At 46.1% G+C, this 252,872-nt stretch overlaps 1 long non-coding RNA gene across 1 annotated transcript; it reads right to left on the bottom strand.

Moving 5' to 3' along the window:
* Positions 1–46,327: 46,327 nt before the first annotated feature.
* Positions 46,328–189,590, bottom strand: LOC141270918 (uncharacterized). The gene is made up of 3 exons (XR_012321767.1): positions 189,274–189,590; positions 48,787–48,897; positions 46,328–46,816 (listed from the first exon to the last, which is right to left on the bottom strand). It is a non-coding gene; the product is annotated as an uncharacterized lncRNA (long non-coding RNA).
* Between the last annotated feature and the right edge of the window lie 63,282 nt (positions 189,591–252,872).

Raw genomic sequence — 252,872 nt, 5'->3', positions numbered from 1 at the left:
ATATCACAGGGTGAACGGCAGCACATTGGCTCAGTACTTAGCACTGAAGCCTCGCAGCACTGGGATCCTGGGTTCAAATTCCAGCAAGGACAACATCTGCAAGGATTTTATATGTTCTCCTCGTGTTTGTGTGGGTTTCCACCTCAGTAAAAAAAGAGCCATAGATTGTCCGGGAACCTTCCCACATACTTTTCTTAGCCAGGACTGCTTCTAGGCAGGGTTGGACAGTCCCACCAGAGAATACTCTAGTGTGCCCTGGCTTCTCCATCAGGAGAGTTCATGATAGCGATAACTTTGCAGCAGCTATGGGGCTCTTGAGCGGGGGAGAAAGGTGAGCCCTCAGAATCAAATTCTCTGGTGGGCACAAAGTGTTTTCAGTTTGAAACTGCTTCTCAGTGGGAGTTGTATTTCACCACAGCCATATTCTTTAGCTCGGTGATAGGGCTGGCATAGAGGGAAACCGTATCTACTCCGGCTGTCATTTCTCTGTCACCAGGTTCCGCCCATTGTCACACACGACCATGCCTGGCTATATGTTCAGCGGTGAGAGCTATAGATCAAGCTGCTGTGTTGTGCTTTCAACAACTCTGCAGCGCTGGGCGGTTTGTCACCTAAGCATTAAGCATCTTCAGCACAGCCTGTTGCCGCTTGGCCAAGGCAGTGCTGCAGTGCTTTCAGCTTGTGACTGATGTGGTCATTTCGGAGATGGAGGAGGAGGTGCAGGAGCTGAACAATGTGATTACATTGAGGTTACATTGGCGACTCTGTTTTTTATACTAAATAAAGACCCTACTGTTTTTTTTTACGTTATTTTTTAAGACAAATGCATTCACCGGGAAATGTCATTTTAACATTTTACAACCTTAACTGGCCATGTGGTGTGTGACACATCATCAGACACATCCTGTTTCATTTATTATGGAGAGACTCTGAAAGTCATAAAGCCTATTTTTATAGTGTCATCAGGCGGCCCATTAGTATTCTTAAAGAGCCAGCAGTCGGCCCTCGTTATTGTTAGAGAGCCATCAACTGGCTATGCTTTGTTGTTACCATTATTAACGAGTGAGTCTCCTATACTGTTATTGAGTATGCAGTCACTGCAAGGGCTGCCAAAATTTGGACGCAACCCAATGAAGAGACATAGAGGAGGGTCTCATTAATAAAAAGTTCCCATTATAAAGGAGCGACTCTCCTATAGTGGTAATACCCATGCTGTGACTGCAAGGGCTGCCAAAATTTGGGAAAAACCCCACTAACAATTTAAAGATACATAGAGCAAGGCCACAGTAATGACGTTTCCATTACAAAGGAGCAGGTGTGCTATACAGTTATAGGGTATGCAGTGAGTCCAACGGCTGACAAAATTTAGGAAAAACCCCACTAACAATTTAAAGACATATAGAGCAGGGCTACAGTAACGACAGACTCCCATTAGAAAGGAGAGAGTCTCCCATAATGTTTGCCTATGCAGTGAAGCAACGGCTGCCAAAAATTTGGAGGAACTCCAATGCTCCTTGCAAGAGATGTAAAGGTTGGAGAGCCTCATAAAAACAATGTTCCCATTATTAGGAAGTGGGTCTCCCATAGTGTTTGCCTATGCAGTGGATTCATAAGCTGCCAAAAATTTGGAGCCACTCCAATTCCCCTTGGATGAGACGAAGAGGTCGGAGAGCCTCCTAAAAACAGTGTTCCCATTATTAGTAAGTGGATCTCCCATAGTGTTTGCCTATGCAGTGAATGCAAGGGCTGCCAAAAATTGTGAGACACTCCAATGCCCCTTGGAAGAGACGTGGAGGAGGGCCTCATAAAAAATGTTCCCATTAGAAAGTAGCGGGTCTCCTATACTTGCAATGCCCATGCACTAAGTGTATGGGCTGACAAAAATTTACCTCTGGGGGGTATACATGAACATACTGTATAAAAAAATTTTTTAAGGGCATCATAAACACCCTTTAAAAAAATTATGTATTGCATCATGGACCACAGTCACCCTGGTAATATGGTGGTGGAAGATGAGGAGAAGGAGGAGGACAAGTGCAAATAGCCAAAAGCAGGAAGCGTAAACCCATGTCTGGGTGTGAAAAGGTGCATGGGAATACACCTCCCAAAAAAAGACACTGGATTTGAGTTTATGTTACGCTGCTATCATTCGGTGGTGTTGAGAAGTCTGGCCCAATCCAGCCCTTGTTCATTTTTATAAATGTCAGCCTGTCAGCATTTTCAGTTGACAGGCGGCACTGAAAACCCGCTCTGATAAAACACTGGCGGCAGGGCAGGCCAGGACCTCCAAGGCATAGAGAGCCAGTTCATTCCGCTTATTCAGCTTGGATACCCAATAATTATAAGGCACAGAGGAACCACGGAGGACGTTGGTATGGTTGGCAAGGTACTCCCTCAGCATCTTCCCAAACTTTGCACTCCTTGTGAGAGTACCCGCACCTCAGGGGATGTGCGATGGGAAGAGCTGAGAAAATTCTCCCAGAACTTTGACAGTGTTCCCCTGCCTCTGCTGGATTGGAGTTGTGTCTCTCTCGCCTGTAGTCCTTGGTTGTCCTCTGCCGCCAACGTTTTCAGATGGGAATTTTTTTAATAGAAGGCCCTTGTTAAGGAACTGGTACTGCCCCATTTTTGTAGACCTGTCCGCCTCAGGAATAAGAGATATAAAGTTCTCCTTGTAGCGTCGGTCTAGAATTGTCACCAACCAGTAATGACTGTCACCCAAAATTTTGAGAACGCGAGGGTCATGGGAAAGGCAGTGTAACATAAACTCAGCCATGCGTGCCAGACTTCTAACAGGCAAGACTTCCGTGTCCTCTCCAAGAGGATGACTGACCATGCTCTCCTCCTCCTCCTATCTGTCCTCAGGCCATTCACGCTGAACATACGGTATGACAGTTGTGCAGTTAGTACCGTCTATAGCGCATGAAACTAGCTCCTATTCTTCCTCCTCCTCTTCATCATTGTCACTTAATCCACGTTGGGATGAGATGAAGCTGGGCTGTGTGTAATCACCCTGTATGGTTCCTTGCTCCATCTCATCGTGCTCCGCCTGCAATGCATACTCTTTGATTGTAAGCAGAGAGCGTTTCAGAAGACAGAGAAGCGGGATGGTGATGCTAATTATGGCGTCATCGTCGCTCACCATCTTTGTGGAGTCCTCAAAGTTTTAGAGGATGGTACATATATCTTACACCCATGTCCACTCCTGAGGTCTTATGTGTGAAGTCTGAACTGAATACCGACGGCCTTGTTGATGCTGGTACTCAACAACTGCCCTCTTCTGCTCACAAATCCTTCCCAACATCTGCAGTTTAGAGTTCCAACACGTGGGGACATCACACACCAGTCTGTGAGCCGGAAGCTGCAAACGCTGCTGAAACACAACAAGAGCAGCGGAAGCTGTAGGTGACTTTCTAAAATGGGCACACAGGCAGCGTACTTTAACAAGCAGATCTGGCAGCTCTGGGTAGGATTTGAGAAACCGCTGAACCACAAGGTTAAGCACATGGGCCAGGCATGGTACGTGTGTGAGCTTGCCTCGCCTCAGAGCCGCCACCAGGTTCCCGCCATTGTCACACATGACCACGCCTGGCTGTAGGTTCAGTGGTGTCAGCCAGAGATATGCCTGCTCTTTCAGAGCTGTCTACAGCTCTTCAGCGTTGTGTGGCTTGTCACCTAAGCATATTAGCTTCAGCACAGCCTGTTGCTGCTTGGTCGAGGCAGTGCTGCAGTGCTTCCACAAGCACTTGTCCACGTGTCCGTGGTTAGGTGGACTTTCCCAGTAACTGCGTTGTTGAGGGCATGGCTAATGTTTTGGGACATGTGATTGTGTAATGCGGAGACGACACACCGGGAGAATTAGTGGCGGCTGGGGACCGAGTACCGAGGGACGACTGCCGCCATCAGGTTGCGGAATGCTTCCGTCTCCACGAGCCTAAAAGGCAACATTTCGAGCGCAAGCAGTTGCGGAATGTGGGAATTTAGTAGTGTGGCCTGTGGGGGTTTGCCTGAGTATTTGCGCTTGCGTTCCAAGGACTGGGGTATGGACAACTGAACGCTACGCTGGGACAAAGACGTGGACGTGCTTCCTGATGCTGCTACTTGAGAGTGTGCAACGAGAGGTGCAGGGCAGGAGGAATCTTCGCATGCAGTATGGACAGGGGATTGGCTTGCATGCACAACAGCGGAAGAAGCAATGGTGCCACCCGCAGACACTGTTCCTGGACCCTGGGGTTCGGCCCACAAAGTCGGGTGCTTTGCTGCCATGTGTCTGATCAAGCTGGTGGTGGTCAGGCTGGTAGTTTTGCCACCCCTGCTGATGCTGGCCTGGCAGGTGGTGCAAATGGCCTTTTTGGGGTTATGGGCAGAGTCTTTAAAAAACAACCAGACTCGGGAAGACCTAACAGTTGTACTGGCAACTTCCGTCGTGTTGGTGTTACGGGGAGCGGTTGCCCACCTTCTGTCTGCGGTCACCACACTGCTTCTTCCTGCCTGTTGGGGTGCTCTGCCTCCCTCCCCCTGTGTGCTGCTCTCCTCACTCTGCATGTCCTCTTGCCAGGTTAGGTCAGTCACCACCTCTTCTTCCACTTTCGCACCCTGGTCCTCCTCCTGACTTTCTGGCAATTGTGTCTCATCATCGTCCATCTCTTGTGACACTTTCCCACCGTTGCCTTCGTGTGACCGTGGCTGCTCAAATATTTGGGCATCGCTACATGCGATCTCCTCTTGACCCGCTTCATGTGGGCCGGGCGAGAGGCCCGAATCTATAATTGGAAAAGTGAGCAGCTCTTCGGAGTGTCAAAGTGTGGGATCAGTTGTCTCTGGGCACTCAGCATGGTGGGAGGAAGGAGGATCAGGGTGAGGAATATGCGGTCGAGACTCACGGCTACTGACACTGTGTGGAAGACAGGGTGGGGGTGGTGGTGGCTAAGTGACTGGAAGCATTATCTGCTATCCAACCAATTACCTTTTCACACTGCTCTGTGTTCAATAGTGGTGTTCTGCGGTCCCCTATTAATTGGGACAGGAAGATCGAGCGATAAGATGTGGGTGTTTGTTGTGGCACAATTTCAGCTTCCCCATGGCCTCGGCCCCTGCATGCACCATCACCATCACGTCCAGTTCCCCGTCCCTTGCCACGTGCCTTGCCCATTTTAAATGGAGGACAATATCTTCCACGCTCACTACAAATGGCTGAATTTGGAGCGAACTTATATGTGATCCATGTGACAGACAAACCACAGTTTTAAATAGCTGGCCTGTAGGTTACTATTTTGAACAGCAAACCGGTGTCAAAAACTTCGCTGACACACTGAAACAAATTTTTAATGGAGGCCAGAAATGGCAGTATTTTCAGCGCAATTATATGTGATCCATAACCACAGTTTTAAATAGCTGGATTTTTAGCACTGTAATATGGAAAGGACCTGGCTGTATTCTGCAGTGCCCACAAGCAAATGGCGCAGAAAAACGGTGTTATCTGGATAGCTTTTTAAGCAAATAATGAGGATTAAGATCCCCAAAAAAATTATTGCTGGCCCCTGAGACCTGGGCCTTTGTATAGAAATGGGCCTATTTTAGAAATATCTAAGAGCAGCAGAAGGCAGAACTGGAATGGAGCCTCTTGTGCTATGTGCACTGCAGTCTGCTATATACCCTGCCTGCCTGCCTATATACACTGCCTGCCTGATATCTCTGCAGATGGATTAGTCCTCAGAAGGACTGTTTGTTGACATGGATATGTGTCTCTAATATAGTTTGGTATACCTACAGTAACTAGAAAACAAGCAAATCTCTCCCTAGCTCAACAGCACCTCTCCCTACACTGTTTGATTCTGGAGTGACTGTGACGAGCATGGCGGCGCCAGGTCTGATATAGACCTGATGGCGCTGTGCAGCCAGCCAATCATTGTAATGCCACAACCAACATGGCTGCGGCATTACAGTGAGTGGCAGGCAATCCCTGCATGTTCATTGGCTCTCTAAAGAGCACCAAACATGCAGGGAGGGGATCCGAGCACCCGCCGAGCAACCACGGAAATACTCGGCACGCGCCGAGCATCTCAAGCAGTGAGATGCTCGGGCGAGCACCGAGCAGTAGCGAGCATACTCGCTCATCACTAATGGTCATAAGTATTTAGACCCAAAGCTCAGGCACTCATATTTAAGTCAAATGCTGTCCATTTCCTTGTAATTCTCCTTGAGATGGCTCTAATCCTTCATTGGAGTCCAGCTGTGTTTAATTAAACTGATAGGACTTGATTTGGAAAGGCACACACCTGTCTATTTAAGACCTCACAGCTCACAGTGTATGTCAGACCAAATGAGAATCATGAGCTGAAAGGAACTGCCCAAGCAGCTCAGAGACAGAAATTGTGGCAAGGCACAGATCTGGCCAAGGTTACAAAAGAATTTATGCATTACTCAAGGTTCGTAAGAGCACAGTGGCCTCCATAATCCTTAAATGGAAGAAGCTTGGGACCACCAGAAGTATTCCTAGACCTGGCCATCAAGCCAAACTGAGCCATCGTGGGAGAAGAGCCTTGGTGAGAGAGGTAAAGAAGAACCCCATGATCATTGTGGCTGAGCTGGAGAGATGCAGTAGGGAGATGGGAGAAAGTTCCACAAAGGGCCTTTATGGAAAAGTGGCCTGACGGAAGCCTCTCCTCAGTGCAAGACATATGAAAGCCGGCGTAGAGTTTGCTCAAAAACACATGAATGACTCCCAGGCTATGGGAAATAAGATTCCCTGGACTGATGAGATGAAGATAGAATTTTTTGGTGAGAATTCTAAGTGGTATGTGTGGAGAAAACCAGGCACTGCTCATCACCTGTCCAATACAATGCCAACAGTGAAACATGGTGGTGGCAGCATCATGTTATGGGGGTGTTTTTCAGCTGCAGGGACAGGACGACTGGTTGCAATTGAAGGAAATATGAATGCGGCCAAGTACAGAGATATCCTGGATGAAAACCTCTTCAAGAGTGCTCTGGACCTTAGAATTGGCCGAAGATTCACCTTCCAACAAGACAATGAGCCTAAGAACACAGCTAAAATAACAAAGTAGTGGCTTCAGGATAACTATGTGACCATTTTTGACTGGCCCAGCCAAAGCCCTCACCTAAACCCAATTGAGCATCTCTGGAGAGACCTGAAAATGGCTGTTCACCAACGTTCACCATCCAACCTGACGGAACTGGAGAGGGTCTGCAAGGAAGAATGGCATCCCCAAATCTAGAGACCCGTGGATGTTCAGGTCCATCACGTTCGGCTAAACTTTAAAAAAAGTTTGGTTCAGGTACCAGAACTCAAGCCCGAACCCGGACCCCATTAAATGGGGTGCCCAAACATACAACGGTTCCCACGCTGTCATCTGTGTGAGAGCACGGGAAACCCCGGCTCTGATCAGCGGTAAGTTCATTACCGCCGGTCAGGGAAACACCGGCTCTGATCAGCGGTAAGTTCGTTACCACCGGTCAAAGTGCTACGGTTCCCATGCTGTCACACGGATGACAGCATGTGAGCCAGCAGCTGTGACCAGCAGTAAAAAGGTTACCACCGGTCACAGGCGTCGGCTGATGAGAGTACTACTCTCATCATCATACGTCTGGTCTCCCTGATAGCAGCAAGAGCAGGCGCCTCTGATGAGAGTATTCACCAGCCAGCGCCTGTGCATTGTAATAAAGATGTCAGTAAGATAACTAGTGCAGTGCATTTATATTTTACTGTACATATATTTACTGTACATATATTTAGCTAATAAATAAAAGAAAAAAAAATGGTGTGGGGTCTCTTCTATTCTTGATAACCATCAGCACTGCCCCATTGAATAACAATGATAAAAAATTGGATAGCACTTATCCGAGTTATATGGTGGTGTGAGCGAGCCCTTAAGATCATACCCCAGCCAAGTGAATATTGTATAATTCCTTAGACCCCAAAACTCAGTTTACCCCAAAACTAATTCCAATAGTGGCAGCATGCCAATGCACAACATTGCTGTTTGGTGGCCTGAACATTACAAATCAATTTATATATCTGTTCTCTATCACAAACAAACGCCAAAAAAAAAGTAAATTAAAGTTATGATAGAACTATTCATGATTTCTGGTTAAAAGTTAGATTCTAATAATTTATTGTTTCCCACAAATTCAATAAAAATGTTACTATGGGCCTCAGAGTATTGTAAAATGGAGCGGTCTGCTGTAGATGTATGATTACGGCAGCGCTGTCCTCAGTGAATCACATAATAGTTTGTACACTTGTAGAATCAATTGTGGTAGATAATCCTCTAATTCCAAGTTAAATTGTGGTGATAACACATCCCCATTGTGGCTCTTATTTAATTAGGCATTTTTGTGTTAGGGAACCCTTTGGGATCCATTGGGATGCCTGCAGAGCTCTCTCGAGTCCCACCACTCCTTAAACCAGCTCTTAACTACATCAGCAGCTGTTAATACAGTGATGTAAATCCCCCAGTGGAAATGAGATTAACATAAGAGGTGAAGTCAAAATCACAAAGGGTGTCAAGAGCAAAAACATCATGTCCAGTCCTGTAGTTTCCTCTCTTCAGTGGCTGCTGAACAGAAAGTTAATCCTAATTAATTTTGATTTAGACAAACTTTCAAAACTTGGAATTCTGTACATTATATTTCAAAAATTTTACATAATAAATCCCTGAAACAAATGGAAAAACTAATTTATATCTGCAAATCTCTCAATTTAAATTATGATGTCTTAGCATTGAAATCGAATCAAAGTGGAATCTATTAGATGCCTTACTTTTCTCTAACTTGCTGTCCATTGCCTATTATCTCTAGCTTGCAGCTTAAAAGTCTTCTAACCTTGACATGCTTAACATGTCACTCTCCACAAGGAGAAATGTTACCCCTTAGATACCAGTCAGACACCTCTCACCCAGCCAAACCAAATCTCACACTTTGCACTGACGAGGGGCAGTACCCGGAAACGCAATGCCTGCAAATTGAGATTCCGGTTCTGGCTTTTATCCCAAGTCATGTGACAAGGCTCGTTAAAGAGTCGATATTGACTTTTAGGATTGCTACTTCCTATAGGTGGCACTAAAGCTCTAGTCCTCATCCTCTCTGAAGAGACAATTTGCATATTTCCCAGAGGAGAATTGCGACTTATAAGTCTCCCCACCCTGACATGCTGAACATGTCACTCTCCACAAGGAAAAACATTACACTTTGGAACTCTAGCTGTCAAAACACAGAGACAGATGGCTGGAAGTGGGGATGGGTCTATGTTTTTCTACTCTTTATGTTTGCCAAACTGCATACTAGCAAAACAGATAGGCAGGTTTACAGTTTAGAGTGGGCATACACTTCAAATGCATAATGGGAAGTGAGGAAAATAAAATTCCTGCTCTGATAGTTCTGGCAGAATGCTGACAAAAAGTACTGAGTTACACTAAAATAATTACCATCTGTTGTTAAGAAAATAATTATTATAATAGTGCCTTCTATGAGCAAAAATACTGTAATATTCTTCGCATACATTGTATGTACAATAATGTAACTACTATAATACTGCCCCCTATGTGAAAGAATATAACTACTATGATACTGCCCCTATGTACAAGAATATAACTACTATAATATTGCTCCCTATGTACAAGAATATAACTAGTTGTGAAGACACGGGGTCTTCCGTGGGCATAATACTACTCAGACAACACAGGGTGAGGGTAAAACAGCGTGGCAATACTTTATTGTAACCACAAAGCGGACAATAAACACATAGAACAGTCCCAGCAAATACCCAAGATGGTACAACATTACACTGTCTCACCCTTCCTTCTCCACCTGCCTGGGATAGAACAGCTGTGACTTTGGGAATTCCAGGGCCAACTATCTCAACCAGTGCCCCCCCCGCTTCTGGTGGGCCCCCACAGAGAAAAGGTAGCAGCAAGCTTAGGAAGCTAGGAGTCCATCGAAGTACATGGCCAGGAGACCCGAGGATCCCACCTGGCCTCTCTGAGAGTTTCCATGGGGCAAGATGACCAGCGGGTCCCAATCAGGCTTTTCCTAATGTCTCCATGAGTTCCAGGATACCGGTGGGTCCCTCCTGGCAACCTCAAACAACATATCCATGGGGCCAGGTGACTTCATTGTCCCAACCTGGTTTCCCCAAACGTATCCATGGTTTCTCTCATAGTCAATGGAGCAGATCCATATTTTTCCAGTCAGGGCTGATACTCTAAGGCCGGAATCATGTAGAATCCAAATCTGTGTCTCTTTAGGTAAAATCCATGCTTCCAAGCTGATGTTCTCAGAGAGTCTAATCCTTGACTCTCCCTGTAAAGTCTCTTTCCAATTTCTGTTCCATGTCTGACTCCGACAGAAGCATATCTCCTTTTTAAGTACACATCCACAGTTCAAGGGGTTAGGGAGGGCAGCCTCATGTCTCATTGTTTGAGATAATCAATTTACATAGTTGGTATACAGTGGGCTCTTCAAATCAACATTCATGTGGCTTTTAGTACAATATGTAATTGGCATATTAGCAAACAATATTGTTTCCAAACCCAAGAGGAGATGACAATGATGGTTATACAACTACTGGTCTGTTCTTATTGACCAGATACAAATACACAAAGATAACAGTGTATTTCTCTTGGATCAACAAATCTAAATGTCTGGCTTATTAAGATTTTAGGCTGTATCGTCACATTGCTCCCCCAATCTTAATTAGCCAGACATGATAGGATCCCAATCATTCATCTCCACTTATTGGAGACAGTCCATCAGCATGTCTTTAAGCACAGATACGAATGTAAGAGGTCCCACCTTCATGAGAACAAAACTTTGCATCATCCAGTTTTCTCAGAGCATATTCCATGTCTTCCTTGCGAATAAACTCCACTCGTAATTGAAGAAAACAGACAGGTATCCATTACTTCCACACATGCCATCCTCTGCATCCTGTAGTTCCTGAATTAAATCCGATGAGTGTCGGTGGCCTAGTATTCAATCCGTTGAAGCTGACACAGCTCCTGTAGTTGCTGTTTCTTGTTGCTGCTGTATATCCTCTCTGGTCCTCCTCCCAAGGCCGGGCTGGTGGGGTTGAATATGGTAGCATCCGAAACCCACTGTGTATGCCTCAGCTATGGTCTGCTGGGTTTGTCTACATGCCTTCCTGGTTGTGGAGCCCTTTGGACGGTGTGTGCTAACACCAGTACACTACAGCTCCCCCAGCACTGCTGGGCTGAGTAGTATCCCACCACTGCCACCAAAATGTGAAGAAACAGGGTCTTCCATTGGTGTAATACTACTCAGACAACACAGGGTGAGGGTAAAATAGCGTGGCAATACTTTATTGAACCACAAAGAGGACAATAAACACATAGAACAGTCCCAGCAAATACCCAAGATGGTACAACATTACACTGTCTCACCCTTCCTTCTCCGGCCACCTGGGATAGAACAGCTGTGACTTTGGGACTTCTGGGGCCAACTACCTCAACCAGTTGCCCCCCGCTTCTGGTGGGCCCCCACAGAGAAAAGGTAGCGGCAAGCTTAGGAAGCTAGCAGTCCATTGAGGTACAAGGCCAGGAGACCCGAGGGTCCCACCCTGGCCTCTCCGAGAGTCTCCATTGGGCCAAATGACCGGCAGGTCCCAATCTGGCTTCTCCAAATGTCTCCATGAGTTCGGGGCAACTGGTGGGATCCTCCTGGCAACCACAAACAACATATCCATGGGGCCAGGTGACTTCATTGTCCCCACCTGGTTTCCCCAAACGTATCCATGGTCTCTCTGATGGTCAATGGAGCAGATCCGTATCTTTCCAGTCATGGCCGAAACCCTTAGGCCAGAATCATGTAGAATCCAAATCTGTGTCTCTTTAGGTAAAATCCATGCTTCCAATGTGATGTTCTCACAGAGTCTAATCCTTAACTCTCCCTGTAAAGTCTCTTTCCAATTTCTGTTCCAAGTCTGACTCCGACAGAAGCATATCTCCTTTTTAAGTACACATCCACAGGTCAAGGGGTTAGGGAGGGTAACTTCATGTCTCATTCTTTGACATAATCAATGTACATAGTTGGTATACAGCAGGCTCTTCACATCAACATTCATCTGGATTTTAGTACAATATGTAATTAGCATATTAGCAAACAACATTGTTTCCAAACCCAAGAGGAGATAACAATTAGGGTTATACAAATACTGGTCTGTTCTTATTGACCAGACACAAATACACAAAGATAATATACTGCGTGCAGAATTATTAGGCAAGTTGTATTTTAGAGGATTATTTTTATTATTGATCAACAACTATGTTCTCAATCAACCCAAAAGACTCATAAATATCCAAGCTTAATATTTTTGGAAGTTGGAGTGTTTTTTTTTTTTAGATTTGGCTATCCTAGGAGGATATCTGTTGGTGCAGGTAACTATTACTGTGCAGAATTATTAGGCAACTTAATAAAAACCAAAACCAAACTTGTTCATCTCACTTGTTTATTTTCACCAGGTAAACCAATATCAGTGCACAAAATTTAGAAATAAACATTTCTGACATGCAAAAACAAAAACCCCAAAAATTAGTGATCAATATAGCCACCTTTCTTTATGATGACACTCAACAGCCTTCCATCCATAGATTCTGTCAGTTGCTTGATCTGTTTTCGATCAACATTGCGTGCAGCAGCCTCCACAACCTCCCAGACACTGTTCCGAGAGGTGTACTGTTTTCCCTCCCTGTAGATCTCACATTTTATGATGGACCACAGTTTCTCTCTGGGGTTCAGAGCAGGTGAACAAGGGGACCATGTCATTATTTTTTCTTCTTTCAGACCTTTACTGGCCAGCCACGCTGTGGAGTAGTTGGATGCATGTAATGGAACATTGTCCTGCATGAAAATCATGTTTTTCTTGAACGATACCGACTTCTTCCTGTACCACTGCTTGAAGAAGTTGTCTTCCAGAAACTGGCAGTAGGTCTGGGAGTTGAGCTTCACTCCATCCTCAACCCGAAAAGGTCCCACAAGTTCATCTTTGATTATACCAGCCGATACCAGTACCCCAACTTGCTGGAGTCTGAGTCGGAGAGGAGCTCTCTGCCCTTTACTGATCCAGCCTCTGGCCCATCCATCTGACCCATCAAGAGTCACTCTCATTTCATCAGTCCATAAAACCTTTGAAAAATCAGTCTTAAGATATTTCTTGGCCCATTCTTGACGTTTTATCTTATGCTTCTTGTTCCAAGGTGGTCGTTTTTCATCCTTCCTTAAATTGGCCATGTCCCTGAGTACTGCACACCTTGTGCTCTTTGATACTCCAGTAACATCGCAGCTCCGAAATATGGCAAAACTGGTGGCGAATGGCATCTTGGCAGCTGCACGCTTGATTTTCTTCAATTCATGGGCAGTTATTTTGCGCCTTTTTTGGCCAACACGTTTCTTGCGACCCTGTTGGCTATTTGCCATGAAACGCTTGATTGTTCGGTGATCACGCTTCAAAAGTTTGGAAATTTCAAGACTGCTGCATCCCTCTGCAAGACATCTCACAATTTTGGACTTTTCAGAGCCCGTCAAATCTCTCTTCTGACCCATTTTGCCAAAGGAAAGGAAGTTGCCTAATAATTAAGCACACCGTATATAGGGTGTTGATGTCATTAGTCAACACCCCTCCTCATTGCAGAGATGCACATCACCAGATTTACTCAATTGGTAGTTGGCTGTCAAGCCTATGCAGCTTGGAAGGACAACATGTATAAAAAGTATCATGTGATCAAAATACTCATTTGCCTAATAATTCTGCACACAGTGTAGTGTATTTTCCTTGGATTAACAAATCTAACCGTCTGGCTTAATAAGATATTAGGCTGTATCATCACACTAGTATAACAATGCATATATGTACAAGAATAAAACTACTATAATACTACCCCTATGTACAAGAATATAACTTCTATAATACTGCTCCCTATGTACAAAAATATAACTACTATAATTCTGCCACATATGTACAAGAATATAACTACTATAATACTACATCTATGTTCAAGAATACAGTGCTACATCTATGTTCAAGAATACTGCTCCCTATGTACAAGAATATAACTACTATAATACTGCATATTTGTACAAGAATAACACTACTATAATACTGCCCCCTATGTACAAGAATATGACTAATATAATACTGTCCCCTGGGTACAATAATATAACTACTATAATTCTGCCCCTACCATCAAGAATATAACTACTATAATACTGCCCACTGTGTGCAATAATTTAACTACTATAATACTGCATCTATGTACAAGAACAAACTACTATAATACTGCCCCTATGTACAAGAATATAGCTATTATACTACTGCCTACTGTCCCTATTACAGTAATAGAACTACTATAAAACTGCCCCTATAGACATGAATATAACTACTATAACATTCCCCCTATATAAAAAAATATAACTACTATAATACTGTCCCCTATGTTCAAGAATACATCTATAATAATACTGACCCCTATGTTCAAGATTATAACTATAATAATACTGACCCCTATGCACAAGATTATAACTACTATAATACTGAACCCTATGTACAAGAATATAACTACTATAATACTATTCCCCTTATACAAGAACAAATATAATACTGTACCCCTATTTACAAGAATATAACTACTATTATACTGCACCCTATCTATAAGAATATAACTGCTGTACTGCTTTCTATGGACTAAAATATAACTACTATAATACTGCCCCTATGTACAATCATACAACTACTATAATAATGCTCCTATGTACAGGAATATAACTACTATAATACTGCCCCTACGTTCAAGAATATAACTACTATAATACTGCTTCTATGTACAAGAATATAACTACTATAATACTGACCCTATGTACAATCATACAACTACTATAATAATGCTTCTATGTACAGGAACATAACTACTATAATACTGCCCCTATGTACAAGAATACAACTACTATAATACTACACCTATGTACAGGAATATAACTACTATAATACCGCCCCCTATGTTCAAGAATATAACTACTATAATACTGCCTCTATGTACAAGAATATAACTACTATAATACTGCCCCTCTGTATGAATATAACTACTATAATATTGCCTCTATGTGCAAGAATATAACTACTAAAATACTGCTCCCTATGTACAAGAATACTACTATAATACTACCCCTAAGTACAAGAATATAACTACTATAATACAGCTCTCTATGTACAAGAATGTAACTACTATAACACTGCTCCCTATGTACAAGAATACAACTACTATAATACTGCCTCCTATGTACATTAATACAACCACTATAATACTACTTTCTATGTACAAGAATATAACTACTATAATTTTGCGCCCCCATGTACAAGAATATAACTACTATAATACTGCCCCTATGTACAAGAATATAACTACTATAATACTGACCATATGTAAAGGAATATAACTACTATAATATTGCGCCTCCATGTACAAGAATATAACTACTATAAAACTGCTTTCTATATACAAGGATATAACTACTATAATATTGCCCCCTATGTACAAGAATATAACTACTATAATACTGCCAACTAGCTGAAAGGTTGTGTGTTTGTTGCTCTCCTGATGTCTGGAGAAAGCCCAGGGAGGGGCCACCATGGGCAAGGGGAAGCTCCCCAAGCAAGGCCCGGCTTTCCGGGCTGATACTGGGAACTAACTCGCAGGCTCAGTTTGTGCAAGAAAATCCTAAGTTATTTTGGAAGGACAGAGGGAACGTTATGGTAGCAGTTCCTGTGTGAGGTAAAGCAATGATGAAAAGAAAACGATTTCAGCAAAGAATGAAAAAACTGTTGCAGCAAATATAAGAGTTTGGTGAAAGCACTTGCCGGTGATCAGTGCAACCCTCCCCCGTGCAGGCAGTGGAGAAGTCTCTGGAGAAGCAGACCATACAGGAGAATCTGCATTAGACTGTGGTGATACTGGCCGACTGCATGCAATCTGGGAGCAACCAGAAAGCTGTAATGACCTTGAAGGAGACCAAGGGAGAGCCATCAGAGAGGAATCATAGCGCCGCTAGTGCAGTCACTAGAAAACACTGGGACCTGGACTTCAATCTGGAGATTCTGACCCACCGTCAGCTGCAGCAAGTCAGGACCAGCAGAGACTTGTGCCAGCAAAAGAGGAGAGAAAACTGTCACATAAACAGAAAAAAATCCAGCTCAACGGACATGTGAACAAACTTCTTTCTTTATTCACCAAAAGTGCTCAGTAGAGGATAAAACAGAATCAGCGATGAAAGTAACTTGATTCACTTTTGGTGAATAAAGAAAGTTTGTTCACATGTCCGTTGAGATGGATTTTATCCTGTTTATATGATTGCCCTACGCTCTGACCCAGCGTTTTCTGTGCTCCGAACATTAAAGGATGTCTACTATGGAGAGCTGAACTTATATTTCTTTAGAGAGAAGACTGTACTTGTGAGAGACCGTATTGTAAACAGTGCACAGCAGTCCCATGCAGACTTGGTGTTTAGGGGTGTTGCCCCTCATCAGTGGAAAGTCTTAGATCTGATTTGGCTAGGTGAGAGGCTCTAGGCTGGTGTCTAAGGGGTACAGTTTTTCCTTGTAGAGAGTGACAAACCAAGCCTGGGATGTTAGAGTGAGGAGACTTACAGTTTCAAGCAAAAGGGCAGCAATGTTTTTAACTTTTGAATTTCAGGCTCCATATCTCACCATCTCGGCTATCTCAACTCTCGGCCAAGAAAATTGCCAAACTGCATCATGTGAATGCCATGACAGTAGGAAGAATACAAAATCAAGTCTGTTCATCCATTCTAAAGCCACGAGGTGGACGTCCAGGAAAAATATCGGAGTCAATTTAATTGGCTCATCACAAGGTCTTTCAGTTCTGGGGTGAAAACACGGCAGTGGAGGTGGCTCATGTGCTTCGTAATAGTGAGATCATAGACATTCATGCAAGCACCATACAATGCACGTTACCCAAATCTGTACTAGTGGCCCAAAAATGGGTCTGGAAGAAACAAGGGAAAAAGGGGCTAGCGAATCGAGAAATTGAAGGAACTATCAAGTTCTGTGGAGGAAGCCTGATGATATGGGGTTGTTTCACAGCCAAAGGCGTTGAAAACTTGACCAGGATCGATGGTGGTCTCAATGCTGAGCTATATGAGAGTATCCTACCAGACGAGTCACTTTGTACACTCGAGTACTCTGGGTATGAAAAGGACGACCTAGTGTTCCAGCAGGACAACAACCCAAAGCATATGTCGTGATTGGCGAAGAAATTGTTCAATGACAATGAAGTAGAGGTGATGAATTGGCCACTACAGTCCCCAGACCTCAACCCAATCAAACACTTGTGGGTAGAGTTGAAGAAAATTTTTTATACATACGCAAGTGAGTCGACCAGTATGCACCAACTTTGGGAGCATGTAAAAGAGACTTGGGATCAGATTTTGGTCGAGACATGCTTGAATATGATCGAGAGCATGCCAGAAGGATTCAGACAGTATCGAAAGCCAAAGGTGGATTTACAAAATACTAACAAAATAATAAAAATTTTAATTTAGATTTTTTTAGGAGCAGAACAGTAACAACGCAGTGACATGACAAGAATCTGCATAACTAATCATATGCTAAATAGTTGCAAGTCAAATTTGTGTATGAGATAGCCAAGATAATTGTCTATAAAATGATGATAGTGTCACATTCAAAGCAAAAGTGGATTGTGAGATATGGAGCCTAAAAGTCTAAAGTTCAAAATATTGTTACCCTTTTGCTCCTCATTCTATAAGTCATGCATTCAAGGCTTGTTAAAGAGTCGATATTGACTTTTAGGATTGCTGCTTCCAATAGGTGACGCTACAGTTCTAGTCCTCTTCTTCTCTAAAGAGACAATTTGCATATTTCATTTTCCAGAGGAGCAGGCATGGCTTATAAGTCACCTCACTCTGACATGCCAGGCTTGGCTTGTCACTCTCCGCAAGGAGAAACGTTACCCCTTAGATTCCTTTTGAGCAAGGGAATTTGTACATAAAAGATGCATCAAGTGTGCAGCAGCAAAGACCTGCTATGGCTTTCAAGTATTGGAACACAAGTTCCAGCAGTAAGTACTCCTAACCAAAATTGGTGACTTTTATCTAAGAGTAATAGTGCAGCTGTACCTGTTATAATTGTGCAGGATAATGTGGGCATTGCTTTGTGGGACAATGCTGACATTACTGTGTAGGATAATGTGGGCATTGCTATGCAGCGCAGTGTGGACTTTGCTGTGCTCGACAATATGGGTACTGCTGTGCAGGATAATGTGGGTTCTGCTGTGCTGGACAATATGAGCGCTGATGTGCAAGATCGTGTGGAATCTGCTGTGCCAGATAACCTGGCTGATGACTGCATTGACATTACCATAGAGATTGATGGTGAGGAGGGGGCAGTACAATGCAAGGTACCGGACTTCCCCCTGTTCGGTACTGGAGGAATAGTGGCCCCTTGTAGTGGCAGCGGTCAGTGGCAGGAGAGTGGCACTGGTGGTGGTCCTTCTGGTAATGCATAGAGCCGTGGGTCACCTTTTACGTCAAGACAGCAGTTATGCTGGCCAGGCCTTTAAGAGGAAGAATCTCGTCTGGTTCATATAACGAGGTGCCAAGAATGAGCTGCCCAATTAGAGGTTTGTCATCAGAGAGCTCCTGTGTAGCCAGGTGGGCTTCCTGCCCGCTAACATCCTGTTGGTGAAAAACCTTCCGGACCGGCAGGGCTACAATGTTAGCTTCAAGCTTTTGTCTGATCTGGACCGGTTCTGGGTGAACCAAGTTTCGGGATGTGGACGGTTGGAACAAGTTCCACTTTGTCCCTATTTCTAAGTCCGATACAGAGAACGTGACTGTCATCTTCTGGAATGATGTGCCCCCCCCTCAGGACCCTGACAACTGGCTGCGGAGACATTGTGACCTGGTGTCAGACCTCACTAAGGACAGGGATGTGGATGGGGTCTGGACTGGGTGATGGAGGGTACTGGTGAAGCTGCCTCAGAAGCAAAATGTCATCCATCATCTGGCCAATTCTCTTTTCAGTGCTAGAGAGAAAGGCGTCAGCTTCTATGAGGGTCTCTGAGGAAATGCTATAAGTTTAGTTGGGTCGGGCACCTGGTGAGTTCCTGTTCCGTGGTGAACCGTGGTCAACTGTGTGGTGAGGTCGAGCATGCGAGTACCACGTGTCAAAATATCAGGTGTAATTTGATTGGCCACTCCCACAGGGATTTAGAGAAAAGCATGGCACTTCTGGGTATAGGGTGCACAAGTAGGATCCCAATCCATTAGTAATATGCAAAAGATACTTGGCAGTCGTTAGTTGTGTTTAAAATAGGAGAATTTTATTACATGTGGAAAATCCAGAATGAAATAAGACGTTTCGGTCAATACAAGACCTTCATCACTCTATCCAAAAAAAACACATAAATGTACAACAAATTGAAAACATAATACAAGCATAATACAAAAAAAACATAACATGAAATTTACATAAGAGGATGATTATGTAATCATACAAAATGAACCTGGAGGAAAACCTCATCCTAGCAACAATTCTAGATAAGCTCAACCTCTCAGGTGAAAGCTAATGAAAGAAAAGGGAAAAAGAGAAGGAGAGGAAAAAACAATGGAAGAAAAAAAGGGAAGAGGGAACAAGAAAGGAAGAATGTTGTATGATGGGGAGACCACTCAGCATATAAGAGACCGCATATCCAAGCACAAATCAACAATCTGTTTCAAGAACCTGATGCTGCCTGTTCCACAACACTTTCACAGTGCAGGGCACACAGTAGCCCAATTGAGTTATCAGGTTATTGAGCAGGTTAATCAGTCTATATGTAGAGGGGACCTTCACTCTGTGTTAAAAAAGTGTGAGGCATATTGGATACACGAGCTTCAGACACTAGCATCAAGGGGTCTGAACAGGGATTATGACTTGCAGGCATTTTTGTAATGGAGACATAGTCATTTTGTTGCTTCCACCTGGCATATCTGATACCTTGTGACACTTCCTAGACATAATACATTTGATTTATATAATTTCTTTCATTATTATCTGACTGTGATTGAATGTGCTCCTATCTCCAAGAACTTTCCACTGTAACTACTATAATACTGCCCCTATGTACAAGAATATAACTACTATAATACTGCCCCTATGTACAAGAATATAACTACTATAATACTGCCACCATGTACAAGAATATAACTACTATAATACTATCCCCTATGTACAAGAATATAACTACTATAATACTGCCCCCTATGTAAAAGAATATAACTACTATAATACTGCCACCATGTACAAGAATATAACTACTATAATACTGCCTCCTATGTACAAGAATATAACTACTATAATACTGCCCCTATGTACAAGAATATAACTACTATAATACTGCCACCATGTACAAGAATATAACTACTATAATACTATTCCCTATGTACAAGAATATAACTACTATAATACTGCCCCCTATGTACAAGAATATAACTACTATAATACTGCTCTTATGTACAAGAATATAACTACTATAATACTGCTCTTATGTACAAGAATATAACTCCTATAATACTGCTCTTATGTACAAGAATATAACTACTATAATACTGCTCTTATGTAAAAGAATATAACTACTATAATACTGCCACCATGTACAAGAATATAACTACTATAATACTGTCCCCTATGTACAAGAATATAACTACTATAATACTGCCCCTATGTACAAGAATATAACTACTATAGTACTGCCCCTATGTACAAGAATATAACTACTATAGTACTGCCCCTATGTACAAGAATATAACTACTATAATACTGTCCCTATGTACAAGAATATAACTACTATAATACTGCCCCCTATGTACAAGAATATTACTACTATAATACTGCCCGCTATGTACAAGGTCTTCTCATTTTTGTTCTTCCATTCTTCTCGTCTCTGGTTTCCTGTTCGACATCTTCAGACGACTCACACTATGGTCATGGGGGCAATTATTCTTGATGTGTGTTATGATGTATGTTGTGCCACAGATGTCCATGTCAGGAGGCCTTGTAAATGCCATAGTATCCCGAACAGATAACTGAAGGCAAGAAGACTGACGACTACTATTACAATACTGCCCCCTATGTACAAGAATATAACTACTATAATACTGCCCCCTATGTACAAGAATATAACTACTATAATACTGCCCCCTATGTACAAGAATATAACTACTATAATACTGCCCCCTATGTACAAGAATATAACTACTATAATGATTTTTATTTAAAAACTGTCAACCAAATATTACAGAATATTTACATTAAGATCACCAAATAATAAATCAAAGTAATAAATATTAAAGCAAATAAATATTGTGTTGTTACATCACTTATACAATATCATTAGAAAACATTGATAAATGCCGCTACATGGATATTCCTCCAGTTCTTATTACCTGAGTTAATCTTCATATCCTTCTTATATACAGCTTTAAGGCTTTCTAGGATCTTATACTCTTATACCTGACAGTATCACAGGACAGGACCTCCTTATTGATGAGCATGCAGCACCGTGCACACCACAGATGATAGATGGTCACCACATTTATTACATACAGAGAACTTCTGTTATACGCCCTGAGTTCAGGTTGGAAGTCTCCGTACAGTTGACCATACGACTGTCCCACCAGGTGCGGTAACTTTAAGGACAAGGACACGGAATCCCATACCTGCATACTAAAAGGACACTCTAGCTGCAGATGTTCCATGGTCTCCTGTATATGGGGACACTCTTCTCTAGGACATGATCTGTCTGATACATTTCTGCACTTTAGGTTATCTCTGACATACATCTTACAATGGAGCCCCAGCCACGCCACATCTCTCATATGAGGGGGAACTCTGGGATCTAGCACATTTTTTGCAGACTGTTTTACATTTATACTTGGGGCGCCCCTCAGTTGTACATGGACACTAAAGTGAGATGACAAAACGTTCTTATACAGCTCCTTCCTACTGAGCTGCTTGACATCCTCATACAGGATCCTCCATCTAACAACTTTACTTATAATATGGACACCATACCAAGAAACATTATTCTTTAGTCGTCCTGAGATTCTCTTGATGGGATCCCCTACTGACCACACAGACACAAACTGCTGGACCTGGCTCCTAAACAAACAAGACCATGGCGTCTTCTCTGAATTCTTACAAAACAAAAAATTCTTCATAAGAAACATGAGATTAAAGAAGAGCTCTGGACAAGGCATGGAGAGACCACCCTCCTTATGGGGAGATAGACAATGTTTCTCCTGACCACATTCACTCTGTTACCCCACAAGAAGTGAAAGAAGACATTGGTAAGTCTGGAGAGTAACACATCGGGCACCGGGAACACCACACTGATATAGAGGAAGAGAGGGAGCAGGAAGGTCTTCAACAGGCAGACCGTCTCCAGATACGTCAGATTCCAGTGTTTCCAGCTCTGCACCTTCTGCTCACATACCACCAGCTTGTCCTCCCAATTCACCTTCCCACCATCTACGGCACCAAACACTACTCGCAATATCTTTATCTGATCCTGAACTGTTCTGAAGGGCACAGAGAAGACATCACTGTCAACCCCCAACCACAACACCTGGCTCTTCTCCATGTTCACAGAGGAATTAGACACATTGGAGAAGGATGCGATCTCCTGCTGTAGAGCCGCACAGTCATTTCTAGAAGAACCCATCACCAACACGTCATCCGCATAGGCAGACAACTTTACATCCTCCACTATACCCTGCAGGTGACGCCTCAGCGCTGTAAAATCTATATGATCCTGCACTTTTCTGAGGAAAGGATCCAGACTAAAGACATACAACAACGGGCTGAGAGGACATCCCTGCCTCACCCCTGACATTATCCTGAAGGGCTCGGCCAAGTGACCATTAATCAGCGGCAGGCTTATAGCCTCCTTATACAGAAACTGCAGCCACTGCACAAACCGCACCGGGAGGCCATAGTGTAATAACACCTGGTGCAGGTAGTCATGATGGACTCTATCAAAAGCTTTACACTGGTCTAAGCCCACAATATACGCCCCTAAATTGTGCCGCTTAATGTACGTCACAGCTTCTCTCACCAGTAGCGATGAGACCTCTATCGTCCGACCCTTCACACCACACGTCTGGTTGGGGATGATCAGCTCACCCGCCACCTCACTCAGCCGATAATACAAGATCTTGGCCAGGATTTAATAATTAGTGTTTAGCAAAGACAATGGACGCCAGTTCTTTATATCTTTTAGATTTCACTTCTTTGCCAGGAGAACCAAAACAGAGCTATACTGGGAATGTAGGAGCTTTCCTGCCAGAGAGGCAATCATTATAGACCTGCACAAGGTCCAGAGCCAATAAGTCCCTGAACTCTCTATAAAACTCGCTGGTCAGGCCGTCCAGCCCTGGGCTCTTGTTGGTCTTTAAGGAGTCAATGCTCCTCTTCACCTCATCCTCAGTTATGGGATCGGACATACTATCTGCCTGCACTGGGTCTAACGTTGGTATGGACACCCCCTTCATATAGGCTTTAATATCATCTTTATCGCTTTAATGTCATTTTTATCGATATGAGTCCCTTTATACAGATCTCTATAATAATCACCAATGATCTTGTGGACTTTCTCCTGCTCTGACGGCTCCACCCCATTCTCATCTAACAAGCCAGTGATCAGCTTCTTTCTGACCCTGTTCTTACAGGCAATAAAGGGATCTGGATTATGGGCGCCCGAACTATCAAACTGTTCCTCCTCCTTGACAGACTTGAGGCGATCGTAATGCAGCTCCCTCATTCACTGCTTTATATAGCTCACATTCCGTCCGTCCACCTCCTCACCACCATTCACCCTGCTGTATAGCCGGCTCAGGAGCAATCTCAGGGCTGTGTATCTCATATACTCCATATTACAACGCCTCCTGGCTTCTCGTATAATAATAAACTGCTTAATGTCACTTTTCACGATCTCCCACCTCTCAGCTGTGTCATCACACATACATTGGGTGGTCCTACACTCATTATAGAATGTGGTGAAGGCCTCTCTGAACAGTGGATCTTGGACTACAGAGCTGTTCACCTTCCAGTAACCCTTTCCACAGACCACAGCTTGGGCCAGATCCAGCGTCACACTCACCATACAATGGTCCAAATACTCCAGGTGGCTAACCCTGTACTGAGAGCATCTCACCTCTCTCTTTATATACATCCAGTCTATCCTGCTGGCATTATCTCCCTTATGATAAGTATACATCTTACTGGTATGATGAGACCTATAGGGGTCTACTAGGTGGGCCTGCTGGACTATATTATTAAGAAACGTCTCATCATATCTTAGTTTCTTATGACTGCTGGATCTGTCCACATTACAGAACACATTATTAAAGTCCCCTCAAAATAAATACTTTAGATGTGAAGCAATATGGCTTCATGTAATCAAACAGCTCCCTCCACTCTTTCCTTGTCTGTGGAGCATAAATATTTATTGCTCTATAAAGGATGGAGTCCAATGTAAAGTCCAGTATCAGACAGCGGCCCGGACAGATCTCCAGGACTCTGTCCAGTTGGACATTCATGGTATTAAAGAGGATCCCCACACCGTCATTTCTCTCCAGACCGAAGGACCAGTATGATGGCCCAAGTCTCCAGTCTCTCTTGGCTGCATACACATGAGCATTACACTTCAGATACAGCTCCTGTAAGAATCATAGAATGGTAGAGTTGGAGGGGACCTCCTGGGTCATCTGGTCCAACCCCCTGCTCAAAGCAGGATTCACTAAATCATCTCAGACAGATGTCTGTCCAGCCTCTGTTTGAAGATGTCCACTGAAGGGGAACTCACCACCTCTCGTGGCAGCCTGTTCCACTCATTGATCACCCTAACTGTCAAAATTTTTTTCTAATATCTAATCTGTGTCTCCTCCCATTCAGTTTCATCCCATTGCTTCTAGTCTTTCCTTGTGCAAATGAGAATAAAGATGATCCTTCTACAATGTGACAGCCCTTGAGATATTTGTAGACAGCTATTAAGTCTCCTCTCAGTCTTCTTTTTTGCAAGCTAAACATTCCCAAATCCTGTAACCGTTCCTCATAGGACATGGTTTGCAGACCGGTCACCATTCTGGTCGCTCTTCTCTGAACTTGCTCCAGTTTGTCGATTTCTTTTTTAAAATGTGGTGCCCAAAACTGGACGCAGTATTCCAGATGAGGTCTGACCAAAGAGGAGTAAAGTGCGATAATGACTACACGTGATCTAGACTGTATGCTTCTGTTAATACATCCCAGAATTGTATTTGCCTTTTTTGCTGCTGCATAACACTGTTGACTCATGTTCAGTCTATGATCTATTAGTATACCTAAGTCTTTTTCACATGTACTGTTGCTTAGCTCTATTCCTCCCATTTTGTATATGCTTTTTTCATTTTTATTGCCCAGATGTAGTAATTTGCATTTTTCCCTGTTAAAAACCATTCTGTTAGTTACTGCCCACTGCTCCAGTTTATTTAGGTCTTTTTGAATCCTCTCTCTCTCTTCTCTAGTATTAGCTATCCCTCCTAGCTTTGTGTCATCAGCAAATTTAATCAGTTTATCCTCAATTCCTTCATTTAAATCATTGATAAAGATGTTGAACAATACAGATCCCAGGACAGAGCCCTGTGGTACCCCACTTGAGACATTCATCCAACTGGATGTGAAGCCATTTACGACCACTCTTTGAGTCCGATCACTAAGCCAGTTATGAATCCACCTAGCAGTTGCCTTGTCCATTCCATACTTGGTCATTTTTTCAATAAGAAGACATCAGATCTCTCGTCAGACGCTGGTAAATCGCCTACCGCCGGCTCTCAGTCCTCACACTGTTCACATTAATGGAGCTTATTCTCAGCCGCATTCTGATCACTTAGACTTTCTGGTCTTTTTCCTCCTTCCACTGCTGTCACCGGTAGTGCCCCATCTCTTCGAGGACACAGGAGGGTCAGGATCTCCCTCATCAGAGACATTTTTAGGGATGTATTAAGGACTTTTCTCCATTTGTGCCTCTTCTTCTTGGTCTTCTTCTCCCAGTACACCATAACGTCCAGGACTTATCGCCAGCATTGGAGTCTCAGAGGTTTTCTGTACTGTTGTGACTTTTCTGGAAGGATCCACTGATGCATGTTTTCTTTTTACGGTCACAAAGCCTTCCTCATCCACTCTGGACAGTGCAGGCAGACTAACTGCTTCCACAGATGTACTGTGCTGATGCTTGGATGGTTTGGTGACAGGTTCTCTGGACACCTTAGGCCTCTGTTTAGTGACTGCCATTTTAGGCCCTACTTTAGTGGCTGACCGAAGCTTAGATCTTTCTTTAGTAGCTGATGGTAGTTTAGGTCTTTCTTTAGTGGCTGGTGGTAGTAGCGGTGCAGCATCTGTTAGTACATCAGACTCTGGAGCGGGGTCACTGCTACTGTGACTTCTTTCCTCATTAGTGTCGGCTTATGGAACAACATCAGTACCTCTGGTGACATCTTCCTTCATAACTTCTAAGGAGGTCTGGGCATTATATTTATTATGTTCTGCATGCCGGCAATCCCGGAACGTATGCCCAGGTTCTGAGCACAGATTACAGATGACAGGTCCTGTGCATTTGTCCTTTGTATGACTGAGCCGTCCACATGATGAGAACTTGATATGAGAGCAGTTTATGGCGAGGTGCCGACCCCCACATCTATGGCACAGACATGGCTGACCAGGGTAGTAGCATATCCCCCTCTCTGAGCCCAGGTAGAAGGAGTGCGGCAGGTGTCTGGTCACACCGCTCTCTTGTATAAGCTGAATTTTCACTGTATATCCTCCATTCTATATCTACTCCTCATCATAGATCTTGTCGGGATGACTTCTCACTATGCACTGCCAGTTCAGCCAGTGCTGCAGATCCTCCAGTGCCACCACCTCAGATTGGAACAGGACAGTGGCCGTTATCTCCTGCGGCTTAGACAGCTGAATACAATGATATACATGACATAGATCCTGATGGATGGGATATGGATCAGAGCGTAGACCTCAGATGCATTGAACTTCATGAAGTCTTTCAGGATGACTTTCCCAATGTAAATTCTGGATGGGATGTTTTCCTCTGGTCCTGTGTATTTTATCCTGACTGCGTTCCTCCTCTGGGGCGGGGGGTTTACTGGTCTGGTGACATTAGAGAACAGTTTCCTGAACTGGTGGTCAGCAGATGGGTCAGTGCTGGAGATTTCCCCAGCCACAGGTGGATTAATGCTGGAGCTGTCCCCTGCTGCAGGAGGGTTAGTGCTGGAAATCTCAACTGTTGCAGGAATATCAGTGCTGGAGCTTCCCCCAGCCTCATGATTACTGACACCTGACTGTGCTGCAACAACACCCAGATCTACTACTGATTGTTGCACAGTGTTGTCTCCATTCACTGACATGGTTGGTTCAGAGTCCATTACCACTGCAGTGTGGTCTCCATCCGCTGACATACATGACATAGAGTCCATTACCACTGATTGCTGCACAATATTGTCTCCATTCACAGACATGGATGGTTCAGAGTACAAATGTTATAATGGACTATCTGTTGCAGACAGACATTCACTAGCACCAGTGATCGGGGTCTCGCTCACAGTATCAGTACAGGGGGCACTTTCTTTATCACTCTCAGGAGCTGTGCTCACTTAGTTGCTGCATTTAGAGGTCACTGCAGTTAACCCCTCGTTTGCTGACACTTTCCTCTGCAGCATTCCGAGCATTTTCTGATGTCTCATACCCCTCACATTGTGCCCCGGATATCAGTGCTGCACTTCTCACTGGGCTTCCTTGCTCCACAATACTGTACACAGTTTTATACATAGGCTGTGTGCCCACGATGCGTTTTTTAAGCGTTTCCGCTGCGGCAAAAACGCTGCAGAAACGCTTAAAAAACGCATGGTAGAAGGTCTGCCATGTCCCCCAATGATAATGCGCATGTGCTGTGCACATGCTGCGGAAATTTCCGCTGCGGATTATCATTGTAAAAAAAAGCGCAGCACTACCAATTATTTTGCGCAAGTGCTGCGTTTTCGCCGCCATTGACTTGCATTAGAATGCGCCAATTCCGCATCACTGTATATGTATTTGCGTAATTGGCGCGTTCTAATGTGCGGATGGTACCCGGGTGTGGAGGACAGGAGACTCTCCTCCACACCCAGGTACCATTAAAAAAGCAGTAAAAAAGAATAAAATAAAAAATAAAGGTATACTTACCTTCTGGCGGCCCCCGATGAGCTCCTCCTTGCTTCCCGGCACTTCGCGATGGAATGAAGGACCTGCGCTGACGTCAGAGTCATGTGACTGATCACGCGACGCTGACGTCGGCAGGTCCTTCAGTCTACCGCTGCCGGCAGCCGGGACCGAGCGAAGCAAGACAGCGCGGGCCATCGGAGGGTAAGTATATATTTATTTTTGACATTCTCTCGGGTCACACTATATAAATCCATGCTGTTTGCATGGATTTATATAGTGTGACCAAGTTGACAAGCACTTTCCAAGTGATGCTAAAATCGCTTGGAAAGCGCTTGACAACACGCATGCGGAAATGCATGTGAAGAACGCTTCACTTCCGCATGTCCCTGGCAGGAAAAACGCATGTACAATCCGCATGTACAATCTGCATGTACAATCCACATGTACAATCCGCATGTACAATCCGCATGTACAATCCGCATGCGTTTTTTTCTGCCAGGGAGATGCAGAAACGCTCAGGAAAAAATCCGGAGCATTTCTGCATCGTGGGCACATAGCCTTACTGTCTTTATTCCCTATGAAGCGTTTTATGCTCACAGTTTGCGCTCTGGATTCCTTCTTTTTCTCTTTAGCCCAAGTCTCCTTTCTGGGCTGCAATCATCCAGACACTCACACTTCATCAGTTTTACCTTAGGATCAGTCTCTTTCTTAATTTCTTCTTTTAGTTTGCTGATATGCAATTCCAGCTTAAATAAACTTTGTCTTGTAACTTTAGCATTTATTCCTCCAACATAACAAGCAGGTTTAGAAGACTCACCAGCCACCATCTCCAGCTTTCCATTACCATCAGGTGCAGGGTGCAGGCCAGACTCCAAACCAGGGGCTTTCCCTGGATCATCAGCTCCCCTCCCCTCCCCTCCACCTGGGTCAGAAGCCATGCCTCCGCCCTGCTGAGAGCTCACAAGCACACGTCTATCCTCTCCTATGGACAAGAATATAACTACTATAATACCGCTCCTATGTACAAGAATATAACTACTTTAATACTGCCCTCTATGTACAAAAATATAACTACTATAATACTGTCCCATGTACAAGAATATAACTACTCTAATACTGCCCCCTATGTACAAGAATATAACTTCTATAATACTGCCTCAATGTACAAGAATATAACTTCTATAATACTGTCCCCATGTACAAGAATATAACTACTATAATACTGTCTCCATGTACAAGAATATAACTACTATAATACTGCCCCTATGTACAAGAATATAACTAATATAATCCTGCCTCCTATGTACAAGAATATAACTAGTATAATACTGCCCCTTATATACAAGAATATAACTACTATAATACTACCCCTATGTACAAGAATATAACTACTTTCATACTGCCCCCTATGTACAAGAATATTACTACTATAATACTGCCCCCTATGTACAAGAATATAACTACTATGATACTGCCCCTTATGTACAAGAATATTACTACTATTATACTGCTCCTATGGACTAGAATATAACTACTATAATACTGCCCCAATGTCCAAGAATATAACTACTATAATACTGCCCCCTATGTACAAGAATATAACTACTATAATACTGCCCCAATGTCCAAGAGTGTCTGCACCCTTTGCTAGCTCTTGTCTACATTGTACAGAAATCTTCGGAATGATATTAATAAATGTGTTGTTTGTATAAAATGCAGGAAATGTCATGTTTAGTTTTCATATTCCGACTCTCCATTGCTGGCAGCCGCTGTTCCACAAGTGAATGCTGCTTGTCTGCGGCTGGATGCGGCTTAGAGCAAGGATGTGCCCGGAATGTGATCTCCATTAATGTGCTGTCTGGGTGAGGCAGGTTAATCTCCGCTGAGCCGGTTACGAGTGGTATCAATTAGCGCCAGTTATGAGTGTAATGAGTCGACTTTTGATAATTACTTGCAAGCATAAAGCTCGCTTTAAATGAACCGATATCGCCCTCCCTGCTTCACTATCATTAATTGCTGGAAGGATTAGATCATTCAGAGATTGTATCATGGGAAAGAAGGAAGAAGAGATGGCCTGAAGGCATGGCGGATCCTCCACATAAACACATCTCAAAAGTCATGTGATCTCACTTTGTCTTAATTGTAGAAGGTAGGAAAAATACTGAGATTTACAGTATAGAAAACTACACTCAGTCATTATGTAAGAAGTGCTTATTAGAAAGCTCTTTCACTTTACGGAGATGTATAATAACTCTCTATAAAGTGGTACAGTCATTTCACTGTACTATATCTTCATTATTAGAGATGAGCAGATCTTGTAAAATTCAAATTCGCCAATTCGCCAAATTTTCCCCAAGAATTTTATTAGTGGTGAATAAATTTGTGTGGATTTCAATACTGGAAAGCTTGTAATTGCTCGGAAAATACATGTGGAAGAGAGGAGAGAGAGGACATGCTGATCATAAGAGCTTACACTTTACACAAGAGAGAGAGGACCTGCTGACCATAAGAGCTTACCCTGTACAGAATAGTGAGAGGAACTGCTGACCATAAGAGCTTACACTCTACAGGAAAAAGAGAGAGGACCCTGCTGACCATAAGAGCTTACACTCTACACAAGAGAGAGAGGACCTGCTGACCATATGAGCTCACACTCTACACAAGAGAGAGAGGACCTGCTGACCATATGAGCTTACACTCTACACAAGAGAGAGAGTACCTACTAACCATATGAGCTCACACTCTACACAAGAGAGAGAGAGGACCTGCTGACCATATGAGCTTACACTCTACACAAGAGAGAGAGGACCTGAAGACCATAAGAGCTTACACTCTACAGGAGACAGACTTACCCAGTGACTCTGGAGATGGAAAATGACTGTGCTGTACAAACTGTGAGCCACTGGTAACTACTGATTGGTGATGACCCAGGTACCGACCTCCACTGTACAAGGTATGATAATCCGCTAAATGTCATAGCTGCAGGGCATTATGGTGAAGCCCGTGTAGCTACCCAAAATGATTTTCAGCAGTAAGGGAAATGGTGCAGGGCAAGTTTTTTTCTTTTGCGAACCATGAATTAAATCTCAAAATGTTCGAATTTGCATGAACCACGACTATAAGAAAATTTGACTCGAACTTACTCTTTTGCGAATTGATCTGCTCACCTCTATTCATCTATTCTATCTTTTTTGCCTGTTTACTTTTTTGTTCATCGAAGTGTAGCTGCCTCCTGGAAAACATCAACAATCTGTTATTGACTGATCCTATATGTGTTTCTAGTGCCTCCGCATGTATTAATGTCTAAGGCCTCATTCAGACGTCTATTTTTCTCACGTACAATTAAAACAAACCGATTTTGATCAAACTCTGATCAGAGTTTAATCAGAGTGTGGTCCGAGCGTCATCCGTTGTTTTTGTACGTGGAGAAAAGAAAAGTATCATCCGAGTGCGGTCACATTTTTCACGGACCCATAGACTGGCATTGTCATTTTGATCCGACCCTCAGACCAAAATCGGACATGTCTCTGCGATTCAGATATGTGAATGGCCCCATAGACTATCACAAGAAAGAGTTCTATCCTAGAAAACCAAAGATAGCAATCGTAATAGAAAATCGGACTTTTGAATGAGCCCTCAAGATAAGCAAATGGATTGGTAACTCTTCAAATTCATTATGAAGTATTCCGTATTCATTCCGGTTGGACACCATTTTGCTGAATTCTTTAAAAGATGAGTGTGGCGCCCTGCTGCGCATTGGTGCCACAGAACCCAGAAGGGTGCATGGATGGACTTCTCCACAAGAGGTCCTCACACATTCACACACCTCCACCCTACCACCTCAGACCAGCAGAGGGAGCCCTGATAGGGATATATATAGGGAGGGTGGAGCCAGGCAGTTCAGTTTAGTGTTCAGTTCCTGCTCAGACACAGAGAGGGACAGAGCTCAGTCAGAGTTCAGTCTGTGAGCAGAGAGCGTGCTGACGCTCAGAGAGCAGCGAAGAGCAGCACGCTGCTGCGGTGCTTAGGTGAGCCAAGGCCTACAGCACGTGTGAAGGCCTAGTGAGGGCCTTGAGTGGGCCGAAGGCGAGAGGAGAAGGAAGAAGTAGCAAGGGGGGCAGAGGAGCATACCAGGCTCACCCCGAGATATATACCGGACACCGGGTCCCCGCCTACAGGGACTCTTTACACTCAGTAGAGACCACCGGAACCCCTGGAGGACTACAGGTCCCAGGTTTGCCAAACGCTGACTACAGTACCAGGGATAGGAGTCACGGAGGCCCCAGCATCCAGGGAGAGTGATCTCCAAAGAGAAGGCCGTACCACCAGGTCAGCAGGTGCAAGGGGGAGAGAGACAGTAACCAAGCTAGGCCTAGTTCCAGGCAGGCCAGAAGCTTAGTGAGAAAAGCCACAGATCAGGAGGCCCTATACCCGCTCACTGGGGAGAGTCCAAAAGTGCACCCTTCGCCCGGAGTACCCTGGACCGTGCCTGCACCATCACCAGTAAAGGTACTGAAGCTTACCCCCGTGTGAGTGTCCGTCTTTCCTCCGGGACCGTCCTGCTGTCTCTCCCCAGCATCCTCCATTACACCCCACGCTGCCCTGGAGCTAGCTCTACCTGTGGAGAGCCACATCATCCCTGCTGCCGTAACACCCGCTCCAGAGGACTGCTCCGCAGCGGCGGCACCCCTTTTGCCGCATTCCACAGGTGGCATCACAAACTTTCCAAATCCCCTATAAATTCCCCTTTTTACTGACCGCCCTGGGTCACGGACTGGGCCAGCCACCGTGATATCCCCCATCGGCATACGCAGAGGCCCGGCTGCCGAGTACTCCCACGCCCCAGGGGGCGCGTCATGAGGAATGTGTTATAAAGTAATAAATGATTACACTACCTATCCTAGGCTCATACCTCACCTGTACTGTTTCCGCAGGTCCCTGCCCGGTCCTCCACTTCCTTATGGTCTTTGGTTTTCTCATCTTTGTTCTTCCATTCTTCTTCTCTTCGGTTCCTGTTCGAAGTTTGAAATCTTCCAATGACTCACAATAAGATGATGGGGCACAACACGGACAATTATGCTTGATGTGTGTCATGATGTATGTTGTGCCTCACATGTTCACGTCATGAGGCCTAGTAAATACCATAGGAACCTGGACAGATAACTGAAGGCAAGAAGACTGAAGACGATAAGACTAAAGACCCGAAGAGGAAGAAGGAATGGATGGGGAGCTGCAGCCGTAGGGCAAGGGAAAAGTAGGCTTATGACATGTGCGTGTAATCATTAAATGGGTGGTCCACTAGCTGGACAACCCCTTCTCAATCCCTGTGTTTCTCCCCAGTAAAATAACAACACCTATACTCACCTCCGGTGCCAGCACTTTTCCAGCGGTGTTGGCTCTTACTCTCCCAGGGATCGCGTGACATTGTAATGTAATGCAATCCCTATGGCCATTCAATACTGGCTTCACTTTCTTCTCCTAAAGATGAAATTGACATCCGAAGGAAGAGAGAGCTGTGGCTGCTCTCTCAGTTCCTTTGGGTGTCTTGATTTTTCTGAAGGAGAGGAGAGTGAAGTCAGCGAGCTCCGGGACAGCCAGTGCCATCATGGCTGGAACTGCACCAGCTCCAGAGATGAGTATACGGTAAGTGTTATTATTTTTACAGGGGGAAATACAGAGATTCAGAAGGAGTTGTCCAACTAGTCCAACCCCATTTAAAAAAAAGTAAATTAATAGGTATTCAAGGCAAATTCGATTCAGACTGAATTTCAGGAGATTTGCTCCACTCTATACATGACGTGTTAATAAATCTGCATAATCTGAGAATATCAGAATAATTGATAAGGATAAGATCTATCAACAGCAATCTACTTACTTGCTAGATGTTTCTAGATAGATCTCTGTGCTATGTTGTTACCTTGCTGTGTTATATATTAGATGTATTATTGAACATTGCTGTGTGAAGTGTAATAATACATAAAACCTTAATAAAGTCTACCAGAAGACTTCAACCTACTTGCTGGTTGTTTCGAGCCACAGCATTTGATAAATGATATAATTAACCTGTTATGTAGTATTTTAGTAACCAACGCTGTGTACTGTGTTTAGTTAATAAATCTCCAAAAATTTCTGCAAACGGAAAGTAACTTATCAGCTACTTATTTACCAACAACTCTTGTGGGGTAATTTATTATTCCCTCTTTGCTTGTTTTTGGCATCAAGAAGCCACAAAATTTAGTGCAAGGGATACTTGTGCAAAAATGAAATCACACTTTGTGGTTTTGTCCTAATTAGTGATGAGCGAACGTGCTCGCAACTGTGCGGTATTCGCCCGAGCATCACTGTGCTCGACAAGCTCGGCGCTCGATGAGTATTTCCGGGTTGCTCGGACGGGAACTCAGGTCCCTTCCTTGCATGTTTGGGGCTCTTTAGGATTGAGATTGCCTGCCACGCACTGTAATACCGTAGCCATGTTGGTTGTGGGCATTACAGTGATTGGCTGGACATACAGCAGCATCAGGGGTATATAAGACCGGGAGCCGCCATGCTCGTCACAGTCTACCCCGGAATCAGGCAGAGTAGGGAGAGGTGCTGCTGAGCTAAAGAGAGATTTTCTTGTTTACAGTTAGTATACGGTAGGTATTCCACAACATATATACAGTGGGTACGGAAAGTATTCAGACCCCTTTAAAATTTTCACTCTTTGTTTCATTGCAGCCATTTGGTAAATTCTAAAAAATTCATTTTTTTCTCATTAAAGTATACTCTGCACCCCATCTTGACTGAAAAAAACAGAAATGTAGAAATTTTTGCAAATTTATTAAAAAAGAAAAACTGAACTATCACATGGTCATAAGTATTCAGACCCTTTGCTCAGACACTAATATTTAAGTCACATGCTGTCCATTTCCTTGTGATCCTCCTTGAGATTGTTCTACTCCTTCATTGGAGTCCAGCTGTGTTTAATTAAACGGATAGGACTCGATTTGGAAAGGCATACACCTGTCTATATAAGACCACACAGCTCACAGTGCATGCCAGACCAAATGAGAATCATGAGCTCAAAGGAACTGCCCAAGGAGCTCAGAGACAGAATTGTGGCAAGGCACAGATCTGGCCAAGGTTACAAAAAGAATTTCTGCATTACTCAAGGTTCCTAAGTACACAGTGGGCTCCATCTTGTCGCTCGACCTTCCTGTCCCAATTACTAGGGGACAGCAGAGCACCACTATTGAACACAGGGCAGTGTGAAAAGGTTATTGGTTGGATAGCAGATAATGCTTACAGTCATTGGCCACCACCACCTCCACCCTGTCTTACAATCAGTCAAATCTCAGTAGCCTTGAGTCTGGACTGCATATTCCTCACCCTGATCGTCTTTCCTCCCACCATGCTGAGTACCCGGAGACAACTGATCCCGCACTTGGACACGCAGAAGAGCTGTGCACTTTTCCATTTGTAGATTCAGGCCTCTCGCCCGGCCAGCTTCAAGCGAGTCAAGAGAACGCGTGTAGCCAAGCCCAAATATTGGAGCAGCCATGGAGATACGTGGATGATGATGATGAGACACAATTGCCAGAAAGTCAGAAGGAGGACCAGGGAGCGGAAGTGGAAGACGAGGTGGTGGATGATATAGTAACTGATCCAACCTGGCAGTGGGACACACAGAGCGAGGATAGCAGAACACAGGGGGAGGGTGGCGTAGCACCACAACAGGCAGGAAGAAGCAGTGTAGTGGTCGCAGACACAAGGCGGGAAAGCGTTCCTCATAACGCCAACACGACGGAAGTTACCAGTACAACTGTTAGGTCTTCCCGAGTCTGGTTATTTTTTAAAGACTCTGGCGATAACCTCAAAAAGGCCATTTGCACCACCTGCCAGGCCAGCATCAGCAGCGGTAGCAAAACTACCAGCCTGACCACCACCAGCATGATCAGGCACATGGCAGCAAAGCACCCGACTAAGTGGGCCAAACCCCAGGGTCCAGCAACAGTGTCTGCGGGTGACACCACTGCTTGGTGCCTCCCGCCCTGCACCTGTCATTGAACACTCTCAACTAACACCATCTGCAAGCACGTCCATGTCCTTGTCCCAGCGCAGCCCAGTCCTTGGAACGCAAGCGCAAATGCGCAGCCAATGCCCCACAGGCTACACTACTAAATTCACACATTTCGTGAATGCTTGCGCTCGAATTGTTGCCTTTTAGGCTCGTGGAGACAGAAAGCTTTTCGCAACCTGATGGCGGCGGCTGTCCCGCGGTACTCGGTCCCCAGCCACCACTATTTCTCCCGGTGTGCCGACCCCGCATTACATGAGCACGTGTCCCACAATATTAGACGTTCCCTCAACAACGCAGTTACTGGGAAAGTCCACCTAACCACAGATATGTGGACAAGTGCTTGTGGGCAGGGACGGTACATTTTGCTGACAGCACACTGGGTTAATATAGTGGAAGCAGGGGCCCAGTCGGACCTTGGGACGAAACATGTCCTCTCGATGCCGAGAATTGCGGGCCCTGAGTCAATCAGGGTTGCCTCCACATTCTACAACTCCTGCACCTCCTCCTCCTCCTCTTCAGCATCCATCTCCAAAATGACCACACCATTCACAAGCTGGAAGCACTGCAGTACTGCCTCAGCCAAGCACCAACAGGCTGTACTGAAGCTAACATGCTTAGGTGACAAACCACACAACGCTGAAGCGTTGTAGACAGCTCTGAAAGAGCAGGCAGATCTGTGGCTGACAACGCTGACCCTACAGCCAGACATGGTCGTGTGTGACAATGGCTGGAACCTGGTGGCGGCTCTGAGGCGAGGCGAGCTCACACACGTACCATGCCTGGCCCATGTTCTTATCCTCGTGGTTCAGCGATTTCTCAAAACCTAGCCAGATCTGTCGGATCTGCTTGTCAAAGTACGCCGCCTGTGTGCCCATTTTAGAAAGTCAGCTACAGCTTCCACCTCCCTTGCCATGCTTCAGTAGCGTTTGCAGCTACCACCTCCCCGACTGATGTGCAATGTCTCCACACGTTTGAACTCTACATTGCAGATGTTGGGAAGGATTTGTGAGCAGAAGAGGGCAGTTGTTGACTACCAGCATCAACAAGGCCGTCGGTATTTAGGTCAGACTCCACACATAAAACCTCAGGAGTGAACATGAATGTCAGACATCTGTACCATCCTCCAAAACTTTGAGGACTCCGCCAAGATGGTGAGCGGCGATGACGCCATAATTAGCATCACCATCCCGCTTCTCTGTCTTTTGAAACGCTCTCTGCTCGCAATTAAACAGGATGCATTGCAGGCGGAGCATGATGAGATGGAGCAAGGAACCATACAGGATGATTAAACACAGCCTAGCCTCATATCATCCCAACATGGATTGGGTGACAATGAGGAAGAGGAGGAGGAGAAAGAACAGGAGCTTGTTTCCTGCACCATAGATGGTACTACCTGCACAACTGTCATTCCGTCTGTTCAGTGTGGATGGCCTGAGGACAGGGAAGAGGAGGAAAATGAGGAGGATGAGGAGAAGAGCATGGTCAGTCATTTTCTTGGTGAGGAAACAGAAGTTTTGCCTCTTTGTAGTCTGGCACACATGGCTGAATTTATGTTACGCTGCCTTTCCCATGATCCTCGCGTTGTCCAAATTTTTGTGACAGTCAATACTGGTTGGTGACACTTCTAGACCCACGCTACAGGTAGAACTTTCTGTTTCTTTTTCTCTTGCAGGACAGGCCTAATAAAATGGTGCAGTACGAGAAGGCCCTTGTTGCGTAATTTTTAAAAAAATTTCCATCTGAAAACGCTGGCGGCAGAGGTCACAGTTCATTGGACAACCAAGGAATACAGGCGGGAGAGCCACAAATGCCATCCAGCAGAGGCAGGGGAACACCGTTAACGTTCTGGGACAGTTTTCTCAGACCCTCCCATCGCACAGGCCCTGAAGCGCGGGGTACTCTCCCAAGGAGTGCAAAGTTTCGGAAGATAGTGAGGGAGTACCTTTCCGACCGTACCAACATCCTCCGTGATTCCTCTGCGCATCCGCCTGTCAACTTAAAATGCTGACAGGCTGACTCTTATAAAAATGAACAAAGGCTGGATTGGGCCAGACTTCTCAACACCACCGAATGATAGCAGCGTAACATAAACTCAAATACAGTGTTTTTTTTTGGGAGGTCTAACTCTATTCCCATGCACCTCTGTCTTCACACCCAGACATGGGTATACGCTTCCTGATTTTGTCTATTTGCTCTTTTCCTCCTCCTTCTCCGCATCCTCATCCTCCACCACCATATCACTACCATATGTACCATATCAAAATATCTACGTCTCTTGCAAGGGGCATTGGAGTTCCTCCAAATTTTTGGCAGTTGTTGCATCACTGCATAGGCAAACAGTATGGGGGGAGACCCACTTCCCAATAATGGGAACATTGTTTTCAGGAGGCCCTCCAACCTCTACGTCTCTTGCAAGGGGCATTGGAGCTCCTCCAAATTTTTGGCAGCTGTGGCTTCACTGCATAGGCAAACAGTATGGGAGACACACTTCTTAATAATGGGAGCATTTTTTGCAGGAGGCCCTCCGATCTCTACGTCTCTTGCAAGGGGCATTGGAGTTCCTCCAAATTTTTGGCAGCTGTTGCTTCAATATGACGCGCCCCCTGGGCCGTGGGGTACCCGGTGCCGGGCCAGTAAATGCTGGGGGATGTCATAGTGGCGGTGACCCGGTCCGTGACCTAGGGCGGTCAATAAAAAGGGGTTATGATAGGGGATAGGGGAAAGAAGGTCCAAGACAAGATACTTGGAAGGGAGGTAAGAAAATTTCTAATACAATCCACAGGGAGAAGATTGGAGCAAAACAAAATCGTGTAAACTGCATGCTAGCAAATGCCAGGAGCCTGACAAACAAGATGGATGAACTGGAAGCAGAAATATCTACAGGTAACTATGACATAGTGGGAATAACCGAGACATGGTTAGATGAAAGCTATGACTGGGCAGTTAACTTACAGGGTTACAGTCTGTTTAGAAGGGATCGAAGAAGTCGGAAAGGGGGTGGAGTCTGTCTATATGTAAAGACGTGTCTAAAGCCTACAATACGGGAGGATGTATGGGAGGGAAATGAGGAGGTCGAGTCCTTATGGGTGGAAATACATGGGGCAAAAAACAATAATAAAATTATCATAGGAGTCTGTTATAAACCACCAAATATAGCAGAAGCCACAGAAAGTCTATTAATGAGACAAATAGCAAAAAATAACGAGGTGATTATTATGGGGGACTTCAACTACCCCGATATAGACTGGGAAACCGAAAGCTGTAGATCTCAGAAAGGAAACAGGTTTCTGTCAATTATCAAAGACAATTATTTGTCACAACTTGTGCAGGAACCAACTAGAGGGACGGCCCTTTTAGACTTAATATTAACTAACAGGCCAGACAGAATAACTGAGGTGCAGGTCGGGGGGCACCTGGGAAATAGTGACCACAACATTATACAATTCCACATGTGCTTCAGTAGGGTGCCCAGCAAGGGAGTCACAAAAACACTGAACTTCAGGAGGGCAAAGTTTGATCAGCTAAGAGATGCCCTTCACCTTATAGACTGGGATAGTATCTTTAGTAATAGGAGCACGGATAGAAAATGGGAAATTTTCAAAAGAGTCCTACATAGTCACTGTAGAAGGTACATACCTTATGGGAATAAAAGGGCTAGGAATAGGAGGAAGCCAATGTGGCTAAATAAGGAAGTCAAGAGGGCAATGAAAAACAAAAAAAGGGCTTTCGGTAAACTTAAAGAAGAAGGCAGCGAGGAAGCGCTAATATCTTATAGGGAAAAAAACAAAATCTGTAAGAAACAAATAAGAATAGCAAAAGAGGAGACAGAGAGACTAATTGCCAAGGAAAGTAAAACGATTCCCAAACTGTTCTTTAACTATATAAACAGTAAAAGGATTAAAACTGATGGAGTTGGCCCATTGAAAAATAACCTGGGTAAAATCATAGAGGGCGAAGAGTGTAAAGCAAACCTACTCAATAGCTTCTTCTCCACTGTTTTCACAAAAGAAAACAATTTATCGGAGGAAATGCAGAGTGATAAAGTAAACCCTCCGCTAAATATCACCCACCTAACCCAGGAGGAAGTTCAGAAACGCCTAAATAATATCAAAATAGACAAGTCACCAGGCCCAGATGACATACACCCCCGGGTACTAAAAGAATTAAGTAATGTGATAGACAGACCGCTGTATCTTATATTCAAGCACTCTTTAGGGACAGGGACTGTCCCACTAGACTGGCGCCAAGCAAATGTGGTACCAATATTCAAAAAGGGGTCTAAAAGTGACCCTGGGAACTATAGACCAGTCAGCTTAACGTCTGTTGTGGGTAAATTGTTTGAAGGATTTCTTAGAGATGCTATTGTAGAATATCTTAATGATAATAACTGTCTAACTCCATATCAACATGGATTCATGAGGGATCGCTCCTGCCAAACAAACCTGATGGCCTTCTACGAGGAGGTGAGCTCACAGCTGGACCGGGGAGAGTCAGTGGATGTTGTATACCTTGACTTCTCCAAAGCGTTTGATACCGTGCCACACAAAAGGTTGGTATATAAAATGAGAATGCTTGGTCTGGGGGATAATGTGTGCAAGTGGGTAAATAGCTGGCTGAGTGATAGAAAGCAGAGGGTGGTTATCAATGGAGTAAGCTCAGTGTGTGTCAGGGTTACTAGCGGGGTGCCTCAAGGGTCTGTCTTGGGCCCTATATTATTTAATATATTTATTAATGATCTAGTGGAAGGGTTGCATAGTAAAATAGCAATATTTGCAGATGATACTAAACTTTGTAAAGTAGTTAATACAGATGAGGATAGGGCACAGCTACAGGAGGATTTAGATAAATTGGGGAGTTGGGCCAAAAAATGGCAAATGGGGTTCAATGCCGATAAATGTAAGGTCATGCACATGGGAAAGAAAAACAGCAGTCACCCATACATATTAAATGGGAAACCGTTGGGGAAATCTGACATGAAGAAGGACCTGGGCGTCTTGGTTAATAGCAAATTAAATTGGAGTGCCCAGTGTCAGGCAGCAGCTGCGAAGGCAAATAGAGTCATGGCATGCATCAGAAGAGGAATAGGGGCATATGATGAGAACATTGTTCTTCCTCTGTATAAAGCGCTGGTAAGGCCGCACTTAGAATATTGTGCACAGTTCTGGGCTCCGGTGCTCAGGAAAGACATATTGGAGCTAGAGAAGGTACAAAGGAGGGCGACTAAGGTAATAAAGGGAATGGAGGGACTAGAATATCCAGAGAGGTTGTCAAAATTAGGCCTATTTGCGTTGGAAAAGAGAAGGCTTAGGGGAGACCTCATAAACATGTATAAATACATCAGGGGGCAGTACAGAGATCTCTCCCATGACCTGTTTATACCAAGGATGGTGACAAAGACGAGGGGGCACACTATGCGTCTGGAGGAAAGGAGGTTCCTGCACCAGCATAGAAGGGGATTCTTTACGGTCAGAGCCGTGAGACTCTGGAACTCTCTGGGAGAGGAAGTGGTGATGTCCAACTCACTTAATGAGTTCAAGAGAGGCCTGGACGCCTTTCTTGAGAACAATAAAATTACATCTTATGCTTAGTTAATTAATCCAGGGATTTAATCTGACTGCCAGATTGGTGTCGGGAAGTGAATTTTTCCTCAATGATGTAAATTGGCCTATACCGCATGGGTTTTTTTTTGCCTTCCCCTGGATCAACGCTGCGGAATGGCTGCAGTGCACAAGAAATAGGCTGAACTGGATGGACGCTTGTCTTTTATCGGCCTTATAAACTATGTAACTATGTAACTATGATTTATAGTGATTGTATAAAGTTTGTGATGCCACCTGTGGTATGCTCCTAGGGGAGCCGCCGCTGCGGAGCAGGTCCTCTGGAGCTGATGTTACTGCAGCAGGGATGGTGTGGCTCTCCACAGGTAGAGCGTAGCTCTAGGGCAGTGTAGATGTTATGGGTTATGCTGGGCGTTGTAGTGCAGGGTCTGATGGCACAGCAATAATCAGTCCACAACTTAATGGCGGTTTCCTCTTATCTTTACTGGTCATGATTAGGCAAACCGGGACTAGGGTACTGGCTAGAAGTTGAAGTCCGGGCAGCCTGGAAGCAAGTAAAGAATCCTCCTTGCCAGGTGAAGTTGGAGGCCTTCCCTTTCCACTAAACTCTTTGGCCCTGCTGCTTGTAGCTGTGCGGTGGCCCTCGTCCCTGAATGAAACGTTTCTGTGCTCACCCGTATGGCAGGCAGCTCGGGCCTTGCTGGTGCGTCGCTCCCACATGGCGGTGCTGGGCCCTCTGTGCTGCTGAGCCTCCGGGCGTCTGATGGGGCCAGGAGACCTGCAGTCTCCTGCCCTCCGGTTTCTGCTGCTGGGCCTTCAGTGCCCCCACAGCCTCGGACTCCGGTGTCCGGTTCTTCTGTGTTGGCTCCTTCTGGGGTGAGCTGCCGCGCAGCTCCAGTCCCCAGCTCCTCTCTCTTCGACGTCCTGACTTCAACTCCTCACACTAAGTTTAACTAACCCTGCCCCCAGATCCCAGTTGCCAAGGGGAGGAACTCCCCTTACTGGTCTGGAGCCAGGACAGTGTTGCATGCTTAGTAAAACCTGATTAGGGGACCCCTGCTTGCTTCCAGGCATAGCATCACCTCTTGTGAAGGAGGCAATGCCACTGTGGCAACCGGACCCCTGGGGTGCCACAAATACTAGGCAAACAGTATGAGAGACACACTTCCTAATAATGGGAGTATTTTTTGCAAGAGGTACTCCGACCTTTACGTCTCTTGCAAGGAGCATTGGAGTTCCTCCAAATTTTTGGCAGCCGTTGCTTTACTGCATAGGCAAACAGTATGGGAGACACACTTCCTAATAATGGGAACATTGTTTTTAAGAGGCTCTCTGACCTCTACGTCTCTTGCAAGGGGCATTGGAGTTCCTCCAAATTTTTGGCAGTCGTTGCTTCACTGCGTAGGCAAAGAGTATGGGAGACACACTTCCTAATAATGGGAACATTGTTTTCAGGAGGCCCTCCGACCTCCACGTCTCTTGCAAGGGGCATTGGAGTTCCTCCAATTTTTTGGCAGCCGTTGCTTCACTGCATAGGCAAACAGTATGGGAGACACACTTCCTAATAATGGGAACATTGTTTTCAGGAGGCTCTCTGACCTCTATGACTCTTGCAAGGGGCATTGGAGTTCCTCCAATTTTTTTGCAGCCGTTGCTTCACTGCATAGGCAAACAGTATGGGAGACACACTTCCTAATAATGGGAACATTGTTTTCAGGAGGCCCTCCGACCTCTACGTCTCTTGCAAGGGGCATCTTCCAAATTTTTGGCAGCCGTTGCATTCACTGCATACCCTTTAACTGTTTAGAAGACCCTCTCCTTTCTTATGGGAACATGTCGTTACTGTGACCCAGCTCTATGTGTCTTTAACCCCTTAAGGGTTAAAGCCACTTTGTACGTTAATGACCGGGCCAATATTTTCAATTCTGACCACTGTCACTTTATGCGGTAATACGTCTGGAACGCTTCAACGGATTCCCCTGATTCTGAGATTGTTTTTTCGTGACATATTGTACTTCATGATAGTGGTAAAATTTATTCGATATCACTTGCGTTTATTTGTAAAATAAACAGAAATTTGGCAAAAATGTTTTAAATTTTGCAATTTTCAAGCTTTGAATTGTTATGCCTTGAAATCAGAGAGATATGTCACACAAAATAGTTAATAAATAACATTTCCCACATGTCTACTTTACATCAGCACAATTTTGGAACCAAAATTTTTTTTGTTAGGAAGCTATAAGGGTTAAAATTTGACCAGCAATTTCTCATTTTTCCAACAAAATTTACAAAACCATTTTTTAGGGACCACGTCACATTTGAAATCACTTTGAGGTGTCTATATGACAGAAAATACCAAAAAGTGACACCATTCTAAAAACTGCACCCCTCAAGGAACTCAAAACCACATTCAAGAAGTTTATTAACCTTTCAGGTGCTTCACAAGAACTGAAGCAATGAGGAAGAAAAAAATTAACATTTAACTTTTTTTCACAAAATATTAAATTTAGACCAATTTTTTTTTTATTTTCACAAGGGTAACAGGAGAAAATGGACCCCAAAAGTTGTTGTGCAATTTCTCCTGAGTACGTCAATACCCCATATGTGGCAGAAAACTAGTGTTTTGCGCAGGGCAGGGCTCAGAAGGGAAGGAGCGCCATTTGACTTTTTGAATTCAAAATTTGCTGGAATAATTAGCGGACGCCATGTTGCGTTTGGAGAGCCCCTGATGTCCCTAAACAGCAGAAACTGCCCACAAGTGACCCCATTTTGGAAATTAGACCCCACAATGAACTTATCTAGATGTGTGATGAGCACTTTGAACTCCCAGGTGCTTCACAGAAGTTTATAACATAAAGACGTGAAAAAAAAAATCACAAAAATTTTATTTTAGCCCCAAATTTTTTATTTCACAAGGGTAAAAGGAGAAAATTGACCTCTCATTTTGTTGTGCAATTTTTCCTGAGCATGCCAATACCCTACATGTTATTGGCAACTACTTTAGAGGCCCAGTGCAAAGGTCAGAAAGGAAGGAGCACCATATTATAGTACAGATTTTACTGTTATGGTTTGAGGGTGCCATGACCCACTGGGAGATCCCATGAGGTGCCGTAACAGCAGATTCCCCCATAAATGACCCCATTTTTCAAACTGCACCTCTCAATGAATTCATCTAGGGGTGCAGTGATCATACTGACACCAAGGGTGTGTCACAGAATTTTATTCCATTGGGCAGTGAGGAAAAAATAATTATATTTTTACCGCAAAAAAATAGTTTTAGCCCCAGATTTGACATTTTCACACTGGATAATGGATAAAAATGGCACCAAAATTTGGCCCATAATTTCTGCTGAATGTGGCAATACCTCATATGTGGCTATACAGTACTGCTTGGCCACACGGCGACACTCTTGAGGGACGTTGCGCTATCTGCCTCCTGGAGCGCAGAATCCCCCCTCAAGTGACCCCATTTTGGAAATAATACCCCTGCCAAACATGTGAACACTAAATGTGGTTTAGACACACTGCGGTGCTCAGAAGGGAGGGGGGATTTGGATTTGGGAGCGCAGAATTTGCTGAATTTCTTTTGGGGGGCGAGGAGCCATTTAGCTTTTCCAGAGCCTTTGTACTACCAGTAATGTGGAAGCCCCCTATATGGAGACAACACCGGGAGAAATCGTGGCAGCTGGGGACCGAGTATGGACTCCATGAGCCTAAAAGGCCACATTTCAAGTGCAAGCAGTTACCCAGAAATCTTGTTACAATTGCGGCCTGTGGGTGGGTGGATGACTGGCTGCATACTTGTGCTTGCATTCCAAGGAATGGAGTAGGGACAACTGAACGCTGCACTTGGACAAGGACGTGGACGGTGATTGTTGCAAGTCTGCAATGACAGGTGCATGGCGGGAGGCATCTTTGCATGCGCCAAGGATCATATATGCCATGTCATGTTGGCTCAAGAGCAGAAGACACCATCCAGCTTATTATCAGCGCACAGTTGCTGCATCTCTGATGGTATGGGGTTCCATTAGTGCCCATGGCATGGGTAGGTTACACATCTTAGGAGGCACTATCAATGCTGAGCATTATATAAAGGTTTAAGGACAACATATTCTCCATCCAGACGTCTATTTTAGAGGAGGCCTTGTATATTTCAGCAAGACAATGTTAAAGCACATCCATTACAACAGCACAACTTTACAGAAGAGGGGTTCGGGTGATGAACCTGCAGTCTAGACCTTTTCCCAAAAGAAAACATTTGACGCATTCTGAAATTAAAAATCTGTCAAAGACCCCGGACTGTTGAGCAGCGAGATTCCTACATCAGACAAGAATGGGACAACATTCCTCTCCCAAAACTCCAGCAATTGTTCTCCTCACTTCCCAGAGGTTTACAGACTGTTGTGTAAAGAGGAAGTCAAACTACACAATGGTAAATGTGGTCCTGTCCCATTTTTTTTTAGATTTGATGCTGTCATCAATTTCTAGATGAGTTATTTTTTTCAAATAAAATGGAAAAATTAATCTTAAAAAAATGTCTAACGTTCAATTTGTGATTTGTATTCTATGTTTTGTTGTGAATAAAATATGGCTGTAGAGATTTCCAAATTATTGCATTCTTGTCACTAAATATGGGCTACTAATAATTTATGAACTTTTCTTTGATGATTTTATTCTCCACAAGTTGCAACATTTAATTACAAAGATAAATGTTGAACTTTGTGCAGAACTTTTGGAAACATTGTGTCTACTTAGCAGCCGTCTCTTGCACTGTTATCTTTTGCACATTTTACGTCTTAATTGCTCCTCACACGATTTGGATGGAGCGTGATTGATTTTATTCAGACAGTTCTGATGACTTTCCGGAGCTACTTTAGCTTTCACCTCATTTGTGGCCTAGGAAGTAACCTGAGAAAAAAACAGATCCACAAATAATAATCATCATCTCCTCCCTCAGACCTGCTTTATTTTTTCTTTACTGCCAGAACATGGATAATTACAGAGTTACCCGCACTTTAAGGTCAATTCAAGAAAGCATGGTAAAACTTATAACAAAAATTGTTTGAACCTAACAGATAAACTAGACTAGATAGATGATAGATGATAGATAGATAGATAGATAGATAGATAGATGGATAGATAGATATGTGATAGATAGATAGATAGATGATAGATGATAGATAGATAGATAGACAGATAGATAGATAGATAGATAGATAGATGATAGATGATAGATAGATAGATAGATAGATAGATAGATAGATAGATAGATAGATAGATAGATGATAAATAGTAGAGATGAGCAAATCTGCTGAAACTCAAATTTATCCGATTTGCTTTAATTCAGCTGGGAAATTGGATTTGCATTGAACTTATTTGATATGAATCAAATGTGCCTCCAAAAAAGTCATTTATTGTGCTCTGCAGTCTTTTGACCCCAAAGCATAATACGTGGGGCAGAATGGGTAAAAAACAGCTCATCTGTCCAGTGTCCGGTCAAAAAGCTCAGCAACAAATGGAAGTCCAAAGGAGACCAGCACTCGCTTCATCCATAAAAAAGGCTTTAATCCAGAATGAAAAACAAGGTTGGTTAGCACAGAGGCAGATGGCAATGCATGGAGGGAAACCACATGAATTTCAGGCAACGTGTTTCTCACCTGCACGGTCCTTAGTCTCAGCCTGGGTTATATTATTATACTCAACTTGACCCCACCTGTCCCTGTTGCCTCAGTACCCCACTAGGCCTCCACTCGATCTCTAAGCCACCCGCTCCAGCTCCAGTCTTCCTGTCAGTTTTTGATGGCACTTCGGGCACTGGCTAGGCCTCCACACACATTATGTCATCTTTACCACATGGTATGACACATGTCATGATGTTAAACTGTGCATCAAGGCCTAGCCAGCAAGCAGTGAAGAGAAAACTGGAGCCAGAGTAGGGCACCAGTGGAGAAGAGGTGGGGAACTAGGCAGGGACAGGCGAAGGGTGAAGTGAGTATAATATACCTAAATATATATTTTTTGAATTATTTCTAGCCCATATTAATCTAGCAAAGGGGAGGATATCTGGATGCCATATTGCTAGGTTTGTTTAAATCAAAGCCAAAAATTTCAGATTTACTAGAATCCACAAATTTTTGGAAATTATAAACAAATTTGATTTGTTTAAAATCGATACACTCATCCTTAATATTTCGTTAGAAGATAAATATGCGATAAATAGATTTGAGAAAGATAAATAGATATGAGATAGATTGATAGATAATGCAGTAACCTTGTGCAGGACACTAGGATTCATGGATCAGACGAGCAGAGAGGAATCATCAAGTCACGTTTTGTGTTAACGACAAGATCAATTCATCTGCATAATGTATTTTGTGCTTCCAAACTGATCTGTTGTAATCAGCAACATCCCGTCGCTGCTCTCTGACCTGCATTAACTTTTATGAAGCACCCCATAGCTCCTTCCAAAATATATGTGAAATTATTGATGAAACTTTCAAGGAAGAAAGTTTAAACCTGATTCTACAGCACAAAGTTGTAATTACGTTAATCATTGAGGGTTTAAAATGAATTTCAGTTCCTCCTATGCAGCTAGGAGTGGTGTGTGTGACTTGCAGATTTTTGGTATTTCTCTTCGATGTTTTGCTTTCCTCTTCCTATTCTTACTGAGTGCACAAACTTCTCCTGGTTTGATGGTCCTGTGTTTTCCTACCGTCTCCCCCTGTGTTTTACTGTGATAGAAATGCTGCAGTTGCATCCCCCTCCTCCCTTTCTCCATGTCATCTATGAACTGTTTTACATCAGATGGATTTTTTAGTGACTAAGGAAGTTTGATAACATTTACAGAAAGTCTTGAGACAGCGGAAGGGGAACTATACCTGGAGTATTGAAAGATGCCAGTTTTTAGACCATAGTTCTTGGGATTAAAGGAAATTTTCAGATTTGAAGATTGTAGAGCCCTCATCCAACAAAGTGTTTTCACCAGATTTCTGAAAAAAAGTTGAAAAAAAAAGCATTTTCACAACAGTCTCTGCCAGATTTGTCAAAGTGGGTGAAGCATGAGAGGGACAGGGCACTGTGAAGCACTCTCAACAAATTCTCAGAAACTTACGTTAGGCGTATCTTACTCTAGAAATGTACTCCAGTTCCTGACTGAAGTAACATTTCTGACAAGGTGCATGTCAGTGATAGGATGCACCTGCACTCCACTGCCACAAAAGGGGAAAAAGTCTCAAGACTTTTACACTAGTGTAGTTTTTCACAAAACTAAATCATGTTTTTAACGCAAAACTGGTGTAAATTTTTTGATCAACTTCCCCTATAGTGTCTTGATGGTGCCACCACTGGTTCCAGCACCAAGGGCACTTGTCTTACCAGTGTTCCCTAGCTATACTCATTCAATCCCTTAATGTAAAGAATGAATGTTTCCTTCACTGATAACAAGCAGAAATGTTGAAAATAAGTAATGAAACACAAAAGGCTCGATTAAGAATGGACATGCAGGAGTAAGATGCGCTTAATTCATTTAAAGGCACGCGTCACTAAATGATTTAGGCACATCTTATCACTGCCATGTTCCTCAATGCGCCAAAGACTGGAGTACATTTCTGGTGTAAGTTATGCCACTTAAGTGAGGAATTTGTTGCTTGGACTTCACCACTGCCTGTCCTGCCCATGCTAAACCCACTTTGTCAGGGATTGGCATTAGACCTCCAAAAGTTGCAACATTTTGGCACAACTTGCAAAGTTTCAAATTCATTAATGACAGAAATTTGGCGACAATACTTTTTTTGAACCAGGCCAAAGTATATTACAAAAATACTAGATACTTTGTATTGCAATTATTAAATCATCACTGTCATTTCAACAAACTTTGCATAAACCAATAGTTCAAGTGAATATAAGAAACTTTGGGATATATCTTATCAGAGAATTCTTCTTCTTTGTCCAGTTATGAACAACTTCTTCCCTTCCTGTCTACTAAAATCACCTCCATTCTGAAAAAAAAATACCCAGCTCAAATCCATCCTGGTTAAAAAAACACAATCTGCGAGTTTACTGAGGGAACAGATTGCAGCAGCCCAGCAGCCTATTGAGGTCTAGTGAGGAAGTGTCACGGGTGTGTCGCCACGAAGATCGTCACGAGTACACAGCCTGACTTCTCGCAGCTGACTTGTTGGTGCTTTGTGTTTTTCGGCAGTGAGGGAGTTAATTCTCTCTCTCTCTGTGCTAGACGAGGTCCAGCCTCGCCCAGCTGCAATCAATACTGCTGTAGTGAGACTCCTTCAAATGCCTGCTGGTCTGTTTGGGAAGTGTCGGTGAAAGCATTTCATTCAGACTAACAGAGCGGATCGTGGTGTTTGGAGTTTCTGAGATAAGTGCATTTGGAGTGTTTTTTCCCTTCCTCGCTTTATCATTTATCTCCTTTCCCGTTGGTGTTCCCTCTGTTGTAGTTGTGTAGTTGTTGTATGCAAGGTGGTTTTGGTTTTTCCCTTGTACTGTCTCGTTCGTCTAAGTACTGTGTGTGGGCATATTATTACTTGTCCCCTTTTGTTGTGATCGGGGTCCTTCTCAGGACTAGATTACTTAGGTGCAGGGATCCTCAGGAGGTAGGGGTTACGCTGGCGGCCTGGACCTCTGTACCTTTAACAGTACCTCCAGGTTGAGGGACTAGTCAGGGCCCCAGCTTAGGGTCAGCTTAGGCCCCCTACCTCCAGTATACAGAGACAGCGTGACATTTTCACCGACCCACTTAGTTTTTCTCCAGCTACCATGGATCCAGTAGCCGGTCTAGCTCGGCAGTTGCAGAGTTTGTCCATGGAGCTGGCGGACGTTAGGTCCAAGGTTTTGCATCCTCAGGAGCAAGCCGGACCAGAACCTAAAGTAGCTCTCCCTGACAGGTTCACTGGGGGGCGGGACAAGTTTTTTGTTTTCCGGGAGGCATGCAAGTTGTACTTTCGGCTGCGGCCTCGGTCATCGGGGAGTGAAGAACAAAGGGTGGGAATTGTCATCTCGCTCCTACAAGGGGACCCACAATCTTGGGCGTTCTCTCTTCCCCCGGGCTCCCCGGCTCTCCAGTCAGTGGATAGGTTTTTCGCTGCTCTGGGACTCGTATATGATGACCCAGATCGGATCTCCCTTGCTGAGTCTAAGTTACGTAGGATCCAGCAGGGAGATCGTCCGGCGGAGGAATTCTGTTCGGAGTTCCGTAGGTGGGCCACGGACACCCAGTGGAATGACCCGGCTCTTAGGAGCCAGTTTTGTCAAGGTTTATCCGACAAATTACAGGATGTGTTGGCACAGTATGACTCTCCCGCGTCACTGGAAGCCGCTATGGCCCTTGCTATTCGCGTTGACAGACGGCTTCGGGAGAGGTGCGGGATAACTCTACCCCCTGTGATGACTCCACCTCCTACAAGGTCCCCTCATATGGTGGTTCCCCTGGTCAGTCCAGAGGAGCCTATGCAATTAGGAGGGACATCATTTCGGGGGAGGGGACCGGTGGTGCGCCATAAGACAGGAAGGTGTTTCTTCTGCGGGAGAAAGGGACATTTTATTGGGGGGTGTCCATCCCGTCCCTTGCAGAGTGTAGAGTCGTCGGAAAACTGTTGATCCCAGGTTGTGTGGTGGACGGCAATCTGGGAGTAGGTATTTCGTCCCTAGGTTCGTCTCAGTTTCTCGTACCGGCGGAGGTGGTGGTGGGTACGAGAACTGAGAGGATATCTGTTCTTCTGGATAGTGGGGCCGGGGCTAATCTGGTTGATGCTCGGTTTGCCCGGGTTCAAGGTATGCGATTGAGTGAGTTGGCTAAACCCATCCCCATATTCTCGATCGATGCCAGGCCTCTCGGTCAGGGAAGTTTTTTGCAAGCTGTGCATGACGTAAAACTTCAAGTGGGGGCGATACATAAAGAACTGTTGTCTTGCTACGTGTTGGAGGGTCTTCCCACTCCTATAGTGTTGGGCCTTCCTTGGTTAACTAAGCATAACCCGGTTATTAATTGGCAAACCAGAGAGATAAGCCAATGGAGTAAATTCTGTAATAAAAACTGCATGAACACGGTCATCGGTGCGGTTACTCCTTGGGTCTTACCTCCATTTCTGGCGGACTTTGAGGATGTATTCTCGGAGAAAGGGTGTCAGGAACTACCTCCTCATCGCGAGTATGACTGTTCTGTAAAACTGCTCCCTGAGGCCAAGTTACCTAAAGCTAGGTTGTATAACCTTTCTGGTCCTGAGAGGCAGGCCATGAAGGATTATATTTCAGAAAGTCTGGCTAAGGGGCATATTAGACCTTCATCTTCACCGGTGGCTGCGGGGTTCTTCTTTGTTAAGAAGAAAGATGGAGGCCTACGCCCTTGCCTGGATTTCCGTGAACTTAATCGGATTACGGTCCGAGATCCGTATCCGCTCCCACTTATTCCCGATCTCTTTAATCAGATCGTGGGCGCCAAATGGTTCTCTAAGTTGGATCTCAGGGGGGCGTACAATCTGATTAGGATGAAGGAGGGGGATGAGTGGAAGACGGCGTTTAACACTCCGGAGGGGCATTATGAGAACCTTGTCATGCCATTCGGTCTGACTAATGCCCCGCGGTGTTCCAACACTTTGTTAATGACATTTTTCGCCGCCTGGTGGGACAGTTTGTTGTCATATATCTGGATGATATCTTAATTTACTCGCCGGATCTGGTGTCTCATCAGGAGCACGTTAGGCAGGTGTTACAGATCTTGCGGGATAATAAACTGTATGCCAAATGGGAAAAGTGTGTGTTCGCCGTACAGGAACTCCAGTTTTTAGGCTTCCTGGTTTCAGCGTCCGGTTTTCGTATGGACCCTGGGAAAGTGCGGGCAGTTCTTGAGTGGGATCGGCCAGAGAATCTTAAGGCACTACAACGTTTCCTGGGGTTTGCTAATTATTACCGGAAGTTCATTCGTAATTTCTCGTCCATGGTTAAGCCTCTCACAGACATGACTAAAAAGGGGACGGATTTTTCTAGGTGGTCTGACAAGGCTTATCAAGCATTCTCCTCCTTGAAAAAATGTTTTGCCTCGGCACCCATACTCATTCAACCTGATGCGTCACAGCCATTCATTGTAGAGGTAGACGCTTCCGAGGTAGGGGTGGGAGCAGTATTGTCACAGGGTTCGTCCCCTGGTAAGTGGCATCCGTGCGCCTTTTTCTCTAAAAAATTGTCGTCCGCTGAGAGGAATTACGATGTCGGCAATAGGGAACTCTTGGCCATTAAGTTAGCTTTTGAGGAGTGGCGCCATTTTTTGGAGGGGGCAGTCCATCCGGTCACCGTCATCACCGATCACAAGAACCTGCTATATCTGGAGTCCGCGAAACGTCTGAATCCCAGACAAGCTAGGTGGTCATTGTTTTTTACCAGGTTTAATTTTGTCGTTACATATCGTCCTGGGTCAAAAAATGTAAAGGCGGATGCTTTATCTCGTAGTTTCCCTGGGGCCGGGAATACGGACGACCCGATTCCTATCCTTCAGGAGGGGGTGGTGGTTTCGGCAGTATGCTCAGAGCTGGAGGAGGAGGTATTGGAGGCTCAGGGGGACGCCCCTGTTGGACCTCCGGGGAGACTGTTTGTTCCAGATCAGTTGCGACAAAAGGTGATCGAGGCACACCATAACTCAGTTTTTGCAGGACACCCGGGGAGTAAAGCAACTGTGGATCTCCTCTCGCGTCGGTTTTGGTGGCCTAACTTACATAAGGAGGTGGTAACTTTTGTCGCGTCCTGTGGGGTTTGTGCGCGCTCTAAGACCTCACATACCCGTCCGTCTGGGGCCCTCTTACCTTTGAAGATCCCGGAGCGTCCTTGGACTCATCTGTCTATGGACTTTATTACGGACCTCCCTCCGTCTTCGGGTAAAACGGTCATACTCGTTGTAGTGGACAGGTTCAGCAAGATGGCACATTTTATCGCTCTTCCGGCTCTCCCTAATGCTAAAACTCTTGCGCAGGTGTTCATTGGGGAGATTGTGAGGCTTCACGGGGTACCCTCCGAGGTGGTGTCTGATCGGGGGTCTCAGTTTGTGTCCAAGTTCTGGAAGGCGTTTTGTGCACGGCGGGGGATGCATTTGTCATTCTCATCGGCTTTTCATCCTCAGACCAATGGTCAGACGGAACGTATGAACCAGAGCTTGGAGACATATCTCCGGTGTTTTGTGTCCGAGAACCAGGAGGACTGGGCTTCTTTCTTACCTCTGGCAGAGTTTGCTCTTAATAATAGGCGGAGCGAGTCCACTGGTAAGTCCCCGTTTTTTGGGGCATATGGTTTTCACCCCCAGTTTTGTACTTTCAGTAGGGGGGGCTCTTCGGGGGTTCCTGAGGAGGAACGATTTTCCTCATCACTCGCTTCAGTATGGAGAGGGGTGCTGAAGAATCTGAATACTATGGGGAACCGATACAAACGTATGGCTGATAGGAGGAGAGTGTCTGGTCCGGACCTAAGTGTGAACGATCGGGTACGGTTGTCTACCAGGAATATAAAACTTAAGGTTCCCTCCTGGAAACTGGGTCCCAGGTTCATCGGGCCGTACAGAATCAGTTCTATTATTAATCCGGTGGCATTCCGTCTTGACCTCCCCCCTACGTTTAAAATTCACAACGTGTTCCACAGATCGTTGCTTAAGAGGTATGTGGCGCCGGTGGTACCGTCACCTTTACCTCCCCCTCCTGTGGTGGTCAATGGTAACTTGGAGTTCCAGGTATCGAGGGTCATCGATTCACGCTTTAATCGCCGGTCCCTTCAGTACCTGGTTCATTGGAAAGGGTATGGTCCTGAGGAGAGGATGTGGGTTCCTGCGTCGGATATTAACGCAGACCGATTAGTTCGGGCCTTCCACACGACTCACCCGGATAAACCTGGCCCTGAGGGTCCGGAGGCCCCTCGTAGAAGGGGGGGTACTGTCACGGGTGTGTCGCCACGAAGATCGTCACGAGTACACAGCCTGACTTCTCGCAGCTGACTTGTTGGTGCTTTGTGTTTTTCGGCAGTGAGGGAGTTAATTCTCTCTCTCTCTGTGCTAGACGAGGTCCAGCCTCGCCCAGCTGCAATCAATACTGCTGTAGTGAGACTCCTTCAAATGCCTGCTGGTCTGTTTGGGAAGTGTCGGTGAAAGCATTTCATTCAGACTAACAGAGCGGATCGTGGTGTTTGGAGTTTCTGAGATAAGTGCATTTGGAGTGTTTTTTCCCTTCCTCGCTTTATCATTTATCTCCTTTCCCGTTGGTGTTCCCTCTGTTGTAGTTGTGTAGTTGTTGTATGCAAGGTGGTTTTGGTTTTTCCCTTGTACTGTCTCGTTCGTCTAAGTACTGTGTGTGGGCATATTATTACTTGTCCCCTTTTGTTGTGATCGGGGTCCTTCTCAGGACTAGATTACTTAGGTGCAGGGATCCTCAGGAGGTAGGGGTTACGCTGGCGGCCTGGACCTCTGTACCTTTAACAGTACCTCCAGGTTGAGGGACTAGTCAGGGCCCCAGCTTAGGGTCAGCTTAGGCCCCCTACCTCCAGTATACAGAGACAGCGTGACAGGAAGTGGTCGGGAAACAAAATGACATAGAGGCAGAGAATCATATACACAGAGTGCTGCTTTCTAGTCTTTTTATGGTTTTCTCACCCAGCGCTGGATTGACATTTGTACTGCTCAGTACTGCTGTATAATGAATGACCTGCTGCTTCTGAACATGTGCTATATGGAGACAGGAGAGCAGAAATCCCTCATGTCTGTTTGGATTGTGTATGGGAGACATTATAGCAGCTAGTCTCCTCCCAATAACTCAGAGAAAACTAAAAATAACAGATAAAGACAGAGATAAAAATGGTTTAAAATACAGAATACAAGTCATATAATGGCCATAAGTAGTGTTATTCCTCATGTGCATATGTAAGAGGGTGAACGGGACGATCATGTGCTACTCCCTTGATTAGAAAAATGGTTATAACATATGTATATGGAAAAGTGTTTTATATTGCATAGAACTTTATAGGCACCAAGGTGCAAGGTTAATGTATTGCTATAATATGTGGATGACTCAATGTGTTCAGATAAATGTATTAGATATAGGGAAAGGATAAGACTAGTACATAGGACATAGGTTAAGATTTAGCTATAAGATAGGATTGGGTACAGTGCAGTGGTGGGCACAATAAGTTCAGGAAGTAGACAGGTTTAGGATAGAAACAGTTAATGTGTTCAGAAACAGCTCCAGTGTGGGAGGAGCAGGGCCCTTTAACAAGAGGAACACTTCCTGGTTAGTGCAGTGAGAGATTAGATGGAGAGATAGCAGTAGTTGGAGGTCTGAGGGCATGAGAAAAAGGGCTGTTCACCAGCAAAAGAACGTCAGCCATAAAATTGGAGCGGACATTCCTGGAACGTCCAGGGCCTACGTTCCAACTGAGGCACTGAGAAGCGTGCCTCAATAACTTCCTAGAAAAGGAAGTCAGACGGGGCATCACATAAGGGAGTTGGAATGGGACTCTTGGAAGCTGCAGAGCCAGATGGAGTATCCCAGGGGTCAGAGATGCCAGAGAGGAAAGGAATAGCTCAGGATGAACGAACAGCGGACATCAGTACGTGCTGTGCTATGGACAGAAAATTTTGTGCCCAATATTTCGTGTTTCAACGCGATGAAAATATATAGTTAGGTAACCTTATTTCTTATAAAACAAATTTGATGTCCCCTAATGTGTGTGCGGCAGTTCCTGAAGTTGAAGAACCGGAGACGGCAGAGGTCTGCAACCAAAGCGTTAGTGTCACGCACCACACGCATTGCACAGGAGAATTGGCACACTGTTTGTTCGTGGGGTGCCAGGGTGTGGGAACACAGCAGCTCCTCGTCCATGACTACCGCCCTGTACACTTTATACACACATAGCTTATTCTGAAAAGTCAGGCTGGACATAGACACTGTCCTTATAATAAAAGTTCTGAAACTGAAAAATATCCCAAAGACTTGTACAAGAGTTTTGTAGTCTCTGCCCACAAAATATAGTGAAGTGAATGATTCATGAAAGATATTTTCTTAACAATCACACTCATCGTGATAAATATTCCCAGGCAGAGATTATTACTGACAGTTGCCGCTGACCTGGTCAGGAGATAAAATCACAATGAGCGACCTCTGACTGACTTAACATCTCGGTTTGCCCGCACACTTCCCGGATTCTTAAACTGATTTATGCCGATAAATCTTGTAAAATAACTTGTAATAAATATTTAAATGAATATTAAGCAGAGCTGAGATTTGTAGCAGCATAAATCTGGGGGTTTGAAGGAATCGGAGCGTCTTTGAGATTTTCTTCGCTGCTTTTGACTTTTGTGGTAAAATATGAATTTTGTAATCCCCGAGGTTTCACCTTTTCTAATATTAATGGGAATATTTTTTATATTAAATTGATCATGTTCTCGTTGAGAATCATGATATACATAATTATGTAGCACCCCGAGGACTCGGCTGCTACAGGGGTATTGCGCCTCGAACCAGAGGTGTGATATTCCACTCCCGGGTAAGGATGGAGTGTGGACCGGGACTCAGTAGGCTGCATGCACCACACACACCCCATTTCCGAGGAACAGACCAACGGTGCTCCCACTAGACAGAGTGCAGGCACGACAGCTTCTGTTCCTGGCTGGAGTGGGGAAGGGGAGGAAAACCCAGTGGTGTAGGAGCAGATAGGGGTGGGTCTCTGGGCATAGGTAGGAGCCTATTGGTTGCTAGTCACCTGGGCTCGGGTGTCAGAAGGAGGTATATAAGGTGGGCACCATCTTAGATCAGTGTTCAGTTCAGCCAGTGCAGTGAGAGGAGAAGACAGGAAGCAGAGCCCCTGCATGGGCTCTGCTCTGCAGGCAGGCCTTGTCAGGAGGCTGGAGCCTGAGAGAGAGAGAGAAGAAGGAACAGAAAGGAAAGTAAGAAAGGAACTGGAACAGAGGAGAAAGGAAGCAAGGAACAGGAACACAGAGAAAGGCCCAGAGACACGAAGGCAGAAGGAACCCCATATGCCCAGGAGATACAGGGTGAAGGGTTGGCAGAGCAGGGTACCGGAACCCGAATTGGTGGAGGCGACTAATCCTCAGCCAAAACCGGAGGTTGTGACCACATCTTGGTGCGACCCCTCACTACATCCACCAGAAAGGCATACCGTATAGGGTCAGGGAAACCGGGAGAGGTTTCGCCAACAGAAGGCCCGAGGAAGCTGGACAAAGGTGGGTCACTGGTGGGGACGGCCAGTAGAAAGGAAGAGAGGGGAGCTCTGAACCACACTCTGGAATTGCCTGGGAGTTGGCCGAGTCCCTCACCTGGTGGACGCAGCACGGCTTGGGCAGTCATCGCCTGCAGCATTGACCTGAATAACAACCGTGAGTAAAGCTTTGGAAACTGCAATTACAAGTCTCTGTGTTTCATCGCCGCACCAGCACCATCAGTACTGGGACACTCACACCATCACTCCCATCATTATCCACACTAGCTGCCCTGAGGCAATACTCCTCCCGTGGGGAGTCATCCCATACTCAGCTGCACAAACAACATCAGCCTCAGCGGTCTGCAGCGCAGCGGCGGTCCCCACTGACCGCAATCCACGGGTGGCGTAGTCGGACAATTATAATACCAATAGACTGCCACTGGTTTGACCGCCCTGGGCATGGACCGGGTCACCGCCACGGAGAAATACAACCCCCAGCGATCCGGCTCCGGGTATTCCCCCTGCACAGCAGCAGTAGCACAGGCCCAGGGGGCGCGTCAACTTTGGCGTAGTCGGCAGGATCTTTACCAACCCGCCACAAGCGGGTATTGCGTGCCTGAAGAAAGCTGCACATGTACCTTAAAAAGAAGTCTCCCGCCATTTCCAGAAGTTTCCCGCCATCCGGAGCCGATTCCCGCCATCAGACGCCATCTTGGACCGTTTCCCGCCATCGGACTCCATCTTGGGTCATTTCCCGCCGTCTTCCCGCCATCTGCAGTCGTTTTCCCACAATCGGACGCCATCTTTGGGACGCCGCACGGGAAGAAGAGGGGCGTGGACGCCGAAAGCGCGCGAGATCTGAAGCACCGCCCCACGCACTGACGCTGCGTAAGGTCCTGGAAGGGAGAGGGAGCGACGCTGACGTCACAGGAGCGCGACGCAAGGTCCTCAACCCCGACGATCGACTGCGGAGCCGCGGCCTACAGAAGAGGATCGCCGAAAGGTAGGCCACGGTCCACCAGGGGGGAGGAGGACACCAGGAACGGAGAGCGAGATGGCGGACCGTCAGCAGACCAAGCTGCCCAGCATCGGCAGTGCCCCAGCCGTCGCGGGCCCCAACCAGCGCCAGGAGAAGACGCGTGATGCGGGAGCGGTCGCGGGAGCAGGTAAGAGGAGTCTCCCTGTCCCGGACGCTGCCAGCGTCAGCCTGCTCCCGGGCCCCCTGGTGGAGCCGCCACTCCCGAGCGCTGCAGACACCGACCTGCTCCAGACCCCGCAACAAGCCCTGCAGCCGAGCCCTCCAGCCCTGGGCACCGCCACCACCAGCCCGCGCCCAGGCCCAAAGTCACACCCTCTGATCCCGGGCGTCATCAACGGCGGCCCTCTCCAGGCCCGGTCGCAAGGCCTGAACACCCCAGGCGCAAAAGGACTGTACACCCTCCACGTTCACCGGCTCACGGAAGAGGAACTACAGTACCGCCCAGAAACTGAATACACCGAGGATCCGGACGGATCTGAAGACTACCCGGAAGAGCAAGGAGGACACCATTATTAGAGGATGGTAAAGTGGAACTGTATATAGTTACCCGTCGGGTACAAGAACTGTTGTGAAATTGTTGACTGTGTGAACTGTTACCTGTGTGCCCCTAATCCCTAACCAGGCTGAGGACTGTGAGCAGCCATTCCCCTATTCCCACTGGCCGAGGACTGAGAGCGGCCATACCCTTGTACATAGTTGCGCTTCTTAAAGCGCCCCCTACTGGTTTTATACAAAAACCGCAACGTCTACCTCAGGATTAAATGGACTGTTGCACTTTTACCTGGTCGCAAGTTGCACAGCGGCCAGAGCTCAAGAATATGTTTTGAAAATGTTTTATTTGAAAATGTCTTATAATGGAAAGTTTAATATGCTGCTAAAATAGTAATGCCAAAAGTTTTATATAGTGTTTTACAAAAGAGTTCCGGTGGCATTAGTAGAATGTTTTATAAAAATGTTTTATACCAGTAACGTTAAGAAGAAAAGAGTACCTCCCATAAAGGGAAGAGTGAAAAGTTAATGTCTTATATATGAGTGCACTTTAAAAGTTTGTATGTTTTAAATTGCCTTTGCTCTTTTCCAGCCCGAGGACGTGCTGTGATTTACCAGGGGGGAATGTAGCACCCCGAGGACTCGGCTGCTACAGGGGTATTGCACCTCGAACCAGAGGTGTGATATTCCACTCCCGGGTAAGGATGGAGTGTGGACCGGGACTCAGTAGGCTGCATGCACCACACACACCCCATTTCCGAGGAACAGACCAACAGTGCTCCCACTAGACAGAGTGCAGGCACGACAGCTTCTGTTCCTGGCTGGAGTGGGGAGGGGGAGGAAAACCCAGTGGTGTAGGAGCAGATAGGGGTGGGTCTCTGGGCATAGGTAGGAGCCCATTGGTTGCTAGTCACCTGGGCTCGGGTGTCAGAAGGAGGTATATAAGGTGGGCACCATCTTAGATCAGTGTTCAGTTCAGCCAGTGCAGTGAGAGGAGAAGACAGGAAGCAGAGCCCCTGCATGGGCTCTGCTCTGCAGGCAGGCCTTGTCAGGAGGCTGGAGCCTGAGAGAGAGAGAGAAGAAGGAACAGAAAGGAAAGTAAGAAAGGAACTGGAACAGAGGAGAAAGGAAGCAAGGAACAGGAACACAGAGAAAGGCCCAGAGACACGAAGGCAGAAGGAACCCCATATGCCCAGGAGATACAGGGTGAAGGGTTGGCAGAGCAGGGTACCGGGACCCGAATTGGTGGAGGCGACTAATCCTCAGCCAAAACCGGAGGTTGTGACCACATCTTGGTGCGACCCCTCACTACATCCACCAGAAAGGCATACCGTATAGGGTCAGGGAAACCGGGAGAGGTTTCGCCAACAGAAGGCCCGAGGAAGCTGGACAAAGGTGGGTCACTGGTGGGGACGGCCAGTAGAAAGGAAGAGAGGGGAGCTCTGAACCACACTCTGGAATTGCCTGGGAGTTGGCCGAGTCCCTCACCTGGTGGACGCAGCACGGCTTGGGCAGTCATCGCCTGCAGCATTGACCTGAATAACAACCGTGAGTAAAGCTTTGGAAACTGCAATTACAAGTCTCTGTGTTTCATCGCCGCACCAGCACCATCAGTACTGGGACACTCACACCATCACTCCCATCATTATCCACACTAGCTGCCCTGAGGCAATACTCCTCCCGTGGGGAGTCATCCCATACTCAGCTGCACAAACAACATCAGCCTCAGCGGTCTGCAGCACAGCGGCGGTCCCCACTGACCGCAATCCACGGGTGGCGTATTCGGACAATTATAACACCAATAGACTGCCACTGGTTTGACCGCCCTGGGCACGGACTGGGTCACCGCCACGGAGAACTACAACCCCCAGCGATCCGGCTCCGGGTATTCCCCCTGCACAGCAGCAGTAGCACAGGCCCAGGGGGCGCGTCAATTATACCAGCCGCATCCTAATTTTCGTTGATAAGGATGTATGCCTAAATGCAGGACTTATGTAGCACCCCGAGGGCTCGGCTGCTACAGGGGTATTGCACCTCAAACCAGAGGTGTGGTATTCCACTCCCGGGTAAGGATGGAGTGTGGGACTGAGCTCAGCTAGCTGCATGCACTACACTCACCCCATTTCCGGGGGACAGAACAACGGTACTCCCACCAAATAGATGTGCAGGTACGATAGCGTCTGTCCCTGGCTGGAGTGGGGGGGGGGAACATCCCAGTAGTGTAGGGGCAGATAGGGGAGGGACTCTGGGCATAGAAGTAGGAGCCCATTGGGTGCTAGTCACCTGGGCTCACACATAGAGGGAGTATATAAGGTGGGCACCATCTTAGGACAAGGTCGAGTCCAGGTCTGTTCAGAGAGGAGCTCAGCCAGAGAGGGCTGACAGGGAGCTGTGGCTCCGGCTGGGCCCAGGTCCAGGGCCAGGCCTGTAGTGGAGAGGAGGAGGAAGAAAGGCCCAGAGACGCAGGACAAGAGGGAACCCTGAGATCCCACAAGTTGACGGGTGAAGGGTTGGCAGAAAAGGGTACCGGATCCCAAACTGGTGGAGGCAAGATATCCTTAACCAGGAACCGGAGGTCGTGGTCAAGCTTTGGCACGACCCTCACCACACCCACCAGGAAGGCACACCACGAATAGGGTCAGGAAAGCCAGAGAAGGTTTTACCACCAAGAGGCCCGAGGGAGCCGGACAAAGGTGGGTCCCTGGTGGGAACGGCCAGTAGGAAGGAAGAGAGGGGAGCTCAGGACCACGCTCTGGAGCTGCCTGGGAGTTGGCCGAGTCCCACACCTGGTGGACGCAGCACGACTCGGGTGGTCACTCAAGGCCGGAGTGACCGGGGCAACACCTGTGAGTAAAAACCCTGAATCTGCATCACATGTCTCTGAACTTTCTTGCTGCACCATCGCTACCACCATCTTCTACACTTGCTGCCCTGAGGCCGTACCCCTCCCGTTGGGGGTTATACCATCTACGCTGCACAACCATATCACCGGCCTCAGCGGACTGTCCTGCAGCAGCAGCCCTAAAGCTGCATTCAACGGGTGGCGTAGTCGTACAACACCCTACTATTCAAGACACTGCCACTCAGCTTGACTCCCTGGGCACGGACCGGGTCACCGCCACGAGACTACTACCCCCATCTGATCCGGATCTGGGTAAGCTCCCCCGTGCGCGCAATTCCGCGCGACGCAGCAGGCCCAGGGGCGCGTCAGCTTTGGCGTAGTCGGCAGGATAACGTGCCCGCAACCACCGGGTACTGCGTGCCTGAAGAAAAGTTCACATTTACCGTAAAAAGGAGTCTCCCGCCAATTCCAGAGGGTCCCCGCCATCGGACGCCATCTCGGATCGTTTCCCGCCGTTTGCCCGCCATCTGCAGCCTTTTCCCGCCATCCACGGAGTTTCCCGCCATAAGGAGACGATTCCCGCCATCTGAGACGATTTCCCGCCCTGGCAGAGCAGACGCCATTGTGGGCGTGCCAGAGGGTGGCAAGAGACCACCTCCCATCGTGGGCCAGGTCCAGGAATGGCGCCAAAAGCGGAAACCGCCCCCACCAGCAGAGACTGCAATGGTAGAAATGTCCATCAGCGTGAGGGGGCTGCCCCTGAAACTGACGATCACCAAGTTGCCCCGAGACCACCCTCAGTGTGGGCGGATCAAGAACAAAAGGGAGAGGATGGGTGCAGCCTGGAGGAGTCTGGAGAGATCGCACCCGGAGATGGAGGGAGAGTCAGGCAGCACCGACCCTGTGGTCAGGAGCCTGCTGCAGGCCGCCACCCCAGAAGGCCTGGTGGAGATCCTGGCACAGCTCCCCAGAGATCGGGAGCATGCACAGACCGCGCTGGAGGGCCTGGCTCGGAAGATGGCCCGAGTGCAACAGGAAGTACTGACCGAGTGGAGCAGAGAAATGGCCCTGCAGGCTGGAACCCGCCAGCAAAGGACGCCACCCGCAACGAGGAGCACGCCTGCCCCTGAAGATGGTGCAGAAGGGACGACGGCCGGAGACGACGCCGTGGAAGGAGCTGAAGAGATGGAAGCAGGTAAAGGGGACGTCACCACCCCAAGCCTAGTAGCCGTAAGCCTGCCCCAGCTCCCCGTCGCAGAGCCCGAAATCCCACCGACCGTGCCCGTTGCTGCACCGCCACCGCTCCGAACTAGGCCTCAAGCGGCAGGAGCCGCGGCCACACCCCCTGTGACGTCACATGTCTCAACTCTGAGCGCGGCCAAGCAGGAAACGCCACCGGCCTGGTCGCAAGGCCGGGTACCCCCGGGCGCCGCCGTCTCCACAGTGCCCTTCACCTTTAGAGAGCCACCGGCCTGGTCGCAAGGCCTGGTGAATCCGGGCGCCGTTGCCCCCATCGCGCCCTCAACCTCCACAGTGCTGCCCCTAGGCGAAGACCTATTTGCGCAACATACTTGCCCGGATGGGCAGCCCTTTGAGTGGCCACCGGAATACATCAATCTCCGATTCCGGAAGGAATGGCCCCTGTGTGAGCCCCTGATTCCGGCTCCGGCGCCCGCCAAGATCACCCCACTCCCGTTGGAGGAGACTCAGTTCGCATGGGACCCCACCGGTGAAAACCTCATGGGGTTCACCCAAGAGACCCGGGTGGCCGCAGCCCAGCGTGCGGAGTGCTGCCGACAACAACTAGAGGTCTTCAACAAAGAACGGCGAGAGAGGCGGATCCGCGAGGAGCGGCTGCAGGTCCAGAGCGCGGAGCAGAAAAGCCGGACCCGACGGAACCCCCGCGCGGCCCACGGTCCCCGCGCCGCCGGGACCGTAATAAAGTTTCAACTGGAACACGGTTGGGGCTTTATCAGGGATCACAAAACCCCCGGCGACGTCTTTGTTACCCGCAGGGATATGGAGAGCCATCTGCCGGAGGGACACCGTGGACGTGACCTTTACCTGGGTGATGAGGTCACCTTCACCCGGCATCAGTGTGCCAAAGGACCGTACGCCCTTCACATGCACCGATTGACGGAAGAAGAGCTGCGGTATGAGGGAGATCAAGAGGACCCGGACGGGTTTGAAGATTACCTTCAGGAAGGAGCAGGAGGACATCGTTATCACTGAACGGTAAAGAGAACTGTATAAAGTTACCCGTCGGGGTACAAGAACTGTTGCCAATTTAAGAGTGGTCCCCGTTGGGACTAGTGTGAACTGTTTCCCATGTGCCCTATCCCTAACCAGGCTGAGGATTGTGAACAGCCATTCCCTTATCCCCACTGGCCGAGGACTGAGAGCGGCCATATCCTGTAAATAGTTGCGCTTCCTAAAGCGCCCCCTACCGGTTTTATAGGAGAACTGTTTTTTTTTTTTTTTTTTTAACAGTGACTGTGGCACTTTACCTGGTCACAAGTTGCACCGTGGCCAGAAGATTAAGAACGTTTTATATGGAAAAGTTTTATATCAAAAGTTTATGCTGCTAGAGTAATATATAAGAAGTTACCTGTCATGTTATATTTTCTGATAATGTTTTATAATGTTTTATATGTTAGTGTATGTTTTAAAAAAAGTTGTATGTTTTAGTATGTTTTACTCTTTTACAGCCCGAGGACGTGCTGTGATTTACCAGGGGGGAATGTAGCACCCCGAGGGCTCGGCTGCTACAGGGGTATTGCACCTCAAACCAGAGGTGTGGTATTCCACTCCCGGGTAAGGATGGAGTGTGGGACTGAGCTCAGCTAGCTGCATGCACTACACTCACCCCATTTCCGGGGGACAGAACAACGGTACTCCCACCAAATAGATGTGCAGGTACGATAGCGTCTGTCCCTGGCTGGAGTGGGGGGGGGGAGGAACATCCCAGTAGTGTAGGGGCAGATAGGGGAGGGACTCTGGGCATAGAAGTAGGAGCCCATTGGGTGCTAGTCACCTGGGCTCACACATAGAGGGAGTATATAAGGTGGGCACCATCTTAGGACAAGGTCGAGTCCAGGTCTGTTCAGAGAGGAGCTCAGCCAGAGAGGGCTGACAGGTAGCTGTGGCTCCGGCTGGGCCCAGCTCCAGGGCCAGGCCTGTAGTGGAGAGGAGGAGGAAGAAAGGCCCAGAGACGCAGGACAAGAGGGAACCCTGAGATCCCACAAGTTGACGGGTGAAGGGTTGGCAGAAAAGGGTACCGGATCCCAAACTGGCGGAGGCAAGATATCCTTAACCAGGAACCGGAGGTCGTGGTCAAGCTTTGGCACGACCCTCACCACACCCACCAGGAAGGCACACCACGAATAGGGTCAGGAAAGCCAGAGAAGGTTTTACCACCAAGAGGCCCGAGGGAGCCGGACAAAGGTGGGTCCCTGGTGGGAACGGCCAGTAGGAAGGAAGAGAGGGGAGCTCAGGACCACGCTCTGGAGCTGCCTGGGAGTTGGCCGAGTCCCACACCTGGTGGACGCAGCACGACTCGGGTGGTCACTCAAGGCCGGAGTGACCGGGGCAACACCTGTGAGTAAAAACCCTGAATCTGCATCACATGTCTCTGAACTTTCTTGCTGCACCATCGCTACCACCATCTTCTACACTTGCTTCCCTGAGGCCGTACCCCTCCCGTTGGGGGTTATACCATCTACGCTGCACAACCATATCACCGGCCTCAGCGGACTGTCCTGCAGCAGCAGCCCTAAAGCTGCATTCAACGGGTGGCGTAGTCGTACAACACCCTACTATTCAAGACACTGCCGCTCAGCTTGACTCCCTGGGCACGGACCGGGTCACCGCCACGAGACTACTACCCCCATCTGATCCGGATCCGGGTAAGCTCCCCCGTGCGCGCAATGCCGCGCGACGCAGCAGGCCCAGGGGCGCGTCACTTACAATATTATACAGGAGGATAATGGAGGACCGGTCTGTTGAGATGAGGTCTATGATAATTGTAAGCCTGTCTCATCTTGCATAAGTGAGATGAAAGAAATGTTCTACTATCTATAGACATTCTAATGGTTATGAAATAATGCAGATCACCTTGTAATTTCTACCATAGATGTTTTAGTTATATGTGGTGGATTTCCATTTCCTTATCACCCGACGGAGAGTGGAGATTTTGTAACGACTACCACAGGCTGAATGAGGTATCCAAGTGTGACACATGCCCAATGCCCCGCGTCGATGAACTCATCGAGAGGCTTGGACTTGCGAGATATATTACCACCCTCGACTTGACAAAGGGCTACTAGCAGATCCCCATGTCCCAGAGGGCCAAGGAGAAAACAGCTTTCTCAACTCCTGATGGGTGCTTCCAATACACCCAAATGTCTTTAGGACTGCAGGGGGCACCAGCCACCTTCGAGAGGGCCATGGACTGTATCCTCAGCCTGCAAAAGAAGTATGCCACAGCTTACCTTGAAGACATTGTCGTCTTTAGCCCAGACTAGGCTAGTCATCTGCCAAAGGTACAGGCGATTCTGGATGCTCTAAGGAAGGCAGGATTTACGATAAATCCGAGAAAATGTGCCATTGGGAAGGAGGAGGCCAAGTACTTAGGCTACGTCATCGGGAGAGGCGAAATTAAGCCACAGGTCAATAATATCGAGGCAATTCAGAACTGGCCGCAACCGCTCTCCAAGAAGCAGGTGAGAGTGTTTCTTGGAATCGTGGGATATTACACGTGGCTTATCCCAAATTTTGCCATGATTGCCACATCACTCACAGACCTTCTGAAAGGCACAAAATCAATGATGGCAAAAAGGACGGTTGAAACTGAAATGGCGTTCCAACAGCTGAAGCTGGCACTGTGTAAGCAGCCAGTCCTGGTCGCATCAGACTTTACTAAAGAGTTTGTGCCCCAGACAGATGCCTCAGAAGTTGGCCTAGGAGCTGTGCTGTCGCAGGAGATAAATGGGGAAGAGAATCCCATCCTGTATATGAGCCAGAAGTTCTCATGCTGCGAGAAAAATTATGCCATTGTGGAGAAAGAATGCTTAACCATAAAATGGGCCATAGACATGCTAAGATATTACCTACTTGGTCGAAAGTGTCAGACCATGCCCCTTTGAGATGGTTGAGGGAAAAGAAGGGTAAGAATGCCTGAGTAACTAGGTGGTTCTTACGTCTCCAAGACTTTAATTTTCATGTGGAGCATAGACTGTCACGCTGTCTCAGTATACTGGAGGTAGGGGGCCTAAGCTGACCCTAAGCTGGGGCCCTGACTAATCCCTCAACCTGGAGGTACTGTTAAAGGTACAGAGGTCCAGGCCGCCAGCGTAACCCCTACCTCCTGAGGATCCCTGCACCAAAGTAATCTAGTCCTGAGAAGGACCCGATCACTACAAAAGGGGACAAGAAATAATATGCCCACACACAGTACTTAGACGAACGAGACAGTACAAGGGAAAAACCAAAACCACCTTGCATACAACGACTACACAACTACAACAGAGGGAACACCAACGGGAAAGGAGATAAATGATAAAGCGAGGAAGGGAAGAAACACTCCAAAAACACTTATCTCAGAAACTCCAAACACCACGATCCGCTCTGTAAGTCTGAATGAAATGCTTTCACCGACACTTCCCAAACAGACCAGCAGGCATTTGAAGGAGTCTCACTACAGAAGTATTGATTGCAGCTGGGCGAGGCTGGACCTCGTCTAGCACAGAGAGAGAAAGAATTAACTCCCTCACTGCCGAAAAACACAAAGCACCAACAAGTCAGCTGCGAGAAGTCAGGCTGTGTACTCGTGACGATCTTCGTGGCGACACACCCGTGACAGTACCCCCCCTTCTACGAGGGGCCTCCGGACCCTCAGGGCCAGGTTTATCCGGGTGAGTCGTGTGGAAGGCCCGAACTAATCGGTCTGCGTTAATATCCGACGCAGGAACCCACATCCTCTCCTCAGGACCATACCCTTTCCAATGAACCAGGTACTGAAGGGACCGGCGATTAAAGCGTGAATCGATGACCCTCGATACCTGGAACTCCAAGTTACCATTGACCACCACTGGAGGGGGAGGTAAAGGTGACGGTACCACCGGCGCCACATACCTCTTAAGCAATGATCTGTGGAACACGTTGTGAATTTTAAATGTAGGGGGGAGGTCAAGACGGAATGCCACCGGATTAATATTAGAACTGATTCTGTACGGCCCGATGAACCTGGGACCCAGTTTCCAGGAGGGAACCTTAAGTTTAATATTCCTGGTAGACAACCATACCCGATCGTTCACACTTAGGTCCGGACCAGACACTCTCCTCCTATCAGCCATACGTTTGTATCGGTTCCCCATAGTATTCAGATTCTTCAGCACCCCTCTCCATACTGAAGCGAGTGATGAGGAAAATCGTTCCTCCTCAGGAACCCCCGAAGAGCCCCCCCCACTGAAAGTACAAAACTGGGGGTGAAAACCATATGCCCCAAAAAACGGGGACTTACCAGTGGACTCGCTCCGCCTATTATTAAGAGCAAACTCTGCCAGAGGTAAGAAAGAAGCCCAGTCCTCCTGGTTCTCTGACACAAAACACCGGAGATATGTCTCCAAGCTCTGGTTCATACGTTCCGTCTGACCATTGGTCTGAGGATGAAAAGCCGATGAGAATGACAAATGCATCCCCCGCCGTGCACAAAACGCCTTCCAGAACTTGGACACAAACTGAGACCCCCGATCAGACACCACCTCGGAGGGTACCCCGTGAAGCCTCACAATCTCCCCAATGAACACCTGCGCAAGAGTTTTAGCATTAGGGAGAGCCGGAAGAGCGATAAAATGTGCCATCTTGCTGAACCTGTCCACTACAACGAGTATGACCGTTTTACCCGAAGACGGAGGGAGGTCCGTAATAAAGTCCATAGACAGATGAGTCCAAGGACGCTCCGGGATCTTCAAAGGTAAGAGGGCCCCAGACGGACGGGTATGTGAGGTCTTAGAGCGCGCACAAACTCCACAAGACGCGACAAAAGTTACCACCTCCTTATGTAAGTTAGGCCACCAAAACCGACGCGAGAGGAGATCCACAGTTGCTTTACTCCCCGGGTGTCCTGCAAAAACTGAGTTATGGTGTGCCTCGATCACCTTTTGTCGCAACTGATCTGGAACAAACAGTCTCCCCGGAGGTCCAACAGGGGCGTCCCCCTGAGCCTCCAATACCTCCTCCTCCAGCTCAAAGCATACTGCCGAAACCACCACCCCCTCCTGAAGGATAGGAATCGGGTCGTCCGTATTCCCGGCCCCAGGGAAACTACGAGATAAGGCATCCGCCTTTACATTTTTTGACCCAGGACGATATGTAACGACAAAATTAAACCTGGTAAAAAACAATGACCACCTAGCTTGTCTGGGATTCAGACGTTTCGCGGACTCCAGATATAGCAGGTTCTTGTGATCGGTGATGACGGTGACCGGATGGACTGCCCCCTCCAAAAAATGGCGCCACTCCTCAAAAGCTAACTTAATGGCCAAGAGTTCCCTATTGCCGACATCGTAATTCCTCTCAGCGGACGATAATTTTTTAGAGAAAAAGGCGCACGGATGCCACTTACCAGGGGACGAACCCTGTGACAATACTGCTCCCACACCTACCTCGGAAGCGTCTACCTCTACAATGAATGGCTGTGACGCATCAGGTTGAATGAGTATGGGTGCCGAGGCAAAACATTTTTTCAAGGAGGAGAATGCTTGACAAGCCTTGTCAGACCACCTAGAAAAATCCGTCCCCTTTTTAGTCATGTCTGTGAGAGGCTTAACCATGGACGAGAAATTACGAATGAACTTCCGGTAATAATTAGCAAACCCCAGGAAACGTTGTAGTGCCTTAAGATTCTCTGGCCGATCCCACTCAAGAACTGCCCGCACTTTCCCAGGGTCCATACGAAAACCGGATGCTGAAACCAGGAAGCCTAAAAACTGGAGTTCCTGTACGGCGAACACACACTTTTCCCATTTGGCATACAGTTTATTATCCCGCAAGATCTGTAACACCTGCCTAACGTGCTCCTGATGAGACACCAGATCCGGCGAGTAAATTAAGATATCATCCAGATATATGACAACAAACTGTCCCACCAGGCGGCGAAAAATGTCATTAACAAAGTGTTGGAACACCGCCGGGGCATTAGTCAGACCGAATGGCATGACAAGGTTCTCATAATGCCCCTCCGGAGTGTTAAACGCCGTCTTCCACTCATCCCCCTCCTTCATCCTAATCAGATTGTACGCCCCCCTGAGATCCAACTTAGAGAACCATTTGGCGCCCACGATCTGATTAAAGAGATCGGGAATAAGTGGGAGCGGATACGGATCTCGGACCGTAATCCGATTAAGTTCACGGAAATCCAGGCAAGGGCGTAGGCCTCCATCTTTCTTTTTAACAAAGAAGAACCCCGCAGCCACCGGTGAAGATGAAGGTCTAATATGCCCCTTAGCCAGACTTTCTGAAATATAATCCTTCATGGCCTGCCTCTCAGGACCAGAAAGGTTATACAACCTAGCTTTAGGTAACTTGGCCTCAGGGAGCAGTTTTACAGAACAGTCATACTCGCGATGAGGAGGTAGTTCCTGACACCCTTTCTCCGAGAATACATCCTCAAAGTCCGCCAGAAATGGAGGTAAGACCCAAGGAGTAACCGCACCGATGACCGTGTTCATGCAGTTTTTATTACAGAATTTACTCCATTGGCTTATCTCTCTGGTTTGCCAATTAATAACCGGGTTATGCTTAGCTAACCAAGGAAGGCCCAACACTATAGGAGTGGGAAGACCCTCCAACACGTAGCAAGACAACAGTTCTTTATGTATCGCCCCCACTTGAAGTTTTACGTCATGCACAGCTTGCAAAAAACTTCCCTGACCGAGAGGCCTGGCATCGATCGAGAATATGGGGATGGGTTTAGCCAACTCACTCAATCGCATACCTTGAACCCGGGCAAACCGAGCATCAACCAGATTAGCCCCGGCCCCACTATCCAGAAGAACAGATATCCTCTCAGTTCTCGTACCCACCACCACCTCCGCCGGTACGAGAAACTGAGACGAACCTAGGGACGAAATACCTTCTCCCAGATTGCCGTCCACCACACAACCTGGGATCAACAGTTTTCCGACGACTCTTCACTCTGCAAGGGACGGAATGGACACCCCCCAATAAAATGTCCCTTTCTCCCGCAGAAGAAACACCTTCCTGTCTTATGGCGCACCACCGGTCCCCTCCCCCGAAATGATGTCCCTCCTAATTGCATAGGCTCCTCTGGACTGACCAGGGGAACCACCATATGAGGGGACCTTGTAGGAGGTGGAGTCATCACAGGGGGTAGAGTTATCCCGCACCTCTCCCGAAGCCGTCTGTCAACGCGAATAGCAAGGGCCATAGCGGCCTCCAGTGACGCGGGAGAGTCATACTGTGCCAACACATCCTGTAATTTGTCGGATAAACCATGACAAAACTGGCTCCTAAGAGCCGGGTCATTCCATTGGGTGTCCGTGGCCCACCTACGGAACTCCGAACAGAATTCCTCCGCCGGACGATCTCCCTGCTGGATCCTACGTAACTTAGACTCAGCAAGGGAGATCCGATCTGGGTCATCATATACGAGTCCCAGAGCAGCGAAAAACCTATCCACTGACTGGAGAGCCGGGGAGCCCGGGGGAAGAGAGAACGCCCAAGATTGTGGGTCCCCTTGTAGGAGCGAGATGACAATTCCCACCCTTTGTTCTTCACTCCCCGATGACCGAGGCCGCAGCCGAAAGTACAACTTGCATGCCTCCCGGAAAACAAAAAACTTGTCCCGCCCCCCAGTGAACCTGTCAGGGAGAGCTACTTTAGGTTCTGGTCCGGCTTGCTCCTGAGGATGCAAAACCTTGGACCTAACGTCCGCCAGCTCCATGGACAAACTCTGCAACTGCCGAGCTAGACCGGCTACTGGATCCATGGAAGCTGGAGAAAAACTAAGCGGGTCGGTGAAAATGTCACGCTGTCTCAGTATACTGGAGGTAGGGGGCCTAAGCTGACCCTAAGCTGGGGCCCTGACTAATCCCTCAACCTGGAGGTACTGTTAAAGGTACAGAGGTCCAGGCCGCCAGCGTAACCCCTACCTCCTGAGGATCCCTGCACCAAAGTAATCTAGTCCTGAGAAGGACCCCGATCACTACAAAAGGGGACAAGAAATAATATGCCCACACACAGTACTTAGACGAACGAGACAGTACAAGGGAAAAACCAAAACCACCTTGCATACAACAACTACACAACTACAACAGAGGGAACACCAACGGGAAAGGAGATAAATGATAAAGCGAGGAAGGGAAGAAACACTCCAAAAACACTTATCTCAGAAACTCCAAACACCACGATCCGCTCTGTAAGTCTGAATGAAATGCTTTCACCGACACTTCCCAAACAGACCAGCAGGCATTTGAAGGAGTCTCACTACAGAAGTATTGATTGCAGCTGGGCGAGGCTGGACCTCGTCTAGCACAGAGAGAGAAAGAATTAACTCCCTCACTGCCGAAAAACACAAAGCACCAACAAGTCAGCTGCGAGAAGTCAGGCTGTGTACTCGTGACGATCTTCGTGGCGACACACCCGTGACATAGACCCGGGAAGTTACATGCTAATGCTGATGCCCTCTCCAGAATTCCCTGCTTGGTGTCTGAAGGCGCCCAAACCCCCGGCTTTGGGCAAAGGGGGGGAATATGTGACACAGTCACTGGTATGATATATGAGGGGAGGAATGTGTCACGCAGATTGCTAGCCTGTGTGAACTGAAACCAATAAACTTTCTGCCAGCATGTGATATGCTGGGGGTTAACTCTTTTAAAGGGTGTGGTTTTATGGGAATGACATAGAGATGGGAGGGAAGTCATTATCCATACCTCCACCTCTGGGTGTGACTGAGCAAGATTTAAATGTCAGTCCTGTTTTTTTTCCTGTGTTATGGTTTGGAGAGGCAAGGTCTACAGATTGGGAGAGTTTCAGCTCAGGACAGAGCTGAAGGCTGGGACTACATCCTGTGTGGCCAAATCCCATACTAATATGGACTCTGCTATAGTTTATTCTTTTGTTTTGTTGTTTTGCTAGTAAGGCCGTGTATATTTTGCTGGAGTGTAGAGCTTTATGTCGTTTAATAAAGCCTGCAGAGAAAACCTGGGTTCCTGAGTCTACTTCCGGAAGCAGCCAAGCGAGTCGTCTTGCCACAACTAGTAACAATCCTTACAACTTGGAGAAACATAAAAGATATTGCTATGTGTGCTACTAAACAGTGTAGGCCAAGGAGCAAATTAAGTCTATGTGAAAATAAAAGTGATCATTCACCTCATTGATATTCATGTGTAATATTTTTAAGTCCAGGTATAGTGGATGAAAAGAAAACCTATTCACCGACCATATGATGTATGGTCCGCAATCCCTATAAAGATATCAAAACCGACAAAAGACCCATTTTGAAAAAGAGAGGTTACAAAAATAGAGGTAAAGAAAACCCCTTATTAGAAATAATTACCTCGATCTACCTGTTGATAGTCCCAAAATGACACAAGAGGGATTTATATCATAAAATGTAAACTTTATTGAGACATATGCATTTATATATTATTACACAAATTCAATAAATATAGATAAAGAAAAATGAGAGAATAAAAGGAGGAGGGGGAAGGGGGGAGGACAGCTAAAGAAAGCAGGATGGGATGGTGAAGTTCCTGCAAAGGGACTAACATCCCTAAATCAGCATACTATTTGTAACAGATGTAAGTCTGTGCTGCCAGCTAGGTAATACAAGATTATAATCAAATGAAAGTCCTAGTCCAGATCCGGCCAAGTGGTTTAAAGTAAAAAAATCCCCGCTAGTGGGACCCTATGGCACAGGGGGATATGGCATATAACAATTCCCCCTGTGTATAGGATGTCAAGTGTTGAAGGGGTTAAGTACAAAATACTGAGCAATGCTCTCAATTGTTATGCCATAGCAATACCCACATCAGCAGAACAAAGAAGGTGACACCATGCGATTGACTTTACCTTGGGTCATGTTGGCAGAGTCTGCGGCAGCTTGGAGCGTAATGCTGGGGATGTGTAATAGCCTCGACTCGCGTTTCGCCCGGAAATGGCTTAGTCAGGAAGACCCAAGCAGCAGACCCAAGAGGTTGTCATGAGCTGATCGCTATGAGCGCCACCTAGTGGTCGGCGCTCATAGCACAGGAGCATTTCTGCTACATAGAGGTGATCTGCTCATCACTTCTATGTAACAGAGGCGATCAGACAAGTGCTGCTTCTAGTCTCCTATGGAGACTATAGAAGCAAGCAAAAAGTGAAAAAAAAAATGTTTCTAAAAAGATTAAAAAAATGTAAAAAATCTAAAAGTTTAAATCACATCCTTTCGCCCCATTGAAAATAAAATAATTAAAAAAAATACATACACATATTTGGTATCGCCGCATTCATAATCGCCCGATCTATCAATATAAAAAAATAATTAATCCGATCAGTAAACGAGAAAAAATTTCTAAACGCCAGAATTACGTTTTTTGGTCGCCGTAACATTGCAATTAAATGCAATAAGGGGCGATCAAAACATCGGATCTACCCCAAAATGGTATCAATAAAAACGTCCGCTCGGGGCGCAAAAAATAAGCACTCACCCGGCCCCAGATCCCGAAAAATGGATACACTACGGGTCTTGGAAAATGGCGCCATTTTTTTTTTTAACCAAACTTTGGAATTTTTTTTTCACCACTTATATAAAAAAGAACCTATACATGTTTGGGGTCTACAAACTCGTAATGACCTGGAGAATAATAATGGCAGGTCAGTTTTAGCATTCAGTGAACGTGGTAAAAAAAATAACAAAAAAAATCTGTGATATTGCACTTTTTTTGCAATTTCACCTCACTTGGAATTTTATTACCATTTTCCCGTACACTATATGGTAAAATCAGTAATGTCGTTCAAAAGTACAACTCATCCCACAAAAAATAAGCCCTCACACGGCCATATTGACCAAAAAATAAAAACGCTATGGCTCTGGAAACAAGGGGAGCAAAAAACAAAAATGGAAAATCCCAGGATTGCGAAGGGGTTAACTCAATTTTTGACTTTTTCTCCTTGACTACTGATGTCCATATTGTTCTTTCTTACCATTAGGCTGTTCAGGTTTAGCTGCAGATGCTTTGATTGTCCATGAGTGTTCAGCAATAATCTCCCACAATGGGTATTATCTGCATTCTTACTAAAGAGAGCACAAAAGAGAAGCTGATCTGCTCTGTTATGTACAAAGATCTCATTGTAAAAAGGCGTAAACGTCGCCTTAGTCCATTCACACAGATAATTCTTTCCCTTCATTTCCAACTGCTTAATATTAAGTCTCTCATGTTCCTTTTTAATATTTGCACATTTTGAAAGCAGAAAACACTGATTTTCTCAGTTGGCCCCGAGGGTCCCCTCCACAATGCAATCAGTCAGTAGAGTTTCCAATTCGTGCCAGCTGCTGCAGTCATTGCTAATTCTTTCATCATTTCTGCAAGGGCTTGGAGGTGTGCAACCTACGGAGATCCCCCAGGAACTTTTCTTCTTGTGATTGCTGTGCTAATTCAATTGCAGTGTGCAGTTGTAGCAGAAAAAAAAAGAAGTCTACAGTTGACTGTAATCTGTCTTGAGAAAAGTAAAAATGCTTACTGGCAAAAGGGCGGTAAATCCAAGCAGCTTTATTTAATAATCGCCATATTTCATTGACCTGAAAGCGAGTAAAGCTGTCGAATAGAAGAATCGTCAAGTCATTTACCGCAAAATAAACATTGATTAATGTGAGAGCTGCATACAGAGGACGAGGAGGGTCATTGATCCATGGAATTGATGCCCATCTATGCCGGTTAGGAGCCATTTAGATTAATTTCTTTTCAACTTGTGGCACATGTGTAAATGCTTGCTTCACATACTACAAGATGTCGGTTATTCCATATCACTATATACAAAATGGTGTATAACTTATGCAATATGTACATATGTAATATACAAGAGATACCAAGGTTATACCAGCATGCTCCATATCACTATGTACAAGAAGATGTATAACTCATACCAGCTGTACATATATAATTATATACAGAAGATGCCCAGGTTATACCAGCATGCTTCATATTACTATGTAAAAGAAGATGTATAACTTATACCAGCTGCACATATATAATTATATACAGAATATACCCAGGTTATACCAGCATGCTCCATATCACTATATACAGAAGATGTATGACTTATAGCAGCTGTACATATATAATTATACACAGAAGATGCCCAGGTTATACCAGCATGCTCCATATCACTATATACAGAAGATATATAACTTATACCAGCTGTACATGTACCGCCCCGAGGGTTCGGCCGCTACAGGGGTATTGCACCTCTGCCAGAGGTGTGATATTCCACTCCCGGGTAAGGATGGAGTATGGACCAGGGCTCAGTTAGCTGCATGCAACACACACACCCCATTTCCGGGGGACAGCTCAACGGTGCTCCCATTTATACAGTAATGCAGGTGTTAGAATCTTGCTGTTAGGTTTTTTTTCCTTTGCTGGTCACATGACCTTGTTGGCCTATTTAATCCTGCTCCGCCCTTCTGGCTTTGCTGGACTTCATTGTATATCTACTTTCTAGCTAGCCTGTGCTCTGTGTCTTGCTCTGTTAGTTTGCTTGGTCTACTGACCTCTATGTTCTATATATTTTGTTTGTTCGTCTGTCTGCTACTATTTCTGTTAGGAGGTGTCCCATATTCCTCCCAGTCCTTAGTACTTGTAGGGATTCCTCCCCCACATCTATAGGTCTTCGTACAGACTAGCTTAGGACTTTAGCAGGTCTGATCGCAGGATCAGGTTCCCTGTTACATCGTAGGGATTCAGCTGAGTTCTATCGTAGGGACAGATCTCCTCTCTTTCCTTAGCTCTGGTAGCAGAACATAACAGTAAGTCCAGCCAGCAAATTCTCTAAGGAAAGATTTTTTTTGTTCCATCATGGTGTCGGTTCAGGATTTGGCTAAACACCTGCAGGGACTCTCTCTGGAAGTGGCCGAGCTCCGTCAGCACGTGAGTAACTGTCCTGGAGCATATTTCTTGGAGCCTAAGGTATGTTTGCCGGATATATTTTTTGGTGAACATCGAGAATTTTTTTCATTTAAAAATGCTTGCTTATTGTATTTTCGTTTGAGACCCAAGTCCTCTGGGGATGAATCCCAGCGCGTAGGGTTCATAATGTCACTTTTGCGCAAAGAGCCTCAGGAGTGGGCCTTTTCTTTGCAACCTAGTGATACATGCTTCAGATCAGTGGATAGTTTTTTTTCTGCTTTAGGACTATTATATGATGATCCTGACCGTGTCGCATCAGCTGAGACTGAGTTGAGACGTTTAAAACAAGGATCAGGTAATGTCAAAAAATATTGTACTCATTTTCGTCGTTGGTCCACTCAAACAGGGTGGAACGATTCTGCTCTGAAAAGTCTATTTCTTGCTGGGCTCAGTGAAAGGGTTAAAGACCTGCTAATTGCTTATCCTACACCTGAGGATTTGCAACAGGCTATGCAATTAGCTATACGGGTGGATAGAAGACTGCGTGCTAGGGTTAATGAGAGCAAATCCTCTGCTATGTCAGTTTCTGGTTATGATAATGTGTGTACTAACAGTGGTGAACCGATGGAGATTGGATCGGTGGCACCTCGCTCTCAAGAAAAAGACCGTCGTTTTTCGGAAGGCTTGTGTTTCTATTGCGGAAAATCTGGTCATTTGATTAAAGGCTGTGAGCTTCGTATGAAGAAAGAAAAAAAAATGGTCAGTCATGCCCGTATTGCCTGTTTAAATTCCAAGGGTATATTTTTAGCTGCTTCCACGATTGCTCAGGAAAAATTAATGGAATTTCGGGTGTTTGTTGATTGCGGGTCTACACTGAATGTAATTGATGGGGGATTTGTGGAAAAACTCAATTTAAAACCTGAACCTTTATCATCCCCCATTGCTGTGGTTTCTGTGGATGGTTCCCCTTTGAAGAATATTACTCTCAAGGTCTGTGAATTTCCTCTCACTATTAATGGTGTTCACCATGAGAAATTGGATTTGGTAGTGTTGAATAACTTGCCTTCTCCAGTAATATTGGGATTGCCCTGGTTAAAATTTCACAATCCTGTACTGGATTGGTCTACCAGTGAAATTAAATCCTGGAGCCATAAATGTTATGACAAGTGTTGTAACGGGCGTATTGCAGCTTTGGATAGGGGAGAATTGCCTGTTCCTATTCAGGATTTTTGGAGAGTTTTTTCTGAGAAAGAATCGCAGGTTTTGCCTCCCCATAGAGACTATGATTGTTCTATTGAATTTGTCCCTGGAGCGACTCTTCCTAAAAGTCGTTTATTTAACCTTACTATTCCTGAGAGGAAGGCTTTGGAGGAATACATACAGACAAGTTTGGCCGCCGGTCACATTAGGCCCTCTAAGTCTCCTGTGGCGGTTGGATTTTTTTTTGTAAAAAAAAAGGACGGCGGTTTACGTCCTTGTCTGGATTTTCGTGAGATTAACAAAATTACGGTACGCAATCCTTACCCACTGCCATTGATTCCTGATCTGTTTAACCAGTTATTGGGGGCCAAGTGGTTCTCTAAAATTGACCTTAAGGGGGCATACAATCTGTTGCGCATGAAGGAGGGTGATGAATGGAAGACTGCTTTTAACACTCCTGTGGGTCATTTTGAGAATCTGGTTATGCCTTTTGGTCTTACTAATGCTCCTGCATTTTTTCAGAATCTGATTAATGACATCCTTAGACCTTTGATCGGTAAAAATGTGGTTGTGTATTTGGATGACATTTTGATTTATTCGCCAGATCTGGAGTCTCATTGGCGGAGCGTGCGTGAGGTATTACAGTTATTAATGGACAATTCGCTTTTTGCTAAGCTGGAGAAATGTGAGTTCGCTGTACAGAGAATTAGTTTTTTGGGCTACATTATCTCCAGCAAAGGTTTTGAGATGGATCCGGTTAAGGTTCAGGCTGTGCAGGAATGGCCTAGGCCTATTGGTTTGAAATCGATACAGAGGTTTTTGGGTTTCGCCAATTACTATAGAAAATTCATAAAAAATTTTTCTAGTATTGTCAAACCTCTGACTGATCTCACCAGGAAAGGTGCTGATGCGGTTCAGTGGTCTTCTGAGGCCATTGAAGCTTTTGTGTATCTCAAGGAGAGGTTCACCTCTGCTCCCATCCTTATGCAGCCTGATGTTACTAGGCCGTTTTTGGTTGAGGTTGATGCTTCCTCTGTGGGGGTTGGCGCAGTATTGTCTCAGGATAACGGGGATGGATTACATCCCTGTGCCTTTTTTTCAAAAAAATTTTCGGAGACTGAATTGAATTACGATATTGGTAATCGGGAATTATTGGCTATTAAACTCGCATTTGAACACTGGCGCCACTTCTTGGAAGGTGCGGAATTTCCCGTTCAGGTTCTTACGGATCATAAAAATCTGATATATCTTGACGCTGCCAAGCGCCTGAATGCCCGTCAGGCTAGGTGGGCACTGTTTTTCTCGCGGTTTAATTTCTCCGTTACTTACATCCCTGGTACTAAGAATGTTAAGGCGGATGCCTTGTCTCGCAGTTTTTCTCCCATAGTCGGTGCTGAGAAAGAGGAAAACATTTTACAAGAAGGTGTTGTGATAGCTGCTTTAGACTCCGTTTTGGAAGATGAGATTCTTAAAGCTCAGGAGAATGCCCCATCTAACACTCCTCATGGGAGGTTGTTTGTGCCTGGGACCTTTAGGAGAGATTTGTTTGTTGAGTGTCACGAATCTCGGTTGGCAGGTCATCCCGGAATCTCTGAGACCAAGAGACTGGTGGGTCGCAGTTTTTGGTGGCCTGGATGGCAGAAGGAAGTCATTAAGTGGGTGCGCCAATGTACTGTATGTGCTAGATCTAAGTCCTCACATACTCCTGCTGCGGGGTTGCTTTGTCCTTTGGAGGTCCCCAGTGCTCCTTGGACACATTTGGCTATGGACTTTATAACTGACCTTCCCCCCTCTGAGGGTTTTACTGTCATCTGGGTGGTCGTGGACCGTTTTAGCAAGATGTGTCACTTGGTTCCCTTCGTCAAACTGCCCTGCGCTAAAACTCTCGCTAAGGCCTTTGTCAAGGAAATTGTCAGACTTCATGGCGTTCCTACTGACATTGTTTCTGATAGGGGTCCTCAGTTCGTGGCTCGTTTTTGGCGTGCCTTTTGTGACAGGTTGGGAATTCATTTGTCGTTTTCGTCCGGATATCATCCTGAATCTAATGGCCAGACAGAAAGGAAAAACCAGGATGTTGAGCAGTTCTTGCGTTGTTTTGTGGCAGACAATCAAGAGGGGTGGTCTGAGTTTCTGCCACTTGCTGAATTTGCTCTGAACAATCATACATCTTCTTCTGCTGGTTGTTCGCCTTTTTTTTGTTGTTCTGGGAGACATCCGTCGTTTGGGTCGTTCTTCAAGTTGGGATCTGCCGTGCCTGAGGAGGAGAATTTTTCCGGTGATTTGGAAAGAGTTTGGACGGATGTGCGTGGTAATCTTCAGGAGGCCAACAGAAAATCTAAAGACTACTTTGATAGGAAACGACAGGAGGTTTTGTTCGCTGTTGGTGACATGGTTTGGTTGTCCTCTAGGAATCTGCGGTTGAGGATTCCTTCTAAGAAATTGGGTCCCAAGTTTGTAGGGCCCTTTAAGGTGCTTCAGGTTGTCAACCAATCTGCTGTTAGGTTGGAGGTTCCTACCTCCTGGAGAATTAATCCGGTCTTTCATGTCTCTGTGTTAAAAAAAGCTGTTGTGTCGGATGGTGACGCCTCTGCCTCTGTTCCTCCGGTGGTGGAGGACGGGGAATATGAAATTTCTCGCATCCTTGACTCTAGACGGTATAGAGGTAGTTTGCAGTATCTTGTGGCCTGGAAAGGTTTCGGACCCGAGGATAACTCTTGGGTGAGGTCAGATGATGTTTCCGCGTCCAGACTTATCAGAGCGTTTCACAGGAGATTTCCTGATAAGCCTGGTCCTAGGGGATCCGGAGGATCCTCTTAGAAGGGGGGGTACTGTTAGAATCTTGCTGTTAGTTTTTTTTTCCTTTGCTGGTCACATGACCTTGTTGGCCTATTTAATCCTGCTCCGCCCTTCTGGCTTTGCTGGACTTCATTGTATATCTACTTTCTAGCTAGCCTGTGCTCTGTGTCTTGCTCTGTTAGTTTGCTTGGTCTACTGACCTCTATGTTCTATATATTTTGTTTGTTCGTCTGTCTGCTACTATTTCTGTTAGGAGGTGTCCCATATTCCTCCCAGTCCTTAGTACTTGTAGGGATTCCTCCCCCACATCTATAGGTCTTCGTACAGACTAGCTTAGGACTTTAGCAGGTCTGATCGCAGGATCAGGTTCCCTGTTACATCGTAGGGATTCAGCTGAGTTCTATCGTAGGGACAGATCTCCTCTCTTTCCTTAGCTCTGGTAGCAGAACATAACAGCAGGCACGACAGACCATGTCCCTGGCTGGAGTGGGGAGGGGGGAGGAAAACCCAGTGATGTAGGAGCAGAAGGGGACTGTTTCTGTAGCATAGGAAGGAGCTCATTGGGTGCTGGTCACCTGAGCTCACACTCAGAGGGGAGGTATAAAAGGTGGGCACCATCTTAGGACAGGGGTCAGTTCAGACAGTTAGTGAGAGGAGAAGACAGGGAGCGGAGGCTCTGTAGGAGCTCTGCTCAAAGGCAGGCCTAGGGTGAAGGCCGGAGCCTGGCAGGAGAAGTAGGCCTGGAGAAGGGGCCGAGGGAAGGAGGAGAAGAAGGAACAGGAAAGGAGGAGAAGTGACAGAGAAACAGAAGGGCTCAGAAACAAGGAGGCAGAAGGGACCCTAAGGACCAACGTGAAATCGGGTGACGGGTCAGGTAAGAAAAGGGTACCGGATCCCAAATTGGTGGAGATAAATTATCCCTCAGCCAAGAACCAGAGGTCGTGATCATCACTTGGTGCGACCCCCTGCTAAACCTTGCTAGGAAGGCACCATATAGGATAGCGGGAAACGGGGCCCACGTTTACCCGCATAGATCCGCGGCAGCTGGACAAAAGCTTGGTCACTGGTGGGGCACGAACCAGAGGAAGGATAGAAGGGAGTCCTGTGCCATACTCCTGAATTGCCTGGGGGTTGACCGAGCCCCTCACCTGGTGGACGCAGCACGGCTCGGGCAGTCATTACCGGCAGAAGTGACTTGGAGTATACGAACTGTTGTAAAAGACCCTGGACTGCAACACGTTGTCTTTGCATTTCTTGCCGCGCCAGCACTACCGGTGCTGGGACGCCCTGCACCTCAATCTCCACCATCTGCGCTCACTGCCCTGAGGCTACACTCTTCCCGTGGGGAGTTATACTACCTCAGCTGCACACACCATCAGCCTCAGTGGACTGCTTTGCAGCGGCGGTTCATAATAGCCGCAATCCACGGGTGGCGTAGTCGGACATTACCTAAAACTTATAAAAGACTGCCACTGGTCTGACCACCCTGAGCCATGGGACCGGGTTGCCGCTACTACTCCCAGCATTGCCCTGAAGCCCGGTTCCGAGTGCCCCACGGCCCAGGGGGCGAGTCATACATATATAATTATATACAGAATATATCCAGATTATACAAGCATGCTCCATATCACTATATACAGAAGATGTATAACTTATACCAGCTGTACTTATATAATTATATACAGAATATACCCAGGTTATACCAGCATGCTCCATATCACTATATACAGAAGATGTATAACTTATACCAGCTGTACATATATAATTATATACAGAAGATACCCAGCTTATACCAGCATGCTCCATATCACTATATACAAGAAGATGTATAACTTATACCAGCTGTACATATATAATTATATTAATGAGAGAATATCCCAAGAACACATGATCATACAGTAATTAGGTAAGGGACTAGAGTCTAGTGTCCCCCCATGAAACAGTAATACTGCAACATCACACGGTGGAGTACTCAGAAGACAAGTATTGGAGTAACCATATACCACCAATAAAATGAAAATAAATATTTATTTGAAAAAGTTAATTAAAAGCAGTTAGGAAACAATATACCAGTATGTCATGGATAAGGAGAAATAACAGACAGAGAGCCACCAAATGAATCCAAAATATCAAGCAGTATATGGTAAATACTTAGCCTATCTAACCAATTACCATGTATAGTAAAAGGCCCAATGGTCATAGACATAGAGATAGGCAAAGGATTAGTGTACAGATTTGCAATGCTTACCTATAATAGGGGTATGAGAGACTTGATGGGGCTCTGTCAGCACAGCCCCGATGCGCGTTTCGCATAGAGCTTTCTCAAGGAAAGGTCTCAGCTGGTTGTTTCCTGTCTGATATATATAAGATGTCCACAGGTGCCAAATCAAAAGCGGCGCATGCGCGCTGCTGCTTCTGTAAGTGAAATGCTGCCGCCCACAGTCATCACAGCAGCGCACGCGTGCTGGGCCAACAGGCCCAGTGACATCATACTCGCGCGCGCATCGTCTATTAGATGACTGGACGGAGCCATGTGACGATAAAGCGAAATAAGCATTTGAATATTGGCAGCCATTTTCAAGGAGTCCAGAGGAAGCAGCCATGTATACGGCCCTAAACGGACCAATGGGAGGGAGTTTTTAATAGTGGGGAGGGGCGGAAGGCACAAGAGAACCCGATGATTGAGATCAGTGATGAATAGCATGATAAAGTGCCACGTGCATGTGAAGCGGGAGAGAGTGACTGGATGTGATAAGCATCTGTCATATGAAATGGCAATAAAAAGAGTAGAAATGCTGACAGATGTGGTGACATAGTGAATATAAAGTAAGGGCATATTATAACATTTAACATATAATAAAACAAACAACACAGTATACAAGTAATGAAGGAATGTTGGGAGTTGAGAGAACCCCCATATTCATAACACAATGTGATGCACCGAACCCACATACACCCCCAACTTGATCCCCCCGCCCCCACCACCACAACAAACATCCAATCCCCCATATCTTGTAAAATTAATAATAAGCTGTAAAAGAATACATTTTCTCTCTCACTCGACATCATTGTGAAATTTTGAAGAGATCATCGGATGGAAATCAAAGTTGAAGAGGGAGGGTCTCGATTCTATAGATCATCAGGTAAGGAAAATACAAGAAATTCATCCCAAACCCTCTGGTGAATCATCATAGAAAGAGTGGCAGATGTGGAACATCAAGCAATATGATGAAAAGACTGGTAAAAATAAGACCCACAGACAAATCACAAATTAGAAACACCATTAATTAAATTCCCTTCTCTATTTGCTGAAATGTAGCCCCAAATTTGCAAGGACTCTCCACTTTGCTTCACTGTTCCTGCACTCAATATTGTCGCTCTCCAGATCTTTAGCAAACAAACTGCCTTCTGTTCCAAGTAAATGACTCGCCCCCTGGGCCGTGGGGCACTCGGATCCGGGCAATAGTGGGAACGATGGGAGTAGTAGTGGCAACCCGGTTCCGTGGCTCAGGGTGGTCAGGCCAGTGGTAGTCCGTTACGTGTTGTTGATTATGTCCGACTACGCCACCCGTGGATTTGCGGTCATTAGTAACCGCCGCTGCAAGGCAACCGCTGGGGCTGATGATATGTGCAGCTGGGATGGTGTGACTCCCCACGGGAAGAGTGCGGCCCCAGGGCAGTGTAGTGGATGGTGGGAGTGATGGTGGTGAGAGTCCCAGTACCGGTAGTGCTGGAGGCGCGAAGGAGCACACAGACAATAGGTTGCAGTCCAGGGTCTTTACTGAAACAGGTAAACTGACCCATAAACAGTCCCAGCTAGGAGGGGACCTGGATGTCTGAGAGCAACGGGGAAATTGGCCCTGGTCAGGGTGAGGGTGTAGGCCTACCGTGCTTTCTGCGCTCCTTCTGGCTATCTCCTCGTTATAGGGTAACAGCCCACGTTTCCGAGCTTTCCGTGTATTCTCGCCTGTATGGCCTGCGACGTGGGTTCCTTTCTGCTCCCAGCCTGGTACGGCTTTACTGGTCCCTTCGGTTGTGGCAGGGCCTCCAGGCTTCTTAGGCCAAGGAATATACAGTCCCTTCCGAACTGGTTATCTGCTGGAGGATGTAGAATCCTCTCAGCCTCAGACACCAAAGTCTGGTAAAGTCAGTCTCTTATCTGCCAAGACAGGCTCTCTTCGCCTCTTGTCTCTGGCTTGTGGCTCTCCTCCTGCCACACTTCCTCTTAGGTGCAGTGCAACTGTCTGTCCCTGCTCTGCTCTGGGACAAGTCTCAGTGCTGAGACAGGCCATCAAGTTTTCTCTAACCCTGCCCCCAGCACCAGCTTTTATAGGGGCAGCCTGCTCCCCCTACTGGCCTGAGACAGGAGGCATTGCATGCTAATGTTCCCCTGACTAGAGAACCTCCCCCTTGCTCTCAGACACAGCTTTAATTACACTTGTGGCATCCAGGCCAGGGTGACACATAAATATTTCAATTTTTGTCTCATCAGTCCAAAGCACCTGCTGACATTTTTCTGCAACCTATGTTTTAGAGCAAAGTTTAGTTGCTTTACCTTTTCATGTTGAATGTATAGTTTTTAGCCTAAATTTTTCCATGAAAACCACTTCTAGCCAGACATCTCCAAACAGTAGATGGGTGTAGCTGGTCCCACTGGTTGCTGCCAGTTCTGAGTTGATGACACTGCTGGACATCTTCTGATTTTGAAGGAAAGTACACATGATGTGTCCATCTGCTGAACGAAGTTTCCTTGGCCAACCACTGTCTACAATTTTCAACATTGCTCATTTCTCGTTGTCCTCAATGCTGAGAAATACAGTTAATGCTTATCCATCATACAATACAATCAGGGAGGCGTTTGATTGGCTCCAAATTTATTCTGCAGCAGAACAAGACCCCAAACATACAGCCAATGTCAATAAAAACTATCTTGATATCTATCTTAATGATAAGGCCCCACAAAGCCCTGATCTCATCATCGTCCAGTCTGTCTGGGATTACATGAGGAGACAGAAGGATTTGCACAAGTGACATCCACAGAAGATCAGTGGGTAGCTCTCCAAGATGTTTGGAACAACCCCCCTGCTGAGTTCTTCAAAAATTGTATGCAAATGTACTTGATATTGATGTTTTGAAGTCAAAGGATTGACACACCACATATTGATTTGATTTAGATTTCTTGTTTGTTCATTCACTTTGCATTTTGCTAATTGAAAAAAAAACTATTAACACTTCTATTTTTGAAAGCATTCTTTGATTTTTTTCACGCATACCTAAAACTTTTGCACAGTACTGTGTACAATTATATACAAAAGATACCCCTGTTTTCTGGTTACACTAGCATGCTCAGGTTATGACAGCTTGCCTTATATCACTTTATACAATGGCTTGTAGAATCTATGTGTATCCATTTGCACCAAATGTTTTGTAAAGTATGTGAACATTAACAGCGAGATTTGAACGTTGGAGTGGATGAGTTTTGTACAGAACATTATATTGTTAGGGAAAGTTTCAAGCTGTAAGTGAAAATTCATATAACTCATAGGATAAAGCTAAATATGTGGTGACATCATGAGCAGATGAGTGTCTGTATAGAGAAGTTTCATACATTACTAAAGTCATGGCAGGTCACACTATAGATGCCGCTGTTCAGAAGCTCTGAACATAATAATGCTGCTTCCCGGTAATAGAAAAGAGCCAGAACATTAGGAAAATAAAAGAATTCTAAAGAAAAAGCAGAATATTTTGGAGTAAATGTAATAATATAACAGGTCATGGAGGGTTGTAAGGTTTTATTCCAAGTGATAAAGGCCAGAAGTGAATAAAAAATAGGCACAACCTCCCCCTCCCTGCTCAGTCTGTACCAGACAGGCATTCAAAAACCTGACTTTTAGCTTTAGTGCCTCTCTAGGTGTTCCATAGTTGTTGTACAAAGCAGTACCAACCACCTCGTCTCAAAGGTTGCTGCCTTGAAAAAGCAGTACAAGCGGTACCTATGTAGTTTGGATCTATACTCTACTACCCAAATTAGTCCGGTTGGAGTGTTAAGGGGCTGATCTGGTAATGTGGATTCTCTAAGGTGTAAGTTAGGGTGAGCAGAAGTGATGGAGCAGAGGAGTGGGTCTTGCCAGATGTCTCATGGAACATCAAGGACCAGAACACTGGGGTACACAGGACAACAGACAGACAAGCGATGCATGAAGTGCTAGGTTTAGCAATATGTGAGGATACACACTGGAACATTAGCTGTATAGACAATCCTGAACAAGCAGCAGGTAAATGGTTAATAGCAGTATAGCAGTGGCAAATGATTAATAGCAGGATAGCAATCATGTAATGACAACTGACTTGTGCTTGCATAGGTGTGGTTACATACTGGAATAATAGATGAATAGACTATTTGGTAACCAGGTTGCAGTGTTATAGTTTATAGCACAGATGTACGCAAACAGAAACTTGTAGCAAATAAATGGTTAACCGCAGAATAACATTGAAGTAATGGCAACTGGTTCTTACTGATTCACACATAAATAGCAAAAATATAGTACATAAGCAAACTGGAAAGTAGCTTGTTGTGATGCATTACCTTGATTATAGTGACTTGGTGATCTGGTAACCTAATTTGATGAGGTAGGTGTGGACAGCAACCATATAAACTGGACTGAGTTTGGAAATAAAGGCTGGTTGTTGAATAGAAGTCAGAAGCATAAGGAGTTAATTAGGCACCTGGTTAAGAGTTATTTATACTGCATGATTATCGTGAATGAATGCTTCTAGGAATACTTGCACAGGATCATGTGCTGCCGAGAAAAATGGCAGCCTATTTGCAGTGAACAATCTATTCCTGATCATTCAGTGCACTTCTGAAGCAGAATCAGCCTGTGCAAACAGGCTATTAATCGAACGCCGACCTGCAAACATGATGCTATCCTGCTGTCATTTAACACAGCGCATCGCGCAATGTAAATGGACCATTATTGAAAGATGATGTAATTCCTGACAACCACAAAGAGAGCAAAGTTATCTCAATATTTGGATAGCATATGGCGATAATTTCAGAAGAGTTTACCAAATTACTACAGTAATTTGGCATAGACTAGCACAAAGGGATTTGGCCACAGGGGAAGGACAAAGACCGGGTGCCTGAGCTGGAACAGGTGAGTAACGTGGAGTATGGAACACAGAGGCATATATAGAAACCATGGGGCCCCAAAGCAGAAGTCCTAATTGGGCTTTCCACAAAAATAATATTTGGGGTCACAACAGAGCATAGGTATCTCACAACTTTGCAGCCCTTACAAAGTAATTTTCCTCCTATTGAAGCCCTTAGATTCTACTTTCCACAAAGTATGATGCCAACAAAAATGTCCCCCAAACACAATACAATACCCCAACAGGGAATTCCTCCATAGTGCCTTCCATGCGCAAAGTATGATGACCATAATGTACCCCCCCCCTCGCAAAGTATGGTGACCCCTACACAGTATGATGCCCCAACTGTGATCATAACACAACCATCCACAAAATATGATGGCCCACACACAGCATAATGACCCTTTACACAGTATAAAGGCCCCAACGCAGCCCTTCACATAGTATCATGGCCCTAACACAACCCTCCACACAGTATGATGTCCTCAACACAACCCTCCACACTGTATAATTGCTAGAATACAGTATAACGGCCCCCACTATCTCTCAAAACAGCATATTGGCCCCCCACATAGCCCTCCAATCAGTATAATGGCACACTACTTAACCCTCCAAACAGTATAATGACCCACCACATAGCCCCACAAACAGTATACAATCCCCCACATAGTCCTGCAAACAGTATAATGGCCCTCACATAGCCCTACAAACAATATAATGACCCTCACATGGCCCTGAAAACAGGATAATGGACACCCTTAGCCATGCAAACAGTATATTGGCCCCCCACATAGCTTTCCACACAATATAATGGCTCCCACATAACCCTCCAAACAGTATAATTGCCCCCCACATAGCCTTGCAAAAAGTATAATGGCCCCCACATAGCCATCCAAACAGTATAATGGCCCACCACATAGCCCTCCATATAGTATAATGTGCCCACATACCCCTCCAAATAGTATAATGGCCCCAACAATGCCTTCCATATAGTATAAAGGTCCCAACATAGCCCTCCAAATAGTATAATAGCCCTCCATATAGAATGATGTACCCCCCTCCAAATAGTATAATGGGCCCTGTAGGGATGCACATTCTCAGGTAGGCAGTAGGTAGCCTTCACACAAGCACTGGATTCTTGTATCAAAACAATGTGACATTTGTTTTCCACTGGTTGCACAGTACCAAACAAAACCATAAATCCCTAGCCTTGTCCAGGTGCTAACTAAAGAACACAGACCCTGGCTACTTATACACGGCTGAGCTAGTCCCAATCTGGTAAAAAAAAACAGCTATTGTCCATAGTAACCAATAATACTTGCAGTTTAGTTCACATGGCCTGTGCTGACTCTTCTCAGAGAGAGATTCTGGCTTGTCTCTCACATCAACACAAATCCATTCTGGTCAGCTTCTCCCCTAGCTGACTGACTAAGGTGAACACCTAGCCTAGTTATACACAGAGCCAGCCAGAGCCAACTAATCAGAGTCTGTAGAGCTAGGATTTAACCCAGGGCCGGCTCCAGGTTTTTCTGGGCCCCGGGCGAAAGAGTCTCAGTGGGCCCCTTTAACACATACCACGATTCATGATGCAGAGATACGGCGGAGAAATAAATATATAAATATATATATATATATATATATATATATATATATAGTACAATGCAAAGATTTCACTTCTTACATTACATGAGTGATATCTATTGTAAATTCCACAATAGCCCAGAAACCGGTGAATCGCTCCACACAGAATACTGGCCCCCATATAAGGCTCCATACGGAATACTGGCCCCTATATAACGCTTCATACGGAATACTGGCCCCCATATAAGGCCCCATACGGAATACTGGCCCCCATATAAGGCCCCATAAGCAATACTGGCCTCCATATAAGGCCCCATACAGAATACTGGCCCCCATATAAGGCTCCATGCGGAATACTGACCCCCATATAAGGCTCCATACGGAATACTGGCCCCCATATAGGGCTCCATACAGAATACTGGCCCCCATATAAGGCTCCATACGGAATACTGGCCCCCATATATGGCTCCATACGGAATACTGGCCCCCATATAAGGCTCCATACGGAATACTGGCCCCCATATAAGGCTCCATACGGAATACTGGCCCCCATATAAGGCTCCATACGGAATACTGGCCCCCATATAAGGCTCCATACGGAATACTGGCCCCCATATAAGGCTCCATACGGAATACTGGCCCCCATATAAGGCTCCATACGTAATACTGGCCCCCATATAAGGCCCCATACGGAATACTGGCCCCCATATAAGGCTCCATACGGAATACTGGCCTCCATATAAGGCTCCATACGGAATACTGGCCCCCATATAAGGCTCCATACAGAATACTGGCCCCCATATAACGCTCCATACAGGATACTAGTCCCCTTATAAAGCTCCATACAGGATACTGGCCCCCATATAACGCTCCATACAGGATACTGGTCCCCTTATAAAACTCCATACAGGATACTGGCCCCCATATAACGCTCCATACAGGATACCGGTCCCCTTATAACGCTCCATACAGGATGCTGGCCCCCCATATAATGCTGCATGCAGGCTGTTACCCCCCACATAATGCCCCATACAGGCTGTTCCCCCCTTATAATGCTCCATGCAGGCTGTTACCCCCCACATAATGCCCCATACAGGCCCCCCCTTTTAATGCTCCATGCAGGCTGTTACCCCCCACATAATGCCCCATACAGGCTGCCCCCCCCCTTATAAAGCTCCATGCAGGCTGCCCCCCCTTTATAATGCCCCATGCAGGCTGTTCCCCACCTTATAATGCCCCATGCAGGATGTCACCCCCCCCTCTTTATAATGCTCCATGCAGGATGTCCCCCCCTCTCTTTATAATGCCCCATGCAGGATGCCCCCCCCTCTTTATAATGCTCCATGGAGGATGCCACCCCCCCCTTCTCTTTATACTGCCCCATGCAGGATGTCACCCCCCCTCTTTATAATGCCCCATGCAGGATGTCCCCCCCTCACTTTATAATGCCCCATGCAGGATGCCCCCCCCCCTCTTTATAATGCTCCATGGAGGATGCCACCTCCCCCTTCTCTTTATACTGCCCCATGCCTCCATACATTAAAAAAAAAAATCAAATACTCACCTCCCTTCTCCTCACCTGCTACCTGCTGCCCGCTGATCGGGTCCGAACTCCAGCGTTGTCAGCGTCTTCCCGCTCAGCGCTCCCTCTGACAGCTCAGGGGAGGGCGCGGTGTAAAGACGTCACCGCGCCCTCTGACCTGAGACGTCACAGGGAGCGCAGAGCAGGAAGACAGCTGATCTGCGGAGGCACGGGGAGAGGTAAGTATCCAGCTGCCGGGGCCCTGAGCAAGCGGCGGAGAAGGGCGGGCGCTGACACCGCTCTCCTCCGCCCATAGTCCAGCGGGGTGGCCGACCGCCAGTGGGCCCCTCTGCCTGCTCAGGGCCCCGGCATTTGCCCGGGTGCGCCGGGTGCTGACGCCGGCCCTGATTTAACCCTAGCCTACCTGGCTTTGCTATAATCCTCACATAGCCCTCCAAACAGCATCATAGCCCCCAAAATGTACATATTGATTAAAAATAAAACCTAATCTCTTCTCGTTCCCCCTATTCTTTGGTCTCTTCAGCATCTGTTCTGAAGCTCTGCACTGCTCGGTACAGCGAGTGCTATGTAGTGACGTCAAAGGGACATCAAAGCTCAGACACACAGTGAGAATGATGGAGAAGGGAGCTGATGCTCCCTATTCCATCATTGCTTTAACTGTATAGGCATCCAGGATGCCGATTCAGCTGTACATCCACATCCACATGCTCTTTCTGGCCTTCATCTACAAGGCATACAGCTGTGCGACTGCTAAAAGGAAGGGAGTGGAGTAGCCTGTCCAGTAACATAAGTTGTCAATTGTCTTTGGATAGGACGAGCCAATGTTTGTTCAGTAGAGCTTTCAGTAACATTACCACCTACCCCATGTATACCTCGAACACCAAGCCTATTCCGCCTTTCTTCACAACCTCGATTTTTCCCACTCATGTTGGATGCACCCTTCCTCTATTTTAACCAGCTGTTTCACAATCCTAAGCCCAGACCTGTCAGTCACCTGTCACTAAATTAACAATCGGTATTTATTCATTGAGATAGTGTGGCTAGAAGACAGAATTAGATTTATATGCTGAAATGTGGACTTGTGTCTGGACCACACAATTAGCACAAAGGATTTAGATGCTGAAATGTGGACTGCTGACTGGACCACACAATTAGCACAAATGATTTAGATGCTGAAATGTGGACTGGTGTCTGGCCCACAATTAGCAAAAAAAAATTAGATGTGAAAATGTGGACTGCTGGCTGGACCACACAATTAGCACAAAGGATTTAGATGCTGAAATATGCACTGGTGTCTAGACCACACAATTGGCACAAATGATTTAGATGCTGAAATGTAGACTGGTGGTGGGACCACACAATTAGCACAAAGGATTCCTATGCTGAAAGGTCAATTTCACACAGGATCCTATCTATCTGAACTAGCTGACAATAAACCACCTAGCTAACTATCTAGACTGTAGAAATGTAGACTGGTGGTGGAGCCACACAATTAGCACAAAGGATTCATATGCTGGAAGATCAATTTGACACAGGATCCTATCTATCTGAACTAGCTGACAATAAACCGCCTAGCTAATTATCCAACTACTTGCAGCAGTGGTCAGTGTGCACTCGCGGGATTTGATATGTGGTTGCCGTGACTTCGGGCCCGTCAATGAAATGCAATGCTGTGGCCGTGCCTAATTTCAAAAGTCCGTGAGTGAAAATATAAAGTCGCCACCCTCAGGACTAAAAGAAAAGGTATGTGAGGGGATTCCCTAATGATATAAAGTATTTTTTTTTAAACCTAATACTGGGAGCTTTTCTTTGGAAAAAAATTGTTATTAGTGCACATTGCACCACTAACAGCACACTGTGGCCGGTTTAATAGCTAAAAACGAGGTGACAGGTTCCCTTTAAGTTAATAAAAAAAAAGAATAACAGCCGGCCACTCCTCTGACCTCTCCCCAACCTCTCCCCTCATCAAACATGTCCCCTCTGCTTATCATACAACACCAATATCCTAGCCAAAGTCCTAACAAAAGCATCAGTGGAAACTCGATCATTTACCGAACTTTGACCGAATTTTGCCGCTTTTGAGGAAAATACTCGGGAATCCGAACACGAATCCGAATGTGCAATGTTCGTGCCGACTTTGAGATTGATCACCGTTTTCTGAACAAGCTCGCTCATTTCTACTGGTCACTACTGTTTCTGACACTATGTGATTTAAGCATCACTTTATAAATGATGTTACCAACGATAAAGACAAGATAAAGTCACTAGCCCAGGAAACTCTCATCCCACCTCACAGCATCGAGACGCATTTCTATGGACCACAATGCTGCTTGATTTTGCTTTTTCTGCAAGCCTGACCGGTAATGATAAACATATCACGTCTAACATCCTCCATGGGTTTCCAAACCAGCTTAATTGCCTAACATCAACTTTCCTCAGACTAAAATTGTAATTCACCGCTGTGCTCGAATGCTCTTACTAAAAGTGAAATATAGACCCCGGCTTCTGTCAGCATTACAACCTCCACTCCGTAGTAAAGGCGTTAACGTTGAAGTATTGCCGGCTCTTACCATCTAAAAGCCTTCACAAATCTACAAGTGAAGGTCAAACACTGGCCCAGGGTCATGGCCTTCTTTCTATCAGATTTAACTTTTCCAAAAAAACATAAAATAAAAAGTTGAATATTTTTGGATCACATGACCCTTTGTTATGCCAGCAGTGCCAGATGCGTGCCAGGTAAATGCTTGTGTCATTGATTTGTTCTCGGCATCTCTGGAAACCTCGCAGCCTACTAGAGCCGAGGGCAGGAGCTTTTCTTTTTATTTGCTTTCATCAATTACATTGATTCTGCTCCACTTGTGCGCTCAGTGTAATTGGCTATCTGGTTTCGACGACAGACAAGAGCCGTGTCAGGTTCATTAGGTCCACGTTTTAATAAATCAAGTTTGCTTTAACTATACCCTAGGGGTGGCCGCGTCCTGAGTTAACCCTGGATTAGAGGGTTTCTTACCTTTCACCAATTTGGTAAAGTGATATAAAGAAAGAGGAAAGTAATTATAGTAACTGACGACGCTCAGGATCGGCCCCGGGGATCCAACCTGAGCTCGTTGTAAATGCAGAACATTACTATTGTTAATGCTATGTAATATTATGCTGCCGATGTGGAAAGCTGGAGTCTGGTACAACCTGATTACACACAAGCAATTCACCACAAAGATGTCCGTAAAGTAGAAAAATATAGAAAGGACTGAAAGTAATCGGCTGCTTGTTTTACTGACCTAGATCAATTATAGCTGTAATGTTATTGCTGACTCTGCCATTACCTGGGTATTACAAGTAAAAAGCTGGTAAAGGATAAGTATCTCATTATATAATGTGATCTAGATCATGATGGTATAACTTGGGCATCTTCTGGTCTCTAACTATATTTATACAACTGATATAAAATATGGTTAAACCTGGGCATCATTTTCTGATCATAGTGATATGGAGCATGCTGGTATAACCTGGGCATCATCCTGTTATAATTATATATGTACAGCTAGTATAAGTTATACATCTTCTGTGTATAGTGATATGGAGCATGCTGGTATAACCTGGGTATCTTCTGTATATAATTATATATGTACAGCTGGTATAAGTTATACATCTTCTGTATATAGTGATATGGAGCATGCTGGTATAACCTGGGTATATTCTGTATATAATTATATATGTACAGCTGATATAAGGTGTACATCTTCTGTATATAGTGCTATGGAGCATGCCGGTATAACCTGGGTATCTCCTGTATATAATTATATATGTACAGCTGGTATAAGTTATACATCTTCTGTATATAGTGATATAGAGCATGCTGGTATAACCTGGGTATATTCTGCATATAATTATAGATGTACATCTGGTATAAGTTATACATCTTCTGTATATAGTGATATGGAGCATGCTGGTATAACCTGGGTATATTCTGTATATAATTATATATGTACAGCTGATATAAGGTGTACATCTTCTGTATATAGTGCTATGGAGCATGCCGGTATAACCTGGGTATCTCCTGTATATAATTATATATGTACAGCTGGTATAAGTTATACATCTTCTGTATATAGTGATATAGAGCATGCTGGTATAACCTGGGTATATTCTGCATATAATTATAGATGTACATCTGGTATAAGTTATACATCTTCTGTATATAGTGATATGGAGCATGCTGGTATAACCTGGGTATATTCTATATATAATTATATATGTACAGCTGGTGTAAGTTATACATCTGTATACAGTGATATGGAGCATGCTGGTATAACCTGGGTATATTCTGTATATAATTATATAAGTACAGCTGGCATAAGTTATACATCTTCTGTATATAGTGATATGGAGCATGCTGGTATAACCTGGGTATATTCTGTATATAATTATATAAGTACAGCTGGTATAAGTTCTACATCTTGTATATAGTGATATGGAGCATGCTGGTATAACCTGGGTATCTTCTGTATATAATTATATATGTACAGCTGGTATAAGTTATACATCTTCTGTATATAGTGATATGGAGCATGCTGGTATAACCTGGGTATCTCCTGTATATAATTATATATGTACAGCTGGTATAAGTTATACATATTCTGTATATAGTGATATGGAGCCTGCTGGTATAACCTGGGTATATTCTGTATATAATTATATATGTACAGCTGGTATCAGTAATACATCTTTTATGTCCTGTGTGTCTGCACCATGTTGTTACACTGTCGTATACAGGATATCAGTCGTGTATTATCGCGGGCGGTCCCTGATATCCCTCCTGCTGTGATGATTTGGACATAGATGGCAACACTGGATTTTACGCTAATTATCGGCCCATTTGAAGCTCTTACACTCCCCATTTGTCTGAACCTTTGTTCCCGCTGCTTGTCATCATCCGCTAGTCTATAGAGGTTAAACAGAATCTCTGCTTTCTTGCTGAGCAAGCGGCAAGAAGTCATTTAATTTTTATGCACAATGTTTTACACCAGAGGGCCTTTGAAGCGCTAGTGCCGGTCGTGGCTGCGGAGTCTCTGTTAACCTCTTACAGTCTAGACGGAACATGAGAGCCTGTAAACTCAGCAAAGTTATAACCAGGTAAATAAACCACAGGGCAAATATACAAGTGACACAAGGGCTGCGATCCAGAAATGGCGCAGATCATAGGCCGGTGTCATGTGCTGTACTGTCACCAACTGCGAGAAACTGTGCAACATTACAAACTGTGCCCTCTTCTTAAAAAGTGATTTCTAGGAATTGTTCCCAGATTTTTCTATATAAATTTGTATCCAGGGTATTAAAACCCATGTTACGTGGGGATCTGTGGATGACACACTGTTATGGGGGATCTGTGGATGACACACTGTTATGGGGGATCTGTGGATGACACACTGTTACGTGGGGATCTGTGGATGACACACTGTTATGGGGGATCTGTGGATGACACACTGTTATGAGGGATGCGTGGATGACACACTGTTATGGGGGATCCGTGGATGACACACTGTTATGGAGGATCTGTGGATGACACACTGTTATGGGGGATCTGTGGATGACACACTGTTATGGGGGATCTGTGGATTACACACTATTATGGGGCATCTGAGGATGACACACTGTTATGAGGGATCTGTGGATGACACACTGTTATGAGGGATCTGTGGATGACACACTGTTATGAGGGATCTGTGGAAGACACTGTTATGGAGGATCTGTGGATGACACGCTGTTTTGGAGGATCTGTGGATGACACACTGTTATGGGGGATCTGTGGATGACACACTGTTATGGGGGATATGGCGATGACACACTGTTATGGGGACCTGTGGATGACACACTGTTATGGGGGATCTGGCGATGACACACTGTTATGAGGGATCCGTGGATGACACACTGTTATGGGTATCTGTGGATGACACACTGTTATGGGAGATCTGTGGATGACACACTGTTATGGGGGATCTGTGGATGACACCTGTTATGAGGGATCTGTGGATGACACACTGTTATGTGGGATCTGTGGATGACACACTGTTATGGGAGATCTGTGGATGACACTCTCTTATGAGGGATCTGTGGATGACACTCTGTTATGTGGGATCTGTGGATGACACACTGTTATGGAGGATCTGTGGATGACACTGTTATGAGGGATCTGTGGATGACACTCTGTTATGTGGGATCTTTGGATGACACACTGTTATGGAGGATCTGTGGATGACAGTGTTGTGAGGGATCTGTGGATGACACACTGTTATGAGGGATCTGTGGATGACACACTGTTATGTGGGATCTGTGGATGACACACTGTTATGGAGGATCTGTGGATGACACACTGTTATGGGGGATCTGTGGATGACACACTGTTATGGAGGATTTGTGGATGACACACTGTTATGTGGGATCTGTGGATGACACACTGTTATGGGAGATCTGTGGATAACACACTGTTATGAGGGATCTGTGGATGACACACTGTTATGTGGGATCCATGGATGACACACTGTTATGGAGGATCTGTGGATGACACACTGTTATGGAGGATCTGTGGATGACACACTGTTATGAGGGATCTGTGGATGACACACTGTTATGAGGGATCTGTGGATGACACACTGTTATGTGGGATCTGTGGATGACACACTGTTATGGAGGATCTGTGGATGACACACTGTTATGGGGGATCTGTGGATGACACACTGTTATGGGGGATCTGTGGATGACACCTGTTATGAGGGATCTGTGGATGACACACTGTTATGTGGGATCTGTGGATGACACACTGTTATGGGAGATCTGTGGATGACACTCTGTTATGAGGGATCTGTGGATGACACTCTGTTATGTGGGATCTGTGGATGACACACTGTTATGGAGGATCTGTGGATGACACTGTTATGAGGGATCTGTGGATGACACTCTGTTATGTGGGATCTGTGGATGACACACTGTTATGGAGGATCTGTGGATAACACTGTTATGAGGGATCTGTGGATGACACACTGTTATGAGGGATCTGTGGATGACACACTGTTATGTGGGATCTGTGGATGACACACTGTTATGGAGGATCTGTGGATGACACACTGTTATGGGGGATCTGTGGATGACACACTGTTATGGAAGATTTGTGGATGACACACTGTTATGTAGGATCTGTGGATGACACACTGTTATGGGATATTCTGTGGATAACACACTGTTATGAGGGATCTGTGGATGACACACTGTTATGTGGGATCCATGGATGACACACTGTTATGGAGGATCTGTGGATGACACACTGTCATGGAGGATCTGTGGATGACACACTGTTATGGGGGATCTGTGGATGACACACTGTTATGAGGGATCTGTGGATGACACACTGTTATGTGGGATCTGTGGATGACACACTGTTATGGAGGATCTGTGGATGACACACTGTTATGGGGGATCTGTGGATGACACACTGTTATGGAGGATTTGTGGATGACACACTGTTATGGGGGATCTGTGGATGACACACTGTCATGGAGGATCTGTGGATGACACACTGTTATGGGGGATCTGTGGATGACACACTGTTATGTGGGATCTGTGGATGACACACTGTTATGGGAGATCTGTGGATGACACACTGTTATGGGAGATCTGTGGATGACACAATGTAATGGGAGATCTGTGGATGATAGACTGTTATGTGGGATCCATGGATGACACACTGTTATGGGAGATCTGTGGATGATAGACTGTTATGTTGGATCTGTGGATGGCACACTGTTATGAGGGATCTGTGGATGACACACTGTTATGGGCATCTGTGGATGACACACTGTTATGAGGGATCTGTGGATGACACACTGTTATGAGGGATCTGTGGATGACACATTGTTATGAGGGATCTGTGAATGACACACTGTTATGTGGGATCTGTGGATGACACACTGTTATGGGAGATCTGTGGATGATAGACTGTTATGTGGGATCTGTGGATGACACACTGTTATGGGAGATCTGTGGATGATAGACTGTTATGAGGGATCTGTGGATGGCACACTGTTATGTGGGATCTGTGGATGACACACTGTTATGTGGGATCTGTGGATGACACATTGTTATGAGGGATCTGTGGATGACACACTGTTATGAGGGATCTGTGGATGACGCACTGTTATGGGGGATCTATGGATGGCACACTGTTATGTGGGATCTGTGGATGACACATTGTTATGAGTGATCTGTGGATGACACACTGTTATGGGGGATCTGTGGATGACACACTGTTATGGAGGATTTGTGGATGACACACTGTTATGTGGGATCTGTGGATGACACACTGTTATGGGAGATCTGTGGATAACACACTGTTATGAGGGATCTGTGGATGACACACTGTTATGTGGGATCCATGGATGACACACTGTTATGGAGGATCTGTGGATGACACACTGTTATGGAGGATCTGTGGATGACACACTGTTATGAGGGATCTGTGGATGACACACTGTTATGAGGGATCTGTGGATGACACACTGTTATGTGGGATCTGTGGATGACACACTGTTATGGAGGATCTGTGGATGACACACTGTTATGGGGGATCTGTGGATGACACACTGTTATGGGGGATCTGTGGATGACACCTGTTATGAGGGATCTGTGGATGACACACTGTTATGTGGGATCTGTGGATGACACACTGTTATGGGAGATCTGTGGATGACACTCTGTTATGAGGGATCTGTGGATGACACTCTGTTATGTGGGATCTGTGGATGACACACTGTTATGGAGGATCTGTGGATGACACTGTTATGAGGGATCTTTGGATGACACTCTGTTATGTGGGATCTGTGGATGACACACTGTTATGGAGGATCTGTGGATGACACTGTTATGAGGGATCTGTGGATGACACACTGTTATGAGGGATCTGTGGATGACACACTGTTATGTGGGATCTGTGGATGACACACTGTTATGGAGGATCTGTGGATGACACACTGTTATGGGGGATCTGTGGATGACACACTGTTATGGAGGATTTGTGGATGACACACTGTTATGTGGGATCTGTGGATGACACACTGTTATGGGATATTCTGTGGATAACACACTGTTATGAGGGATCTGTGGATGACACACTGTTATGTGGGATCCATGGATGACACACTGTTATGGAGGATCTGTGGATGACACACTGTTATGGAGGATCTGTGGATGACACACTGTTATGAGGGATCTGTGGTTGACACACTGTTATGAGGGATCTGTGGATGACACACTGTTATGTGGGATCTGTGGATGACACACTGTTATGGAGGATCTGTGGATGACACACTGTTATGGGGGATCTGTGGATGACACACTGTTATGGAGGATTTGTGGATGACACACTGTTATGGGGGATCTGTGGATGACACACTGTCATGGAGGATCTGTGGATGACACACTGTTATGGGGGATCTGTGGATGACACACTGTTATGTGGGATCTGTGGATGACACACTGTTATGGGAGATCTGTGGATGACACAATGTAATGGGAGATCTGTGGATGATAGACTGTTATGTGGGATCCATGGATGACACACTGTTATGAGGGATCTGTGGATGACACACTGTTATGTGAGATCTGTGGATGACACACTGTTATGGAGGATCTGTGGATGACACACTGTTATGGGGGATCTGTGGATGACACACTGTTATGGAGGATTTGTGGATGACACACTGTTATGGGGGATCTGTGGATGACACACTGTCATGGAGGATCTGTGGATGACACACTGTTATGGGGGATCTGTGGATGACACACTGTTATGTGGGATCTGTGGATGACACACTGTTATGGGAGATCTGTGGATGACACACTGTTATGGGAGATCTGTGGATGACACAATGTAATGGGAGATCTGTGGATGATAGACTGTTATGTGGGATCCATGGATGACACACTGTTATGAGGGATCTGTGGATGATAGACTGTTATGTTGGATCTGTGGATGGCACACTGTTATGAGGGATCTGTGGATGACACACTGTTATGGGCATCTGTGGATGACACACTGTTACGAGGGTTCTGTGGATGACACATTGTTATGAGTGATCTGTGGATGACACACTGTTATGTGGGATCTGTGGATGACACACTGTTATGGGAGATCTGTGGATGATAGACTGTTATGTGGGATCTGTGGATGACACACTGTTATGGGAGATCTGTGGATGATAGACTGTTATGAGGGATCTGTGGATGGTACACTGTTATGTGGGATCTGTGGATGACACACTGTTATGTGGGATCTGTGGATGACACATTGTTATGAGGGATCTGTGGATGACACACTGTTATGGGGGATCTGTGGATGACGCACTGTTATGGGGGATCTATGGATGGCACACTGTTATGTGGGATCTGTGGATGACACACTGTTATGGAGGATTTGTGGATGACACACTGTTATGTGGGATCTGTGGATGACACACTGTTATGGGAGATCTGTGGATAACACACTGTTATGAGGGATCTGTGAATGACACACTGTTATGTGGGATCCATGGATGACACACTGTTATGGAGGATCTGTGGATGACACACTGTTATGGAGGATCTGTGGATGACACACTGTTATGAGGGATCTGTGGATGACACACTGTTATGAGGGATCTGTGGATGACACACTGTTATGTGGGATCTGTGGATGACACACTGTTATGGAGGATCTGTGGATGACACACTGTTATGGGGGATCTGTGGATGACACACTGTTATGGGGGATCTGTGGATGACACCTGTTATGAGGGATCTGTGGATGACACACTGTTATGTGGGATCTGTGGATGACACACTGTTATGGGAGATCTGTGGATGACACTCTGTTATGAGGGATCTGTGGATGACACTCTGTTATGTGGGATCTGTGGATGACACACTGTTATGGAGGATCTGTGGATGACACTGTTATGAGGGATCTTTGGATGACACTCTGTTATGTGGGATCTGTGGATGACACACTGTTATGGAGGATCTGTGGATGACACTGTTATGAGGGATCTGTGGATGACACACTGTTATGAGGGATCTGTGGATGACACACTGTTATGTGGGATCTGTGGATGACACACTGTTATGGAGGATCTGTGGATGACACACTGTTATGGGGGATCTGTGGATGACACACTGTTATGGAGGATTTGTGGATGACACACTGTTATGTGGGATCTGTGGATGACACACTGTTATGGGATATTCTGTGGATAACACACTGTTATGAGGGATCTGTGGATGACACACTGTTATGTGGGATCCATGGATGACACACTGTTATGGAGGATCTGTGGATGACACACTGTTATGGAGGATCTGTGGATGACACACTGTTATGAGGTATCTGTGGTTGACACACTGTTATGAGGGATCTGTGGATGACACACTGTTATGTGGGATCTGTGGATGACACACTGTTATGGAGGATCTGTGGATGACACACTGTTATGGGGGATCTGTGGATGACACACTGTTATGGAGGATTTGTGGATGACACACTGTTATGGGGGATCTGTGGATGACACACTGTCATGGAGGATCTGTGGATGACACACTGTTATGGGGGATCTGTGGATGACACACTGTTATGTGGGATCTGTGGATGACACACTGTTATGGGAGATCTGTGGATGACACAATGTAATGGGAGATCTGTGGATGATAGACTGTTATGTGGGATCCATGGATGACACACTGTTATGAGGGATCTGTGGATGACACACTGTTATGTGGGATCTGTGGATGACACACTGTTATGGAGGATCTGTGGATGACACACTGTTATGGGGGATCTGTGGATGACACACTGTTATGGAGGATTTGTGGATGACACACTGTTATGGGGGATCTGTGGATGACACACTGTCATGGAGGATCTGTGGATGACACACTGTTATGGGGGATCTGTGGATGACACACTGTTATGTGGGATCTGTGGATGACACACTGTTATGGGAGATCTGTGGATGACACACTGTTATGGGAGATCTGTGGATGACACAATGTAATGGGAGATCTGTGGATGATAGACTGTTATGTGGGATCCATGGATGACACACTGTTATGAGGGATCTGTGGATGATAGACTGTTATGTTGGATCTGTGGATGGCACACTGTTATGAGGGATCTGTGGATGACACACTGTTATGGGCATCTGTGGATGACACACTGTTACGAGGGTTCTGTGGATGACACATTGTTATGAGTGATCTGTGGATGACACACTGTTATGTGGGATCTGTGGATGACACACTGTTATGGGAGATCTGTGGATGATAGACTGTTATGTGGGATCTGTGGATGACACACTGTTATGGGAGATCTGTGGATGATAGACTGTTATGAGGGATCTGTGGATGACACACTGTTATGTGGGATCTGTGGATGACACATTGTTATGAGTGATCTGTGGATGACACACTGTTATGTGGGATCTGTGGATGACACATTGTTATGAGTGATCTGTGGATGACACACTGTTATGTGGGATCTGTGGATGACACACTGTTATGAGGGATCTGTGGATGACACACTGTTATGTGGGATCTGTGGATGACACATTGTTATGAGTGATCTGTGGATGACACACTGTTATGTGGGATCTGTGGATGACACACTGTTATGGGGGATCTGGTGATGACACACTGTTACGGGGATCTTTGGATGTCACACTGTTATGGGAGATCTGTGAATGACACACTGTAATGGGGATCTGTGGATGACACACTGTTATGGGGGAACTATAGATAACACACTGTTATGGGGGAATCTATGGATGATACACTGTTATGGGGGATCTGGTGATGACACACTGTTACGGGGGATCTGGCGATGACACACTATTACGGGGATCTGTGGATGACACATTGTTATGGGGGATCTGTGGATGACACACTGTTATGGGGGATCTGTGGATGACACACTGTTATGGGGACCTGTGGATGATACACTGTTATGGGGGAACTATAGATGACACACTGTTATGGGGGAACTATAGATGACACACTGTTATGGGTCTATGGATGACACACTGTTATGGGGGAACTATAGATGACAAACTGTTATGGGGGAATCTATAGATGGCACTTGGTTATGGGGATATTGGTAGTTCAGACACTGTAATAGAGGGTCTGTGGATGTCACTTAGTTATGAGAATGATTATGTATGCATTAGTAGGACTGAATTCCGGGTAGATTTGTACATGCGATCTTACCGCTGCTGCACAGATATAGCGGAGGAGGAGACTCATTATTCTATTATTTATGACAGTGATTTTTCCAAAGTGTAATTAAAGTTTATGAGCCTGATATAAAGAAACAACCTGATGCGCCTCATACCAGTGAAATACATCAATAGATAAATTATAATCTATGCAAAGAGAAATTTATTATACTGTCAATTTCAGGATATTGAAAGACAAGTGATTACAAAGAGAAGTTTATTGCTCAAACAACTGGGGATGTCAGATAATAAAACAAAATAGACTCTTTTTTTTTATAATGTTCTGCACACTGAACAATTGTATCCTATACTATAGGGCAAGACCAATAAGAATGTTCATTTTGATCTTTCTGATTCATAAATAGAATTCCAAAACTACGGTGAAGACTGACACTATTGGGCCAGAGCAATATAAACAGGAAGCGGGTGGAGTATATATGTATAGGCCAGGGTTACTTGGATTTAACATTAATTCCTTACTTTGTAAATTGGACAACATGAATCTTATATCAAAACAAAAAAAAAACACTTAAGTGGAATTTGTCAGTAGGATCAACATTCTTAAGCCGTCTATATGGGCATATAGGTCATAGGATGCTGAATGAAATGATACCTTGATATCTGAAATATCATGTCTTATTCCAGAGAAATCCAAATTTTTCTTAATGTGTAAATGAGCTGCTGAGATCTATGGGCCCGACATAGATCTCCCTGAAAGTCTGCCTCCAGAGCTTACATTAAATGAAAGGAGGTGTTACCAGTGTGAGACATGTAATGACTGGCAGTGTGCTCTCCTGATACACATGTCTCACACTGGTAATGGCCCTTTTAAATAAAATCTGGAGGAAGATTCCCAGGGAGATCTATGTCCGGCCCATAGATCTTAATATCTCATTTACATATTAAGAAAAACTTGGATTTCTCTGGAATAAGACAATGGATTGCAGATATTAATATATCTTTTTATTCAACTTTTTATGTCCCACATGCCATATAAATGGCCAAGGATGGACGATACTACTTACAGATTTCCTTTAAGACCGGCTTTAAGTAACCCTTAGCATCACTTTCAGCCATTTTGACATAATGAATGATAAATTGAATGATATCCCGGAGCATCGGTCTGTGTAAGTTATTGAGCTGCCAAATTTCTAAAAAGGAACCATAATAATTTATAATGTTCACCGAGCACCGTAGTTATAAGGGGCCATAAACGACGCCTTAAATTATGAAATTAAACTCACATTATAAAACCTTGAATGTTCTGCTGAGATAGATGATATTCTCTCTGATTCACTCTGTAGCTGGAGACTAATGAATATATCAGTATAATTTAATTTAAAGGGATGCCCCACTTTTAATTAACATTGGCTCTTAAGGCCGTAAAATCGAACATCCTTCTGCATTTTTTTTTCCATTTTCATCTTCTACTTTTTTTTTACAGAGTAGAAAGTCAGAGTAAAATAAATTCCCATTGTTATATGGAAACAGTTAACAAGCTGTTATTGATGGATTTTGCGGCCAACTAATATATGTGATGACAGTTTGATGGAGGTCATGACAGTGTTAATTAGCCAGTCAGACCCTCTTATTGTACTCAGTAGTGAAATAGAATATCAAGTCCATCATCAGCAACTTGGTTATGGTTTCCAAGAAATTCCAAGAAATTCCCCATCACCCACCCCTTCACCCCAAAAAATAAAAATAAAACAACAGACAAGGTACTGACATATTAGGAACCTAAAACTCATTATATCTGCTGGAAATAGAGATATATTGAGGCTTACACCAGTCTTTAACAGATGACCGACCAACCCAAGTATGATGTGACGCAAACTGAAATATGTGCACAAATGGTGCCATACTCTTATACAATTTCTGGGTCAAAAATATAGTAAATTTGTTGGCCTGCAGTTGGTTGGCCACATCTTCTGACTTAAGTGCCCCCATCATTTTTCTTTTTTTTTTTTTTTAAAAATAACAAGATAAGTGATGTTCACATAAATCTATCTGTATTACCAGAAACCATCCATGGACAACCATGGAAGAAAGAAGCCACATTTCTCAAATCTCGAACCTCCTTTTCGGTGGGGTTGTATGGTTTACAAACTTCAAACTTCAATGTGGCCAGTTCTGACCACAAATTATTACATATTAACAGAAAAATAAAGAAATAATGGCGAGAAATTCCAAAAAATCAGCTCATTAATTATCCCATCATTTTTTGTTTTTCTGCTAGATCATTTATTGACTTGAGTCTACCACTGTGCCCTAAATTTTACTGGATCCTACCAATTTCGAATCACATTTTTAAATTAATTTTACTATTTAAGTCATAAGAGTATAATCCTAAAAGTGGTATTAATACCAGCATGCCATGAATCTGATAGGAACTAAATAAGAAAGTTCATTTACTTATTTCCGAATGTATCTGATTGCGAGACATAACAAGTAACCTTATATTGGCAAGACAGAAAATTAACTGATTTTTGGAAATGTATGCAAAGTTCTATTGGGTAGACAAGGAGAAAAAGTAAAGGGAGACTTCAGCACTGTAGGAGAAGATGGGCAACAGTTATAGAATCATAGAATATTAGAGTTGGAAGGGACCTCCAGGGTCATCGTGTCCAACCCCCTGCTCAATGCAGGGTTCACTAAAATTATTTCATCTTTGGTCAAATGATTAGTCCTAAAAACCTTAATTTGTTGAAGTCGTTGATGCTTATATCATAGGAACAACACTTTGGGCTCCTCATGGGTGTGGAAATTTACTCAGGGCTCATCTTCTCTGTTTCTCTTCTTCTATACATTGTTGTCCTGTAGGTGTAGACTTTTTGTGATGAGGGGGTTTAAAAATGCTCAGTCTCCTGTATTTGTATAATGATGCCTTAAACTTAAAGAAGGGCAATTTTTCAAAATGCAGTACAGACTAAAAGTTTGGACACACCTTCTCATTTAAAGATTTTTCTGTATTTTCATGACTATGAAAATTGTACATTCACGCTGAAGGCATCAAAACTATGAATTAACACATGTGGAATTATATACTTAACAAAAAAGTGTGAAGCAACTGAAAATATGTCTGATATTCTAGGCTCTTCAAAGTAGCCACCTTTTGCTTTGATGACTGCTTTGCACACTCTTGACATTCTCTTGTTGAGCTTCAAGAGGTAGTCACTGGAAATGGTCTTCCAACAATCTTGAAGGAGTTCCCAGAGATGCTTAGCACTTGTTGGCCCTTTTGCCTTCATTCTGCGGTCCAGCTCACCCCAAACCATCTCGATTGGGTTCAGGTCTGGTGACTGTGGAGACCAGGTCATCTGGCGTAGCACCCCATCACTCTCCTTCTTGGTCAAATAGCCCTTACACAGTCTGGAGGTGTGTTTGGGGTCATTGTCCTGTTGAAAAAGAAATGATGGTCCAACTAAACGCAAACTGGATGGAATAGCATGCCGCTGCAAGATGCTGTGGTAGCCATGCTGGTTCAGTATGCCTACAATTTTGAATAAATCCCCAACAGTGTCACCAGCAAAGCACCCCCACACCATCACACCTCCTCCTCCATGCTTCACGGTGGGAACCAGGCATGTAGAGTCCATCCGTTCACCTTTTCTGCGTCGCACAAACACACGGTGGTTGGAACCAAAGATCTCAAATTTGGACTCATCAGACCAAAGCACAGATTTCCACTGGTCTGATGTCCATTCCTTGTGTTCTTTAGCCCAAACTTGGCTCTTCTGCTTGTTGCCTGTCCTTAGCAGTGGTTTCCTAGCAGCTATTTTACCATGAAGGCCTGCTGCACAAAGTCTCCTCTTAACAGTTGTTGTAGAGATGTGTCTGCTGCTAGAACTCTGTGTGGCATTGACCTGGTCTCTAATCTGAGCTGCTGTTAACCTGCGATTTCTGAGGCTGGTGACTCGGATAAAGGTGGCGCCCCTGAGGGTTCAGTCACCACAGAGGTACTGCACCTCACCCAGAGGTGTGGTGTCTCCTTCTCTTAGGTAAGGAGGGAGTGCTGCCCGGAACCCCAAACACCTGCATCCAACACTACACTGCTCCAGGCCAGCTGGAAGGGCAAGACGCAATGTATATTCCTGCTGAGCCCTGTCCCTGGCTGGAGTGGGGGGAACCCAAAGGTAGGGGAACCAGTAGTGCGTGTGGGTGGAGGAAGTAGTTAGGGGGAGCACTTTGGTAGAAGAGATAAATAGGGAAGCCATCTTGGGGTGGCAGTTGAGTAGTGAGAGGACAGTTCAGAAGAACAGTCTGGGAGCAGAGTCTCAGTAGGAGCTCTGCTCCACAACTAGGGCCTAGTGTCAGAGGCTCAGGAGGGGAGCAGGGAGTAGGCTCCATTCTGCTGAAGGGATCCTAGGGGGTGCGGCGAGTGCAGGATGGCACCCGTACGCCCCGAATCTGTCAGAAGACAGAGGGATCGTAGGCCACAAGAAGGGGACCGGCCCCTGGCCCAGTCGTGTACTTCAAGTCTCGGCTGGAAAAACCGGAGGCTTCTGGCTTATATAGTCAGTTGCCGAAGCCGCATTCTAATCCCCGTGAGGGTCAAGCAGGTCCGGGAACTCCGACGCACAGGAGGGACTTCAGAGCACCCGAGCAGGATTGAGAGTGGGCAGCGCAGGGCAGGAGGGAGAAAGACCAAGCGTGAAGTCGGTCTAGCTAGGAACACGAGAAAGTGGGGTTCTGACAGGTACGCCTAACCTGCCTGTTGAAGAACTGAGCCCCTGCCTGGTGAACGCAGCGCGACGTGGGAGGCTAGCACCCGTACAGTGCACCAGTGGAACTGTCATAATAACTGTGAGTAAAAACTTGGATGACTGCACCGCACTGCCTCCGTCCATTCTTTAATCTGCGCCATCATTCCCTCTCTGCACTACAATGCCCAGCGCAACCACCATCTTTCTACACTGCCCTGGAGCTTGCTCTACCTGTGGAGAGCCACACCACCCCTGCTGCCGTAACACCAGCTCCAGAGGACTGCTCCGCAGCGGCAGCTTCTTTTGTCCGCAATCCACAGGTGGCGTCACGAACAATCCCAAAAACCCAATATAAAAGTACCCCCCCCTTGCACTGACCGCCCTGGGTCACGGACCGGGCCAGCCACTGTGATACTCCGCTACCGGCATATGCAGAGGCCTGGCTGCCGAGTACCCCCCGGCCCTGGGGGCGCGTCGTAAACTTATCCTCAGAAGCAGAGGTGACTCTTGGTCTTCCTTTCCTGGGGCGGTCCTCATGTGAGCCAGTTTCTTTGTAGCGCTTGATGGTTTTTGCAACTGCACTTGGGGACACTTTCAAAGTTTTCCCAATTTTTCGCACTGACTGACCTTCATTTCTTAAAGTAATGATGGCCACTCGTTTTTCTTTACTTAGCTGCTTTTTTCTTGCCATAATACAAATTCTAACAGTGTATTCAGTAGGACTATTAGCTGTGTATCCACCAGACTTCTGCACAACACAACTGATGGTCCCAACCCCATTTATAAGGCAAGAAATCCCACTTATTAAACCTGACAGGGCACACCTGTGAAGTGAGAACCATTTCCGGTGACTACCTCTTGAAGCTCATGAAGAGAATGGCAAGAGTGTGCAAAGCAGTCATCAAAGCAAAAGGTGGCTACTTTGAAGAACCTAGAAAATAAGACATATTTTCAGTTGTTTCACACTTTTTTGTTAGGTATATAATTCCACATGTGTTAATTCATAGTTTTGATGCCTTCAGTGTGAATCTACAATTTTCATAGTCATGAAAATACAGAAAAATCTTTAAATGAGAAGGTGTGTCCAAACTGTTGGTCTGTACTGTATATTTTTGAAAAATGGACCCCTTTATCTTTACATATTGGAAAGTAGCCATGTCATATTAAAATAAACAACTAGCAGGTTGCCTCCAGTATGTAATATTATCCAATACTGTAGTGATATACAACATCTATAATTCATCAGTCTATCAGTTCAGAGAAGTCCCATAATACCCCTGTTACATCTACCTTATTTACATAAAATGTAATACTACCCCTAATGACTGCTACCATTATAACAAGTATTTAACAAAGTACTTTCTACAAAAGAAGGTAGCACTATTGTGAAAGGTTCTTGGGAATGACAGCAATGTTCCTATTGGAGATACCCTCATCTCTACCCTCCTCTTTTTGACTTTTGAAACCTTCCCTTCCCCCACTTACTAAAAATGATGAATCATTAGAATAATCTAGAAAAAATGAAATATAGGGCAATATTTAAAAATCTGCATTTTTTGCACATTTTTATTAGAGTTTCTGTATAAAAAAAAAACAGAAAAGGATGGAGGGATCTGTTTCGTTATGTTTTGTCTCTTATTTCTCTACTTCTTTGCATTGTAAATAACTGTACAAACTCGAGACATCTCACATTGTATGTGGCCTATCAAAAGAAATGGCTGTAAAATCAGAAACTGTAAATTCATGGAGACGTTTCCACCTTAGTGCCAAGAATTGATGGAGTGTGGTTTTCAGGGATCGTCACAAACCTAAGAGAATGGGACAGACGTAATGAAGATGGACATCAGCCTCTAGAAAATGTCTGGAGCAGCATTCTGTTCCATGGAAGATGAAATGTGTTTAAGATTCAGACACAGATGCTGATGTTTGCTATCTGCTCTCACAATCTATTTACAATTGAATATCTGTCAGAGGAAGAGGCTTCAAAAAATTAAAGGGGTTTGGGAGGGAGAAAAAGTACCAAGTAAAAAGCAAACTCCAGCAAGACTTTCTCGAGTCAAACAAAAGGACATGACTTTATATACAAGATAAACCCTCAATCCCAAAGAAAATATCCAAAATAGAAACACAATTTTATTTAAAGTGATACTACAGGGTTAGAAAAATATGGATACTTATTTCCAAAAACAGCCCCACACGTATACATCGGTCTTATATAATATTGCAGCTCTGCTCAAATTAAGTGAATGGGACTGTATTGCAATGCCACTGACAACCTGTGGACAAGTGTAGTGCTGTTTTTGGATGAAGGCAGCTATGATTTACAACCACATTAAACTCTGTAGTAGGCATATTACAGTAAGTCAACTGAAGCATTAAGTATCATTGGTATTTTCAGTATTCTAAATAATCATCAGCTCACTCTGACTCTAACTACCCCCATTAGTGCCCCAGCTTTCAAAAAAGGCTGTGGCACCGCAATGGGGTCTGCCAAGACCCAAACGTGATTATAGAATTAGTCCACTATTGTTCCAAGCCCTGCATACCTGTGAGGATCAGTAGCCTAAATATACAAATGGAAGGGAGGGCAAGTTCTTTTTTAATTCGGACTAATATGCTGAAAATATTGAAAGAAGAGTATTCATTAGAAATTCCTTTCTTGGTGCATGGCTCTGATTCTTAAATATCCATTAATGATCATTAAAGATGGTGTCAACTTGAATGTAATCCTATCATTATGCATTATTTAATGTGGATTTCAGATTTAGATAGATTTAGATAATCAATGTTCTAATACTGTATAAAGGACATCTGGGAACTCCATCAATTAGCCAGAGAGGACAGGGACTTTAATGAAATATGTCCTTTTCTGGAATACCCAATATATCCATGCATTACAGTTCTATGAACAGCAGGCAATGTTTCATTTCATCTGTAGTGGTGTTGTAGAGGAATTGAAAATTTGCTGTTACATTTTTGTGCACATTACCATTAATCACTGGCAGAACCTGTATCAGAACAATTTTACAAACACCCTTTTTTAAAGTATTTTCTTTAATAAAAAGGGATCCTAAATATATTTATTTTTCATTTCCCTTATTTTTTATATCAAAATGAACCAAAAAAGCATAAGAAATGGATGTCTAAATATTTTGTACTGAACTCAGAGGGACTCAAATATCCATCACTTGTCTTTCATGTGATGGACGCAGTTTATGATAGACAAGACCTGTCTGTTTTTTTATCTATGATCAGATCTAAATACTGTAGCTTACAAATCATTGGAATGATGGATAATGGAATCACTTTAATTTTTTTCACTCATTTGTCTTTAAAATATAACCTTCTATTGAGATGAATGCTTAAAATTGGATGGTAAGAATCAGTTGCATTCTTACTGGATCAAATTGGACCTACTAGGATTGAATTGAGAACTTTGTGACTGATGTTAACTTTTTCACATGTTTTAGTCATGGCTCATGAATCTTTGAAAATTTGATTCATAATGAGTTAAACTATTGAATTGAATATACTGTATATCCTTATGAGATGAAGAAAGCCATTGAGTGAATGTCCGTTTTTATTTTTTTCCCACTCTTTAAAAAGTATCAAACTTTAATGGACAATTACATTTCATAGTGATACTGTATGTGTACCATATTAAGGAATTTTGAGTTAAAATACTGGGGGTTCCCAGTTTGGGATTCTCATCTTTGTGTCACAGAAGAGAATGATTACAAAGAACATAAGGATTACACAAAAGTGGAGAACACATTTAAAGAGAATGTGTCTTAAGAAAATGTCCTATTGTTTAAGTTACGTTTTTATGTTAAATATATTATATTTCACAAGTCATTGATAGACTCAGACCCTATCTGTTTGTATAGAAGTATAAATTGGCATGCTGTTATCTGGGAATAGGTCATTGTAAAGGAAGGGAGGAGGAGGTGATCTTTTGTGAATGGTATACTCTACTGTACATAGAGACCTTACCTGTCATTGCAATCTCTTCTGTGTTGATAATGAGACTGCTGAAAAGTCTTTTGTAAAGAACAGGACGTACAGTCCTGCTCATCGTTATTGGCACCCATGAAGTTTAAGTACATAATGTGGAATATCTTATGAAAAAAATGAATCAAGTGAAACAGTTTATTTGTATAGAGCACTCGTGTTAAATGCAAAAGAGCAAATGATAAACAATAACTTAACACAAAAAACAATGGGAGGGAAAAATAGAAAAACCTAAAGCTTGCTGTGACACTGATATTGGCACCCTTTACATTAATTTAGTATGGAAACACATTTTGACTCGCCTGTGGCAAATCACAAAAGAGATTCTCCTGTGATTAATTGTAAGTGCCCATGTAACATGAAGTAGCCAATGAATGATGACTTCAGTGTTTTAAAAAGCCATATGGTAAACCCTGTTCTTTTGTCACATTAGTGGAGACAGAGGAGCTATCTGAGGACATCAGAACTGCTATTATTAGCAAACACAAGACTTCCAAAGGGTATAAGGCCATCTGCAAAGACCTTAATATTCCAGTTTTAACAGTGCACAATGTTATTAAGAAGTTTGCCAAGCATGGAACCGTCAAGAGCCTCCCTGGATGTGGAGGAAAGAAGAAAATTGACAAGAGATGTCTTTGAAGGTTGGTGCGAATATTGGAAAAAACACCACGTCAAACATTCAAAGACCTGAAGGCCAACCTGGAGTCATGGTTTCAACAAGTACCATACGCCGACACACTAAACCAAGCAGAGCTTTAAGGCTGAAGGCCAAGGAAGAAACCGTTGCTGAATAAAAGACATAAAAAGGAATGACTGATCTTTGACAAAGAGTACCTTGACAAACCACAATCCTTCTGGGAAAATGTTCTGTGAATGGATGAAACAAAAATAGAGCTTTTTTGGCAATGCAAAGCAACAGTTTGTTTACAGATGGTGCAATGAGGCTTACAAGAAAAAGAACACCTTACCAACAGTTAAGTATGGTGGAGGATCCATAATGCTGTGGGGTTGCTTTGCTGCATCTGGTACTGGAGGCCTTGACCGTATCACAGGAATGCAATCAGAGAAATCTAGCGATTTTAGAGCGAAATGTCCTACCCAATGTAAGAAAACTTGATTTGAGTCAAAGATCATGGGTCCTCCAGCAAGACAATGACCCAAAGCACAAATCCAAAAGTACACATGAATGGTTGAAAAATAAAAAATAGACTGTTTTAAAATGGCCAACAATGAGTCCTGACCTTAATCCCATTGAAAATCATTGGGGTGAGCTGAAATCTGCCATTGGGAAAAATAACCCCCCAAACATTCAAGAGCTTCAACAAACTGCAAAGGAAGAATGGTAGAAAATTCCAAGTGGAGCAAGAAGCATATATATGGCTACAAGAAAGCTTTGGAGGCTGTTAGCAATGCCAAAAGGTGTGTAACCAAGTATTAATTAGGGGTGCCTTTATTGCTGCACATGCTGTTTATCCTGTTCTGTTTTTTTCTTTGAAATTGCAACATGGAAGTTGAAAAATAATGTTTTATTGTTGTATTACTTTGGACCACTAATTAAAAATCCTGAGAATATAACTTTGGCACATTTCCATTTATTTCTGAAGACAGTCTATGAATAAAATGAAAGGGTGTCAATAATGGTGTGCATCACTGTATGAGCCTATGAGTCTATTAGCCATTGTGAGTCTAAGTCTATTAGCCAGTGTGAAAATTGCAAGATTTTAAGTTCTTTTTTATATACACTCTTCAAGTTGCAACCCTAAGAAACTCAAACTGTTTAACTATGAAAATCCATAGGATCACTGATAGGACCGCCCACTGGACCAAAAATCCCAGAAAGAGCAGAGGATTAAATGATGAAAAACAGGTTATACTGAATCTTTTCTCACAAAATTATACATCAATCCATTCCAATTTCCCTAGTCTATAACATGGTGCCTGCACATTAGAATTCATTTTCATGGTGACTGGTTCCCTTTAAACATTGCAGGCTGCTCACGGTATACAAACAACTTGCAGCCTGCAGTTGTAATGTTGAAAAACTGCTCCTGGAACACTTTCAAATTTTCCCATTAAAGCTTTTTCATGGTGTTGCCCATGAGGTCTCCAGACCAATCTCCAGTTATTGCATCCAAGACAAGATCAGCAGTCATCCCTGAAAAATTAGGCCTCCATTCCAGCCTCCATTGCCGTCTTGCTCTGCACCATTATAATCTTTGAGAGCGTGGCGATTGCTGGCTATGGCAAAGGGAGCTGCCAGCTGCGGATCTTGATGATTTTCCCAAATGCATTCAGTGGAGCAAAATAGTCCTCAGACAACCACTAATAACTTCATTGATAGAAGCCAAGCCATGTAAGTGTGGGGAATTCTGCATGTGGTGCTTGTACTCAATACAAAAAAAAATTGCTTCTAATTTTTCATTTTTTGCATGCAATTAACATGTCAACTCATCCTGTGATTTCCATAACTTTTCCACAACTTGTCCCTCTTGTTGTTGCAATTTCACTGTTGAGGAGTGTAGACAGTGATAAAGAAAATTGAAAAACAAAAATTATCAAAAATATTTTTTTTAAATATATTTGACAGAAAAACTTGAATTTAAACAATAGGTCATTTTCTGATGACACATTTCCTTTAACTAGCAGTAAATGAATGTAGTCAGTTTATCTGCCCTCTCAGACCTAATATAGCAATGGTTCCAGAGATGTCTGCATTATGAATGGAGATGTGCTTAGGATACATTTCAAAAAGTTCCCTATGGTCCATGTAGAGATACATAACATATATTTTGGCACGTGCTAAAGGTTCCGATTGTGGCAAGCAGCCCTGAGCTTTTAAAGAACCGGCAATCTGATTTCCCCACAGCCCGAATTCTGCTGATGTATGTTGTGATTTATGTTTAATGTGCAGCATTTACTAAGTAAGCAGTCTATCTACCAACCTAAAATGCTGAACACAATTATCGGCCTCTTCTGTAGTCTCACTTTCATCTATTCCTCGGCTCCAGTTCTTTATGCTAGATAACCTGGACTTCCTTACCTGAGATTCCTGGAAAAAGAAAATAAGAAATATATATATATATATATATATATATATATATATACTGTAAGGTGGCTGCCGGACAGGTCATGGACGGGAGGTATGTGTACCTGAAGTGCCAGGCTTCAGTGATGTAGGACCCGGAGAAGCAGGCTCCAGCACACATAGTGCTGAGAGGAATTTAATGGGCCTGGATTACAGGGCCGGGTTTTACGAGCTGCTGAAAGAGCTGGGAGGGAACAGCTGCTCACTTACCTCCAGTCCAGGTCTTGGAAGGCTGATTTAAGAAAGCTGCGCCTGTCTCAGTCTGTCTGTTTGTGTTGGACAAGGTGAGCAGACCTTGCATGTGCTCAGACTCAGCTGGAGGCAGAGGAAGGCACTTTTGTTTAAACGGCTGAGGCCGTGCTGCATGGACTTGTTATTTTGAGCTTTGTTCTGCTATTCCTTTTTGTGACAGGAAAAGGCTGTTACTTTTGTTTCCTCACTGGTGTATGGACACTAAATTAACCACTGTGTGAACCTGTGCCTATCTCCAATGCGGCTCAGTGAGTACAAATCCCTACTATATATAGTGGTGTGAAAAAGTGTTTTCCCCTTCTAGATTTCTTATTCTTTTGCATGTTTGTCACACTTAAATGTTTCAGATCACAAAACAAATTTAAATATTAGACAAAGAAAACACAAGTAAATACAAAATGCAGTTTTTAAATGAAGGTCTTTATTTTTAAGATAAAAAAGAATCCAAACCTACAGGGCCCTGCGTGAAAAAGTGATTACCACCTACCCCCTTAAAACATAAATTAACTGTGGTTTATCACATCTTTGGGAAGCTGTGTTCAATTTCTCAATCAAGAAATCACTTAAATAGGTCCTGCCTGACAACATGAAGTAGACCAAAAGATCCTCAAAAGCTTGACATCATGCTTCGATCCAAAGAAATTCAGGAACAAATGAGAAGCAAAGTAATTGAGATCTATCAGTCTGGAAAAGGTTATAAAGCCATTTCTAAAGCTTTGGCACTCCAGCGAACCACAATGAGAGCCGTTATCCACAAATGGTGAAAACGTGGAACAGTGGTGAACCTTCTCAGGAGTGGCCAGCTGACCAAAATTACCGCAAGAGTGCAGCGACGACTCATCCAAGAGGTCACAAAAGACCCCACAACAACATCCAAAGAACTGCAGGCCTCACTTGCCTCAGTTAAGGTCAGTGTTCAAGACTCCACCATAAGAAAGGGACTGGGAAAAAATGGCATGCATGACAGTTCCAAGGCAAAAACCAATGCTGAGCAAAAAGAACCATCTTGATAATCGCAAAGACTTTTGGAAGAATACTCTGTAGACTGACAAGACAAAATTTGAACTTTTTGGAAGGTGTATGTCCCATTACATCTGGCATAGAAGTAACACAGCATTTCAGAAAAGGAACATCATACCAACAGTAAAATATGGTGGTTACAGTGTGATAGTCTGGGACTGTTTTGCTGCTTCAGGACATGGAAGACTTACTGTTATAAATGGAACAATGAATTCTGCTGTCTCCCAAAAAATCCTGAGGGACAATGTCCGGCCATCTGTTCATGACCTCAAGCTGAAGCGCACTTGGGTAATGCAGCAGGACAATGATCCAAAACACACCAGCAAGTCGACAACTGAATGGCTTAAAGGGAATTTGTCACCACTTTGGAGTTATCAGACCTCTACTATGGCCATACAGGGTATAGAAAAGTAAATCTATACATACCTGTATGGCCCATAGTAGAGGTTTGATTGCAGAGAAAAGCGCTTTAATTAATTCTATTTCGTACAGGCTTGGCGTCCAAAGGACGCCAAGCAATCCCCGCCTATGTGCTTATTATTCCCCCAAATCCCTGCCTATATGCTTAATTATCATATTCCCCCCTCCCCTGCACGTCACAGGGCCTGTCACAGGGCCCTGTGACGTGCAGGGGAGGGGGGAATATGATAATAAGCATATAGGCGGGGATTTGGGGGAATAATAAGCACATAGGCGGAGATTGCTTGGCGTCACCCGGACGCCAAGCCTGTACAAAATAGAATTGATTAAAGCGCTTTTCTCTGCAGTCAAACCTCTACTATGGGCCATACAGGTATGTATAGATTTTCTTTTCTATGCCCTGTATGGCCATAGTAGAGGTTTGATAACTCCAAAGTGGAGACTGATTCCCTTTAAGAAAAACAAAATTAAGACTTTGGAGTGGCGTAGTCAAAGTCCTGACCTTAATCCGATTAAGATGCTGTGGCATGTACTTAAAAAGGCGGTTCATGCTTGGAAACCCTCCAATGTGGCTGAATTACAACAATTTTGCAAAGATGAGTGGGCCACAATTCCTCCAGAGCAGTTTAAAAGACTCATTTCCAGTTATCGCAAATGCTTGATTGCAGTTGTTGCTGCTAAGGGTGGCCCAACAAGTTATTAGGTTTAGGGGACAATCACTTTTTCACACAGGACCCTGTAGGTTTGGATTTCTTTTTCCCTTAATAATAAAGACCTTCAATTAAAAACTGCATTTTGTGTTTACTTGTGTTATATTTGTCTAATATTTAAATTTGTTTTGTGATCTGAAACATTTAAGTGTGACAAGCAAGTAAAAGAAAAATTAGATAGTCAATATGAAACAAAATGACTAAATGTAAATGTGTCTATTCAACCAGAAGACCTATATGTATGACACATGAACTAGATAAGGTATAAAATGTAACATTTATTAATGATATATAAAAAATACGTAGTTAGAATTAAAAAAGGGAAAGGAAGCACAAAAAAGAGGTCACTAAGGTATGTAGCAGCAATATTAAGATTAACATGCAAGAAATGAGTACATAAAAACCATCCTCCACATGAAGAATTACATAAGTGTATATGCAGATAATAAAGTGAGCCAGTGGTAAAGTGCAATGTGCTAATATACTTCCCACAGTAATAATAATATACAATGTGCTAATATACTTCCCACAGTACTGACCCGTGTGACCTAGGTCACACGGGTCAGTACCAGCTCAATTATTTAGTACATGCTCTACTTCTGTACACCATGCTCACCTTGTCTTGTTATTTTAATATATATCCAATACTGTGGGAAGTATATTAGCACATTGCACTTTACCACTGTCTCACTTTATTATCTGCATATACACTTATGTAATTCTTCATGTGGAGGATGGTTTTTATGTACTCATTTCTTGCATGTTAATCTTAATATTGCTGCTACATACCATTGTGACCTCTTTTTTGTGCTTCCTTTCCCTTTTTTTAAATTCTAACTACGTATTTTTTATATATCATTAATAAATGTTACATTTTATACCTTATCTAGTTCATGTGTCATACAAACAAGTAAAAGAATAAGAAAACACAGCGCCCTGACAGATTTTTTATGTTTTTTTTTAAATCAAAAACGGTCCAAAAATTATTCCTCATGGTCATTTGTTATCAGCCAGACCATTCTGTTCTACACTTTGATTCTAACTGACGGTGTCACTGTCTGAGGTAACATCATCCTGCTGTGACTGAGATAAGTGATGTACCATATATTCCATAATTACCTCCACTTCCTTCCGCCCGAAGAAAAAGTAGGCCTGCATTTAGTAATACTTTGCCCACCAGGACAGCTGTTGCCAGCAGTGGTGGTGCTCATAGTACTGCTATCAGCTCTTACTTTCATAGCTGTGGTATGGAGTTTTTTCCTTTTACACTTCTCTGTCACTTACAATTTCCCCTTTTTCCTCCTTTACCATACATTTTGTACAACACTATAATTGACTTTGAAAATCTTTTGAACCCAAATTTTTAAACACTTGCCAAAAATGACATAAAAAGAAAGGTTATGTAAGTAGCTACATGTACAAAGAGCAAATGAGTCACCAGGCCGCAGTATAGATGCTGTGCTGCATGTACACATGTACAGTTGTTAAATTGGACTACTAAAACAGGTATGCGAACACAGACATGCACAGTTGAATGTCTACATTTTTTAAACAATATTTTTATATTTTTTTTTAACAGAATTCAACCCCCTTCCTGAAAATGATATGATAAGAAATGCTATGTAATTACTAGTGATGAGTGAGCACTAAAATGCTCGGGTACTCGTTGCTCGGGTCGAGCAAATTGGAATACTCGGGTGCTCGACCCGAGCAACGAGCCCAATGTATGTCTATGGGAAACTCGAGCATTTTTAGGCAGCTCCCCCCGGCAGTCTGCAGAGGGCCTAAAAATTGCCCAAATCGATGGGAACAGTGCTCAAATGACATGGGAGCAGCATGGGGAAGACCCCTGTAAGCATTTCTGACTCCAGGGTCACTGCTGTCAACAACGTTGTCACAGGTATTATTCCACTTTTACGGACTCACAATAAAACATACCAAAACGAAACCAAAATGGATTTTCCTGGGAAATATGTTAAGGAACATCCTTTCCATGACATGTACAATGTATATAAAGCAAAATAAATAATCAAAAACAAAAATACTCCTCCACACCTTGGGCTATGTTCACACGTAGCGTTTTTGATGCGTTTTTGCACTTTTGCATTGCTTTCAACAAAGACAAATGCATTCATTGGGAAATGTCATTTTAACATTTCACAACCTTATCTGGCCATGTGGTGTGTGACACATTATCAGACACATGCATACAGTGCTGAAAAGACATGGGAACAGCATGGGGAAGACCTCTGGAAGCATTTCTGACTCCCAGGTCACTGCCTAAAAGTGTGCCCATCATAAGTGATCCTTGGCGCATGTGAAGATGCCTCCCGCCATGCACCTGTCGTTGCAGCCTTGCAACAATCACCGTCCACGTCCTTGTCCCAGTGCAGTGTTCAGTTGTCCCTACCCCATTCCTTGGAATGCAAGCGCAAGTATGCAGCCAGCCACCCACCCACCCACAGGCTGCAATACTATACTGCCAAATTTTTGACAGCTGCTTGCACATGAAATGTGGCCTTTTAGGCTCATGGAGGCGGAAGCTTTTCATAACCTCATGCCGGCGGCGGCCGGGTGTCCATACTTGGTCCCCAGCTGCCACTGTTTCTCCCGGTGTTGCCTCCGCCTTCCACAAGCACGGGTCCCACAACATTACCCGTGCCCTCCCCAGTGCACTTACTGGGAAGGACCGCCTAACCACAAACACGTGGACAGGTGAATGTGGCCAGGGACGGTATGGAGCCAGTCCACAACTTTTTTTGCTGAGAGTTGTATTTAGCTCGGTGAAAGGACTGGCATAGAGGGAAACCGCATCTACCCTGCGTGTCATTTCTCTCAGAAAGTCCTCTAATGCAGCTTGTTGCAGAAGCAATGGCAGCCCGTCCAACATCAACTCGCACTTGTCGGTGGTGCTTTGACACACACACATCTTTCTTTGCGCATTTAATTTCTTGAATACAGAGTTGGACAATGGCCTGATCTGTAATGCGGTTTAAGAAATAACATGCATAAGCATGGCCGATCCACATTAAAAAAGCAGCCACAGAGTGTCCGGGAACCTTCCGCCACACTTTTCTTAGCCAGAGCTGCTTCTCGGCAAGCTTGGACGGGCCCACCAGAGAACCGGAGACTCCTCCGGCGGGCGCTGGCTTCTCCTTCAGGAGAGTTCATAGTGCCGAGGTGAGGCCATGATGATGATAGAGGCCACGATCTGCTTACTTTTCTGTTACTTGGAATGCAAGTGCAAGTATGCAGCCAGCCACCCACCCACCCACAGGCCACAACACTAAACTGCCAGATTTGTGGGCAGCAGCTTGCACTTGAAATATGGCCTTTTAAGCTCGTGGAGGCGGAAGCTTTTCACAACCTCATGCCGGCAGCGGCCGGGTGTCCATACTCGGTCCCCAGCCACCACTGTTTCTCCCGGTGTCGCCTCCGCCTTCCACAAGCACGGGTCCCACAACATTACCTGTGCACTCCCCAGTGCACTTACTGGGAAGGACCGCCTAACCACAAACACGTGGACAGGTGAAAGTGGCCAGGGACGGTACGGAGCCAGTCCACAACTTTTTTTGCCGAGAGTTGTATTTAGCTCGGTGAAAGTACTGGCATAGAGGGAAACCGTATCTACTCCGGCTTCATTTCTCCGTCACCAGGTTCCGCCCATTGTCACATACGACCATGCCTGGCTGTATGTTCAGCGGTGAGAGCCACAGATCAGGCTGCTGTGTTACAGCTTTCAACAACTCTGCATCGCTGGGCTTTTTGTCAATTAAGCATTAAGCATGTTATCTTCAGCACAACCTGTTGCCGCTTGGCCAAGGCAGTGCTGCAGTGCTGTCAGCTTGTGACTGATGTGGTCATTTCGGAGATGGAGGAGGAGGTGCATGAGCTGAACAATGTGATTACATTGAGGTTAAGTTGGTGACGCTGTTTTTTTCTACTAAAGAAAGATCCTATTGTTTTTTTTTTTTTACGTTATTTTTTAAGACAAATGCATTCACCGGGAAATGTCATTTTAACATTTTACAACCTTATCTGACAATGTGGTGTGTGACACATCATCAGACACATCCTGTTTTATTTATGATGGAGGGACTCTGAAAGTCATAAAGCCTATTTTTATAGGGACATCAGACGGCCCTTAAAAGGCCAGCAGTCGGCCCTCCCTATTGTTAGAGAGCCATCAGCCGGCTATGCTTTGTTGTTCCCATTATTAACAAGTGGGTTTCCTATACTGTTATTGCGTATCCAGTGACTGCAAGGGCTGCCAAAAATTTGGACGCAACCCAATACCCCTTTGAAGAGACATAGAGGAGTGTCTCAGTAAAAAAAATGTTCCCATTATAAGGCTATGTGCCCACGTAGCAGATTTGATGCAGAGCGTTTTTGCCTCACTCTGGCAGAAAAAAACGCATGCAGATTTACATGCGTTTTTTCTGCCAGAGAGAAGCGTTTTTTCAACGTTTTTACATGCGTTTTTACATGCGTTTTTTCAAGCAGTTTTCCAAGCGATTTTGAGCATCACTTGGAAAAGTGCTTGACAAGCTGGTCACACAATATAAATCCATGCAACCGGCATGGATTTATATTGTGTGAACAACTGATGCTTTAAGGGCAGCATCTATAGTAAAAAAAAGAGAATTAAAACATTAAAAAAAAAAAAAAAAACCTGTATACTCACCTCTCCGGTCTCCTCCAGTATGCTCCCGGCCGCGTCCTCTCTCTTCGGCGTACTGTCAGGACCTGCGGTGACGTCATTTAGTCAGCTGATGGTCACGCGACCATCACCTGACCACCGACGTCAGCGGTCGCGTGACCATCAGGTGACTAAATGACGTCACCGCAGGTCCTGACAGTAGACGCCAAGGAGAGAGGACGTGGCCGGGAGCAGACTGGAGGCCGCCGGAGAGGTGAATATACAGGTTTTGTTTATTTTTAACTTTTTTATTTTTTTTTTTCACCGCGTGGTAGCCGGGATGAAGAGGAGTTGTAGTCTCCTCTTCATCCCGGGTACCACACGCACCATTGAATGTAATTGAAACGCAGCAAATTCACATATACCTGCGGGTTTGCTGCGTTTCAATGGCCGCGAATTTGCAGCGTAATCGCGGTAGAAATGGTCATGCTGCGTTTTGTAACGCAATGCGAATTCGGCGCGCAAATTAGCGCATCATGTGCACAGCACATCCGAATTCACATTGCTTTGCATGGCAGACTCTTTTACAAGCGTTTTTGCAGCTGTAAAAACGCCGCAAAAACGCTACAAAAACGCTACGTGGGCACTTAACCTAAAGCAGCAGGTCTCCTACAGTGGTAATGCCCATGCTGTGACTGCAAGGGCTGCCAAAATTTGGGAAAAACCCCGCTAAGAATTTAAAGACACATAGAGCAGGGCCACAGTAACGACAAATTCCCATTAGAAAGGAGAGAGTCTGCTATACAGTAATAGGGTATGCAGTGAGTCCAACGGCTGACCAATTTTAGGAAAAACCCCACTAAGAATTTAAAGACACATAGAGCAGGGCCACAGTAACAAGGTATGACATGTTCCCATTAGAAAGGAGAGAGTCTGCTATACAGTTATAGGGTATGCAGTGAGTCCAAAGCCTGACCAATTTTAGGAAAAACCCCACTAAGAATTTAAAGACACACAGAGCAGGGCCACAGTAACATGTACGACATGTTCCCATTAGAAAGGAGACAGTCTGCTATACAGTTATAGGGTATGCAGTGAGTCCAACTGCTGACCAATTTTAGGAAAAACCCCACTAAGAATTTAAAGACACATAGAGCAGGGCTACAGTAACAGGGTACGACATGTTCCCATTAGAAAGGAGAGGGTCTGCTATACAGTTATAGGGTATGCAGTGAGTCCAACGGCTGATCAATTTTAGGAAAAACCACACTAAGAATTTAAAGACACATAGAGCAGGGCCACAGTAACGACAAATTCCCATTAGAAAGGAGAGAGTCTCCCATAGTGTTGGCCTATGCAGTGAATGCAAGGGCTGCCAAAAATTTGGAGGCACTTCAATGCCCCTTGGAAAAGTCGTGGAGGAGGGCCTCATAAAAAAATGTTCCCATTAGAAAGGAGCGGGCCTCCTATACTTGTAATGCCCATGCACTAAGTGTATGGGCTGACAAACATTTATCCCTGGATGGTATACATGAACATATAGTATAAACATTTTTTTTAACGGGCATCATAAACACACTTTCAAAAAATGATTAATAAATCAATTTATGTGGGTGTTGCATCACGGACCACGGTCACCCTGGTGATATGGTGGTGGAGGATGAGGAGAAGGAGGGGGACAAGAGCAAATAGACAAAATCAGGAAGCTTATTCCCATGTGTGTGTGTGAAAAGGTGCATGGAAGTACACCTCCCAAGAAAAGACACTCGATTTGAGTTTATGTTACGCTGCTATTGTACCTCACCCAGAGGTGTGTCATCTCCTTCTCTCAGGTAAGGATGGAGTGCTGCCGGGACCCTAACACCCGCACGCAACACTACACTACTCCAGACCGGCTGGAAGGGCATTATGTACTTCTTCTGCTGCCCCGTCCCTGGCTGGAGTGGGGGGGGCCAAAAGTAAGAGGAACCATGTAGTGGGTGTGGGTGGAGGACTCACACCAGGGGAGCACTTGAAGAAGATACATATATGTATATGGAAGCCATCTTTTAGGGAGTTGTACGGAGGGAGAGAGAGTGAGAGGACGTGAGGAGCAGAGGCTCTGCAGGAGCTCTGCTCGGGAGGCTGGCTTGGCCTGTCATGCCCAAGACTGAGAGAGGAGTGGGAGCAACGGAGGAAGGCTCCAGGAACTGAAGGGATCCCAGGGGGTACGGTGAGTGCAGGACGGCACCCGTACGCCCGAATCTGCCAGGCGGTAGAGGGATCAGGCCGCAAGAAGGGAACCGGTCGCTGGACTAGCCGAGTTACTTTAAGTCTCTGCTAGAAAACCAGAGGCTTCTGCACTTTCAGGGTGCAGTTGCCACAAACCGCACCTAAGCCCCCGAAAAGGGCACCAAGCAAGATCCAGGAACTTCAAGTTGCCCAGAGGGATCTCAAGGTACCTGATCGGGACTTTGTGTGGCGGGGCGCAGGGCAGGAGGGAGAGACCCAGCGCGGGAAGTCGGCTAAGAGAGGAACATACAGAAAGGGGATCCCGCTAAGTGCTCTTGAGATACTTGAGGGAGTGCTGAACCCCTACCTGGTACACGCAGCGCGACGTGGGAGTCTGTCACCTGTACAGGCAACCTGAGGAAAAACTGTGAGTGAACTCGGACGACTGCACCCCACTGTCTCTGTCGGTTATTGCTGCTACGTTACCGCTCTGCACTACAACGCCCAGCATCACCATCTGCACTTACACTGCCCTGGAGCTGAGCTCTGTCTGTGGAGAGCCGCACCAGCCCAGCTGCCCTAACATCTGCTCCAGGGGTCTGCAGCAGCGCTGGTACTCATTACCAGGAACCACAGGTGGCGTCACGAGACAAAACCGTTTATCATCCCTTCAAGCAACAACCCCCTTTTAAGAGTGACCCCAGGGTACGAGCCCGGGAGCCGACCGCCGTGACATCCCAAGAAGGTAAAGGCCCGGGTACCGAGTCCCCCATATCCCCCCTGGGCGAGTCACTATCATTTGGTGGTGTTGAGAAGTCTGGCCCAATCCAGCTCTTGTTCATTTTTATAAGAGTCAGCCTGTCAGCATTTTCAGTTGACAGGCGGATGCGCTTATCAGTTACAATTCCACCAACGGCACTAAAAACCCGCTGTGATAAAATGCTAGCGGCAGGGCAGGCCATGACCTCCAAGGCATAGAGAGCATTCCACGTATCCAGCTTGGATACCCAATAATTATAAGACACAGCGGAATCACGGAGGACGTTGGTACGGTCGGCAAGGTACTCCCTCAGCATCTTCCCAAAACTTTGCACTCCTTGTGAGAGTACCCCGCGCCCCAGGGCCTGTGTGATGGGAGGGTCTGAGAAAATTCTCCCAGAACTTTGCTGGATTGAAGTTGTGTCTCTCTCGCCTGTACTCCTTGGTTGTCCAACGAAGTGTGCCCACTGCCGCCAGCGTTTTCAGATGGGAATTTTTATAATAGTTCCGCAACAAGGGCCTTCTGGTACAGCCCCATTTTTGTAGACCTGAATAAGAGATATAAAGTTCTCCTTATAGCGTGGGTCTAGAAGTGTCACCAACCAGCAATGACTGTCACCCAAAATTTTGAGAATGCGAGGGTCATGGGAAAGGCAGCGTAACATAAACTCAGCCATGCGTGCCAGACTACTAACAGGCAAGACTCCCGTGTCCTCACGGATGACTGACCATGCTCTCCTCCTCCTCCTCTCTGTCCTCTGGCCTTCCACGCTGAACAGACGGTATGACAGCTGTGCAGGTAGTACCGTCTATAGTGCATGAAACTAGCTCCTGTCCTTCCTCCTCCTCCTCCTCTTTAGTGTTGAGCCACCCCCGTAGTGTTCGAGTTCGGTTCGGTTCGTCGAACACCCGTGTGTTCGCCGAACTGTTCGTCGAACTGTTCGTCGAACACCTTCGAACACCGTTAAAACCAATGGCAGGCAAACAAAAACACATAGAAACACATAGAAAACACCTTCAAAGGTGTCCAAAAGCTGACAAACTGCTCAGAAGACACAACTAACACATGGAAAAGTGACAAGTACATATAGTCATGCGAAAAGAAAAGAGGTGGAGGAGTAAAAGGAGGGGGAGACACAGATATAGGCATGTCATGCCCTTCTAAAATCCAAAAAGTGAGAAGCCGACACGTTCAGTCCGCTCCTGCCCGTGCCACCTCCGCGTCGCCGGGTTTGTGCCAGAGCCGCGGTGAACCCTGATGGCCAGCCCCCCTCTCCCAATACTGGTGCCTGTCCGCTGGTGGGTCGAGCGAGCCCCCCTGTGGTGGAGGCAGCTCTAAGCTTTTTAATTTAAATTGTCTCTCTAATTTGAATGAATACACTTTAAATCCATTTACAAGGATCTATTGGAGGGCAAGTCTCATGCCAGCAGCCGCGTAATTCCAGCTCCAGTAGCGTCCACTAAAGCTGCTGCAGTTAAAAAGCTTTTATAAGGATCGAGCTCGGCTGTCCACCGCAAGGCATCCTACTGCCAGTCCCAGCCCCTATGCCTTGGGGTGCCTCCTGATGCTCTTCACTGAGTATCCCGTGGTCCCGAAGCATTTCCTTTGAAAAAATTAAGTGTCCAAACTACAGGTGGTGTAGCTTGCTTAACAGCCGGGATAATCCGCTGACTAGCAGACACTGCTACTAGGCACAAAGTATTTCCTGGGCTAGATGCAGTTAAAAATTTGTAATTAGATACTCTCGTTGGATGCTGAGAAAGCATTCCATAGAGTCTCCTGGCACGCCATATATGATTCTCTTAAAAGCTTGGGGTAGGGGTCTAGGGGACCCTTTTATAGCCAAAATCACGGCCCTGTATCGCAATACGTCACCTAGGCTGAAGATAAATGGAACTGTAGCACCCTGAGGGCTCGGTTGCTACAGAGGTATTGCACCTCACCCAGAGGTGTGATATCTCACTCTCAGGTAAGGATGTAGTGTGGATCAGGACCCGACACCTGCATGCATTACACCACATTGCCGTGGGGCAGGGCGACCAATATGCCCCTGAGATGGGCACGACAGTCCCTGTCCCTGGCTGGAGTGGGGGGAGGGAACACTGAGGAAGGGGAACCCTGTAGTGCAGGAGCAGGGAGGAAGCAGTTCCTGGGTGCATTGAGAAGGGAGTATAAAAGGTGGGCACCATCTTAGTTCAGTGCAGAGAAGTCTGAGCAGAAGTGGCAGGGAGCAGGGGCTCTGCATGAGCTCTGCTCCGGAGGCGGGCCTAGTAACAGAGGCCCAGGCCTGGAAGAGGGAGAAGGAAGGAAGAGGAGCGGAGAAGGCTCCAGGAACGAGGAACGAAGGGATCCCAGGGGTGCGGACGGGCGAGTCGCCACCGCACGCCCGAATCCACCTGCGTGGAGGGGTCAGGCCAAAGGGGGAGACCGGTCCCCGAAACTAGTGGAGGCAGGAAACGACCCTCAGCTAGAAACAGGAGGCTGTGACATTTTATGTGGCGCAGCCCCTCGCTACACCCGCTAGGAAGGCACCACATAGGGTCAGGGAAACTGGCGCCAAGTTTACCAAGAGGAGGCCCGAGGCAGCCGGACAGAAGGGTTGGTAAGAAAGGCCAGACAAAGGACACACAAAGGGGGTCCTGTGAAGCGCTCCAAAGTTATCTGGGAGTTGTCTGAGCCCCTCACCTGGTGAGCACAGTACGACGTGGGCAGCCGTTACCTGCAGACGTGGTCTGGATAATAAGAACTGTGAGTAAAGGCCCTGGACTGCATCACTGACTCCATGTCGTTACTGCTGCTGCCCTGCACCATCACCCCCATCCTCCGCATACACTGCCCTGAGGCTATACTCCTCCCGTGGGGAGTTATGCTACGCTCTGCTGCACCCACAACACCAGCCTCAGCGGTCTGCCCTGGAGCGGCGGTTCACTCTGACCGCAATCCACGGGTGGCGTAGTCGGACATTTAAACATCAAAACCACATAAATAGTTCCGCCACTGGTTTGACCGCCCTGAGCCACGGAACCGGGTCGCCGCCACGGAGACTACAACCACCAGCATCCACCAAAAAGGGTCCGGCTCCGGGTGTCCCAAGGCCCAGGGGGCGCGTCAGAACATTTTCATCACCTTTCACAATCACCAATGGGACAAGGCAGGGATGTTCTCTGTCCCCTCTCTTATACATCCTAGTGACAGAGCACCTGCTCTCATCAATTCGCCATAACCCCAATATTAGGTGGATTGAGGTGGGAGGCACCGAGTACAAGTGCTCTCTATTTGCTGATGATGTCCTAGTATATATCACTCAATCACATATATCCATCCATGCTGTTATGGCTGAAATAGATCACTTTGTTACATGGTCAAATTTTAAAATCAATGCAGCGAAGTCTGAGGCCCTCGATGTCTCCCTCCCCAAATCCATATAGGATTCCACCCAGTCCAACTTTCCCTTTGCCTGGCCCTCACAGGGTATCAAATACTTAGGAATTCCTATTCTTAGAGACCTCTCCCATCTATGTTATCTTAATTTTGGGCCCTTTATTGAACAACTCCATACAGACCACGGTTGGCAAGTTAGAACTGTAAGATTCACTACGTGAACCACTGGTGTTTTGTGGAAAAGCACATGTACACTGTGTTTCAAATTATTATGCAAAAAGTGTTTAGGAGTGATAAGGGAAGAATTTGTTTGTTTGTCAGTTAAACTCATTGATGGTGATGTGTGTCAGGGCTCTTTATATCACTGTAAGCAATTGCAGACACCTGTGCTAATTAGTTTGGCAGGTGTGTCCAATGAAAGGCAAGACTACTTAAGAAGGCTGTCTCACATTATTAAGCAGCCTACATTTTCTGCCAAAATGGGAAAGAAAAAGGATGTGTCGGCTGCTGAGAAGCAACAAATTGTGGAGTGTTTAGGTCAAGGCATGACTACAATCAACATTGTGCGATGATCAGGATGAAGTGTCTTGGCAATCAAGAAGTATGTAGCTGATTCACAGTACACACGTGTGCGTGCTGATAAGGGCAAATTGAGGACTATTTCCTACAGGCAATTACGTCAGGTTGAAAGAGCAGCGGCAAAAAAGCCTTGTCATAGCAGCAGACAAGTTTTTGAAGCTGCTGGTGCCTCCAACGTCCCCCAAACAACAAGATGCAGGGTCCTTCAGAGGTTTGCAGCTGTGCATACGCCATCCTGTCGACCTCCTCTATCCACTTCACACAAGCAGAAACGGCTCCAGTGGGCCAAACATTACATGAAGACTGATTTCAAAACTGTTTTGTTCACGGATGAGTGCCGTGCAGCGCTCGATGGTCCAGATGGATGGAGTGGAGGATGGCTGGTTGATGGACACCCCACGCCAACACGGCTACAGCGCCAACAAGGAGGAGGTGGAGTAATGTTTAGGGCTGGAATCATGGGGAGAGAGATTGTCGGCCCCTTTAGGATCCCTGAAGGCGCTAAAGATGAACTCCATAATGTATGTGGATTTTCTCAAACAGCACTTCCTGCCATGGTTCAAGAAGAAGAACCGTGTATTTCACAGCAAGATCATTTTTTGCATGATAATGCACCATCTCATGCTGCACATAAAACATCTGCATCTCTGGCTGATATGGGCATAAAAGGAGACAAACTTATGGTGTGACCCCCATGCTCCCCTGACCTGTACCCCATTCAGAACCTTTGGAGCATCATTAAAAGGAGTGTCTATGATGGCGGGAGGCAGTTCACATCTAAGCAACAGCTCTGGGAGGGTATTCTGTCCTCATGCAAAACAATTGAAGCAGAAACCATCCAAAACCTGACAAATTCAATGGACGAGAGAGTTCAGAAGCTCCTTTCGAACAAGGGGTCCTATGTGAAAATGTAACATCACCTAGAATAAAGTTTTGAGTTGAAAACTGTTTGATTTCAGTTTCTAACAACCTGCTAATGCTTATAATTTCAAAAATGACCATTTTTTTGGTCTTTATTAAAATGAAAAGGTTGATCGAAAAGTTTGGGGGATCTAAGAGTGTGGCAACCCAGTAGTCATGATTACTTCGAATTCTGACAATATGAGGGTCATGCTGCAGGTAGTGCAGCAAGAAGGCACTTATGTGCCTTGCGCATCTCGGAGCCCCAAAATTATTTTCCGGGCTAGATGCAGCTAAAAATTATTTTTAATTTTAAATCTGGTGAAGCTTTAGTATAGATGGCCTAATAGGATCAGTGCTGCACACTGCTACAAAGCCCAAATTATTTTCCAGTCAAGATACAGATAAACATGATTAGTAATTTTAAAGCTTAAAACGGTTGGTAGGGTGATTTTAACCAATCATCAAGCTTTTACTCTCCCCAGGATGACACAGGGGTAGAAAAGTCGTTTTGGATCCATGATTTGTTCATCTTTATGAACGTGAGTCTGTCTACATTATCAGTGGAGAGCTGCGTGCGCTTATCTGTCAGCACACCACCAGCAGCGCTGAACACACGTTCAGACAGAACGCTGGCTGCGGGGCATGACAAGATCTCCAAGGCGTAAGTGGCTAGCTCCGGCCATTTATCCAGATTGGAAGCCCAAAAAGAGCAAGGGTCCAGTGACACAGTCATGGCTTCAATGTTTACTTGGAGATACTCCTGTACCATCGTCTCTAGGCGTTGACTATGTGTCAGACTTCTTGTCTCCTGTGGCCTTGCAAAGGATGGGCTAAAAAAGTGGTGAAATGATTCCGCAAAATTGATGTTACCAGCAGATACTGTGGTTCTGTTACGGTTTGAGTGCTGAACACTTGACGGTCCCACGGTTGGCAAGTTGGAACTGTGAGATTCACTACGTGCACCACTGGTATTTTGTGGAAAAGCACATGTAAGATTCTGCAACAGTCTCTGCTGATACTCCTGCATGCGTGCATCCCTTTCTATGGCAGGAATAATTTCTGCAAATTTACTTTTGTACCGGGGATCTAACAGTGTGGCAACCCAGTAGTCAGGATTATTTCTAATTCTCACAATTCGAGGGTCATGTTGCAGGTAGTGCAGCAAGAAGGCACTCATGTGTGTTGCGCATCCAGGAGCACCAAGTCCCTGTTGTGTTGGTGGCGAGGTAACAATCATGCTTCCTTCCTCTGTCCTCTCCCCCCAACCTCGCACAACAGAAATGTGATCAAGGTCTCCCTCATCTGATGAGTCTTCCATCAGTTCGTCCTCCACTTCTTCCTGGGCTCCTGCACCTTCCTCACTAGTTTGGCTGCTACCATGCGCCCTGGTAAAACCATCTCCCCCACCCTCACATGCCTGCCGCCTTGGTGCTGCCGACCGTCTGGACCTTGCAGATGTTAGCCCTTCCGCATACAACTCCTCCTCCTCTACTTCCTCCACCTCCTCTTGTGCCACCACCTGACTCCGAATTCTGTTTAACATGTGCTCCAGCATGTAAATCACCGGAATAGTCATGCTGATAATGGCATCGTCAGCACTAAACATCTTCGTCGCCATTTCAAAACTGTGCAGAAGGGTGCATAGGTCCCTGATCTGAGACCACTCCTCCAGCGTGATTTGCCCCACCTCTGGATCTCGTTGGCCCAGGCTATACGTCAGAACGTATTGCACCAGGGCTTGTCGGTGCTGCCACAGTCGCTGCAACATGTGCAGAGTTGAATTCCTCCGGGTAGGCACATCGCATTTTAGCCGGTGAAGTGGCAGGCCCAACGACTTCTGTAGAGATGTAAGTCGCTGAGCTGCGGGATGCGAACGGCGGAAGTGAGCACACAGCGACCGTGCCCTCTGCAGAAGGCCATCTAGTCTGGGATAGTGGGCTAAAAATTGCTGGACAACCAGGTTCAACACGTGAGCCATACAAGGCACGTGTGTGACATTGCCCCGGCGAAGGGCCGCACCCAGGTTTGCAGCATTGTCGCACACGGCCTTCCCTGGTTTCAGGTCCAGTGGAGACAACCATTCATGAAATTGGTTCTCCAGAGCTGACCACAACTCCTCAGCTGTGTGACTCACATTTCCCAGACATTTCAATGTAAAAACCGCCTGATGACGTTGAGCCCTACTGCCAGCATAGTAAGGAGTTGTGCAGGATCCCTTCTGCGCAGTTAGAAAGCTTGTGGCATGACCAGACAGGCTTTGGGTGCAGGTGGAAGACCGAGAGGAGGTTGAGGAGGCAGAAGCAGTGGAGGAACTTTGACATAAAGAGGATTGACGCACAACTCGTGGGGACGGCAAGACTTGGACAGCAGCCCCTTGTCCTGCTTTCACCATAGTTACCCAGTGCCCAGTCAGCGACATGTAACGCCCCTGTCCATGCCTACTCGTCCAAGTGTCTGTGGTGAAATGCACCCTGTCACACACAGAGTTTCTCAAAGAAGCGGTGATGTTGTGTGCGACATGCTGGTGGAGCGCAGGCACACCTTTCTTTGAGAAGTAGTGCCGACTGGGCATCTGGTACTGGGGCACTGCGACGGACATAAGGTCTCGAAAATCCTCTGTGTCCACCAGGCGGAAAGGCAGCATTTCTGTAGCCAAGAGCTTGCAGATGGTGAAATTCAACCTCTTAGCTTTCTCATGGCTAGGAGGAAATGGTCTTTTACTTGTCCACATCTGAGGGACCGAGGGCTGGCTATTGTGCTTAGACGGGGTTGATAAGGGTGTCCCCGGCAAACTGCCGGTCTGTGAGGAAGATGCAGGCGGACATGTTAGGTTGCCTTGATCCAAAGGTGGTGCTATCGATGTCGGACAGCGCTCAACACCAGCTGGTGTTACCACCTCCAAAGAAAATGATGACCTGCCAATCACGCTGGCTGTTGCGGGTAAAGAGGTGGCAGGTCTGCGCCCCAAAACAGGTGTGACTGCTGTCCCCCCAGTCACAGAGGATGAAGAGGCCGCGGATGCACAAGATATGGCAGACGGTGGTTGGCCCGGCCGGCTAGGCCGCATTGTAGCACACTGAGCTTCCCACTGCAACTTATGCTTCATGTCCATGTGCTGGTTCATGCATGAAGTACTCAAACTATGTATTTTTTGGCCTCTACTTAGCTTTTGCTGACAAATGTTACAGATAACACGAGTTGGGTCATCTTTATCAATCTGAAAAAATGCCCAGGCTATGCAAGGCTTAGCACCCATGCGACCTGAAGAGCCACCACGACTTGTGGTGAGAGGCAGAGTTGTGTTTGAGGATGCAGTTGTTGACGTGCTTCCAGTACTACGTCTCTGTCCAGGAAGGCGCAACCTGACCTCGTCGTCACTAGCATCTTCCTCCACCTCCTCTGCTGACCTCATCTCTTGGCTGACTGTGGGTTGACAGTAAGTGGGATCTCCAACCTCATCATCATCACCCTGTGCGTTATCACACCCGTCGTCCTCAGAGCCAACCTGTTCCTGCCCTGACAAAAAACTAAAGTTGTCGCTCCAATCAGGTATTTGAGTCTTATCATCGTCTTCCTCATTGTCTCCACCAACAGGAGTTACAGTTTGGGAATGAGGGTCTACATTATGGTCAGAACCTTCTGCGTCTGGTCCTGGATCCGACTCATAAAGATTCTGGCCATCAGTGCAGATCATTTCCTCGTCTGGATTCACAGAAGCGCTGGAGTCGACCTCTGATTCCCAGGCTATAGTATGAGTAAACAGCTCTGCAGACTCAACCATCTGTTCTACCTCATACTCAGACGGGCAGCTGGAGATTTGGGAGCTGTGAGGAAGCAAGTGCGATTGGGGTGACACCTTTGAGGACTGGAGTATTTGTGATGTTGAAGTTGATGTGGAGGAGAGCCCACTTAAAGGAGCACTTGATATCCGTTGAAGCACCTGCTGTTTTTGTGCCTCATCTGGAATTTGTAGCGATTGGCGTGGCCGTAAGAAAGGGATCTTATCACATTGTCCGCTAAAAGAAGTAGACATTTTAGTTTGGCTGGAAGATGGTCTTTCTTCTGCAGATGTTACTGTTGCTTTAACACCTACCCCACGGACACAACCTTTTTTCCCCTTCCCAACACGCCTATTCCCCTTTCCACCAGCAGCAGGCCTTTTTCCACTCATTTTGGTGGTTAACTAATTCACAACTCTGGAGTTGTTTGCACAAAAAAACAATGGATGGGAACCGAGCAGAGCTGAGTGGCCAAACTGTGGTATTAGGCCAAAACTATTGGCTGGGTTAGATGCAGAAAAAAATTATATTCAATTTGCAACCTGATGGAGGTCAGTATAGATGGACTAATAGAACAAGTCCCACACACAGCTAGATGCCCAAATATTTTTTCAGAGGTAGATGCAGAAATTTTTTTTATTCAGTTTGCAACCTGATGGAGGTCTGTATAGATGGATTAATAGAACAAGTCCCACACACAGCTACAAGCCCAATATTTTTTCAGAGGTAGATGCAGAAAAAAAATATATTCAGTTTGCAACCTGATGGAGGTCAGTATAGATGGACTAATAGAGAAAGTCCCACACACTGCTAGAAGGCCAAATATTTTTTCAGAGCTAGATGCAGACAAAAAATTATTTTGAATTTGCAACCTGATGGAGGTCAGTATAGGTGGACTAATAGAACAAGTCCCACACACTGCTAGAAGGCCAAATATTTTTTCAGAGCTAGATGCAGAAAAAAATTATATTCAGTTTGCAACCTGATGGAGGTCTGTATAGATGGATTAATAGAACAAGTCCCACACACAGCTAAAAGCCCAATATTTTTTCAGAGGTAGATGCAGAAAAAAATATATTCAGTTTGCAACCTGATGGAGGTCAGTATAGATGGACTAATACAACAAGTCCCACACACAGCTAGAAGCCCAATATTTTTTCAGAGGTAGATGCAGAAAAAAATATATTCAGTTTGCAACCTGATGGAGGTCTGTATAGATGGATTAATAGAACAAGTCCCACACACAGCTAGAAGCCCAATATTTTTTCAGAGGTAGATGCAGAAAAATATATATTCAGTTTGCAACCTGATGGAGGTCAGTATAGATGGACTAATACAACAAGTCCCACACACAGCTAGAAGCCCAATATTTTTCCAGAGGTAGATGCAGAAAAAAATATATTCAGTTTGCAACCTGATGGAGGTCTGTATAGATGGATTAATAGAACAAGTCCCACACACAGCTAGAAGCCCAATATTTTTTCAGAGGTAGATGCAGAAAAAAATATATTCAGTTTGCAACCTGATGGAGGTCAGTATAGATGGACTAATACAACAAGTCCCACACACAGCTAGAAGCCCAATATTTTTTCAGAGGTAGATGCAGAAAAAAATATATTCAGTTTGCAACCTGATGGAGGTCTGTATAGATGGATTAATAGAACAAGTCCCACACACAGCTAGAAGCTCAATATTTTTTCAGAGGTAGATGCAGAAAAAAATATATTCAGTTTGCAACCTGATGGAGGTCAGTATAGATGGACTAATACAACAAGTCCCACACACAGCTAGAAGCCCAATATTTTTTCAGAGGTAGATGCAGAAAAAAATATATTCAGTTTGCAACCTGATGGAGGTCAGTATAGATGGACTAATACAACAAGTCCCACACACAGTTAGAAGCCCAATATTTTTTCAGAGGTAGATGCAGAAAAAAATATATTCAGTTTGCAACCTGATGGAGGTCAGTATAGATGGACTAATACAACAAGTCCCACACACAGCTAGAAGCCCAATATTTTTTCAGAGCTAGATGCAGAAAAAAATTATATTCAATTTGCAACCTGATGGAGGTCAGTATAGATGGACTAATAGAATGATGCTATGCCCAAAAGATTTTACTTCACTAGGTGCAGTAAAAAAATTGGTATTCTATACACAGGTGGTATATCTTGCAACACAGATAGGCTACTCCACTGACTAACACACTCTGCAATAGGCCAAAAAGGATTAGCTTTGCTAGATTCAGCCAAATGCTGTGAAAAAAACTTGCACAGCACTGGCACAGACCTGCCTGGCAAAAACTGATAGGAACTGATGTAACCTAGTCCTGAAAAGGACTCCAATTACAATTAGTCTTTACTTCCACAATCTATCTATTTAAGAGCACAGACCTGCCTGATAAAAGTCGTAGGAAATGCTGTAACCTAGTCCTTAAAAGGACTGCAATCACAACTATTCCCTACTCCCAAGCTATCTGTAGATTTGTGCGAAAATTGGCTTGAAATTAACAAGGTATAGCGCACACAGCAACAGCGGTGCCGTCTAACACGCAGCTGCAGCAGTGAGAAAATGGTGGCGACGGGGAAAATGGCTTGGTCTTATAGGGCAAGGACATGTGACATACACTGCCAATGACACATGCCCTTGCTTGTGTGAAAAAAAGCACTTCGCTCCGTGTGTGCGCTGCTGATAGGCTGACAGATTGCACCTCCCCACTGTAAATGCGGGAAAGAGAAAAAAAAAATGGAGATCTTCATTGTTCCTGCAGAGATCCATCCCCTGCCCCTCCCCCCACCCCGCTGTACACTCAAACTGCGTATTAACATTAAGTTTCATCATTACTGAGAAAAAATGCAGTTATGATTTTGGTGCATGAACAGTTATCGAACATAACTTCGAACAGCCGAATTTTTCCCAAATTGTTCGTGTTCGCCGAACGGCTCGAACACCGCCCAAAACAGCTTGAATTTGAGATTGGCGAACAGTTCGAGTAGAACAACGCTCATCTCTACTCCTCTTCCTCATTGTCACCCAATCCACATTGGGATGAGATGAGGCTTGGCTGTGTGTAATCACCCTCTATGGTTCCTTGCTCCATCTCATCGTGCTCCGCCTGCAATGCATCCTCTTTGATTGTGAGCAGAGAGCATTTCAGAAGACAGAGAAGCGGGATGGTGATGCTAATTATGGCGTCATCGCTGCTCACCATCTTTGTGGAGTCCTCAAAGTTTTGGAGGATGGTATGTATGTATGACATCCATGTCCACTCCTGGGTCTTATGTATGGAGTCTGAACTGAATACTGACTTCCTTATTGATGCTGTTACTCAACAACTGCCCTCTTCTGCTCACAAATCCTTCCCAACATCTGCAGTGTAGAGTTCCAACGCGTTGGGACATCACACACCAGTCTGTGAGCCGGAAGCTGCAAACACTGCTGAAACACTGCAAGGGCGGCGGAAGCTGTAGCTGACTTTCTAAAATGGGCACACAGGCAGTGTACTTTAACAAGCAGATCCGGCAGCTCCGGGTAGGATTTGAGAACCCGCATAGCCAAGAGGTCAAGCACATGGGCCAGGCATCGCACGTGTGTGAGTTCGCCTCACCTCAGAGCCGCCACCAGGTTCCGGCTATTGTCACACTCGACCATGGCTGGCTGTAGGTTCAGCGGTGTGAGCCACAGATCTTCCTGCTCTTTCAGAGATGTCCACAACTCTTCAGCATTGTGCGGTTTGTCACCTAAGCATATTAGCTTCAGCACAGCCTGTTGCCGCTTGGCCGAGGCAGTGCTGCAGTGCTTCCAGCTTGTGACTGATGTGGTCATTTCGGAGATGGAGGCTGAGGAGGAGGAGGAGGCTGAGGAGGATGAGGTGCAGGAGCTGTAGACCGTGGGGGCAACCCTGATTGACCTAGGGCCCGCTATCCTTGGTGTCGGGAGGACGTGTTCCGTCCCAAGGTCCAACTGGGTCCCGGCTTCCACTATGTTAACCCAGTGTGCCGTCAGCGAGATGTACCATCCCTGCCCACAAGCACTTGTCCACGTGTCCGTGGTTAGGTGGACTTTACCGGTAACTGTGTTGTTGAGGGCACGGTTAATGTTTTGGGACACGTGCTTGTGTAATGCGGGGACGGCACACCTGGACAAATAGTGGCAGCTGGGGACCGAGTACCGAGGGATGGCCGCCGCCATCAGGTTGCTGAATGCTTCCGTCTCCATGAGCCTAAAAGGCAACATTTCGAGCTCAAGCAGTCGTGAAATGTGAGAATTTAATAGTGTGGCCTGGGGGGCGTTGGCTGCATATTTGCGCTTGCGTTCCAAGGACTGGGGTATGGACAACTGAACGCTGCGCTGGGACAACGACATGGACGTGCTTCCTGATGCTGCTACTTGAGAGTGTGCAATGACAGGTGCAGGGCAGGAGGCATCTTTGCATGCACAACAGCGAAATATGCAATGGTGCCACCCGCAGACACTGTTCCTGGACCCTGGGGTTCGGCCCACAAAGTCAGGTGCTTTGCTGCCATGTGCCTGATCATGCTGGTGGTGGTCAGGCTGGTCGTTTTGCCACCCCTGCTGATGCTGGCCTGGCAGGTGGTGCAAATGGCCTTTTTGGGGTTATTGGCAGAGTCTTTAAAAAACAACCAGACTCAGGAAGACCTAACAGTTGCACTGGCAACTTCCTTCGTGTTGGTGTTACGGGGAACGGTTGCCTGCCTTCTGTCTGCGGCCACCACACTGCTTCTTCCTGCTTGTTGGGGTGCTCTGCCTCCCCCCCCCTGTGTACTGCTGTCCTCGCTCTGCATGTCCTCCTGCCAGGTTGGGTCAGTTACTATATTGTCCACCACCTCGTCTTCCACTTCCGCTCCCTGGTCCTCCTCCTGACTTTCTGGCAATTGTGTCTCATCAGCGTCCACCTCTTGTGACACTTTCCCACCGTCGCCTTTGTATGACCGTGATTGCTCAAATATTTGGGCATCTCTACACGCGATCTCCTCTTGCCCCGCTTCAAGTGGACCGGGCGAGAGGCCCGAATCTATAAATGGAAAAGTGAACAGCTCTTCAGAGTGTCCAAGTGTGGGATCAGTTGTCTCTGGGTACTCGGCATGGTGGGAGGAAGGAGGATCAGGGTGAGGAATATGCGGTGCGGACTCACGGCTACTGAAACTTGACAGTGTGGAAGACAGGGTGGTGGTGGTGGTGGCTAAGTGGCTGGAAACATTATCCGCTATCCAACCAACAACCTTTTGACACTGCTCTGGGTTCACTAGTGGTGTGCTGCGGTCCCCTAGGAATTGGGACAGGAAGGTCAAGCGAGAAGATATTGGTGTTTGTTTTGGCACAATTTCAGCTTGCTCACGGCCTTGTCCTTGGCCTCTGCATGCACCATCACCATCACGTCCAGTTCCCCGTCCTTTGCCACGTACCTTGCCCACTGAGTTTGGAGCGAACTTATATGTGATCCATATAACGGAGAAAACAGAGTTTTAAATACTTGGCCTGTAGGTAACTAGTTTGAACAGCAAACTGGTGTGAATTGCTTCACTGACACACTGAAAGAAATTTTTAATGGAGGCCAGAAATGGCAGTATTTTCTGACAACGTATATGTGATCCGTGTGACGGAGAAAACAGAGTTTTAAATACCTGGCCTGTAGGTAACTAGTTTGAACAGCAAACCGGTGTCAAAAACTTCGCTGACACAGTGAAAAAAAATTTAATGGAGGCCAGAAATGGCAGTATTTTCTTAACCCATTATCTACCAATGTCCTTTTTTTGGGACGCCTAATTTTTTGCTTCTAGCAACTAAGATTTTCTAATTAGGTCCAATTAGGTCCAAAAAAAACAAAAAATGAAAATTGCTAATTTGGCAAGTAATGGGTTAAAACGTATATGTGATCCGTGTGACGGAGAAAACACAATTTTAAATAGCTGGATTTCTAGCGCTGTAATATGGAAGGACCTGGCTGTATTCTGCAGTGCCAACAAGCATATGGCGCAGAAAAATGATGTTCTCTGGATTGCTTTTTAAGCAAATAATGAGGATTAAGATAAAAAAAAGTATTCCTGGCCCCTGAGACCTGGGGCTTTGTATAGAAATATCTAACAGCAGCAGAAGGCAGAATTGGAATGGAGCCTCTTGTGCTATATGCACTGCAGTCTGCTATATACCCTGCCTGCATGCCTAGATACACTGCCTGCCTGATATCTCTGCAGATTGATTAGTTAGTCCTCAAAAGGACTGTTTGTTAAGATGGATATGTGTAATTTACATTTTTTCTCCCTACACTACCTAATACACAAGCAAATCTCTCCCTTGCTCAGCAGCAGCTCTCCCTACACTGTCTGATCCGGAGTGACTGTGACGAACATGGCGGCGCCAGGTCTGATATATACCTGATGACGCTGTGCGGCCAGCCAATCATTGTAATGCCACAATCACCATGTCTGCAGCATTACAATAAGTGGCAGGCAATCCCTGCATGTTGATTGGCGCTCTAAAGACCGCCAAACATGCAGGGAGGGGATCCGAGCATCTGCCCGAGCATCTCGCAAGTACTTGGCGAGCTCCGAGCATCTCGAGTACTGAGATGCTCGGGCGAGGAGTGCCGAGTACTTGCGAGTATGCTCGCTCATCACTAATTCCCACTAAAGGAACTCTTTATGTTTTGCAAAATTCTGCCCAGTTAATCCCAAACCTCTCTGCCTATGATTTTTATCGCCCGGCACTAAATGCAGGAATATATCAGTTTTTTTCTACTTAGTTGGGAATTGAGTTTGTTACTGCTTGTAAGATTGCATGACATTAATTACCACCAGATTACGGTAATTTACAATGATGGCTAAATAATGTCCTGAGACCGTCCAGTCTTAATAGAAAATATAGGAAGGTGCGACAAGCATTGCACGGAGACTTTAATTGAAGCTGCAAATCACATGAAACACGCTGTGTTAGCAGAAAATTGAGCTCTTTTTAAAAGAAAGAGACGAGATAGGAGAAGCAAGGGATGTATCTGTATATCTTCCGAATACTTCTGGAACCGCCATGCGAAGAAAAAGGAAGTTATTAACGCATCAAAAGATAAAAGAAGAGATCAGCGGAGGCCAATACTCAAGGGATACGGAAAGTATTTTTTCTTTTTTTTTTCTAAATATTTCAAAATTACTATTTTTCATTCCTTCAAATTAAAGGGGGGTGTTTTCTGAAAAAGAACCCAATTTGGATCATGAGTCCTCACATGAGCTTGAGCGGTTACCTCTAGGCAGACAAGGCATGTTTATGGATTACATGGTGGCCCAATTATTTCATTGACCACCATGTAATAGAATATTTTCTCTGATGGAAATGTGGAGCAAAATGAGGCTTTGTACTGCCAAAAAAGGGGTTGTCTTCAAGAAATGTAAGGTTATAGTAGGAACTGAAGATCCCACTACTACTGCTAAAGATATGCACATGCTGATTTCCTCTTAAACAAGGATAATAATACTGGTTTTAGGTTGTACTGTAGATTGTGAAATGCAACTCTAACATGAAAATTGGGCAGACGCTGAAGCCAAGAAGTCTCAAAAAGTCCGCTTGTCGTATATGATGTGACCAGAAATAGAAAATAGCATGTAATGGATAGGAGAAGTATTCGGCCATATCTATATTTGTGTTGCAGGCTCCATTCAGATCATTGATCGATAATTGTACAGTATTTAGTGCCAAGAATAGTCCAGAATAAGGGGTCCTGTACATGACCGTATTTTCGGTCCGAGTGTGATCTGACAAAACATCGCATCACAGTTGGCCCAATGTTATTCTATAAGGAAGAGCACATGTCCGAGCCGACCCAAGGAAAAAATTACAGCATTCTCAAGTTGGATCCAATTATTGGTTCGCAATCGACCATGCAAGTCAATGAGTCAGTGGAAAACATTGGACTGCAAGTGGATAACATCAGAGTGCAGTCTGATTTTCACAAACTGACAGAATGGAGAAGATGGATAAAAAAAAAATTCTCATCTTCTCCTTGTCTGAAAACATTTTATCACACTATGATCACACTTTGATCAAGCTCTGATCAGAGTGTGATTAGCATAATTGGCCCGATTCCCTTGGATAACAGAAAATACTATTGTGTGACCCTAGCCTTCAAGTTTAAGTGGTCCATTACAACATTGGGGCCAGTTGATTCACGTATACAACACCGGACAAATGGAGAACGGAGGCTTAGGGTGCATGTTAAAAACCTATTATAAGAAACTACTTGGGCCGCTAAAAAGTAACGTAAGGAGCATTGGCTGTTCTAAAAACTTTAAAAAGAAAAAATATGAAAAAATTAAAAACAATAAAATAACAAAAATAAATACATAAACAGAATATAAAAAATCAAGAACATTGTAATACGCAGTCCACAGACATTAAGGGTGGATACATAGTAATGATTAAGACAATTGTATTTTACCCTCAGCATTTTACAATAATCACCTAAATTTGTTAGAAAGAGAAATTACAAAAACTAAAAGCAAAATGTGACGACATGAGATTAGTCTCCTTTTCATGTGTCATCTCTGTGGAAATAACAGGTCGAAAATTGATGGTCACCAGAAAACTGAGATTCAGATTGATCTAACTGCAATCACTGACATTAATCGAGCACATTTTACATTAACATGTTCCACTGACAGATTCCTTTTAGTCAGAGGAATAATTTGCATTGAAAAAAAACATCGCACAATTATGATGGAAATGCTAAATGCAATAGGAGCATATGTCAAAAAATACATTAATAAAAGCTGCCCAAGCACTTAGTGTAATCATATGAGAGTAAAACATTTACTCTGAAATACAAAAACAGAATGCCATTTAAGGGACAATTCTAAGAATTTGAACTAGCTGACATAAAGAAATATTCTGTAATGTTTGCAACTATGTAAAGGATAGTGATTAGTGTTGAGCGAGAATGCTCGACACTGCTCGGTACTCGCCCGAGCATCTCGCTACTCGGGATGTTCGGTAAGCACCGAGCATTTCCGGGTTACTTGGGCGGGAGCTCGGGTCTCCGCCCTGCATGTTTGGCGCTCTTTACAGAGCCAATGAACATGCAGGGATTGCCAGCCAGTCACTGTAATGCCGCAGCCATGTTGTTTGTGGGCATTACAGCGATTGGCTGGCCGCACAGCGTCACCTCGAGTATTTAAAACCGGGCACCGCCATCTTGGACACAGTCGCCCGGGATCAGACAGTGTAGGGAGAGTGCTGCTGAGTTAGGGAGAGATATATAGTGCGAAATAGTTAGTGTAGGGTCTCTAAAGGCTGCCAAATCAAACAAACAGTCCTTCTCAGGACTAATATCCATCCCAGATATCAGGCAGGCAGGCAGGCTGTATAGGAGATGCAGTGGTTATACCAGCAAACGCTGCATTACAGTCCTGTGTGCTCCTGCTGGTCAAATTGCTAGACTTATCCCCAGGGCTCAGGGGCCAGGAAAAATCCTTTTTTTTTAATCTAAATCCTGTATTTTTTTTCCCTCAATCAGACTGTACAAATACACGTCTTATTAACATTTTGGTATTCCCCCCCCCCCCCCCCCCCCCAAAAAAAAAACATTGAGTGTGTCTGTGACTGTTCAGACCCCAATGTATCTGTTTAAAATATTCTGGTGTAGGCCAGATAACTAGAAGTTTGGTTTTGCAGTTCCACTGTTCAAATCTCTGTATTATGCAGCTTTTGGCCTTTTTTACATAAAAAAAACAGTAATAGCGTCTCCCTGACTGTTCAGACACAAATATATCTGTTTAAAATATTCTGGTGTAGGCCAGATAACTAGAAGTTTGGTTTTGCAGTTCTGTGTCACCCCAGGCCTGGATGCCACAAATAATAAAGGCTGTGTCTGAGAGCAGGAGGGAGGTTCCCTGGTTAGGTACAATTAGCATATAACACGAAAAAGGGTATGCGCAGCTTCCTTAGGGTGGTGCCTATATGATGCAAAAACCACTGTATGAAAAAACTAGCACCAAGGCACACTATAGAGTTCGTGACAACAATTGAATATTTCAGTAAATGTTTATTGCCAACAACGTAGGACAGATTTTCAACCGACGTCAACGTTTCGGCTCGCAGAGCCTTTCTCAAGGTTTATCTATCCACTGGTGCTGGAGAGAATAAATTTCTGGCAAATCCTGCGTGATCCACGTGAGTCTATAGCCTGGGCTGGGCGGTGTGCCCAGCCCAGGCTATAGACTCACGTGGATCACGCAGGATTTGCCAGAAATTTATTCTCTCCAGCACCAGTGGATAGATAAACCTTGAGAAAGGCTCTGCGAGCCGAAACGTTGACGTCGGTTGAAAATCTGTCCTACGTTGTTGGCAATAAACATTTACTGAAATATTCAATTGTTGTCACGAACTCTATAGTGTGCCTTGGTGCTAATTTTTAGGTACAATTAGCATACAGCACCTCCTATCCCAGGCCAGTAGGGGGAGTTGGCTGTCCCTATAAAAGCTGAAACTGGGGGCAGGGTTAGAGAGAACTGGACGACCTAGCTCAGGAGTGAGACTAGTCCCAGAGAAGGAGGGACAGTTCAGCTGTAGCTGAGGAGGTTGTGAGGCAGTGGAGGAACTGCTAGCCAGGGACGTACGGCGCCGAGAGCCTGTCCTGGCAGAAAGGGAGAATAATCTACCGGACATTGGGGTCCGAGGCTGTAAAGACTCTAAGTCCAGCAGCAGAGAACCAATCCGTGAGGGATTTCATGTCCTTTGGCCTAAAAAGCCCGGAGGCTCCCCCACAACAGAAGGGACCAGCAAAGCCAAGAGAGGCCAGAGGTAAAAGGTGCCCAAGTTGCAAGCCATACGGGTGAGAATACACGGCACGCTCAGGGACGTGGGCTATTTTACCACTAAAGGGGGAAATAGTCAGAAAGAGCTTAGAGGGCACGGTAGGCCTACACCTTCACCCTGACCAGAGGGGCTTCCCGAGTGTTCTCAGACATCCAGGCACCCTTCTAGCCGGTACTGTTGTTGGGTCATTACCATCTGTTATAATAAAGACCCTGAACTGTTTAAGCGGACTCTGCATTCTGACCATCGCGGACTGAACTATCACCCCCAAAATCCACCTACACTACCCTGGGGCTACACTCCTCCCGTGGGGAGTTATTCTACCTCTGTGCTGCACACCAACACCAGCCCCGGTGGCCTGCCCTGCAGTGGCGGTTATCCCTGACCGCAATCCACGGGTGGCGTAGTCGGACATTTAAAACACTGATAAATAGACTGCCGCCATTTGGTCTGACCACCCTGAGCCACGGGTCCGGGCTGCCACCACTACTACCCCCAACACCGTACAGAGGCCCGGTCTCGAGTGCCCCGCGGCCCAGGGGGCGAGTCAGCTTTGGCGTAGTTGGCAGGATTGTGACCAACCCGCCACAAACGGGTATTGCGTGCCTGAAAAAGACTTTATACATACCTGAGTGAAATTTCCCGCCATCCGGAGCTGTTTCCCGCCATCGGGAGCCATCTTCGGGACGCCGCGCGGGAAGAAGAGGGGACTGGACGTCAAAAAACACGCGAGACCTGAAGCCCCGCCCTATGCAGAGACGCTGCGCAAGGTCCTGGAAGGAGATCCAGCGGACGCCGACGTCATCACCGAGCGACGCAAGGTCCTCGCCCAGAGCATCGCAAGCGGAGCCGCGGCCTACAGAAGAGGATCGCCTGAAGGTAGGTCACGGTTAACTAGGGGGGAGGAAGATGTCGGATGCGGAGGGACCCTCCACCACCAGCGTAGCCGCTGCAGCTGTGATGCCGTTTTCCATGCCCTATATCCCCGAGCGGCCTAGCTGCCACAGTATGCCGGCGAGTCGCATACCTTGGGCGACTTTAAAGAAAGGCTGTATAGCTTGTTCAAAGTTTATCCCCTGACAGAAGAACAGAAAGTAAGCATACTGACAGGGCAGTTAACTGGTGCGGCCCAGTGGGAGGTAAAGTCTTGGACAGCTGAGGAGAAAAGGACTGTAAGGGGGGTTCTGACCCGTCTACGGGACACCTTTGATACCCGTACCTCAGCAGAAATCAAAATGCGGTTCTATGGATGTAAGCAGCGAGCTCAAAATAGCATCAGAGATTATGCCCTAAATTTAAAGGAAGCCTTGGGAGCAATTAAGCAAGCTGACCCTGGCAGCGTGCAGGATACAGATAAACTATTGACTGACCAGTTCATAGAAGGTCTGCTGTCCAGCGTCCACAGAACCCAGCTGCGTCTCATGGCCCTACAGAACCCCGATTTGACTTTTGCACAGTTCAAAGATAGGGCCATCCGGGTGCTCCAAGAAACCACACCAGGTGGCGCTGTAGCTTCCCGGCACCCTGCCATCACTTACCACCAGGAGGCGACGCCCTACCCTGCAGACCTTGTGGGGGCTGATGCGCAGGCCCTAAACCCATCCCCGCCTCCAAACCTGCACTATCAGGTCCAAGAACTAACAAAGAGTGTTGCTGCATTGACCAGGACCGTACAGTTGTTACAGATGGACCCGTCAGGACCAATCAAGCTGGCTTCCAGTCCAGAGGATGTCCCGTGGCGTCGACGGAGGAGGATCCCGTCGTTCAGAGGGAGGCCCACCGACCATTACACTGAGTGTTATGTTCTGCTACCAAAGCTAAGGAAAGAGAGGAGATCTGTCCCTACTATAGGACTCAGCTGAATCCCTACGATGTAACAGGGAACCTGATCCTGCGATCAGACCTGCTAAAGTCCTAATCTAGTCTGTACGGAGACCTATAGATGTGGGGAGGGAATCCCTACAAGTACTAAGGACTGGGAGGAATATGGGACACCTCCTAACAGAAATAGTAGCAGACAGACGAACAAACAAAATAGATAGAACATAGAGGTCCGTAGACCAAGCAAACTAACAGAGTTAGATACAGAGCACAGGCTAGCTAGAAAGTAGATATACAATGAAGTCCAGCAAAGCCAGAAGGGCGGAGCAGGACTAAATAGGCCAACAAGGTCATGTGACCAGCAAAGGAAAAAAAAACCTAACAGCAAGGTTCTAACAGTACCCCCCCTTCTAAGAGGATCCTCCGGATCCCCTAGGACCAGGCTTATCAGGAAATCTCCTGTGAAACGCTCTGATAAGTCTGGACGCGGAAACATCATCTGACCTCACCCAAGAGTTATCCTCGGGTCCGAAACCTTTCCAGGCCACAAGATACTGCAAACTACCTCTATACCATCTAGAGTCAAGGATGCGAGAAATTTCATATTCCCCGTCCTCCACCACCGGAGGAACAGAGGCAAAGGCGTCACCATCCGACACAACAGCTTTTTTTAACAGAGAGACATGAAAGACCGGATTAATTCTCCAGGAGGTAGGAACCTCCAACCTAACAGCAGATTGGTTGACAACCTGAAGCACCTTAAAGGGCCCTACAAACTTGGGACCCAATTTCTTAGAAGGAATCCTCAACCGCAGATTCCTAGAGGACAACCAAACCATGTCACCAACAGCGAACAAAACCTCCTGTCGTTTCCTATCAAAGTAGTCTTTAGATTTTCTGTTGGCCTCCTGAAGATTACCACGCACATCCGTCCAAACTCTTTCCAAATCACCGGAAAAATTCTCCTCCTCAGGCACGGCAGATCCCAACTTGGAGAACGACCCAAACGACGGATGTCTCCCAGAACAACAAAAAAAAGGCGAACAACCAGCAGAAGAAGATGTATGATTGTTCAGAGCAAATTCGGCAAGTGGCAGAAACTCAGACCACCCCTCTTGATTGTCTGCCACAAAACAACGCAAGAACTGCTCAACATCCTGGTTTTTCCTTTCTGTCTGGCCATTAGATTCAGGATGATATCCGGACGAAAACGACAAATGAATTCCCAACCTGTCACAAAAGGCACGCCAAAAACGAGCCACGAACTGAGGACCCCTATCAGAAACAATGTCAGTAGGAACGCCATGAAGTCTGACAATTTCCTTGACAAAGGCCTTAGCGAGAGTTTTAGCGCAGGGCAGTTTGACGAAGGGAACCAAGTGACACATCTTGCTAAAACGGTCCACGACCACCCAGATGACAGTAAAACCCTCAGAGGGGGGAAGGTCAGTTATAAAGTCCATAGCCAAATGTGTCCAAGGAGCACTGGGGACCTCCAAAGGACAAAGCAACCCCGCAGCAGGAGTATGTGAGGACTTAGATCTAGCACATATAGTACATTGGCGCACCCACTTAATGACTTCCTTCTGCCATCCAGGCCACCAAAAACTGCGACCCACCAGTCTCTTGGTCTCAGAGATTCCGGGATGACCTGCCAACCGAGATTCGTGACACTCAACAAACAAATCTCTCCTAAAGGTCCCAGGCACAAACAACCTCCCATGAGGAGTGTTAGATGGGGCATTCTCCTGAGCTTTAAGAATCTCATCTTCCAAAACGGAGTCTAAAGCAGCTATCACAACACCTTCTTGTAAAATGTTCTCCTCTTTCTCACCACCGACTATGGGAGAAAAACTGCGAGACAAGGCATCCGCCTTAACATTCTTAGTACCAGGGATGTAAGTAACGGAGAAATTAAACCGCGAGAAAAACAGTGCCCACCTAGCCTGACGGGCATTCAGGCGCTTGGCAGCATCAAGATATATCAGATTTTTATGATCCGTAAGAACCTGAACGGGAAATTCCGCACCTTCCAAGAAGTGGCGCCAGTGTTCAAATGCGAGTTTAATAGCCAATAATTCCCGATTACCAATATCGTAATTCAGTTCAGTCTCCGAAAATTTTTTTGAAAAAAAGGCACAGGGATGTAATCCATCCCCGTTATCCTGAGACAATACTGCGCCAACCCCCACAGAGGAAGCATCAACCTCAACCAAAAACGGCCTAGTAACATCAGGCTGCATAAGGATGGGAGCAGAGGTGAACCTCTCCTTGAGATACACAAAAGCTTCAATGGCCTCAGAAGACCACTGAACCGCATCAGCACCTTTCCTGGTGAGATCAGTCAGAGGTTTGACAATACTAGAAAAATTTTTTATGAATTTTCTATAGTAATTGGCGAAACCCAAAAACCTCTGTATCGATTTCAAACCAATAGGCCTAGGCCATTCCTGCACAGCCTGAACCTTAACCGGATCCATCTCAAAACCTTTGCTGGAGATAATGTAGCCCAAAAAACTAATTCTCTGTACAGCGAACTCACATTTCTCCAGCTTAGCAAAAAGCGAATTGTCCATTAATAACTGTAATACCTCACGCACGCTCTGCCAATGAGACTCCAGATCTGGCGAATAAATCAAAATGTCATCCAAATACACAACCACATTTTTACCGATCAAAGGTCTAAGGATGTCATTAATCAGATTCTGGAAAAATGCAGGAGCATTAGTAAGACCAAAAGGCATAACCAGATTCTCAAAATGACCCACAGGAGTGTTAAAAGCAGTCTTCCATTCATCACCCTCCTTCATGCGCAACAGATTGTATGCCCCCTTAAGGTCAATTTTAGAGAACCACTTGGCCCCCAATAACTGGTTAAACAGATCAGGAATCAATGGCAGTGGGTAAGGATTGCGTACCGTAATTTTGTTAATCTCACGAAAATCCAGACAAGGACATAAACCGCCGTCCTTTTTTTACAAAAAAAAATCCAACCGCCACAGGAGACTTAGAGGGCCTAATGTGACCGGCGGCCAAGCTTGTCTGTATGTATTCCTCCAAAGCCTTCCTCTCAGGAATAGTAAGGTTAAATAAACGACTCTTAGGAAGAGTCGCTCCAGGGACAAATTCAATAGAACAATCATAGTCTCTATGGGGAGGCAAAACCTGCGATTCTTTCTCAGAAAAAACTCTCCAAAAATCCTGAATAGGAACAGGCAATTCTCCCCTATCCAAAGCTGCAATACGCCCGTTACAACACTTGTCATAACATTTATGGCTCCAGGATTTAATTTCACTGGTAGACCAATCCAGTACAGGATTGTGAAATTTTAACCAGGGCAAACCCAATATTACTGGAGAAGGCAAGTTATTCAACACTACCAAATCCAATTTCTCATGGTGAACACCATTAATAGTGAGAGGAAATTCACTGACCTTGAGAGTAATATTCTTCAAAGGGGAGCCATCCACAGAAACCACAGCAATGGGGGATGATAAAGGTTAAGGTTTTAAATTGAGTTTTTCCACGAATCCCCCATCAATTACATTCAGTGTAGACCCGCAATCAACAAACACCCGAAATTCCATCAATTTTTCCTGAGCAATCGTGGAAGCAGCTAAAAATATACCCTTGGAATTTAAACAGGCAATACGGGCGTGACTGACCATTTTTTTTTCTTTCTTCATACGAAGCTCACAGCCTTTAATCAAATGACCAGATTTTCCGCAATAGAAACACAAGCCTTCCGAAAAACGACGGTCTTTTTCTTGAGAGCGAGGTGCCACCGATCCAATCTCCATCGGTTCACCACTGTTAATACACACATTATCATAACCAGAAACTGACATAGCAGAGGATTTGCTCTCATTAACCCTAGCACGCAGTCTTCTATCCACCCGTATAGCTAATTGCATAGCCTGTTGCAAATCCTCAGGTGTAGGATAAGCAATTAGCAGGTCTTTAACCCTTTCACTGAGCCCAGCAAGAAATAGACTTTTCAGAGCAGAATCGTTCCACCCTGTTTGAGTGGACCAACGACGAAAATGTGTACAATATTTTTCCACATTACCCGATCCTTGTTTTAAACGTCTCAACTCAGTCTCAGCTGATGCGACACGGTCAGGATCATCATATAATAGTCCCAAAGCAGAAAAAAAACTATCCACTGATCTGAAGCATGAATCACTAGGTTGCAAAGAAAAGGCCCACTCCTGAGGCTCTTTGCGCAAAAGTGACATTATGAACCCTACGCGCTGGGATTCATCCCCAGAGGACTTAGGTCTCAAACGAAAATACAATAAGCAAGCATTTTTAAATGAAAAAAATTCTCGGTGTTCACCAAAAAATAAATCCAGCAAACATACCTTAGGCTCCAAGAAATGTGCTCCAGGACAGTTACTCACGTGCTGACGGAGCTCGGCCACCTCCAGAGAGAGTCCCTGCAGGCGATGAGCCAAATCCTGAACCGACACCATGATGGAACAGAAAAATCTTTCCTTAGAGAATTTGCTGGCTGGACTTACTGTTATGTTCTGCTACCAAAGCTAAGGAAAGAGAGGAGATCTGTCCCTACTATAGGACTCAGCTGAATCCCTACGATGTAACAGGGAACCTGATCCTGCGATCAGACCTGCTAAAGTCCTAATCTAGTCTGTACGGAGACCTATAGATGTGGGGAGGGAATCCCTACAAGTACTAAGGACTGGGAGGAATATGGGACACCTCCTAACAGAAATAGTAGCAGACAGACGAACAAACAAAATAGATAGAACATAGAGGTCCGTAGACCAAGCAAACTAACAGAGTTAGATACAGAGCACAGGCTAGCTAGAAAGTAGATATACAATGAAGTCCAGCAAAGCCAGAAGGGCGGAGCAGGACTAAATAGGCCAACAAGGTCATGTGACCAGCAAAGGAAAAAAAAACCTAACAGCAAGGTTCTAACACTGAGGATGGACAGCCGATTTGCCGCCGCTGCAGCCAGCCGGGACACATAGCCAGGTACTGTACTTTAAACGGGTCCGACCTGGGGCAGAGGGCCAACCCCCAGGCATAAGGTCATCAGGCCCGTCTAATTGGCGTGATAAGTACGTGGGGGGGCGCTCAGTTTTACCCGTAGTGCTGGACGGTATCCCCCTGAGTGCACTGCTGGACACGGGGTCCCAAGTGACTACCATCCCCTACGTACTTTTCAAGCAGTACTGGAGTGACACTGATATAACCCGTTATCCAGACGATGACTTGAGCATCATCGCCAGCAATGGCCAACCCGTGCCGCAGGTGGGGTTCAGAGAGATGACCATTAAGATTGGTAAAATTGAACTGCCGGCACAGGGAGTGATTATTGTGGACATTGACCGTCGAGAAAGTCACCCTAAAATAACCTTGGGTACTAACGTGATTGAAAATTGTCATTCAGAAGTAATTGTAATTTTGCAACAGGTGGCGATGAATGCGAGTTCCAGCCAACAGAGAGTCCTCCAGAAAGAGATAATAGCTCTGATGAGACGGCAACAGGTAGAACTGTCTGGTGGTGAGATCGGTAACGTGAGGATGAGTGACCCGTTCCCCATTTCCATGCCTCCCAAAAGTGAAATGATGATCTGGTGTCGGACTGCAATCGGGTTGAGAGGAAGAGACTACCAAGCCATGGTAGAACCCGTGTACTCAGACAGCAGGCCCACCATTTTGACAGCCCGGGGGGTGGTTGATGTCCGTCATGGGAGGGTGCCCGTTCGCATTCTCAACATAGGGGAGAGGGAAGTACATTTACCCAGGTACGCTACACTTGCCAAATTGTTTGCTGTCGAACACAATGCTCTCAGGGTCGTGGAGCCCTTGCCTCCATCTCCCCCGGTGGAGGATAATGGCTCCCAGAAACAAAAGGAGGACTGGTGCCAGAAACTCCATGTGGGTGCTGACTCCACTCCCCTGCACCAAAAACAAGGAGTCCACCAGGTGGTTCAGGAGTACGAGAGAATCTTTAGTAAGCACCCGCTGGACTTCGGCAGAGTCAAAGGGGTAGAACACCACATCCCCACGGGGAGCCACCCACCAATAAAAGAAAGCTACAGACCTTTACCCCCACGCACACTATCAAAACGCAAAGGGCATGCTGAGAGAAATGAAAGAAGCTGGGGTCATTAGAGACAGTTGTAGCCCCTGGGCAGCGCCCTTGGTTCTGGTAAAAATGAAAGACGGTACCATGAGAATGTGCATGGACTATAGACAAGTCAATCGTATCACCCATAAAGACGCATACCAGTTACCTAGAATAGAGGAGTCTTTAGCAGCCCTAGAATCAGCTAATTTCTTCTCTACTTTGGACCTTACTAGTGGGTACTGGCAGGTTCCTGTAGCAGAGGCTGACAAGGAGAAGACCGCCTTCACCACCCCGATGGGATTAAGTGAATTCAACTGTATGCCATTCAGGCTCTGCAACGCACCCGGGACCTTCCAGAGGCTGATGGAATGCTGTCTAGGGCACCGAAACTTTGAGACGGTCCTACTTTACCTGGACGACGTGATTGTATATTCAAAGACCTACAAGGACCATCTGAAACACCTGGCGGAGGTGTTCGAAGCCCTGGCAGGCTTTGGCCTGAAGGTGAAGCCCTCAAAGTGTCACCTGTTGAAACCGAAGGTACAGTACCTAGGACACGTGGTGAGTGCAGAGGGAGTAGCCCCCGACCCTGACAAGGTTACAGCCATCAAGAGCTGGCAAGCCCCTCTAACATCAAAGAAGTGAGGCAATTCCTCGGGTTGGTAGGCTACTACCGAAGGTTCATCCCCGGGTTCACTAAGATGGCAGCTCCAATGCAGGACCTCCTGATAGGTCAGTCTAAATCCAGAAGTCACAAGCCACCCTTCAAGTGGGACAAGTTGGAAGAGGATTCCTTCCGCCAGCTGAAAATGGCCCTCACGGGGGATGAAATTCTGGCCTACCCTGATTATGGCCAGCCTTTTATCCTCCACACCGATGCCAGTAATGTGGAGCTAGGAGCCGTACTGTCCCAAAACCAACAGGGCAGGGAACGAGTGATAGCGTATGCCAGCCGGAAGCTGAGGCCCACTGAAAGAAACCCGGAGAATTACAGCTCCTTCAAGCTAGAATACTTGGCAGTGGTGTGGGCCGTCACAGAACGGTTTAAACATTACCTGGCCTCTGAAAAATTCACGGTGTATACGGACAGCAACCCGTTGACACATCTGGACAATGCTAGACTTGGTGCCCTAGAGCAGCGGTGGATGGCCCGGCTATCAAATTATGACTTCACAATCAAATACCGGGCGGACAGAACCAACGCCAATGCAGACGCCCTATCAAGAATGCCCCACCTACCCGAAGGAGAAGAAGACTCAGAAGAGCTGGAGGAAGTAGAGCTCCCTGCGTTCCACCGGTATGGGGCCACTCAATATTCTCACCGGGTAAGAGACAAAGACCTAACCACCGTCATGTTCAACCCCTTACCCCACCACGGCTGGGCTGAAACGCAAGATAGTGACCCTGCAATTCGCCTGGTGAAAGACATGTTAACCCAGGCAGACGCTAGCCCTGGCCCGGACGCTCCAGAGGAAGCCAAGCAGTTATGGAAGGAGAAAAGCAGGCTATTCCTCTACGAAGGTAAGCTGTGCAGAAGACTTGTCAACCACCGGACGCACGAGCTGACCTGGCAAGTAGTGGTCCCAAGACAAGATGCAGCAATGGTCCTGGAGGCCTACCATGACAGAGCGGGACACTTCGGTTGGAAGAAACTAGAGTTTCTACTGAGAGAACGGTTCTTCTGGATCGGTATGAGAGGGGCCATAGAGAAGTGGTGCAGGGACTGCGGCCCATGTAACCTCAGAAGGAAGGACCGTACCAGCCAGAAGACACCCTTGAGGCCCATCGTCACCAGGCAGCCTCTTGAGCTGGTAGCTCTGGACCATGTAAAATTGGCTCCAAGCCGGTCGGGCTACGTCTATGCCCTGACAATAGTGGATCACTATTCCCGGTTCCTGGTGGTGGTTCCTGTTAAAGACTTGACAGCCCAAACAGCGGCCAGAGCCTTCCAACAACACTTCTGCCGTCCACACGGGTATCCGGAACAGGTCTTGACAGATCAAGGTTCAGCGTTCGAGGCGGAAATCTTCCAGGAGTTCTGCAACCTCTACGGCTGTAAGAAGATTCGGACAACGCCTTACCACCCGCAAACCAACGGGCTGTGTGAGAAAATGAATAATATCGTCATTGATCTTCTCAAGATGTTGCCCCTGGAAGAACGCAGCCTGTTGCCGGAGAAGCTGCCAGACCTGATAGACTTATACAACCATATCCCGGTGAATGCTACAAATTGCACCCCGGCTTACCTGATGCGAGCAAGACCAGGTAAGCTGCCGATAGACCTGGAGATGGGAGTCCTGACACCCGAGGACACCTCCCCAGATGCGGACTTGGACACGGAACGGCGGCTACAGTACAAGAAGGTACAGGAAAGCGTGGAGAGGAGCCTTGCTCAAGCAAGAGAAAAGCAAGAGAGACTCTTCAACCAACACGCCCCTGCTGGTCCCCTGGAACCTGGCGAGCAGGTCCTGAAGCGGAAGAGAAAGCTTCACAAGCTAGATGACCAGTGGGAGAGAGATCCGTACACAGTACTGCCGTCCAACCACGACAACTCGAAGGTATGTCTAATTACCAAGGATGGAGGAGAAACCACTAGCACCGTCTCCAGAGACCACCTAAAAAGGTGCCCCGAGCAACTACAGAGTGCAGGAGAAGATCGAGATGACCTTGAACCCGCAGAGGACAAGGAAGAAATGATCAGCACAGTTCTTGGAGAGTTTCCCCGGTCCTGGAATCGGATTAACGACGCAATAGTGGTACCCGTCCTACACTTCCTTCAACCAACCCAGCAAGAACCTACAGGAGAGCAGGAAGAGTCAGAAGAACAAGCAGCCCCAGAGGCAGAAGAACCCATGCCAGCAGCCCAGGAGAGTCAACCCTCTGCTGACAGTGAGCCTGCCATGCCTGCGGTAAGCCAAAGGACCTGCAGACAGCTGCCTGCACTGCCTTTAGACCCAGCTAGTAGCTGTACCCTTAATGCTAGTGGGGAAAGCCAGGTTAGACCACCACCAGACAGTGGGTTACGCAGGTCAACCCGGAGCACTAGGGGGCAGATACCCACTCGCTGGAAAATATAGGGTGTGTAAAGAACTGTAAATAACCCTTATAAATAGTTGTCAAATGTTTGAAAAGTTAATTGCATGACCAGTGATTATGTTTTTCATTTTCTTTCAGTTAACTATATGGACTAACAGGTTATGAACTTTGAGTAACCGGGACTTTCTTGTAAAATATGTTCGGAGCTTAACCAAAGGAATGAATAAAGACTGTCAAGGACTCGGGGCAAGGACAGACCCCCACCTGGTTAAGGCTCCCCTTGTGTTGGTGAAATGGACACCCGGTCACAGATCATACTGTGACCCTCCCCTTGTGTTGGTGAAATGGACACCCGGTCACAGACCACACTGTGACCCTAAGAACTCAATATGTGATGTTGTTTGCTATTTCCTTCCCTGTAGTGTTTTCATGGTCATGCATAAATACCCTGTTTGTTTTTGGCCAAAAAAGGCTTAGTCCCGGAGTACTAAACTTTTACTAGGGGGGAATGTGTCACCCCAGGCCTGGATGCCACAAATAATAAAGGCTGTGTCTGAGAGCAGGAGGGAGGTTCCCTGGTTAGGGACAATTAGCATACAGCACCTCCTGTCCCAGGCCAGTAGGGGGAGCTGGCTGCCCCTACAAAAGCTGGAACTGGGGGCAGGGTTAGAGAGAACTGGACGCCCTAGCTCAGGAGTGAGACTAGTCCCAGAGAAGGAGGGACAGTTCAGCTGTAGCTGAAGAGGACGTGAGGCAGTGGAGGAACTGCTAGCCAGGGACGTACGGCGCCGAGAGCCTGTCCTGGCAGAAAGGGAGAATAATCTACCAGACATTGGGGTCCGAGGCTGTAAAGACTCTAAGTCCAGCAGCAGAGAACCAATCCGCGAGGGATTTCATGTCCTTTGGCCTAAAATGCCCGGAGGCTCCGCCACAACAGAAGGGACCAGCAAAGCCAAGAGAGGCCAGAGGTAAAAGGAGCCCAAGTTGCAAGCCATATGGGTAAGAATACACGGCACGCTCAGGGACGTGTGCTATTTTACTTCTAAAGGGGGAAATAGTCAGAAAGAGCTTAGAGAGCACGGTAGGCCTACACCCTCACCCTGACCAGAGGGGCTTCCCGAGTGTTCTCAGACATCCAGGCCCCCTTCTAGCCGGTACTGTTGTTGGGTCATTACCATCTGTTATAATAAAGACCCTGAACTGTTTAAGCGGACTCTGCATTCTGACCATCATGGACGGAACTATCACCCCAACATCCACCTACACTACCCTGGGGCTACACTCCACCTTCTACCTCTGTGCTGCACACCAACACCAGCCCTGGTGGCCTGCCCTGCAGCGGCGGTTATCCCTGACCGCAATCCACGGGTGGCGTAGTCGAACATTTAAAACACTGATAAATAGACTGCCGCCATTTGGTCTGACCACCCTGAGCCACGGGACCGGGCTACCACCACTACTACCCCCAGCACCATGCAGAGGCCCTGTCTCGAGTGCCCTGCGGCCCAGTGGGCGAGTCAGTTCCACGGTTCAAATCTCAGTATTATCCAGCTTTTGGCCTTTTTACATAAGAAAAAACAGTAATAGTGTCTCCCTGACTGTTCAGACACAAATATATCTGTTAAAAATATTCTGGTGTAGGCCAGAGAAATAGAACTGTGGTTTTCCTCTTCCACGGTTCTAATCTCCTTTTTATTATCCATTTTCCATTGATAGTGCGAGTGTAATCTATTTTACTTCATTTACAATGGGCAAGGCACGTGGCAAGGGACGTGGAACTGGACGTTCTGGTGATGGTGCGTGTAGAGGACGGGGCCGTGGCCAAGGTGAAAATGTGCCACAACCAACAGCCACATCTTCTCGCTCCCACTTCTTGACCGAATTACTAGGGAAGCACTCTACAACACCAGTATTGCGAACTGATCAGTGTGAACAGGTTATTAATTGGATAGCAGATAATACTTCCAGTTACCTGGGCATCACCACCTCCGGTCTGTTTTCCACACGGTCACGTTTTAGTAGCCGTGAGTCTCGACCGCATACTCCTCCTCACCCTGATGCTCCTTCCACCCACCATGCCGAGTGTCGTCAGACAGCAACTGATCCCACAGTTGGACACTCTGAAGAGCTGTTCACTGGTCCATTTCCATATTTGTGCCCCTCGCCTGCTCCGCTTGAAGTGGTGGAAGAGGAGATCCCATGTAGCGATGCCCAAATATTTGAACAGCCACGGCCACAGGAAGTCGACGCTGGCAATTTGTCACAAGAGGTGGACGATGACGAGACACAATTTCCACGAAGTGAGGAAGAGGATCGTGGTGCGCAAGTGGAAGAGGAGGAGGTGGTGGATGATCTAGTAACTGACCCAACGTGGAAGGAGGACACGCAGAGCGAGACCAGCAGCACGCAGGGGGAGGGAGGCAGAGTACCCCACCAGGCAGAAAGAAGCAGTGTGGTGGCCGCACACAGAAGGCGGGCAACAGTTCCCCGTAACACCAACACGAGGGACGTTGCCAGTACAAGCGGTAGGTCTTCCAGAGTCTGGAATTTTTTTAAAGACTCTGCTGATAACCCCAAAAAGGCCATTTGAACCACCTGCCAGGCCAGCATCAGCAGGGGTGACAAAACTACCAGCCTGACCACCACCAGCATGATCAGACACATGTCATCAAAGCACCCAACTTTGTGGGGCGAACCCCAGGGTCCACGACCAGTGTCAGCGGGTGTCACCACTGCTTCTTCTGCTGTTGTGCGTGCAAGAGAATCCCCTGTTGTGCGTGCAAGGCAATCCCCTGTCCATACTGCATGCAAAGATGCCCCCTCCTCTCAGTTTTCACTTGTTATGGCAGTTTCTCAAGAAACAGCATCAACGTCCACGTCCCACCGCAGCGTTCAATTGTCCATATCCCAGACCTTTGAACGAAAGCACAAATTCGCAGCCAACGCCCCACAGGCCACTAGCCACAGTCATAAATTCGCACATTTCACGACTGCTTGCGTTGGAAATGCTGCCTTCTAGGCTGGTGGAGACTAAATCCTTCCGCAACCTTATGGCGGTGGCCGTCCCTCGGTACTCGATCCCCAGCCGACCCTATTTTGCCCGGTGGGCCATCCCCACACTACACAAGCTCGTGTCCCAAAACATCTGCCCTGCCCTCAACAACGCAGTTACTGGGAGAGTCCACCTAACAATGGACACGTGGACAAGTGCTTGTGGCCAGGAATGGTACATCTCCCTGACGGCACACTGGGTAAACATAGTGGAAGCCGGGACCCAGTCAGAACATATCCTCCCCACACCGAGGATTGCGGGCCCTATGTCAGTTAGAGTTGCCCCCACAGTGTACAGCTCCTGCGCATCATCCTCCTAAATCATACCCCGAGTTTCCAGATCTGCTCGTCAAAGTACGCCGCCTGTCAGCTCATTTTCGGAAGTCGGCAACAGCTTCCGCCGCCCTTGCTGTGTTGCAGCAGCGTTTGCACACCAACTGGTGTGTGATGTCCCCACATGTTGGAACTCTACCCTCCACATGTTGCAAAGAATTTGTGAGCAGAAGAGAGCAGTTGTGGAGTACCAGCTGCAACAAGGCACTCGATATTCAGCTCAGACTCCACACATAAGACCTCAGGAGTGGACCTGGATGTCTGACATATGTACCATCCTGACAAACTTTGAGGAGTCCACCAAGATGGTGAGCGGCGATGATGGCATAATTAGCTTCACCATCCTGCTTCTCTGTCTTCTGAAACGCTCTCTGCTCACAATCAAAGAGGATACATTGCAAGCGGAGCACGATGAGATGGAGCAAGGAACCATACAGGGTGATCATTAGCGTCAGCATCCCACTTGTCTGTCTTTTGCAACGCTCTCTGCAGAGAATTAAAGAGGAGGCATTGCAGCCAGAGTATGATGAGATGGATCAAGAAGCCGTAATGGGCGATTACACACAGCCCAGCCTCATCTCATCCCAACGTGCGTTGGGGGGACAATGAGGGAGAGGAGGAGGAGGAGGAGGAAGAACAGGAGCTGGTATCATGCGCTGTAGACAGTAGTACCTGTACAACTGTCATACCGTCGGTTCAGCGTGGGTGGCCTGAGGACAGGGGGGAGGAGGAGGAGGAGGAGGAGAGCATGGTCAGTCGTCATCTTGGTGAGGACACGGAAGTCTTGCCCGTTACCAGTCTGGCACGCATGGCTGACTTTGTGTTACGCTGCCTTAACCGTGACTCTGGCATTGTCAAAATGTTGGGTGACAGTCATTACTGGTTGGTGACACTTTTAGACCCCCGCTACAAGGAGAACTTTCATTCTCTTATTCCTGAGGTGGAGAGGTCTACAAAAATGGGGCAGTACCAGAAGGCCCTTGCTGCAGATCTGTTAAAAAAATTCCCATCTGAACACGCTAGCGGTAGAGGTCACAGTTTGTTGACCAACCAAGGCGTACAGGCGAGAGAGACGCAACTCCAATCCAGCAGAGGCAGGGGAACACTGTCAACATTCTGGGACAGTTTTCGGAGTCTAGCCCAGCTTACAGGCCCTGAGGCACGGGGTACTCTCACAAGGAGTGGAAAGTTTCAAAAGATTGTGAGGGAGTACCTTGCTGACTGTACCAGCATCCTCCGTGATTCCTCTGTGCCTGTTAATTATTGGGTATCCAAGCTGGACACTTGGAATGAACTCGCTCTGTACTCCTTGGAGATCCTGGCCTGCCCTGCCGCTAGCGTGTTATCGGAGCGTGTTTTTAGTGCCGCTGGGGGAATTATAACTGATAAGCGCACTCGCCTGTCAACTGACAATGCTGACAAGCTGACCCTTATCAACATGAACAAGGGCTGGATTGGGCCAGACTTCTCATCACCCCCAAATGACAGCAGAGTAACATAAAGTCAAATCCACTGTGTTATTTCGGGAGGTGTATTCCCATGCACCGCTTCACTCCCACACATGGGTATACGCTTCCTCATTTCGGCTGTTTTTTGCTCTTCTCCTTATCCTCAGCCTCCACCACCACTATACCACCAGGGTGACCGTGGTCCGTGTTGCCAGCATTGCAAGTTCCTCTGTCCTAATTTTTGGCAGCTTTTGCTTGGAAGGCATAGGCAAAGACTATTGGAGACCCACTCCCCAATAATGGGAATAATGTTTTGAATATGCTGTACTGCATGGCTCTTGTAAGGGGCATGAAAACTGTCTTGTTAAGCTACTGCGACCTCCACCACTTTTCCAAGGGGCATTAAAACTGTCTTGTTAAGCTACTGCGACCTCCACCACTCTTCCAAAGGGCATTGATATTGTCTTTTTATTCCACTGCGACCTCCACGACTCTTCCAAGGGGCATTAAAACCACCTTGTTAAGCTACTGCGACCTCCACCACTTTTCCAAGGGGCATTAAAACCATCTTGTTAAGCTACTGCGATCTCCACCACTCTTCCAAGGGGCATTGATATTGTCTTTTTATTCCACTGCAACCTCCACCACTCTTCCAAGGGGCATTAAAACCGTCTTGTTAAGCTACTGCGACCTCCACCACTTTTCCATGGGGCATTAAAACTGTCTTGTTAAGCTACTGCGACCTCCACCACTTTTCCAAGGGGCATTAAAACCGTCTTGTTAAGCTACTGCGACCTCCACCACTTTTCCAAGGGGCATTGATATTGTCTTTTTATTCCACTGTGACCTCCACCACTCTTCCAAGGGGCATTAAAACCGTCTTGTTAAGCTACTGCGACCTCCACCACTTTTCCAAGGGGCATTAAAACCGTCTTGTTAAGCTACTGCGACCTCCACCGCTCTTCCAAGGGGCATTAAAACCATCTTGTTAAGCTACTGCGACCTCCACCGCTCTTCCAAGGGGCATTAAAACCATCTTGTTAAGCTACTGTGACCTCCACCACTTTTCCAAGGGGCATTAAAACCGTCTTGTTAAGCTACTGCGACCTCCACCACTCTTCCAAGGGGCATTGATATTGTCTTTTTATTCCACTGCAACCTCCACCACTCTTCCAAGGGGCATTAAAACCGTCTTATTAAGCTACTGCGACCTCCACCACTCTTCCAAGGGGCATTGATATTGTCTTTTTATTCCACTGCGACCTCCACCACTCTTCCAAAGGGCATTAAAACCGTCTTGTTAAGCTACTGCGAGGTAGGATATGCGCCAAAACGCTGACCACCTCAAGCCTAGCCACTATTACATACATGCGCTTGCATTCCAAGGAACAGAAAGCTAAAGAGATGGATGGTCTCATGATCATGAATAGAGATGAGTGTTGTTCTACTCGAACTGTTCGCCAATCTCAAATTCGAGCTGTTTTGGGCGGTGTTCGAGCCGTTCGGCGAACACGAACAATTTGATAAAAATTCGGCTGTTCGAGGTTATGTTCGATAACTGTTGGTGCACCAAAATCATAACTGGATTTTTTCTCAGTAATGATGAAAATTAATGTTAATACGCAGTTTGAGTGTACAGCGGGGTGGGGGGAGGGGCAGGGGATGGATCTCTGCAGGAACAATGAAGATCTCCATTTTTTTTTCTCTTTCCCGCATTTGCAGTGGGGAGGTGCAATCTGTCAGCCTATCAGCAGCGCACACACGGAGCGAAGTGCTTTTTTTCACACAAGCAAGGGCATGTGTCATTGGCAGTGTATGTCACATGTCCTTGCCCTATAAGACCAAGCCATTTTCCCCGTCGCCACCATTTTCTCACTGCTGCAGCTGCGTGTTAGACGGCACCGCTGTTGCTGTGTGCGCTATACCTTGTTAATTTCAAGCCAATTTTCGCACAAATATACAGATAGCTTGGGAGTAGGGAATAGTTGTGATTGCAGTCCTTTTAAGGACTAGGTTACAGCATTTCCTACGACTTTTATCAGGGAGGTCTGTGCTCTTAAATAGATAGGTTGTGGGAGTAAAGACTAATTGTAATTGGAGTCCTTTTCAGGACTAGGTTACATCAGTTCCTATCAGTTTTTGCCAGGCAGGTCTGTGCCAGTGCTGTGCAAGTTTTTTTCACAGCATTTGGCTGAATCTAGCAAAGCTAATCCTTTTTGGCCTATTGCAGAGTGTGTTAGTCAGTGGAGTGGCCTATCTGTGCTGCAAGATATACCACCTGTGTATAGAATACCAATTTTTTTACTGCACCTAGTGAAGTAAAATCTTTTGGGCATAGCATCATTCTATTAGTCCATCTATACTGACCTCCATCAGGTTGCAAATTAAAACAAATTTTTATCTGCATCTACAGTACCTCTGAAAAAATATTTGGGCTTCTAGCTGTGTGTGGGACTTGTTGTATTAGTCCATCTATACTGACCTCCATCAGGTTGCAAACTGAATATATTTTTTTCTGCATCTACCTCTGAAAAAATATTTGGGCTTCTAGCTGTGTGTGGGTCTTGTTCTATTAATCCATCTATACTGACCTCCATCAGGTTGCAAACTGAATATAATTTTTTTCTGCATCTAGCTCTGAAAAATATTTGGCCTTCTAGCAGTGTGTCGGACTTTCTCTATTAGTCCATCTATACTGACCTCCATCAGGTTGCAAATTAAAAATAATTTGTATCTGCATCTACAGTACCTCTGAAAAAATATTTGGCCTTCTAGCTGTGTGTGGGACTTGTTGTATTAGTCCATCTATACTGACCTCCATCAGGTTGCAAATTAAAAATAATTTTTATCTGCATCTACAGTACCTCTGAAAAAATATTTGGGCTTCTAGCTGTGTGTGGGACTTGTTGTATTAGTCCATCTATACTGACCTCCATCAGGTTGCAAACTGAATATATTTTTTTCTGCATCTACCTCTGAAAAAATATTGGGCTTCTAGCTGTGTGTGGGTCTTGTTCTATTAATCCATCTATACTGACCTCCATCAGGTTGCAAACGGAATATAATTTTTTTCTGCATCTAGCTCTGAAAAAATATTTGGCCTTCTAGCAGTGTGTCGGACTTTCTCTATTAGTCCATCTATACTGACCTCCATCAGGTTGCAAATTAAAAATAATTTTTATCTGCATCTACAGTACCTCTGAAAAAATATTTGGGCTTCTAGCTGTGTGTGGGACTTGTTGTATTAGTCCATCTATATTGACCTCCATCAGGTTGCAAACTGAATATATTTTTTTCTGCATCTACCTCTGAAAAAATATTGGGCTTCTAGCTGTGTGTGGGTCTTGTTCTATTAATCCATCTATACAGACCTCCATCAGGTTGCAAACTGAATATAATTTTTTTCTGCATCTACCTCTGAAAAAATATTTGGCCTTGTAGCAGTGTGTCGGACTTTCTCTATTAGTCCATCTATACTGACCTCCATCAGGTTGCAAACTGAATATATTTTTTTCTGCATCTAACCCAGCCAATAGTTTTGGCCTAATACCACAGTTTGGCCACTCAGCTCTGCTCGGTTACCATCCATTGTTTTTTTGTGCAAACAACTCCAGAGTTGTGAATTAGTTAACCACCAAAATGAGTGGAAAAAGGCATGCTGCTGGTGGAAAGGGGAATAGGCGTGTTGGGAAGGGGAAAAAAGGTTGTGTCCGTGGGGTAGGTGTTAAAGCAACAGTAACATCTGCAGAAGAAAGACCATCTTCCAGCCAAACTAAAATGTCTACTTCTTTTAGCGGACAATGTGATAAGATCCCTTTCTTACGGCCACGCCAATCGCTACAAATTCCAGATGAGGCACAAAAACAGCAGGTGCTTCAACAGATATCAAGTGCTCCTTTAAGTGGGCTCTCCTCCACATCAACTTCAACATCACAAATACTCCAGTCCTCAAAGGTGTCACCCAAATCGCACTTGCTTCCTCACAGCTCCCAAATCTCCAGCTGCCCGTCTGAGTATGAGGTAGAACAGATGGTTGAGTCTGCAGAGCTGTTTACTCATACTATAGCCTGGGAATCAGAGGTCGACTCCAGCGCTTCTGTGAATCCAGACGAGGAAATGATCTGCACTGATGCCCAGAATCTTTATGAGTCGGATCCAGGACCAGACGCAGAAGGTTCTGACCATAATGTAGACCCTCATTCCCAAACTGTAACTCCTGTTGGTGGAGACAATGAGGAAGACGATGATAAGACTCAAATACCTGATTGGAGCGACAACTTTAGTTTTTTGTCAGGGCAGGAACAGGTTGGCTCTGAGGACGACGGGTGTGACAACACACAGGGTGATGATGATGAGGTTGGAGATCCCACTTACTGTCAACCCACAGTCAGCCAAGAGATGAGGTCAGCAGAGGAGGTGGAGGAAGATGCTAGTGACGACGAGGTCAGGTTGCGCCTTCCTGGACAGAGACGTAGTACTGGAAGCATGTCAACAACTGCATCCTCAAACACAACTCTGCCTCTCACCACAAGTCGTGGTGGCTCTTCAGGTCGCATGGGTGCTAAGCCTTGCATAGCCTGGGCATTTTTTCAGATCGATAAAGATGACCCAACTCGTGTTATCTGTAACATTTGTCAGCAAAAGCTAAGTAGAGGCCAAAAAATACATAGTTTGAGTACTTCATGCATGAACCGGCACATGGACATGAAGCATAAGTTGCAGTGGGAAGCTCAGTGTGCTACAATGCGGCCTAGCCGGCCGGGCCAACCACCGTCTGCCATATCTTGTGCATCCGCGGCCTCTTCATCCTCTGTGACTGGGGGGACAGCAGTCACACCTGTTTTGGGGCGCAGACCTGCCAACTCTTTACCCGCAACAGCCAGCGTGATTGGCAGGTCATCATTTTCTTTGGAGGTGGTAACAGCAGCTGGTGTTGAGCGCTGTCCGACATCGATAGCACCACCTTTGGATCAAGGCAACCTAACATGTCCGCCTGCATCTTCCTCACAGACCGGCAGTTTGCCGGGGACACCCTTATCAACCCCGTCTAAGCACAATAGCCAGCCCTCGGTCCCTCAGATGTGGACAAGTAAAAGACCATTTCCTCCTAGCCATGAGAAAGCTAAGAGGTTGAATTTCACCATCTGCAAGCTCTTGGCTACAGAAATGCTGCCTTTCCGCCTGGTGGACACAGAGGATTTTCGAGACCTTATGTCCGTCGCAGTGCCCCAGTACCAGATGCCCAGTCGGCACTACTTCTCAAAGAAAGGTGTGCCTGCGCTCCACCAGCATGTCGCACACAACATCACCGCTTCTTTGAGAAACTCTGTGTGTGACAGGGTGCATTTCACCACAGACACTTGGACGAGTAGGCATGGACAGGGGCGTTACATGTCGCTGACTGGGCACTGGGTAACTATGGTGACAGCAGGACAAGGGGCTGCTGTCCAAGTCTTGCCGTCCCCACGAGTTGTGCGTCAATCCTCTTTATGTCAAAGTTCCTCCACTGCTTCTGCCTCCTCAACCTCCTCTCGGTCTTCCACCTGCACCCAAAGCCTGTCTGGTCATGCCACAAGCTTTCTAACTGTGCAGAAGGGATCCTGCACACCTCCTTACTATGTTGGCAGTAGGGCTCAACGTCATCAGGCGGTTTTTACATTGAAATGTCTGGGAAATGTGAGTCACACAGCTGAGGAGTTGTGGTCAGCTCTGGAGAACCAATTTCATGAATGGTTGTCTCCACTGGACCTGAAACCAGGGAAGGCCGTGTGCGACAATGCTGCAAACCTGGGTGCGGCCCTTCGCCGGGGCAATGTCACACACGTGCCTTGTATGGCTCACGTGTTGAACCTGGTTGTCCAGCAATTTTTAGCCCACTATCCCAGACTAGATGGCCTTCTGCAGAGGGCACGGTCGCTGTGTGCTCACTTCCGCCGTTCGCATCCCGCAGCTCAGCGACTTACATCTCTACAGAAGTCGTTGGGCCTGCCACTTCACCGGCTAAAATGCGATGTGCCTACCCGGTGGAATTCAACTCTGCACATGTTGCAGCGACTGTGGCAGCACCGACAAGCCCTGGTGCAATACGTTCTGACGTATAGCCTGGGCCAACGAGATTCAGAGGTGGGGCAAATCACGCTGGAGGAGTGGTCTCAGATCAGGGACCTATGCACCCTTCTGCACAGTTTTGAAATGGCGACGAAGATGTTTAGTGCTGACGATGCCATTATCAGCATGACTATTCCGGTGATTTACATGCTGGAGCACATGTTAAACAGAATTCGGAGTCAGGTGGTGGCACAAGAGGAGGTGGAGGAAGTAGAGGAGGAGGAGTTGTATGCGGAAGGGCTAACATCTGCAAGGTCCAGACTGTCGGCAGCACCAAGGCGGCAGGCATGTGAGGGTGGGGGAGATGGTTTTACCAGGGCGCATGGTAGCAGCCAAACTAGTGAGGAAGGTGCAGGAGCCCAGGAAGAAGTGGAGGACGAACTGATGGAAGACTCATCAGATGAGGGAGACCTTGATCACATTTCTGTTGTGCGAGGTTGGGGGGAGAGGACAGAGGAAGGAAGCATGATTGTTACCTCGCCACCAACACAACAGGGACTTGGTGCTCCTGGATGCGCAACACACATGAGTGCCTTCTTGCTGCACTACCTGCAACATGACCCTCGAATTGTGAGAATTAGAAATAATCCTGACTACTGGGTTGCCACACTGTTAGATCCCCGGTACAAAAGTAAATTTGCAGAAATTATTCCTGCCATAGAAAGGGATGCACGCATGCAGGAGTATCAGCAGAGACTGTTGCAGAATCTTACATGTGCTTTTCCACAAAATACCAGTGGTGCACGTAGTGAATCTCACAGTTCCAACTTGCCAACCGTGGGACCGTCAAGTGTTCAGCACTCAAACCGTAACAGAACCACAGTATCTGGTGGTAACATCAATTTTGCGGAATCATTTCACCACTTTTTTAGCCCATCCTTTGCAAGGCCACAGGAGACAAGAAGTCTGACACATAGTCAACGCCTAGAGACGATGGTACAGGAGTATCTCCAAGTAAACATTGAAGCCACGACTGTGTCACTGGACCCTTGCTCTTTTTGGGCTTCCAATCTGGATAAATGGCCGGAGCTAGCCACTTACGCCTTGGAGATCTTGTCATGCCCCGCAGCCAGCGTTCTGTCTGAACGTGTGTTCAGCGCTGCTGGTGGTGTGCTGACAGATAAGCGCACGCGGCTCTCCACTGATAATGTAGACAGACTCACGTTCATAAAGATGAACAAATCATGGATCCGAAACGACTTTTCTACCCCTGTGTCATCCTGGGGAGAGTAAAAGCTTGATGATTGTTTAAAATCACCCTACCAACCGTTTTAAGCTTTCAAATTACTAATCATGTTTATCTGTATGTTGACTGGAAAATAATTTGGGCTTTGTAGCAGTGTGCAGCACTGATCCTATTAGGCCATCTATAATAAGCTCCACCAGATTTAAAATTAAAAATAATTTTTAGCTGCATCTAGCCCGGAAAATAATTTTGGGGCTCCGAGATGCGCAAGACACATAAGTGCCTTCTTGCTGCACTACCTGCAGCATGACCCTCATATTGTCAGAATTCGAAGTAATCATGACTACTGGGTTGCCACACTCTTAGATCCCCCAAACTTTTCGATCAACCTTTTCATTTTAATAAAGACCAAAAAAATGGTCATTTTTGAAATTATAAGCATTAGCAGGTTGTTAGAAACTGAAATCAAACAGTTTTCAACTCAAAACTTTATTCTAGGTGATGTTACATTTTCACATAGGACCCCTTGTTCGAAAGGAGCTTCTGAACTCTCTCGTCCATTGAATTTGTCAGGTTTTGGATGGTTTCTGCTTCAATTGTTTTGCATGAGGACAGAATACCCTCCCAGAGCTGTTGCTTAGATGTGAACTGCCTCCCGCCATCATAGACACTCCTTTTAATGATGCTCCAAAGGTTCTGAATGGGGTAAAGGTCAGGGGAGCATGGGGGTCACACCATAAGTTTGTCCCCTTTTATGCCCATATCAGCCAGAGATGCAGATGTTTTATGTGCAGCATGAGATGGTGCATTATCATGCAGAAAAATGATCTTGCTGTGAAATACACGGTTCTTCTTCTTGAACCATGGCAGGAAGTGCTGTTTGAGAAAATCCACATACATTATGGAGTTCATCTTTAGCGCCTTCAGGGATCCTAAAGGGGCCGACAATCTCTCTCCCCATGATTCCAGCCCAAAACATTACTCCACCTCCTCCTTGTTGGCGCTGTAGCCGTGTTTGCGTGGGGTGTCCATCAACCAGCCATCCTCCACTCCATTCATCTGGACCATCGAGCGCTGCACGGCACTCATCCGTGAACAAAACAGTTTTGAAATCAGTCTTCATGTAATGTTTGGCCCACTGGAGCCGTTTCTGCTTGTGTGAAGTGGATAGAGGAGGTCGACAGGATGGCGTATGCACAGCTGCAAACCTCTGAAGGACCCTGCATCTTGTTGTTCGGGGGACGTTGGAGGCACAAGCAGCTTCAAAAACTTGTCTGCTGCTATGACAAGGCTTTTTTGCCGCTGCTCTTTCAACCTGACGTAATTGCCTGTAGGAAAGAGTCCTCAATTTGCCCTTATCAGCACACACACGTGTGTACTGTGAATCAGCTACATACTTCTTGATTGCCAAGACACTTCATCCTGATCATCGCACAATGTTGATTGTAGTCATGCCTTGACCTAAACACTCCACAATTTGTTGCTTCTCAGCAGCCGACACATCCTTTTTCTTTCCCATTTTGGCAGAAAATGTAGGCTGCTGAATAATGTGAGAGAGCCTTCTTAAGTAGTCTTGCCTTTCATTGGACACACCTGACAAACTAATTAGCACTGGTGTCTGCAATTGCTTACAGTGATATAAAGAGCCCTGACACACATCACCATCAATGAGTTTAACTGACAAACAAACAAATTCTTCCCTTATCACTCCTAAACACTTTTTGCATAATAATTTGGAACACAGTGTACATGTGCTTTTCCACAAAACACCAGTGGTTCACGTAGTGAATCTTACAGTTCTAACTTGCCAACCGTGGTCTGTATGGAGTTGTTCAATAAAGGGCCCAAAATTAAGATAACATAGATGGGAGAGGTCTCTATGAATAGGAATTCCTAAGTATTTGATACCCTGTGAGGGCCAGGCAAAGGGAAAGTTGGGCTGGATGGAATCCTATATGGATTTGGGGAGGGAGACATCGAGGGCCTCAGACTTCGCTGCATTGATTTTAAAATTTGACCATGTAACAAAGTGATCTATTTCAGCCATAACAGCATGGATGGATATATGTGATTGAGTGATATATACTAGGACATCATCAGCAAATAGAGAGCACTTGTACTCGGTGCCTCCCACCTCAATCCACCTAATATTGGGGTTATGGCGAATTGATGAGAGCAGGTGCTCCGTCACTAGGATGTATAAGAGAGGGGACAGAGAACATCCCTGCCTTGTCCCATTGGTGATTGTGAAAGGTGATGAAAATGTTCTGACGCGCCCCCTGGGCCTTGGGACACCCGGAGCCGGACCCTTTTTGGTGGATGCTGGTGGTTGTAGTCTCCGTGGCGGCAACCCGGTTCCGTGGCTCAGGGCGGTCAAACCAGTGGCGGAACTATTTATGTGGTTTTGATGTTTAAATGTCCGACTACGCCACCCGTGGATTGCGGTCAGAGTGAACCGCCGCTCCAGGGCAGACCGCTGAGGCTGGTGTTGTGGGTGCAGCAGAGCGTAGCATAACTCCCCACGGGAGGAGTATAGCCTCAGGGCAGTGTATGCGGAGGATGGGGGTGATGGTGCAGGGCAGCAGCAGTAATGAAACGGAGTCATTGATGCAGTCCAGGGCCTTTACTCACAGTTCTTATTATCCAGACCACGTCTGCAGGTAACGGCTGCCCACGTCGTACTGTGCTCACCAGGTGAGGGGCTCAGACAACTCCCAGATAACTTTGGAGCGCTTCACAGGACCCCCTTTGTGTGTCCTTTGTCTGGCCTTTCTTACCAACACTTCTGTCCGGCTGCCTCGGGCCTCCTCTTGGTAAACTTGGCGCCAGTTTCCCTGACCCTATGTGGTGCCTTCCTAGCGGGTGTAGCGAGGGGCTGCGCCACATAAAATGTCACAGCCTCCTGTTTCTAGCTGAGGGTCGTTTCCTGCCTCCACTAGTTTCGGGGACCGGTCTCCCCCTTTGGCCTGACCCCTCCACGCAGGTGGATTCTGGCATGCGGTGGCGACTCGCCCGTCCGCACCCCTGAGATCCCTTCGTTCCTCGTTCCTGGAGCCTTCTCCGCTCCTCTTCCTTCCTTCTCCCTCTTCCAGGCCTGGGCCTCTGTTACTAGGCCCGCCTCCGGAGCAGAGCTCATGCAGAGCCCCTGCTCCCTGCCACTTCTGCTCAGACTTCTCTGCACTGAACTAAGATGGTGCCCACCTTTTATACTCCCTTCTCAATGCACCCAGGAACTGCTTCCTCCCTGCTCCTGCATTACAGGGTTCCCCTTCTTCAGTGTTCCCTCCCCCCACTCCAGCCAGGGACAGGGACTGTCGTGCCCATCTCAGGGGCATATTGGTCGCCCTGCCCCACGGCAATGTGGTGTAATGCATGCAGGTGTCGGGTCCTGATCCACACTACATCCTTACCTGAGAGTGAGATATCACACCTCTGGGTGAGGTGCAATACCTCTGTAGCAACCGAGCCCTCAGGGTGCTACAGTTCCATTTATCTTCAGCCTAGGTGACGTATTGCGATACAGGGCCGTGATTTTGGCTATAAAAGGGTCCCCTAGACCCCTACCCCAAGCTTTTTAAGATAATCATATATGGCGTGCCAGGAGACTCTATGGAATGCTTTCTCAGCATCCAACGAGAGTATCTAATTACAAATTTTTAACTGCATCTAGCCCAGGAAATACTTTGTGCCTAGTAGCAGGGTCTGCTAGTCAGCGGATTATCCCGGCTGTTAAGCAAGCTACACCACCTGTAGTTTGGACACTTCATTTTTTCAAAGGAAATGCTTCGGGACCACGGGATACTCAGTGAAGAGCATCAGGAGGCACCCCAAGGCATAGGGGCTGGGACTGGCAGTAGGATGCCTTGCGGTGGACAGCCGAGCTCGATCCTTATAAAAGCTTTTTAACTGCAGCAGCTTTAGTGGACGCTACTGGAGCTGGAATTACGCGGCTGCTGGCATGAGACTTGCCCTCCAATAGATCCTTGTAAATGGATTTAAAGTGTATTCATTCAAATTAGAGAGACAATTTAAATTAAAAAGCTTAGAGCTGCCTCCACCACAGGGGGGCTCGCTCGACCCACCAGCGGACAGGCACCAGTATTGGGAGAGGGGGGCTGGCCATCAGGGTTCACCGCGGCTCTGGCACAAACCCGGCGACACGGAGGTGGGACGGGCAGGAGCGGACTGGCCGTGTCGGCTTCTCACTTTTTGGATTTTAGAAGGGCATGACATGCCTATATCTGTGTCTCCCCCTCCTTTTACTCCTCCACCTCTTTTATTTTCGCATGACTATATGTACTTGTCACTTTTCCATGTGTTAGTTATGTCTTCTGAGCAGTTTGTCAGCTTTTGGACACCTTTGAAGGTGTTTTCTATGTGTTTCTATGTGTTTTTGTTTGCCTGCCATTGGTTTTAACGGTGTTCGAAGGTGTTCGACGAACAGTTCGACGAACAGTTCGGCGAACACACGGGTGTTCGACGAACCGAACCGAACTCGAACACTACGGGGGTGGCTCAACACTAATCATGAATAATTTACTCGTTGTGTAGGAGGCCGACCACTGTTGCTGTCTACCTTCTGAACTTTGTGTTGAAGCCTGATTGACCCAGGACCCGCAATCCTCTATGTCTGGAGGACGTGTTGCATCCCAGTGTCCAACTGTGTCCTGGCTTCCACAATATTAACCCAATGTGAAGGCATCAGTGAGATGGACCATCCCTGGCCACATTCACTTGTCCACGTGTTTGTGGTTAGGCTGTCCTTCAAATAGGGACGGCTGAGGACCGTTTATGGGCACCCGGCCGCCCCCTGGCGGCTGGGGACCAAGGGTGGACACCCGGCCCCCTGGTGGCTGGGGACCGAGTGTGGACACCCAGCCGCGGGGCGGCTGGGGACCGAGTATGGACACCCGGCCGCCCCCTGGCGGCTAGGGACCAAGCGTGGACACCCGGCCGCTTGGCGACTGGGGACCGAGTATGGACACCTGGCCGCCCCCTGGCGGCTGGGGACCAAGCGTGGACACCCGGCCGCCGGGCGGCTGGGGACTGAGTATGGATACGAGGCCGCCGACGCAGCCATGACGTGGTGGCCATATTCCGCCTCCACATGCCTAAAAGGCTTAATTTCAAGTGCAAGCAAGCTAGCAGTATGGTATTGCAGCCTGGGGTGGGTGGGTGGCAGGCTGCACACTTATGCTTTCATTCCAAGAAAACAAAGCAGATACTAACTTCTATCATCATCATGCTCCTCACCTTGGCACTCTCAACTCCCCTGATGGATAAGCCAGGGCCCACCGGAGGAGTCTGGTTGTCTGGTGGGCTCGGCCAATGATGCCCTAAAGCAGGCCAGGCTAAGAAAAGTGTGGGGAAGATTACCTGGACAAATAGGGGCAGCTGGGGACCGTTTATGGACACCCGGCCGCCCCCTGGTGGCTGGGGACCAAGCCCCTGGCGGCTGGGGACCAAGCGTGGACACCCAGCCGCCGAGCGGCTGGGGACTGAGTATGGATACCAGGCCGCCGACGCAGCCATGACGTGGTGGCCAGATTCCGCCTCCACATGCCTAAAAGGCCCAATTTCAAGTGCAAGCAAGCAGTATGGTATTGCAGCCTAGGGGTGGGTGGGTGGCAGGCTGCATACTTGCGCTTGCATTGCAAGGAATGGGGGAGGTACAATTGAACACTGCCCTGGGACAAGGACTTGCAAGTCTGATGCGGCAAGAATCTCTTCTGATGGGCACACTTTTAGGCAGTGACCTGGGTGTCAGAGATGCTTCCAGGGGTCTTCCCCATGCTGTTCCCATGTCTTTTCAGCACTGTATGCATGTGTCACACAGCCCATGGGCAGATAAGGTTGTAAAATGTTAAAATGACATTTCCTGGTGAATGCATTTCTCACGGTTGAAAGCAATACAAAAGTGCAAAAGTGCATAAAAAATGCTACTTGTGAATATAGCCCAAGGTGTGGAGGAGTATTTTACCTTATACACAAGTCTTTACCCTGGAAAGGATGTTCCTTAACATATTTCACAGGAAAGCACTTTCAGTTTCGTTTTTGAACGTTTTATTGTGAGCCCGTAAAAGTGGCTTAATACTTCTGACCACGTTGTTGACAGCAGTGACCTGGGGGTCAGAAATGCTTCCTGGGGCGATCCCCATGCTGTCCCCATGTAATTTCAGCACTGTCACTATCGTTTTGGGCACTTTTTAGGCTTTCTACAGACTACCGGGGGTGCCGCCGCAAAAATGCTCGGGTCTCCCATAGACTAACATTGGGCTCGTTGCTCGAGTCGAGCAACCGAGTATCACGGTGAGCTCGGCCCGAGCTTCGAGCACCCGAGCATTTTAGTGCTCGCTCAACACTAATAGTGATTAGTGATGAGCGAGCACTAAAATGCTCGGGAACTTGTTCCTCGGGTCGAGCAAATTGGAATACTCGGGTGCTCGACCCGAGCAACGAGCCCAATGTAAGTTTATGGGAAACTTGAACATTTTTCAGTCGGCTCCCTCCGGCGGTCTGCAGAGGGCCTGAAAATTGCCCAAAGCGATGGGAACAGTGTTCAAATGACATGGGAACAGCATGGGGAAAACCCCTGGAAGCATTTCTGACTCCCAGGTCACTGCTGTCAACAACATTGTCAGAGTATTACACCACTTTTACGGACTCACAATAAAACATACAAAAAAGAAACCAAAATGGATTTTCCTGGGAAATATGTTAAGCAACATCCTTTCCAGGGTAATGACTTGTATAGAAGGCAAAATAAATAACCAAAACCAAAAATACTCCTCCACATCTTGGGCTATGTTCACACGTTGCATTTTTGATGCGTTTTTGCACTTTTGCATTGCTTTCAACCAAGACAAATGCATTCACCAGGAAATGTAATTTTAACATTTTACAACCTTATCTGGCCATGTGGTGTGTGACACATCATCAGACACATGCATACAGTGCTGAAAAGACATGGGAACAGCATGGGGAAGACCTCTGGAAGCATCTCTGACTTCCAGGTCACTGCCTAAAAGTGTGCCCATCATAAGTGATCCATGGCGCATGCGAAGATGCCTCCCGCCATGCACCTGTCGTTGCAGACTTGCAACAAGCACCGTCCACGTCCTTGTCCCACTGCAGCGTTCAGTTGTCCCTACCCCATTCCTTGGAATGCAAGCGCAAGTATGCAGGCAGCCAGCCACCCACCCACCCACAGGCTGCAAAACTATACTGCCAAATTTTTGACAGCTGCTTGCACTTGAAAAACTCGGTCTCCAGCCGCCACTATATTTCCCGGTATCGCCTCCGCCTTCCACAAGCACGGGTCCCACAACATTACCCGTGCCCCCCCAGTGCACTTACTGGGAAGGACCACCTAACCACAAACAAGTGGACAGGTGAATGTGGCCAGGGACGGTATGGAGCCAGTCCACAACTTTTTTTGCTGAGAGTTGTATTTAGCTCGGTGAATGGACTGGCATAGAGGGAAACCCTATCTAGCCTGCATGTTTTTTCTCACAGGAAGTCCTATAATGCAGATTGTTGCAGAAGCAATGGCAGCCCGTCCAACATCAACTCGCCCTTGTCGGTGGTGCTTTGACACACACACACACACATCTTTCTTTGCACATTTAATTTCTTGAATACAGAATTGGACAATGGCCTGATCTGTAATGCGTTTTGAGAAATAACATGCATAAGCATGGCTGATCCACATTAAAAAAGCAGCCATAGAGTGTCCGGGAACCTTCCGCCACACTTTTCTTAGCCAGGGCTGCTTTTTGGCAGGGTTGGACTTGCCCACCAGAGAACCAGAGAATCCTCGGGCGGGCCTGGCTTCTCCTTCAGGAGAGTTCATAGTGCCGAGGTGAGGCCAAGATGATGACCATCTGCTTAGTTTTCTGTTACTTGGAATGCAAGTGCAAGTATGCAGCCAGCCAGCCACCCACCCACAGGCCGCAACACTAAACTGCCAGATTTCTGGGCAGCTTTTTGCACTTGAAATATGGCCTTTTAAGCTCGTGGAGGTGGAAACTTTTCACAACTTCATGCCGGAGGCGGCCAGGTGTCCATACTCGGTCCCCAGCCGCCACTATATTTCCCAGTATCGCCACTGCCTTCCACAAGCACGGGTCCGACAACATTACCCGTGCCCTCCCAGTGCACTTACTGGGAAGGACCTCCTAACCACAAACACGTGGACAGGTGAATGTGGCCAGACACGGTACGGAGCCAGTCCACAACTTTTTTTGCTGACAGCTGTATTTAGCTTGGTGAAAGGACTGGCATAGAGGGAAACCATAGCAAGCCTGCATGTCATTTCTCACAGGAAGTCTTGTAAAGCTACTTGCACTTGAAATGTGGCCCTTTAGGCTCGTGGAGGCGGAAGCTTTTCACAACCACATGCCTCATGCCTCCTCTCCATACTCGGTCCCAGCCGTCACTATTTCTCCCGGTGTTGTCTCCGTCTTCTACAAGCGTGGGTCACTGAACATTACTGCGGGTACTTTTCTGTGGGAATTTGCTTGCCTCCTACCAGCCTGGAATATTTTCAGCAAACTATGGTACGACGCCATGGCATAAGCACTGTCTCCAGTACTAGTAGCAAAGCCGTCCCAAATTTTCTTCTCAGGAATTTTATTTGGTAGACTGAGTGGTTGCCCAGATACATTTTCTCACAAAGGAGCTGAAGATAGAGTGGCAGCAGGTGCAAGTTTCTCCAGCCTGTTAGATATTAGAGGGTGAACGGCAACACATTGGATCAGTGGTTAGCACTGAAGACTTGCAGCGCTTGGATCCTGGGTTCAAATCCCAGCAAGGACAACATCTGTAAGGACATTGTATGTTCTCCTCGTGTTTGCGTGGGTTTCCACCTCAGTAAAAAAGCAGCCATAGAGTGTCCGGGAACCTTTCCACACACTTTTCTTAGCCAGAACTGCTTCTCGGCAGGGTTGGACGGTCCCACCAGAGAATCCTCTGGTGTGCCTTGGCTTCTGCCTCAGGAGAGTTCATGATAGCGCTAACTTTGCAGCGGCTATGGGGCTCTTGAGCGGGGGAGAAAGGTTAGCCCTCAGAATCAAATCCTCTGGTGGGCACAATGTTTGTCAATCTGAAACAGCTTCTCAGTGGGAGTTGTATTTCACCACAGCCATATTCTTTAGCTCGGTGAAAGGACTGGCATAGAGGGAAACGGTATCTACCCCGGCTGTCATTTCTCCGTCACGAGGTTCCGCCCATTGTCACATACGACCATGCCTGGCTGTATGTTCAGCTGTGAGAGCCACAGATCAGGCTGCTGTGTTACAGCTTTCAACAACTCTGCAGTTTGTCAATTAAGCATTAAGCATGTTATCTTCAGCACAGTTTGTTGCCGCGTGGCCAAGCCAGTGCTGCAGTGCTGTCAGCTTGTGACTGATGTGGTCATTTCAGAGATGGAGGAGGAGGTGCATGAGCTGAACAATGTGATTACATTGTTGTTAAATTGGTGATGCTGTTTTTTATACTAAAGAAAGATCCTATTGTTTTGTTTTTTTTTAAGTTTTTTTTTAAGACAAATGCATTCACCGGGAAATGTCATTTTAACATTTTACAACCTTAGCTGGCAATGTGGTGTGTGACACATCATCAGACACTTCCTGTTTTATTTATGATGGAGGGACTCTGAAAGTCATAAAGTCTATTTTTATAGGGACATCAGACGGCCCTTACTATTCTTAAAAGGCCAGCAGTCGGCCCTAGCTATTGTTAGAGAGCCATCAGCCGGCTATGCTTTGTTGTTCCCATTATTAACAAGTGGGTCTCCTATACTGTTATTGCGTATCCAGTGACTGCAAGGTCTGGTAAAAAAATGTTCCCATTATAAAGGCACTTTTCTCCTATAGTGGTAATGCCCATGCTGTGACTGCAAGGGCTGGCAAAATTTGGGAAAAAACCCCACTAAGAATTTAAAGACACTCGGAGCAGGGCCACAGTAACAAGGTACGACATGTTCCCATTAGAAAGGAGAGGGTCTGCTATACAGTTATAGGGTATGCAGTGAGTCCAACGGCTGACTAATTTTAGGAGAAACCCCACTAAGAATTTAAAGACACACGGAGCAGGGCCACAGTAACAAGGTATGACATGTTCCCATTAGAAAGGAGAGGGTCCGCTATACAGTTATAGGGTATGCAGTGAGTCCAACGGCTGACTAATTTTAGGAAAAACCCCACTAAGAATTTAAAGACACATGGAGCAGGGCCACAGTAACAAGGTATGACATGTTCCCATTAGAAAGGAGAGGGTCTGCTATACAGTTATAGGGTATGCAGTGAGTCCAAAGGCTGACTAATTTTAGGAAAAACCCCACTAAGAATTTAAAGACACACGGAGCAGGGCCACATTAACAAGGTACGACATGTTCCCATTAGAAGAGGGTCTGCTATACAGTTATAGGGTATGCAGTGAGTCCAACGGCTGACTAATTTTAGGAAAAACCACACTAAGAATGTAAAGACACATAGAGCAGGGCCACAGTAACGACAAATTCCCATTAGAAAGGAGAGAGTCTCCCATAGTGTTGGCCTATGCAGTGAATGCAAGGGCTGCCAAAAATTTGGAGGCACTTCAATGACCCTTGGAAGAGACGTGGAGGAGGGCCTCATAAAAAAATGCTCCCATTAGAAAGGAGCGGGCCTCATATACTTATAATGCCCATGCACTAAGTGTATGGGCTGAGAAACATTTACCCCTGGGGGGTATACATGAACATATTGTATCAAAATTTTTTTTTTTTTACGGGCATCATAAATACCCTTTAAAAAAATTAGGTGGGTGTTGCATCACGGACCATGGTCACCCTGGTGATATGGTGGTGATGGATGAGGAGAAGGAGGAGGACAAGAACAAATAGCCAAAATCAGAAAGCGTATACCCATGTGTGGGTGTGAAAAGGTGCATGGGAATACACCTCTCAAGAAAAGACACAGGATTGGAGTTTGCTACGCTGCTATCATTCGGTGGTGTTGAGAAGTCTGGCCCAATCCAGCCCTTGTTCATTTTTAGAAGAGTCAGCCTGTTAGCATTTTCAGTTGACAGGCAGATGCGCTTATCAGTTATAATTCCACCAGCGGCACTAAAAACCCGCTCTGATAAAACGCTGAGGCCAGGACCTCCAAGGCATAGAGAGCCAGTGCATTCCATGTATCCAGCTTGGATACCCAATAATTATAAGGCACAGCGGAATCACGGAAGACGTTGGTACGGTCGGCAAGGTACTCCCTCAGCATCTTCCCAAACTTTGCACTCCTTGTGAAAGTACCCCGCGCCTCAGGGCCTGTCCGATGGGAGGGTCTGAGAAATCTCTCCCAGAACTTTGACAGTGTTCCCCTGCCTCTGCTGGATTGAAGTTGTGTCTCTCTCACCTGTACTCCTTGGTTGTCCAACGAAGTGTGCCCTCTGCCGCCAGCGTTTTCAGATGGGAATTGTTTTAATAGTTCCGCAACAAGGGCCTTCTCGTACAGCCCCATTTTTGTAGACCTGTCCGCCTCAGGAATAAGAGATATAAAGTTCTCCATGGAGCGTGGGTCTAGAAGTGTCACCAACCAGTAATGGCTGTCACCCAAAATTTTGAGAACGCGAAGGTCATGGGAAAGGCAGAGTAACATAAACTCAGCCATGCGTGCCAGACTACTAACAGGCAAGACTTCCGTGTTCTCACCAAGAGGATGACTGACCATTCTCTCCTTCTCCTCCTGCTCTTTTCTGTCCTCTGGCCATCCACGCTGAACAGACGGTATGACAGCTGTGCAGGTAGTACCGTCTATAGTGCATGAAACTAGCTCCTGTCCTTCCTCCTCCTCCTCTTCCTCATTGTCACCCAATCCATGTTGGGATGAGATGAGGCTTGGCTGTGTGTAATCATCCTGTATGGTTCCTTGCTCCATCTCATCGTGCTCCGCTTGCAATGCATCCTCTTTGATTGTGAGCAGAGAGCGTTTCAAAAGACAGAGAAGCGGGATGGTGACGCTAAATATGGCATCATCGCCGCTCACCATCTTGGTGGAGTCCTCAAAGTTTTGGAGGATGGTACATATGTCTGACATCCATGTTCACTCCTGAGGTCTTATGGGTGGTGTCTGAACTGAATACCGACGGCCTTGTTGATGCTGGTACTCAACAACTGCCCTCTTCTGCTCACAAATCCTTCCCAACATCTGCAGTGTAGAGTTCCAATACGTGGGGACATCACACACCAGTCTGTGAGCCGGAAGCTGCAAACGCTGCTGAAACACTGCAAGGGCGGAAGCTGTAGCTGACTTTCTAAAATGGGCACACAGGCGGCGTACTTTAACAAGCAGATCTGGCAGCTCTGGGTAGGATTTGAGAAACCGCTGAACCACGAGGTTAAGCACATGGGCCAGCAGGTTCAGGCCATTGTCGCACACAACCATGCCTGGCTGTAGGTTCAGCGGTGTGAGCCACAGATCTGCCTGCTCTTTCACAGATGTCCACAACTCTTCAGCATTGTGCGGTTTTTCACCTAAGCATACTAGCTTCAGCACAGCCTGTTGATGCTTGGCCGAAGCAGTGCTGCAGTGCTTCCAGCTTGTGACTGATGTTGTCATTTCGGAGATGGAGGCTGAAGAGGAGGAGGCTGAGGAGGATGAGGTGCAGGAGCTGTAGACCGTGGGGGCAACCCGGATTGACCTAGGGCCCACAATCCTTGACCTCGGGAGGACGTGTTCCGTCCCAAGGTCCGACTGTGTTCCGGCTTCTACTATGTTAACCCAGTGTGCCATCAGTGAGATGTACCGTCCCTGCCCACAAGCACTTGTCCACGTGTCCGTGGTTAGGTGGACTTTACCGGTAACTGCGTTGTTGAGAACACGGCTAATGTTTTTGGACACGTGCTTGTGTAATGCGGGGACGGTACACCGGGAGAAATAGTGGCGGCTGGGGACCGAGTACCGATGGACGGCCGCCGCCATCAAGTTGCGGAATGCTTCCGTCTTCATGAGCCTAAAAGGCAAAATTTCGAGTGCAAGCAGTCGTGAAATGTGAGAATTTAGTAGTGTGGCCTGTGGGGCATTGGCTGCATATTTGCGCTTGTGACTCGCCCCCTGGGCCGTGGGGCACTCGGAACCGGGCAATAGGGAGACGATGGGGGTAGTAGTGGCGACCCGGTCCCGTGGCTCTGGGTGGTCAGACCAGTGGCAGTCCTTTAGATGTTTTAGATAATGTCCGACTACGCCACCCGTGGATTGCGGTTATTAGGAACTGCCGCTGCAGGGCAGACCGCTGGGGCCGATGATGTATGCAGCTGGGATGGTGTGACTCCCCACGGGAAGAGTGCGGCCCCAGGGCGGTGTAGTGGATGGTGGGAGTGATGGTGGTGAGAGTCCCAGTACCGGTAGTGCCGGAGGAGCGAAAAAGCACACAGACAACAAGTTACAGTCCAGGGTCTTTACTCACAGTTCATTTGTTCCGGGTCACTTCTGTCAGCAGTGACCGCCCGAGCCGTGCTGCGTTCACCAGGTGAGGGGCTCGGTCAACTCCCAGGCAGTTCAGGAATATGGCACAGGACCCCCTTCTTTCCTTTCTCTGGCCTGCCTCACCAGTGACCCACTTTTGTCCAGCTGCCGCGGACTTGTGCGGGTAAACGTGGGCCCCGTTCTCCGCTGTCTTATATGGTGCCTTCCTAGCAGGTTTGATGAGGTGTCACACCAATAAATGATCACGACGTCCGGTCTTTGGCTGAGGGTAGTTTCTCCTCCACCAACTTGGGATCCGGCACCCTTAATCTGCCTGACCCTTCACCCTGTATTCTCGTGGGTTCTTAGGGTCCCTTCTGCCTTCTTGTTCCTGAGCCCTTCTGTTTTGCTGTCTCTCCTCCTTCTTTCCTGTTACTTCTTCTCCTCCCTTCTCGTGGAGCTGGGCTGAGGTGACACCACAGCTCCCCTTCACCTCCTCCTCGGCCTCTCACTAGGCCCTCCTGGAGTAGAGCTCCTACAGAGCCTCTACTCCCTGTCTTCTCCTCTCTGGACAGAACTTCTCTTAGAGCTAAGATGGTGCCCACCTTTTATACCTCCCTCTGACCATGAGCCCAGGTGACCAGTAACCAATGGGCTCCTTCCTACGCTCAGGAACCAACCCTTATCTGCTCCTACAGCACTGGGTATTCCACCCCCCTCCCCACTCCAGACAGGGACATAGTCGGTCGTGCCTGCACTTCTGTCTAGTGGGAGCACCGTTGAGCTGTCCCTCGGAAATGGGGTGTGTGTGCTGTATGCAGCTAACTGAGCCCTGGTCCATACTCCATCCTTACCTGGGAGTGGAATACCACACCTCTGGCAGAGGTGCAATACCCCTGTAGCGGCCGAACCCTCGGGGAGCTACACTTGCGTTCCAAGGACTGTGGTATGGACAACTGAACGCTGCGCTGGGACAAGGACATGGACGTGCTTTCTGATGCTGCTACTTGAGAGTGTGCAACGACAGGTGCAGGGCAGGAGGCATCTTCGCATTCACCATGGACAGGGGATTGGCTTGCATCCACAACAGCAGAAGAAGCAATGGTGCCACACGCAGACACTGTTCCTGGACCCTGGGGTTCGGCCCACAAAGTCGGGTGCTTTGCTGCCATGTGCCTGATTATGCTGGTGGTGGTCAGGCTGGTCGTTTTGCCACCCCTGCTGATGATGGCCTGGCAGGTGGTGCAAATAGCCTTTTTGGGGTTATCGGCAGAGTCTTTAAAAAACAACCAGACTCGGGAAGACCTAACAGTTGCACTGGCAACTTCCTTCGTGTTGGTGTTACGAGGAACGGTTGCCTTTCTTTTGTCTGCGGCCACCACACTGCTTCTTCCTGCCTGTTGGGGTGCTCTGCCTCCCTCCCCCTGTGTGCTGCTGTCCTCGCTCTGCATGTCCTCCTGCCAGGTTGGGTCAGTTACTATATCGTCCACCACCTCGTCTTCCACTTCCGCACCCTGGTCCTCCTCCTGACTTTCTGGCAATTATGTCTCATCATCGTCCACCTCTTGTGACACTTTCCCACCGTCACCTTCGTGTGACCATGGCTGCTCAAATATTTGGACATCGCTACATGCAATCTCCTCTTGCCCCGCTTCAAGCGGACCGGGCGAGAGGCCCTAATCTATAAATGGAAAAGTGAACAGCTCTTCAGAGTGTCCAAGTGTTGGATCAGTTGTCTCTGAGTGCTCGGCATGGTGGGAGGAAGGAGGATCAGGGTGAGGAATATGCGGTCCAGACTCACGGCTACTGAGACTTGACCGTGTGGAAGACAGGGTGGTGGTGGTGGCTAAGTGACTGGAAGCATTATCCGGTATCCAACCAACAACCTTTTGACACTGCTCTGGGTTCAATAGTGGTGTGCTGCGGTCCCCTAGAAATTGGGACAGGAAGGTCAGGCGAGAAGATGTGGGCGTTTGTTGTGGCACAATTTCGGCTTGCCCACGGCCTTGTCCTCGGCCTCTGCATGCACCATTACCATCACGTCCAGTTCCCCATCCCTTGCCACGTGCCTTGTCAATTTTAATTGGAGGACAGTATCTTCCACGCTCACTACAAATTACTGAGTTTAAATCGAACTCATATGTGATCCGTGTGATGGAGAAAACACAGTTTTAAATACCTGGCCTGTAGGTAAATCGTTTGTACAGCAATCTGGTGTCAATTGCTTCACTGACACACTGAAATTTTTTTTAATGAAGGCCAGAAATGGCAGTATTTTCTGAAAACGTATATGTGATAAGCGTGAAGGAGAAAACACAGTTTTAAATACCTGGCCTGTAGGTAACTGTTTTGAACAGCATACCAGTGTCAAAAACTTTGCTGACACACTGAAAAAAAATGTAATGCAGGCCAGAAATGGCAGTATTTTCTGAAAACGTATATGTGATCCGTGTGACGGAGAAAACACAGTTTTAAATAGCTGGATTTTTAGCGCTGTAATATGGAAAGGACCTAGCTGTATTCTGCAGTGCCAACAAGCAAATGGCGCAGAAAAACAGTGTTCTCTGGATTGCTTTTTAAGCAAATTATGAGGATTAAGATGCAAAAAAAATATTCCTGGCCCGTGAGACCTGGGCCTATTTCTAGAAATATAACAGCAGCAGAAGGCAGAACTGGAATGGAGCCTCTTGTGCTATGTGCACTACAGTCTGTTATATACCCTGCGTGCCTGCCTATATACACTGCCTGCCTGATATCTCTGCAGATGGATTAGTTAGTCCTCAAAAGGACTGTTTGTTAAGATGGATATGTGTAATGTACGGTTTTTCTCCCTACACTACCTAATACACGATTAAATCTCTCCCTGACGCAGCAGCACCTCTCCCTACACTGTCTGATCCGTAGTGACTGTGACGAGCATGGCGGCGCCAGGTCTGATATAGACCTGAAGACGCTGTGCGGCCAACCAGTCACTGCAATGCCACAACCAACATGGCTACGGCATTACAGTGCACGGCAGGCAATCCCTGCATGTTCATTGGCTCTCTAAAGAGCGCCAAACATGCAGGGAGGGGACCCGAGTTCCCGCCCGAGCAACCCGGAAATACTCGCAGAGCTTATCGAGCACCATGATGCTCGGCCGAGGACTGAGTAGTGGCGAGCACGTTCGCTCATCACTAATAGTGATATAACTATTATAATACTCATACTGTAACAGTCACTGTTAAATTCATACAGTATAAAAGAATATAACTACCGTACTATAATACAGCTCCCTATGTACAAGAATATAACTGCTATAATACTGCCCCCTATGTACTAGAATATAACTACTATAATACTGCCTCCTATATACAAGAATTTAACTACTATAATACTGCCCCCTATGTACAAGAATATAACTACTATAATACTGCCTCCTATGTACAAGAATATAACTACTATAATACTGCCCCCTATGTAGAAGAATAGAACTACTATAATACTGCCCCCTATGTACAAGAATAGAACTACTATAATACTGCCTCCTATGTAAAACAATATAACTACTATAATACAGTACTGTCTCCTATGTACAAGATTATAACTACTATAATACTGCTCCTATGTACAGGAATATACCTACTATAATACTGACCCCTATGTACGAGGTTATAACTACTATAATACAGCTCCTATGTACAATAATATAACTACTATAATACTGTCCCTATGTACAAGAATGTAACTATTATAATACTGCATCTATTTACAAGAATAGAACTACTATAATACTGCTCCTAAGTACAAGAATATAACTACTATAATACTGCCCCTATGAACAAGAATATAACTAATATAATACTGCCCTCTATGTACAAGAATATAACTACTATAATACTGCCCCTATGTACAAGAATATAACTACTATAATTTGGCCCCCTATGTAGAAGAATACAACTACTATAATACTTCCCTCTATGTAAAAGAATAGAACTACTATGATATTTCTTCCTATGTACAATAATATAACTACTAAAATACTGTCCTCTATGTACAAGAATATAACTACTATAATACTGCTCCCTATGTACAAGAATATAGCTACTATAATACTGACCTCTATGTTCAAGAATATAACTGCTATAATACTGCCACTATATACAAAAATATAACTACTCGCCTTCGTGAGACCGTGGCTGCTCAAATATTTGGGCATCGCTACATGCAATCTCCTCTTGCTCCGCTTCAAGTGGACCGGGCGAGAGGCCCTAATCTATAAATGGAAAAGTGAACAGCTCTTCAGAGTGTCCAAGTGTTGGATCAGTTGTCTCTGGGTGCTCGGCATGGTGGGAGGAAGGAGGATCAGGGTGAGGAATATGCGGTCCAGACTCACGGCTACTGAGACTTGACCGTGTGGAAGACAGGGTGGTGGTGGTGGCTAAGTGACTGGAAGCATTATCCGGTATCCAACCAACAACCTTTTGACACTGCTCTGGGTTCAATAGTGGTGTGCTGCGGTCCCCTAGAAATTGGGACAGGAAGGTCAGGCGAGAAGATGTGGGCGTTTGTTGTGGCACAATTTCGGCTTGCCCACGGCCTTGTCCTCGGCCTCTGCATGCACCATTACCATCACGTCCAGTTCCCCGTCCCTTGCCACGTGCCTTGCCCATTTTAATTGGAGGACAGTATCTTCCACGCTCACTACAAATGACTGAGTTTAAATCGAACTCATATGTGATCCGTGTGATGGAGAAAACACAGTTTTAAATACCTGGCCTGTAGGTAAATAGTTTGTACAGCAATCTGGTGTCAATTGCTTCACTGACACACTGAAATTTTTTTTAATGAAGGCCAGAAATGGCAGTATTTTCTGAAAACGTATATGTGATAAGCGTGAAGGAGAAAACACAGTTTTAAATACCTGGCCTGTAGGTAACTGTTTTGAACAGCATACCAGTGTCAAAAACTTTGCTGACACACTGAAAAAAAATGTAATGCAGGCCAGAAATGGCAGTATTTTCTGAAAACGTATATGTGATCCGTGTGACGGAGAAAACACAGTTTTAAATAGCTTGATTTCTAGCGCTGTAATATGGAAAGGACCTGGCTGTATTCTGCAGTGCCAACAAGCAAATGGCGCAGAAAAACAGTGTTCTCTGGATTGCTTTTTAAGCAAATTATGAGGATTAAGATGCAAAAAAAATATTCCTGGCCCCTGAGACCTGGGCCTATTTCTAGAAATATAACAGCAGCAGAAGGCAGAACTGGAATGGAGCCTCTTGTGCTATGTGCACTGCAGTCTGTTATATACCCTGCGTGCCTCCCTATATACACTGCCTGCCTGATATCTCTGCAGATGGATTAGTTAGTCCTCAAAAGGACTGTTTGTTAAGATGGATATGTGTAATGTACGGTTTTTCTCCCTACACTACCTAATACACGATTAAATCTCTCCCTGACGCAGCAGCACCTCTCCCTACACTGTCTGATCCGTAGTGACTGTGACGAGCATGGCGGCGCCAGGTCTGATATAGACCTGAAGACGCTGTGCGGCCAACCAGTCACTGCAATGCCCACAACCAACATGGCTACGGCATGACAGTGCATGGCAGGCAATCCCTGCATGTTCATTGGCTCTCTAAAGAGCGCCAAACATGCAGGGAGGGGACCCGAGTTCCCGCCGAGCAACCCCGGAAATACTCGCAGAGCTTATCGAGCACCATGATGCTCGGCCGAGGACTGAGTAGTGGCGAGCACGTTCGCTCATCACTAATAGTGATATAACTATTATAATACCCATACTGTAACAGTCACTGTTAAATTCATACAGTATAAAAGAATATAACTACCGTACTATAATACAGCTCCCTATGTACAAGAATATAACTGCTATAATACTGCCCCCTATGTACTAGAATATAACTACTATAATACTGCCTCCTATATACAAGAATATAACTACTATAATACTGCCCCCTATGTACAAGAATATAACTACTATAATACTGCCCCTATATACAAGACTATAACTACTATAATACTGCCCTCTATGTACAAGAATATAACTACTATAATACACATCCAAATGTGCAAGAAAATAACTACTATAATACTGCCCCCTATGTACAAGAATATAACTACTATAATACTGTCCCTATATACAAGAATATAACTACTATAATATTGCCCCTATGTAGAAGAATATAACTATTATAATACTGCCCCCTATATATATGTATATAACAGATCATAATTTGTATAATATTGCCTTCAAAGGTATAAAATTCCAGACATGAAGGATGAAAAAAATTTTCTAACCTTAAATATATCATATTGTTGAGGAGACAATTATTGTAAATGGTTTTTCATCTTGCTGATTTCCTACTTTATCGTCCCTCTTCAGTGAGTTTCCCTCAGTTCCCTGTGCTCAGAATTTTTCTTCAATTTAGTTTATAAAAAAGTAAAATGGAAGTAAACAGGTGAACAAAATAAAATGGAAAAAACAGCTCAACGGCACAGACGTCTGCATGAAAAAAACAATGTAAAAGGTTGAGACTAAGACGCGGCGTCTGCTGCTAGAGCTGAAAAGGTTCTCCCTGCTGTGATTTCAGCACTGAGGCGGAAAAAGGAAGAGACATTTTTGAATATTATAAAATAAATGGATTTGGCTTATCAAGATCTCAGAATTCATTTCACATGTCTCATTGCTGGAAGAAAACAAACTCACTAAACAAAGAGACTCCATTGAACATCCCTCTGGCTGTGGAGCTCGGTGGGGAAGCAAAGTAACTTTAAGGTAAACAGTTAAATTATATACTAGAAACCTTGTTCCTTGATCAAAAGTTTTAGAAAGTGACTTATGTTACCTGTACTCACCTTATCGCAAAGTTTCAAAAAAAAAAAAAAAAACGGAGGGTTATTTTTGGTGAGTTCTAATGTTTCCTCCATATCCTGAGAAGCCTCCAGGGTTATTTTCTATGGGATCATTTAGTAAAAGTCAACAAATATTATGCAAAAATTGAGAATTATGTGAACTAATGTATCCAGAAAGGACTGTCTGCTGAAAATTCTATAAATCTCATTTGAATCCATCTAAAAATTAAAAATGACCTGAATTTAAAGAGGGTACAAGACGTACGATGTCCAAGATGTCCAATCATCTTCATTGCCTTTGGTTCCTAGCTTCATCAGTAGCACAGCATTGGTTAGTGCTCTGTGTTAGTTATAAATTGGTTTTGAGCAGATTCGCTTTGGTTGAATAAAATATGATCTGAGCGTAATCTGCAAAGCATAATAAAGAACTTGGAAGGGAATAAAAAATAATAAAAATTATACTCCCCTGCCATAGGACCTCCCCTTCCGTGTTCTGCCACTGAAGTTCCCTGTCTGGTCCTCCACTTGCTTTGGGACTTGTCTTCTGTCTTCTATTAGGCCTCATAATGTTTTCACATGGACAACGCCCATTAGATTATTTTACTATGTTGCGAGGCGTCGTCAGCACCGGGAGATTTCCAACAGAAGCACAAAGAGGAAACTAATGGAAGACAAAAGAAAAGAAGACCGAAGACCTAAAACGAGCAAAGTTGGGAAGTTATAGTGGCAGCACATGTGAGGATGGGTCAGGACAGGTTCGTAGAAACGTTTATTAATTTTTTACTTCTTTCTGGCTCTATAAGAATTCCAGAAAAATGGGAGGCAACTGGTGGTCAATTTGTGCAGATCAAATCCTGAAAAATTTGAATTCTGGTGAATCCATTTTTTGTGGAAATTCATAATGAAATCAATTCACTCATCTCTACTCTGTGCCATACCATCTATAGACACCTTCCATATAGTGCCCAAAAAATACACTGCTCAGAAAAATAAAGGGAACACTTAAACAACAGAATATAACTCCAAGTGAATCAAACTTCCGTGACATCAAACTGTCCACTTAGGAAGCAACACTGATTGACAATCAATTTCACATGCTGTTGTGCAAATGGAATAGACAATAGATGGAAATTATTCACAATTATCAAGACACCCTCAATAAAGGAGTGGTTCTGCAGGTGGGGACCACAGACCACATCTCAGTACCAATGCTTTCTGGCTGATGTTTTGGTCACTTTTGAATGTTGGTTGTGCTTTCACACTCGTGGTAGCATGAGACGGACTCTACAACCCACAGAAGTTGCTCAGGTAGTGCAGCTCATCCAGGATGGCACATCAATGCGAGCTGTGGCAAGAAGGTTTGCTGTGTCTGTCAGCATAGTGTCCAGAGGCTGGAAGCGCTACCAGGAGACAGGCTAGCACACCAGGACACTTGGAGGGTGCCGTAGGAGGGCAACAACCAAGCAGCAGGACCGCTACCTCCACTGCCAGAGCCCTGCAAAATGACCTCCAGCAGGCCACAAATGTGCATGTGTCTGCACAAACGGTTACAAACCGACTCCATGAGGGTGGTATGAGGGCCCGGCGTCCACAGATGGGGGTTGTGCTCACAGCCCAACACCATGCAGGACGCTTGGCATTTGCCACAGAACACCAGGATTGGCAAAGTCGCCACTGGCGCCCTGTGCTCTTCACAGATGAAAGCACGTTCACACTGAGCACATGTGACAGACGTGACAGAGTCTGGAGACGTTGTGGAGGGTGATCTGCCGCCTGCAACATCCTTCAGCATGACCGGTTTGGCAGTGGGTCAGTAATGGTGTGGGGTGGCATTTCTTTGGAAGGCCGCATAGCCCTCCATGTCCTCACCAGAGGTAGCCTGACTGCCATTAGGTACCGAGATGAGATCCTCTGACCCCTTGTGAGACCATATGCTGGTGCGGTTGGCCCTGGGTTCCTCCAAATGCAGGACAATGCCAGACCTCATGTGGCTGGAGTGTGTCAGCATTGAAGCTATGGACTGGCCCGCCCATTCCCCAGACTTGAATCCGATGGAGCACATCTGGGACATCATGTCTCGCGCCATCCACCAACGTCACGCTGCACCGCAGACTGTCCAGGAGTTGGCGGATGCTTTAGTCCAGGTCTGGGAGGAGATCCCACAGGAGACCATCCGCAACCTCATCAGGAACATGCCCAGGCGTTGTAGGGAGGTCATACAGGCACGTGGAGGCCACACACAATACTGAGCCTCATTTTGACTTGTTTTTAGGACATTACATCAAAGTTGGGTCATCCTGTAGTGTGTTTTTCCACTTTAATTTTGGGGGTGACTCTAAATCCAGGCCTCCATTGGTTAATAAATTTGATTTCCATTGATGATTTTTGTGTGATTTTGTTGTCAGCACATTCAACTTTGTACACAACAAAGTATTCAATGAGAATATTTCATTCATTCTGATCTAGGATGTGTTATATCAGTGTTCCCTTTATTTTTTTGACCAGTGTATAATGATATGGTGTAAGGTTCGGGTCTCATCCTAGAGAATCGGACCAATTATGCAAATAAACTCTAATCAGAGTTTGATCCAATTCTATCGGATGAGGAGAAGATGGGGAAAAAATTTTCTCCATCTTCTACATTCTTTCAGTCCGCGGAAATCGGACTGCACTCAGATGTCATCCAACTGCAGTCCGATGTTTTCCACTGACTCATTGACTTGCATGACCAAGCGCTATCCAAATATTGGATCAAAGTCGGGCATGCTGAGATGTGTTCCACGGACCGAGCCATGTGCACGGTCCCATAGAATAGCATTAGTCCGAGTGCAATTCGATGCTTTGTCAACTCGGACCATGTGCATGAGCCCTTACAGTATTTCATGCACCTGCTGTAACTTGACCAGATAACACTGCTAAAAAGTGCCCAGTATTGTGTCCAGGTAACCCTCGTTAAGTTATCAAGACAACTTTGCCTTGTCAATAAACTATGAAGTCAAGATATACTCAGTAGAGCTGCCTTCTCATAGTTTGAGAAACAACTATGAAATTGGAAGTGCCAGGGCCACTAAATTGTGCCATGTATTAAAGCATATGAAGCACACCACACAACTAAGGGTGCTTTTGTGTTGCATCTTTGCCCACATTCAGTGAGCTCGTGTCCAAACTCCCTGCAAAATTGGTTTTGAGAATATGTGCGGACGGGGCCATTGACTATAATGGTGACAACAGAGTCAATGTGTGCTCAGCCATGCATTATTTTCAGGAATATACGCAGTCAACTACGTCAAATTGTCCATCTCCAGTAGACCTACATGCCTAATGGAACGAGAGAGCACACATTGACTCTGTCAATTATAGTCAATGGCCCCATTAGAGCATACGTCTGAATCCCGATTGCAGGGGGTTCGGACACAAGCCCCAACAGGACAACTGAACGTGGGCAAGAACGCAATGTGAAAGCACCCTAAGGCTGGTCATGTGTTTTAGAATATAACATCACTAGCTATTGAACCCGTTCTACACCCGGGTGGCAAGCATTTTTATTGGTGTATGGTCTCCCATTCTGGTATGTGCTGCCCCCTCCTGGTATTTGTGCTGTCCCCCTCCTGTCCCCACCATCCTATCCTGGTATAGGCACCCCTCATCCCCATCCTGGTATGCATGGCACCCCTCATCCCCATCCTGGTATAGATGGCACCCTTCTTCCCTATTCTGGTATGCATGGCACCCCTCACCCCCAATCCTGGTAAGCATGGCACCCCTCATCCCAATCCTGGTATGCATGGCAACCCTCACCACCAATCCTGGTATGCATGGCACCCCTCACCCCCAATCCTGGTTTGCATGTCTCCCTCATCCCCAATCCTGATATGCATGGCACCCCTCATCCCCAATCCTGGTATGCATGGCTCCCTCATCCCCAATCCTGATATGCATGGCACCTCTCACCCCCATCCTGATATGCATGGGCCCCTCATCCCCAATCCTGGTTTGCATGGTACCCCTCATCCCCAATCCTGGTATGCATGGCTCCGCCATCCCCAATCCTGGTATGCATGGCTCCCTCACCCCCATCCTGGTGTGCATGGCACTCCTCATCCATATCCTGGTATGCATGGGCCCCTCATCCCCAATCCTGGTATACATGGTACCCCTCATCCCCAATCCTGGTATACATGGTACCCCTCATCCCTATCCTGGTATGTATGGTAGCACTCATCCCTATCCTGGTGTTTATGGTACCCCTCATCCCTCTTCTAGTATGTATGGTACCCCTCATCCTGGAATACATGGCACCCAATCCCTCATCCTGGTATGCATGGTACCCCGCATTCCTATCCTGGTATGTATGGTACCCCTCATCCCTATTCTGGAATGCATGGTACCCCTCATCCCTATTCTGGTATGCATGGCACCCCTCACCCTCCAATCCTGGTATGCATAGTCCCCTCATCCCCCAATAATGGTATGTGCTTTACCTCTCATCCCCCAATCCTGGTATGCATGATACCCTCACCGCACAATCCTGGTATGCATGGTCCCCTCACCCCCCAATCCTGGTATGCATGGTCCCCTCACCCCCCAATCCTGGTATGCATGATCCCCTCACCCCCCCAATCCTGGTATGCATGATCCCCTCACCCCACAATCCTGATATATGTGGTCCCTTCACCCCCCAATCCTGGTATGCATGGTCCCCTCACCCCCCAATCCTGGTATGCATGGTCCCCCCACCCCACAATCCTGGTATGTGTGGCCCCCTCACCCCACAATCCTGGTATGTGTGGCCCCCTCATCCCTTTCATGCTGTACACACATGCAAAAAAATAAACACTTATACTCACCTTTCTCCTCTGTGCTCCAGCGCTTCTGTGTCCTGTTCTGCCGGAGCCCGGGAGAGGAGTGCGGCGCCGGACCACCGCACTGTCCGGCGCCATTTTGCTGAAGGCACACTGCAAATGTGTCTTCAGTAAAATGGCGCCGGATAGCGCTATGCGCATGCGCCGATCCGACACCTTCACTCTGCCCCCGGTCTCCGGCCAGAACAGAGGCACCGCGGCAACGCTCCTCCCGGTCAGGTAGGTATGTAAGTATGGCGCCGGAGATCGCGGTATGCGTTCAGTGTCTACGCATACCGCGATCTCCGGCGCCATACACTCCTCTTACCTGTAACGGCTGGATGCGTTCTTCTGTCTGGAGCCAGACTGCGCGTCACGCATGTGCAGTCTATAGAGGCTTCAGACAGAGACACGCTTAGCCGATTATATTATAGATTAGAACTCCTTTTTCTAACCAAATAACTATTACCCCAAAAATCTGTTAATTCTGTTCTATCCTTCTGATTTTCTCTCGTTTGACAGAGAGTGAGTAGAGCCTGCCCAACACCGACCCCTGTGTGTCACATTAAGCGAGCACTTTGAAAGATATTCTCCATCATTTTCATCAAAGACGTTTCTTTTGCTCCTCGCCGGCTCCTTGCAGTCCGTCATCCGTAGTCATTCACTGATGTCCTTTAGCTCTTGAAACAAAGAAAAGATTGGAGAGGAAGAAACTCTCCGCCGCTCGCACTGATGACACGCTGTAAAGCGTTCCGTGTACAGTTGCTAGGAGAAGGTTTGCACACACTAAACGGAGTTCATCTCATTAGTGCTTGAGTTTCTGTGCTTGTGCGGCATCAATAGGATCCGCTATCCCCACAGTGAGGCTCCACATTCCACCGGTTGAGCACAATATGGTAATAACTCATTTGGCGACTCTTTGTTGTCTGCACAGACTATGAACAAATGTAACGCAGCCAGTGACAGGAAAGACTCCCCGATGATCATTTCAAAGACAATTAAGAAAATAAATAACCTCATTGTTTTTTTTTTTCCAGTACGATACAAATCAAGCGTTTAGGAGAAAATTAGCATTCGCATCACTGCCGAGCGTCTTAGCCTAAAGCTCTCCGGAGGAAGTCAACCTTAAAACAAATATTGTTGGATGGGCAGAATGTATCGTATTAAATATCATGTTTCTTTAACAAGCAACAATGCAGATTGGAGCCTTGGACTCTCTGATGGATCTGCCTTCGGCTCACCGGGTGTCGGGATAATGGAATCTTTCTAATGTTCGGCATGGACTCAGTTAATTGAGTCTACGTACAATAGACAAGAAAATTATGATATATTTGCTACTTGTTATTTATATGGTGGTGGTGAATTCCGCAGAGATGTGCATATAAGATGAGGGAATTGTCGGTGTGTGGAAAAGGAAAATCTTGACATTTTTGGATTGGAAGAGACTCTCATGGGAAAGTACTAAGAGAAATAATTAGTAGGGACTTCATAATTAATCAAAGACTAGTAGTTACAAAAATACTTTACCTTTATTAAAGGGAACATGTGACCTTGCAAAATGCTATTTACCTGCAGATATAGGGTCAATTTGCAGGTAAAGAGCGTTACAATGAGGCTTGACTGCATTTCCTCTTGCCGGCTTTCAGTCATTGGGGTGGAGCAGGGAGCGATTACAGTCACCGATCACAGTGGCAGCTGTAAGCATGCCCAGAAGTTTTATTGACATCCGACTCTACAGCGCATCTGTGCACAGAAAGAAAGACGGCGACTCCCAAGAGGAAATAAGTTAATTTTCTTCCTGTAGCCGCACTTTGTGTAAGGTAGCCTTGCAGCACTGGATGCCAATTTACCTGCAAATTAACCCTATATCTGCAAACATTTCAAATATATGTGTTTTTGGTTAAAAATCAAGTTAGCAATAGAGTTTATGGAAAAATTTTGCACCATTTGCCTTCTCTAGCCTCTGTGTTATAGAATGCTGTCTGCAGAATGAGTTAGAGGGGTTGTCCATTACTTTGACAACCCTGTCTGAATCTCTATGTTTACCTCCAGTAGAATAATAACACCTCCCCTCACCTCCAATGCCGGCGCCATTTCAGCTGCATCGGCACTGACTCTCCCAGGGATGTGACATTGTTCACACAATCTCTGAGAGAGCCAGTGCCAACAACGCTGGAATGGCGCCGGCATTGGAGTGAGGGGAGGTGTTATTATTTTACTGGGGTGCAAATATAGGGATTCAGAAGGGGTTGTCCAAGTAGTGGACAACCCCTTTAACTAATAATCGTCACCGAGCTCCTTCTGTTTGTAGAGTTTGGCTTCAATTCCTCATTACCTTTTGTGTCTTTTTTTTTTGTTTGCTCCAATTCTTTAAAGTCTATTTTATATGTGCTTGCCTATGCATTTTTTCCTCTCTGTAGGCAGAGTTTAGAGATTCTAGACATATTCGCCTGATTCATCAATTGCGACTTTTTAAAAAGTTCCAAAATTTGGTGCAACTACACTCCAACTGGTGTATTTTTGAATAGACCAGTACTTTGATGCAATTTTTGCACCATTTTGAGAAAGGTGCTCCTTTTTGGCACCAAAAGGCCCCAAAACAGTTTTAGGCTGTGTGCCCACGATGCGTTTTTAATGCGTTTCTGCAGCGTTTTTGCAGCTGCGGAAACGCCACAGAAACGCAGTAAAAACGCATGGTAGAAGGGCAGCAATGTTCCCCAATGATAATCCGCATGTGCTATGCACATGCTGCGGAAATTTCCGCTGCGGATTATCATTGCGGAAAAAAACGCAGCACTACCAATTATTTTGCGGAAGTGCTGCGTCTTTGCCGCCATTGACTTGCATTAGACCGCAAGGATTACGCATCACTGTATATGTAGATGCGTAATCCAAGCGTTCTAATGTGCGGATGGTACCCGGGTGTAGATGAGAGGAGAGTCTCATCCACACCCAGGTACCATTAAAAAATCTGTAAAAAAATAATAAAATAAAAAATAAATATATATTTACCTTCTGGCGGCCTGCGCTGCACTCCTCCTTGCTTCCCGGCACTTTGCAGTGGATTGAAGGACCTGCGCTGACGTCAGAGTCATGTGACGGGTCATGCGACGCTGACGTCGGCAGGTCTTTCAATCCACCGCTGTCGGCAAGGGAGAACGGAGTGAGCGGGACACCGGGGGCCATCGGAGGGTAAGTATACATTTACTTTTTTATTTTTACCACTCTCTCGGGTCACACTATATAAATCCATGCTGTTTGCATGGATTTATATAGTGTGACCTAGTTGTCACAAGCACTTTCCAAGTGATGCTAATCGCTTGGAAAGCGCTATTCAATCCGCATGCGAAAATGTCAGTGATAACGCTCCATTTCCGCATGTGCCTGGCAGGAAAAAACATGTACAATCCGCATGTACAATCCGCATGTACAATCCGCATGTACAATCCGCATGCGTTTTTTCTGCCAGGGAGATGCAGAAACGCTCAGGAAAAAATCCGGAGCATTTCTGCATCGTGGGCACATAGCCTAAGACATAAAAATCTGTGTTTGATTTAGCATCAAATTCATGAATTGTGTGCACCATTTTGAATAATTTCCAAACAAAAATGACAAACAATACAAGACAAAAAAGGAAAGTTTTCATAGTTTCGTAATTTTTAAGGTTGAAGGTAGACTTAAGTCTATCAAGTTTGACCTGATTGTGTGAATAGCCATACTGCCTTTGACCTGACTGGTGCAGTTTGTGCAGGGCACAGTATTAACCCCACCTACTCTTGCAATTTGCATTAGAAAGTAATAGGAGGGGACCTTTGCAGCAGAGAATTGCAGTACTTCAAAATGGAGATAAAACTCATTTTTTTATGATTTGCCCTATTTATTGCTGCTTGTTGGGGCAATTTGCCGTTACATGATGTGACCTGTATTGGAGCCTTACTATACCTTAGGTCTGGCGGTTATCACAGTGGGGGTTTCAGTGTGAAGAACCAGGTCCTGTAGGTACAGTGTGAGGTGCGTACGACATCTGTATGGCATGTATAGGGTGTGCTATGTTTCCCTGACATGTATGCTACATGTATTTATAGAGTTAGTCCTGCTTCACTCACCTCTGCATTGAGAGGTGATATCATGTCTACTGGTAACTGCTGGGCAGCGACTGCTAGCAATGTGCAAAGTCCCAGCAAGTATCAGTAGACGTGGCATCACCTGCCCCGCTCACTGCTTGATGCAAGAGTAAGTGAAGCAGGACTAACTCTTTAAAGAAAACCTGACAGTGGATACATGCTACTCGAACCACAGACCGCATGTATCAGACACTGCCTCTATTATTGCAGCAAATGCTGTCATGCGGTTTTATATGTAAAAGTGATGTGCATCTTATGTAATGTATTATGGTAATGTACAGCATGTGAAGTGTTAATGCATAATGTGAGCAGTGTATACTACAGGATAAGCATATGATTATCTTAGGATAACATAAGGACGGCTTATACTGTAAGTGGTTTAGCAATAGCATAAGTCATAGGATAAGGATAATAGGTTTAGCATATGAGATAGGAAATGTTTAAATGATAGAACTAGCCCAGTGGGTGGGCACTAGTGTTAATAAAAAGGGGGGCACTCCCTGATAGTGGGGGTTCAGAGAGAGCTAGTGAAGTGCATACGGAAGGTCAAGTTCAGGTGCGGTGGTTTGCGAGGGCCAGCATTTACCGCTTGTTAAAGTCCAGGAAGTGGGAGGCATTACTGGGATCTCAAGCGGTTGCTCCAGTCACATCCAGAGGCTAAGGTCTGGCATAGGGGCTGCCGGACACCTCGTGTCCTCTTGCATACAGTGGAAGATGGACAGGGACCCGCATAGATGGAAGGTGATGGCCGGTCCCAGGTGCACTGCTAAGGTGGAATGGAAATCCCTGAGACTCATAGAATCAGTTGGCTTGGGGGTAGTCCAGGATGAGCTAGGGACAGGACTGAAGGGGAGTTGCACACAGGAAGAAGGAAACGCGAATTGCTGTGGCCTATCCCATCTGCCACCACCTGATGAACTTGAATTGACCAGTAAATGTTTGACTGTTGTAAAGAAGTTGGTGTCTCCTAAATTGTTTGTGGTGGCTCCTGAGGATGGAGGTCTGGAAGCAGCGGGGGACTGTGGCTTGTGGCCAAAAGTGAGTGTGATGCACCCCACACCCTACATCACACTGGGACTGGGACACCGTTTGTAAAGAGCCAGAGTAAAACCGGACAGAAGTTCGATGAAGACTACAGCTCTGTGCTAGTGTACATCTACCTTCAAACTAAAAACCTATGAAACTATGAAGCATACTATAGTTAGGTCTGACAGACTCTCTCTAATGATTGGTTGTTGTTACATTGGAGCTGGCACTATGTTGTGGCTATTGTTAAACAAAACCATTGCAGTAATAGCACCAAGGATTTGTCCTACAGAAGCCACATAGTAGTGCCAGCCTGAAAGTAGCAACCACCCAATAAATACATACTGACCAACTATCCTGAAACGTGAGGGTCACTTTTTGAAAAAAAAGGGAGATCTCTTGGGCTTCTGGAAAGTTGGCACCCACCCAGGCACTACCTTAACCACATAGAAACCAGCCTTTCAGGCATTTCCTGTGTGCGATGGTCTGTCATTAGATGAAGCCTCAGCATTTGTGTGGTTGGTGGTGGAGAGGGGAAGGGCAGCATTTAAATGTTCCTCTAAGGCAGTAGAATAGATAGAATTGGTCTTGATAAGTTCCAGTACTAACATTGCCCAAATTTATATAAAACCATCTGCTGCCTCTAAACAGCAAGACAATTGATGGCAAAGGTTGTCCACATATCTAGATGAGTGTGTATAGTGTGTTTAAGGCTACATTCACACGACCATACTTTCGGTCCGAGTGCTGTCCGGGTGCTGTCTGTGATTAATACTGACAGTACTCGGACCAATGTTATTCAATAGGGCATTTCAGATGACCTTTTATTCACAAATCAATTTTCCATTTGAAAAAAAACCCACACCATATACTGGTCTTCTCTATATTTTGGATGAGACTCATCTATTCAAGTCAATAGGAGCACAAAAAACTGGTTCCCACATGGATCATCTGTATAGCATCTGATTTTTATTGGTGCATTGCCATTATTAACATTGGAAACTGTATTTGATCATGTAAAATTGAATAACTGCTGATGAATAAAAATGGTATATGTCATATGGATTTATACAGATGACAATACAGATGGAAAAATTAACAATTGCTAAGTATAGACTCAATTGAAAGTCTTTAAGTCTAAATATCTGTGCATGAGCTTGTGCATGAACACTTCTGCTCCATGGTTTTAGCGATTGGAGGGGGTTTCAAGATCCGGACCCTACCAAACAACAGTACTTTTAGGGGCTTCAACATATCAAAATGTTTTTTTAAAGTTTATCTTCACTTCTTCACTCAGAGACTGAAGGTTAACTGATGGCCACTATCTTCTGCATGGCCACTTGGTTTAGATCAGATAGTCATCAAATTTCAAATGAAATACATTTGACCATACTTTTAAGGTTGCAGCAATTTCTAGAAACTTTTGATATCAAACATCAAATGGTGAAATCTGGAATCATTAATCAGATTTGTCAAAGGTAATTTGAGCGTAAGTAACACCGATCCCCCAACATTTCATTCATTCGAAGCATTTAAGCTTCTGTTCAGCCAACACTGTTGATCATCTTCCGGATGTGCGGTGATATCTGCCCCCAGGAGCCATGTTTCTTTGAAGGAAGACTTCAAAAACATGACAAAATAAGTTGGATATGTTTCCATGATGCATATTGCTAGACAGACGGCACATTAAGTGTAACCCGGACACATTGTCTAAAAGGAAAGTCTGAGACAACCTTCCCAGTCAGTAGTTCTTGTGCCATGTTCAGAGGCGTCAAATATCGAACAGTTTGACGTATCACATGTAACAATTCAGAGATAAACCTATTATTTTTTAATCTGTTGAGCCTGTGAAGCCTTGTTAGTTTTCATGCAGATAGGCCACTATTAATAAAATATTACTCCAGCGACAGAGAATTTTACATCAAAAACTGTGATTAAATAAACAATCGGAAACACAGATCATTATTGCCGGCTGTGTCCGTGAATCAAAATCCTGGATGTTAAGCATTGGGACAGTGAACGTTGATATGTGTAGTTGGGGAATAGAGGGATTGGTGGACCTCCAATACCCTGCCTTACTTAAAAAATGAAAATAAAAAATTATTTTAAGACGAATTAAAAAAAAAAATCACAGATTTTTTAGGTGAAGCTGTATGGTTTTTTTTTAGACTTCGATTAACACATTTCTAAAAAGATTAAAAAAGGATTTCTCCATTTTGGATGATGCCTTTTTGCTGGTAAAGTCCTCCAACAAGTGTTACCAATCACAGCAGCCCAACCACAGGGCAAATGGTCAGACTTTAGGCCTTTACTATGCTGGTTAGATTTAGTTCAGACTTTTACAGTCACGGGGATACAAAAAATGTTTAATGTTTACTTTTTTAAGTTATTTATTTTTGGATCGGGAAAAGGGGGATGGTTCTATCTTTTATGTTTTTTTGTTATATACAGTACAGACCAAAAGTTTGGACACACCTTCTCATTTAAAGATTTTTCTGTATTTTCATAACTATGAAAATTGTACATTCACACTGAAGGCATCAAAACTATGAATTAACACATGTGGAATTATATACTTAACAAAAAAGTGTGAAACAACTGAAAATATGTCTTATATTCTAGGTTCTTTAAAGTAGCCACCTTTTAGTTTGATGACTGCTTTGCACACTCTTGGCATTTTCTTGATGAGCTTCAAGAGGTAGTCACCGGAAATGGTCTTCCAACAATCTTAAAGGAGTTCCCAGAGATGCTTAGCACTTGTTGGCCCTTTTGCTTTCACTCAGCGGTCCTGCTCACCCCAAACCATCTCGATTGGGTTCAGGTCTGGTGACTGAGGAGGCCAGGTCATCTGGCGTAGCACCCCATCACTCCTTCTTGGACAAATAGCCCTTACACAACCTGGAGGTGTGTTTGGACAGTTCGTGACGCCACCTGTGGTACCTGGTGAAGATCACCAGTGCTGCAACAGTCCTCTGAGGCAGATGTTAGGGCAGCTTGAGATGGGACGGCTCCCCACAGGTGGATCAGGCCTCAGGGCAGTGTAGTGGTAGAGAGTGGGTTACGCTGGGCGTTGTGGTGCAGGGGAACGATGGCGCCGATGAAGAATGGACGGAGGCAGTGCAGTGCAGTCATCCGAGATTTTACTCACAGTTCTTAAGACACTTCACAGGTGCACTATTTAGGTAAAGGCCTCCTGCGTCGCGCTGCATTCACCGGGCAGGGGTTCAATCCTTCCTCAGGCAACTTGGGAATACCTGGCAGAACCCCACTTTCTCGTGTTCCTATTTTGACCGTCTTCACACTAGGTCCTTCTCCCTCCTGCTCTGCGCTGCCCACTCTCAATCCCGCTCGGGTGCTCTGAAGTCCTTTCTCTACGTCGGATCCGGGACCCACTTGACCCCCCTGGGGATTAGAATGCCGCAACGATCCCTCTGTCTTCTGACAGATGCGGGGCGTACGGGTGCCGTCCTGCACACGCCGTACCACCTGGGATCCTTTCTGAAGAACGGAGCCTACTCCCTGCTCCCCTCCTGGGCCTCTGACACTGGGACCTAACTGTGGAGCAGATCTCCTAATGAGATTCTGCTCCCAGACTGTTCTTCTGAACTGTCCCGAGCTGTTCTTCTGAACAGCTCCCTAGAACTCACACTACTCCAGAACTGCCACCCTAAGATGGCTTCCCTATTTTATACTCCTACTAAAGTGCTCCCTCTAACTACTTCCTCCACCCACACTCACTACTGGTTCCCCCTACCTTTGGGTTCCCCCCACTCCAGCCATGGTCAGGGCTCAGCAGAAACATACATTGTGTCTTGCCACTCCTGCTGGCCTGGAGCAGTGTAGTGTTGGATGCAGGTGTTTGGGGTTCCGTGCAGCACTCCCACCTTACCTGAGAGAAGGGAGACACCACACCTCTGGGTGAGATATAGTACCTCTGTGGCGACTGAACCCTCAGGGGCACCACACTTTGCTGGTGACACTGTTGGGGATTTATTTAAAATTGAAGGCATACTGAACCAGCATGGCTACCACAGCATCTTGCAGTGGCATGCTATTCCATCCGCTTTGCGTTTAGTTGGACCATCATTTATTTTTCAACAGGACAATGACCCCAAACACACCTCCAGGCTGTGTAAGTGAAGGCAAAAGAGCCAACAGGTGCTAAGCATCTCTGGGAACTCCTTCAAGATTGTTGGAAGACCATTTCCGGTGACTACCTCTTGAAGCTCATCAAGAGAATGCCAAGAGTGGGCAAAGCAGTCATCAAAGCAAAAGGTGGCTACTTTAAAGAACCTAGAATATAAGACATATTTTCAGCTGTTTCACTTTTTTGTTAAGTATATAATTCCACATGTGTTAATTCATAGTTTTGATGCCTTCAGTGTGAATGTACAATTTTCATAGTCATGAAAATACATAAAAATCTTTAAATGAGAAGGTGTGTCCAAACTTTTGGTCTGTACTGTACATTATTTATTTTTTATTTTTTTAACTTTCACCCAATTTTGTAGTCCCCTGGGGAACCTGGATCTGTGATTACTTGTAGCAACACTGTATTGCAGTATATAGTAAAAATTCCAATCTCGTATGAAGTCGAGCCACGGGCTGTGCTTTATGGGAATACAAAGATGGTTGTCATCCCCTTCAAAAGTGGCTACTAGTAGGATAATTAGAATAATGAACCTGTGTAATACCTGCTTTTTCTGCTCTAGTCCCCATCACTGAACCCCCACAAATCAGATGCTTCTGTCTTATGTGATGACATCATGGCTAGAGATGAGAGGACCCATGGAAGTTCGGCTTCTGGTACCTGACCAAACTTTAGTCCAAAGTTTCGGGAACCAGAACTGTACCTGAACTTGAACCTGAACCCGAACCCCATTGAGATCAATGGGGACCCAAAACTTTGGAGATGGAAAATCTCTCTCTCTCTCTAGTACGAATCCCCCAACTTTACAGTTCGGGTTAGGTCATCTCTAATCAAGACAACATTACTTCCTGGTTTTGCTTCTCTTATCTATAGACCAATGAAGTAGGGTCCTGTCCCATTTTTAACTGTATTTGAACTTTTAAGATACAGATATAGTTGCCCAAAGTATTGGAACAAGGAGCCATCAGCTTCCTGCTTCATCATTCAGCCTGTGCTGAAGCAGGAGGCACGATGATGTCACTATATTGTGACGCGCCCAGGGGATGGGGACGACTCAGCTCCTGGGCCTTGTTGTTGCCTGATCTTGGGAGCGGATGTCGCGGTGGCCAGCTCCCGGGCCCGTACCCTGGGGTCAGTCTTAAAAGAAGGGGGGAAGTTATAAGGGATAGGGAATGTTCGTGACACCACCTGTGGTGTCTGGTGATGATCACCAGCGCTGCGACAGTCCTCTGAGGCCGGTGTTCAGGCAGCTTAGTTGGTGCAGCTCCCCACAGGTGGAGCGGGGCCTCAGGGCATCGTAGAAAGAGTGTAGAATAGAGCGTTGGCGGGTGCAGGGCCGTGGAAGAAAGAACAGACAGAGGCAGTAGTTGAAGTCATCCAAGTCTTTACTCACTTTGGTGTGTAGTCAGCTCAGAGCTTCTCTCTGCTGTCACACGGCGAGCTGCGGCCGCCAGGGTGGGGTTCAGCACACTCCAGATAGTTCAGGAGCACTTGTCAGGACCCCCGCTCTAGTGTGTTCCTCTCTTTTTCAACTTCTCCCGCCTTGTGTCCCCCACTGAGTCCCGCACGGGTACTGCGATGTCCCTTGTGGGTAACGTGTAGTTCCCGGACCGACTGGGTGCCCTATTTGGTGACTTGTGGTTAGAACGTGGCGTAAGGCCGGGTCCCTCTGGATAAACTCAGATTAGGGCATACAGGTGGCGACTCCGCTCTGTCCGTATCCCCCTGGGATCCACATAAGCCTCCGTACTTTTCCGACAGAGACGTAATGTGCAAAGTCAGATAATCGGGGACCGGTACCCCCTCTTGCTGTAGGGTCTCTCTGGCTGGGCCAGAATAAGGTATGCAGGTGGCGACTCCGCTCCGTCCGCACCCCCTGAGATCCTTTCACCTGTGGAGCCTATCTCCTCTGCTCCCCTCCTGGGCCTTCTTGCTTGGACCCTCACCGGGGACAGAGCCGGTTATAACTCTGCCCCGTCTCCCCGTCTCGAGGCCTGAGACCGGGAACCGTGGACCCTCAGCCGGCTGCAGCCTTGTGCTGACTTGCCGTCCCAAAGACCCACGACCAAAGACCTTGTTATAAAGATGGCCTCCAGTTAAATAGAATTCTAGTAAAGTGCTTAGGTAAATGCTTCCTCCACCCTCACTCACTACGTGGTTCCCCCTAACTTTGGTTCCCCCCAACTCCTCCATTCAGGCCCGGGGCAGCACTATGGTGCTTTAGGCCCCCTTCAGAACTGGAGTGGTGTAGTGTTGAGTGTGTGGTTGGGGTCCTGAGTAGTACTCCATCCTTACCTGGGAGAGGAGATACCACACCTCGTTCTGAGGTGCAGTACCCCTGTGGCGACTGAACTCTCAGGAGCGCCACATTTGCACCTGTCGCTCCTGGCCAAACACAGCACAGATTGAATATCTGTTTCACTCATTAGAAGCTGGTGAAGGTATTTGTTATATTTGAGCTTTGAAGAAAAGCAGAACCATACTGGTGGAAAGGGATAATTGTGGGGCATCATATTATGTGTGGGGGCACAGTAGGGGCATCATGTGTGACATCATACTGTATGGGGGGCAGCATAAAAAATGTGAAGCAGCACTGGGGTCATCATAATGTGTGTGCGGAGACATCATATTCTGTGGCTGGGTCACTCTGGGAGCATAATACAATGTGGAGGTATAGTTGTGTGAGGTGTCACTGCAGGGGCAACATATTGCATCAGAAGGGATTGGGTGCATTATAAATGTGGAGGGCACTATGAGGGTATTATAGTGTTTGAAGGTACCATTGTGTGGCGGCACTGTGGGCATATAATATGTAAGGGAGGCACAGTGTGGGGCATCATACTGTGGAGATATCATTTGTGGAGCACAACATAATATGTGGAGGGTCATCATTCTGTGGGGGAATCATACTATATTGGTGGCCAATGTGGGGGGAATCATATTGTGTGCATGTGTGGGGGGCAAAATGGGGGCTTTATACTGATGGGGCCGTAAACAAGGGTACCAAACTGTGTGACAACACAATTGCTTCACATGGGGCATTATTTCAGTGTAGACGCACAAAAAGGACTTGGCGAGTATGGGGATGTGGCTTACTGGCAATACCATTGTGACCTTCTTACTATCTTTCAAACTTAAGAGGTATGTTAAAAGGAATACAGTTTTATAGAACTTTCTGATGTTGCGGTGAACAAGAAAAGTTTGTCCACCCTTTGATTAGTTGGCAATTAGTGTTGTTTTTTTTCTGGGGATTGTGGGAGTGGGTTGGGATAATGAAGCCACAGACTGTCAGCTTGTTGTGTGAGTGAGCTGCATACATGAGACAGATTTATACGGCGTATGTCACAGCATGAATATGCCACAGTAGCACTAATATTTCTACAGCCTCAAGGGGGGGGGGAACAGACTCGCCATCATTCACATCAGTCTATTCATTCTCAAGGCTCCATAAGATGATGCGGAATTAGAATTCTGAGCTGTGTCTATGGAATGTAGACATCTGCCAGGACTGTGGGCGGACGTCTCCGTATAATTCATGGCCGTATTTATTACATATTATGGTTCCAGAGCGTTGTGCACAGCCTGAGCACATCTGAGCAAAGAGGCTGATGCAAAAGATACCAGGTCATTTTCTAGATGTCTGAGAAATGTAGAGCTGTGTGGTCCCCTGAGATTGTATTATATATGATAGGCTTAGATACAGCAATTTAGCAAACAGCATCAAACCTGTTTGGCTTAGATACAGTGGATTACACATAATAGGAATAGCTAGAGGCTCAGAAGATAGTGTCACTCAAGATAAGCCTAGATACACCAGCTCAGCAGATAGTATCACATGATATAGACCAAGATACATTGGGTTAGTTATTATTATTTATTATAGTGCCATTTATTCCATGGCGCTTTACATGTGAAAAGGGCATACATAATAAAAAATAAGTACAAGACAAGTCACCAACTGGTACAAGAGGAGAGAGGACCCTGCCCGCGAGGGCTCACAGTCTACAAGGGATGGGTGAGGTTACAGTAGGTCAGGGTAGAGCTGGTCGTGCAGCGGTATGGTGAAGTGAGGGTTACTGCAGGTTGTATGCTTGTCGGAAGAGGTGTGTCTTCTTCAGGTTCCTTTTGAAGCTTTCCACAGTAGGCAAGAGTCTGACGTGTTGGGGTAGAGAGTTCCAGAGTAGGGGGGATGCATGGGAGAAATCTTGTATGCGATTGTGGGAAGAGGAGATAAGAGAGGAGTACAGAAGGAGATCTTGTGAGGATCGGAGGTTGCGTGCAGGTAGGTACCGGGAGACTAGGTCACAGATGTATGGAGGAGACAAGTTGCAGATGGCTTCGTATGTCATGGTTAGGGTTTTGAATTGGAGTCTTTGGGCAATGGGGAGAGCGAGAGCATTAGAAAGGAAGCCACAGAGCAGGAGGTTGCAGTAGTTGAGGTGGGAGATGATGAGGGCGTGCACTAGTGTTTTTGCAGATTCTTGGTTAAGGAATGTACGGATCCGGGAAATATTTTTGAGTTGGAGTCAGCAGGAGGTGGAAAGGGCTTGGATATGTGGTTTGAAGGAGAGAGCAAAGTCAAGGGCAGCTAGCTTGCGGGACTGAGGAGAGTGAGCCGCCATTGATTTTGATGGATAGACTGGATAGACCTAGAAACATTGGCTTAGTTCAGTATCATGCCCAATAGGCTCAAATACAGCAGCTTATCAGTCAGTATCTCTCTGTTATGCATCTGCCTTGGCTCGTCATGGCTTGACCTCATACTCCTATGGTCGCTGCCCTGTGTTATACTCTGTGTTGTGTTTTACAAGTGCCCTAGCTTGCTCCCATAACATCATCTGCCTAGACCTATTTAAGGCCCACTAAGACACACACCTATTCCTATTTGTTTGTTGTGCTCCTCCATCAGAGCGTAGTCTGCATCTAACTTGTGACTTTGGATACCTGTTGCTTTTGTTGCTTTGGACTTTACTGCATCCTCTATATACCTGTCCTTCTGTGGTCTTCAGTGATCCAAGTCCTCGCTCCACACATGCCTTCCTGCCTGCTACACCAATACCTGGTTACTAGGTGCCCACCCAGACCTGAGGCTAAGAAGATCCATCCCAACTGATGAGCTTAACAAAATACCAAGACCATGGATCACAAAGGTGCAGTGGCTACAACCAGGGTTGCCAACCATCCAGAAATTTCTGGACAGTCTGTAAAAATAGGGCACTTTTTCTTCTATTTCTAAAAAAAAAAATTTTGATGCGTCCGTGATTTTTTTTGAAGCTGGAGATACTTGTACACTTGTACAGATTTTTATGATTGCATTTTTTGCCCTTTTATAGTTCACAGTGAATACAGCTAATGTCTTCATATAGGATTTATGGTTTGTAGACATATATCACTTCTAATCTTAATGATTTATCATGGTCATCCAATGCGTGCATAAAAAAAGTTGGCTGTCCGTAATTTTTTGAGAAGCTGTCCAGAAAAAATAAAAAATCAAATTGGCAACCCTTGATACAACAACATTGCTGTTGGATACCGAGGCTTTGCCAGCACTGGTTTTGCAACCTGCTATAAGTAAATGGAACCTTGTCCTGGCTATGCAGGATCTCACAGCCCATATGGACACGCTGTCTCACATACCTAAAGCTTCACCGCCAGCTACACAATACATGCCACAGCCTAATATGCACCAGCAGCATTCTGATTAGAAAACATTTCCACATTTGCTCACTCCTACACACTTTTTTATGGAGACATTAAGGCGTGTCTGGGCTTTGTAAACCAATGCAATGTACATTTTGAGTTATGTTCCAAGCAATTTTATTCTGACAAGTGCAAAGTGGCCTTCATTTTTTCTTTACTGCTTTGAGATGACCTAGAGTGGGCTGCACCATTATGGGAGCGTGATGACCTTATGATGCAATCCATACCATCTTTCCTGTCTGCCTTGTGTAAAACATTTCATGAACCGGGTCGTGTCCACTCCACCGGTGATTCCATACTGCAGCTCAGACAAGGGACTCGCTCTGTGTGACATTATGCCATCCAGTTCTGCACCCTGTCTGCATAATTACCATGGAACAGTAATGCTCTACTGTCTGTTTTCTATGTTGGCTTATCCAGTTGAATCAAAAATGAACTTCCTGGTAGGGATTTGATTCCTTCCTTGATGACTCATATCCTGAATAATCTTCAAACTCTCCTCCCAGAAAAGTTGAATCAGAACCCATGGAAATTGGTCAGAACAGTTTATCTCCAGCTGAAATATCCCGTCACCTTACTGGCAGATTCTGTATTGTGGTGCCCGGGATCATTATCACATGAATTGTTGCAAACTGGAGACCAAATGGGGAGAACTTCAGACCCTAGACGAAGAGGGAGGTATCGACCTGGGATTAACACTCTACTCCACTAAAGATAAATTATTTGTGCCTATGTCCGTTTCTTACCATTCCTCTGTGCCGAGGCAGACACATATTCAGGTGTGTGTCTTAGTTGGCCATAGGTAGACCTAGGCAGATGATATCATGAGAGTATGCTGAGCCACTTGCAAAACTCTATGTGGAGCACAGTAAAGGACAACAGCCATAAGGGAAGGTGGTGAAGCCCTGCCGAGCTGAGGAAGACGCATAACTGTACTCCCCTATTTTAGGGTCCCTCCCAGATGAGTCAGTGATAGATAAAAAAAAATGTTTAGCACAAAATTTCTTAAGCAGGATTTGAAAATCTATGTCCTGTTTAGGCACCCAGAATTTCTCCTCAGGACCACGAGTCAATTTACAGTCCAGAACTTGGTTGATTTCATTGGATTGGATTGGATGAGAAGCAGGAACTGTTTAGACCGTAGAAGAGGACCTGTTGAGGGTCAGAGGACAATCTGTAGAGGAGAGCTGGAAATGAAGCAAAAATACATTCAGGTTTAGTTACATTCTCCTGCATTTCTTTTTGGCCACATACTTGGAGAAGACATCTGCGAAGTCCTGATACGAGGCAGGAATATTGGAGGCAGTGGATGCAGAGCAGAGTTTCTGAGAAGGCTGAGGCCGAATTTTGAAGCAGTTGTGAAAACAAGATGATCTCCACTGGGCGATCTGGTCTGATGATGACTCAATGACCATAGCCACGGAAGTCCCAAAAGCATCGATGCATCAAAAAGTGGCAAAACATAAAAAGAAATGTCATCAATGTGTAGTGCATCAGTATGGAGAGGTACCTTCACTGTCTGGAATTGCATACAACCACCTGGAATTGTTGAGGCATTCATGGAGGTTAGCTTCAGGGATGTTTGCAAGGAGAGTAAAGGAAATTTCAGCCTTTTGGCCTAAGAGAAGTCCATACAGTTCCTGCTGAGTTAATTTTTTTTATTTTTTTTTTAACTTTTGGTGACCCTTTACGGTCCAGAAAAATGGGATTCAGAGTCCACCACTTTGCTGAATCTACGTGGGAGAATTACAAAAATACATATTTGGGCAAATGCTTAGTTTTCTACAATTCGAGTAGAATTCAATTCCATTCCTAATTTATTCGATTACCTCTAGTATACAGGTTAAAGAGGAATTCTTAAGCTTAGAATATCCTACAGTAGTATAGGAGATATCATACAGATTACTGGGGTTTCGACCCCGAGAACTGGGGCACTGAAAAGCCCAGTGTGAATGGAACAGTGAATGATCTTGCGCACTGCTATTTCATTCATTCTTAATGGGATTGCTGGAGATAGCTGACTGTTGAGCTCGACTGGTCTTCTGTACTCTCATAAGAATGCATGGAGAGGCGGTCTGCATGATCGACCATTGCTTCATTCACATGGGACTTTTCAGAGACTCAGTTCTTGGTATTGGTGGGGGTCCCAGTGGTTGGACACCCAGCGATCGGAAAGTTATCCCCAATTCCGTGAATAGGCGATAACTTCCAAAGTTGGGAATGCCATTTTAACAGACAGTATTACACATGAAAAGATTACAAAAACAGCTCAGCAGACAGAATCAAACATGATCGGCTTAGAAACTCTAATGGGCCTCTTTGCTTTCACCCACAGATATAGTTGAGTCGCTGACATAGTGAATTATACTCTCCACATGATTGGTGCGGCAGAGCTGTGTACAATACCATATGACATTACAGTTCTTAGCATTAATAGTCCTCTCTCTCTGGTGCTGCCTCTTATGTAGAGAACATTTTGCTTTATAATAGCTATTTTAGAATACATGGGGTTGCATGAAAGACTAGTCCAGTTATACTGATACATAAAGAGAAGGGGAAAACTGAATCACTGATTGAATCGGCCATTGGTGCAGTGCAATGTAAATGACTGGTTATGTTCCCCATCAGAGAAGTTGCATTGGTGCTGGGAGATAGCTGGATTATTCACACTATTAGTAGGCGCTATGGCAGCTCTATTTAGCCAGCATATACTGTATTCTCTCAATGCTACAAAAACACATTATCCCCACCAGTTTTTTCTGCTAAACCCCCCAAAAAACTCATTAATCTATGCATTTTCTGTGTATTTTTCTCCTTTTATTAACCTTTTATAGAAGTGATCCAACTTTATGACCATTTGTAGCCCCCCATGTTGAATATATATAGGCAGCATTCTCCTTAAAAGGGTATATGATTCAGGGATTTCTGAGGGGCCTCCATTAAAGTTCCTTTTTAGATAACAAGAGAGGCTGTGAGAAAGACCTTTAATTTGGAGGACCTGCTATGTTCTTGCGAAAGAGAGGAGGATAAGGAGCAAGGGAAGAAGCAAAAAGAGATGAACAGATACAGGAAGAGAATGAGCCAGGGAAGAAAGAACAAAAAAGGAGACGAAGAAGGAGAATAATACAGGAGTATGGATGATAAAAGGAGAAAAAGAAACAAGTAGAGAAGGAGCAATCAGAAAGGAGTAGGAAAACAGAAAAAAGGAACAGGTAAAAAGACTAATGAAAGGAAGGACTAATACAAGAAGGAACCGGAAAGCAGGGAAAAAGGGAAGCAGAAGAATCATGGAAGGGAGAAGAAATCAAAATCTAGGAGAAGGAATCAAAAAGAAGAAACAGTATAAGAAGAAACACAAAAGCAGAGGGATAAGGGGAAGAAAAAGTGGAAGAGACACAGAGAAAGAGGAAGGAACAATTTTTTTTAGGGAGAAATTACAAAAAAATAATCACAGAAAAAAACAGGAAGAGGTTAGGGAGAAGAAAAAGCAAAGGAAAAGAAAGCTAGTGAAGAAGGAAAAGGAAAGAAGTTTTAGGAAAAGAAGAAACATGGAAGTAAGTAGAAGAAATCACAATGTAGAAGAAGGAATCAGGAGGATGAAGCAACAAATGATAAGATGAAACAAGGGAATAAGGAATATGAAAAAGGAGTATGAAAGAAGTACTGAGTATAAAGGATGAGAAGCAGGGAAGAGAAGAAAATAGAAATAACTGGAAAGGGGATGAAGAAGGAAGAAAGAGATTAGGTGGGAGAAAGACCTGGAAACCAGAAGAAACAATGCTAAAAAAAAGGAAATCAAGAGTAGAAAAAGAAAAAATTGGTGAAAAAGCTTAAAACAATAAAATAAGCAATAGTAAAAAGAACAGGAAATGAAAGGGGAAAGAGACATGAACAAGAAAAGAAGAGAAATAGGTGCAATTAGTGACTGTGATGAGGTAATAGAAAATAAGGTTCACAAATAGGGGTTAATTAGGTAATAAAGGGGAAAGTAAAGTAGATATTAAAATGGAGAAGAATTGAATAGTAAAGCAGAAGAATGAGAAAATACTTTATACCTGCAAGTGCTTTTTTAAATATTCAAATATATGGTTGTATTTTAACTATACATCAGGCGCTGCATGTACAACGGGACATTCATAATAATCTGTTATTATACAGCTTCCAGCATACAGTACAGACCAAAAGTTTGGATACACCTCCTCATTTAAAGATTTTTCTGTATTTTCATGACTATGAAAATTGTACATTCACACTGAAGGCATCAAAACTATGAATTAACACATGTGGAATTATATACTTAACAAAAAAGTGTGAAACAACTGAAAATATGTCTTATATTCTAGGTTCTTCAAAGAAGCCACCTTTTGCTTTGATGACTGCTTTGCACACTCTTGGCATTCTCTTGATGAGCTTCAAGAGGTAGTCACCGGAAATGGTTTTCCAACAATCTTGAAGGAGTTCCCAGAGATGCTTAGCACTTGTTGGCCCTTTTGCCTTCACTCTGCGGTCCAGCTCACCCCAAACCATCTCGATTGGGTTCAGGTCTGGTGACTGGAGGTCAGGTCATCTGGCGTAGCACCCCATCACTCCTTCTTGGTCAAATAGCCCTTACACAGCCTGGAGGTGTGTTTGGGGTCATTGTCCTGTTGAAAAATAAATGATGGTCCAACTAAACGCAAACCGGATGGAATAGCATGCCGCTGCAAGATGCTGTGGTAGCTATGCTGGTTCAGTATGCCTTCAGTTTTGAATAAATCCCCAACAGTGTCACCAGCAAAGCACCCCCACACCATCACACCTCCTCCTCCATGCTTCACGGTGGGAACCAGGCATGTAGAGTCCATCCGTTCACCTTTTCTGCGTCGCACAAAGACACGGTGGTTGAAACCAAAGATCTCAAATTTGGACTCATCAGACCAAAGCACAGATTTCCACTGGTCTAATGTCCATTCCTTGTGTTCTTTAGCCCAAACTTGTCTCTTCTGCTTGTTGACTGTCCTTAGCAGTGGTTTCCTAGCAGCTATTTTACCATGAAGGCCTGCTGCACAAAGTCTCCTCTTAACAGTTGTTGTAGAGATGTGTCTGCTGCTAGAACTCTGTGTGGCATTGGCCTGGTCTCTAATCTGAGCTGCTGTTAACCTGCGATTTCTGAGGCTGGTGACTGGGATAAACTTATCCTCAGAAGCAGAGGTGACTCTTGGTCTTCCTTTCCTGGGGCGGTCCTCATGTGAGCCAGTTTCTTTGTAGCGCTTGATGGTTTTTGCAACTACACTTGGGGACACTTTCAAAGTTTGCCCAATTTTTCGGACTGACTGACCTTCATTTCTTAAAGTAATGATGACCACTCGTTTTTCTTTACTTAGCTGCTTTTTTCTTGCCATAATACAAATTCTAACAGTCTATTCAGTAGGACTATCAGCTGTGTATCCACCAGACTTCTGCACAACACAACTGATAGTCCCAACCCCATTTATAAGGCAAGGAATCCCACTTATTAAACCAGACAGGGCACACCTGTGAAGTGAAAACCATTTCCGGTGACTACCTCTTGAAGCTCATCAAGAGAATGCCAAGAGTGTGCAAAGCAGTCATCAAAGCAAAAGGTGGCTACTTTGAAGAACCTAGAATATAAGACATATTTTCAGTTGTTTCACACTTTTTTGTTAAGTATATAATTCCACATGTGTTAATTCATAGTTTTGATGCCTTCAGTGTGAATGTACAATTTTCAAAGTCATGAAAATACAGAAAAATCTTTAAATGAGAAGATGTGTCCAAACTTTTGGTCTGTACTGTACATATCACTGTTTTCAACAGAGGGTGAATGTATGTCTATTTTTGTGTCCATTAGACAGAGATAGCTCTAAACCTCTGATTTTATATAGATCTGTACTATTCAGCTAAATAATGGTAAAAGGTAAAGTTTGTCCCATGTTCCGTCATTTATTTTGTGACTGATCTTTAAAATCAAGATGAATGATGATAAAAACATAGCCATTTTAAGTCCAAGTTATATGTGTGTATAAGGACCAAAAAACAGGATTTGCCCTTGAAGCTGAGCTCTCAAACTTTCTTGTACATTGTATTTCTGGCAGATTTCCACAAAGGCTAGAGAAATTCAGCTGAGAACTAAGCTTTTCCTCCCTCATTATTTAAAGTAAATAATTAAAAGAGCTGGAAAATAAATCTCCAAATAATTGTTTTTTACAACCACTAATCCAGGGTCATAAATAGCTATTAAAACAATTATACTCAGAGGAATCTACAATATATTATTAGACTTTTATTAACATTATCCCAAGATGTGGCACATAGCATTGCTCTCTATAAACAAGAAAACAACTACTAATACTGCCCCCTATGTACAAGAATATAACTACTATAATACTGCCCCTATGTACAAGAATATAACTACTATAATACTGCTCCTATGTACAAGAATATAACTACTATAATACTGCTCCTATGTACAAGAATATAACTACTATAATATTACCTCATGTACAAGAATATAACTACTATAATACTGCCCCTATGTACAAGAATATAACTACTATAATACTGCTCCCTATGTATAAGAATATAACTACTATAATACTGCTCCCTATGTACAAGAATATAACTACTATAATACTGTCCCTATGTACAAGAATATAACTACTATAATACTGTCCCTATGTACAAGAATATAACTATTATTATACTGCCCCCTATGTACAAGAATATAACTACTATAATACTGCCCCTGTGTATAATAATATAACTACTATAATACTGTCCCCTATGTACAAGAATATATCTACTATAATACTGCCCCCTATGTACAAGAATACGAATACTATAATATTTAAATCTCTATATTATATAACTATAATACTGCTTCTATTTATAGGAAGACTATTATAACTATATACAGTTCAGACCAAAAGTTTGGACACACCTTCTCATTTAAAGATTTTTCTGTATTTTCATGACTTTGAAAATTGTACATTCACACTGAAGGCATCAAAACTATGAATTAACACATGTGGAATTATACACTTAACAAAAACGTGTGAAACAATTGAAAATATGTCTTATATTCTAGGTTCTTCAAAGTAGTCACCTTTTGCTTTGATGACTGCTTTGCACACTCTTGGCATTCTCTTGATGAGCTTCAAGAGGTAGTCACCGGAAATGGTTTTCACTTCACAGGTGTGCCCTGTCAGGTTTAATAAGTGGGATTTCTTGCCTTATAAATGGGGTTGGAACCATCAGTTGTGTTGTGCATAAGTCAGGTGGATACACAGCTGATAGTCCTATTGAATAGACTGTTAGAATTTGTATTATGGCAAGAAAAAAGCAGCTAAGTAAAGAAAAACGAGTGACCATCATTATTTTAAGAAATGAAGGTCAGTCAGTCTGAAAAATTGGGCAAACTTTGAAAGTGTCCCCAAGTGCAGTTGTAAAAACCATGAAGCACTACAAAGAAACTGGCTCACATGAGGACCACCGCAGGAAAGGAAGACCAAGAGTCACCTCTGCTTCTGAGGATAAGTTTATCCGAGTCACCAGCCTCAGAAATCGCAGGTTAAGAGCAGCTCAGATTAGAGACCAGGTCAATGCCACACAGAGTTCTAGCAGCAGACACATCTCTACAACAACTGTTAAGAGGAGACTTTGTGCAGCAGGCCTTCATGGTAAAATAGCTGCTAGGAAACCACTGCTAAGGACAGGCAACAAGCAGAAGAGCCAAGTTTGGGCTAAAGAACACAAGGAATGGACATTAGACCAGTGGAAATCTGTGCTTTGGTCTGATGAGTCCAAATTTGAGATCTTTGGTTTCAACCACCGTGTCTTTGTGCGACGCAGAAAAGGTGAATAGATGGACTCTACATGCCTGGTTCCCACCATGAAGCATGGAGGAGGAGGTGTGATGGTGTGGGGGTGCTTTGCTGGTGACACTGTTGGGGATTTATTCAAAATTGAAGACATACTGAACCAGCATGGCTACCACAGCATCTTGCAGCTGCATGCTATTCCATCCGGTTTGCGTTTAGTTGGACCACCATTTATTTTTCAACAGGACAATGACCCCAAACACACCTCCAGGCTGTGTAAGGGCTATTTGACCAAGAAGGAGAGTGATGGGGTGCTACGCCAGATGACCTGACCTGAACAGTCACCAGACCTGAACCCAATCGAGATGGTTTGGGGTCAGCTGGACCGCAGAGTGAAGGCAAAGGGGCCAACAAGTGCTAAGCATCTCTGGGAACTCCCTCAAGATTGTTGGAAGACCATTTCCGGTGACTGCCTCTTGAAGCTCATCAAGAGAATGCCAAGAGTGTGCAAAACAGTCATCAAAGCAAAAGGTGGCTACTTTGAAGAACCTAGAATATAAGACATATTTTCAGTTGTTTCACACTTTTTTGTTAAGTATATAATTCCACATGTGTTAATTCATAGTTTTGATGCCTCCAGTATGAATGTACAATTTTCATAGTCATGAAAATACAGAAAAATCTTTAAATGAGAAAGTGTGTCCAAACTTTTGGTCTGTACTGTATATTTCAGTCATGAGTGCAATTCAGATTCTATTCATGAACCAGGTAGCTCACAATTAACATTGCTATACATATTGTAGCACTTTAGTAAATGTTTTTGTGGTTTACCCTGTTGCATTTACTGACAGCAGGCATGGAGGTGTGGGATGACAGTAGTCCTGTATATGAGCATGCTTCAGTCTTCTCCGGGCAGGTAATGGCTGATACACTCTCAGCTCTCTTTCCTTCCAGTATCATAACGTGGGGTGGGTAGTACTCGTCTAGAGTCTACACCTCAATCTGACAGAGAATTAACCTGGCTGGAAAATAATTGAGAAGAACGAGATGAAGAACATTGCTGGAGATCCTGAGGTTACATGAAACGCGGTGGTGCTGCTCCAGCCCGCTATATTACCGGAGACGTTTGTTTCTACCTGGATGTGATCACATTCTCGAGCCGAAGACGTCACCTACGGCCAAAGGTTTTAGCGGCTTCTGTTAGAGGATGACGGGAGCAGTGGATTTATGGCAGAAATCTTCACTTTATTAAGCTGTCAGGATTGGCTCGGAGGTGAATCTGCCGGTGAAAAACAAAATTTGATTTAAAGGTCAGAGGAGAGACGCGGGGCCCACAATCTGCCATCAAATTGTTTTTTTAACACTAAATGGAGTTTACAAGGAAAGAAAAATTGGAAACTGTGAATCGAAGGCCCCGCTGTCTTCAAGTGTTTGACTTCTTGATAATATTAAACCCTTCTTGGTGTAAAATATACACAGAAGTGACATGAGGATGGTGAGGGCATTAAAATGATTAACTACTATGGGGGAATTTATCAAAGACTTTACACTTTTTAATTCATTGTAAAATTGCAAATTTTGACACATATCCCATTTGCACCATGATTTGTCACTTTTAACATAGTAACATAGTTTTAAGGTTGAAGGAAGACTAAGTCCATCTAGTTCAACCCATAGCCTAACTTGTCACACCCAGAAACGATGAGCCGGGACTAGTGGAATTAAGTAGAACATCTCTCATATCTGTCGACTTACTATCAGGTCACAAATTGTCATAAAGTATAGTACACATCTATGCCTTCTCATAGGAGGTTTAGACCTCATTTTATTGTGCATGTACAGCACAAACTCTTGCAAATTTATTAGAGGCAAGTGCTTACCATAGACCCGTCTCATTTGTAGAGCAATATCTCACACAACATGTGGCATTGTCTTTAGAAACTCTTTTTAGGCGTGTGCCGAGAAGCTACATCAAGTTGACCAGGTCTTCATCTAAGTACAGAGAAGATAGCGCTGCCTTTGGACTGTCAACTTTTCAGTTTTTGAGATTGTGAGATCTGGACATCCCCTTATACCTAAGTGATCAGTCTTGCTTTATGGCACACATATTTGATAGTTTGTTCTAGATAGCCTTCTGTTAGTTGGCTAGCATAACTGGCCTGGGGACGATGTTTCTCGGTGATGCGATCACTAGATCCTCCTTTTTGCAAGGGGTGGAAAAGACAGAATGAGTCCGATTCATCCATGCTCTCACACTAGAATTCTTGTGTAAAAGCTTTGAAAAGTCATAAAATTTATGCGTAACACGGAGTTGCACCTAAAAATTTCTCCCAGCTCCAATAAAATGAGGGAGCTGGGGCGGGATGGTGGCATGACACCACAGGATGTCTAAATCACAATGAGCTGTGGTATTCCATAAGCCAGAAATTCCACTCCAGTCCCTGACTGGAGTGCTCTTTCTGGTGTTGCACACAGAGGTGTATGCCACTCATCAGACATGTGCACCTCTTCATGAATCAGAAGTGCATGATTCCAGCACGTCTCCTAATCAAGACCACTGTGAACAACACTGGTCTTGATGAATTGAACCCTCTGAGTCAAATGGTATTTATTAACGTTTGAGTTGTGCTAAGTTAGCCCCAGAATTGTGTGAGTGCCACCAAATTGTGCCATAAGTGTGATAGACTGAATGGGGGAAGATCATAGTCTCCCCACATCACTAGGAAGGGAAGAGACATTATGTAGGGAAGGCAAGGTCGGTACAATGAGTCCAAAGAGCCAGGATTGTCAGTTTGGCCAGGAAAAGCTGTGACACTAATGTACCTGGCATGAAGAGAAAGGAAAGCCCAACTTGGAGTTGACTATCATCATTATCAATCAGTCGTATAGTCTCCTTGACTATATATTATATTCTAATGTTTCCCATCACTTAGTTTTAAAGTTATACTCAACCATTGGTGAGAATGAAAAAGAAAAATCCATAAATATTCCCTACACAACACAAGTAACGCTCCACCATGATATAATAGAAGATAAACGCAAAACTATAATTTGTAAACTTAGTCAAATCTATGACATTACAAGATAGCAGTAGCGAGATAGCGGTGGCGTCAGCTGCTTCCCGAGATACATTACCTCTCTCCTGAAAACAATGAATCTGGGGCACTTTATAAGATTAAAAAAAAAAATAGAAAATTGTTGAATCCATAGATTTGTCTGTAATTTATCATGCTCCACTCTGTACGAGTTCACAGATATTCCGAGAAAGATACAAAAAAGGTAAAAAAGAGAAAAGAAAAACCCTCTAATCGTTAATCTTTGTGTCGACGAAAAGCAGAGTGACCCAATATCTCCTGCTCTGTTGTATCCGAGATCTCGCCAAACTATTTGTTTTTGGAAAACTTGTAAAGATAATAGAAGTAAATTAACTGATGCGATTCAATACACAAAACAATGACGGGGTGACCCTGGTCAAGGATAATAGACTGATGGTTACATAATAGAGGAGTAATGTGTAAGGCTATAAAGGTTTGATTTGTAGTGTCTCCTCAAACAATCTCTACCATGAGCAATCACGGCACTCTACAGTGCAAAAATACTAGTACTATACAGTTCTCAAATAGTGCAATAGTGTGCACAACATATACATAATGGTGCCCATGTAACAGTGCCATAAAGTTTTCAATCAATAATCACAGAGATGACTGTAAAACTGGCAATCTGCACACAAATAATGCAATAATGCCCTTATAAAAAGTCAAACAGTGCAAAAAGCATGCAATAATTCCCATATACCAGGTCCACAGAGTGTTCAAATAAAACTGACAATAATTTATTTTTTTTAACTGCTTTCGACTTGATCTCGATCCATGGTGACTTGATGGATGAACGATCTGCAGGAAGATCGATTTTGTGCAAGTCTAGATAGATTCACCAGGCTTTTCTTAGCAGTTATCTCGATAGTATCTAGCCATTGGGTTGCTGGTCTTCCTCTTCGCTTTGTTCCTTCTTTCTTCCAACCATGATGTCCTTCCTTCTCCAGTGATTGCTTTCTTCATACAAGGTGACCAAAATAGACAAGTTGTAGCTTGGGGATCCTTGCTTCCAGTGACGTGTCTGGCTCGATTTGTTCCAAATTGATTTGTTTGTTCTTTTGCTCTTCTTGCCATCCATTGTATTGATAACATCCTTCTCCAGCACCACATTTATAAGGAGTCTATTCTTTTTCTGTTTTGTTTCTTTATCTTCCAGGTTTCACATTCTTATGTTACCACAGAACACATGAAATGATGCATTTTGCCTTTCTACCCAGCTAATTCTCCTCTTTTCTCTGCTCTGTGTAGAAACAGGAAGTCTGTTGTCCCTGCATTTATCACCCTCCCCCTTCAACTACTGACTCAGCTGCTCCACTCCTCCCCTGCCATGGACTTTTGCAGTCACTTATGACTCATACATGTAAAATCGACCTCCTGTTTTTACATAGAGCTAAGAAGGATTCAGAAAGTCAGTTTTTAATCATGTGACATCAAAAACCTAATGTACAAGAGAATAATTAGCTGGGTAGAAGGGTAAAATGAGAAATTGAACGTAATATAATATGATGACTGAAATATAATGATAGGATAAAAATTTTGATGTTAGTCCTTTTTAAGTAATTACTTTCTAGTAGTGTTGAGCCACCCCCGTAGTGATCGAGTTCGGTTCGGTTCGTCGAACACCCGTGTGTTCGCCGAACAGTTCGTCGAACTGTTCGTCGAACACCTTCGAACACCGTTAAAACCAATGGCAGGCAAACAAAAACACATAGAAACACATAGAAAACACCTTCAAAGGTGTCCAAAAGCTGACAAACTGCTCAGAAGACACAACTAACACATGGAAAAGTGACAAGTACATATAGTCATGCGAAAAGAAAAGAGGCGGAGGAGTAAAAGGAGGGGGAGACACAGATATAGGCATGTCATGCCCTTCTAAAATCCAAAAAGTGAGAAGCCGAGACGGCCAGTCCGCTCCTGCCCGTGCCACCTCCGTGTCGCCGGGTTTGTGCCAGAGCCGCGGTGAACCCTGACGGCCAGCCCCCCTCTCCCAATACTGGTGCCTGTCCTCTGGTGGGTCGAGAGAGCCCCCCTGTGGTGGAGGCAGCTCTAAGCTTTTTAATTTAAATTGTCCCTCTAATTTGAATGAATACACTTTAAATCCATTTACAAGGATCTATTGGAGGGCAAGTCTCATGCCAGCAGCCGCGTAATTCCAGCTCCAGTAGCGTCCACTAAAGCTGCTGCAGTTAAAAAGCTTTTATAAGGATCGAGCTCGGCTGTCCACCGCAAGGCATCCTAGTGCCAGTCCCAGCCCCTATGCCTTGGGGTGCCTCCTGATGCTCTTCACTAAGTATCCCGTGGTCCCGAAGCATTTCCTTTGAAAAAATTAAGTGTCCAAACTACAGGTGGTGTAGCTTGCTTAACAGCCGGGATAATCCGCTGACTAGCAGACACTGCTACTAGGCACAAAGTATTTCCTGGGCTAGATGCAGTTAAAAATTTGTAAGTAGATACTCTCGTTGGATGCTGAGAAAGCATTCCATAGAGTCTCCTGGCACGCCATATATGATTCTCTTAAAAAGCTTGGGGTAGGGGTCTAGGGGACCCTTTTATAGCCAAAATCACGGCCCTGTATCACAATACGTCACCTAGGCTGAAGATAAATGGAACTGTAGCACCGAGGGCTCGGTTGCTACAGACGTATTGCACCTCACCCAGAGGTTTGATATCTCACTCTCAGATAAGGATGGAGTGTGGATCAGGACCCGACACCTGCATGCATTACACCACATTGCCGTGGGGCAGGGCGACCAATATGCCCCTGAGATGGGCACGACAGTCCCTGTCCCTGGCTGGAGTGGGGGGAGGGAACACTGAGGAAGGGGAACCCTGCAGTGCAGGAGCAGGGAGGAAGCAGTTCCTGGGTGCATTGAGAAGGGAGTATAAAAGGTGGGCACCATCTTAGTTCAGTGCAGAGAAGTCTGAGCAGAAGTGGCAGGGAGCAGGGGCTCTGCATGAGCTCTGCTCCGGAGGCGGGCCTAGTAACAGAGGCCCAGGCCTGCAAGAGGGAGAAGGAAGGAAGAGGAGCGGAGAAGGATCCAGGAACAAGGAATGAAGGGATCCCAGGGGTGCGGACGGGCGAGTCGCCACCGCACGCCCGAATCCACCTGCGTGGAGGGGTCAGGCCAAAGGGGGAGACCGGTCCCCGAACTAGTGGAGGCAGGAAACGACCCTCAGCTAGAAACCGGAGGCTCTGACATTTTATGTGGCGCAGCCCCTTGCTCCACCCGCTAGGAAGGCACCACATAGGGTCAGGGAAACTGGCGCCAAGTTTACCAAGAGGAGGCCCGAGGCAGCCGGACAGAAGTGTTGGTAAGAAAGGCCAGACAAAGGACACACAAAGGGGGTCCTGTGAAGCGCTCCAAAGTTATCTGGGAGTTGTCTGAGCCCCTCACCTGGTGAGCACAGTACGACGTGGGCAGCCGTTACCTGCAGACGTGGTCTGGATAATAAGAACTGTGAGTAAAGGCCCTGAACTGCATCACTGACTCCGTGTCGTTACTGCTGCTGCCCTGCACCATCACCCCCATCCTCCGCATACACTGCCCTGAGGCTATACTCCTCCCGTGGGGAGTTATGCTACGCTCTGCTGCACCCACAACACCAGCCTTAGCGGTCTGCCCTGTAGCGGCGGTTCACTCTGACCGCAATCCACGGGTGGCGTAGTCGGACATTTAAACATCAAAACCACATAAATAGTTCCGCCACTGGTTTGACCGCCCTGAGCCACGGAACCGGATCGCCGCCACGAAGACTACAACCACCAGCATCCACCAAAAAGGGTCCGGCTCCGGGTGTCCCAAGGCCCAGGGGGTGCGTCAGAACATTTTCATCACCTTTCACAATCACCAATGGGACAAGGCAGGGATGTCCTCTGTCCCCTCTCTTATACATCCTAGTGACGGAGCACCTGCTCTCATCAATTCGCCATAACCCCAATATTAGGTGGATTGAGGTGGGAGGCACCGAGTACAAGTGCTCTCTATTTGCTGATGATGTCCTAGTATATATCACTCAATCACATATATCCATCCCTGCTGTTATGGCTGAAATAGATCACTTTGTTACATGGTAAAATTTTAAAATCAATGCAGCGAAGTCTGAGGCCCTCGATGTCTCCCTCCCTAAATCCATATAGGATTCCATTAAGTCCAACTTTCCCTTTGCCTGGCCCTCACAGGGTATCAAATACTTAGGAATTCCTATTCATAGAGACCTCTCCCATCTATGTTATCTTAATTTTGGGCCCTTTATTGAACAATTCCATACAGACCACGGTTGGCAAGTTAGAACTGTAAGATTCACTACGTGCACCACTGGTATTTTGTGGAAAAGCACATGTAAGATTCTGCAACAGTCTCTGCTGATACTCCTGCATGCGTGCATCCCTTTCTATGGCAGGAATAATTTCTGCAAATTTACTTTTGTACCGGGGATCTAACAGTGTGGCAACCCAGTAGTCAGGATTATTTCTAATTCCAAATTATTATGCAAAAAGTGTTTAGGAGTGATAAGGGAAGAATTTGTTTGTTTGTCAGTTAGACTCATTGATGGTGATGTGTGTCAGGGCTCTTTATATCACTGTAAGCAATTGCAGACACCTGTGCTAATTAGTTTGGCAGGTGTGTCCAATAAAGGCAAGACTACTTAAGAAGGCTCTCTCACATTATTAAGCAGCCTACATTTTCTGCCAAAATGGGAAAGAAAAAGGATGTGTCGGCTGCTGAGAAGCAACAAATTGTGGAGTGTTTAGGTCAAGGCATGACTACAATCAACATTGTGCGATGATCAGGATGAAGTGTCTTGGCAATCAAGAAGTATGTAGCTGATTCACAGTACACACGTGTGCGTGCTGATAAGGGCAAATTGAGGACTCTTTCCTACAGGCAATTACGTCAGGTTGAAAGAGCAGCGGCAAAAAAGCCTTGTCATAGCAGCAGACAAGTTTTTGAAGCTGCTTGTGCCTCCAACGTCCCCCGAACAACAAGATGCAGGGTCCTTCAGAGGTTTGCAGCTGTGCATACGCCATCCTGTCGACCTCCTCTATCCACTTCACACAAGCAGAAACGGCTCCAGTGGGCCAAACATTACATGAAGACTGATTTCAAAACTGTTTTGTTCACGGATGAGTGCCGTGCAGCGCTCGATGGTCCAGATGAATGGAGTGGAGGATGGCTGGTTGATGGACACCCCACGCAAACACGGCTACAGCGCCAACAAGGAGGAGGTGGAGTAATGTTTTGGGCTGGAATCATGGGGAGAGAGATTGTCGGCCCCTTTAGGATCCCTGAAGGCGCTAAAGATGAACTCCATAATGTATGTGGATTTTCTCAAACAGCACTTCCTGCCATGGTTCAAGAAGAAGAACCGTGTATTTCACAGCAAGATCATTTTTCTGCATGATAATGCACCATCTCATGCTGCACATAAAACATCTGCATCTCTGGCTGATATGGGCATAAAAGGGGACAAACTTATGGTGTGACCCCCATGCTCCCCTGACCTCTACCCCATTCAGAACCTTTGGAGCATCATTAAAAGGAGTGTCTATGATGGCGGGAGGCAGTTCACATCTAAGCAACAGCTCTGGGAGGGTATTCTGTCCTCATGCAAAACAATTGAAGCAGAAACCATCCAAAACCTGACAAATTCAATGGACGAGAGAGTTCAGAAGCTCCTTTCGAACAAGGGGTCCTATGTGAAAATGTAACATCACCTAGAATAAAGTTTTGAGTTGAAAACTGTTTGATTTCAGTTTCTAACAACCTGCTAATGCTTATAATTTCAAAAATGACCATTTTTTTGGTCTTTATTAAAATAAAAAGGTTGATCGTAAAGTTTGGGGGATCTAAGAGTGTGGCAACCCAGTAGTCATGATTACTTCGAATTCTGACAATATGAGGGTCATGCTGCAGGTAGTGCAGCAAGAAGGCACTTATGTGTCTTGCGCATCTCGGAGCCCCAAAATTATTTTCCGGGCTAGATGCAGCTAAAAATTATTTTTAATTTTAAATCTGGTGAAGCTTATTATAGATGGCCTAATAGGATCAGTGCTGCACACTGCTACAAAGCCCAAATTATTTTCCAGTCAAGATACAGATAAACATGATTAGTAATTTGAAAGCTTAAAACGGTTGGTAGGGTGATTTTAACCAATCATCAAGCTTTTACTCTCCCCAGGATGACACAGGGGTAGAAAAGTCGTTTCGGATCCATGATTTGTTCATCTTTATGAACGTGAGTCTGTCTACATTATCAGTGGAGAGCCGCGTGCGCTTATCTGTCAGCACACCACCAGCAGCGCTGAACACACGTTCAGACAGAACGCTGGCTGCGGGGCATGACAAGATCTCCAAGGCGTAAGTGGCTAGCTCCGGCCATTTATCCAGATTGGAAGCCCAAAAAGAGCAAGGGTCCAGTGACACAGTCGTGGCTTCAATGTTTACTTGGAGATACTCCGGTACCATCGTCTCTAGGCGTTGACTATGTGTCAGACTTCTTGTCTCCTGTGGCCTTGCAAAGGATGGGCTAAAAAAGTGGTGAAATGATTCCGCAAAATTGATGTTACCAGCAGATACTGTGGTTCTGTTACGGTTTGAGTGCTGAACACTTGACGGTCCCACGGTTGGCAAGTTGGAACTGTGAGATTCACTACGTGCACCACTGGTATTTTGTGGAAAAGCACATGTAAGATTCTGCAACAGTCTCTGCTGATACTCCTGCATGCGTGCATCCCTTTCTATGGCAGGAATAATTTCTGCAAATTTACTTTTGTACCGGGGATCTAACAGTGTGGCAACCCAGTAGTCAGGATTATTTCTAATTCTCACAATTCGAGGGTCATGTTGCAGGTAGTGCAGCAAGAAGGCACTCATGTGTGTTGCGCATCCAGGAGCACCAAGTCCCTGTTGTGTTGGTGGCGAGGTAACAATCATGCTTCCTTCCTCTGTCCTCTCCCCCCAACCTCGCACAACAGAAATGTGATCAAGGTCTCCCTCATCTGATGAGTCTTCCATCAGTTCGTCCTCCACTTCTTCCTGGGCTCCTGCACCTTCCTCACTAGTTTGGCTGCTACCATGCGCCCTGGTTAAACCATCTCCCCCACCCTCACATGCCTGCCGCCTTGGTGCTGCCGACCGTCTGGACCTTGCAGATGTTAGCCCTTCCGCATACAACTCCTCCTCCTCTACTTCCTCCACCTCCTCTTGTGCCACCACCTGACTCCGAATTCTGTTTAACATGTGCTCCAGCATGTAAATCACCGGAATAGTCATGCTGATAATGGCATCGTCAGCACTAAACATCTTCGTCGCCATTTCAAAACTGTGCAGAAGGGTGCATAGGTCCCTGATCTGAGACCACTCCTCCAGCGTGATTTGCCCCACCTCTGAATCTCGTTGGCCCAGGCTATACGTCAGAACGTATTGCACCAGGGCTTGTCGGTGCTGCCACAGTCGCTGCAACATGTGCAGAGTTGAATTCCACCGGGTAGGCACATCGCATTTTAGCCGGTGAAGTGGCAGGCCCAACGACTTCTGTAGAGATGTAAGTCGCTGAGCTGCGGGATGCGAACGGCGGAAGTGAGCACACAGCGACCGTGCCCTCTGCAGAAGGCCATCTAGTCTGGGATAGTGGGCTAAAAATTGCTGGACAACCAGGTTCAACACGTGAGCCATACAAGGCACGTGTGTGACATTGCCCCGGCGAAGGGCCGCACCCAGGTTTGCAGCATTGTCGCACACGGCCTTCCCTGGTTTCAGGTCCAGTGGAGACAACCATTCATGAAATTGGTTCTCCAGAGCTGACCACAACTCCTCAGCTGTGTGACTCACATTTCCCAGACATTTCAATGTAAAAACCGCCTGATGACGTTGAGCCCTACTGCCAGCATAGTAAGGAGGTGTGCAGGATCCCTTCTGCGCAGTTAGAAAGCTTGTGGCATGACCAGACAGGCTTTGGGTGCAGGTGGAAGACCGAGAGGAGGTTGAGGAGGCAGAAGCAGTGGAGGAAAAATGACATAAAGAGGATTGACGCACAACTCGTGGGGACGGCAAGACTTGGACAGCAGCCCCTTGTCCTGCTGTCACCATAGTTACCCAGTGCCCAGTCAACGACATGTAACGCCCCTGTCCATGCCTACTCGTCCAAGTGTCTGTGGTGAAATGCACCCTGTCACACACAGAGTTTCTCAAAGAAGCGGTGATGTTGTGTGCGACATGCTGGTGGAGCGCAGGCACACCTTTCTTTGAGAAGTAGTGCCGACTGGGCATCTGGTACTGGGGCACTGCGACGGACATAAGGTCTCGAAAATCCTCTGTGTCCACCAGGCGGAAAGGCAGCATTTCTGTAGCCAAGAGCTTGCAGATGGTGAAATTCAACCTCTTAGCTTTCTCATGGCTAGGAGGAAATGGTCTTTTACTTGTCCACATCTGAGGGACCGAGGGCTGGCTATTGTGCTTAGACGGGGTTGATAAGGGTGTCCCCGGCAAACTGCCGGTCTGTGAGGAAGATGCAGGCGGACATGTTAGGTTGCCTTGATCCAAAGGTGGTGCTATCGATGTCGGACTGCGCTCAAGACCAGCTGGTGTTACCACCTTCAAAGAAAATGATGACCTGCCAATCACGCTGGCTGTTGCGGGTAAAGAGGTGGCAGGTCTGCGCCCCAAAACAGGTGTGACTGCTGTCCCCCCAGTCACAGAGGATGAAGAGGCCGCGGATGCACAAGATATGGCAGACGGTGGTTGGCCCGGCCGGCTAGACCGCATTGTAGCACACTGAGCTTCCCACTGCAACTTATGCTTCATGTCCATGTGCCGGTTCATGCATGAAGTACTCAAACTATGTATTTTTTGGCCTCTACTTAGCTTTTGCTGACAAATGTTACAGATAACACGAGTTGGGTCATCTTTATCGATCTGAAAAAATGCCCAGGCTATGCAAGGCTTAGCACCCATGCGACCTGAAGAGCCACCACGACTTGTGGTGAGAGGCAGAGTTGTGTTTGAGGATGCAGTTGTTGACGTGCTTCCAGTACTACGTCTCTGTCCAGGAAGGCGCAACCTGACCTCGTCGTCACTAGCATCTTCCTCCACCTCCTCTGCTGACCTCATCTCTTGGCTGACTGTGGGTTGACAGTAAGTGGGATCTCCGACCTCATCATCATCACCCTGTGCGTTATCACACCCGTCGTCCTCAGAGCCAACCTGTTCCTGCCCTGACAAAAAACTAAAGTTGTCGCTCCAATCAGGTATTTGAGTCTTATCATCGTCTTCCTCATTGTCTCCACCAACAGGAGTTACAGTTTGGGAATGAGGGTCTACATTATGGTCAGAACCTTCTGCGTCTGGTCCTGGATCCGACTCATAAAGATTCTGGGCATCAGTGCAGATCATTTCCTCGTCTGGATTCACAGAAGCGCTGGAGTCGACCTCTGATTCCCAGGCTATAGTATGAGTAAACAGCTCTGCAGACTCAACCATCTGTTCTACCTCATACTCAGACGGGCAGCTGGAGATTTGGGAGCTGTGAGGAAGCAAGTGCGATTTGGGTGACACCTTTGAGGACTGGAGTATTTGTGATGTTGAAGTTGATGTGGAGGAGAGCCCACTTAAAGGAGCACTTGATATCCATTGAAGCACCTGCTGTTTTTGTGCCTCATCTGGAATTTGTAGCGATTGGCGTGGCCGTAAGAAAGGGATCTTATCACATTGTCCGCTAAAAGAAGTAGACATTTTAGTTTGGCTGGAAGATGGTCTTTCTTCTGCACCTACCCCACGGACACAACCTTTTTTCCCCTTCCCAACACGCCTATTCCCCTTTCCACCAGCAGCAGGCCTTTTTCCACTCATTTTGGTGGTTAACTAATTCACAACTCTGGAGTTGTTTGCACAAAAAAACAATGGATGGTAACCGAGCAGAGCTGAGTGGCCAAACTGTGGTATTAGGCCAAAACTATTGGCTGGGTTAGATGCAGAAAAAAATTATTTTTAATTTGCAACCTGATGGAGGTCAGTATAGGTGGACTAATAGACCAAGTCCCACACACCGCTAGAAGCCCAAATATTTTTTCAGAGCTAGATGCAGAAAATTTTTTTATTCAATTTGCAACCTGATGGAGGTCAGTATAGATGGACTAATAGACCAAGTCCCACACACTGCTAGAAGCCCAAATATTTTTTCAGAGCTAGATGCAGAAAAAAATTATTTTTAATTTGCAACCTGATGGAGGTCAGTATAGATGGACTAATAGACCAAGTCCCACACACTGCTAGAAGCCCAAATATTTTTTCAGAGCTAGATGCAGAAAAAAATTATTTTTAATTTGCAACCTGATGGAGGTCAGTATAGATGGACTAATAGACCAAGTCCCACACACTGCTAGAAGCCCAAATATTTTTTCAGAGCTAGATGCAGAAAAAAATTATTTTTAATTTGCAACCTGATGGAGGTCAGTATAGATGGACTAATAGACCAAGTCCCACACACTGCTAGAAGCCCAAATATTTTTTCAGAGCTAGATGCAGAAAAAAATTATTTTTAATTTGCAACCTAATGGAGGTCAGTATAGATGGACTAATAGACCAAGTCCCACACACTGCTAGAAGCCCAAATATTTTTTCAGAGCTAGATGCAGAAAAAAATTATATTCAATTTGCAACCTGATGGAGGTCAGTATAGATGGACTAATAGACCAAGTCCCACACACCGCTAGAAGCCCAAATATTTTTTCAGAGCTAGATGCAGAAAATTTTTTTATTCAATTTGCAACCTGATGGAGGTCAGTATAGATGGACTAATAGACCAAGTCCCACACACTGCTAGAAGCCCAAATATTTTTTCAGAGCTAGATGCAGAAAAAAATTATTTTTAATTTGCAACCTGATGGAGGTCAGTATAGATGGACTAATAGACCAAGTCCCACACACCGCTAGAAGCCCAAATATTTTTTCAGAGCTAGATGCAGAAAATTTTTTTATTCAATTTGCAACCTGATGGAGGTCAGTATAGATGGACTAATAGACCAAGTCCCACACACTGCTAGAAGCCCAAATATTTTTTCAGAGCTAGATGCAGAAAAAAATTATTTTTAATTTGCAACCTGATGGAGGTCAGTATAGATGGACTAATAGACCAAGTCCCACACACCGCTAGAAGCCCAAATATTTTTTCAGAGCTAGATGCAGAAAAAAATTATATTCAATTTGCAACCTGCTGGACTTCAGTATAGAAGGACTAATAGAACAAGTCCCACACACTGCTAGAAGCCCAAATATTTTTTCAGAGCTAAATGAAGAAAAAAATTATTTTTAATTTGCAACCTGATGGAGGTCAGTATAGATGGACTAATAGACCAAGTCCCACACACTGCTAGAAGCCCAAATATTTTTTCAGAGCTAGATGCAGAAAAAAATTATTTTTAATTTGCAACCTGATGGAGGTCAGTATAGATGGACTAATAGACCAAGTCCCACACACCGCTAGAAGCCCAAATATTTTTTCAAAGCTAGATGCAGAAAAAAATTATATTCAATTTGCAACCTGCTGGACGTCAGTATAGAAGGACTAATAGAACAAGTCCCACACACTGCTAGAAGCCCAAATATTTTTTCAGAGCTAAATGAAGAAAAAAATTATTTTTAATTTGCAACCTGATGGAGGTCAGTATAGATGGACTAATAGACCAAGTCCCACACACTGCTAGAAGCCCAAATATTTTTTCAGAGCTAGATGCAGAAAAAAATTATTTTTAATTTGCAACCTGATGGAGGTCAGTATAGATGGACTAATAGACCAAGTCCCACACGCTGCTAGAAGCCCAAATATTTTTTCAGAGCTAGATGCAGAAAAAAATTATTTTTAATTTGCAACCTGATGGAGGTCAGTATAGATGGACTAATAGAACAAGTCCCACACGCTGCTAGAAGCCCAAATATTTTTTCAGAGATAAATGAAGAAAAAAATTATTTTTAATTTGCAACCTGATGGAGGTCAGTATAGATGGACTAATAGACCAAGTCCCACACACTGCTAGAAGCCCAAATATTTTTTCAGAGCTAGATGCAGAAAAAAATTATTTTTAATTTGCAACCTGATGGAGGTCAGTATAGATGGACTAATAGACCAAGTCCCACACACTGCTAGAAGCCCAAATATTTTTTCAGAGCTAGATGCAGAAAAAAATTATTTTTAATTTGCAACCTGATGGAGGTCAGTATAGATGGACTAATAGACCAAGTCCCACACACTGCTAGAAGCCCAAATATTTTTTCAGAGCTAGATGCAGAAAAAAATTATTTTTAATTTGCAACCTGATGGAGGTCAGTATAGATGGACTAATAGACCAAGTCCCACACACCGCTAGAAGCCCAAATATTTTTTCAGAGCTAGATGCAGAAAATTTTTTTATTCAATTTGCAACCTGATGGAGGTCAGTATAGATGGACTAATAGACCAAGTCCCACACACTGCTAGAAGCCCAAATATTTTTTCAGAGCTAGATGCAGAAAAAAATTATTTTTAATTTGCAACCTGATGGAGGTCAGTATAGATGGACTAATAGACCAAGTCCCACACACCGCTAGAAGCCCAAATATTTTTAAAGAGCTAGATGCAGAAAATTTTTTTATTCAATTTGCAACCTGATGGAGGTCAGTATAGATGGACTAATAGACCAAGTCCCACACACTGCTAGAAGCCCAAATATTTTTTCAGAGCTAGATGCAGAAAAAAATTATTTTTAATTTGCAACCTGATGGAGGTCAGTATAGATGGACTAATAGACCAAGTCCCACACACCGCTAGAAGCCCAAATATTTTTTCAGAGCTAGATGCAGAAAAAAATTATATTCAATTTGCAACCTGCTGGACGTCAGTATAGAAGGACTAATAGAACAAGTCCCACACACTGCTAGAAGCCCAAATATTTTTTCAGAGCTAAATGAAGAAAAAAATTATTTTTAATTTACAACCTGATGGAGGTCAGTATAGATGGACTAATAGACCAAGTCCCACACAGTGCTAGAAGCCCAAATATTTTTTCAGAGCTAGATGCAGAAAAAAATTATTTTTAATTTGCAACCTGATGGAGGTCAGTATAGATGGACTAATAGACCAAGTCCCACACACCGCTAGAAGCCCAAATATTTTTTCAGAACTAGATGCAGAAAAAAATTATATTCAATTTGCAACCTGCTGGACGTCAGTATAGAAGGACTAATAGAACAAGTCCCACACACTGCTAGAAGCCCAAATATTTTTTCAGAGCTAAATGAAGAAAAAAATTATTTTTAATTTGCAACCTGATGGAGGTCAGTATAGATGGACTAATAGACCAAGTCCCACACACTGCTAGAAGCCCAAATATTTTTTCAGAGCTAGATGCAGAAAAAAATTATTTTTAATTTGCAACCTGATGGAGGTCAGTATAGATGGACTAATAGAACAAGTCCCACACGCTGCTAGAAGCCCAAATATTTTTTCAGAGATAAATGAAGAAAAAAATTATTTTTAATTTGCAACCTGATGGAGGTCAGTATAGATGGACTAATAGACCAAGTCCCACACACTGCTAGAAGCCCAAATATTTTCTGAGAGCTAGATGCAGAAAAAAATTATTTTTAATTTGCAACCTGATGGAGGTCAGTATAGATGGACTAATAGACCAAGTCCCACACACTGCTAGAAGCCCAAATATTTTTTCAGAGCTAGATGCAGAAAAAAATTATTTTTAATTTGCAACCTGATGGAGGTCAGTATAGATGGACTAATAGAACAAGTCCCACACGCTGCTAGATGCCCAAATATTTTTTCAGAGATAAATGAAGAAAAAAATTATTTTTAATTTGCAACCTGATGGAGGTCAGTATAGATGGACTAATAGACCAAGTCCCACACACTGCTAGAAGCCCAAATATTTTTTCAGAGCTAGATGCAGAAAAAAAATATTTTTAATTTGCAACCTGATGGAGGTCAGTATAGATGGACTAATAGACCAAGTCCCACACACCGCTAGAAGCCCAAATATTTTTTCAGAGCTAGATGCAGAAAAAAATTATATTCAGTTTGCAACCTGATGGACGTCAGTATAGATGGACTAATAGAATGATGCTATGCCCAAAAGATTTTACTTCACTAGGTGCAGTAAAAAAATTGGTATTCTATACACAGGTGGTATATCTTGCAACACAGATAGGCTACTCCACTGACTAACACACTCTGCAATAGGCCAAAAAGGATTAGCTTTGCTAGATTCAGCCAAATGCTGTGAAAAAAACTTGCACAGCACTGGCACAGACCTGCCTGGCAAAAACTGATAGGAACTGATGTAACCTAGTCCTGAAAAGGACTCCAATTACAATTAGTCTTTACTCCCACAATCTATCTATTTAAGAGCACAGACCTGCCTGATAAAAGTCGTAGGAAATGCTGTAACCTAGTCCTTAAAAGGACTGCAATCACAACTATTCCCTACTCCCAAGCTATCTGTATATTTGTGCGAAAATTGGCTTGAAATTAACAAGGTATAGCGCACACAGCAACAGCGGTGCCGTCTAACACGCAGCTGCAGCAGTGAGAAAATGGTGGCGACGGGGAAAATGGCTTGGTCTTATAGGGCAAGGACATGTGACATACACTGCCAATGACACATGCCCTTGCTTGTGTGAAAAAAAGCACTTCGCTCCGTGTGTGCGCTGCTGATAGGCTGACAGATTGCACCTCCCCACTGCAAATGCGGGAAAGAGAAAAAAAAATGGAGATCTTCATTGTTCCTGCAGAGATCCATCCCCTGCCCCTCCCCCCGCCCCGCTGTACACTCAAACTGCGTATTAACATTAATTTTCATCATTACTGAGAAAAAATCCAGTTATGATTTTGGTGCACGAACAGTTATTGAACATAACCTCGAACAGCCGAATTTTTCTCAAATTGTTCGTGTTCGCCGACCGGCTCGAACACCGCCCAAAACAGCTCGAATTTGAGATTGGCGAACAGTTCGAGTAGAACAACGCTCATCTCTACTTTCTAGTATCCCCATTATTTGAAGATTTTTTTAAAAATCTACGTACAGTATATTCACTACCGTTCAAAAGGTTGGGGTCATTTAGAAATTTCATTATTTTTGAAAGAAAAGCACTTCTTTTAATGAAGCTAACATTATATGAATCAGAAATATATTCTATACATTGTTAATGTGGTAGATGACTATTCTAGCTGCAAACATCTTGTTTTTATTGCAGTAGCTAGATAGGTGTATAGAGGCCCATTTCCAACAACCACCTCTCCAGTGTTTGAATGGTACATTGTGTTTGCTAACTGTGTAAGAAGGCTAATGGATGTTTAGAAAACCCTAGAAAACCCTTGCACAAGTATGTTAGCCCAGCTGAAAATGGTTTGGCTGATTTGATAAGCTATAAAATTGACCTTCCTTTGAGCTAGTTGAGAATCTGTAGCATTACATTTGTTTGTTCTATGAAACTCTCAAAATGGCCAGAAAAAGAGAACTTTCATGTGAAACTCGGACAGTCTATTCTTGTTCTTAGAAATGAAGGCTATTCCATGTGAGAATTTGCCAAGAAACTGAAGATTTCCTACAACGGTGTGTACTACTCCCTTCAGAAGAGAGCACAAACAGGCTCTAACCAGAGTAGAAAGAGAAGTGGGAGGCCCCACTGCACAACTGAGCAACAAGACAAGTACATTAGAGTCTCTTGTTTGAGAAATCGACGCCTCACAGCTCCTCAACTGGCAGATACATTAAATAGTACACGCAAAACGCCAGTGTCAACGTCTACAGTGAAGAGGCGACTCCGGGATGCTTAGCCATATCGGGGACTGGCTAATAAAAGGAAAATATTAATATGGGCAAAAGAACATAGACATTGGACAGAGGAAGATTGGAAAAAAAGTTTTATGGACAGAGGAATCAAAGTTTGAGGTGTTTGGATCACATAGAAGAACATTTGTGAGACACAGAACAACTGAAAAGATGCTGGAAGAGTGCCTGACGCCATCTGTCAAGCATGGTGGAGGTAATGTGATGGTCTGGGATTGCTTTGGTGCTGGTAAAGTGGGAGATTTGTACAAGGTAAATGGGATTTTGAATAAGGAAGGCTATCACTCCATTTTGCAACGCCATGCCATACCCTGTGGACAACGCTTGATTGGAGCCAATTTCATCCTACAACAGGACAATGACCCAAGACCATTTGTGTTTTCATGGAAAACACAAAATTGTCTGGGTGACCCCAAACTTTTGAACGGTAGAGTATGTATGCAGTGTAGTGTGTGTGTGTTAATATACTCACCTACCACTGCCTTCTCCAGTATCCAGCGCCATTCTGCTCCTCTTCTCAGTGATGTCACCGCTAGAGATGAGCGAACTTGTTCGGAAAACGTTTGTCAATCTCAAAGTTGGCACGAACATTGCACATTCGGTTTCGTGTTCGGATTCCCAAATATTTTCCTCAAAATCAGCAAAATTCGGCCACAGTTTGGTAAATAATCGAGTTTCCACTAATGCTTTAGTTAGGACTTTGGCTAGGATAGTGGTGCTGTAGGATGAGCAAGGGGATGTGTTTGATGAGAGGATGGAGTGGGGAGAGGTGAAAGGAGTAGCTGACTGTTATTCTTTTTTTTTATTAACTTAATGTGTGGATATTCCGGCAGCCAATCAGGGCACAGAAACCATCCACAACGTCCAGACACAAGGGCTTGTGTCATTGGCTGTTGAAGTCAAATTGACCTTCCAGTATATCAATCCTTTGTGCTAATTGAGTGGTTCCACCACCATTCCACATTTCAGCATCTAAAAACTAAGTGCTAATTGTGTGGTCCAGACACCAGTCCATATTTCAGCATCTAAATCCTTTGTGCTAATTGTGTTGTTCAGCCAGCAGTCCACATTTCAGCATCTAAAACATTTGTGCTAATTATGTGGTCACATCAGCAGGTCACATTTCAGCATCTAAATCCTTTATGCTAATTGTGCGAGCCAGACACCAGTCCACATTTCAGCATCTAAATCCTTTGTGGTAATTGTGTGGTCCAGACACCAGTCCACATTTCAGTGTTTAAATTCTTTGTGCTAATTGTGTGGTTCTGACAACAGTCCACATTTCAGCATCTAAATCCTTTGTGCTAATTGAGTGGTCCAGACACCAGTCTACATTTTACCATCTAAATCATTTGTGCTAATTGTGTGGTCCAGACACCAGTGCACATTTCAGCATCTAAATTCTTTGTGCTAATTGTGTGGTTCAGCCAGCAGTCCACATTTCAGCATCTAAATCATTTGTGCTAATTGTGTGGTCACGTCAGCAGGCCACATTTCAGCATCTAAATCCTTTATGCTAATTGTGCGAGCCAGACACCAGTCCACATTTCAGCATCTAAATCCTTTGTGGTAATTGTGTGGTCCAGACATCAGTCCACATTTCAGTGTTTAAATTCTTTGTGCTAATTGTGTGGTTCTGACAACAGCCCACATTTCAGCATCTAAATCCATTGTGATAATTGTGTGGTCCAGACGCCAGTCCACATTTCAATATATTAATCTTTTTTGCTAATTCTGTGGTCCAGCTACACTATCTCAGCAAATAAATACTGATTATTAATTTAGTGATAGGTGACTGACACGTCTGGAAATAGTGTTGTGAAACAACTGGTTAAAAGAGGGGAATAGCACATCCAACAGCGGTATGCCTTGTAGATGAGGGCCAGAAAGAGTATGAGCTCCAGTGGATGGCAAGAACTGCATCAAGTGGCCTCTCCTCCTCTTCCTCCACCTTAACATCATACACAGTACAGTCCTCAGAGTTGGCACCCCAATTACCCTTGTTTCCCCCCGCATCACAACTCTCCAACTGCCCAACTGACTGTGGGGAACCACAGAAGGGCGAGTCTGCAGAGCTATTCACACATTCTATTCCATGGCCATCAGAGGTCTGTTCCAAAGATACACAGACTTAAGAGGAGGAAAGCATCAGCCCCGATGCCAGGGGCGTTGCTAGGGTCCTAAAAGATCCGGCGCCCAAGCCCTAAAGTACATTTATCCCTATACAACCTCACCGCCACTTAAAAGAGCATCTATACATATATAATTACAGTATACCACTGTTGCTAATCCTAAAACACACTATACAAAGACAATATTATCAAAATTACTACTATACAAGGCCAAAATAATACTGCTACACAATGTCCTTTACCATTAACACTACACAGTGACTACATAGTATTATAATATGACCATTACCTCTGCATAAAAAAACCCACTATACAAACACCAATAATACCGCCATACTCCTACCACTACATAATGACTAAAATGCATTAAACTGTTACTAAATAAAAAAAAAACGCTTAAAGAGACTGATATTACCACCATACGTTGACAATATAGTGGTATATGGCAGTCCTGCCAACCATATTAGAGATTACAGTACAGATATATGCAGTATAGGGACTTACAGATGACGTTCTTTCTGATGGAGTCATTTACTTTTCTTGTCTTTTTCATCTGGCCCAGACCATCATAACGACTTCTCCAGCCAGGACTCGTCTGCAGAGATTACAACAAAGACAGTGTATCCCTCCCATCAGCACAAGCCCTCAGCGTATCCCCTCCCCCATCAGTACAGGCCCTCAGCGTATCCCCGCCAATCGGCACAGCCCCATCAGCGTAGTATCCCCCCCATCAGCACAGGCCCTCAGGGTATCACACCCCATTAGCACAGGACCTCAGCATATCCCCCCCATCAGCACAACCCCATCAGCATATCCCCCCTCCATCAGCACAGGCCCTCAGCGTATCCCCCCATTAGCACAGGCCCTCAGTGTATCCCCCTCATCATCACAGGCCCTCAGTGTATCCCCCCTCGTAAGTGACGCGCCCCCTGGGCCAGTGTTGTTGGGGATACCCGGAGCCGGATCAGATGGGGGTTGTAGTCTCCGAGTGGCTGTGACCCGGTCCGTGCCCAGGGTGTCAAGCTCAGTGTGTGGCAGTCCTTATGATGTTACTAGATGTTCTTTTGTGTCGACTACGCCACCCGTTGAATTGCGGTCAATACGGCCGCCGCTGCAGCAGGGTCCGCTGAGGCTGGTGATGTATGTGCAGCTCAGGTAGTATAACCCCCAACGGGAGGGGTATAGCCTCAGGGGGTCAGTTGCAGAGGATGGGGGTTGTGGTGGTGCAGCGAGGATGGAAATGAGACTCAGAGTCGGGCTGTGCAGTTCAGGGTTTGTTTACTTACTGCAGTTGTTCTGGTCACTCCGGCCTTAAGTGACCACCCGAGCCGTGCTGCGTCCACCAGGTCCTGGACTCGGCCAACCCCCAGGTGATTCTGGAGCATGGTCCTGAGCTCCCTTTCTGTCCTGTCCTCTTCTCTGGCCATCCCCACCAGGGATCCACCTATGTCCGGCTCCCTCGGGCCTCTTGGTGGTAAACCCTTGTCTCTGGGTTCCCTGACCCTATTCCTGGTCTGCCTTCCGGGTGGATTTAGTGGGTGATCGTGGCAGATCGATCCTGCCCACGACCTCCGGTTCCTGGCTAAGGTGTGCTGTAGCCTCTGCCAGCTTGGGATCCGGTACCCTGTTGCCAACTCTTCACCCTCTGGTCTAATTTGGGCTCTTGGAGTTCCTTCTTTCTCCCCCTCTGGGTCTTTCTTTCTCCTCTCTCTCTCTCTTGGCCTTGGAGCTGCTCTTCTCCTCTGCTCTAACAGACTGACCTCACTCTGCAAAAGACTGACTTCACTCTGCAAAAGACTGACCCTGATCTAAGATGGTTCCCACCTTATATACTCCCTCTATGTGTGAGCTCAGGTGACCAGCACCCAATGAGCTCCTAGCATTACCCAGACTGCTCCCCCTATCTGCCCCTACACTACTGGGATGTTCCACCCCCCTCCCACTCCAGCCAAGGACAGACTCGGTCGTACCTGCACATTGTTAAGTGGGAGTACCATTGGTCTGTCCTCCGGAAATGGGATGTGTGTAGTGCATGCAGCTAACTGAGCTCAGTTCCACACTCCATCCTTACCCGGGTGTGGAATATCACACCTCTGGCTTGAGGTGCAATACCCCTGTAGCAGCCGAATCCTCAGGGTGCTACATTCCCCCCTGGTAAATCACAGCACGTCCTCGGGCTGCAAGATATAAAAACATCCAAACATACAATTTTTTTTCATAAACATAAACATATAAAACATATAAAACATCATATACATCATCAGCAGCAATAAACTTTTCATATAAACATTCTTGTTTCTGGTTCCTCCGGTCACGGTGCAACTTGTGACCGGGTTAAGTGCGACAGTCTCTCTTGGAATAAAACAGTTTCCTATAAAACCGGTAGGGGGCGCTTTAGGAAGCGCAACTATATACAAGGGGATATGGCCGCTCTCAGTCCTCGGCCAGGTATTAGGGAGGATTGACCGCTCTCAGTCCTCGGTCAGTGGGAATAGGGACACACGGGGTTAACAGTTCAATTGGCTGGTCCCAACGGGGACATATTTTAAGCAGCAACAGTTCTTGGTACCCCGACGGGCAACTTTATACAGTCTCTCTCTACCGTACTTCAACGACGGCGTCCTCCTGCTCTTTCTTGTTGGTTGGTTTCAGTTTCAGACCCGTCCGGGTCCTCTTGCTCCTCCTCACACCGCAGCTCCTCCTCCGTCAGGCGATGCACATGGAGGGCGTAGGGTCCTTTGGCACACTTGTGCCGGGTGAAGGTGACCTCGTCCCCTACATACAGGTCACGACCTCTGTGTCCCTCCGGCAGATGGCTTTCTACGTCTCTGCGGGTGACAAAGACGTCGCCGGGGGTCTGATGGTCTCTAATAAAGCCCCATCCGTGCTGCATGTTGAATTTTATCACAGTCCCGGTGGAAGGGGGACCATGAGCTGCACGGGGATTCCTCCTGGTCCGGCTCTTCTGCTCCGCGCTCCTTATCTGCGCTTGCTGTTCCCGGACCCGCCTCTCTCTCCGCTCCCTCTCGAAGACCTCGAGCTGCTGCCGGCAGCACTCTGCACGCTCTGCTGCGGCCGCCCGAGTCTCCTGAGTGAACCCCATGAGGTCTTCTCCGGTGGGGTCCCACTCGAACTGTGCCTCCTCCAGCGGGGGCGAGGTCCTCCTTGCGGGCTTCGGAACCGGAATCAGGGGCTCGCACATGGGCCTTGCTCTCTGGAGTTCCAGCTGAATATACTCCTGGGGCCATACAAAGGGCTGCCCATCCGGGCACGTATGCTGGGCAAATAGATTTTCACCCAGGTGCGGCACTCTAGATGTTGAGGGCGCGTTGATGGTAGCGGCGCCCGGGTTAACCAGGCCTTGCGACCAGGCTTGGGGCACCCTAAAGGCAAAGGGCACCGTAAGAACGGCGGCGCCCTGGGTTACTCAGCCTTGCGACCAGGCCGGTGGATCCGCGGAGGTAGGGGGCGCTGTTGGTATTGCGGCGCCCGGAGGTACTAGGCCTTGCGACCAGGCCGGTGGTTTTTCCTGCTTGGCCACGCTCGAGGTCGAGGCGTGTGACGTCACAGGGGTCGCGGCCGCGGTTTCTGGTTGAGGCCTAGTCGGCGGCGGTGACGATGCAGCGACGGGCACGGCAGGGGGAATTTCGGGCTCTGCGACGGGGAGCTGGGGCAGGCACGCGGTTTCCCGGCTCGGGGTAGAGACGTCCCCTTTACCTGCCTCCGTCCGTTCAGCTCCCTTCTCGGCGCCGTCTCCTGCCTTCATTCCTCCTGCGCCATCCTCAGAGGCGGTCTGTCTCCTCGTCTCGGGCGGCGTGCTCCGCTGACGGGTTTCGGTCTGCTGGGCCATCTCTCGGCTCCACTCCGCCAACGTCTCCCGCTGCACCCGGGCCATCCTCCGTGCGAGGCCCTCCAGCGCGGTCTGTGCACACTCCCGGTCTCGGGGGAGCTGTGCTAGGATCTCCAGCAGGCCTTCTGGAGTGGCGACCTGCAACAGGCTCCTGACCACTGGGTCGGTGCTGCCTGACTCTCCCTCCATCTCCGGGTAGGCTCTCTCTGGACTCCTCTCCAGACGTCTTGTCTCCGGGTGCGCTCTCTCCAGACTGCTCCAGGTGACACCCATCTTTGCTCTCTTGTTCTGTCTCCGCCCACATTTAGGGTGGTCCCGGGGCAACTTTGTGATTGTCAGTTCCAGGGGCAGTTCTCTCACGCTGATGGACACTTCCAGCATCACAGTCTCTGTTGGTGGGCGCGGTTTCCGCTTTTGGCGCCATTCTTCGACCTGGCCCACGATGGGAGGTGGCCTCTTGCCACCCTCTGGCACGCCCATAATGGCGTCCGCTCTTCCAAGGCGGGAAATCTTCGGAAATGGCGGGAATCGTCTCCCAGTGGCGGGAAACTCCATGGATGGCGGGAAAAAACTGCAAATGGCGGACAACCGGCGGGAAACGACCTGTGATGGGGCCCGATGGCGGGGACCCTCCGGAACCAGCAGGAGACTTCTTTTTAAGGTAACGGTGAACTTCTCTTCAGGCACGCAGTACCCGGTTGTTGCGGGCACGTTATCCTGCCGACTACGCCAAAGTTGACGCGCCCCCTGGGCCAGTGTTGTTGGGGATACCCGGAGCCGGATCAGATGGGGGTTGTAGTCTCCGAGTGGCTGTGACCCGGTCCGTGCCCAGGGTGTCAAGCTCAGTGTGTGGCAGTCCTTATGATGTTACTAGATGTTCTTTTGTGTCGACTATGCCACCCGTTGAATTGCGGTCAATACGGCCGCCGCTGCAGCAGGGTCCGCTGAGGCTGGTGATGTATGTGCAGCTCAGGTAGTATAACCCCCAACGGGAGGGGTATAGCCTCAGGGGGTCAGTTGCAGAGGATGGGGGTTGTGGTGGTGCAGCGAGGATGGAAATGAGACTCAGAGTCGGGCTGTGCAGTTCAGGGTTTGTTTACTTACTGCAGTTGTTCTGGTCACTCCGGCCTTAAGTGACCACCCGAGCCGTGCTGCGTCCACCAGGTCCTGGACTCGGCCAACCCCCAGGTGATTCTGGAGCATGGTCCTGAGCTCCCTTTCTGTCCTGTCCTCTTCTCTGGCCTTCCCCACCAGGGATCCACCTATGTCCGGCTCCCTCGGGCCTCTTGGTGGTAAACCCTTGTCTCTGGGTTCCCTGACCCTATTCCTGGTCTGCCTTCCGGGTGGATTTAGTGGGTGATCGTGGCAGATCGATCCTGCCCACGACCTCCGGTTCCTGGCTAAGGTGTGCTGTAGCCTCTGCCAGCTTGGGATCCGGTACCCTGTTGCCAACTCTTCACCCTCTGGTCTAATTTGGGCTCTTGGAGTTCCTTCTTTCTCCCCCTCTGGGTCTTTCTTTCTCCTCTCTCTCTCTCTTGGCCTTGGAGCTGCTCTTCTCCTCTGCTCTAACAGACTGACCTCACTCTGCAAAAGACTGACTTCACTCTGCAAAAGACTGACCCTGATCTAAGATGGTTCCCACCTTATATACTCCCTCTATGTGTGAGCTCAGGTGACCAGCACCCAATGAGCTCCTAGCATTACCCAGACTGCTCCCCCTATCTGCCCCTACACTACTGGGATGTTCCACCCCCCTCCCACTCCAGCCAAGGACAGACTCGGTCGTACCTGCACATTATTAAGTGGGAGTACCATTGGTCTGTCCTCCGGAAATGGGATGTGTGTAGTGCATGCAGCTAACTGAGCTCAGTTCCACACTCCATCCTTACCCGGGTGTGGAATATCACACCTCTGGCTTGAGGTGCAATACCCCTGTAGCAGCCGAATCCTCAGGGTGCTACATAAGCACAGCCCCATCAGCGTATCCCCCCCATCAGCGTAGCATCCCCCCATCAGCATAGTCCCAACAGCGTAGTATCCCCCCATCAGCACAGCCCCATCAGCGTAGTATCCCCCCATCAGTATAGTCCCAACAGCATAGTATCCCCCCATCAGAACAGCCCCATCAGCGTAGTATCCCCCTCATCAGCACAGACCCTCAGCGTATCCCCCCATCATCACAGGCCCTCAGCGTATCCCCCCCATAAGCACAGCCCCATCAGCGTATCCCCCCATCAGCACGGCCCCATCAGCGTAGTATCCCCCCATCAGCATAGTCCCAACAGCATAGCATCCCCCCATCAGCACAGCCCCATCAGCGTAGTATCCCCCCCATCAGCACAGACCCTCAGCGTATCCCCCCCATCAGCACAGGCCCTCAGCGTATCCCCCCTATCAGCACAGCCCCACCAGCATATCCCCCCATCAGCATAGTCCCAACAGCGTAGTATCCCCCCATCAGCACAGCCCCATCAGCATAGTATCCCCCCAACAGCATAGTCCCAACAGCGTAGTATCCCCCCATCAGCACAGCCCCATCAGCGTAGAATCCCCCCATCAGCACAGGCCCTAAGTGTATCCCCCCCATCATCACAGGCCCTCAGCGTATCCCCCCCATAAGCACTGCCCCATCAGCATATCCCCCCATCAGCTCAGCCCCATCAGCGTATCCCTCCATCAGCACAGCCTCATCAGCGTAGTATCCCCCCGATCAGCACAGACCCTCAGCGTATCCTCCCCATCAGCACAGGCCCTCAGCGTATCCCCCCCCATCAGCACAGCCCCATCAACATATCCCCCCTCCATCAGCACAGGCCCTCAGAGTATCCCCCCCATCAGCACAGGCCCTCAGTGTTTCCCCCCTTCCCATCATCACAGGCCCTAAGCGTATCCCCCCCATAAGCACCGCCCCATCAGCGTTTCCCCCCATCAGCACAGCCCCATCAGCGTAGTATCCCCCCATCAGCATAGTCCCAACAGCGTAGTATCCCCCCATCAGCACAGCCCCATCAGCGTAGTATCCCCCCATCAGCACAGGCCCTCAGTGTATTCCTCCCCCATTATCACAGGCCCTCAGCGTATCCCCCCCATAAGCACGGCCCCATCAGCGTATCCCCCCCATCAGCACAGCCCCATCAGCGTAGTATCCCCCCATCAGCATAGTCCCAACAGCATAGTATCCTCCCATCAGCACAGCCCCATCAGCGTAGTATCCCACCCATCAGCACAGGCCCTCAGCGTATCCCCCCCATCAGCACAGGCCCTCAGCGTATTCCCCCCATCAGCACAGGCCCTCAGCATTTCCCCCTCCATCAGCACAGGCCCATCAGCGTGTCCCCCCCCCATCAGCACAGGCCCTCAGCATATCCCCCCCCCATGAGCACAGGCCCTCAGTGTATCCCTCCCTTCAGCACAGGCCCTCAGCGTATCCCTCCCCATCAGCACAGGCCCTCAGCGTATCCCCCACCAATCAGCACAGCCCCATCAGCGTATCCCCCCCCATCAGCACAGGCACTCAGCGTATTCCCCCCATCAGCACAGGCCCTCAGCGTATCCACCCCTCCATCAGCACAGACCCTCAGCGTATCCACTACCCCCCCAATTAGCACAGCCCCTCAGTGCATCCACTCCCCCCATCAGCACATACCCTCAGCTTATCCATCCCCCCATTAAAAAAAAAATCTCATACTCACATGATACAGGCTCCTGTCCGCCGTCTCCTCTTTTGTGAAGTGCAGCAGTAGACGCTGGACGGCGCGCTGACGTCACTCCATCCAGCATCCCATTGCGTGCACAGGCCAGCGTCTTGCAGGAGATCCTGGCGGAGCAGGTGAGTGCTCCTCTGCTCCTGTCTGGGCGATGAGTGCAGGGAGGGAGTGACGACCGGAGCCCAGGACAGAGAGAGGGGTGAGCGGTGTTAGTGACTGACATCGCTCACCTCCGTTCCTGCGCCCCGGTCGTCGCTGCACTGAATGTCTGCAGCCAGAGGAAGGTGTCCGGTGGCCGTAGATATTCAGAGATTTTTATTTTTCTTTCCGCAGGAGATCCGGGGCTGCAGCCAAGAAGTTCGGGGCTGGATCCCCGGATCTTTGATACTAGCGACGCCCCTAACTGATGCCCAAAATAATTTTTTTTTCAGCTGGATCCGGGGCGGATAAAGTAAAGCCCGAGCTGAATCCAGACACTTGTCACCAGACGTTAACCCCCCTGGGTGGAGGTGATCCCTATGAGACTCAAATACCTGAGGCACACGCGGACTGTACTTTGCTGTCAGGGCAGGAAGAGGAGGAGAGTGACTCACAGAGTGAGGAATGCGAGAACAAAGAGGATGATGATGAGGTTGTAGATCCCACTTGGTGTGAACCCAGAGGTCCGTAGCTGAGTAGCTCAGCTGAGGAGGTGGAGGAGGAGGAAGACAAGGAGGTTAAGTTGTGGCTTCCTGCACAGACACGGAGTGATGTGACGTGCCCCCTGGGCCGTGGGGTACCCGGTGCCGGTCAGTAGATGCTGGGGGAATGTCACAGTGGCGGTGACCCGGCCCGTGACCCAGGGCAGTCAATAAAAGGAGTTATGTATAGGGGATTTATAGAGTTTTTATAGAGTTCGTGACGCCACCTGTGGAATGCGGCTAAAGGGAGCCGCCTCTGCGGAGCAGTCCTCTGAAGCTGATGTTACTGCAGCAGGGATGGTGTGGCTCTCCACAGGAAGAGCTTGCTCCAGGGCAGTGTAGATGATGTTGGTTGTGCTGGGCGTTGTAGTGCAGGGGTTGATGGCGCAGCAAGAAATGGCCTTTTAAGCTCGTGGAGGCGGAAGCTTTTCACAACCTCATGCCGGCGGCGGCCGGGTGTCCATACTCGGTCCCCAGCCACCACTATATTTCGCGGTATCGCCTCCACCTTCCACAAGCACGGATCCAACAACATTACCCGTGCCCTCCCCAGTGCACTTACTGGGAAGGACCGCCTAACCACAAACACGTGGACAGGTGAATGTGGCCAGGGACGGTACGGAGCCAGTCCACAACTTTTTTTGCTGAGAGTTGTATTTAGCTCGGTGAAAGGACTGGCATAGAGGGAAACCGTATCTACCCTGCGTGTCATTTCTCCCAGGAAGTCCTGTAATTGAGCTTGTTGCAGAAGCAATGGCAGCCGGTCCAACATCAACTCGCACTGGTCGGTGGTGCTTTGACACACACACACACATCTTTCTTTGCGCATTTAATGTCTTGAATACAGAGTTGGACAATGGCCTGATCTGTAATGTGTTTTGAGAAATAACACGCATAAGCATGGCCTATCCACATTAAAAAAGCAGCCATAGAGTGTCCAGGAACCTTCCTCAACACTTTTCTTAGCCAGGACTGCTTTTTGGCAGGGTTGGACGGGCCCAACAGAGAACCGGAGACTCCTCCGGCGGGCGCTGGCTTCTCCTTCAGGAGAGTTCATAGTGCCGAGGTGAGGCCATGATGATGATAGAGGCCACCATCTGCTTAGTTTTCTGTTACTTGGAATGCAAGTGCAAGTATGCAGCCAGCCACCCACCCACAGGCCGCAACACTAAACTGCCAGATTTCTGGGCAGCTCTTTGCACTTGAAATATGGCCTTTTAAGCTTGTGGAGGCGGAAGCTTTTCACAACCTCATGCCGGCAGCGGCCGGGTGTCCATACTCGGTCCCCAGCGGCCAGGGACGGTACGGAGCCAGTCCACCACTTTTTTTGCTGAGAGTTGTATTTAGCTCGGTGAAAGGACTGGCATAGAGGGAAACCGTATCTACCCCGCGTGTCATTTCTCCCAGGAAGTCATGTAATTGAGCTTGTTGCAGAAGCAATAGCAGCCCGTCCAACATCAACTTGCACTTGTCGGTGGTGCTTTGACACACACACATCTTTCTTTGCGCATTTAATGTCTTGAATACAGAGTTGGACAATGGCCTGATCTGTAATGCGTTTTGAGAAATAACATGCATTAGCATGGCCGATCCACATTAAAAAAGCAGCCATAGAGTGTCTGTGAACCTTCCCCCACACTTTTCTTAGCCAGGGCTGTTTTTCGGCAGGGTTGGACAGGCCCACCAACGAACCGGAGACTCCTCCGGCGGGCCCTGGCTTCTCCTTCAGGAGAGTTCATAGTTCCGAGGTGAGGCCATGATGATGATAGAGGCCACCATCTGCTTAGTTTTCTTTTACCTGGAATGCAAGTGCAAGTATGCAGCCAGCCACCCACCCACCCACAGGCCGCAACACTAAACTGCCAGATTTCTGGGCAGCTCTTTGCACTTGAAATATGGCCTTTTAAGCTCGTGGAGGTGGAAGCTTTTCACAACCTCATGCCGGCGGCATGAGGTTGTGTCATTTCTCCCATGAAGTCCTCTAAAGTTGCTTGCACTTGAAATGCGGCCTGAACATTACTGCTGGTACTTTTCTGTAGGAATTTGCTTGCCTCCTACCAGCCTGGAATATTTCCAGCAAACTATGGTACAACGCCATGGTATTAGCACTGCCCCCAGTACCAGTAGCAAAGCCATCCCCAATTTCCTTCTCAGGAATTTTATTTGGCAGACTGAGTGGCTGCCCAAATACATTTTCTCACAAAGGAGCTGAAGATAGAGTGACAGTAGGTGCAAGTTTCTCCAGCCTCTTAGATATTAGAGGGTGAACGGCAGCACATTGGATCAGTGGTTAGCACTGAAGCCTTGCCGCGCTGGGACAACATCTGCAAAGACTTTGTATGTTCTCCCTGTGTTTGCGTGGGTTTCCTCCTCAGTAAAAAATAGAGTGTCCCACACACTTTTCTTAGCAAGGACTGCTTCTTGGCAGGGTTGAACGGTCCCACCAGAGAATCCTCTGGTGTGCCTTGGCTTCTACCTCAGGAGAGTTCATGATAGCGCTAACTTTGCAGCTGCTATGGGGCTCTTGAGCGCGTGAGAAAGGTTATCCCTCAGAATCAAATCCTCTGGTGGGCACAATGTTTTTCAATCTGAAACAGCTTCTCAGTGGGAGTTGTATTTCACCACAGCCATATTCTTTAGCTCGGTGAAAGGACTGGCATAGAGGGAAACCGTATCTACCCCGGCTGTCATTTCTCCGTCACCAGGTTCCGCCCATTGTCACACATGACCATGCCTGGCTGTATGTTCAGCGGTGAGAGCCACAGATCAGGCTGCTGTGTTACAGCTTTCAACAACTCTGCAGCGTTGCGCGGTTTGTCAATTAACCATTAAGCATGTTATCTTCAGCACAGCCTGTTTGCTCCTCGCCAAGGCAGTGCTGCAGTGCTGTCAGCTTGTGACTGATGTAGTCATTTCGGAGATGGAGGAAGAGGTGCATGAGCTGAACAATGTGATTACATTGAGGTTAAATTGGTGACGCTGTTTTTTATACTAAAGAAAGATCCTATTGTTTTGTTTTTTTTACGTTATTTTTTAAGACAAATGCATTCACCGGGAAATGTCATTTTAACATTTTACAACCTTATCTGGCAATGTGGACACATCATCAGACACTTCCTGTTTTATTTATGATGGATGGACTCTGAAAGTCATAAAGCCTATTTTTACAGGGCCATCAGACGGCCCTTACTATTCTTAAAAGGCCAGCAGTCGGCCCTCACTATTGTTAGAGAGTTATCAGCCGGCTATGCTTTGTTGTTCCCATTATTAACAAGTGGCTCTCCTATACTGTTATTGCATATCCAGTGACTGCAAGGGCTGCCAAAAATTTGGATGCAACCCAATACCCCTTTGAAGAGACATAGAGGAGGGTCTCAGTAAAAAAAATGTTCCCATTATAAAGGAGCGGGTGGTAATGCGCATGCTGTGACTGCAAGGGCTGCCAAAATTTGGGAAAAACCCCACTAAGAATTTAAAGACACATAGATCAGGGCCACAGTAAAGACAGATTCCATTTAGAAAGGAGAGAGTCTGCTATACAGTTATAGGGCATGCAGTGAGTCCAACGGCTGACCAATTTTAGGAAAAAAAAAACACTAAGTATTTAAAGACACACAGAGCAGGGCCACAGTAACAAGGTACGACATGTTTCCATTAGAAAGGAGAGGGTCTGCTATACAGTTATAGGGTATGTAGTGAGTCTAAAGGCTGACCAATTTTAGGAAAAACCCCACTAAGAAATTAAAGACACATAGAGTAGGGCCACAGTAATGACAAATTCCCATTAGAAAGGAGAGGGTCTGCTAACAGTTCTAGGGTATGCAGTGAGTCTAAAGGCTGACCAATTTTAGGAAAAACCCCACTAAGAATTTAAAGACAGACAGAGCAAGGCCACAGTAACAAGTACAACATGTTCCCATTAGAAAAGAGAGAGGGTCTGCTATACAGTTATAGGGTATGCAGTGAGTCCAACGGATGACAATTTTAGGAAAAACCCCACTAAGAATTTAAATACACATAGAGCAGGGCCACAGTAACAAGGTACGACATGTTCCCATTAGAAAGGAGAGGGTCTGCTATACAGTTATAGGGTATGCAGTGAGTCCAACGACTGACCAATTTTAGGAAAAACCCCACTAAGAATTTAAAGACACATAGCGCAGGGCCACAGTAACGACAAATTCCCATTAGAAAGGAGAGAGTCTCCCATAGTGTTGGCCTATGCAGTGAATGCAAGGCCTGCCAAAAATTTGGAGGCACTTCAATGACCTTTGGAAGAGCGTGGAGGAGGGCCTCATAAAATTTTTTTCCCATTAGAAAGGAGCGGGCCTCCTATACTTGTAATGCCCATGTACTAAGTGTATGGGCTGACAAACATTTACCCCTGGGGGTATACATGAACATACTGAATAAAAATTTTTTTTTACGGGCATCATAAACACCCTTTAAAAAAATTATGTGGGTGTTGCATCACGGACCACGGTCACCCTGGTGATATGGTGGTGGAGGATGAGGAGAAGGAGGAGGACAAGAGCAAATAGCCAAAATCAGGAAGCGTATACCCATGGGTGGGTGTGAAAAGGTGCATTGGAATACACCTCCCAAGAAAAGACATTGGATTTGAGTTTATGTTATGCTGCTATCATTTGGTGGTGTTGATAAGTCTGGCCCAATCCAGTCCTTGTTCATTTTTATAAGAGTCAGCCTGTCAGCATTTTCAGTTGACAGGCGGATGCGCTTATCAGTTATAATTCCACCAGTGGCACTAAAAACCCGCTCTGATAAAACGCTGGCGGCAGGGCAGGACAGGACCTCCAAGGCATAGAGAGCCAGTTCATTCCACGTATCCAGCTTGGATACCCAATAATTATAAGGCACAGCGGAATCACGGAGGATGTTGGTACGGTCGGCAAGGTACTCCCTCAGCATCATCCCAAACTTTGCACTCATTGTGAGAGTACCCTGCGCCTCAGGGCCTGTCCGATGAGAGGGTCTGAGAAAACTCTCCCAGAACTTTGACAGTGTTCCCCTGCCTCTGCTGGATTGAAGTTGTGTCTCTCTCGCCTGTACTCTTTGGTTGTCCAACGAAGTGTGCCCTCTGCCGCCAGGGTTTTCAGATGGGAATTTCTTTAATAGTTCCGCAACAAGGGCCTTCTGGTACAGCCCCATTTTTGTAGACCTGTCCGCCTCAGGAATAAGAGATAGAAAGTTCTCCTCGTATCGTGGGTCTAGAAGTGTCACCAACCAGTAATGACTGTCACCCAAAATTTGGAGAAAGCGAGGGTCATGGGAAAGGCAGAGTAACATAAACTCAGCCATGAGTGCCAGACTACTAACAGGCAAGACTTCCGTGTCCTCACAAAGAGATTGACTGACCATGCTCTCCTCCTCCTCCTCTCTGTCCTCTGGCCATCCACGCTGAACAGACGGTATGACAGCTGTGCAGGTAGTACCGTCTATAGTGCATGAAACTAGCTCCTGTCCTTCCTCCTTCTCCTCCTCTTCCTCACTGTCACCCAATCCACGTTGGGATGAGATGAGGCTTGGCTGTGTGTAATCACCCTGTATGGTTCCTTGCTCCAGCTCATCGTGCTCCGCCTGCAATGCATCCTCTATGATTGTGAGTAGAGAGCATTTCAGAAGACAGAGAAGCGGGATTGTGACGCTAATTATGGCGTCATCGCTGCTCACCATCTTGGTGGAGTCCTCAAAGTTTTGGAGGATGGTACAGATGTCTGACATCCATGTCCACTCCTGAGGTCTTATGTGTGGAGTCTGAAGTGAATACCGACGGCCTTGTTGATGCTAGTACTCAACAACTGCCCTCTTCTGCTCACAAATCCTTCCCAACATCTGCAGTGTAGAGTTCCAATGTGTGGGGAGATCACACACCAGTCTGTGAGCCGGAAACTGCAAATGCTGCTGAAGCACGGCAAGAACGGCAGAAGCTGTAGCTGACTTTCTAAAATGGCCACACAGGCGGCGTACTTTAACAAGAAGTTCTGGCAGCTCCACGTAGGATTTGAGAAACCGCTGAACCACGAGGTTAAGCACATGGGCCAGGCATGGTAAGTGTGTGAGCTC

Source organism: Phyllobates terribilis, unplaced genomic scaffold (genome assembly GCF_046119375.1).
Source record: "Phyllobates terribilis strain yellow unplaced genomic scaffold, ASM4611937v1 Scaffold_5__5_contigs__length_657084704, whole genome shotgun sequence".
Classification (NCBI taxonomy): Eukaryota; Metazoa; Chordata; class Amphibia; order Anura; family Dendrobatidae; genus Phyllobates; species Phyllobates terribilis.
The sequence above is the reverse complement of the archived record's forward strand: the minus strand, read 5'-3'. Positions and strand labels throughout refer to the sequence as shown.